Source organism: Engystomops pustulosus, chromosome 5, assembly GCF_040894005.1.
Source record: "Engystomops pustulosus chromosome 5, aEngPut4.maternal, whole genome shotgun sequence".
In the NCBI taxonomy this organism is placed as follows: domain Eukaryota; kingdom Metazoa; phylum Chordata; class Amphibia; order Anura; family Leptodactylidae; genus Engystomops; species Engystomops pustulosus.
Genome location: NC_092415.1, coordinates 193,763,295 through 194,051,652, shown reverse-complemented (window position 1 = coordinate 194,051,652; position 288,358 = coordinate 193,763,295). Strand labels below are relative to the sequence as shown.

Here is a 288,358-nt window from a genome sequence, read left to right as displayed (position 1 = left end):
ATCAGCTCTAGGGCCACATGTAGCAGCGGAAGCCCCGCCCTTGTGACCCTTTCTGTTATACATCTGATCGTCCAATCGGTTGGCTTACGATCTTAAATCTGGTTCTAACATTTGTTCTTGACTTTACACCCCTGTAACATGCATCGGCATTACAGTGACGATCCAGGATTTTTGGACACCCGGCAGGATTGATATGGCTGAGCCATGAAGTGCTGTTTGTTGATAATTAAAGGGGTTGTCAGGAGTTTATAACATGGCTGCAGGATGGGTGATAAGTCTTCGATTGGTGGGGGGATTGATCATAGGAATCCCCCCAATAATCCCTTTCACCTCCTAGGTGCTCCATTCAACTCTAATAGACTCTCATGTAGAGGTGATAGGACTTGATTTCCACATTTTGGGGTTCGGCCACACGACCTGGATATAATTTACCAAACAGCCAATCCGGCAAATTGACGTCCCTTGCAGCTAGCCATCGATATGATTGGTCCGCCAATCCGTCGTTATGTCCAGGTAGCACAGAGAAATGAAATCCGCTCATCTCCAGCCCTTTGTCACCTGTGACTAGGACACTAGACGTGACCCCTGTAAAGAGCCGTTCTGTGACTCTATTCAAAACCTATGGGATTGCTGATGATCGCCACCTACAGGCCTTGGCTGTCTTCAGCAGTCCCATAGAGTGTAGATAGAGCAGCAGTGCACATGCTCGACCACTGGGGTCCTGCAACGAGTAGACACTAATTACGTTTTTTAATTACGGCAAAAATGACTTGAAAGCTGTTGTCTGGGATTAGAATACAGGATCACCTACTCTACTTCACATACACAGCGCCAAACGGGTTTTTTGGTGGGTAGGGGGTGGGCCTGGAAAGGGGTGGTAGAAAAAAACATACTTGCCTTGCTCCAGCTCCATGGATTGCTCTGGTAATTCTGTTTTTTAGACATACACCCCTCCCCCGTAACTGCTCGTTGTACATGCCCGAAAACACTGGAGCACCCGGGTAAAAATAAAAAAACCCTTTAAACAACCTGGTTCGATACTGCACTACATCCTCTTTAAAGCAAAGCAGAATGATCTGCAATACCAGACAGAGCCTGGACAATGGTGGCGGCGCTATTTCTAGGGGAGAAGGGGAATTTGTGTGTGTGTTTTTTTTTTATTATTATGTACAACCCCTTTAAGTCTGACTTTGCTGTTATGGGTAATTGGGTAATACATAAGGTTTTACCAATAAAACATAACTTGGAGTATAGGTGACAGGTTTGACGCCAAAGAAGGACGGGGCGAGAAGTGAAACCCTTTAGATCAGTATATTGGGCGATGATGTGTCTTCTTTTTAACATTTTTTTGTTTTCAATTCAATAAAAAAGGGATAATTATACCGAGAAAAAAAAAAAATTCTGAAATCTGGAATGACGATTAATCGCAGTGTTTTTAATTTCTCTGTGGATCCGTTTTTTTATGGCTACACTTGTACATAACTATAATACACTTGTATAGAAATGTTTAATTTAGTAAATAAGTTATTTCTTTACTCGGGTAAAAAGAAAAAAAAATTCTGATTTCAGTCTTTTGCCGACTTCCGTTTATTACATTTTGTGTTTTTGTTTTATTATCGAGTCATTAGAAATGTCTGTGCATTATAAACTTATTACATCAGTATCCTGAGTCGCTTGATCTACTTTGTGTCTGTGTGGTTTTTTTTTTTTAAATTATTTTCCATTTCCTTAGTTTTTTTTAAAGGGAAGCCCCCGACAATAAATGTTAGCGATTTAGCTGTACAACCAATAGAAGTAGATTCTTGCCCTGCTTGTCAGGAAAGGAGCAGAGTTTATTACACACATGGACCAAATTGGGGAGATGTATCAAAACTTGTGCTGCTAATGTCAGTTTGAGTTTTCTAGAAAAATAAAAACTCTGGTTGCCCTGACAGATCTACTTTGCACCTATGTTGATTCATCAAACATGGAATATTAGAAGTAGTATGTGAAGGATATTTACTCTTTTACTTTAGTCCCACCCACCACCACCACCCATGCCACAACTCCTGTGATGTCACATATAGGGGCAGATTTACTTACCCGGCCCGTTCGCGATCCAGAGGCGCGTTCTCTGCGGTGGATTCGGGTCCGGCCGGGATTCATTAAGGTAGTTCCTCCGACGTCCACCAGGTGGCGCCGCTGCGCTGAAGACCATCGGAACGCACTGGAATACACCGAGCCGGGCTGAGTGAAGGTAAGTGCAAGCTCCGCGACACATTTTTGTTTTTTAAATGCGGCGGGTTTTCGTTCGGTTTTCTATCCGATCGCGTGCGCCAAAATCGCGGGGCAATTCAGGGGAAATCGGCGCAAATCGGAAATATTCGGGTAACACATCGGGAAAACGCGAATCAGGCCCTTAGTAAATGACCCCCATAGTGTTTGCAGTGACTTTAGGGTTAATTTATGCTGTCACATCTCACACCAATAAACACCTGAATTGTTTAGGCGTCGTACATTTTTTTTTTCTTAATTATATTGCAGACTCCATTGACAAAATGTGTTTTTCCTAGCCATAGACCGTTTTTAGGGTCCCCATCTGCCAACCAGAGACTCAAGAGCTCTACGAAGAGGACCTAGGACATGTGCAGCATTGATTTAAAGGGAACCTGTCACCAGGGACCTCATTTTCACTAAGGACAGGTTGCAGAAGCCCATCACATCAGCAGTGCAAAAATGCCTCTCTGCCTTTTCTAAGCATTTGCATTACGATATAATTGTATAACTTACTTGCACCCTGATTACAATCCTCTGTGTAGTCCCAGGGGTTGGGCTTTGGTTTGGATGCATTTAAAACAAACAACATGTGACTTGCCTGTGCTTCAGACTCCTCAGCTCTCAGCCCCCACCTTTGTGCTCATGCATAGTTCCTCCCTCCCCCACTGTGAAGGAAAAGGAGGAGGAGCTGTACAGGAGCACAAAGGTGGGGGCCAAGCTCTGAGGAGTGAGCAGCTCAGACAAATCACGTGTTGTTGTTTTTTTTTTTAATGCATCCAAACCAAAGCCCAACCCCTGTGACTAGCCCAGGATTTTGTCAGGGTGCAAGGTAAGTTATAACACAATTATATCGTAATGCAAATGCTTAGAAAAGTCAGAGAGGCATTTTAGCACTGCAGGTGTGATAAGCTTCAGCAACCCGTCTTTAGGGAAAATGAGGTCCTGGTGACAGGTTCCCTTTAAATGCCATTGTGGTAATACTTCATTTCTCCTGTGGGGGCAGTGCAGAGGAATTGAGCACTCGTCACTGGGCTCCTCCATAGATTACATCTGGTTGTTGCAGAACCTTTTTAGTAAGAGACTTTACAATAATCTGACCCTCTGCAGTCTACATATCACTGCAGTCAGTCCAGGAAATTTGCAAATCATTGGCCCAACAGTTATTTGACTTTCTAAAAGACATAAACCCTCGCCCCTTCCACCCCGTTATAGAGGACAAGTTTCATGTGTGCAAAAAGAAAAAAGTTTCACATCCATTTCCTTGATGCTTCCCATTTATCTGACTTATCTACACAGAATGTAAACTTCCACTGAATGTTCTCTATTTGGGTCCTTGTTTGGCAGCTTATGGGCGACAGGTGACATCGTGGGGGAGATTTATCAGAGGTGTCTGAGGTAAAACTGTTCTAGTTACTTATGGAAACCAATCAGAGTTTAGCTGTAGGTTTAAAAACATCTGTGGGAAAATGAAAGCTGAGGTCTGATTGGTTGCCTTGGGCAACTAGAACAGTTCTGCTCTCAGACACTTCTGATAAATCTCCCCCGTGTGTCTTAGGCCTCATGCACACGACTGTTGTTTTTATGCACACCACCGTATGTGGCACCCATGAGTAGGCCGCAAAAACGTCACCAAGTCCACAGCCGCCATTGAAGTCTTTAGTGTATGAGCACAAAGTTTCTCACTGCACCCTGCCCGCACCTTAACCCTTATAGGACTCAGTCCTATTTCTTTTTTGCGTTTGTTTTTTACTCTCCTCATTCCAAAATCGATAACTTTTTTTACATTTTTCCATCAGCAGAGATGTGCTAGGACTTGTTATCTGAGGGACTAATTGTACTTTTTAGTGGCGCCATTTAATATTTCATGCAATGTACTGGAAAGCTAGAAAAAATTCCAAGTGCTGTGAAATTGACAAAAATAAACTACATTTGTGGTGTTTTCTTGTGGGTTCTGTTTGTACGTCTTTCGTTCTGCGCTCCAAATAACATATCCCCTTTATTCTTTGGGTGGGTACGTTCACTGGGATATTCGCCACTTTGAGCGTGTCATGGCTGAAAAAATATAAAAACTGGCGGAGATGGGGAGATTTTCGTGCTTTCTCTGCCAGTTTTCTGATGGAGAAGGCGTGATAAATCTCCCCCATTAAAAGGTGATCTTGATTTGATCATTCTGCTAACTTTCCATCTCTTGTGTAGCGATTCTATACCCCCAATTTGAGTTAAAAAGTAACATTTTAGGAACTTGGAAACTACATTGGCAGAATAAAATAATTGGCAGAAGTTCTAGGACACAATAAAGAGTTTGTATGTTCTCTCCGTGTTTGAGTGGGTTTCCTCTGGGTCCTCCGGTTTCCTCCCACACTCCAAAACATACAGGTAGGTTGATTACATTGTGAGCCCCATTGGGGAAAGGGACTGATTTGGAAAGCTCTGTGTAGCTCTGCGTAATCTGTGTGCGCTATACAAATAAAGAATTATTATTAATAACACGCTTTCCAATTCATCATTGAAGGTGGGGGATGAGGTCGGGGGTCAGTGTTCTGTACTGAGATCATAGAGAATGTTGGGGATCACAGAATGTACAAGCTGTGATTTTGTTGCAATTCTTGGTGCAGAGCTGGAAATTGCGACCTACTCCGCCCCTTACGTCGGATGGATGGGGCATTCCCCAGTGCATTGACTATAGCATGTGCCAAATCAAGGGCAGACTAGGGCACAATTCTACCCCTGTCAGACATGACATGGAAGCCCCCCACCAGCGCATCGCTGCACTGTACTGAAGTGCCAGGAGCCTCCTGATAGATCCAGCGATTTCCGAGAGGCAGAGGCAGCATCATACGCTGGCGCCACAATGTGCCCCTAAATGTTTCAGGAGCTGGCCATGTGCTCAGGGACACATTCATGATAAACATTAGTATTTCATAGGACAGTGGTGGCGAACCTATGGCACGGGTGCCAGGGGCGGCACTCCGAGCCCTTTCTGTGGGCACCCGGGCCATCACCCCAGCACACCAGACAGGACTCAAAGAATTTTCCTGCAGTTTCAAGCAACTTGGAAGCAAAGATGCAGCTTACAATGATATTTTAAAGTGACTTACTTGGCTACTTGGGACTGTAGGAAAAGGGAGAATGTGTAGACAGGACCTATTTATCTTTGGAGGACCTTCTGCTGGCCCCACGATTCTCTTTGTACAGAGAGACACTGAAAAGAAGCTACAATGATGCAAATTTTCCCTCCTCTACTGTGTTGGTTTCCTCAGAAGCCCAGTATGATTGAACATTGTTGAAGAACAGGCAGCAATAAGTTACTGCTTTAATTTTTGGTTGGCACCTTGGGATAAATGAGGGTTTGGGGTTGCAGTTTGGGCACTCGGTCGCTAAAAGGTTCGCCATCACTGTCATAGGATATGCCATTAAAAAATGTAACGTGATTCAAGCTGATGGGACATAATAACGCTGTGTCGGGCTTCTACAAAAAAACAATGAATCACTTCATGTATGTCCAAGGTGCTGGGGCAGCAGTTTCACATCCTCACACACAGCGGTTTTGTGGCAATTTCTGATACAGTTTTTTGAGTCACAGGTCAAGATTAGATTTAAAAATATATATATTTTTTTTAATTCCCTCTTGGCACAATCACGCTTCTACCACCTGCAGGCCAATATCACTGTGATTCTAAATTTTAATTCACAGACAATATCATGAGCAGATTTTTTAAGTAAAAAATATTTTAAGACAAGTGATTTTCTATGACATGGAGTGCACTGTGTGAATACCGCCATACTCTAGCTTCATCAATGTTATTACAAATTTATATTTCGTGTCAGGATGGGGTTCTTTGGACCTATCAGATAACATGAGGGCACGCAGGGTTATCCTTCACCTACAAGCCAAGTAATGCCCGGATGCCCCTAATACATACAATAGTTTCACTTTGACAGACAGAGCACCAGAGACCTCATTTTCATTAAAGACAGGTCGCAGAAGCCCATCACACCTGCAGTGTAAATCTGCCTTTCTGCCTTCTCTAAGCATTTGCCTTACAATATAAGTGTGTGTTATAACTTACCTTACACCCTTACAAAATCCTGGGGTAGTCCCCGGGGTTGGGCTTTGGTTTGGATGCAAAAAACAATACTGACTTGTCTCTGTTACTCACTTTTCAGCTCTCAGCCCCCACCTTTGTGCTCCTGTACTGCTCCTCCCTCTTGCTCCTTCACTGAGCTCACAGCCTGGTCAGCCTGACATCAATGGGAGAGGGAGGAGCTGTACAGGAGCAGACAAGTCATGTGCTTTTGTAAACACATCAAAACAAAAGCCCAACCCCTTGGACTACACATACGATTCTGTCAGGGTCCTAGGTAAGTTATAACACACAATTTTATTGTAATGCAAAAGGCCTAATCGCAATGCAGGTGTGATGGGCTTCTATAACCTGTCTTTAGTGAAAATGAGGTCCCTGGTGATAGGTTCCCTTTAATGTCCTTGTACGTTATGGGTGAATCCAGGTCTGAACCCACAAACCATCAACTGCTAGGGCAGTGATGGCAAACCTTTTAGATACTGAGTGCCCAAACTACAACCAAAACCTGCATATTTTTCACAAAATGCCAATGCAACAATTTAAGCAGTAACTTATTACTCCCTGCTTTGCCACAGTTTTAAACTGTATAGGCTCCTGAGGACACCAATACAGTAGACAGAGGAAAAGAAGTTTGGATTATCATTGTAGCTCCCTTCTAGTGTCCTGGGACTGCAAGAGGCCTTGAGTCCTGTTTGGCAAACTCTACCCTGGGGTGATGGCACGGGTGCCCATATAGAGGGCTCTGAGCGCCACCTCTGGCACCCGTGCCATAGGTTCGCCACCACTGTGCTAGGGAATAGAAGCCTTTAATTTCATTCTCTCCTGCTGGACCTCTGGGGTCCCTCATTGGATTAGACCCTGTCTCCACCATAAAATCCTCTGACCCTCAGCGGTGTAAACAAATAAAGCGTAAAAGCAACACCAAAAATGCCATTTTTAATTACTTTTATATAATAAAAAAAAAACAAAACACTAAAACCTAAACAATGAAGCAGCCCACATCAGACAACAACCATATCTCCTGTCTCTCTCGTTTACATAACTCATCAACTTGGCTGAAATTGTATGATTAGTAATGTACCCAATATAAAAGGGATCAGACAACAAGATGGTCAAGAAGCCGCACACACATTACATGGCTGACTAACCCATCAGCTGACTCCCCACCCGCCCCATCAGCTGAAATCGGCAGATTTGGCCTATTTTTTATTCAACCCCACCCCAACCCAACTAGATGCGTCACTGAGTTAAAGTTGTTTGGCAACGAATCAACGTGTTCTGAGTGACCCCCACTTTACCACATAGAGTCATACATTGGTCTCAGAAATATTTACTTGTGTGTCTCTACATTGAATATGCTGGATTTAGGCCCAACAATTTTTTACGCTTTATTTTTTCAGCTTGTTGTAACAAAAGGAAGATGTCAATTAAACTAAGCATTCAGTATATATATACAGGTGATCCCCTACTAAAGAAAACCCTACTTACAGACGACCCCTAGTTACAGACGGACCCCTCTGCCCCCTGTGACCTCTGGTGAAGTCTCTGGATGTTACTATAGTCCCAGACTACAATAATCAGCTGTAAGGTGTCTGTAATGAAGCTTTATTGATAATCTTTGGTCCATTTACAGCAAAAAAATTTGAAACTCCAATTGTCACTGGGACAAAAAAATTTTTTGTCTGGATCTACAATTATAAAATATACAGTTTTAACTTAATTCAACTTAAGAACAAACCAATGGAACCTGTCTTGTACGTAACCTGGGGACTGCCTGTATATATATATATATGCAATGTTGAAGAGTCTGATGATTCTTTTGTCCTTATTGTATGTTTTGGATGAAGACGGGCTCATTCCTCGGCGCATGTCTGCCTGCTAGCTGGTAAGGTAAATCGCTGTCCTGTGACCATGCTGCCCCAATCACCAAGGCACAATCCCTCTTTTGAAGGTGACTGGTTGGTTCCTGGAGTCCTGCATTGGTGTAATTAATTACCAACTCTGTACTACTGCACTGACTTTGTGCTGCCTGTACAGATCCCTGGCTAGAACACAATCTGCTCCACTGTCTACATCTCTGTCTATTTCTAGGTGTCTCTACCTGGGTCACCCACCATTAATCTGGACATCTTTGAGAGGTTGCAGCCAGTTTATTTCATGCAGAACAGTCTGCATTGGGGCTTAATCTTGGGTCTAAAACATCTGAAGATCATGAGCTGCGATGATCCTCTTCACGCTCCATGACGTGTATGCGCGTCATGGAAAGCTAAAAGAGTGTGAAGAGGGCTCCAATTATCCAATTTTCACCTGGATGTGATGACCATGATGCCTGATCGATCAGGACAAGGATGATTTCCCACAGCAGAATTTGAGAATGATCTTCAATATTCCACTTCAAAGTGGACACGTTTTTTTACCCTCATGTCTTTTTTTTAGCAGATCCACATGACATGGGACATGTTGCATCTTCTTCCCATGAGCATAAAAAGGAACCATCGACCTGGTTGAGCTGTCACCAATCTATTATTTACACTGATAAGGCTTCATTATATCAATTCAGAGAAACTGTATGGGGTGGCACTTGGTGGTCTTCTACTGAAATCAATGAGAGGCTCTAAGCCTTCATTCACATGGCCTTTGCCGCACACGGTGGCACCGGGGAAAGGAGGTGGAGGTGAGCGCTGCTCCTCTCCATAGGGATATATGGCGCACAGCGCCGTATGGCGTGGAAAGATAGGACATGTCCTATGGTGCCGCACGCCCATTGCTGTCTATGGGGGACGTATATCGGCTGTATATACATCGGCCGTATATACGTCCCCCCATACGGCAATGTGAATGCAGCCTAACATGGATCTGCTGTGTGAAACAACGCTTTGTGTGTTACATCTTAAAGTAGCTTTAACAAAATTTTCATCTTTTCGTGACAGCCAAACCATAAACTCACGAAGATGTGAGAGATGTATTATTGCTTAAGGCCTAATGCACATTAGACGTAAAAACAGCCAAAAAGATGGCCCCATTGATTTTAATAGGAAATGCAGCTCCTTCTCTGGTCACCTTATTTCTCACTGAATTGTGAACTGACTGCCAGACCACAATGTAAAAAATCCAACATGTCCTATTTTTAAAAAAGTTTTTGTTGGGTACGGTCTCTCTATAGAAGCCTATGGGTACAAAAAAAACAGCCTACATACGGTGTTGTCCACCATATATATATGGTTTTTCGATGGGCCACCCAGTAGACCAGGTCATGTGGGTGCCAGCCCACCATATTTTTCCAAGTTTTTTGGTGGCATATGGGTTACGTAAATTCATGAATGTGTCAGAAGGTGTTTTAGACTGTTTTTCTTAGCGCCATTCATCCAGAAACCCGGCACGGGTGATTTATTAATTCCTCCTAATGTATCCTGATGATCGAAGATTCTCCACGGCCGGAATAAAAATGAACCGATTTTGCCCTTTATTTTCCATTATTGAAAGTAAATTGAACATCAGATTGCAAAATAATTCCAAAGAACTCAGAAATAGTGAAGTGACTAGAAAGTACATCTTGTGTGGGTCGAAATGTGGTTTTTGATGAAATGATGCAATAATTGGGAAGTGAAGTTCTCATACATAGAGTCCGGACAGGGAGGTGATGTTTTTGTCTATGTCCCATGTGACATGATCCCGTTATTATATATAGAGCAGATTTCTGGATGTCAAGATCTTCCCACAGTGAACTCTTATTGGACATCCGCTCTCCTTAAAGACGTGGGGAGAAGAATGCGATATTTACAATTACTTCTACTTCTATACCTCGTGTGGCCGTCCTGTCTGCTGGGTGAGTCATGCTGCTGTTATTTTCTATGATGGTGGATATAGATATGTCTGGATATATAAGCTGCCTCTCTCTCTCTCTCTCTCTCTATATATATATATATATAAATAATACATAATAATATAAATATTTATATAATACATATAAATGTGCCGTGCGGACCCTTAGTAAATGAGCCCCAATGTTTTGCTTAGAAGCCATAAAAAATAATGGAAGAAAGCCACTTTTTAGGTTACAGATTGTCACATCCCAAAATCCATAACTTTTACACTTTTTTGCATAGATTTTGAAGAGCTTGCTTCTGTGTGACTAGTTGTGTTTTTACAATGGTACATGAGGATGACAGCGCCAAATGAGTAGAGATTGATATTTTGTGCTACATTTGCGCAATAAAATTTTTTTCTCAGGAAATCCCCATATTTAGTTTTGCCATTTTCTAAGAGCCAGTAACGGAGCTGTGTGAGAACTTACACTTAGTGGGATAAGCTCTAGTTCAAAGTGCCCACTGCTAAACCTCAGCTGCTGCAAACCTCATACCACACACCACAGATTCTCACAATACACACCACAACTGCTGCACATCCTCATAACACACACCACAGCTGCTGCAGAACTGCATAATACACACCATAGCTGCTGCAGAACTTCATAATACACACCCCAGCTACTGCAGAACGTCATAATACACACCACAGCTGCTACAGAACTTCTAATACGCACCACAACTGCTGCAGAACTTCATAATACACACCACAGCTGCTGCAGAACTTCATAATACACACCACAGAACCACAGATTCTCACACTACACACCACAGCTACTGCAGAACTTCATAATACACACCACAGCTGCTGCAGAACTTCATAATACATGTTTCAGTCTTTGTAGCACAAGACATTATGCCTGTCCTGATGAATAGGTTATTCAGTAATAATAAATAAGTAAATGATAATGAATTATGCCTTATTGTTATATGAGAAATGTACATACATCCAGAGCAACATATGGCTGTCCTTTTCACTTCTGGTGGATATTACAATGGTTCGTGTTTGTTTATTGACATAAGTAGTACTACCAGGATTAAAGGGAAGGGTCCAGTGGCACGTGCCCCGGGGCCCCCACCAGCAATGTCTGACAGTTAGCCCACTGCTTTGAGAGTGATGGGCAGCAGTGGGGCCACCATACTCAGATATGTGCCTGCCTCCAAGCGGTGACACTGACTCAGTGGGGCTCATTTACTTACCCGGTCCAGTTGCGATCCAGCGGTGTGTTCTTCGACGAGGATTCGGGTTCTGCCGGGATTCACTAAGGTCTGTGCGCCTGATGTCCACCAGGTGTCGCTGCTGCCCTGGGGTCCGCCGGAGCTCACCTTCTTCTCTTCGGTGCATTTAAGTGCGTGTCAAGCGACACAAATTCTTTTTTAAATACCGTTGTTTTTTCCGAATCCGTCGGGTTTTCCAACGGCCACGCCCCCCCCTCCCCCGATTTTCGTTGTCGCGCGCAAGCCGGCACGGATGCAACACAATCCGATCGCGTGCGCCAAAAACCCGGGAAAATTCAGGGAAAAACTGTGCCAGCCAAGCCCTCAGATATTACTCGGCACAATCTATGACAGGAGGAGAGAAAACTCTCAGGGAAGTAGTGGCATGTGGGAGTGGCATTGCTATTAGGACTAGTAGTTCGTGCCACCACCAGTGTGTCAGGCAGGTCAGCAGCTAGGCTAACATTTAAGTAAGAGAAAATGTAGAATATTAATGATAATTTGAAATAATAACATGTACCACTGTCTGGGTTACATTCAGTGGGGACAGCCGCTAGATTTTGGACCCAGGGGTCTCCACCTACATCGATCCTTGAATACTATATACAAAGCACCTTGTTTTGTGGAGCCATAGAGCAAACCTACAAACTTTTAAGCCTTCCCTTCTCAAGTAACACTCTACGATGTATACTGCAACATGTCATGTTCCCAACCCACTCTTTAAAATACCCTCACCCTGTATAATGCCCTCTCATTGTGACCTTCCTTCTTGCGCCCCCTTACATTGTGGACCCAACCTTCTCTTAACCCCCCTCCACTCTGCTCGCCTTCATATTATGGCTTCACCCACTCTGCTCCCCTTCACATTGTGGCGCCTCCACTTTTCTCCCCTTCATATTATGGCTCCACCCACACTGTTCCCCTCACATTGTGGTCCCACCCACTCTGTTCACTGTCATGTTGTGGCTCCACCTACTCTTCTTCTCCGCACTTCTTCTCTTCTCCCTGCACATCATGGCCCCACTCTCTTTGTTTCTTTTCTGATTGTGGTCTTCCTTCTCTTCTCCCCATCACATTTTGGTTGCATTGCTCTATAATAATAACAAAAAATCTGTTTCTTAATCACATTCCCTCACCAGTCCTCTCACCTCTGCTGTACACACCATTGTATTAAACTCTATCAGAGTCCAGAGGGCAGAGGTAAAGTTGCAAACCGGCACATAAATACTGCAGCTTGGGGGCAGATTTCCCGAAATCCAGGCCTGTCCCACCAGATCTGGGACTGGGAAGTGTCATAGACGTCAACACAACGCTGCCTGTCTCTACTTCTCCTATAAAAATTCTCTTATTTTGCAGGGGACGATACATTTTTGATCTACAATGATGGCAGCCGGCAATGTCTGAAGGCTGATGATGCTGCGGTCATCATGGCCGAATGTAATGAGAATTCAATTCTTCAGCAATATAAATGGATTTCTAAGGAGCAGCTTATAAATATTGGGACATCACAATGTCTGGCGGTGGTATCTGTGGATGAATCGTCAGCAGTGGTGCTCCAAACGTGTGACGGCAACAGTGACCTCCAAAAATGGGAATGTAAAAATGAGACTTTGTTTGGAGTCTCGAAAAGTGACCGTTACATGTCCTACAGGGATAACAGAATGATCCTCTCTACGAGGACAGGAGACTGGAGCCAATGGAAAATATATTCTACTACAGAGAATTTATGTGCTAAATCTTATGAAGGTAAAGAGGAAATAGAAACATACTGAGAGTCCTGATCACCCCGCCCATACACAGTGATTGACAATGAGAGTTCTAATTACCACACCCACACACAGTGATTGACAATGAGAGTCCTACTTACCCCACCCACACACAGTGATTTTCAGTGAGAGTCCTGATTTCTCCGCCCACACACAGTGATTGACAGTGAAAGTCCTGATTTCTCCGCCCACACTCAGTGATTGGCAGGGAGAGTGCTGATTTCTCCGCCCACACTCAGTGATTGGCAGTGAGAGTCCTAATTGCTCCGCCCACACACAGTGATTGACAGTTAGACTCCTGATTACTCTGCCCACACACAGTGATTAACAGTAAGAGTCCTGATTTCTCCGCACACACTCTGATTGGCAGGGAGAGTCCTGATTACCCCACCCAATCACACAGTAATTGACAGTGAGAGTCCTGATTTTTCCGCCCACTCAGTGATTGACAGCGAGTCCTGATTTCTCCGCCCACACACAGTGATTGGCAGTGAGAGTCCTGATTACTCCACCCACACACACTGTGATTAGCAGTGAAGGTCCTGATTACTCTGCTCACACACAGTGATTGACAGTGAGAGTCCTGATTACTATGCCCACACAGTGATTGACAGTGAGAGTCCTGATTATCCCGCTCACACCCAGTGATTGACAGTGAGAGTCCTGATTATCCTGCCCACACACAGTGATTGACAGTGAGAGTCCTGATTATCCTGCCCACACACAGTGATTAGCAGTGAGAGTCCTGATTACCCCGCCCACACTCAGTGATTGACAGTAAGAGTCCTGATTATCCTGCCCACACACAGTGATTGACAGTGAGAGTCCTGATTACCCAGCCCACACTCAGTGATTGACAGTAAGAGTCCTGATTACCTCGCCCACACACATTGATTGGCAGTGAGAGTCCTGATTACCCCACCCACACAAATAATATACTAGAGACTAATTCATGAGAATAATGATGCAATTTGCTTCTCCACAGAAATATTCACTTTGCAAGGAAATAGTAACGGACAACCCTGCAAGTTCCCTTTCAAGTACATAAACAAAGTTTACTTGGACTGTGCAAAAAGTGGAAAATATAAGGGAATCTATTGGTGTTCTACAACTTCAGATTATGACAAGGACCAGCTGTATGGATATTGTCCATCTAAAGGTAAGTGTTACAGTGCGTTACAGTGATGGAGTTACAGATGTCTCCTTACTTACCTCCTCATTTTGGATTTGTTAGTATACAACAGCCCGGGATGCAGCTTGTAACCACTCAGATCAGATATAACTTACACAACCTTAAAGTGTAACTATCATTTGGGATAATTGTTGATATTAACATTTTTTTATAGAACATTTTTCTAATATACTTCATTAACAAATTTTACTTAGTTTGTAAAAAAAACAAAAAACAAGCTACTTCCTCCCATAGAGATGTGTATTCCAGCCTGTACAGTGTGTGTCTATGCAGGCTGTATGTGTAGCTCTGACAGTGAGGATTAACCCTATTGCTTTCAGCTTGATGTTTGAATATAGTGCTCGTAGCATACTACAGTCAGATAGAGAGAGCAAGAAGGGTTAATACTCACAGCTGTGTAAACAACAGAAGAAGATAGGAGAGACCCGCCTTCAATCCTATAGACAGATTTACCATAGCAACGTAGAAGTAACATTGTAACTAATTTCTTAATGAAGTATATTAGTAGCAACGTTTGCAACATTCCTTTGGGCATCGTCTACTCCCAGACGCCTAGAAATCAAGTATGAACGTGTCTCCAGCCCAAGGATCATAACACATACTGGGGGTCATTTACTAAGGGCCCGATTCGCGTTTTCTCGACTTGTTACCCGAATATTTCCGATTTGCACCGATTTCCCCTGTATTGCCCTGGGATTTTGGTGCACGCGATCGGATTGTGGCACATCGGCGCCGGCATGCACGTGACGGAAATGGGGGGGCGTGGCCGAGCGAAAACCCGACGGATTCGGAAAAACCGCCACATTTAAAAAAAGAAATGTGTCGCTTGGGACGCGCTTACCTTCACTTGGTCCAGCCCGGTGAACTCCAGCACGTTCAGATGCTTTTCAGCGCAGCAGCGCCACCTGGTGGACAGCGGAGGAACTACCTTGATGAATCCTGGCCGGACCCGAATCCACCGCAGAGAACGCGAACGGACCAGGTAAGTAAATCTGCCCCAATGCTTCCCGCCTCAACTCTAGAAGATCTAGAAGTATCACCCAAACCCTTCGTAGAGTGATAGAACTGTACATTTTGTACATTTTTCCATATTGGAACATACCACTTGAACGCTTTATATTTATCACATACATGGAGCGCAAGATACTATGGGGCTCATTTACTAAGGGTCCGAATCGTGCATTTTCATCGGTTTTCCCGAATATTTCCTATTCGCACCTGCTTGCACGCGACAGAAATGGGGGGAAAAACAATATGGAAAAACCGCGGAATTAAAAAAAAATGTGTCGCAAGAATAGCACTCACATACACCGAGGCGAAGAAGGTGAACTCCGGCGGACCTCGGCGCAGCAGCGACACCTGGTGGATATCGGGCGCACGGACCTTAGTGAATCCCGGCGGAACCCGAATCAGCGTCGGAGAACGCGCCGCGGGATGGCGACTGGACCGGGTAAGTAAATGTGCCCCTATATTTTATTGACATATTAGAACATACACTCTGTTACCTGTGTATCATGGTGTATGAATAGTAATGGATTGACAGCCCTATGTTACAAAGCCTATTCCAGATCGTTTCTCAACAACAATAGTGAGATCCAGGCCGTATTTACCATTAGGCACAGCAGACACAGTGCAGGGGGCGGACAGATTATAGGTTTTAACAAAAACAAAAAAGAGGCCGCATGACATAATCGACAACCCCGGGTGTTGGAGTAGGTGCTAGGTGCATCCGCCACTATGCCAGAGGGGGAGAAGTACAAATGATTTGTTGTTTTTTAGCCCCCCTCCCCTTTCCACATCACTGGTAAAAAAAAAAAAAATGACATGGCGCATTATCCTGCTGAAAGTAGCCATCAGATGTTACAGGGTACATTGTGGTCATAAAGGGATGGACATGGTCAGCAACAATACTCAGGTAGGCTGTGGCGTTGCAACGATGCTCAATTGGTACCAAGGGGCCCAAAGAGTGCCAAGAAAATATTCCCCACACCATGACACCACCACCACCAGCCTGAACCGTTGATACAAGGCAGGATGGATCCATGCTTTCATGTTGTTGACGCCAAATTCTGACCCTACCATCCGAATGTCGCAGCAGAAATCGAGACTCATCAGACCAGGCAACGTTTTTCCAATCTTCTACTGTCCAATTTCGATGAGCTTGTGCAAATTGTAGCCTCAGTTTCCTGTTCTTAGCTGAAAGGAGTGGCACCCGGTGTGGTCTTCTGCTGCTGTAGCCCATCTGCCTCAAAGTTCGACGTACTGTGCGTTCAGAGATGCTCTTCTGCCTACCTTGGTTGTAACGGGTGGCGATTTGAGTCACTGCGGCTCACTGGATGTTTTTTCTTTTTCGGACCATTCTCTGTAAACCCTATAGATGGTTGTGCGTGAAAATCCCAGTAGATCAGCAGTTTCTGAAATACTCAGACCAGCCCTTCTGGCACCAACAACCATGCCACGTTCAAAGGCCCCAAATCACCTTTCTTCCCCATACTGATGCTCGGTTTGAACTGCAGGAGATTCTCTTGACCATGTCTACATGCCTAAATGCACTGAGTTGCCGCCATGTGATTGGCTGATTAGAAATTAAGTGTTAACGAGCAGTTGGACAGGTGTACCTAATAAAGTGGCCGGTTAGTGTATATGTGTTATAATCACCTGCAACGCTGGCACCATTAGGGGGCGCAAGCGCTGAGGGTGCCTAGGGCAGCATTAACACTAAATACAGCACAAGTTGGATCACCAAACAAAAAAAACTCTATTTAGGTGACATGGCACTTTTTAATGACACAGTCCCTTTAATATATGACACATTTTCCTTCTCAGACCCGGCAGACCCCTTTTGGGCAAGAGACCCTGTTACGGGCATTTACTATCAAGCTAACAGAGATGCCGCCCTCACTTGGTACCAGGCCAGAAGAAGCTGCCAGCAACAAGATGCAGAACTGCTGAGCATAACCGAGCTACACGAGCAATCCTTCATCTCAGGTACGAACTAAGGCAGAGGTTTCATCCCGGCCTATGTGAGGGACACACTGCACCCTACTGGTGTGATGTGAAGAGCCATCACATATGACAGTCAGTCACCCCAAGTAGTGGTACAAGGAGCACACTGCCCCCTACTGGTGTGATGTGAGGAGCCATCACATATGACGGTCAGTCACCCCAAGTAGTGGTACAAGGAGCACACTGCCCCCTACTGGTGTGATGTGAGGAGCCATCACATATAACAGTCAGTCACCCCAAGTAGTGGTACAAGGAGCACACTGCCCCCTACTGGTGTGATGTGAGGAGCCATCACATATAACAGTCAGTCACCCCAAGTAGTGGTAAGAGGAGCACACTGCCCCCTACTGGTGTGATGTGAGGAGCCATCACATATGACAGTCAGTCACCCCAAGTAGTGGTAAGAGGAGCACACTGCCCCCTACTGGTGTGATCTGAGGAGCCATCACATATGACGGTCAGTCACCCCAAGTAGTGGTACAAGGAGCACACTGCCCCCTACTGGTGTGATGTGAGGAGCCATCACATATAACAATCAGTCACCCCAAGTAGTGGTACAAGGAGCACACTGCCCCCTACTGGTGTGATGTGAGGAGCCATCACATATGACAGTCAGTCACCCCAAGTAGTGGTACAAGGAGCACACTGCCCCCTACTGGTGTGATGTGAGGAGCCATCACATATGACAGCTGGTCCCCCCTGGTACTCAGAATACTGATATGTGTAGGACATCCTGCAGCCATATGTGATTCCTCTCCACCTCTATGCCCCACACACAGCAAGCGTTTCCTACAAATGTCTCTGCCAGATTATAACACTTCCCTGGCCACGCAGTCCCCAGATTTATAACCAATTCTGCATTTATAAGATGCCTTTTGGGTTGTGTTGAATGGGGGCACAATATAGAGTAGAGATAATGGGGACCGACAGGATGAGGGGACCAAAATATGGGGGGGGGGGGTGAGGGTGGCATGATATGAGGGAGGGATGAAGGGCCACAAGATGAGTGGAAGATGATGTGGACACAATGTGAGGGGGAGATGAGAGGCCACAATATTAGGGAAAGATGAGGGGCCACAATATGGGGGGGATATGAGTGGTCACAATGTGGGGGAGAGATGAGAGCCAACAAATAAATGCAGCTGCCTCAGACCGGCCCACTCCCAGCCACCCACACCCCCCTCACCTCCCTTCACGCCCCAGCGGCATGAAGGTGGCGGATTGGGGAAAATAATGCTAGCTTGGTGCTTAGTGGAGCAACGGTCCTGATGAATGTGCCCCTAAGAATATATGTACAGATAATAGGGGGTAATTAAGTTGTCGTGTGACCTTGTATGTCTGTTTTCAGGTGCACAACAATTGTGACTTCTCCACCATCAGGTTGGGCCGGGAGAAGGTGGCGTTGGGTGTTTGGACGCTCCCTATAGCCTTCACCTGTTCAGGCGCATGCCTGGGTGCAGGGGCACCATCATACGATAAATGTTCCCCAATATTTCCATGTAGCATTTGGTGGACCCCCTGAATCAATTTTACTGGTGAGCCCTAGGACCTCAGTGCGACACTGAATGCCAGTAACCTACAGGTATACAGGATCCTCAGGCCCAGGTGTAACAGGATTCCTATATCCCTCCATCCCCATCAGTATTTCATCTTGTATTCAGGATAGAGATGCTAACGTGGTCCTAAAGTCCCCCTTCTATTGTACTGTTGTCACCAACAATCTTCAGCTTTTACTTGCATATTGTAATCATCATAAATCATCATAACAGTAACATATAGAAAGTTTCTTTCATTCCAGCCATTTTGATTGTCAATGACTTCCATTAAACACAAATTACTTGTAAAATATTAACGTTTGCCAGTGACACTGTACATTATATGTGATTATACTTTATGTAATCCATGATATTGTTTGTTTATATATCTTAAAGGTTTAACACATGGTCACACGACAACTTTATGGATTGGGCTTAATAATCTGGATGTTGATGCTGGCTGGAGATGGGACGGGGGAGACCCCTTTAGATATCTAAACTGGCTTCCAGGTAAATGCTGAGATCCCTCTTTGGATGGTTACTAAGAATAATTTATCTATAATCTACACTGAATATAGAAGTAAAATCAGATTATATGGATAAAGACATATACACACTACTCTACTGGATTTCTGTGGGCAGGTAGCAATGGGTCAGTGCGCACTGGCGGCACACAGACTATGATCTAAGCGCCTACTGACCTTATAGAGTGTGTGGGGACCCTTTGCTGCCCACAAACAGGAACCAAGAAGAAGACCTGCGGTGGGTGGGGGTTCGTTAGAAAGAGTACTGAGCTTATTTTTTTTTATGTGCTGGGTATACTGGGGGCATGGGGTTGGATGGCTATATACTGTAGACAGGGAGCTGGAAGGCTATAAACTGCGCTGGTAGACTACATACTAGGGGCTAGCAGGCTATATACTGGAGGCAGGTGGCTGGAACGTTATATACTGGGGGAAGGGGGCTGGCAGAATATATACTGGGGACTGGCAGGCTATATACTTGGGTCTGGCAGATTATTTACTGGGGCAGGCGGACTATATACTGGGCGCTTGCAGGCTAAATACTGGAGGCGGAGAGCTACCTGGATATATAATGGGGACAGGGAGCTGGCAGGCTATGTACTAAAGGAAGGGGGCTGGCTGGCTATATACTGGAGGCAGTGGGCTGGCATGTTATATACTGGGGGAAAGGGCTGGCGGCCTATATAGTGGGGAATGGCAGCCTATATACTGGAGGCAGGGGGCTGGCTAGCTATATACTGGAAGCCGGTGGCTGGCTGGCTATATACTTGGGGTAGGAGGCTGGCTACCTATATATTGGGGGCATGGGGACGGCTGGCCATATACTGGGGGCAGGGGGTTGATGGATATATACTAGGAAGCTGGCTAGCTATATACTGGGTGGGGGCATGGGATGGCTCGCTATATGCTGGAGGGCAGAAGGCTGCTGGCTATATACTAGGAGGCTGGCCAGCTATAATCTGGGGGCAAGGGCTGGCTAACTATATACTCTGCTCAGGAGGCTGTCTAGCTATATATTAGGGGGCATGGGCTGACTGGCTATGCACTGGGGGGAAAGGGGCTGCTGGCTATATACTATGAGGCTGTCTAGCTATATACTGGGGGGCATGGGCTGGCTCTCTATATACTGGGAGACAGGGAGCTGTCTGGCTATATACTGGGGGGGCATGGGTTGGCTATATACTAGGGGGCAGGGGCTGGCTAGCTATATACTGGTGGGGAAGGAGCTGGATATATATTGGGGGCAGGAGGCTGCTGGTTATATACTGGGAGGCTTACAAGCTATATACTGTGTGCAGGAGACTGGCTAGATATATACTGGGGGGCAGGGGTCTAGATAGCTACATACTGGGGGGGGGGGGGCAAGGGCCTGGATAGCTATATACTGGGGGGACAGGTGACTGGCTATATACTAGGGCAGGGGGCTGCTGGCTATATACTAGGAGGCTTGCTAACTATATACTAGGGGTAGGAGGCTGGCTAGCTTTATCCGGGGGATGGAGGGGTAAAATGCTGAATATCTATATACTGGGTGGAGCCTGTGACCAATGCATTTCTTATCCTAGGCTTATACTTGATAAATCGGTTTTTCCATTTTTTTGTGGTAAAATTAGGTGCCTCGGCTTATATTCGAGCTTATATGGTACGTTTGTGGCTGTAACATGTAAAAATGAGGCTAAATACAAGGGGTGTGAATATTTTTACAACCCATTGGGGGTCATTTACTAAGGGCCCGATTCGCGTTTACCGCGCTTACCCGATTCGCAGATTTTCCCTGAATTGCCCCGGGATTTTGGCGCACGCGATCGGATTGTGGCGCATCGGCGCCGGCATGCACGTGACGGAAATCAGGGGGCGTGGCGGAACAAAAACCCGGCGGATTCGGAAAAATCGCCGCATTAAAAAAAAAAAAATGTGTCGCGAAAATTGCACTTACCTTCACTCAGCCCGGCTCGGTGTATTCCAGTGCGTTCCGATGCTCTTCAGCGCAGCAGCGCCACCTGGTGGTCGTCGGAGGAACTGCCTTAATAAATCCCGGCCGGACCCGAATCCACCACAGAGAACGCGCCGCTGGATCGCGAATGGGCCGGGTAAGTAAATCTGCCCCACTGTATCGACACCTTACACCAACATCTTGAAATATGAAGTGCGGAAAGTCATTAACTGTAACAGAATTTACACTTTTCTACCTAAATTTGGCACTTTTTTCAGGAAATCCATCAGAAGACCCTGATGTGAACTGTGTTGGGGTAAATCTTGAAAGAAACACAAAATGGGAGAGCAGGATGTGCAAGCAAAGACTGGGTTATATCTGTAAGAAAGGCAACAAGACGTCCCCTGATGTCCCCTCCTCAGGTAATATATGAGTAGTGTCATTTTATATCTTATTATCTTATTATTTTGTGGTTGCCTGGTTTTTACTCTGTAACCTCAGATTTTGACTTTTTACCAGGGAACCACCGAGTGACTACCTCTTAGAGTAGGCTCCATTCAGAGACAGTTCATCCAGGGGAGTCAAGAGACACCAGTACATGGTACCAAAGAGACAGGCAAAGACGTGGTCAGAATACAGGCCAAGGTTAAAGCAGGCAAAGTTTATGTATAATTTTAGTCCCTTGGAGATTGTGGAAGTAAGCACAGAATTGGGTACAATCAACAGATCCAAGGTCTAAAACGTGTACACAGATAAAGTACAGAGAAACACCAGGATAGTAGGAAGACACTGACGTGCACTTCTTGGAGGAGCTACAACAAGATAAAGCTCATAAAATTGTTTGATTTTTCTACAGAGACCCCTGGCCCCATCTCGTGTCCTTCCTCGTGGACTCCATATAATGGATACTGCTATTACCTGGTTAAGGACACTAAGATGTGGAAGGACGCCAAGTTGTCATGCAGGAAAGAAGAAGGAGACCTTGTAAGTGTGCACAACATTGAAGAAGCCAGTGCTATCTCCACACAGTTTGAGTTTGGTAAGTATCAGTCTCTGCCTTATAGTGTATCTCACTAGTGGTATAACAAAACATCATTGGGCCCTGGTGCAAACGGTGGATTGGGGGCCCCACAGTGACTTCCTGCTCCCCCTCCCTCTGCATTAGGCTTCTATGTAACCTGACAACATAATAACATATAAATATATCTATCTCTAGGAGATGCAGAATATGTTTGGCTCGGGTTGAATGACTTGAAGACTCAGATGTTGTATGAATGGAGCGATGGATCACCAGTCACATATACAACATGGCAGAGAGGAGAACCTTCTCACCAGACCAACGACCAAGAGGACTGTGTGGCCTTATCCACCAAGGTCTGGAGATGTGCACCTGGGGGTCGTGAAGCTGAGGGTGATGGTGATGTTCTCAGTCATACATGGTGTTACCATCCTTATCATATATTCTTATACAGGACGGACAATGGGCAGACCAGATGTGTGAGAAAACGTTTCCATATATCTGCAAAAGAAAACCACTGCCGAAAGGTCCTGAACAGGTTATACCTGTTGACCCTGGATGTGATGAGGTAAGATACACAGAAGGGCATCATGTACATAAGTCAGGTTCCCTAACTTGGCATCTACCTTCTCAGCAGGTTTGGCCAACGTATCGATTACATGACCAGCAAACAATCTGTACAACTAGCTGGATCTTCCATTTCAATCACAAAGGCCCCATATATATAATCCACACAGATCCTCCTGCTCTATAACATGCTGCCTGCTGATAGGACACTATATACAATCTGCCCAGATCCTCATGCTCTATAACATGCTACCTGCAGATAGGACACTATATGCAATCTGTTCTGCTCCTCCTGCTCTATAACATGTGCAACACCCCTGCCAATGCATGGGATAGGTCGGTGTTGCGAAAATGCCATTCTCTATCCCAGTAGCTACCTGGTGGGATATATCACCTCACTAGGAGGTCTGTAACATGGGAATCATAGTAATTGCAGCTGTGAGTCACTGCCTGGTAAGGCAAGATTTGACATGTGAAATGTTATTAACCAATAATATTCTTTGAACTATTGTAAGGAAAGCTGGAAGCTGATTGGAGAGTGCTGCTACCTGACCAGGGGAGTATAAAAACCCCTAGTGGGTGGGAGCACATGGTCAGAGCAGAGAGTCAGGCTCAAGAGATCTCATGGTCAAAGTCAGAGACTCCATCTTGGAGCACAAGTCAGCAAAGTAAGCAGAGGAGTATGCAGTACCTGCCTGTGCTGCAGAAACCAGTGTCTTAATACCAGGAAGCAGAAGTGTCTTAAGCCACTGCCTGACACGCTGGGCAAGTCAGGAGACTAAGCCCCCGAGCAGAGGTCCACCATCAGGACTTGGCTCCATCTACCAGCCCAGCCTGAAGTTATTACCAGGCTGTGAGCAACCCTTCCTGCTGACCTGCTCCCCAACCAGCTTTCCAGCCTGCTGAACCTGCTGCTGATGATAAGGCCGTTTGAAGTTGAATAAAGAACTGTAAGTTGATTTGCACAACGTGTCTCCATGTCATCCCAGGATCAGGCTGGTTCATCATCATGGGCTCCCCATCCTCCATCACCCAGGGATCCCATATACACCTCAGGGGTTGCCCCAGGGAGAAACCTCCTTCATCAGCCTCTCCCTCCATATTTCTTGCACACCCCACCTGCTGGAGACCTGCCTGGCTGTAGGACAGCCCTCCACTCCCCATACCATGCACCATGATACTAACGTGCCTCGGCCGCAACCGCCAGCCACTCCGGTATTCTGGGTCGCGGCTGTCTACAACCACCGAAGAAAGGCTAGGCCCCGGTGGGGGATGTTGCATGTCCTCCCTGTAGATAGGAAAATCTGCATTTTTGGTGCAGTCCTTTAACATTTATGTTCTACTGGATACTGCAATATCATCCATGGCAGTCACTACGGTGGATACACTGATTGATTGTTAATAGAATTAAAAAATATATATCATAAATCGCAATAATCTGATATATTCTTCATTTATCTGTCCCCAGGGCTGGAGGAGACACGGATATTACTGCTACTTCATAGGTGAATCTCCTAGATCATTCTCAGAAGCGAACAGCACCTGCGGCCATCATGGAGCCTCCCTGCTGACCGTACAGGACAGGTATATCTATACATTACAGTTCTGGCTACATAGTACATGTACTACCCAGGGGTGCAGGATATTGCTGAAGGCATCAGGGCACTGATACTTTATTGGCCTTTGACCTGTTAACCTTAGGGGGACAATAGAGACCACAACATCTATTCTAAGGTGTTTGGCAGAGGGAGAGGCTTCCATGGTTAGACCTCTAGCACCTTTCTATATGATTGCAGAAGGCAATAGTTTTACTAAAAGATCCAGGAACCTGACAAAGGTCCCTCTCTTTGCCACCACCATCAGTCTCTCCTTTAGTTTGCCTGTCAGTGTAATACTGACAGGTAACAATGCCTTAAAATACTGTGTATTGTGTCAAAGAATTGTAGACAAAGTCAAATAATCACGGCTTTAAGTCTCCTAGACAAAATTAAAATTACGTTGAATACACTTAGTCCCTCGCCCAAAAAATGTATTATACCTTAAAAAACTATCCGTAGCATGTAAATTACATGTGACAATTTTTTATTGATTTAACAAAACTGATAGCACTGTTACTTTTTAAGCAACTCCCCAAAACAGGGGTTTAATTACAGTGGTAGCAGCTACTATGGGGCCCGCAGTATCAGGGGGGCCTGGAATCCAAGCTTACACAAAAATGGGGAATGTGCACCCCTTATACATATTATACTACACATTGTACAGCATAATATGTATATAACGCCGCACATCATCCACAGTATACAGCATGAATCAGCAACTCAGATAAATGTCGTGGGGAGATGGAGGAGTCAGTAGAACAACAGGACTAGGAATCTCTCATCTGTACTTCCTTCCCCCATGTGGTCAGCAGCTCCTGGGACAGTACTGTATAAATGTATCACAGCATAAATGTCTGCAATATATATATTTTCTGAGGGAGAGGGGGCCCCATTTAGAAGTCTGCTAGGGGGCCCTCCCTCTCCTTGTAACTCCCCTGGGACAAAACATTCTGATAGTAAAACAGTCAAAAATATGTGTCCCCTAAAACGACACCAACAAAATCCTATATATAAATGTAACACAATATTTGGATTTTTTTTTGTTTACAGTATTGAACAGGCCTATGTAATAAGTCTGATCGGGTTTAGACCAGATAAATATTTCTGGACTGGACTCTCAGATACTGAGGAGAGAAACACTTTTACATGGACCAACAAGGAAAGGGTTTTGTACACCAACTGGAACGTGGACATGCCAGGTAAGTGCCTCCTCTTCTCTTACTATGGTCAATGATCAGCAGTAATTTTCACTATATGGCGCCTTATTAGAGACCTAGAAGCTTGTTGGACCTCTAATGGCTCCAGAACCACAGAAATTTGTCATGACCTACAGTGGCAGAACAGAAAACTGGATTCCTATGAGCTGACAATCTTTTCTTTTTCTTGTCTTTTACCAACTGATGTGGATTTACACAGAAACTAAAATTGATCAGGTTTAACCCCTACGGGACACAGCATCTTTTGGCCTAAAGGACGCGGCCCCATTTTTCAAATCTGGCCTGTGTCACTATAAGTGGTTATAGCTTTGGAACGCTGTGAGATATCCAGGGGATTTTGAGATTGTTTTCTCGTGACACATTGTACTTCAAATTAGTTTAAAAATTTGGATGAAATCTTTTGCGTTTAGTTATGAAAAAAAACAAAATTTGGCAAAAATGTTGAAAAATTCTTTATTTTCAACGTTCTAAATTCTCTACTTTTGATTCAGAAAGTCATAGCACCCAAATAAATTCATAACTTACATTTCCCAAATGTCTGCTTTATGTTGGCATGGTTTTTTCAGATTCCACATATTTTACTAGAATGTTATGAAGCTCAGAATTTGGGAGCCATTTTTCACATTTTTTGTAAAATCGCCAAAACCTGTATTTAGATGGACCTGCACAGTTTCTAATTGACACTGAGAGGCCTAAATAATAGCGAGACTCGTAAATTACCCCATTGTGGAAACTACACCCCTCAACGTATGAAAAACCACTTTTAAGAAGTTTGTTAACCCTTTACGTGTTTTATAGGGGTTAAAACAAAATGGAGGTGGAGTCTGCAAATTGTAATATTTTTTCACAATACACTCATTTTGGGTGGAAAATTAAACATTTGTAATGGATAAAATGAAAAAAGGCTCCACAAAGTTTGATACGCAATTTCTCCCGAGTACACCGATACCCTACATGTGGTGGTAACCTGCTGTATGGGCGCACGGCCGGGCATAGAAGGGAAGGAGGCGCCATCCGGAGCAGATTTGCTGTCACATTGTACAGGCTATAATTTTTTTCTTTTTTTTAATGAGGACCTATAGGGGCTTATTTCTTTTGCCACATGAGATGCACTTTTCTAATACATAATTTTGGGGCATCTATAGCTAATTGGTGAGATTTAATTAACTCTTTGTTGGTGGAGGAAATGAAAATCATCAATTTTTAGGAAAATTTTTATGTGTTTTTTTTTTGGCCGTTAACCATACCATGAAAATAGTATATTATTTTTATTCTTTGGGTCGCCACGTTTATGAAAATACTTCATTTATATATATTTTTTTATTTTTTCCCATTTTTACTGAATAAAAAGTAATTTGGCAAAATTGTTGTTAATTTTAGCATCACCGACTTACATATGCATAACTTTTTTATTTTTCACCTCAAAAATCTGTTTAAGGGCTTATTTTTTGCAAGAATGATAGCTCTTTTTAGTGGTCTTATTTTAGATTGCGTAACTTTTTAAAATCACTTTTTTAGAGCATTTTTAAAGGGCATTAATAAAAAATCATCTTTATCAGAGAGTTTTTTTAGGTTGTTTTTTACGGGGTTCACTTTGCGGATCTAATAACGATTCTGTTTTATTATACAGATTGTTACGGACGCAGGGATACCAAATATGTGGGGGTTTTGTGTATTTTATTCAATTGTACTGAATAAAAACTAATTTGGAGAAAATCTTATTCATTTTAGCATCACCATCTTTTTATATGCATAACTTTTTTATTTTTTGGCAGATAAATCTTGTTAGGGGCTTATTTTTTGCGAGAACAGTTGTTCTTTTTAGTGGGCTTATTTTGGAGTGCATAACATTTTTTAAATCACTTTTTAGAGCATTTTTTATAGGGTATTAATTAAAAATTATCTTTTTTCGGAACGTTTTTTGCGTTTTTTTCCTCCGGCGTTTACCGTGCGGGTCCAGTAACAATTCTGTTTTATTATGCAGATTGTTACGGACGCGGCAATACCAAATATGCGGGGTTTTTTTGTGTTTTTAATGTTTTTTATACTTTATTAAGTTTTTTTATGGGAAAGTGACATTTTAGGGGCTTATATTTTTATGTATTTATTTTTTGTTTATTATAATGTGTAGTGTTAACTGTTTTTGCATATTTTTACTTATACATACTTGAACTTAAACCAGTGATGCTCTGATCACTGGTTTAAGTTCAATACACTGCTCTACAATACTATTTTATTGTAGAGCAGTGTAAACTGTCTGAGCAAGCTTGCGCATGCTCAGACAGTTTACAGCCAGACCCGGAAGGGGTCTGGCTGCCATGGAGACCGGGCAGCTCCGGGGCACATGCCAGTCCTCGGAGCTGCCCGGCAGAGGATCGGATCCCCCGGTAAGCGGCACGGGGGATCCGATCCACAGCGCTTACACCCTTACACGCCGCGGTCATGTTTGACCGCGGCGTGTAAGGGGTTAACACCCGCGATCGGAGCCGGCTCCGATCGCGGGTGTTAGCGCAGGCTGTCAGCTGTACTAGACAGCTGACAGCCGCTGCTTCTGGTACCGGCTCCGTTCGTGAGCCGGTGCCAGAAGCAGGACGTTATAGAACGTCCCCGTGCGCTAAGCATCTAGCCCCGGGGACGTACTATAACGTCCTGGTGCGCCTAGGGGTTAAAGGGGCTTTCCCATTTCAGCAAATAAATGTTATTGTTTTTCTAATGAAAAGTTCTACACATTTTAAATGTACTTTCTGTGTGAGATCCTAACAGTTTTCTAGATCTCTGCTTGCTGTCCTGCTATAGAAAGCTTCTAAGTTTACTTCCAGTGGACAGAAATCTGACCATGGTCACACAGGTGCATCTGTGTGACCATGGACAGATTTCTGTTAACAGGGAGTAAACATAGAAGCTTGCTATAGAAGGACAGCAAGCAGAGATCTAGAAAACCGCAAGGAATTGATACAGAAAGTATATTGGGAAATTGTATAACTTTTCATTATACAAACAATAATATTAATTTGCTGAAATGAAAATACCCCTTTAAGGCTCATGGGTGTCATTTTCATACAGTGAATCTCTGATTATAAAAGTCCAGGAGTCACTAATAAAGTAGTAATAACACTTTGTTGGGTTCTACTTAAAAAATTGTGTTATACACCATCTGTACAATGACCAACGCGTTTCGACTCTGTTAGTCTTATTCATGGTGTGTGAGTTGAGCTGAAACGCGTTGGTCATTGCACAGTCTGCAAACTTTGTGGCAGAACTGCGGGCACCTGGTTGGCATTAAAGGCGATTATCACGGACTAGGTGAGATGACATATGTATCAGCTTGGTTCTAGAATTAAGTAAGATCACTGTATATAACACATTTTTTTAATCCTTCAAACCATATAGGTTTCCTCTATGTCTACAGGAGGAATCTGGGTTAATTTTTTTGCTGGGAATTTTTTCCTTCATTGTTTTTTGTCCAAAATTAACATATGATGAAAAACTTTACAACCCATAATCTACAGGAATAGCAATACTGCAGTACCTATGCTTCTGCACAAGGGGGAGATGTGAATCCAAGAAATTACACTAAATAAACAAAATATAGGTGAATAAATAATAATATCTTTATTAAATAACAATTGTGTACAATGGTTAAAATAATGTTTTCCCAGGTTGTGGAACACGAGGAAAAAGTTACATAAAGGACGGGAATCAAGAATCATGAACATAGTGTGAATATACTGTACATTGGCAAGTGAAAAGTATTTATGGTAGGATCCAAATGTTACTAAACTATAAAAGTATATCAGAAAAAAACATTATTATGAGGATCACTCACCCATAATAATGATCGGCACTGCCCGGGATTACACGCGTTTCTGCTGTATTGCAGCCTTCGTCTGGGGCTCCTTGATGCCAATGTATATTCACACTATGTTCATGATTCTTGATTGTCGTCCTGTATGAAACTTTTTCCTTGTGTTCCACGCCCTGGGAAAACATTATTTTAACCGTTGTACACAATTATTTAATAAAGTTGTTATTATTTATTCACCTATATTTTGTTTATGTAGTGTTATTTGTTGGATTCACATCTCCCCCTTGTGGAGAAGCATAGGTACTGAATCATTTTAACCAACATACTATTGTATATATTTGCACAGGAATAGATACAGTGGCACAAAGCCATTTACAGGGCTATATTTCCCTATTTTAGGTTGTTCAATTTTGTATTCAGGAATAGTAATACTGTAGGTACAGAGTGAAGGTACACTGCTGAGGTTTCAATTACAATGTGATACTGAGCCATCAAAAATTGTATGATCTATTGAATAGGGGTTTACAAATAGTAAGTTGATGGTTATTTAAAGGAAACCTACCATTTGTTTTTATGCATTATGAACCAAACATACCTTGGGAATGCTGTAGCTACACTGATGCAGAAACATATCTTGTTTAATCCCTGAACTGAGTGGTTTTCCTGAAAAAAACAATTATAAAATTATGATAATGAGGCTCTGTCACTCCTGTGGCTGCTCCAGCGCTTCTCCTCTTACCCTAATTATGAACTGCTCCCGAGAACGATGTAATCACTGTGTTGTCCCTGACAGGCAGAAGTAATCAATTGCTGCACCATCCCCCAGCTGCTGTGTATGAGTCATCCAGCTCAGGTTGATTAGTCCTGTCTGGACAGTTCAGGAAGCTCAGTGTAATGTGTTTATGTAAGGCACCCAGCTTTCCCAAGGTCCTGAATTTTATAATTGTTTTTTTGAGCAAAACCCCTTGGATCAGGGATTAAATAAGATATGTTTCTGCATCAGTTTAGCTACAGCAATTGTTGGTTCACAATGCATAAAAACAAATGGTAAATTTCCTTTAAGGTACAACCAGTATCACACGGCGGCTGACACATGGGATTCATTATCTTGTGTTCTTTGCATTAAGATACATTTTAAACACTTATTTCTGTGTATTTATCTAATACTTTGCAGATGGAAGACGCGGCTGTGTTGCCATGAGAACTGGAAGAAAAGCCGGATTATGGGATGTTATAAACTGTGATGAGAAAGCAAAGTTTTTGTGCAAAAAGTTTGCTCAAGGAGTAACACCACCCCCTCCCCCAGCAACAACACCAGAACCAGCATGTCTAAGTAACTGGACTTCTTTAGACCATGGATGTGTCAAGGTAAGGAAACCTGGAAATGTTTTTTTTTTTTTTTTTAGCTTTTTATAGCTTTGCCTTTTTGTCCAGCTTTGGATGGAAGGAAATTTTTAAAAAGTTATATAATAAAGTCATATTTGAAATGTTTTAGGAAAAAATATTTTCTAAAAATCTTTTCTTTTTTACCACCAGTATTACTCAGAAGAGAACTATGCAAAAAAGACCTGGACCGAAGCACGAGATTTCTGCCAGGCTATAGGCGGGGACTTGCTGAGTATCTCCAGTTACAAAGATGATGAAGTAGTATCAGCCATGTTGGAGTAAGCTCTGATATTACTACAAGTTATGTGCTGAAATATATCATGTATCATGGTATGTGAGTGACCCTGGACATGGGGTCCTATCAGAGGGTAGAATGTTATAGAGCAGGAGGAGCTAAGCTGGTAGATGTAATGGAGTTTTCCTGGTCTCCCATGTAGAGTTTATACTAATGACCTCCCCTTTAGGATTGGATTGATGGAGATAAGTGCCCTGGTCTCCTAGTGACCTTTCATGATTAACATGTTCAAACATCAATCAGGGGTCAGCAGAGAGAAGAATAAATAGGGGGACCATGTGGTGACAAGGTTCCTCCCCAGTGTATGTGATTGATCCCAGCTAATGGTAACTAAAAGGACATTGATGATAGTTACTCTGACCACAGACTTAAACGTGGAAAGGAGATAATGGGGGTCATTCACTAAGAGCCCGAATCGCTTTTTTCCGACGGGTTATCTGATTTGCGCCGATTTTCCCTGAATTGCCCCGGGATTTTGGCGCACGCGATCGGATTGTGGCGCATCGGCGCCGGCATGCACGTGACGGAAATCAGGGGGCGTGGCCGTACGAAAACCCGACGGATTCGGAAAAACCGCCGCATTTAAAAAACATGCACTTACCTGCACCCACGATAGGCCGGTGAACTTCAGTGCATTCGGATGAACTTCAGCACAGCAGCGACACCTGGTGGACGTCGGAGGAACTACCTTAGTGAATCCCGCTGGATCGCGAATGGACCGGGTAAGTAAATCTGCCCCAATGAAACAACCTACAGCTTCTTTACTGAAAAAATTACTTTAGAGCAGTAGTAACAGACTGAGCAACTTTCCACACTGGTGGCATGCAACACTGGGGCACATTTACTGACCAGTCCCTGGCCCGTTCCCTGATCCGGAATGTCTGACTGGAATGCACTGTGTCGCGATTCACTAAGATCGTGCTCCCTATATCCGGCATGTGTCGCTTCCCCACTCAGATCCGACAGAGTTCACCTTCTTCTTCCTGGTGTCTTGCGACACAATTTGAAAGTTAAATCCTGCGCTCAATCCGAATCCGTCGGATCGTCCGGCAGCACGCCCCCCAATTTCCAAAATCCGAGGAAAGTGCGTTCTGCAGACCCTTAGTAAATAAGCCCCATTGGGGCAGATTTACTTACACGGTCCAGTCACGATCCAGCGACGCTGACTCGGGTTCTGCCGGGATACACTAAGGTCGTGCGCCCGATGTTCACTAGGTGTCGCTGCTGCGCTGAAGTCCGCAGTAATTCACTTCCTCCGTCTCGGTGTATGTGAGTGCTATTTTTGCGACACAATTTTTTTTAAAATTCCGTGGTTTTTCCGAATCCGTAGGATTTTCCGACACACATGCCCGCGATTTCTGACGCGTGAAAGCCGGCGCCGATGCGCCACCATCGGAATGTGTGCGACAAAATCCCGGGGCAATTCAGCGCAAATCGGAAAAATTCGGGAAACCCAGCGGGAAAACGGGATTTGGACCCTTAGTAAATGTGCCCCACTGTCTTGAGAGGATGGGTTTAAGTGCAAGATCCATCCCTTCAATGATGGGTTTGGAACTGTCCTCAGCACCAACAATGGTCTGTAGCGCTGGGAAAGTCTTCCTGGAAGTTTCTCAGCGCTGTTGCATTAGCAGCACAAATCAGAAGCGTCTCCCCCTCCTCTCTATCCAGACAAAATACCCAGAACCCAGGGCAGAGCTTTTGGACTCGATTGTTCCAGACATTTGAACAGGAATCTCCCAGAGAGCCAACCAGGCAGCCTGCATCTCACCAGGCGGTTAAAAAAAATAAACATAATTTAAATATAAATGAGATACACACATGTATAGCCTATACAGGAGATTATCTAGAGATCACTTGGGAAAGCTGGAATATACTTTAGAAAGCTTGGTTCCCAGAGTTACAGATCAAAGCAGGTTGATTGGGCCTACAGTGTCCACTCCAACAGGATTACCAGGCAGAAAATTAGTAATTGCAGCACTTTGGGTCATTACATTCTCCTCTGCTGTGGTCTCTGTATCAATACCTTTGATTAGCTGCTTAATATCAGCAATTTATCATGCACCATTACCCTTACCTGTATCACCCCTTTTCTCAGACAATCATGGGGAAATGGGTATTGTCCTGCAGCTTAAATATGTGTCGTAGGGCAGCCTAAACATCTCTTTAGTGTTACTTTCTCATGTCCTGGTATAATACACCTGTCAGTGTTAATTCTGCAATCCTGGGTGTACAATGGTGCTGTGATTCCCAATGGGAGCCATTGCTTATAAATGTAAACCTCTTACCGTATTTTTCAGACTTTAAGGCGCACAAAAAAATCATTTGATTCTCTCAGAAATCAAAGGTGTGCCTTATAGTCCAGTGCGCCTTATATATGAACCGTACTTACAGACAACAGCTGCCTTGAGCTGTGCACAGGTCTGCCACCTGCTGGTCATTCATCCTTATAATCAGGTGCGCCTTATAATCCGGTGCGCCTTATATATGAACCGTACTGACAGACAACAGCTGCCTTGAGCTGTGCACAGGTCTGCCACCTGCTGGTCATTCATCCTTATAATCAGCTGCGCCTTATAATCCGGTGCGCCTTATATATGAACCTAAACGTTTTAGCAGGTATTTATTGATGGTGCGCCTTATAGTCCGGTGCACCTTATAGTCTTAAAAAATATGGCAGATACCACAATACGAACTGATTGATTGGGGTTCAAAACCCCTGTTAGGCCACAGATATGTTGTGGCAATACAAAGGTGGGATTGATAAAAAACGAGAAAATGGACCTTACCTTGAGATGATTCACATAATATTATATTATTCTGGATATAGACCAAGAAATGTCTGTTATTACTTAGAAATTCGCAGGATATATGGGGCACATTGCTGTTTATATATTATATATTCTCACATTTATCTTTACAGAGCAGAGTTTCATCAGGAATATAAAATGGCTTGGATTGGTTTTAGGATAAAACATCTAGAGGAACATTTTACATGGACGGATGGATCTCCTGTAAGTAATTATTACAGGAAATCTACCATCACAATCCATCCCGATAAACCAGGGATATTACTCATAGATCCAGGCACCGGGACTGTGGTCATCTTTTTATATGTGTTATCCATTGCCTCCTGCCTTCTAATATCAACTGTTACAATTATGCTAATGAGTCAGAAGGGCTCTGAGTTTGTTACCAGGGCTCCTCTGTGCTGTAGTTTAACAGGTTTTTACACTATGTCACCCACTCCCTGTTCCCTCAGTACTGCCCCCTTCCTTCCGCCTGGTGTAAACTCACGGCTGCAGAGGAAGTTTCAGCGATTGGTGGGAGGAGTGATCCTTTGTGCAACAAGCGGCAGCACGGTGGGGCTCTTGTAACGCTTCTTCTGGCTCATTAGCATAATTTTAAAAGTTCATTGTAAATGGAAGGAGACCATGGATAATAAATATAAGAAGATTACCACAGTCCCGGTGCCTGGATCTATGAGTAATGTCCCTGGTTTATCAGGATGGATTTTGATGGTAGATTTTCGTTATGTGTCTTGTCATAGCAATTATTATCACTTTATTGTGCCAAACAAAATCAGACCCGTTGAGAAAGTCAGTGTGACCCTGTAGCAACATTTGATACCGCAGAAATTTCTGATGTTATATGTTAATAGAGTGAGCTGAGCAGATTGTACATAGTGTCCTATCTGTAGGCGGCATGTCATAGAGAAGGAGCTGTGGAGTTTGTACATAGTGTCCTTTCTTCAGGCAGCATGTTATAGAGCAAGGGAAGCTGAGCAGAATGTACATAGTGTCCTATCTGCAGGCAGCATGTTATAGAGCAGGAGGAGCTGAGCAGATTGTATATAGTGTCCTATCTGCAGGTAGCATGTTATAGAGCAGGAGGAGCTGAGCAGATTATAGATAGTGTCCTATCTGCAGGTAGCTTGTTATAGAGCAGGAGGAGCTGAGGAATTTGTATATAGTGTCCTATCTGCAGGCAACATGTTATAGAGCAGGAGGAGCTGAGCAGATTGTACATAGTGTCCTATCTGCAGGCAGCATGTTATAGAGCAGATTGTACATAGTGTCCTATCTGCAGGCAGCATGTTATAGAACAGGAGGAACGGAGCAGATTGTACATAGTGTCCTATCTGCAAGCAGCATGTTATAGAGCAGGAGGAGCTGAGCAGATTGTATATAGTGTCCTATCTGCAGGCAGCATGTTATAGAGCAGGAGGAGCTGAGCAGATTGTACATAGTGTCCTATCTGCAAGCAGCATGTTATAGAGCAGGAGGAGCTGAGCAGATTATAGATAGTGTCCTATCTGCAGGTAGCTTGTTATAGAGCAGGAGGAGCTGAGGAAATTGTATATAGTGTCCAATCTGCAGGCAACATGTTATAGAGCAGGAGGAGCTGAGCAGATTGTATATAGTGTCCTATCTGCATGCAGCATGTTATAGAGCAGGATGAGCTGAGCAGATTATAGATAGTGTCCTATCTGCAGGTAGCTTGTTATAGAGCAGGAGGAGCTGAGGAAATTGTATATAGTGTCCAATCTGCAGGCAACATGTTATAGAGCAGGAGGAGCTGAGCAGATTGTACATAGTGTCCTATCTGCAGGCAGCATGTTATAGAGGAGATTGTACATAGTGTCCTATCTGCAGGCAGCATGTTATAGAACAGGAGGAGCGGAGCAGATTGTACATAGTGTCCTATCTGCAAGCAGCATGTTATAGAGCAGGAGGAGCGGAGCAGATTATAGATAGTGTCCTATCTGCAGGTAGCTTGTTATAGAGCATGATGAGTTGAGGAGTTTGTACATAGTGCCCCATCTGCAGGCAACATGTTATAGAGCAGGAGGAGCTGAGCAGATTGTATATAATGTCCTATCTGCAGGCAGCATGTTATAGAGCAGGAGGAGCTGAGCAGATTGTACATAGTGTCCTATCTGCAAGCAGCATGTTATAGAGCAGGAGGAGCTGAGCAGATTGTATATAGTGTCCTATCTGCAGGCAGCATGTTATAGAGCAGGAGGAGCTGAGCAGATTGTACATAGTGTCCTGTCTGCAGGCAGCATGTTATAGAGCAGGAGGATCATAGCAGATTGTACATAGTGTCCTATCTGCAGGCAGCATATTATAGAGCAGGAGGAGCTGAGCAGATTTTACATAGTGTCCTATGTCCAGGCAGCATGTTATAAAGCAGGAGGAGCTGAGCAGATTGTACATAGTGTCCTATCTGCAAGCAGCATGTTATACAGCAGGAGGAGCTGAGCAGATTGTATATAGTTTCCTATCTGCAGGCAGCATGTTATAGAGCAGGAGGAGCTGAGCAAATTGTACATAGTGTCCTATCTGCAGGCAGGATGTCATAGAGCAGGAGGAGCTGAGCAGATTGTACATAGTGTCCTATCTGCAAACAGAATGTTATAGAGCAGGAGGAGCTGAGCAGATTGTATATAATGTCCTATCTGCAGGTAGCATGTTATAGAGCAGGATGAGCTGAGCAGATTGTACATAGTGTCCTATCTGCATGCAGCATGTTATAGAGCAGGAGAAGCTGAGCAGATTGTACATAGTGTCCTATCTGAAGGCAGCATGTTATAGAGCAAGTGAAGCTGGACAGTATGCATAATGTCCTATCTGCAGGCAGCATGTTATACCTGTCAGGAGTCAATGAGCAATATATAGTACAGCACTATAGGCTTACATACTTGTGGAAATATTATATGATGAGCAGCTCCTATAACTGCATTTTACACCTGTTATTATTTGCTTATCCTTTTTTTTTATTTTTGATAGCTGACTTATGAAAATAAGATGTTTCATGATACGTATGATTACATTGACCATGAACCGCTCTGTGGATTTCTATATCCATATGGTTGGAATGCTGGTGACTGTGATAAAGTGCGGGAATGGATTTGTAAGCTGAAAAAAGGTAAAGGCAAAGTTAGTCTGGACTCTCTTAAACCCCTTTGATGTAAACCTTCTCCTCTACCCACAACCCCTTTTAAATGTGGCCTATGGAAAGCCCGCTCTGTGTGCAATAAACTTTAATCTGTTCAAGATTTCTTTCTTTCTAAGTCCTTTGATCTGCTGGTGATCACTGAAACATTGATCCAACAGGATGACACTGCCTCCTACGCTGCTTTGTCCTATGGTGGCTTACATAGACGTTGTGTATTAGTCTGATATTCCTAGGTTGTGCATGCAAGAGAATTGGTGCAGCTCAGGAGGAGTTCTGGAGACATGAGTGGAAGGTTCAGATTAATGAGCAATTATTATGTAATAATATATATCATGAATTGCTGACAAATTGAAGAGTATGGGTAGGGGGTAGACTGAGATGATGGAAGAAGTGCAGAATGAGGATGAGAGCACTTAAAGGAAATCTACCATTTGTTTTTATGCATTGTGAACCAAATATACCTTGAGAATGCTGTAGCAACACTGATACAGAAACATATATTCTTTAATCCCTGACGCGAGTTTTTGTTTTGTTTTGCTCAAAAAACAATTATATAATTCAGGACCTTGGGAAAGCTGGGTGCTGCCTGGCTGCCTATATAAATACATAACATGGAGCTTCCTGCACTGTCCAGACAGGACTAATCAACCTGAGCTGGATGACTCATACACAGCAGCTGGGGAATGGTGCAGCAGTGATTGATTACTTCTGCCTGTCAGGGACAACACAGTGATTACATCATTCTCTGGAGCAGTGCATAATTAGGGTAAGAGGAGAAGCGCTGAGCAACCACAGGAGTGACAGAGCCTCATTATCATAATCTTATAATTGTTTTTCAGCAAAACCGCTCATTTCTGTGATTAAACAAGATGTGTTTCTGCATCAGTGTAGTTACAGCATTCTCAAGGTATGTTTGGTTCATAATGCACAAAAGAAAATGGTAGATTTCCTTTAAGCTCACAAGTTTTGGATTAGGGTTGGTAAATCCAGCCAACTCTGTACTGTAAAACGGAGGAAGGGGGGGCAATGTCAACCTTATACAACCAATGTACATAGGGCATAATAAATAAACTTGAAACAACAAGACCCACTCTATTAGTATCTTATGTGAAAGGCTGATAATTCTACTATGTGATCGCCTGCTCCCACCATAGTGTGATACACAGCGGGACACTTACCTCTCTGGGCTTTATATGGGAAGGGATGTTATTGGATAAAATGTTTTAAGAATAACTCAGCACAAAGTGACTACAAACTTTTACCTTTTTCTTTTCTAGGAACTGTATTAAAGGATGAACCAAAAACTCCTGGTGAGGATTGTAGATTTGTAGAGGTTGGAAATGATTTTTAAAATAATTAGGATCTTGGCAAGGGGAGATTAAGACCACCATGGACCCTGGTCTGTATGTATATTAAGGCCCCTACAAGTCTGGTATCACTTCCTACATCTGGTACTAGAATCAGCTTCTTGGAGAATGGAGGATGCATCTCTACTGATGCTTTCCATCTGTGGTTTCAGGACCTTTAGAGGTCCTGAATTGGCTCTTGTATACATATTTACTGAGTGCAGGAACAAATGTACAAGGATTCCATAGGTAAAGATCCTCATGTGTATAATATTTGGTGGGTGCTGTAGCTTGCCTAGGGCCCATAGAAGACTTGGTCCCCATACTGTAATATACTACTTGCAGGTTCGGCTTCAGGTCTCAGTAGGCCCCTGGGCGATAGAGCCTCAGTGGGCCCCTGGGTGACAGAGCCTCAGTGGGCCCCTTTGCAGTGAACTCATGTGGTTGCATTAAATATTGAGAAACTAAAACAGTCCCCTGTTCCCTAAAATATTCCCTAGTTTATCATACTAAACAGCCCCTCATAGTTATTTTATATAAAGCCCCCCTCACACCCTATGGATTCAATAGAAACAGCCTTCCTCACCCCCCGTGGATTCCTTATGTACAGCCTTATGTGCCCCCCCCCCCAGCAGCTCAGGGCCCTGCCCAGGTATGCCCAGTTCTGGTGCCAGACTAAAGCATGTAAACAATGCAACACATGTGGTGCTTGTTACTGATCTCCTGTGTTCTAAAACGCATTGTAAGAGGAATGTTTGATCGTACCTTAACCCCTTAACGACTTGGCCTTTTTTAGTTTTTTTCACTTCCATTTTTCACACCACACCTTCAAAAATCTATAACTTTTTTATTTTTCCACATAAAGAGCTCTGTTATGGCTTATTTTCTGCGTAACAAATTGCACTTCGTAGTGACGGTATTTAATGTTCCATGGCGCGTACTGGGAAGCGGGAAAAAAATTCCAAATGCAGTGAAAATGGTGAAAAAACACATTTGCGACGTTTTCTTGTGGGCTTGGATTTTACAGCTTTCACTGTGTGCCCCAAATGACATGTCTACTTTATTCTTTGGGTTGCTACGATCACAGGGATACCACATTTGTACAGGTTTTATAATGTTTTCATACATTTAAAAAAATTAAAACCTCCTGTACAAAAATTTTTTTTTTGATTTTGTCATCTTCTGGCGCTAATAACTTTTTCATGCTTTGGTGTACGAAGCTGTGGGTGGTGTCATTTTTTGCGACTTTTGATGGCGTTTTCATTGCTATCATTGTTAGGACTGTGCTACCTTTTGATCACTTTTTATTAATTTTTTTATATTTTCCAAAATGGCAAAAAAATGTCATTTTTGACTTTGGACGCTATTTTCCGTTACGGGGTTAAACGCAGTGAAAAAACGTTATTATATTTTGATAGATCGGACATTTTCGGACGCGGTGATACCTAATGTGTTTATGATTTTTACTGTTTATTAATATTAATATCAGTTCTAGGGAAAGGGGGGTGATTTGAATTTTTAGGTTTTTTTAATATAATTTTTTTTTTTAAACTTTTTTTTACTTTTACTTTAACTATTTTTCAGACTCCCTAGGGTACTTTAACCCTAGGTTGTCTGATCGATCCTACCATATACTGCCATACTGCAATATGGCAGTATATGGGGATTTTACTCCTCATTCATTACAATGTGCTGATAGCACATTGTAATGAATAGGTTAAAACGAGACAGCTTCGGGCCTTCGTGAGGCCCGATGCTGTCATGGCAACGGATCACCGCTCCCTGTGACGTCATCGGGGAGCGAAGATCCGCGCCAAGATGGCGGCGCCCATGCGGCGCCATCTTTTTGAAGCCTCCGGCAGCATTGCCGGAGGTGATCGCGGTGAAAGCACCCGCGATCGGTGCTAGCACCGATCGCGGGTGTTACCGGTAAGCCTTTGCTGCAATATGCAGCAAAGACTTACCGGCTATGGAGAGTTCTTCATCTGCTAGTACTGTACGTCATGTCTGTGTATGACCCCAGCTACGTTCCGTGGCTCTAGATCCGTCCTTGTGTCTCTTCTTTTCCCTTTCTTTCTACAATCCGGTATTTGTATCCCCTTTCCATTACAGATTATGAATTTACCAGTTACGGCTGGCTGATCTATAATGACAGCCACTACTATATAAGCCAGGATGAAATGCCCATGGAGAAAGCCCTGGAATATTGCAAACACAATTTTTCCCATCTTGTCACCATTAACAGTGAATCAGAGATGACATTTCTGTGGCAATATGTAAGTTCTGAGCACTGATCATCTTCTTATTTTAGGCTGGGGGGGGGGGGGGGGGGGTACACATGCGGCACTGTACCGTTCCGTAGCTGGGAGAAAGATAGGACATGTCCTATCTTTCCCCGGAATACAGTGCAGTGCGCCATATTCCGTATTTTCCTGATGATAAGGCGCACCGGACTATAAGGCGCATTATGAATAAAGGCCGGGTACATACGAATAGTTCCATATATAAGGCGCACCGGACTATAAGGCGCATTATGAATAAAGGCCGGGTACATATGAATAGTTCCATATATAAGGCGCACCGGACTATAAGGCGCAGGGTTAGAGGTCGCAACCAGCTCTGTTAAAGCGACTCTCCACACACCCGGCAACTGTCAGCAACCCCGAATAGCCGCAGAGGTGAGCAGTCACACAGGGAGATGGGGAAGGGGGTCCGTTCAGGTGGAGGAGGGCAGTGGACCCTACTTACATAGGTCCCCGCTACCGAAGACAGCAGATCTCCAGCGGTAACTGCAGACCACGCGGCAGAAGTTGGTTCGCGCTATGGCACCTGTTGTTCGTGCCGCTTGGTCTGCAGTTCCCACTGGAGATCTGCTGTCAAGGGTCTCCGGTAGCGGGGACCTATGTAAGTAGGGTCCGCTGCCCTCCTCCAGTTTCATATATAAGGCGTTCCGGACTATAAGGCGCACTTTGCTTAGGGGATGGGGGACTGTATTTTACATGTATTTCTGGCTTCTTTATTGCTGAAATTATAATTTGGTAAAAGTGCCGGAGGCTCTTAGCATGACGGCGCCCAAGTGCCTCTCGGCTTCTATGGACTTTAATATATATGCGTTCCCCACTACAAACCTCCTCCTCCTGCCGTCCGAGGAACTAGGAGAGAGCGGGGCTGTGCTCTCTATTCACGTCCTGGCTCTGACATCAGGAGGTGGACGGCAGCGGCGGAGGGGAGGAGGGCGTGAATATACCAAATTACGTGGATGCCGGGAGGTGCCGAAATATATGTAAAACACGCCCCCTCCCCCTGACCCCCCCATCCGCTACATATAATGAGCAGCCTATTTAGGACACTCTACGACCAGTAATCTGGTGGTAGATGTCATTTAAACCCTTCAGAGTTTTTTTCTCTCGCCCATTTTCTAGTCCTTATTCTAGTCCGCGGCAGTCCCGGCAACTTTACTTAATACTATTTTGGTGGCTCTTAAGGAGGTCCCTAAGTTTGACTTCTAGCAGTGAATTCTTCTTGCTTGATAATAGTTGGGAAATTTTTGTGGCCCCTGAAGGACCAACAGTTTCTTCCAAAGCTTCCATGCTTGTGTACCATCAGCATCTTTGAGGTCTGTCTATATACAAGTACTTCTCAATAAATTAGAATAGCAGAATTTTTTTTTTTACAGTAATTCAATTCAAAAAGTGGAACTCATATATAGAGTAAACCTTTTCCAGTGTTTATTTATATTAATGTTGATGATTATGGGTAATAGCAAAATAAAGAAAGTCATTATTTCAGAATTAGACTAATGAACCCATAAGCACCTGCAAAGGTTTCCTAACCATTTTATAAGATCCCTTAGTCCGGTTCAGTAGGTGACACAATCATAGGGAAGACTGCTGACTTGACAGATGTCCAGAAGGTAATCACTGACGGACCGCACAAGCAGCAAATGCCAAAAAAAGGTCATTGCTAAAGAGGCTTGAGTGGAAGGAAAAATTGCTTGGATAACCGCAGCCTTAATAGGATGGCTAAGAAAAAAGCCATTCGAAATCTGGGGGAGATTCACAAAGACTGGACTGCTGCTGGAGTCAGTGCTTCCTCCTGAGTGCTACTCCTGACCAATAGACAACGCCAGGAGCATCTTACCTGAGCCAAGGAGAACTGGACTTCTGCTTAGTGGTCCGAGTTAATTTCAGATGAAAGTAGATTTTGCTTTTTATTTGGAAATCAAGGTCCCAGGGTCTGGAGGAATAGTAGAGAGGCCACAATTCAAGCTGCTTGAGGTCTAGTGTGAAGTTACCTCAATCAGTGATGGTTTGGGGAGCCATGTCAAAAGTGGGCACACAAAAATGAAAAAGAGCCAAGTTGTTAAGGGGTTAAGGGCATTTACTGTACAGACTTTTCATGTGGCCTCCACGCCTGTGCTCAAAGCATTTTTTACAATTGGTCTTATATAATATTCTAATTTTCTGAGATAATGGGGCACATTTACTTACCCGGTCCATTTGCGATCCAGCGGCGCGTTCTCTGCAGAGGATTCGGGTCTTCCGGTAGTGCGCCCGATGTCTACGGCAGTTTCTCCGAATCTGACGGGTTTTCCGGCAGCCACGCCCCCGATTTCCGTTGAGTGCATACCGGCGCCGATGCGCCACAATCCGATTGCGTGCGCCAACTCCCGGGGCAATTCAGGGAAAATCGGCGCAAAATTGTAAAATTCAGATAACCCGACGTAAAATCGCGATTTACTTACCCGGTCCCTCAGAGTTCCCGAAAGTGCATTTTCCGTCCGGAATGCATTCTGACGCGATTCACTTAGATCGTGCGCCCGATTTCCTGCATCTGTCGCTTCCCCACTCAGGTCCGACAGAGTTCACCATCTCCCTCCCGATGCATGTAAGTGCTTGGCTTGCGACACAATTTTGAAGTTAAATTCCGGGGTTTGTCCGAATCGCCCCCCTGATTTCTGCCGCATGAAAGCCAAAATCCGATCACGTGCGCCAAAAACCCCTTTTAAATCCCTGTTTCAGCAGCGCAAAATGGAAATCGTTGGAAATGTCCGACGAAAGTGCTGTCCACGGGGCCCTTAGTAAATGAGCCCCAATGACTTTTGGGCTTTTCTTTGGCTGTAAGAGCCTTTACTGCTTCTTAGCTTGACCGTCTCTTTAGAAAGCTTTTCTAACCAGTCCATTATATCTATAGTAGTGTCCTGAAACACTGACGTAGGGACTGTGGCCGGGCACATGAACTGTTCAGGGGCTTTGGGGAGTCACTCAGGGCCTTTTTCTTACAGACAGATACATTTGGGGAGATTTATCATAAGTCTCTTAAACTAATGTCTGGCTAATAACCTACAATATCATCCCGATTGGTAGTGACACTCCCTTATGTGTAGCCTAATTCCCCTTCATCTTCTCTTTTTTAGATTTTGTACAAAAGAGCTCGGAGCAGTTATTATATTGGTCTACGTTTGGGACTGGATAGAGAATTCAAGTAGGTGCAAAACGGATGAAACCTCCTCTAACGTTGCATTTAGTTATTGTATACTTATGGATGATATCCAGTATAAAGCTGTTTTTACTTGGTGCACATTGGGAAATGTGAAGACTAAATTGTTGGCCAACTGGTGGGGCAATGCCTGTGCCTGGATGTCCTGGGCGGTCACCATGAATAGAGCTTGTAGTTAGTATAATGGTCTCTGGAAGGACCTAATAGAGGGTTAACTGGGCCAGACCAGGGGGCTTTTATTGAGACACATAACCCCCACCAATCTAGCATGGTAAGTGAGGAGGGGGGGGGGGGCAATGCTGACTTTTTAGGATTTAAAGCCCCAAGAATGTTTCAGTGCCTGTTGCAGAAGGCGGAGCTAGGGGTTAAGCATAGGGGGGGGGGGGGGGGCAAGCCCTCCTAAAGATGCACCCAACCCAGTTGTACCATTATTTCACTATACAGTGACTATATAGTGGTAGATTCTGGTTCTCCTCAGGCCTCCTTATTAAAATTCATACCATATAACAATGTAGTGAGACATCTCTGTACTCATAGACATTTCCGGTCTCTTCCGTATGACCAGTGCCGCTCTACCAGTGGGATCTTGGATTTGTTAAAGAGAACCAATCAGGAGGATTTGGGATACTAAACCACCCGCAGGTCCTTATGGGGCGTTTATACACTAAATGTGAGTCTAATGAGGCACATACAGGATAGGAGTAGTAGTACTGTGCTATACAGGATAGGAGTAGTAGTACTGTGCTATACAGGATAGGAGTAGTAGTACTGTGCTATACAGGATATGAGTAGTAGTACTGTGCTATACAGGATAACAGTAGTAGTACTGTACTATACAGGATAGGAGTAGTAGTACTGTGCTATACAGGATTGGAGTAGTAGTACTGTGCTATACAGGATAGGAGTAGTAGTACTGTGCTATACAGGATTGGAGTAGTAGTACTGTGCTATACAGGATTGGAGTAGTAGTACTATGCTATACAGGATTGGAGTAGTAGTACTGTGCTATACAGGATAGGAGTACTAGTACTGTGCTATACAGGATTGGAGTAGTAGTACTGTACTATACAGGATAGGAGTAGTAGTACTGTGCTATACAGGATAGGAGTAGTAGTACTGTACTATACAGGATAGGAGTAGTAGTACTGGGCTATACAGGATAAGAGTAGTAGTACTGTGCTATACAGGATAGGAGTAGTAGTACTGTGCTATACAGGATAGGAGTAGTAGTACTGTGCTATACAGGATAGGAGTAGTATTACTGTGCTATACAGGATAAGAGTAGTAGTACTGTGCTATACAGGATAAGAGTAGTAGTACTGTGCTATACAGGATAGGAGTAGTAGTACTGTGCTATACAGGATAGGAGTAGTAGTACTGTGCTATACAGGATAAGAGTAGTAGTACTGTGCTATACAGGATAAGAGTAGTAGTACTGTGCTATACAGGATAGGAGTAGTAGTACTGTGCTATACAGGATAAGAGTAGTAGTACTGTGCTATACAGGATAGGAGTAGTAGTACTGTGCTATACAGGATAGGAGTAGTAGTACTGTGCTATACAGGATAAGAGTAGTAGTACTGTGCTATACAGGATAAGAGTAGTAGTACTGTGCTATACAGGATATGAGTAGTAGTACTGTGCTATACAGGATAAGAGTAGTAGTACTGTGCTATACAGGATTAGAGTAGTAGTACTGTGCTATACAGGATAAGAGTAGTAGTACTGTGCTATACAGGATAGGAGTAGTAGTACTGTGCTATACAGGATAGGAGTAGTAGACCAACACCTTCACATTAAAAACATTTAGATACTTCATACTTCTTATTGTATCCATTCTCCCTTCTAGAAAGTGTAGACCTTGTGTAGTAAGGGAAATTTCTCTTTGGTTAACAGTCATGTGATACACAGGAACCAATGAGGGGGCGGCACAGTGGCTGAGTGGGTATCCCACCCAGGTCAACATCTGCAAAGAGTTTGTTTGTTCTCTCCGTGTTTGCATTGGTTTCCTCTGGGTCCTCTGGTTTCCTCCCACACTCCAAAACATACTGGTAGGGTGATTAGATTGTGAACCCCATTGGAGGCAGGGAATGATTTGGCAAGTTCTGTGCAGTGCTGCGTAATCTGTGTGTGCTGTATATATGTATATATATATATATATATATATATATATATATATATATATATAAAGAATGATTTCTTATTATAGGTTTTCCACACAGCAGAGGAAGCTCTCCTCTATACCCTCAGCTATGGGCATAGTGGACATCATAGGGAAACACAGCTGATTGCCTGCCTATGGGATTAGCTGTGTTTCCCAGCATGGTTGTGCATGCCAAAGCACCTCAGTGGGCCCTTCAAAGTCCCAGGGCCCTGGACCCACCACCCTTTCTGCCCCCCGGGTAGCTAAACCTCTGAGTAGTCCATGCAAACTCCATGATGTAACTGTACGTAGCACTTTAACATAAGACCAAGTGCATCATGGAGACTTAAGATGTTTCCATTAGGACACACACGTATGTTTTTATATACACTCCTTTCATTTTCCCAGAATCATTGCCACGCCTCGCAGTGAGTTGTTTCGGGCATTGCGGCTTTCTTCTATACAGGTAAATGGCACTGGGAGGTAATACTAAGGGACGGAAATCAGACCCTTCATACTTATGAAACGTCCCCACCAGGGCTGACAGTATATAGGGGCAGCCAGATACTAGGAGCGGAGTGGTTGGCTTGGTTGCGGCCTAGCCACGGAAGTTACAGTAACACAGTCTTTGTGTAGGTCTCATGCACAGCCATTAGGGCCATCAGGGTGAAGCAAGAAGAAGGGGAAGCTGCTTCAAGACAGGTCTTGGCAAATAAGTGATAAGTCCTGGCTGATGGTATAGGCCCGTAATATTAGTTTGTTTTTTAGGGACTCATGGAAATGGAGATGATAATAAACAGATTCCTATTACCAGATCTTGCAAGCAGATCAGCAGCAATAACAGGCTGTGCGACGCTCATCTCTGAAGTGCAATAGTAAAAATTTGTACCTCAGCCCTGGGCCAGTGGTCTGCTAGGGTGGGCAGTTCTTCTGCATTAGCGTCACTGGATCAGCACCTAAAAACCCATAACTCTAGAGCTAAGCCCATTTATATAGACTTGGTCTCAGCTTCTGGAAGGTTCAAGGGAGCTAGCCAATGAACAGCCTGCGTTATCTCAGGTGAAGATACATTAATACAAACAATCTCTATTGAAGGAAATCTACTATCAAAGTCAAACATAATAAACCAGGGGCACTTACTGGTGCTGGCGGAGTGGGGGAGGGGGGTGAGTCAATGCAACTGTCTGTAAACCCAGATTACAAAGAGACTAAATAAACTCTCAGGCTCATTGGCATAATTTGAAAAGTTGATTTTAGAATAAAGGAGGCCGTGGATAACAAATATAAGAAGATTACCACAGTCACGGTGCCTGGATGTATGAGTAAGTGCCTGGTTTATCAGGATGGATTTTGATTGATTTCCTTAAACTCCTTGGTAGCAAAACAGTATATATATATATACATATTACTCAGAAATGTACCAATTTCTATCTTGGTGGTGTTGATATTCTATATAATGCAGCCTGGATAGGGAATCTGAACCTGGGAAAGCTGAGTTGTGCTCTGTAGACAGCTGGATGACTAAATTACAGAGCCCAATAGGATGATCAGTCCTTGTGGGTCCACTCCAGAGAGAATATCAGACTAAAGTAATGTAATGACTAGAGATGGGCGAATCAATTCTAATGATTCTAACTTCGGTTAGAATTTCAGGAAAAATTCGATTCACCACGAAGCCGAAGTTTATGCTGATTCGCGGGAACGAAGTTGGTTTTTTCCCCCTCATATTTCTGCTAAATGGGCGCGAGAACAACGTGTTACATGGGGCAGAGAACTCTGGGAAGGAGAAAGGAACACCCCCGATGACATCTGCAGACCTGTAAGCCAATCAGCGACCGGCAGGCTTATGTGATGTCACACAGCCCTATAAAACCAGACATTTTCTATCTCAGCACTTCACACTTCATGTTGTAGCATCCAGCTGCTGCTATTGTGCTGTGCGATTCTTGCTGCAATCCCTCGCTGTTCTCTAAGGGGGATCTGTATACCCCAAATAGCAGTTCTATTTAGTGACAAAATCGAATAGGAAGAAATCTGTTTGACATTCATGCATCTGCAGTAGTGAGCTGTCAGTTGTGGGGCATCTGTATAACGTACATTGCAATACCTTTTGGGGGCTCTAGTTTACAGCCAGATTTACGTATCAAATCCACGTAGTTTATAAACCACTATGTCAGACAGAAAGGTGGCAGGTGGAGCAGGCAGAGGTGGCAGCAGAGTAAAGGGGATGTCGCAGCAGGGGTGACTCTGTGAGGCCAGAACTGCCGTTGTCATCTAGTGGCATTGTGTTGATCAACAACCCAAAGGTTGTTGAATGGTTGACTAGGTCATCCAATTCCTCAAATATAACATCTGACAACCCCAGCCAAGAGTCTGTAGGTTCCTGATACAACAGTTAGTTGGCATGGCCCAGGAGCAGGTCAGCGGCCTTCACCTGTCCTCAACCAGGCTCTGTCCTGTTCCTTTCCCGCAGCCAGAGAGCTACTAGGTGGTCTGGGCTCCGCCCCACAATTCAGCGAGGACTAAGTGTTTGAGGACAGTCAGCAGCAGCTCTACAGTGAAGAGGTGGGGCAGACTTCTGCTGCTTCCTGCAGTAGGCAGGCTGTGCATACTGACATCTGTGAGGAGAGTAACAGTGACCGGGAAACGCAAATTGACGATGATGTAGCCGATCGCACTTGGGAGGCGGGTGTAGCAGGGGATTCATCATTGTCGGGCGAAGAGAGTGTCAGCTTGCGGAGCAGGCAGCAAATCGCTACTGTGGCTGTGGATCAGCAGGGTGGCAGCAGTGCGAGGACGGGAGCCAAACGTCCGCAGGGTACAAATTCCGATTCACAGGCCCAAATAAGCAGGGGCTCAGCGAGGCAGTGGCGGTAGCAGTCGCTCAGTGCAGAGTGTTGGCGGTAAAATTACCACCTCAGCGGTGTGGCAGTTTGTTGTAAAGACACCAGAGGAGCCGAGCGTGGGTATATGTCGTATCTGCGGGCAGAAAGTGAAGCGTGGCCAGGGAGCTAACCTTGGCACCACAGCCCTGCGCCAACACATGCAGCGTCACCATCCAATGGCCTGGGAGAAACGGGTGTCAGATGCGGTCCATCCTGCAGGCGCAGCAACAGCAGCAGCACCTAGCGGCACACATGCTGTTTCAGGCTCCAGCACCTCTGTCGAAGGGAGCTGTTTGTCTTTGACATCATCTCCCGGTCCAGATGCTCCTGCTCCTCACTATGCATGGTGCCAGCAGTCGTTGATCGAGGCGATTACAAAAAGACATCCTAAGGTGCAGAAGCTGACCGTGCTCTTGTCGAAGTTGTTGGTACTGCAGTCTCTCCCTTTCCAAGTCGTGGACTCTGCACCCTTCAGAGAACTAATGGCTTGTGCCGAACCGAGGTGGAGAGCTCCAAGCCGCAATTTTTTTTCCAAAAAGGCTGTGCCAGCCCTTCACCAATATGTACAACAGAAGGTGGGCCAGTCCTTGAGCTTATCAGTTTCTTCCAAGGTGCACGGCAGCACGGACATGTGGAGCTGTAATTATGGTCAGGGCCAGTATATGTCCTTTACGGCCCACTGGGTGAATGTGCTTCCCGCCCAGCCACACCAACAACTTCAACAAGAGACGGCGCTTTCTCCTCCACGTTGTCAAAATGCTGCTCATGCGCCAGTGTCCGCCTCCTCCTCCTCCTTCTCCACCACCACCTCAGCCTCCACAAGTGCTGCTCCATCATACCACATGTGCAGGGCACAGCGGTGTCACGCAGTTCTACACCTGGTTTGCCTGGGCGAACGAAGTCACACAGGGGAGGAACTGCTCCGCGTCATGCAAGAAGAAATCAATGTGTGGCTTTCTCTGCGACAACTAAAAATTGGAACCATGGTGACAGACAATGGGAGGAACATGGTGTCCGCGCTGCACCGAGGAGGGATGGTCCATGCGCACTGCATGGCGCACGTGTTCAATCTGGTAGTCAACAAGTTCCTGAAGTCTTACACCCATCTGCAAGACATTCTAAAAATGGCCAGGACACTGTGAACGCATTTCAGCCATTCTTACAAAGCCAAGCACACCCTCCTTGAGTTGCAGCGCCAGAACGGCCTACCCCAACATAGTCTGATATGCGATGTTTCCACCCGTTGGAATTCCAGCCTCCATATGTTAGACCACCTGTATGAACAGAGAAAAGCCATTAATGATTTTTTGATGATGCAAGCGGACCGTAGTACTCCACTGTGTAACTTTGATGTCAGCCACTGGCAGCTCATGCGTGACTCCTGCCGTTTGCTCAGGCCTTTTGAAGAGGACACGTTATTTGGGATGAATAACGTCATTCCACTGCTTCATGTCCTGGAACTCATGCTGCAAAATTTGTCTGGTCAGGGCACTGGAGAAGTGGAGACTACATCTCATGGCCACATGAGTCCGGTGGGGGCTGAACTGGAGGAGGAGGAGGACATTGGAGCACAAGCAGAGTCTGGGCTCTGTGGGGAGCGGGGGTGGGGGGGGGGGCTAGGAGCAGTAGCAGTTCCATCAACAGTCGCTTAAGTCTGGATTCCTTAATGAGCAATTTCCAGGGGGTGGCCTACTTGGACAGCACTTTACCACCTGAGGTAGAGGATCCCATGGACTACTGGGCAGCCAAACTTGATGCGTGGCCGCAACTTGCGGAGTTTGCAGTAGAGAAGCTATCCTGCGCAGCCAGTAGTGTGGCATCAGAGCGGGTGTTCAGTGCGGCGGGGGCCATCGTTACCCCCAGGAGAACCCGCTTGTCCACCCGTAATGTGGAGAGACTGACCTTTGTCAAGATGAATCAGGCTTGGATCGGCCAGGATTTCAACTCACCAATGCCTAATGCATCAGATTAGATCAGCCATGACGCCTCCTCCAAACGTTGAGAAATGAGTCAGGGTTCTAACTACCTGCCTCAGCTACTCTTCTGATGCTGCCACCCGCCTGATGCCACACATCTGCTGCTAGTTGCACCATCTGCCTCCTACCATCTTTACCAGGGACTGGAATTGTCCGCCACCTCCATACTATATCATGGTGTCACTCTGCAGGCTCCTGCTGCTTCTGATGCCACCTTCACACTATATCATTGTGCCACTCTGCGGGCTCCTGCTGCTACTAATGCCACCGTCACACTATACCATTGTGCCACTCTGCGGGCTCCTGCTGCTGCTACTGATGCCACCTTCACACTATACCATTGTGCCTCTCTGCGGGCTCCTGCTGCTGCTACTTTTGATGCCACCAATACACTATATCATTGTGCCACTCTGCGGGCTCCTGCTGCTGCTTTTGATGCCACCTTCACACTATATAATTGTGCCACTCTGCGGGCTCCCGCTGCTGCTGCTTTTGATGCCACCAACACACTATATCATTGTGCCTCTCTGCCACTCTTGCTTCTTCTGATGCCACCTTCACACTATATCATTGTGCCACTCTGCGGGCTCCTGCTGCTTTTGATGCCACCAACACACTATATCATTGTGCCACTCTGCGGGCTCCTGCTGCTTCTGATGCCACCTTCACACTATATCATTGTGCCACTCTGCGGGCTCCTGCTGCTTCTGATGCCACCTTCACACTATATCATTGTGCCACTCTGCCACTCTTGCTGCTTCTGATGCCACCTTCACACTATATCATTGTGCCACTCTGCGGGCTCCTGCTGCTTCTGATGCCACCAACACAATATTTCATTGTGCCACTCTGTGGGCTCCTCCTGCTGCTGCTACTGATGCCACCTTCACACTATATCATTGTGCCACTCTGCGGGCTCCTGCTGCTTTTGATGCCACCAACACACTATATCATTTTGCCACTCTGCGGGCTCCTGCTGCTGCTTTTGATGCCACCTTCACACTATATAATTGTGCCACTCTGCGGGCTCCCGCTGCTGCTGCTTTTGATGCCACCAACACACTATATCATTGTGCCTCTCTGCCACTCTTGCTTCTTCTGATGCCACCTTCACACTATATCATTGTGCCACTCTGCGGGCTCCTGCTGCTTTTGATGCCACCAACACACTATATCATTGTGCCACTCTGCGGGCTCCTGCTGCTTCTGATGCCACCTTCACACTATATCATTGTGCCACTCTGCGGGCTCCTGCTGCTTCTGATGCCACCTTCACACTATATCATTGTGCCACTCTGCCACTCTTGCTGCTTCTGATGCCACCTTCACACTATATCATTGTGCCACTCTGCGGGCTCCTGCTGCTTCTGATGCCACCAACACAATATTTCATTGTGCCACTCTGTGGGCTCCTCCTGCTGCTGCTACTGATGCCACCTTCACACTATATCATTGTGCCACTCTGCGGGCTCCTGCTGCTTTTGATGCCACCAACACACTATATCATTTTGCCACTCTGCGGGCTCCTTCTGCTGCTTTTGATGCCACCTTCACACTATATCATTGTGCCACTCTGCGGGCTCCTGCTGCTACTGATGCCACCTTCACATTATATCATTGTGCCACTCTGCGGACTCCTGCTGCTGCTGCTTTTGATGCCACCAAAACAGTATATCATTGTGCCACTCTGCAGGCTCCTGCTGCTTTTGATGCCACCTTCACACTATATCATTGTGCCACTCTGTGGGCTCCTGCTGCTACTGATGCCACCTTCACACTATATCATTGTGCCACTCTGTGGGCTCCTGCTGCTGCTGCTTTTGATGCCACCAACACACTATATCATTGTGCCACTCTGCAGGCTCCTGCTGCTTCTGATGCCACCAACACACTATATCATTGTGCCACTCTGTGGGCTCCTCCTGCTGCTGCTGCTACTGATGCCACCTCCACACTATATCATTGTGCCACTCTGCAGGCTCCTGTTGCTTCCGATGCCACCTTCACACTATGTGATTGTGCCACTCTGCGGGCTCCTGCTGCTTCCGATGCCACCTTCACACTATATGATTGTGCCACTCTGCGGGCTCCTGCTGCTACTGCTACTGATGCCACCTTCACACTATATCATTGTGCCACTCTGCCGCTCTTGCTGCTTCTGATGCCACCTTCACACTATATCATTGTGCCACTCTGCGGGCTCCTGCTGCTACTGATGCCACCTTCACACTATATCATTGTTCCACTCAGTGTATAAAGAGTGCACTCTTTGATGTTATAGTGGGATCTTGGCCCTCAGCTCAGTCCTTTCGAGCTGGCACAGACGTTACCTTGTCAGGCTGCGTTCCCGCTTCGCTTATTTGGGGAAGTTGGTCTATGTAAGTGCACATGGAAGTGAAGAGTGAAGCGATTCCAAGAGCCGCGGCTGTCATGTGTGTGTCATACTAAATCACAGCATTGTTTGAAGACCAAACCACGCTCCCTATGCATATTTAAGCATTCTACAACATTCTACAACACCCTACAGGCTCTCTGCAGCCAGGAAATGCCTATTTTTTAACGTGATTCGTTTTGATTCAATTCGGGTCGAATCGAATTTTTTCAAAAAATTCGGCAAATCGGGTTGAAACGAATTTTTAACAAATTCGCCCATCTCTAGTAATGACCCAACTGTGGGACATTATACTTACCCCTTTAAGAATTCTATTATCATTCTTCTGTGTATTATCCTTTATTCTTCTTTATTATTAGGTGGATGGATGGTTCGCCAATTGACTTTGTTGCCTGGAAATTAAATCAGCCTGACTTTTCCAATAATGATGAGTTTTGCGTGGAGATGACAGCACCATATGGTAGGGATCTAACCTGTTATATAATATCATATATAGAAGACATAGACATGATTTACGAACACCCATAAAGTTCACTAAGGACTCAATACCGTATTGTACAATGTAATCTCCCATGGAAGCATATGCTGGATCTTTACTCCTTACCAAGATTTAGAAGGTGCTCAGCTGCTTGACAATATACTGGTACCGATTAAGTAAGTCAATTTCTGTACCGGCGGTGCTCAATCCCCCACCAGCCACGCCCCCTTCACTACCCTCCACTACCCTCCACGCCCCTTTCACTACCCTCCACGCCCCCTTCACTACCCTCCACGCCCCTTTCACTACCCTCCACGCCCCCTTCACTACCCTCCACGCCCCCATTGCATAGAAGTAGCGGAAAGGGAAAACAATCACAAGTGCTGCCAATAAGCTACCATTTGCGATTATTTCAAGGGTGTAGAAATCCTGATAAACACCCCCCCATGGGTCTCTTCTGCAAAGAGACCTGAGACATAACAGTCGGGTGCCCTTGTGTGTAATGGTTTTTTCAATAATTTTAATTTATATAGGACATTGGAACGACATAAATTGTGGTGTTCCTCATGGATTCATCTGTGAAAGGACAAATAGTTCCATTAATACAACATTGGCTCCAACTATTCCTGCACCAGAAGGTGGATGTCCATCAGATTGGCTTTCATTTGGACCAAAGGTAATTTCACAACACAAGTAAAATATTACTCATCTTATTTTACATCTACACCTATAGCCTTGTGATCATTACTCCCCTACAGTCATGTAGACCTATCTCTTCAGACTTTCCTGGCTGTCTTTAATTGAGCCTCAGGCAGCACCACCTGCAGCAAAGAGGGGGGCAGTATTAGGGGCGCAGTCACTTCCTAAAATGTAGGACCTGAGACCCAAAAATAGTGTCTATAGACATACGATATATGTCTAATATGAGCAGAACTCACTTCCAGAACCCGCACTGTTAAATAATATACTAATCTTTAAAATACTAATCATATAGATTGAGTGAAAGATCAGGACCATATATGGCCAGCACTTGAGTTGAATGGACATTCTTGATATATACTTAAAATTCAATGGAAGGAATCATTCCTTCCCCCAACTACATCCATATGGCAAGTTAGCCTTTACCATATAAGGGTCTCTTTAGGTCCACTGGTCTTAGAGTAAGGGTCCTAGGAATGTTACTAGTACGACGCGCGCTGGGTCCCGGTGCATGGAGAGGGCTCGCGGGCTGAGCCCTCTCCATAGCCGGTAAGTCTTTGCTGCATATTGCAGCAAAGGCTTACCGGTAACACCCGCTATCGGTGCTAGCACCGATCGCGGGTGCTTTCACGGCGATCGCCGCCGGCAATGCTGCTGGAGGCTCTTGCCGCGGATACGTTGCCATGACAGCTTCGGGTCCCACGAAGGCCCGAAGCTGTCTCGTTTTAACCCATTCATTACAATGTGCTATCAGCACATTGTAATGAATGAGGAGTAAAATCCCCATATACTGCCATACTGTAGTATGGCAGTATATGATAGGATCGATCAGACAACCTAGGGTTAAAGTACCCTAGGGAGTCTAAAAAATAGTAAAAGTAAAAGTAAAAAAAAGTTAAAAAAAAAAAATTATAATAAAAAAACCTAAAAATTCAAATCACCCCCCTTTCCCTAGAACTGATATTAATATTAATAAACAGTAAAAATCATAAACACATTAGATATCGCCACATCTGAAAATGTCCGATCTATCAAAATATAATAAAGTTTTTTCACTGAGTTTAACCCCGTAACGGAAAATAGTGTCCAAAGTCAAAAATGACATTTTTTTGCCATTTTGGAAAATGTAAAAAAATTTATAAAAAGTGATCAAAAGGTCACACAGTCCTAAAAATGATAGCAATGAAAACGCCATCAAAAGTCTCAAAAAATGACACCACCCACAGCTCCGTACACCAAAGTCTGAAAAAGTTATTGCCGCCAGAAGATGGCAAAATCAAAAAAAAAAATTTTGTACAGGAGGTTTTAATTTTTTTAAATGTATGAAAACATTATAAAACCTATACAAATTTGGTATCCCCTTAATCGTACCGACCCAAAGAAGTAGACATGTCATTTGTGGCACACAGTGAAAGCTGTTAAATCCAAGCCCACAAGAAAACGTTGCAAATGTGTTTTTTCACCATTTTCACTGCATTTGGAATTTTTTTCCCGCTTCCCAGTACGCGCCATGGAATATTGAATCCCGTCACTAAGAAGTGCAATTTGTTACGCAGAAAATAAGCCATATGTGGAAAAATAAAAATGTTATAGATTTTTGAAGGTGGGGAGTGAAAAATGGAAGTGAAAAAACTAAAAAAGGCCAAGTCGTTAAGGGGTTAAAAAGGGGTCTGATTCAAGGGGTCTGGGGGGAGCTTTACCTTGCACACACTGAGCTCTCTTCACACATCACACACACATTTTTGTATTTTGGGAAACTATTTTATTTTGCTTTTGAATTTCTTATTGTCTCTTATTTTCTGCTGTGTTATTTTATCCCTTTAAATACTTTAATATTTTTTCTCTTTTGGTGCTAATTAAATCATTTTTATTCAACTTAAACTCTTATATTTTATCTGAGCTCACTCTCTGCATTTCTTGTCAAATCAAGAACTGCTAAGGACATTCAACACGCACCTATCCTGATGAATTCTCTGATGACGTATTAGTATTACAAGTATTACATTATCTAAATCTATGGGAGCGCTAAAAACTTTATGGGACTCCCATAGAAGTAACAGCACAAGCTAAGAGTCAGGGGAAACCAACCCTCAATGCATGAGCGGCTCTCAGGGACAGAACCTGCACCTAAGGGATATTTAGACAAAAGACTTTATTAATATGTATTTTTTTCAATACAATTTTTATTACACATTTTTATACATTTAAAACATATCATTCATTTAATATGATTTAGTGTTATAGAATCTATGACCCAACAGATGAATCACTTCACTGGGATGATGCCAGATCCCGATGTCAGTCCTTTGGAGGAAATCTGGTCGCTATAAATGATGATTTGGTACAATGTAAGTAATGGATGCCCTTTTTTATGCATGTTTTACGGTGTTCTTAAAACAAATTTACCACCAGGATGAAGGATTGTTAACCATGCACACTGACATACTGGTGTGTGCCCCCTCTGGCACGATTTGCTCTTCTTTTACCTTCTTATGAGCTGGATTTGACAAAACCCTGCCTCTAAAATTATGCAAATGAGCTTGAGTATAGTATAGTAAGCTTAAAGCAGAGCAGGTCCTGGCAGAGGGGGCACACACCAGTATGTCAGTGTGCGTGGTTTACAATCTTTCATCCTGGTGGTAGATGTCCTTTAATGTTTGTGTCCTCTGTAGTATGTGAAATTATTGTATATTAACAAAAAGGAGGCGGGGGGTGGAGACCACCTTAACTGCCCTGCAAATTCTGAGCATCATGGTTCTTGCTTTCTCATTGGCTGAAGCTTTAGTATTTCCAAAATAGTGCCCAGCTTTCTTCCCCCTCTGCTGTAAGTGACAGAGACACTTAGGATACATTCAGACAACCACCGTATATACCTCCAACATAGGCTGGCAATGGGAGCACGGCACAGGTGAAGTACCGTTACGTACCGGGGAAAAGATAGGACATGTCCTATATTACCCAGTAATATGGCGCCGTGTGTTGTGTCTCTATGGAGAGGGGAGGGGGCGAGCCTTACATAGAAAGACTATGCTCAGCTACATATGGTGGGTACTAGTCATATGTTGCGTTTTACCTTTGCATTGGATGGGGGATACGTTATGGCCAGAGAGCCATAATTATATGTTTGTGTTATCTATCCATAATGGCTGTTTGCCCTCGTTGGGGCACACTATGCTGCTGGGTCCCTGTGATTTGTGACCCCTTTTGGGACTACTGTCAATATTACTTTCATCCATGTCACATATAATATATCAGGCTCAGTCTCTACATTCTACTAACATATGATCAGGGCCGTATTTTCCACTAGGCACCCAGGACAAGGTGCCTAGGGTGGCCCATAGCGGGGGTGGCGCAACCGACCCCCTTCCCACCGCAGCCCTTTTTCGTTTTTGCGTTTTCATTTTTCACTCTCCACCTTCAAAAATCTATAACTTTTTATTTTCTGCGTAACAAATTGCACTTCAAAATGGTTGTATTTAATATTCCATGTCGTGTACTGGGAAGCGGGAAAAAAATTCCAAATGCAGCTAGGTTGTCTGTACGATCCTATCATATACTGCCATACTACAGTATGGCAGTATATGGCAGTGCTGGCGAACCTATGGCACTGGTGCCAGAGGCGGCACTCCAAGCCCTTTCTGTGGGCACCCAGGCCATTGTCCCAGAACACCAGACAGGACTCAAAGAATTTTCCAAGTTCCAAGAAACTTAAAAGATGCTGCTTTCGGTCATATTTTTATGCTTACTTCGCTACTTGGGACTGTAGTAAGAGGGAAAATGAATTGACCGGGCCAAATTATCTTTGGAGGATCTCTTGTCGGTCCCATGATTCTCTGTGCACAGAGGGACATTGGTTGCTGTCCTCAGGAGGCCAGTATGATTGAAAGTTGTTGAAGAACAGGGAGCAATAAGTTACTGCTTTAAATTTTGGTTGGCACCTCGAGATAAATAAGGGGGGTTTTGGGTTGCTTTTAGGGCACTCGGCTGCTAAAAGGTTCGCCATCACTGGTATATGGGGATTTTACTCCTCATTCAGTACAATGTGCTGATAGACCCGAGGCTACCATGGCGACGTATTGACGCTCCCCGATGACGTCACGGGGAGCGACGATCCCCGCAAAGATGGCGGCACATGGCGGTGCATTTTTGAAGCCGCCAGCAGCTTTTCCGGCGGCGATCAGTGGGAAAACACCCGCGATCGGTGCTACCGGGTGTTACCGGTAAGTCTTTGCTGCAATATGCCGGCTATGACTTACCGGCTATGGAGGGGGCTCAGCGCGTGAGCTCTCTCCATGCACCCACACCAGGCATGTGACGTAATACTACGTCACATGTCGGTAAGGGGTTAATTTTTTTTTAAAAAGATGAGTACTAAACCATCAGCGGTCCCCTTTTGGGACTATTCTATTAGCACATGATAGCTATGCGTATTCCACAGCGTTCTGATATTATTATTTCACATTATATCAGACATGGAGGGTGTCCTGTGTTTTTTATTAGTTTCTAGCCTCACCGATCGACAGAGAATGAATTAATATTTTATCTTTCATGGGAATTAAAGCTAACTTTTAGCTTTGTGTTTGGTGGTGGGTTACAGTCTTTCTGTGTAAATGAATTATTTTTGTACCCTGCCAGACACTGGTGCGCTCTTTTGTTTGTAATGGCAGAGACACTTACCTCATACAGGTGGTTACATAGTTTGAGTGCAGATAAACATTTGGAAGGCAGTAGATATGAGTGTGTCTCCATATACCCGCATAGTTGTACATCTATGATATGTTTTATTTCAGCTTTTTTGATGTCCAATTTAAAAAACGCTACAGGCGATGTATGGATCGGATTACACGACAAGAATAAGGAAAACCAGTTTGTTTGGACAGATCAAAGCGGAGTGTATTATACCAACTGGGCCAAAGGTTGGCCACAGTCTGGAAGGAGACGCTGGTCTGTAAGTAACTTGTAATACATGGATCAGATGACACTATTTTGGGGTTTAAAAGCCCTGACATATCTAACAATTAGCTATGAGGAAAAAAAATAGGTGGTTGGTTTGGAAGCGCCACCCTAGCTGAATAAATGGAACGGCAATATGGTTCTATTGAATAATTTTATTTTACCAAATACGATTTGGACTAAGCGTTTCTGGGACAAACTATCCCCTTCATTAGGTGAGAAGGTCCAGCACTCACGAATAGGTGAAGAAATCAATTTTTTCTTTATTTGTTAAAATCCGACATAGCGCATCACATAAACAGATACAGGTGCGTAAAGGCAGCTCTGGAGGAAGGTGTTTGCTTCATGGAAACCTTTACATATGAACGCACTTAAAGAGGACCTGTCAGCTCGGAAAACCCACGGACCAAATGTGGCCCCCATAATCCTCCCCCTAGCCAGTTTTTTAATTAATTTATGTGCAGTAAATTGATTTAACAGGATCCGACCTCTTACCAAATAAGAGGTCGGATCTCTTGCCCCCGCCACGGACACATTGTGGGTCATTTACTAAGTGCCCGATTCGCGTTTTCCCGACGTGTTACCCGAATATTTCCGATTTGCGCCGATTCTCCCTGAATTGCCCTAGGATTTTGGCGCACGCGATCGGATTGTGGCGCATCGGCGCCGGCATGCACGCGACGGAAATCAGGGGGCGTGGCCGAACGAAAACCCGACGGATTCGGAAAAACCGCCGCATTTAAAACAAAAAAATCTGTCGCGGAGCTTGCACTTACCTTCACTCAGCCCGAGCCGGGGGAACTCCAGCGCGTTCCGATGCTTTTCAGCGCAGCAGCGCCACTTGGTGGACGGCGGAGGAACTACCTTAATAAATCCTGGCCGGACCCGAATCCAGCGCAGAGAACGCGCCGCTGGATCGCAAATGGACCGGGTAAGTAAATCTGCCCCATTGTACGAGAAGCCGGCAGCATCGCATCGCTGCCGGCTCTCCGTGCTGTTTTAAAGAAGCCTGGCTCGGCCACAGCCGCTGACAGTGCGGCGCGGCTGGCCGGCAATGTGAGTGAGCCAGGATGCGGCCTACAATGTGACCGCTGGCGGGGGTGTGCCGGGGTGTGTCGGCACGTCCCCTAATGAATAACGCCGACTGCCAGTGCGTCAGATACACGATCCGACCTCTTATTTGGTAAGAGGTCGGATCGTGTTAAATCAATTTACTGCACATAAATTAATTAAAAAAACGGCTAGGGAGAAAGGAGCTGGGGAGAGGATTATGGGGGCCACATTTGGTCTGTGTGTTTTCTGAGCTGACAGGTCCTCTTTAACTTGTGACACGACCCTGTGAGAGATGAGAGGATGGGAGCTGTAGTACCTGGAGCCCGATGTCTGTGACCCTTCTCTGATCTCAGTTTGGGTTGTGTCTTGATGACTTTGTTATAAGACCAACAAATCGCTAACCAGATGGTGTTGTGAGAGCTGAGGACCAATCCCTATAGACGATGAGGAATTTGTAGACCGGTTCCATCGGGTGGAATCAATTAATTTTAGAAGGTTTGGGGGAGCGTAAATGTCACAGAATGATCACATGATATATCAGAGGATTCTACTGAAAGAACTAGAGGACATGTCTCCTTGAGGTCCTCATACGGTATTAGTACATTTATGAAATCAAAATTAAATCCTTCCAAAAATTCTTATGAATAGTCAATTGCGTCAGAGGTTAGAAATCAATGAAAATGTCCAAATTGGGTAGCTGTATAAAAAGCAAAGGGGAAAATCATAAAATAACTTTAGGGTTTAGGGTGCAGAATGTTCCACATGAATTAAAATAGTGGTGCAGATTTACTTACCCGGTCCATTCGCGATCCAGCGGCGCGATTCGGTCCGGCCGGAATTCACTAAGGTAGCTCCTCCGACGTCGACCAGGTGGCACTGCTGCACTGAAGTTCACCGGCCTATTCCTGGTGAAGGTAAGCACGAGTCCCGCGACACTTTTTTTAAAAAAATGCGGAGGTTTTTCCGAATCCGTCGGGTTTTCGTTCGGCCACGCCCCCCGATTTCCGTCGCGTGCATGCCAGCGCCGATGCGGCACAATCTGATCGCGTGCGCAAATCGGAAATATTCGGGTAACACTTCGGGAAAACGCGAATCGGGCCCTTAGTAAATGACCCCCAGTTTCTGAAAAATTTTCAGTGTGGACTTGACAAAATGCCACAAACTGAGCTAATCCCAACAAATAATTTTTAGAGTACCATATATACTTGAGTATAAGCCTAGTTTTTCAGCACAAAAAAATGTGCTGCAAACCCAAACTCGGCTTATACTTGAGTAAAAAAACTATATCAAAACTCACCTTTCCGGCTTCCCCCGCTGCTGGCTATATACTGGGGCAGGGGGCCGGCTATATACTGGGGCAGGGGACTGGCTATATACTGGGGCAGGGGGCTGGCTATATACTGGGGGATATGGGCTGGCAGGCTATATACTGGGGGATATGGGCTGGCAGGCTATATACTGGGGGGCAGGTGCTGGTTATATACTATGGGGAGGGTCCAGCATGCTATATAAATGGGGAGGCTGTGACCAATGCATTTCCCACCCTCGGCTTATACTCGAGTCAATAGGTTTTCCCAGGTTTTTGTGGTAAAATTAGGGGCCTCGACTTATACCTGGGTCGGCTTATACTCGAGTATATACAGGTATTTAGATTTCTGAATTGAATCTTTTTAAGGATACTGACTGTGTGGCTATCCAACATGGATATGTACAGGACGATGGCACCTGGATTGAGGAGGATTGTAGCCTGGAGAGAGGATACATCTGCCAAAAATACAAGGGTAAGTGCAACCAGAGATGTATCTCCTATCCGGGTTCTCTTAGTAGTCATTTATTACAAATCTCTTCTATCAATGAGGGTAAAGGGCTGTCCCATCCAATACTACAGACTTGATGGCCATTGAGCCAAACTATATATCAGATTTTTTAAAATTTTCGGATTACAAATGTTATTGTAATAGTTTGTAGTCTTCTGCTTACAAGCCAATTATTTGTTTTTTCTTAAGATCCTCATGTACCCGTCATTCCCACCGCTCCTCCAGACTATAATAACTACATTACTTATGGAGACGCCAGGTACAAGTTTGATAGAACCAAGAGGACGTGGGAAGAGGCTCGTCAGGAGTGTATGAAGGAGAAGTCACAGATCGCCAGCATCTTAGACGAGTACACCACATCTTTTCTAAAACTTCACTTGGTAAAACTCAAGGAGCCATTTTGGATCGGCCTGTACAGTAGGAATGAGGTGGGAATATTTTTACTTGTATGGTTTTTGAATAATACACATTATGGAAAAATTCTCTTATTACATTATTCAAAAGAATCATCTTGTGCTAATCACTAAAATTCTCTCAGACCAGAAATAAATATAGGTGGGTTGATAACTGGAGGGTACACTACACAAAATGGGCCCCCGAGGAGCCGAGCAGAGACACCTCCTGTGTGTATGTGGATACGGACGGACAATGGAAGACGTCGTCCTGTGATGAGAGTTATTCCTCCATCTGCAAACAAACACATGGTAAGCGGCTCATCTTCCAGATATCTCATATCATAAATGGAGAGCACATATTATAATTTTTGATCCATTGGATCATAAATTCTGAGCTCAAGATTTTCCTGATAACCTGAGCTCCATTTCCAGCTGTTGACTTGATAGGCCAAAAAACAAAAAAGCTCAAAGTTAGAGCCAATACTCAAAAATGCTAAGGAAGTCGATAGAAATTTTAATTTTCCAATAAAAAAAAATGCAAGACACAAGAAGACGAGGGAGCAGGGGACCCTACTTCCCCAATCCTCTTTTGTCTTGTATTTTTTGTTTCCTGCCCTGTCTTTTGACAATCTTTCTTTTAAAGGGGTACTGTCTCGTCTGGGCACTCACATTCAGTTTCACTAATCTTCCATATATAAACATTTTTTCAATTGGATAAATAATCCAAAATAATTCCTGTGTGAAGATAATTTCTCATAAACATAGCCATGTTGTCCCACAGAAACCAGATAGCTTCCTCTGATACGACCACCTAACTCTCTGGCAGCGGTGGCCAGACTTGCGCTGTAGAGTGCTGCCGGACCTCCTAGATTCAGCAATCATTACCACAGGACGGCTGTGCGACATGCAGTAACTCCTGGACATTTCATATACAAAAACCTTTTGTCTCTTTGTGCAATCTCTCCTTCAGAGGTGGTCGTATCCAAGGAAACCATCTCGTTTCTAAGGGACCATATGATTACATTTATGAGAAATTATCTTCACACAGGAACATTTTTTTAATAACATCCAATTGAAAAAATATTTATATATGGCAGATTAATGAAAGTGAATGTGAGTGCCCAGACGAGAATACCCCTTTAAGGTAGTTTTTTAAATTTAAGATGTCATTTTTTATTGCAGCATATTCATGCGCTGGATCCAACCTTGAGCTTTTTTGTTTATTGGAATATATTCCTGGCCACTGGGCCCCCATCTTACGCAATTTTTTTTCTATAAACACAATTTTTTTATTTTTTGCTTTTCTGCTATTGACTTGTAAGGTAGCCGCTTTTTTGCATTTTTGCATATTGCTGGGTATAGTCAAGAAGGAGGCTTCACTTAGACAGCGGTTATTGCCTGCAGAAATAATAATGATACAGTAGAGGGAGAGTCGACAAGCAAAGGAGGGGGCAGCAGAGATCCCTGGGACCTGAGTGGCCGGCTTGTAGTGCGGCTTATAGCCAGGATATGTCACAGCGGCTTTGCTTACGGGAACATGCATTGTCCATGGCCGTCAGCACCAGCAGGGAGATGCAAGAACTCCTGATGTGTTTTTCGTAACGAATCCCCAGGCAGACGGTGAATGGGATGCCTGTGATTTTAGCTGCAGGCTAGGGATCACACTGTACAACGGAACTCTTGACATAACTCACACCCTCTTTAATGGTTGACACAGTCAATACGGTAGCAAGTAACGGGCTGATGATGATCTTTACTGCAGGGATATGGAACAGTGGATTTGTTGACAGTGGCAATGATTCAATGTACAGCTGGAATTTAGGAGTACCTTAGACTTGATTCAGGGGTCAGAAGGCAAACAGTAGGAGCCAGGTGGGCTCTGTTGTTTAGGCAGCAAGCAAGATGCAGAGAGGTATCTCTCTAAAAAAATCTTAAGGAATAATACAGAAAGACTAAGTTGGTCCTGTCTCCAGAAGCTCAGAGAAAGACCCAGAAGCTAGGAATAAGCTCCTATTTATAGAATCTTGCAGAGCTCATTCGAAAACATGATGAGCCACCAACCAATCCCAGCCTGGGATCCTGCAAGAAAGATAAAAAATGTTGCAATATGACAAAAACATCAAATCATAAACCTTCAGTAGTAGACATCATATAGTGCAGGTGTCAACACTATATTTGATCAGTTAATGGCTATTCAACTGACTATGGCAACTATTACTTGTCAAACCAAGGGAACCCCAGTCTTAAAGGTGGTATGGTAGGGCTGGTCCAACCCTCTACTGCAGACCAGGAAACTAACTGGAGCTACATTTAGTGATGACCTAGCTTGTGGGACATTACACATGGATTTAGCAGGTAAGTCCTACTTAGTTTGTATTTTAATTTTCTACCAAGCCTTTCTCCTGAAACTGGACAAACCCTTTAGCCATGGGATATACCATGTTAAGTGATGCACACCTGTAAGCTGAAGTGGTCCATCGAAATGTGGTCATAAACAGGTTTAAAGTAACATTGTGTATGACCTGATTAACACTGTTCGGTAGGAAGGTAAGACAATAGACATGACATAGAGAATGTAAACTGTACATCAACTTTCATGTCTTCTTCTTTTAGTTGTCCCTCCCACTGATCCACCTGAAACACCTGGAACTTGCCCAAACATAACTTCACAGACCTGGATGCCCTTCCGTGGCCATTGTTATCTTTTTGAATCATCTTCCACTTCGTGGTCTGAGGCCACCTCAATATGTCTTCAAATGGGTAAGTTCTAAAAATACTTCTTATAATAGTTCTCATAAAAGCAGCAAGAAGCACAAGGGAGGCACAATCTTTTATTATCTGAAGGCTGCAGTGCTATACTTTTCAAATATTAGAGACAAATAAATTATTCATACAGAAACCAGACCGGAATAAATATACACTGCTCAAAAAAATATTGGATTTGGATTCGCACACAAAAATTAAGTGGAAAAACACACTACAGGCTGATCAAACTTTCATGAAATCTCCTTAAAAGAAGTCAAAATGAGGCTCAGTATTGTGTGTGGCCTCCACATACCTGTATGACCTTCCTACAATGGCTCAGTATACTCCAGATGAGGCTCAGTATTGTGTGTGGCCTCCACGTACCTGTATGACCTTCCTACAATGGCTCAGTATACTCCAGATGAGGCCCAGTATTGTGTGTGGCCTCCACGTGCCTGTATGACCTCTCTACAATGCCTTGGCATGCTCCTGATGAGGTTGTGGATGGTCTCGTCAGGGATCTCCTGCAAGACCTGGACTAAAGCATCGGCCATCTCCTGGATAGTTTGTAGTGCAACACGATGTTGGTGGATGGAGCATCCCAGATGTGCTAAATCAGATTCAGGTCTGGAGAATGAGCGGGCCAGTCCATAGTTTCAATGCCTTCATCTTGCAGGAACTGCACACACTCCAGCCACATAAGGTCTAGCATTGTCCTGCATTAGGAGGAACCCATAGCCAACCGTACCGGTAGTCTCACAAGGGATCTGAGGATCTCATCTCTGTACCTAATGGCAGTCAGGCTACCTCTGGCGAGCACATGGAGGGCTGTGCGACCCTTCAAAGAAATGCCACCCCACAACATTACTGACACACTGCCGAAACAGTCATGCTGAAGGAAGTTGCAGGTAGCAGATCGCTCTCCATGGCATCTCCAGACTTTGTCTGTCACATGTGCTCAGTGTGAATCTGCTTTCATCTGCGAAGAGCACTGGGGGTGCCAGTGGCGAATTTGCCAATCCTGATGTTCTCTGGCAAATGCCAAGCATCCTGCACAGTGTTGGACTGTGAGCACAACCCCATCTGTGGATGTTGGGCCCCCATACCATTCTCAAGGAGTCTGTTTTTAACTGTTTGTGCAAAAACATTTGTGGCTGCTGGGGGTCATTTGGCAGGGCCCTGGTAGTGCTCCTCCTGTTCCTCCTTGCACAAAGGCGGAGATAGCGGTCCTGCTGCCCTCCTAAGGCCCCCTCCACATCTCCTGGTGTACTGGTCTGTCTCCTGGTAGCAACTCCAGCCTCTGGACACTATGCTGGCAGACACAACAAACCTTCTGGCCACAGCTCTTGTTGATGCGCCATCCTGGATGAGCTGCTCTACCTGAGCCACTTGTGTGGGTTGTAGAGATCGTGCTACCACAAGTGTGAAAGCACCACCAAAATTCTAAATTGACCTCCACATCAGCCAGAAAGCATTGTTACTAAGAAATGGTCTGTGGTCCCCACCTACAGAACCACTCCTTTATTGAGTGTGTCTTGCTAATTGCCAAAAATTTCCACTGGTTGTATATTCCATGTGCACAACACAAATTGTGCAATTAGTGTGATTTCAAAGAAGTTTGACTTACTTGGAGTTATATCGTGTTGGTTAAGTGTTCCCCTTTTTTTGAGCAGTGTACAATATATATTTTTGAACAGTACAAATATATACATATATATATTGTAAGGGATTAGGTCCGGGATCGTCGTCTCCTGGGGTAGACGGACACAATTCAGCAGCACACAAGTAACTTCACTGTCCACACTGTGCGACTTGGGTATAACTGACCGCAGCCAGTTTTATTCGGCAGTAAAAACAAAATAAACAGAACAGCAAAAATAAAGCCTAAGCCTCTCCGGCACTAACTATACATCGAGGTTCCCTACCTCACCAGGTGCTGGCCTACTGCCAGGCACCACAAAAACTCACAGCAACAGTTCACTGCCACAGCTCCACAGGCCTTTGCCGTAGCCTGTCTCTTCCCCAGGGTGGAGCCATTGTGGGAAGTCTGCACCAGGTAGTTATGCAGGACTTCCAGCTGGATGCAAATGAATCCTCATTAGTGGCAAAAACACCCAGCTTTCCCACATCCATCCAGCAACATACTCATTCTATACCCAAAATCTACTGTAGTGGCAGCTACCCTGCCACAATATATATATATATATACACATATTTCGACAGACTTCGACAATGTGTAATGCAAACCCAGCCAATATACAATTATTTAATGAAAACTATAACTTACTGTGTGACTTTTGTAGGTGGACATTTAGTTTCAATTAAAGATTCATTAGAATCGGATTTTCTCCTCCGTCATACGGTCTTACTCAGTGACCAGCAACCAAACTTTTGGATTGGACTTTACAAGAATGTAGAAGGTACAGTATCAGTTATTTCCTGTTCTTTACAATGGTATCCAGTGTTCTATAACTTCTATTTATTAACCGCATATTGGCACGGCACTGCCTAGTCACATCCTAGCGTTCAGCCATTAGAAACAAACACATTTGTCGGCTGGGGGCCTAATATCCTCACCATTCGCTATAAAACTGTCTGAGCAGTTAGGTTGTCTGACAAAAGTAATTCAGTGTATCATTATTATAATTAGTTATTTAAATTACATTTATGGTGCTGTACAATCAGTAACTATATTCACGTAAATTACATTTGAGGGTAAATGGAGACATGAGGTGACGGAGCACAATCTATATGGGACGGTAGATGGAGACACGAGGTGAGGAACACAATCTATATGGGAGGGTAGATGGAGACATGAGGTGAGGGCTCACAATCTATATGGGAGGGTAGATGGAGACATGAGGTGACGGAGCACAATCTATATGGGACGGTAGATGGAGACACGAGGTGAGGGAACACAATCTATATGGGAGTGTAGATGGAGACATGAGGTGAGGGAGCACAATCTATATGGGAGGGAAGATGGAGACACGAGGTGAGGGAGCACAATCTCTATGGGAGGGTAGATGGAGACACAAGGTGAGGGAGCACAATCTATATGGGAGGGTAGATGGAGACACGAGGTGAGGGAGCACAATCTATATGGGAGGGTAGCTGGAGACATGAGGTGAGGGAGCACAATCTATATGGGAGGGTAGATGGAGACACGAGGTGAGGGAACACAATCTATATGGGAGTGTAGATGGAGACATGAGGTGAGGGAACACAATCTATATGGGAGGGTAGATGGAGACATGAGGTGACGGAGCACAATCTATATGGGACGGTAGATGGAGACACGAGGTGAGGGAACACAATCTATATGGGAGTGTAGATGGAGACATGAGGTGATGGAGCACAATCTATATGGGAGGGTAGCTGGAGACATGAGGTGAGGGAGCACAATCTATATGGGAGGGTAGATGGAGACACGAGGTGAGGGAACACAATCTATATGGGAGTGTAGATGGAGACATGAGGTGAGGGAACACAATCTATATGGGAGGGTAGATGGAGACATGAGGTGACGGAGCACAATCTATATGGGACGGTAGATGGAGACACGAGGTGAGGGAGCACAATCTATATGGGACGGTAGATGGAGACACGAGGTGAGGGAGCACAGTCTATATGGGTGGGTAGATGGAGACACGAGGTGAGGGAGCACAATCTATATGGGACGGTAGATGGAGACACGAGGTGAGGGAGCACAATCTATATGGGACGGTAGATGGAGCCATGAGGTGAAGGAGGGCAATCTATATGGGAGGGTAGATGGAGACATGAGGTGAGGGAGCACAATCTATATGGGAGGGTAGATGGAGACATGAGGTGAGGGAGCACATATCTATATGGGACGGTAGATGGAGACACGAGGTGAGGGAGCACAATCTATATGGGACGGTAGATGGAGACACGAGGTGAGGGAGCACAATCTATATGGGAGGGTAGATAGAGCCATGAGGTGACGGAGGGCAATCTATATGGGAGGGTAGATGGAGACATGAGGTGAGGGAGCACAATCTATATGGGAGGGTAGATGGAGACATGAGGTGACGGAGGGCAATCTACATGGGAGGGTAGATGGAGACATGAGGTGAGGGAGCACAATCTATATGGGACGGTAGATAGAGACACGAGGTGAGGGAGCACAATCTATATGGGACGGTAGATGGAGACACGAGGTGAGGGAGCACAATCTATATGGGAAGGTAGATGGAGACACGAGGTGAGGGTAGATGGTGAGGGAGATCTATATGGGAGGGTAGATGGTGACATGAGGTGAGGAAGTACAATCTATTTGGGAGGGTAGATGGAGACACGAGGTGAGGGAGCACAATCTATATGGGAGGGAAGATGGAGCCATGAGGTGAGAGAGCACAATCTATATGGGAGGGAAGATGGAGCCATGAGGTGAGGAAGCACAATCTATTTGGGAGGGTAGATGGAGACACGAGGTGAGGGAGCACAATCTATATGGGAGGGAAGATGGAGCCATGAGGTGAGAGAGCACAATCTATATGGGAGGGTAAATGGAGACATGAGGTAAGGAAGTACAATCTATTTGGGAGGGTAGATGGAGACATGAGGTGAGGGAGCACATATCTATATGGGAGGGTAGATGGAGACACAAGGTGAGGGAGCACAATCTATATGGGAGAGTAGATGGAGACACTAGGTGAGGGAGCACAATCTATATGGGAGGGTAAATGGAGACATGAGGTAAGGAAGTACAATCTATTTGGGAGGGTAGATGGAGACACGAAGTGAGGGAGCACAATCTATATGGAGGGTAGATGGAGACACAAGGTGATGGAGCACAATCTATATGGGAGGGTAGATGGAGACACAAGGTGAAGGAGCACAATCTATATGGGAGGGTAGATGGAGGCATGAGGTGAGGGAGCACAATCTATATGGGAGGGTAGATGGAGACATGAGGTGAGGGAGCACATATCTATATGGGAGGGTAGATGGAGACACAAGGTGAGGGAGCACAATCTATATGGGAGAGTAGATGGAGACACTAGGTGAGGGAGCACAATCTATATGGGAGGGTAAATGGAGACATGAGGTAAGGAAGTACAATCTATTTGGGAGGGTAGATGGAGACACGAAGTGAGGGAGCACAATCTATATGGAGGGTAGATGGAGACACAAGGTGATGGAGCACAATCTATATGGGAGGGTAGATGGAGACACAAGGTGAAGGAGCACAATCTATATGGGAGGGTAGATGGAGGCATGAGGTGAGGGAGCACAATCTATATGGGAGGGTAGATGGAGATATGAGGTGAGAGAGGACAATCTATATGGGAGGGTAGATGGAGACATGAGGTGAGGGAGCACAATCTATATGGTAGGGTAGATGGAGATATGAGGTGAGAGAGGACAATCTATATGGGAGGGTAGATGGAGACATGAGGTGAGGGAGCACAATCTATATGGGAGGGAAGATGAAGACACGAGGTGTGGGAGCACAATCTATATGGGAGGGTAGATGGAGACATGAGGTGAGGGAGCACAATCTATATGGGAGGGAGGATGGAGACATGAGGTGAGGGAGGACAATCTATATGGGAGGGAGGATGGAGACATGAGGTGAGGGAGCACAATCTATATGGGAGGGTAGATGGGGACACAAGGTGACGGAGCACAATCTATATGGGAGGGTAGATGGAGACATGAGGTGAGGGAGCACAATCTATATGGGAGGGTAGATGGAGACACAAGGTGAGGAGCACAATCTATATGGGAGGGTAGATGCAGACATGAGGTGAGGGAGCACAATCTATATGGGAGGGTAGATGGAGACATGAGGTGAGGGAGCACAATCTATATGGGAGGGAAGATGAAGACACGAGGTGTGGGAGCACAATCTATATGGGAGGGTAGATGGAGACATGAGGTGAGGGAGCACAATCTATATGGGAGGGAGGATGGAGACATGAGGTGAGGGAGCACAATCTATATGGGAGGGTAGATGGAGACATGAGGTGAGGGAGGACAATCTATATGGGAGGGAAGATGGAGACACGAGGTGAGGGAGCACAATCTATATGGGAGGGTAGATGGGGACACAAGGTGACGGAGCACAATCTATATGGGAGGGTAGATGGAGACATGAGGTGAGGGAGCACAATCTATATGGGAGGGTAGATGGAGACATGAGGTGAGGGAGCACAATCTATATGGGAGGGAGGATGGAGACATGAGGTGAGGGAGCACAATCTATATGGGAGGGTAGATGGAGACACGAGGTGAGGGAGCACATATCTATATGGGAGGGTAGATGGAGACACAAGGTGAGGGAGCACAATCTATATGGGAGGGTAGATGCAGACATGAGGTGAGGGAGCACAATCTATATGAGAGGGAAGATGGAGACATGAGGTGAGGAAGGACAATCTATATGGGAGGGTAGATGGAGACAGGAGGTGAGGGAGCACAATCTATATGGGAGGGAGGATGGAGACATGAGGTGAGGGAGCACAATCTATATGGGAGGGTAGATGGAGACATGAGGTGAGGGAGGACAATCTATATGGGAGGGTAGATGGGGACACAAGGTGACGGAGCACAATCTATATGGGAGGGTAGATGGAGACATGAGGTGAGGGAGCACAATCTATATGGGAGGGTAGATGGAGACATGAGGTGAGGGAGCACAATCTATATGGGAGGGAAGATGGAGCCATGAGGTGAGGGAGCACAATCTATATGGGAGGGAAGATGGAGACACGAGGTGAGGGAGCACAATCTATATGGGAGGGTAGATGGAGACACGAGGTGAGGGAGCACAATCTATATGGGCGGCTAGATGTAGACATAAGTGAGGAGCACAATCTATATGGGAGGGTAGATGGAGACATGAGGTGAGGGAGCACAATCTATATGGGAGGGTAGATGGAGACATGAGGTGAGGGAGCACAATCTATATGGGAGGGTAGATGGAGACATGAGGTGAGGGAGCACAATCTATATGGGAGGGTAGATAGAGACAGAAGGTGAGGGAGCACAATCTATATGGGAGGGTAGATGGAGACATGAGGTGAGGGAGCACAATCTATATGGGAGAGTAGATGGAGACACGAGGTGAGGGAGCACAATCTATATGGGAGGGTAGATGGAGACATGAGGTGAGGGAGCACAATCTATATGGGAGGGTAGATGGAGACACGAGGTGAGGGAGCACAATCTATATGGGAGGGTAGATGGAGACACGAGGTGATGGAGCACAATCTATATGGGAGGGTAGATGGAGACACGAGGTGATGGAGCACAATCTATATGGGAGGGTAGATGGAGACACAAGGTGAGGGAGCACAATCTATATGGGAGGGTAGATGGAGACATGAGGTGAGGGAGCACAATCTATATGGGAGGGTAGATGGAGACACGAGGTGAGGGAGCACAATCTATATGGGAGGGAAGATGGAGACATGAGGTAAGGGAGCACAATCTATATGGGAGGGTAGATGGAGACATGAGGTGAGGTCACAATCTATATGGGAGGGTGGATGGAGACACGAGGTGAGGGAGCACAATCTATATGGGAGGGTAGATGGAGACATAAGGTGAGGGAGCACAATCTATATGGGAGAGTAGATGGAGACACGAGGTGAGGGAGCACAATCTATATGGGAGGGTATATAGAGACATGAGGTGAGGAAGCACAATTTATATGGGAGGGTAGATGGAGACACAAGGTGAGAGAGCACAATCTATATGGGAGGGTAGATGGAGACACGAGGTGAGGAACACAATCTATATGGGAGGGTAGATGGAGACATGTGGTGAGGAAGCACAATCTATATTGGAGGGTAAATGGAGACACGAGGTGAGGGAGCACAATCTATATGGGAGGGTAGATGGAGACACGAGGTGAGGAACACAATCTATATGGGAGGGTAGATGGAGACACAAGGTGAGGGAGCACATATCTATATGGGAGGGTAGATGGAGACACAAGGTGAGGGAGCACAATCTATATGGGAGGGTATATAGAGACATGAGGTGAGGAAGCACAATTTATATGGGAGGGTAGATGGAGACACGAGGTGAGGGAACACAATCTATATGGGAGTGTAGATGGAGACACAAGGTGAGGAGCATGAGGAGCACAATCTATATGGGAGGGAAGATGGAGACATGAGGTAAGGGAGCACAATCTATATGGGAGGGTAGATGGAGACATGAGGTGAGGTCACAATCTATATGGGAGGGTGGATGGAGACACGAGGTGAGGGAGCACAATCTATATGGGAGGGTAGATGGAGACATAAGGTGAGGGAGCACAATCTATATGGGAGAGTAGATGGAGACACGAGGTGAGGGAGCACAATCTATATGGGAGGGTATATAGAGACATGAGGTGAGGAAGCACAATTTATATGGGAGGGTAGATGGAGACACGAGGTGAGAGAGCACAATCTATATGGGAGGGTAGATGGAGACATGTGGTGAGGAAGCACAATCTATATTGGAGGGTAAATGGAGACACGAGGTGAGGGAGCACAATCTATATGGGAGGGTAGATGGAGACACGAGGTGAGGAACACAATCTACATGGGAGGGTAGATGGAGACACAAGGTGAGGGAGCACATATCTATATGGGAGGGTAGATGGAGACACAAGGTGAGGGAGCACAATCTATATGGGAGGGTAGATGGAGACACAAGGTGAGGGAGCACAATCTATATGGGAGGGTAGATGAAGACACGAGGTGATGGAGCACAATCTATATGGGAGGGTATATAGAGACATGAGGTGAGGAAGCACAATCTATATGGGAGGGTAAATGGAGACACGGGGTGAGGGAGCACAATCTATATGGGAGGGTAGATGAAGACACGAGGTGATGGAGCACAATCTATATGGGAGGGTATATAGAGACATGAGGTGAGGAAGCACAATTTATATGGGAGGGTAGATGGAGACACGAGGTGAGGGAGCACAATCTATACTGTAGGGTAAATGAAAACATGCAAACAATCCCATATGGGACTTTTAAAACTGTAAAAAAATAAAAATCAAAAAAGACTCTAAAAATGTTATTTTGGAGTATTTATAACTGATGAGATTATAGTAATTCTTTCTAGGTATAAGAAAAGAAAATCATCAATTCTTGTTTTGTGGTTTAGCACTTCACTGTACCATCAAAATATCTCATCTTCATTCTGTGGGTCACTATGATTACGGTGATACCTCATTTTTATATTTTATTGCCCTTTTTTTCTGTTGAAAAAGCTAGTTGAGGGTTGGTTATTTTTAATGACAGTAGTAGTTCATTTCATTTGTATCATTTTAGGGCACTTTTTTGTTTGTTTGTTTTTTTCTATTAATTTCTATTATTTTCTATGTAAAGGTGGTGTTTTGGAATGTTTAGATTTTGTGTTATGCTTGTATAAATTGTCTGTCTGAAGCCTTCTTCTGAAGTGTGGTACTATTGCATTCATTTGCCGGAAAGGAATTTAAAAAAAAAACCTCATTAAAAGCAAAAAACAGCAGAAATGCGTTGTTTCCAATTTCCCCACAATTGAGGGTTAATAAATAAATGGTGTCTTTAAAAAAATGTCATGTTAACTCCTATTATCCGGGGTAGGAAATGCTATACAGTGTCTTGCTGGAACCTAGAGAGAGACATGTGACTTGCTGAATAATATTCCTGAGGTGTGAGGGACCAAGGCTTTGTGTGACTCAGCACTGTTACATCATTAACCACTCCCTCAGGAAGGAGGGGGGGGGGGGGTTGAGAGTGACACTGGCTACATAAGGAGAAATCAACCTTGCTCCTCATTCTTTCCTCCAGAAATCACCTTTAGGGAGTGGGGCAGGGCATTCATGAGGGGGGCAGGGTTAGTAGTGTCAGCATCAGTGAGGAGGGCGGGGTATCTTGACTGTATACTGCAGCTCACTGACTTTTCTGAATAACAGGTAACTATATCAAGTGTTATTGTGTTTTAGACAAGTGGTTTTGGTTGGATAAAACCCCCCTGGACTATGTAAACTGGAAAATCAATACTGAACCACAGTTTGAAAATGGAATTAGAGGCGGATGTCCGGCAATGCACTCTACAAAAGGAACCTGGGATAACAAGTGGTGCCTGTCACGTTTAGGATATATATGTAAGACTGCAAAAAGTAAGTAATTGTAATCCTGAAATCATTGAAAAATTATTATATTGAAGATAAGCAAAAATTCCATTACAATCTGGGTAACATTATATAATCGAGTTTAAGCCGACCCGAGTAAAAGATGAGGCTTTGGCTAAATTTGCCACAAAGAGCTTGGAAAACGAATTGCCTTGTGTGAGAAATGCAGCAACAACTCTTTCATAAAATATCCAGCAGAGCCCCCTTTTAAAATGAATGTTCAGCAGAGCCCCCCCTTTACAAAAAATGTCCAACAGTGACGCCCTTTTCAAAAAATGTCCAGCAGTAACTCCTTTAAAAAAATATGCAACACTGCCCCTTTAATGATATAGTAATAAACTTAGTACTCACCTCTGGCGCTCATCCAAAGCGTCCTCTTCTTCACCCGACTCCTGTTCTCTGCTCAGCTCCAGTGCGCACACACTATGATGCAGGGTGTCGCCTCCTGATGACATCACACCATATCAAAGTGTGTTCATAGACGTGACTCTGGCCGCACTGCCGGGAAGCCAGAAGATAAGGGGTGAAGACAAGCCTGCGGATAAGAGGACGACTTGGGTGAATGCCGAAGGTAAGTACTAAATGGGTTATATACTTGAGTATAAGCCGAGTGGGTCTTTTTCAGCACAAAAATTGTCCTTAAAAACTCAGCTTATACTTGAGTATATATGGAAAATAAAAGCACTGTCATTGAATGCCTGGGGTCCTGGGTTCGAATCCCATCCAGGTCCACATCTGCAAAGAGTTTGTATGTTCTCTCCGTGTTTGTGTGGGTTTCCTCCAGTTTTCTCCCTCTATAAGTATTATCAGTTCATAGATGTCACATTTTCTGGGGTATTCAGGTATAATATTTTATTATATCATTTCATGGGACAAGACAAAAATAACGGAAAACATAGCCAATCATTTCTACACTGCTCGAAACAAAAGCAAGTACACCCCTTAATAACATTTGGTGTTATCACTCTCACACTCTTTCATACTGATTGCTGGAAGTTTAACAGGGCACCTCATGGCCCAGAACTCTCTGAGGATCTACATAAAGAGGGCCAAGGCAATAAAAAGATGCCAACACCCTAAAACTGAGGCAAGACGAGTTACACTCAGAACAGGCCTCAACATGGTCGACCAAAGTAGTTCAGTGCACGTGGTCATGTACAGGTCCAGAAGTTTGCTTTTCACAATACAAGTTTCTTCAGGGGTGAACTCTGTTGGACCTGAGCGGGGAAGCGACACATGCCGGATATTGGGCGCACGATCTTAGTGAATCGTGGTACAGTTCATTATCATCGGACAATGCACTTTCTGTGAACTCCAGTGGCAACGTAAGTAAATGGGGCAGATTTAATTACCCGGTCCGTTCGCGATCCAGCAGCGCATTCGGGTCTGGCCGGGATTCACTAAGGTAGTTCCTCCGCCGTCCACCAGGTGGCGCTGCTGCGCTGCAGTTCCCCCCGAGGCGCGCTGGAATGCCTTGAAATTCACCGGCCTATACCTGGTGAAGGTAAGTGTAATTTTCGCGACACATTTTTAGTTTTAAATGCGGCGGTTTTTCCGAATCCGTCGGGTTTTCGTTCGGCCACGCCCCCCGATTTCCGTCGCGTGCATGCCAGCGCCGATGCGCCACAATCTGATCGCGTGCGCCAAAATCCCGGGGCAATTCAGGGAAAATCGGCGCAAATCAGAAATATTCGGGTAACACGTCGGGAAAATGCAAATCGGCCCTTAGTAAATGACCCCCAATGTGTCTCAATGGGGCACATTTACTTACCTGTCTGAGTCACGATCCCCGAGGTATGTTCCCCCATGATGAAGCACTGTGTCGCGATTCACTAAGATTGTGCGCCCGATATCCTGCATGTGTTGCTTCCCCGCTCAGGTCCAACAGAGTTTACCTTCTTCTTCCTGGTGCATGTAAGTGCTTAGCTTGCGACACAATTTGAGTGGTAAATTCCATGATCCCCAAAAAGACGTGAAACCCGACGTAAATGCGGCCACGGGACCCTTAGTAAATAAGCCCTAATATATTGACACTTTGGGCACAATTTGGACATTTTCACTGGTTTAGAAGTTTATAGATGTGAGTTATTTTTTAGTGCTCAAGAAATGTACTGTTGTACTAGCTGTGCACTGACTACTTTACATTTGTATCATAGTGTCGTATCTTTAGTGAAAAAAAAATATTTCTAAAAATGTGATGTTTTTTATTTATTTATTTTTTTTAATACCTATTACATAGTTATATGTATATATATTTTAAGCCTGAACCCCATTCACAATTTAATTAGCTAACACAATTTAATTGATAAAAGTTATAATGAATGCTGGGTAATTATTCCAACGTAAAAATGTCTTTCTAGAAATGATAAGTGCAGTCACTGAACACTAAATGAATGGCACAGATTTTTTATTTTAAAATAAACAAAAATCTGATGTGTAACCTGTTGTGTGATCTTTTTAAAGCTCTGCTGTCCACGGAGAAGCCTCTGGAGGAACCAGGTACAGTATTTAACAATATAGCAATGTAAGACACAATTACTACCAGCAGCGCTACAATATTGTGAACATTCTGAAAAGATAATTATAAACATGGCCGGAATTATCTATGTGACAAAGCATCAATAGATAGTTAGATTCTGATTACACAAACGGTGTATGAAGCTGTTCAGCCTCTCCTGCTCAATAACATGTTTCCTGCAGACCAGACAGCATTTTCCATGTGAAAAGTTCCCTTTAATACACAAATACAATAATTAAAGTAGTTGATTCTAGCAGCAGGGATCTCATGCAAAGGTTCCTTGATCATATGTAGTGTGTGTTAATATGTTTCTGACCCTGGCCATGGCTAGGGGCATCAATTTGCCAGATTGGTTGTTTGGCCGCCAATCTGGCAATATATCTGGTCCAGGCGGCCAAACCAGAATGCTGAACTCGACCATCAGTTCCGCTCTTCTCTATTCTTGACCATTCTTTACCTGCTCCCCCACTTGAATAATCTGCCACCTGTACTGAGACTAGACTAGGTAGAGAACAGTTATCAAAGGCGTCTAATATTAAGATTTATTGTTAATCCTGGTTCTTATAACAACCCAATATTTTTAAATCCATTTGTCATAGAGACCAAAAACATTTTTTGCCTGGGGTTACAATTATATACAAGTATACAAAGTATACAGTTCCAACTTACATACAAATTCAACCCGGGGACTGTCTGTAACTACTCCTGTTCATAAACCCAAACTGGTTGGATGGCCCAGTGGAAACAGAGTTCAGTATTTTTATTATAATAGTTACCACTAATTATTTGTTATAGTATTTTTACACTTCTGAGGAATACTTTCTTTTACACTCTTTACATCTGGATTTAACTTTTTCATTCCATGTTTTCCTTCGCAGTAGAAAAGCCCTCGCACAATGTGACCATCGTTGTGGTGGTTCTTGTCATTCTTGTCCTCGCCGGTGTCACCGCCACTGTCTTTTTTGTATTGAAGAGGAAAGTGATCAATCTACAGCCAGGAAAAGGCTTCATGAATAGAATTTACTTCGACAGAAGTCACGCGGCTGCGAAGCAGGAAGAAAATGTTTTAGTGGAAAACAATGAGCAAGACGAATATGCAGATTCTTAATTTAGAATTTAGGCTGTAATATGGACATTCTCCGTCTACAAGTACTGTGCATCTCCATTTCCAGGAGCATCTCCATTTCCAACATTCTAAAATGTTGCCCCCATTAGCCACAGGGCTGTTCCAAGTAGTCATAGAGCTGCCTGCAGCAGTCTCAGTGATGACCCCCACTAGTCACAGTGCTGCCCACAGTAGCCAAAGCTGTCCCTCAGTAGACACAGTTCTGCCTCCAATAGTCAAGGCTGCCTCCAGTAGTCACAGTTTTACCCCAAGTAGTCACAGTGATGCCCTCAGTAGTTACAGTACTACCACCATTCCCAAAGGACAGTCCCAAAACGCATGGAACGAAAGTCCACACCTACCAGGAAATACAAACCCCTTTAGAAATGAGGGTCCCCATCTACAAGAACCAAAGTTCCCATCCACAACTAACGACAGCTCCAGCTGTAATGACTTTTACCATATGAAATGAATAAATAAATACAACTGTTTGTCGTTGTTAAATTCACATGGTCCATGATAATATAGTGGAACCTCGGCTTACGAGTAACCTGGTCTGCAAGGGTTTTACAAACTTTATGTGATCCCCCCTCACCTTCTTCTATACTGCACCTCCCTCTCTTACACAATTGTATAACACAATATTGAAGAAGTAGAAGAAATAAAGGGTCTCGATGTTGTACTACAAATGAAGAAATAATTTTGTGGTGTGAAACTAATTGTCTGCATTTCAATGATTTCCTAAGGGAAAACTTGATTTGATATACAAGCGATTTGGATTACAAGCATATTGATGCTGCCCTAAGAACTCTTATTGCTTATTCCCCTACTGGGGAATATGTCAGCTTCTTCCTGCCAGAACTAGGCTCTAGAGCAGTGATGGCGAACCTTTTAGAGCCTCAGTGCCCAAACTTCAACCAAAAGCCACTTATTTATTGCAAAGTGCCAGCGTAGCAATTTAAGAAGTAATGTATTTCTCCTTGTTCATTGACAACTTTCAATCCTTCAGCCTCCCAAGGACACCAACACAGTTGAAAGGAGGAGGGCAAATTCGCCTATCATTGTAGGAAGATTCTGCAGGAAGATTCTTTGATTTCTGTCTGGAGAACTTTATTCTGGGGTGATGTCCTGGGTCCCCACAGAGAGGGCTCCGAGTGCCGCCTCTGGCACCAGTGCCATAGGTTCACTACCACTGCTCTAAAGATTTAGCAGCACAAAAAAGTTATGTTTCTCATTTTATCATCATCTCCTTCCCTTCATTATCACAAATTTAATAGTGTTGTGTTGTTCCCATAGAGATCACAATTATACCGATAAAGTGGCAATAGTCACTGTGCCTGCCACACGTAGCCATTAGTCACAGTGCCTGCCCCAATTGTCATAGTCAAAATGCTGCCCCCATTAGCCAATAGGCTGCTCTGAGTAGTCACAGGGCTGCCTCCAGTAGTCACTATAATGACCCCCAGTAGTCACAGTGCTGCCCCCAGTAGCCAATGCTGTCCCTCAGTAGTCACAGTTCTTCCCCCAGTAGTTAGGGCTGCTTCTATTAGTCACAGTTCTGCCCCCAGTAGTTAGGGCTGCCCCCAGTAGTCACAGTTCTGCCCCCAGTAGTTAGGGCTGCCTCCAGTAGTCACAGTTCTGCCCCCAGTAGTCACAGTGATCATGAGATTTCGGCAATGGGCATACTCTAATGCTCCTGAGGGCTCGGTGACGTCAAGCGCCGAGTGGGTTATTAGCAAAGTACATAATCTAGTGTTATAATCCATGCATTTCGTTATTTGATTAACGAGAATATGTGCCTGCACCACCTCATCATGCCTTATGTGCAGGTTAGTGTGGGTCATAATGACCAAATCAAAGTGGTAGGTTTCCTTTAAAGGGATTTTGAATAAGGAGGACTATCACTCTATTATACAACGCCATTCCAGAGCCTGTGGACAGCGCTTTCATCCTACAACAGGACCCAAAGCTCCTCCAAATTATACAGGAACTATTTAGGGAGGAAGCAGCAGCTGGTAATGGAGGGGCCCAGTCACCAGATCTCAATCCCATTGAACTTGCGGGAGGTCTGCAATGCTGGAAGTGTAAGCAAAGGGAGAATTCTTTGAGGAAAAAACTTACACACACATTACAAAAAAACATGAGGTAAAGTGGCCAACCCCTTTAAGGTACAGAGCCTCAGAGGCAGATAATTTTAGATGATATGGGGAGGGCTTTTAACCCTTTGCCAGCAGCTATTATTGGTGTGAGCAGTAATATTCTGATGACAGGTTTTCTTTGGATTAATCTCTCCTATTCCTGCCCGAATTTGCATCACGACCGCTCAGCACCCTATGGGTCTCCACCCGGCTTGTGGTTCATGACACATGTCACATGAACGTGTACATGGAGCATCAATAAATGCCTGCTAAAGCGTCTAGGTTCATATATAAGGCTCACCGGATTATAAGGCGCACCATCAATAAATGCCTGCTAAAGCGTCTAGGTTCATATTGTCAGGGAAATATCCCTTTATCTCGATGTGATGTGTGGTTCCAAATCATTGTATAGTACGAGCTGCTCGGTGAATCACTCAGACCTTCACATGTTTGAGAGAATTCCAATTTATTTAGGTTGCAGATAGTTTTTATAGGTTCTTGAGACAAAGGAGCCTACTGACCATAACCACATTCCAATAGCCTCTGAAAGATGATCTGTGTACACGGGGGGATGGTGCTATTCATAGGGATCTTTGTATAGTAAAACATATGGTACACAAAAGAAAATGGATTCTATTCCCTCACAATTCCTCCCTTTTGTGAATAATTTCAGGTACTGCTTAGGTGGTACATTGACATATGCTAATCACACATCCAGGACTTATCTGACCCCTTCACCTGCTTCCCTCCTGAGCATCCTGAACATTATATCACAACACAATTCACGTAAATCCATTGTAAAGGGTAGAATCTCTAAATCCTATTGGTGTATATCCTTATACATGTCACCCTACCAACCCCTGAGTACTATTAGACATGGTATGCGGCGCACACACTGTAGTAGGAGTAGTAGGAGTGGTAATGTCCATAGTAGCATCGAGCTACACAGATTCATGTTCAACAGTCTCTGGGTCCTGCTCTCTTCAGCTGTCGCTGTCTCGTTGATGTGTCAAAGGTACTTGGGATGACTTTCAAAAGACTCTCAGGTGTCACATCAGGACCATCTCATCACCTGGGTGCAGGTCCTCTGCTCTAGCTACTTTAGGTTCTGGAACTGAAACAGATACTTGGTTATGCACCTAAGAAAAAATGTATCTGCAGGTTTTTGGACATCCACCAATTCTCGATGACACCTCTGGACAACCTTAGGGAAGTATATGTTCATCCATGGGGCAATTCTAAAAACAACCTCAGTAGGTGAAAAGACTTTTTAATCCCTAGAGCTCTCATCAAATATATTACTGCCCCAATAGGGATCATTACTTTAGTCTGTAGAATAAGTGGAATAACATATTCCTCGATCCCTGGCTGTGGTCTTTACAGTTGCTTTAGTTACAGGATAGGGTTCAGATTACCCAGAAAAGAGGTCCACACACATAAGTACATGTTCATAGCTACTTACCTTTGGTAGCTGTACTTAGCCAATCTACAACCTCTGAAAGGGGTAAAGCGGCTTCGGAGTGTATATATGAGGGTCTTCACTACTCTCCCTACATTGTACTATGCATAAATAAACTTGTGTAAATGGACAGTAGCAAAAGTGAATCTAAGTGATACTCCATACTTGCTCCACCACGGAGCATATAGAGTCTTAGACTGGTGTCTCACCCTGTGGGTGCACTGAACCATCATAGGGTAAAGGGCCCTTGGCAGACATTGCTTGTCACCTCTTTGCCATAGTCCACCCTCCATCCATGGGGTCCCAGTGTTACTCCAGTCTTGCTTCCTCACCTGTGAAGCCTGTTTCTATAAAGACAGGAGTATAGATAACCCTACTGGGCCAGCGAGGGTCACGGACTGTACTGATCCAGGCTCCTTTCCCCTAGGCTTTCCAGTAACCAGTATGGTCACTTCATGTGTTAGAGCTTTAGAGGTTTTTCCTTCTAGGATGGACCTTTATGTAACACTAAGACCTCTATCAGCTATTTCAAAGTCTCATAGTTGTTGATAAACTTACTATATGAAGTCAGGAATCATAAGGAATCCCAAAAGACTCACATTCTTACCCTCTGCCACTTTACACCCCTCCATCAGTGCCCTCACCTCCGCCTCCTGTACAGACAGGTAGGTCAGGAGTGGTTCTGCTTTTGTTACCTCATGTTGTGTGACCACTGCACATCTGATGTAGAATCATTCCTGGTTTCTAAAGCCATCTACAAAAAACTCAAAATGCAGATTAATGATATATTCAGGTTTGACATATTAAAAGGTAACTGGTTCATTTATCATTAAGTTAATAGAAAATTTTAAATACAACCATACAACCCGTCTACCTCCTGTCTCCCCCCTTTGAATCTAGCGAAAATAGTGAAGCTGGATTCAATGTAATACATCATAAAGAGGGCACATTGTAACCAAGGTTTTCTAGTCATGAAGAGGTGAAATAGTACTATCAGGATAGTCCAAAACTACTACAGAAGCTTTATATACGTAGGCAGCAGTAGGATACAAAACCAAGAAGGATCCAGGTTGTCATGTGACACACGATCAGCAGCTTCCGGCCTGTGTCCTCTCCTCTGAGGTGCTTGGCTTAAACTTAAATGAGAACAATAGAAAGTGAACAATATATTCCAGAAAAACACAGTATTGGGACCAATGCCGATGTATCAATGCTGTATAATTATAAAACTATAGAGTCATACTGGGGGCACATACTAGGGGCACATACTAGGAGACAGTGTTACTGAGCAGAAGCATCACTAGAGACAGTGACGTAGGAGGCTTCTAGGGGTGTTTTAACTTCTGCCTAAAAAGCTCCTAATAATAATCTCAGTCATAGCTTCTGAATAGGACTAATACTATGGGATCATAGGGAGGTTTTACTCCTGGTTAAAACATTAAAATTACAGATGTTGCACCGAATCAAACCCAAAATCTGCTATGGGCCAAGAGGGTTATCAGTCCTTAGTAATGAACACACATTCTCATTGTTCCTTTCTTCTCTTAACATTCCAACATGTGCTCCCCCCCCCTCCTGTGTTCACTGAGACAAGGGGGGAGGCAGCCCCCCCCCCCTTCTCCCTGTGGTGTCTGTAGTACTAAGTGTCCCAGCATACCAAGAGAACAAAGAAGGAATCTAACACACCATTGTAACATCTAAGATCACTGTATCATCCTACACAAATTGCTAAAACTTTTGACCACACCCTTCAAACTTTAGGTGTATTATAAAGTTTTACACTACATGTCTGATTTTATTAAACATACATCACAGGATTTCTCAGGTCTAAGCCTACAATGAACAATGTCCATAATTGTGTGCTGTGCTTTCCTCACATTTGGTAACTGATGAAATACCACTAGCACTATACATGATATAGGCAAAACACATATTTATATCTTTGCCATAATCTGCAGGACTGTAAAATGGAATAAACTCATAGAACATCTACAGTATCTGGCAAGGGTCAGCTCAGGGAATCCAATTGGAACTGCACAACCGTCCAGGAGCTCTCCCCACAGAAGACCAAAATCCGTAACAAATATGTTACTACCCGGGTTTTTGGACTTTGAAGTTCTGAGAGGTGACTCTTAGATAAGCAGGCACAGTCTCCCACATGTATTCCCTGGGTACTATATCTTAGTTGTCTTCTAAAGTTACAGCAATACAGCTAAATACAGCTGAATACAGCTGAGCGGACTGTGAGATGCAAATCCAAAGATCTTTAGGCAATGCATCATTACCCATACCACTGGTCTACTAAAATATATCAAAGTGAGAAACATCTGCCCCCTACAGGAGAAACATCTGAACGCTACTTCCTTGTCCTGTTGGAGCCCGCACTTTTTCAAATCTAGTCTTGACTGGATATATTCCAGTGTGGGGGTTGGGTCTAGGTGCCACATTGCATGCACATGTCTCCGCCAGTCTGTTTCTTTGTTTCCATACATCAATTCATCCACCATTTTAGGGTGGAGGCCGAACTTTTTCCTGAATTTTGTCTTTTGTCTGTCCAACGTTTTTGTCCGTCATCGTCATAACACTCATACAACACACAATTTCCTATGGCTGTTTCTTTATAACCTCCTCTGGTCACTTCCTCTGTAACTTTCTTCTATCCACTTGCAATTTCCATCATATCATTATCATGCAACCAGCCTTTGTTCTTTTAAGAACCTTTCCATTTACCAACATACAAACAACCATCTTTTGATATCCTTGTCCTTTTCCAACATTTTCTGACATCATTTTACAGCTTCTTTTTTTTTTTTATCATTCAAGATCCGTACGTCTGGTTTTCCCTCTGAATTGCCTCTCATCCTACCTAGCAATTTTTTCCATCATTTTCCTATATTATATCTCTAGTGCCGGCACACACTCGCAGTCCCCCACTCTTCCTTAGGGCAGTTTTAACCACTAATTCTAAAAATTTTTCTTTTCTTTTTTTTTTTTTTTAACCGTTTGCCCATCAAGAGATGACTGCAGTCCCCTTCCATGAAGCAGCTCTGGAACCTACCACACAAAATAAATTTATAAAGTCCGACTGTCCAAACTCAGTCTACTTTGTCTCAAGCGAATTACGTTCCAAAAAGTAGCTCGTCTAGGAAACTCTTTAGGTAGGGGCAATCCCTAGAATTTTCCGTTCTTAAAACCAGTACAGTACAGTATCACAATAGCGCTATCAAACACACATGTACAAACTCACACAATACCCATATACACTACCACACATCACATGGAGTTTTCAAATAAACTAACAAGATTCTTTGGACTGGGCAATATAGGCATGCAACTCACCGGATGTGGGAAATCCAAACAAGGAGCAACAGAGCAATTTGTAAGAAAAAAAACTTCTTACCTTTTTGTGCAGCTGCATGGTCTGTCTGTCCTGAAAGGATGATCCCTAAATTCTCCGGTAGGCGTCATGCAAACCCAGGTCCCTGTTCGGGCGCCATGTTTTGTCAGGGAAATATCCCTTTATCTCGATGTGATGGTGGTCCAAATCATTGTATAGTACGAGCTGCTCGGTGAATCACTCAGACCTTCACAAGTGTTTGAGAGGATTCCAATTTATTTAGGTTGCAGACAGTTTTTATAGGTTCTTGAGACAAAGGAGCCTATTGACCATACCCACATTCCATAAGCCTCTGAAAGATGATCAGTGTCCTTGGGGGGATGGTGCTATTCATAGGGATCTCTTCTATCAATAGAGCCAAAAATCTTTGTATAGATACATGTTACACAAAGGAAAATGGATTCCATTCCCTCACAGTCTTAAAGTTCTCCCTCCCACTGATCCACCTGAAACACCTGGAACATGCCCAAACATAACTTCAATGAACTGGATAACCTTCCGTGGCCATTGCTATCTATTTCAATCAGGTTTCTTATCGTGGTATGGGGCATCGTTAAAATGTATTGAAATTGGTAAGTTCTACAAATTCTTTAAAGGAAAACATAGTTTTGTTTAGAGTGGCATTGTCATACTTTTCAAGAGGCTGCACTTGAAATCCTTACCATAAAAGAACGAGATAACACAGTCCAAAAGAGGTCAATTGCATAGGAATAATCACTAAATATCTACACAGAAGTACCAAAGAAATAACACTCCCCAACAATGTCACACAAATACTGCATATGTACACTGCATTGTGTTTTTGAGGTGTTTTTGGTAAGTCATGTGGATTTTCCAATGAGAATGTGAATATTTCATCATAGCCGGTTACTGTATGTGATATAGGGCATTATAAAAGCACATCTACCACCAGGATGAAGGATTGTAAATCAAACACACTGACATACTGCTGTGTGCCCTTTCTGGTAGGATTCAAAGGGGCACATTTACTAAGGGTCCGCACACCGCATTTCCGCCTGGTTTCCCGACTATTTCCCATTTGCGCCGCAGTTAACGTTGGTTGTTGGAGCACGCGATCGGATTTTGGCACCGACTTTCATGCAACACAAATCGGGGGCCGTGGCCGTCGGGCAACCCGACTGATTCGGACTAAGCGCGGGATTTAAAATTCAAATTGTGTCGCAAAACATGCACTCACATACACCGGGAAGAAGAAGGTGAACTCCGGGGACCTCAGCGGGGAAGCGACACCTGCAGGATCTCGGGCGCACAATTTTAGTGAATCGTGCCAGACTTCTTCATCCTCATCGGACAACGCACCTCGGGGATCGCGACAGGACCGGGTGAGTAAATGTGCCCCAAAGTGTGCAACAGAGAGATAACTCACAGCCCCTTGTCGTCATGTCGCCCTACAGATAATATATTGTAATAGCTGTAGCTCCCAGCATTGCCCAGAATAGTAAAGTGCTCTTAGCTATAACAAAATAGAATGGGTTAACAAAAAATATTTTAAATGTATCTATAACTCTCTCTCTGACAGTCTCTGTGTGAGTCTCTCTCTGACAGTCTCTGTGTGAGTCTCTCTCTGACAGTCTCTGTGTGAGTCTCTCTCTGACAGTCTCTGTGTGAGTCTCTCTCTGACAGTCTCTGTGTGAGTCTCTCTCTGACAGTCTCTGTGTGAGTCTCTCTCTGACAGTCTCTGTGTGAGTCTCTCTCTGACAGTCTCTGTGTGAGTCTCTCTCTGACAGTCTCTGTGTGAGTCTCTCTCTGACAGTCTCTGTGTGAGTCTCTCTCTGACAGTCTCTGTGTGAGTCTCTCTCTGACAGTCTCTGTGTGAGTCTCTCTCTGACAGTCTCTGTGTGAGTCTCTCTCTGACAGTCTCTGTGTGAGTCTCTCTCTGACAGTCTCTGTGTGAGTCTCTCTCTGACAGTCTCTGTGTGAGTCTCTCTCTGACAGTCTCTGTGTGAGTCTCTCTCTGACAGTCTCTGTGTGAGTCTCTCTCTGACAGTCTCTGTGTGAGTCTCTCTCTGACAGTCTCTGTGTGAGTCTCTCTCTGACAGTCTCTGTGTGAGTCTCTCTCTGACAGTCTCTGTGTGAGTCTCTCTCTGACAGTCTCTGTGTGAGTCTCTCTCTGACAGTCTCTGTGTGAGTCTCTCTCTGACAGTCTCTGTGTGAGTCTCTCTCTGACAGTCTCTGTGTGAGTCTCTCTCTGACAGTCTCTGTGTGAGTCTCTCTCTGACAGTCTCTGTGTGAGTCTCTCTCTGACAGTCTCTGTGTGAGTCTCTCTCTGACAGTCTCTGTGTGAGTCTCTCTCTGACAGTCTCTGTGTGAGTCTCTCTCTGACAGTCTCTGTGTGAGTCTCTCTCTGACAGTCTCTGTGTGAGTCTCTCTCTGACAGTCTCTGTGTGAGTCTCTCTCTGACAGTCTCTGTGTGAGTCTCTCTCTGACAGTCTCTGTGTGAGTCTCTCTCTGACAGTCTCTGTGTGAGTCTCTCTCTGACAGTCTCTGTGTGAGTCTCTCTCTGACAGTCTCTGTGTGAGTCTCTCTCTGACAGTCTCTGTGTGAGTCTCTCTCTGACAGTCTCTGTGTGAGTCTCTCTCTGACAGTCTCTGTGTGAGTCTCTCTCTGACAGTCTCTGTGTGAGTCTCTCTCTGACAGTCTCTGTGTGAGTCTCTCTCTGACAGTCTCTGTGTGAGTCTCTCTCTGACAGTCTCTGTGTGAGTCTCTCTCTGACAGTCTCTGTGTGAGTCTCTCTCTGACAGTCTCTGTGTGAGTCTCTCTCTGACAGTCTCTGTGTGAGTCTCTCTCTGACAGTCTCTGTGTGAGTCTCTCTCTGACAGTCTCTGTGTGAGTCTCTCTCTGACAGTCTCTGTGTGAGTCTCTCTCTGACAGTCTCTGTGTGAGTCTCTCTCTGACAGTCTCTGTGTGAGTCTCTCTCTGACAGTCTCTGTGTGAGTCTCTCTCTGACAGTCTCTGTGTGAGTCTCTCTCTGACAGTCTCTGTGTGAGTCTCTCTCTGACAGTCTCTGTGTGAGTCTCTCTCTGACAGTCTCTGTGTGAGTCTCTCTCTGACAGTCTCTGTGTGAGTCTCTCTCTGACAGTCTCTGTGTGAGTCTCTCTCTGACAGTCTCTGTGTGAGTCTCTCTCTGACAGTCTCTGTGTGAGTCTCTCTCTGACAGTCTCTGTGTGAGTCTCTCTCTGACAGTCTCTGTGTGAGTCTCTCTCTGACAGTCTCTGTGTGAGTCTCTCTCTGACAGTCTCTGTGTGAGTCTCTCTCTGACAGTCTCTGTGTGAGTCTCTCTCTGACAGTCTCTGTGTGAGTCTCTCTCTGACAGTCTCTGTGTGAGTCTCTCTCTGACAGTCTCTGTGTGAGTCTCTCTCTGACAGTCTCTGTGTGAGTCTCTCTCTGACAGTCTCTGTGTGAGTCTCTCTCTGACAGTCTCTGTGTGAGTCTCTCTCTGACAGTCTCTGTGTGAGTCTCTCTCTGACAGTCTCTGTGTGAGTCTCTCTCTGACAGTCTCTGTGTGAGTCTCTCTCTGACAGTCTCTGTGTGAGTCTCTCTCTGACAGTCTCTGTGTGAGTCTCTCTCTGACAGTCTCTGTGTGAGTCTCTCTCTGACAGTCTCTGTGTGAGTCTCTCTCTGACAGTCTCTGTGTGAGTCTCTCTCTGACAGTCTCTGTGTGAGTCTCTCTCTGACAGTCTCTGTGTGAGTCTCTCTCTGACAGTCTCTGTGTGTCTCTCTCTCTGACAGTCTCTGTGTGTCTCTCTCTCTGACAGTCTCTGTGTGTCTGTCTCTCTGACAGTCTCTGTGTGTCTCTCTGACAGTCTCTGTGTGTCTCTCTCTCTGACAGTCTCTGTGTGTCTCTCTCTCTGACAGTCTCTCTGTGTCTCTCTCTCTGACAGTCTCTGTGTGTCTCTCTCTCTGACAGTCTCTGTGTGAGTCTCTCTCTGACAGTCTCTGTGTGTCTCTCTGACAGTCTCTGTGTGTCTCTCTGACAGGCTCTGTGTGTCTCTCTGACAGGCTCTGTGTGTCTCTCTGACAGGCTCTGTGTGTCTCTCTGACAGGCTCTGTGTGTCTCTCTGACAGGCTCTGTGTGTCTCTCTGACAGGCTCTGTGTGTCTCTCTGACAGGCTCTGTGTGTCTCTCTCTCTCTGACAGGCTCTGTGTGTCTGACAGTCTCTGTGTGTGTGTCTCTCTCTGACAGGCTCTGTGTGTGTCTCTCTCTGACAGGCTCTGTGTGTGTCTCTCTCTGACAGGCTCTGTGTGTGTCTCTCTCTGACAGGCTCTGTGTGTGTCTCTCTCTGACAGGCTCTGTGTGTGTCTCTCTCTGACAGGCTCTGTGTGTGTCTCTCTCTGACAGGCTCTGTGTGTGTCTCTCTCTGACAGGCTCTGTGTGTGTCTCTCTCTGACAGGCTCTGTGTGTGTCTCTCTCTGACAGTCTCTGTGTGTGTCTCTCTCTGACAGTCTCTGTGTGTCTCTCTGACAGTCTCTGTGTGTCTCTCTGACAGTCTCTGTGTGTCTCTCTGACAGTCTCTGTGTGTCTCTCTGACAGTCTCTGTGTGTCTCTCTGACAGTCTCTGTGTGTCTCTCTCTCTCTGACAGGCTCTGTGTGTCTGACAGTCTCTGTGTGTGTGTCTCTCTCTGACAGTCTCTGTGTGTGTGTCTCTCTCTGACAGGCTCTGTGTGTGTCTCTCTCTGACAGGCTCTGTGTGTGTCTCTCTCTGACAGGCTCTGTGTGTGTCTCTCTCTGACAGGCTCTGTGTGTGTCTCTCTCTGACAGGCTCTGTGTGTGTCTCTCTCTGACAGGCTCTGTGTGTGTCTCTCTCTGACAGGCTCTGTGTGTGTCTCTCTCTGACAGGCTCTGTGTGTGTCTCTCTCTGACAGGCTCTGTGTGTGTCTCTCTCTGACAGGCTCTGTGTGTGTCTCTCTCTGACAGGCTCTGTGTGTGTCTCTCTCTGACAGGCTCTGTGTGTGTCTCTCTCTGACAGGCTCTGTGTGTGTCTCTCTCTGACAGGCTCTGTGTGTGTCTCTCTCTGACAGGCTCTGTGTGTGTCTCTCTCTGACAGGCTCTGTGTGTGTCTCTCTCTGACAGGCTCTGTGTGTGTCTCTCTCTGACAGGCTCTGTGTGTGTCTCTCTCTGACAGGCTCTGTGTGTGTCTCTCTCTGACAGGCTCTGTGTGTGTCTCTCTCTGACAGGCTCTGTGTGTGTCTCTCTCTGACAGGCTCTGTGTGTGTCTCTCTCTGACAGGCTCTGTGTGTGTCTCTCTCTGACAGGCTCTGTGTGTGTCTCTCTCTGACAGGCTCTGTGTGTGTCTCTCTCTGACAGGCTCTGTGTGTGTCTCTCTCTGACAGGCTCTGTGTATGTCTCTGTGTAGGTCCTTTAGCCTACTAGTGGTGACGGTGTGTTCTGCTGTGCGGCAGCCGGCTGTCACCGGAGAGTGCTGGGAGGGGTGTTATGATTATAATAAGACATGAGAGGATGTGTGGACAACCTTACCTTCCAGCAGCACATAGGCAAAGGCTTCCGCTCAGCAGAACACAATGTGGCCACCAGTAGGCTAAAAGACCTTTACTGACGCCACGGCCATATGATCAGTCACATGCGTATCAGCCAGTGACGTCACCCAGCTGTTTGGCCAAAGAGAGGGTTGGGAGGGGTGCATTACAATGAAGCCGGGCGGGCAGCGTGCATAAATTAGGTATGGGAGGAGCCATGAGTGCCTCCGGCTCATTTGAATATTTTTATAACCTTATTTTATGGCTCTGACTGAGGCTCGGAGGAAGCTAAAAAAGGCTCAGTCATCCGCTGCAGGTAAGGATGCAGGGTGCGCTATGGGACAGTCTACCACCTGAGATAATGGTGGTTGATGACCTTTAAACCCCAGGGCGTCTGATTACTGATACAATATATTGCAATGCTACAGTATTGCAGTAAATTATCAATTCAGTGAATCGGTACTAAACCCTTCCTCCGGCAGGTGCCTACTGTATAATGAGGAAGACACCCGCTGTCTATAGAAAGTGCACAGCCCATAAGCACTCTCCATATATCCCTAACCAAACCACAAATTACAGTTACCTTATGAGGGGGAAGGGGTTAAAGTAGCTTCAGATCACTGAATATGTTGTGTAATAGCATCTCCCTAAAAGAAGAGAGAGCATAAAGACTATAAGTATAGACTATAACATACTATGTGACTTTTATAGGTGGCCATTTAGTTTCAATTGAAGATGAATCAGAAGCCGATTTCCTCCGACGTCAAACTGAAATACACAGTGACAGTGTACAAAGACGATGGATTGGTCTCTACAGGACCGTGGAAGGTAACGAATAGAGATGAGCGAACATGCTCGTCCGAGCTTGATGCTCGGTCGAGCATTAGGGTACTCGAAACTGCTCGTTACTCGGACGAATACTTCGCCCGCTCGAGAAAATGGCAGCTCCCGCCGTTTTGCTTTTTGGCGGCCAGAAACAGAGCCAATCACAAGCCAGGAGACTCTGCACTCCACCCAGCATAACGTGGTACCCTTACACGTCGATAGCAGTGGTTGGCTGGCCAGATCAGGTGACCCTGGGATAGACTAGCCGCTGGCCGCGCTGCTCGGATCATTCTGTCTCTGGATGCCGCTAGGGAGAGAGCTGCTGCTGCTCAGGGAAAGCGTTAGGGTGTTCTATTAGCTTACTGTTAGGCAGGAGTGATTCTCAAAGAACCCAACAGCCCTTCTTAGGGCTACAATAACGTTCTACTTTTTTTATTTTAATTTGCATCTTTTACCATTTTGTGAGGAATTAGCAGGGGGACTTGCTACCGTTGTGTTTAGCTCTTAGTGGCACACATATCCATAGCAAAGACCGAAGTGGGAAAATTCAGTAGGGGTTGGATTTCTATTAGGCAATAACTCAGTGTCATCTCATCTGGCATAGTACTGTGCTTCCTTTGATACTTGGCTAGAAAATAGCCATAGGAGAATACAAACAGCTTCTTGAAGCCTACAGTAGCGTTCTATATATTTGATTTCTGGTTGATCTGCTGGTGGCTGTAGTTTCTGCAGTGCATGTACTTGCCAATTCTGAGCAATTTGTAGTGGGACTTGCGACCGCTGTGTTCTGCGCTTAGTGGCGCACATATCCATAGCAAAGGCCGAAGTGGCAAAATTCAGTAGGGGTTGGATTTCTATTAGGCAATAACTCAGTGTCATCTCATCTGGCATAGTACTGTGCTTCCTTTGATACTTGGCTAGAAAATAGCCATAGGAGAATACAAACAGCTTCTTGATCTTGAAGCCTACAGTAGCGTTCTATATATTTGATTTCTGGTTGATCTGCTGGTGGCTGTAGTTTCTGCAGTGCATGTACTTGCCAATTCTGAGCAATTTGTAGTGGGACTTGCGACCGCTGTGTTCTGCGCTTAGTGGCGCACATATCCATAGCAAAGGCCGAAGTGGCAAAATTCAGTAGGGGTTGGATTTCTATTAGGCAATAACTCAGTGTCATCTCATCCGGCATAGTACTGTGCTTCCTTTGATACTTGGCTAGAAAATAGCCATAGGAGAATACAAACAGCTTCTTGATCTTGAAGCCTACAGTAGCGTTCTATATATTTGATTTCTGGTTGATCTGCTGGTGGCTGTAGTTTCTGCAGTGCATGTACTTGCCAATTCTGAGCAATTTGTAGTGGGACTTGCGACCGCTGTGTTCTGCGCTTAGTGGCGCACATATCCATAGCAAAGGCCGAAGTGGCAAAATTCAGTAGGGGTTGGATTTCTATTAGGCAATAACTCAGTGTCATCTCATCCGGCATAGTACTGTGCTTCCTTTGATACTTGGCTAGAAAATAGCCATAGGAGAATACAAACAGCTTCTTGATCTTGAAGCCTACAGTAGCGTTCTATATATTTGATTTCTGGTTGATCTGCTGGTGGCTGTAGTTTCTGCAGTGCATGTACTTGCCAATTCTGAGCAATTTGTAGTGGGACTTGCGACCGCTGTGTTCTGCGCTTAGTGGCGCACATATCCATAGCAAAGGCCGAAGTGGCAAAATTCAGTAGGGGTTGGATTTCTATTAGGCAATAACTCAGTGTCATCTCATCTGGCATAGTACTGTGCTTCCTTTGATACTTGGCTAGAAAATAGCCATAGCAATAGGATAGCATTGTTTGGTTTTAAAAACTCAAAAAAAAACAAAAAACACAAAAAAAAAAAAAAAAAGTAAAAAAAAAAATAAAGTTATAACTCTCATTTTAAAAATGTTTAACCCGAGGGCTAGGGGTAGAGGACGAGGGCGGGGACGTGGGCGTCCAACTACTGCAGGGGTCAGAGGCCGTGGTCCTGGGCGGGGTGAGACACCACCTGCTGATGAGGGAGCAGGGGAACGCCGCAGAGCTACACTCCCTAGGTTCATGTCTGAAGTTACTGGGACTCGTGGTAGAGCACTGTTGAGGCCAGAACAGTGCGAACAGGTGATGTCGTGGATTGCTGACAATGCTTCGAGCAATTTGTCCACCACCAGTCAGTCTTCCACGCAGTCCACCCATGTCACCGAAATCGCCACTCCTCCAGCTCCTGCACCTCAGCCTCCTCCCCCCCAGTCTGCCCCCTCCCAGGAAAATTTGGCATTTGAACCGGCATACTCTGAGGAACTGTTTTCTGGACCCTTCCCACAGTCACAAACCACTTGTCCGGTTGCTGCTGAGCAATTTTCCGATGCCCAGGTTTTCCACCAGTCACAGTCTGTGGGTGATGATGACCTTCTTGACGTAGTGGAAGTGTGTAAAGAGGTGTCCGACGATGAGGAGACACGGTTGTCAGACAGTGGGGAAGTTGTTGTCAGGGCAGGAAGTCCGAGGGGGGAGCAGACTGAGGGATCGGAGGATGATGAGGTGACAGACCCAAGCTGGGTTGAGAGGCCGGGTGAACACAGTGCTTCTGAGACGGAGGAGAGTCCTCGACCTGAACAGGTTGGAAGAGGCAGTGGTGGGGCCAGACGGAGAGGCAGGGCCAGAGCTGGTGCATCAGCGCCACTGTCAACTAGTGAAGCTCCCGTGGTGAGGGCTCTTGCGGCGAGGGCTAGATCTTCAGAAGTGTGGAGGTTCTTTAAGGAAACACCGGATGACCGACGGACTGTGGTGTGCAACATTTGCCAAACCAGGCTCAGCAGGGGTTCCACCACTACTAGCTTAACTACCACCAGTATGCGCAGGCATATGAATGCTAAGCACCCCACTCAGTGGCAACAAGCCCGTTCACCTCCGGCCGTGCACACCACTGCTCCTTCCCCTGTGTCAGCTGCTAGTCAGCCCCCTGCCCAGGACCCTGCCACAAAAACCCCATCGTCGCCTCCACGATCCTCCACAGCATCCACCAGCGTTCAGCTCTCCATACCCCAGACGCTGGAGCGGAAACGCAAATATAGTGCAACCCACCCGCACGCCCAAGCCCTTAATGTGCACATCTCCAGATTGCTTAGCCTGGAGATGCTGCCCTATAGGCTAGTAGAGACCGAGGCCTTTCGCAACCTCATGGCGGCGGCCGCCCCTCGGTATTCGGTCCCCAGCCGCCACTACTTTTCCCGATGTGCCGTCCCAGCCCTGCACCAGCACGTGTCAGACAACATCATCCGTGCCCTGACCAACGCCGTTTCTGACAAGGTCCACCTGACCACGGACACGTGGACGAGTGCTGCCGGGCAGGGCCACTATATATCGCTGACGGCACATTGGGTTAACTTGGTGGAGGCTGGGACCGAGTCTGACCCTGGGGCTGCTCATATACTGCCGACGCCGAGGATTGCGGGGCCTACCTCGGTCCAGGTGTTTCAGGCCTACTATGCCTCCTCCTCCTCCCACCCCTCCTCCACCTCCTCCTCCGAACTACCATCCGTGGGCACGGCGCCATCAGTCGGTAGCTCTAGGCACAGCAGCAGTGCCGTCGCTAAGCGACAGCAGGCGGTGCTCAAACTGCTGAGCCTAGGCGACAAAAGGCACACCGCCCAAGAGCTATTACAGGGCATCACGGCGCAGACTGATCTGTGGCTGGCACCGCTGAACCTCAAGCCGGGAATGGTTGTGTGTGACAACGGCCGTAACCTGGTGGCGGCTCTGCAACTCGGCAGACTGACACATGTGCCATGCCTGGCCCATGTGTTAAATCTGATAGTGCAGCGTTTCCTCAAGACATACCCCAATCTGTCTGATTTGCTCACGAAGGTGCGCCGCATCTGTGCGCATTTCAGGAAGTCCAGCCCAGATGCTGCCACTCTCAGGGCAGCGCAGCGCCGCCTCCAACTGCCCGCTCACCGACTGTTGTGCGACGTGCCCACGAGGTGGAATTCAACACTGACCATGTTATCCAGAGTTTACCAGCAGCGCAGAGCGATTGTAGACTGCCAGATGTCAACTTCCACCAGAACTGGTAGTCAGGTCAGTCAGCTTCCTCAAGTCTACAATGAGGAGTGGACGTGGATGTCTGATATCTGTCAGGTGCTGAGTAACTTTGAGGAGTCAACACAGATGGTCAGTGGCGATGCCGCCATCATCAGCCTCACCATCCCGCTGCTTGGCCTGTTGAAAAACTCTCTGGTCAGCATGAAGTCGGAAGCTTTGCGCTCGTCACAAGAGACGGGGGAAGAATATTCCCTTGTTGATAGCCAAAGCACCCTGAGGTCTGTTTCTCAGCGCATATCGGAGGAGGTGGAGGTGGAGGAGGATGAGGAGGAAGAGGAGGAGAATGTTGGCGAGACACAAGAGGGGACCATTGTTGAGTCCTTCACTGTTCAGCGTGTATGGGCAGAAGAAGAGGAGTTGGAGGAGTTGGAGGAGGAGGAAATGGACAGTCAGGCCAGTGAGGGGAGTGAATTCTTACGCGTTGGTACTCTGGCGCATATGGCAGATTTCATGCTAGGCTGCCTATCCCGTGACCCTCGCGTTCAAAGAATTTATTCCAGCACCGATTACTGGGTGTTCACTCTCCTGGACCCACGGTACAAGCAAAATCTTCCCACTCTCATCCCTGGAGAGGAAAGGAGTGTGAGAATGCATGAATACCAGCAGGCCCTGGTGCACAAGCTGAAACAGTATTTCCCTTCTGACAGCGCTAGCGGCAGAGTGCGTAGTTCTGCGGGACAAGTAGCGAGGGAGAGTAGGCGAGCAGGCAGCTTGTCCAGCACTGGCAAGGGTACGCTTTACAAGGCTTTTGCCAGCTTTATGTCACCCCAGCAAGACACTGTCACCTGTCCCCAGTCTCGGCAGAGTAGGGCTGATCTTTACAGAAAGATGGTGAGGGAGTACGTAGCTGACCATACCATCGTCCTAAATGATCACACAGCTCCCTACAACTACTGGGTTTCAAAGCTGGACATGTGGCACGAACTGGCGCTGTACGCCTTGGAGGTTCTTGCCTGCCCTGCCGCTAGCGTCTTGTCCGAGTGGGTTTTCAGTGCAGCTGGTGGCATCATCACCGATAAGCGTACACGCCTGTCGACTGACAGCGCTGACAGGCTGACGCTTATTAAAATGAATAAAGGCTGGATTTCTCAGAATTTCCAATCTCCACCAGGTGAAGGAAGCTCAACCTGAATAATTGATCCACTCCTCCTCCTCATTTTCCTCCTTCTCCTCCTCTTTGTACAGTAAAGCAGAGGAAACTGGCTATTTTTTGACAGGGCCCACTGGCTCTTGCTATAGTACTTCATGCATTTAATTTTTCTGGAGGGCCACCTACCCGGTCCTCTGTTTGAAACAATTTTTGTGAGTGCCACATACAGGCACTCAATCTATTCCATTTTACTGCAGGGCCACCTACCTGCTCCTCTGGTTTGAACAATTTTTGGGACTGCCACATACAGGCACTCAATCTATTCCATTTTACTGGAGGGCCACCTACCTGCTCCTCTGGTTTGAAACATTTTTGGGACTGCCACATACAGGCACTCAATCTATTCCATTTTACTGCAGGGCCACCTACCTGCTCCTCTGGTTTGAACAATTTTTGGGACTGCCACATACAGGCACTCAATCTATTCCATTTTACTGCAGGGCCACCTACCTGCTCCTCTGGTTTGAACAATTTTTGGGACTGCCACATACAGGCACTCAATCTATTCCATTTTACTGCAGGGCCACCTACCTGCTCCTCTGGTTTGAAACATTTTTGGGACTGCCACATACAGGCACTCAATCTATTCCATTTTACTGCAGGGCCACCTACCTGCTCCTCTGGTTTGAAACATTTTTGGGACTGCCACATACAGGCACTCAATCTATCCCATTTTACTGGAGGGCCACCTACCTGCTCCTCTGGTTTGAAAAATGTTTGGGACTGCCACATACAGGCACTATCCAAATTAAATTGTCTCCATAGCAGCCTCCACACGTTGTCTCCATTGCTACCTCCAAAAGTCGTCCATATAGCTGCCTCCATACATCGTCCCTTTATCAAACGAGGTGTGTCAGGCAGAAATTTGGGTTGTTTTCATGGATTCCACATCAAAGTTGTTAACTTTGTCGCCACCCTGCTGTGTTATCCACAAAATATACTGGCAAACTTTTACCATTTAGGGATATTATTTCAGCGCTTCTTGCGCATCTGTTTACATTCCCCTCACCCGGCATATCCTAAACTTATAAGAACGCTACTACACTTGATCTTATACAAAAGGTTCTTAGAAGTGCTGTTTGGGGAGTAGCCTAGAGACAGGGGCTTGGATTGGCGAAAGCTCGCCTGGCAGCGGAACGCCAGCTCCATGCGCATCATGCGCTTCTTGCGCATCTGTTTACATTCCCCTCACCCGCCATATCCCAAACTTATGAGAACGCTACTACACTTAACTTGGTGCAGGCTGGGACCGAGTCTGACCCTGGGGCTGGTCATATACTGCCGACGCAGAGAATTGCGGGGCCTACCTCGGTCCAGGTCTCAAAGGCCTACTATACCTCCTCCCACCCCTCCTCCACCTCCTCCTCCTCCGAATTACCATCCGTGGGCATGGCGCCATCAGTCGGTAGCTCTAGGCACAGCAGCAGTGCCGTCGCTAAGCGACAGCAGGCGGTGCTGAAACTGCTGAGCCTAGGCGATAAAAGGCACACCGCCCAAGAGCTATTACAGGGCATTCCACATCAAAGTTGTTAACTTTGTCGCCACCCTGCTGTGTAATCCCCAAAATATACTTGCAAACTTTTACCATTTAGGGATATTATTTCAGCGCTTCTTGCGCATCTGTTTACATTCCCCTCACCCGGCATATCCTAAACTTATAAGAACGCTACTACACTTGATCTTATACAAAAGGTTCTTAGAAGTGCTGTTTGGGGAGTAGCCTAGAGACAGGGGCTTGGATTGGCGAAAGCTCGCCTGGCAGCGGAGCGCCAGCTCCATGCCAAGATCCAACTAACATAGTTTTAACTGCAGCACCTTTAATCTACTACTAGTTCACTGCCTCCATACATGGTCCCCTTATCAAACGAGCTGTGTCAGGCAGAATTTTGGGTTGTTTTCATGGCTTCCATGTTAACTTTGTCGCCACCCTGCTGTGTAATCCACAAAATATACTGGCAAACTTTTATCATGTACCGATATTATTTGAGCGCTTCTTGCTCACCTCCTTTGGTTCCTCTCTGCCACCCATTGGTTTGAAGCCTGAGTCCATTTAGGGTATGTCGCCATGACACTCTCTAGCCTGCTGCCGCTGCCTCTGCATGCCGTCCCCTATAGTGTCAGGGTCAATTATTGGATGTTTTAGATGCTATCTAGCTTCATTCTGTCACTCTGTCATGGCCATGCTGTTGCCCATAATTTTGGCATAATGGTGCGATTATGCAGCCTCAGAGGCATCCATGCATGCTGCCCCTGCTGTTTCCTGTCCATTTCCGTGGTGTTTCCATCCTTTTCTGAGGTTCCCAGGTGTTTGGCCAAGCTTCCCTGTGCAGAGCCTTGGTCCCCTTGAAAAATGCTCGAGTCTCCCATTGACTTCAATGGGGTTCGTTATTCGAGACGAGCACTCGAGCATCGGGAAAAGTTCGTCTCGAATAACGAGTACCCGAGCATTTTAGTGTTCGCTCATCTCTAGTAACGAACCATTGTCTGTTCTACTGTCTTTCATACATCCTGTATAGTAGAGGGCAATGGCTGCAGGAATTCTGTACTACAGAAACACAGGTTTTTTAGTAATTCCCCCCTGATCATATGTTTAATGGGGTGACAGACTGACTTCTACAGTCAGGACCTGATAGAGGCCAGATTAGGGGTACGTCTAGTAACTTATGTGTGACTGGTAACTTGCTGGTTTTGTCAGCCTTGGAATATACTCCAGAAATGTTTTGGTTTCATTTTGGAGCTCTGAAGGCATTTAGTGGGATGTTCCCATATTCCATATAGCAGTCAGTGCTTGGCCCTGGTTATATAACACATGGATGAAGTTTAGTTCTATACAATCTTTATCGTAAAGGAACACACAGCATCCATACATCGCCTGATATACAACTTGAGTTTTCTAAATAACAGGTAACTTTATCAAGTGTAATTCTGTTTTTAGACAAGTGGCTTTGGTTAGACAAAACTCCCATGGACTATGCAAACTGGAAATCCTATAGAGACAATAAGGGAGAGGAGACTGACAAGTGTGTGATGATGAATGCCAAGAAAGGAAGCTGGGACACAATATCTTGCACGTCAAAGTCAGGATTCATATGTAAAGTTGTAAAAAGTAAGTAATTATAATCCTGCAACTTATTGAAACATTATCAAAAGGTTTGTATAAAGGGAACCTGTCACCAGGGACCTCATTTTCACTAAAAACAGGTTACAAAAAGCCCATCACACCTGCAGTGTAAATATGTCTTTCTTCTTTCTCTAAGCATTTGCATTACAATATAATTGTGTGTTATAACTTCTCTTGCACCATGACAACATCTTCTATGTAGTCCTAGGGGATGGGTTTCTATAGAGAGCTCACAGCCTGGTGAGCTGACATCAGTGGGAGAGAGTGGAGCTGTGGGGGCCAAGAGCTGAGCAGCACAGACAAGTCACAAGTCACATGTTCGTTTTTTTGAAATGCATCTAAACCAAAGCCCAACCCCTGGGACTACACAGAGGATTCTGTCAGGATGCAAGGTAAGTTATACCACACTTGTACTGTAATGTAAATCCTTAGAAAAAGCAGAAAGGTATATTTGCAATGCAGCTGTGCTCATGCAACCTGTCTTTAGTGAAAATGAGGTCCCTGGTTACCTAGTTCCCTTTAAGCGTAAAATAAGCAAAAATGAAATTATAGTCTGGGGCAAATATAAAAGCCTTTGGATAATATACACAGGGTTTTTCCAATGTTATTATCGGTTCGTAGATGTCCTATTTTCTGGGACTTGTTCATATTAATATTTGAATGTCAATTTACATATATTTTAAGGCTCACCGGATGTAGGACATGTCCCATATTCTGTGGCATCGCCCACCCGGCTTGCTCGTGGTGCGGCAAGACTTTGTGACCAAGTGCCATAGAACTCAATGGGGACAGTGATCTGGCTGCACAATTAGGCCCCCTTTATTTTGGGTAAATGTGTCTTAATGTAGGAAGGTCAGCTGATTAAGGTGATGATGAACAACATGGAATGATTCCACCATGAAAATGAAATCTTATGAGTGAAATAGACTTTTACAGTTAATATTCACCAAGACCTGATAGGGTATCAAAACTACAGGTTGGGGGGAACCTGGGGAATAGTGATCATAATATCATTGATTTTGTATTACGCTTTACTAAGAGCGTTAGTGAAGGGGCAACCAACACTCTAAACTTCAGGAGGGCAAATTTTCAGCAACTAAGGGAAGACCTTAAAGGCATAGACTGGGATAATGTTCTCAAAGACAAAAGCCCCCCCCAAAAATGGGACTTTTTCTCATATATTCTGAAAAAGTCATGTGAGAAACACATACCTTATGGGAAAAAGCATAAAAGGAACAAGAAAAACCCTATGTGGCTAACTAGTCTTGTAAGGAAAGCAATAAGCGGGAAAGATAAAGCGTTTAAGGTGCTAAAACGTGAAGGTAGCGATGAGGCATTACAGGATTATAGAGAGAAAAATAAATCCTGTAAAAAGCAGATAAAGGCCGCAAAAATAGAGACTGAGAGAAATATTGCCAGGGAGAGCAAAAATAATCCCAAATTATTTTTCAAGTATATAAATGATAAGAAACTAAAAACAGAGAGTGTGGGTCCCCTTAGAAATAACATGGGGGTCATGTTGGAAGGAGATGAGGAAAGGGCCAATCTACTGAATGTCGCCTTCTCAACTGTCTTCACCCAGGAAAATCCCCTGGTGGAAGACACAATTAAGAATAATATAAATTCTCTCTGGAATGTCAACAGTTTAACCCAGGAAGAGGTATGGCGCGCCTCACAACCACTAAGATAGATAAATCACCTGGGCCAGATGGCATACACCCCCGGGTTCTGCATGAATTATGTACGGTGATAGACAGACCGTTATTTTTAATATTTGAAGATTCACTGAGGACTGGTTATGTTCCACAGGACTGGCGCATAGCAAATGTGGTACCAATATACAAAAAAGGATCAAATAGCGATCCTGGAAACTACAGACCCGTGAGTCTAACTGCTGTGGTGGGGAAAATATTTGAGGGGTTTATTAGAGATGCTATCCTGGAGTATCTCACTGTGCACAACCTTATAACCCAGCGTCAGCATGGGTTTATGAGAGATCGGTCCTGTCAGACTAATCTGATTGGTTTCTACGAGGAGGTAAGTTCAAGACTGGATCTGGGGGACGCTGTGGATGTTGTATATCTGGACTTTTCAAAGGCATTTGACACCGTGCCACATAAAAGGTTGGTATATAAAATGAGACTGCTGGGAATAGGAGAAAATCTGTGTATTTGGGTAAGTAATTGGCTTAGTGATAGAAAACAGAGGGTAGTCATTAATGGCACATTCTCAGATTGGGTTGATGTTACCAGTGGAGTGCCACAGGGGTCAGTATTGGGGCCACTTCTTTTTAATATTTTTATTAATGACCTTGTAGTGGGTTTACACAGTCAAGTTTCAATATTTGCAGATGATACTAAGCTGTGTAAAGTAATAAATACTGAGGTCGATAGTTTAGCATTACAGAGGGATTTGTGGAAGCTTGAGGGATGGGCAGAGAAATGGTTGATGAGGTTTAATGTAGATAAATGTAAAGTTATGCACTTGGGCCATGGAAACAAAAAGTATAATTATGTTCTAAACGGTCAATTACTTAGTAAAACTGAAGCTGAAAAGGACTTGGGGGTATTGGTGGATGGTAAACTTAATTTTAGTGACCAGAGCCAGGCGGCTGCTGCTAAAGCAAATAAAATAATGGGATGTATCAAGAGAGGAATAGATTCTCATGATAAAGACATAGTTTTGCCCTTATACAAATCCCTGGTCAGACCACACATGGAATATTGTGTACAGTTTTGGGCACCAGTGTATAAAAAGGATATAGTAGAGCTGGAACGGGTGCAGAGGAGAGCAACCAGGATTATTAGGGGAATGGGGGGATTAGAATACACTGACAGATTAAAAAATTTGGGATTATTCAGTTTAGAATAAAGACGACTGAGGGGAGACCTCATTACAATGTACAAATACCTGAACGGACAGTACAAGGATCTCTCCAAAGATCTTTTTATACCTAGGCCTGTGACCAGGACAAGGGGGCATCCTCTACGCTTAGAGGAGAGGCGATTTTACAATCACCATAGACAAAGGTTCTTTACTGTAAGAGCAGTGAGACTATGGAACTCTCTGCCGCAGGAGGTTGTTATGGCCGACTCTATGTACATGTTCAAGAGAGGCCTCGATGCCTTTCTGGAGAGCAAAAATATCACGGGTTATGGGGATAAAACATTTATTTAATTCTTAAAGGTTGGACTTGATGGACTTGCGTCTCCTTCCAGCCTTATATACTATGATACTATGAGTTTGTGCACTGGGTCCACCTCTTGTACGGTTTTCCTATGGCCTCAGTTCTAGTTAATTCCCTCCAGGCAGTTCTCATTGGGCAGGGGCACTCGCCAGGGCTGCCCCCTTTCCCCTCTTCTTTATGCTATTGCTGTGAAACCTTTGGAAGTAAGATTTCGGGGTTCCCCTGGGGTCCATGGGCTGATGGTGGGGGAGTTGGTGGAGACAGTTATCCTATATGCTGACAATACTTTACTTTCCTGGAAGATTCGGGACCCTCACTGAACATGGTTCTGCAGGTTATTACAGACTTTGGACTCGGGCCTCATGATCAACTGGTCCAAATCACATATTCTCTAGGTCCCTACCTTGCTTGCTGTCTCCCAGCCTCTTCAAGTGATGTCAGAGTTCACCTACCTAGGCGTGTGCGTCATGCACTCTGTGGCTGATTATTACTCAATGAATGTGTTACGTTTGTCGGCTCTGGTGATACATAAGCTTCCTACAAAGATGCCTTGAAATTATACCGTGTATTACGCATATTCACCAACTCCACCATTGTACTGTTTCCATGCAACTTACTGACCACAAATCTGACCCAGTTGCCCTAACCTTCAGCCTCTTCCTTGATCCAGCTTTTTGTTGCCCGTTCACTACACGGCCCCTTTTTAACCTACTTTACTAAACCCAAACCCAGAGTAGTTTGGTGGCAGAATGGGACTACAACGCTGTCCAGTACAGTATTATTATCAAAAAGTTACTGATTCTCTGCTGCTTTTTACCTAATTAACTGTTCATGAGTGTGCTGACAATGTGCTTAGATTATCAGGATACAAGGTTCACTTCATTTAGCTTCACTGTACTAGTATCTCACACAGAAAAAGAGAGATCAGACATGAGATCCATATCATGGATATAACACACAACACTCAGCGCTGCTATCTCAGAGTAAGTCTGTGCATGTAGTCTTGCTGGCAGGAAGTGTCTGTGTGTGAGCTACTAATGGTGGGGGAGTAGCAGAGATCACACTGCAATCTGAGAACTGCAAAAACCACGCAAATGTTCAAGGTGAACGCTTCCATTGTCTAGGTAGTGCGTATGTATGGGGCACGAATACCAAACCCCGGCCCATTTGCCTCTGGACCCCTCTACACCTTCTTGGCTTAGAACTGGTGTGAGGGGGGTAATAATTGCAATGCTTAGCATTTCACAAGGCATTGCAGTTTTTCCAGGGCTTCTACGACAATTTTCTGACATAAAAGCCCTAATAAATGTTCCCAATAGAATCTGAACCGTGTGATCCTCCCATCGTCAACACTGTGATCTTAGATTATAAATACCGTATATACTCGTGTATAAGCCGAGTTTTTCAGCACAAAAAAGGTGCTGAAAAACGTCCCCTCGGCTTATACACGAGTCTATTGCAAAAAAAATTACCCACTTAAAAAAAAATAAATTTAAATACTCACCCTCCGATGTAAGCGCGGCTCCCCGATGTCCCTGATGTCAGCGTGTTCCGTCTTTTTTCTTCTCCGCGGCTCTTCTTCTTTCTTCTAGCATGGACGAGGCCATGTTTTCTTCTAGCATGCGCATACTATGACGCTGACATCGGAGGGTGAGTATTTAAGTTTATTTTTTTAAGGGCCGTGGGGGCATACTACTGTATACTACTAGGGGCTGCTATATACTACTAGGGGCTGCTGTATACTTCTACGGGCTGCTGTATACTACTAGGGGCTGCTTTATACTTCTAGGGGCTGCTGTATACTACTAGGGGCTTGCTGTATACTACTAGGGGCTTGCAGTATACTACTAGGGGCTTGCTGTATACTACTAGGGGCTTGCTGTATACTACTAGGGGCTTGCTGTATACTACTAGGGGCTTGCTGTATACTACTAGGGGCTTGCTGTATACTACTAGGGGTTTGCTTTATACTACTAGGGGCTTGCTTTATACTACTAGGGGCTTGCTGTATACTACTAGGGGCTTGCAGTATACTACTAGGGGCTTGCAGTATACTACTAGGGGCTTGCTGTATACTACTAGGGGCTGCTGTATACTACTAGCGGCTTGCTGTATACTACTAGGGGCTGCTGTATACTACTAGGGGCTTGCTGTATACTACTAGGGGCTGCTGTATACTACTATGGACTGCTGTATACCACTAGGGGCTTGCTGTATACTACTAGGGGCTGCTTTATACTACTAGGGGCTGCTGAATACTACTAGGGGCTGCTGTATACTACTAGGGGCTGCTGTATACTACTAGGGGCTTGCTGTATACTACTAGGGGCTTGCTGTATACTACTAGGGGCTTGCTTTATACTACTAGGGGCTGCTGTATACTACTAGGGACTGCTGTATACCACTAGGGGCTTGCTGTATACTACTAGGGGCTGCTTTATACTACTAGGGGCTGCTGAATACTACTAGGGGCTGCTTTATACTACTAGGGGCTGCTGAATACTACTAGGGGCTTGCTGTATACTACTAGGGGCTGCTGAATACTACTAGGGGCTGCTGTATACTGCTAGGGGCTGCTGTATACTACTAGGGGCTTGCTGTATACTACTAGGGGCTTGCTGTATTCCCACCCTCGGCTTATACTCGAGTCAGTAATTTTTCCGAGTTTTGGTGGTAAAATTAGGGGTCTCGGCTTATACTCGGGTTGGCTTATACTCCAGTATATTCGATAATGCAACACACAGACAACAATGAACAACAGTGTACACAACGCTGAGCTCTGGACTAAGGGGATGTGACAAGCTGCAGGGTGAGAGTGGTGCTGTTACCTGTGGGATGGCTGGGCCCTGTGGTGCCCCGCAGTTTTACTGACTTGTCATGGTCTCAGGTGGACCCGAGGGTTTCCACAGGAATGGTTCAGAGGACTAGGTTTACCCTGCCACCCAATATACTCAAGGATTAGACTGAACAACCACTCCTCCCTTTCCTGTTACATGTAGGGCTTGTGGGTGTGGCCCTCATTAGCATATCCCACCTACCTTCCAGGGGGTTCTAGGAAAACTGAAAAATACATATACTACCTGAAGCATTTCACACCACAGACTGCGGTTATCACTGTTGCCAGGTTGTGTGTGTTGTTGGTTCTATGTAATTCATTCTTTGCCTACTAATTACAGTGGTAGAAGGAAAACAGAACACAGTTTACATAAAAACATGTTTCCTCATGAAACACATACACTCACCGGCCACTTTATTAGGTACACCATGCTAGTAACGGGTTGGACCCCCTTTTGCCTTCAGAACTGCCTCAATTCTTCGTGGCATAGATTCAACAAAGTGCTGGAAGCTCCTCAGAGATTTTGCTCCATATTGACATGATGGCATCACACAGTTGCCGCAGATTTGTCGGCTGCACATCCATGATGCGAATATCCCACATCCCAAAGATGCTCTATTGGATTGAGATCTGGTGACTGTGGAGGCCATTTGTGTCCAGTGACCTCATTGTCATGTTCAAGAAACCAGTCTGAGATGATTCCAGCTTTATGACATGGCGCATTATCCTGCTGAAAGTAGCCATCAGATGTTACAGGGTACATTGTGCTCATAAAGGGATGGACATGGTCAGCAACAATACTCAGGTAGGCTGTGGCATTGCAACGATGCTCAATTGGTACCAAGGGGCCCAAAGAGTGCCAAGAAAATATTCCCCACACCATGACACCACCACCACCAGCCTGAACCGTTGATACAAGGCAGGATGGATCCATGCTTTCATGTTGTTGACGCCAAATTCTGACCCTACCATCCGAATGTCGCAGCAGAAATCGAGACTCATCAGACCAGGCAACGTTTTTCCAATCTTCTTGTAACGTCTGTGCCTGAACGTCGCTCTATCTGCAGTTGGCGGAATACATGGCATTTATTTGTGTGTGAACTGTGGCTTAATTCTTGTGTTTGGATTAACTGAGCCACACCCTGCACCTTGCATTTCTGTCTTGCCCAGCAAGGGTTACTAGCCTGATGGACAGTTCCTCCAGTGTGCTGCTGGAGGCGTGTTCGGGATCGGCTTTATATACCTGCCCATTCCCATCTTACCTTGCTGGTTATTTTGAGTATGACCTGAGTATACTTGCTTGATCTTGATCTTTACCTGACCTGTGTTTATACCTTTTTGTTCTTGACCTGTCTCTGCTTGTCTGCCTGTATCTGTACCTGACCTGTATATTATCTGCTTGATCTTGACCTGACCTGTATATTATCTGCTTGATCTTGACCTGACCTGTGTATATCCTGCCTGTACCTGTACCTGTATCTGGATCTGATCTGTGATTATCTGCCTGAAGACCTGTCTATGTCTGTTGTTTTGTCCCTGTCTCAGTCCTGTGTTTGCATTCTGTGCGCCAGTGTGAACACTGGTCTATACCTGTATTTCCGTTACCTGTCCGCTCCACCATCCAGCAGCTGGCAGACGAAATAAGTGTCCCCTGTCCTGTTGTAGGGTCACTCAGGGACAGGCAGTTAGGTTCCTGATAGTGAGTTCGCCCTTATCAGGGCGGTTTATCTGCTTTAGGCAGGGCCTTAGCAGGGACATCGCAGGGTGAGTTCGCCATCACTTACGTAGTCTGACATCTTGCGTCAAGTCTGGTTGTGGTTGCGCGTTTGCTGGACGGGTGCTGACACTTCTACTGTCCAATTTCGATGAGCTTGTGCAAATTGTAGCCTCAGTTTCCTGTTCTTAGCTGTAGACCGGTGTGCTCTTTTGCTGCTGTAGCCCATCTGCCTCAAAGTTCGACGTACTGTGCGTTCAGAGATGCCCTTCTGCCTACCTTGGTTGTAACGCGTGGCGATTTGAGTCACTGTTGCCTTTCTATCAGCTCGAACCAGTCTGCCCATTCTCCTCTGACCTCTGGCATCAACAAGGCATTTCCGCCCACAGAACTGCCGCTCACTGGATGTTTTTTCTTTTTCGGACCATTCTCTGTAAACCCTATAGATGGTTGTGCGTGAAAATCCCAGTTGATCAGCAGTTTCTGAAATACTCAGACCAGCCCTTCTGGCACCAACAACCATGCCACGTTCAAAGGCCTCAAATCACCTTTCTTCCCCATACTGATGCTCGGTTTGAACTGCAGGAGATTGTCTTGACCATGTCTACATGCCTAAATGCACTGAGTTGCCGCCATGTGATTGGCTGATTAGAAATTAAGTGTTAACAAGCAGTTGGACAGGTGTACCTAATAAAGTGGCCGGTGAGTGTATAATTCGAAGCAGAAATAGAAAAATAAAGCTTAAACTTACATGTCCATTCTTCCTCTTATTCAACACTTATCCAGTAATTGATTGGGCACCATTCTAAAACCATGGTTGCCAATATGCATTTGGGCCATTTTTGATTATCCAATGAACATTTATGGATTGTGTTAATGTTGATGTGTCCAATCAGACACTGATGATTGGCAGAAGTTCTAGGACACAGCAAACAGTTTGTATGTTCTCTCTGTGTTTCTGTGGGTTTCCTCTGGGTCCTCCGGTTTCCTCCCACACTCCAAAACATACTGGTAGGTTGATTAGATTGTGAGCCCCATTGGGGACTCGTGCCAAACGGTGTTCTTCACAATAGTGTGTGAAGAACACCTTGCAGATGTTTCCATACATCTGCTAGGTGTTCTTCACACATATTGTTCTTCATATACTATTGTGAAGAACATCGTTCTGCACGTGTGTCTTCGGATAAGTTAGCAGATGTACGGAAACATCTGAAATGTGTTCTTCAGTGTTATTTCAATGTGTTATTTCAGTGAAAAATGCTCGAGTCTCCAATTGTCTTCAATGGGGCTTGTTATTCGAGACGAGCACTCGAGCATCGGGAAAAGTTTGTCTTGAATAACGAGCACTCAAGCATTTTAGTGCTCGCTCATCTCTAATGAGGTTGGGGGTCAGGGTTCTGTACTGAGATCATGGAGAGTGCTGAGGATCATGCAATGTACAAGCTGTTATTTTATTGCAATTCTTGGTGCAGAGCTGGAAATTGCGACCTACTCCACCCTTACGTTGGATGGATGGGCCATTCCTGCCACGTGCATTGACTACAGCATGTGTCCAATCAAGGAAAACTAGGGCACAATTCTACCCCTGTGAGAACTGACATGGAAGCCCCCACCAGCGCATCGCTGCACTGCACTGAAGTGCCAGGAGCCTCCTGATAGATCCCGGAATTTTCCGAGAGGCGGAGGCAGCATCATACGCTGGCGCCAAAATGTGCCCCTCAGTGTTTCTAGAGCTGGCCATGTGCTCGGGGGCACATTCATGATCAACTTTAGTATTTCAAGGGATATGCCATTAAAAAATGTAACGTTATTCAAGCTGATGGGACATAATAACGCTGTTTCGGGCTTCTACAAAAAAACAATGAATCACTTCATGTATGGCCAAGGTGCTGGGGCAGCAGTTTCACATCCTCACACACAGCGGTTTTGTGGCAATTTCTGATACAGTTTTTTTAGTCACAGGTCAAGATTAGATTTAAAAATAAATTTTATTTTGTCCCTCTTGGCACAATCGCGCTTCTACCACCTGCAGGCCAATATCACTGTGATTCTAAATTTTAATTCACAGACAATATTATGAGCAGATTTTTTAAGTAAAAAATATTTTAAGACAATTGATTTTCTCTGACATGGAGTGCACTGTGTGAATACCGCCATGTAGTATACTCTAGCTTCATCAATGTTATTACAAATTTATATTTCTTCTCAAGATGTGGTTCTTTAGACCTATCAGATAACATGAGGGCACGCAGGGTTATCCTTCATCTACAAGCCAAGTAATGCCCGGATGCCCCTAATACATACAATAGACAGAGCAGAGAGTTCGCCTTAAAGGGAACCTGTCACCAGGGACCTCATTTTCACTAAAGACAGGTTATAGAAGCCCATAGTGTAAATCTGCCTCTCTGCCTTCTATAAGCATTTGCATTACAATATAATTGTGTGTTATAACTCACCTTGCACCCTGACAAAATCCTTGTGTAGTCCTAGGGGTTGGGGTTTGGTTTGGATGCATTTCAAAAGACAACATCTGACTTGTCTGTGTTACTCACTCCTCAGCTCTCAGCCCCCACCTTTGTGCTCCTGTACAGCTCCTCCCTCTTGCTCCTTCACTGAGCTCACAGCCTGGTGAGCTGACATCAATGGGAGAGGGAGGAGCTGTACAGGAGCACAAATGTGGAGGTTGAGAGCTGAGGAGTCTGCAGCGCAGACAAGTTATGTGCTTTTGTAAACACAAACCAAAGCCCAATCCCTGGGACTACACAGAGGATTCTGTCAGGGTGCAATGTAAGTTATAACACACAATTATATTGTAATGCAAATGCAGAAAGGCCTAATCACAATGCAGGTGTGATGGGCTTCTATAACCTGTCACCAGGAGACCCATTTTTAGCACTCCCCCAGTCCCCACAGAGCATAGTACATATGCTGTGTTTTTGTATTAAAAATTGGTTTTACAGAAAAAAAAATGTTATATTGTACCTTGCTGTGTGAATAGGCACTCGTCCCCTGGGAGGGTCTGGAAAGGATAAGTTCCCCCCACCCTTGGGAAACAGCTCTCCATGTGACCTTTTCAAATGAGTGTGGGGAGTTATTCATATATTTTAAATGGTCACATGGAGGAGCAGTTTCCCAAGGATGGGGGGGGGGGGACTGCTCCTTTCCAGCCCCTCCCAGAGGGCAACTGCCTAGTCACACAGCAGAAGCTAATGAAAGGTTCTATATAACATATTTTTTTCTGTAAAACCTATTTTTTATACAAAAACACTTTGGCAGTGTATGTACTATGCTCTGTATGACTGGGGGAGTGCTAAAAATGGGTCTCCTGGTGACAGGTTCCCTTTAATGTCCTTGTACGTTATGGGTGAATCCAGGTCTGAACCCACAAACCATCAACTGCTAGGGAATAGAAGCCTTAAATTTCATTCTCTCCTGCTGGACCTCTGGATTAGACCCTGGCTCTCACTGGTGTAAACAAATAAAGCTTAAAAGCAACACCAGAAATGCAATTTTTTAATTACTTTTATATAATTAAAAAAAAAACAAATCCATCAATGAAGCAGCCCACATTAGACAACAACTATATCTCCTGTCTCTCTTATACATGACTGATCAACTTGGCTGAAATTGTATGATTAGTAATGTACCCAATATAAAAGACACCACATCCCCAATGTGAAGCTCCCAGAATATCTGTCCTGGGGATAGTCAAGAAACCGCACACACATTACATGGCTGACTAACCCATCAGCTGACTCCCCACCCGCCCCTTTAGCTGAAATCTGCAGATTTGGCCTATTTTTATTCAACCCCACCCCAACCCAACTAGATGCATCACTGAGTAAAGGTTGTTTGGCAACGAATCAACGTGTTCTGAGTGACCCCCACTTTACCACATAGAGTCATACATTGGTCTCAGAAATATTTACTTGATTGTCTCTACATTGAATATGCTGGTTTTAGGCCCAACAATTTTTTCCGCTTTATTTTTTCAGCTTGTTGTAACAAAAGGAAGATGTCAATGAAAGGCAGTCCCCTACTTAAGAACACCTGACTTACAGATGACCCCTAGTTACAGACGGACCCCTCTGCCCACTGTGACCTCTGGTGAGGCTCTCAGGATGTTACTATAGTCCCAGACTGCAATGATCAGCTGTAAGGAGTCTGTAATGAAGCTTTATTGATAATCCTTGGTCCCATTACAGCAAAAAATTTGAAAGTACAATTGTCACTGGGGCAATGATAAAATATACAGTTTCGACTTAATTCAACTAAAGAACAAACATACAGAACCTATCTTGTACGTAACCCCGGGGACTGCCTGTATATATATATATATATATATATATATATATATATATATATAGTGAGACACTGAAGGGGTTAACTGTGGATGGGCGGTATGTTTCCCCTAGGTTTTGCTATTATGCAAGGCCTTAGTGCTGAGGTTTGTGTCCAGCACCTTGGACACAGGTGGTGGGAACAGCCCAATCAGCCTAATAAAACCGCTCAGCAGAGCTGGAAGTGTGGTCTCTCTCTGAAAGGAGGCTGGAGAGCACACAGCCCTGACCTCTGTGCCTGGAGCAGCGACTTATTTTATGTACTAGTGGTGAGTTAGAGAAACTCTGTTTAGTTAGCACCCTGACGGGTCCCATACTGGTTTGCAAGGGTACCCGGTTGTCCAGCATTCCGCACGGGCTGCAGTGCAGAAGGCTTTACAAAAGATGACGACGGCCGACGACGTGGAGGCGTATCTCACTGTGTTCGAGCGAGTAGCTGAGCGAGAGGAGTTACCAGCTGAGCAGTGGGCAGATGTCCTGTCGCCGTTCCTGGCGAATCGCAGAAGGCCTACTTCGACCTGAGTGAAACAGAGGCCCGTGAGTACCCCCAGCTAAAGGCGGAGATTCTGGCTCGTCTTGGGGTCACCATACAAGTTTGTTCCAGCCGGGTCCACCAGTGGGCATACTCTGAAAAACTACCCCTGCGCTCCCAAATGCATGACCTGATCCATCTTGTCCGGAAGTGGCTTCAACCCGAGGACTGCACCCCAGCACAGATGGTCGAGAGAGTGGTTCTTGACAAGTTCACCCGTTCTCTGCCCTCTCGGCTCCAGCGATGGGTTGGACAGGCCGGTCCCACAAATGCTGAGAAACTCGTGTCCCTAGTAGAGAGATATCGGGCTACGGAGGACCTTCTACTTACCTCTCCCACACAAAGCAGTGCCAGTGACAGGGTCACCAAACCAGCTGGTAAGACTGCTACTGCGGAAAAGGGGAGACATGTCATGTTGGGAGGGGGTTCATTGGGGGGCGTGGATACCCAGAAACCCAGTGAGGCTCGTGACAGAGGTCATGGCCGTATCCAGTGCTGGCGGTGCCATGAAATGGGCCATATTGCTGCCAACTGTCCACTGTCAGTGGAGCCAATGGACTGCAACCAGACCCGGCGAGTGTCACTGTTTGCCCGGCCGGTTCTGGCGGCTGAGTCAGTCACGGATGCAGAACCCCAAGTGTGCATGGTCACAATCGGTGGTGACACAGTGGAAGCCTTGCTAGACTCAGGGAGTCTGGTCACCCTGGTGCGGGGAACTTTGGTTGATCCTGGACTATACAGTGGGCGGAGAGTGGGAGTGTTGTGTATACATGGGGACACTCGCGAATACCCCAGTGCTGTCATCAACCTACATACCCCTTGTGGTACTATTGCCCATGAAGTGGGGGTGGTGGGGACCCTGTTTCATGAGGCTATTATCGGCAGAGACTTACCGGTGTTTTGGGACCTCTGGAGGCGAAGACCCACCTCAGGTGCTGTTGCAGATAATGGACATCAGGTATGTCCGGCCTTGGCCCCTGAACTCTTTGAGGCCGATGTACCCACACCAGCAGTAGGGGTGACCCCATGTGATGAATTCTCTCCCCTAGAGGTCCTAGCTGGTGAGGTCGAGGGCCACGAGGAGGTGGCCGACATGCCGGACCCTGAGATTTCCCGTGAAAATTTTGGGGCTGCACAGCTACAGGACCCTACCTTGTTTAAAGCACGGGAGAATGTTAAGGTGATAAATGGGGTACTCCAAATACCAGGGGCTGACAAAATCTACCCCCGAATGGTGATTGTTGGGGAACTGTTGTACAGGGTCGACCAGATACGGGGTGAGGAGGTTGAGCAACTTGTAGTACCCCAATCTCACCGTAGGCTGGTGCTAGAGTTGGCACAAAACATGTGCTGGGAGGGCACTTAGGTGCTGAGAAGACCCGAGAGAGGATCCTGCAGCGATTCTTCTGGCCCGGGGTGTGGGAGGAGGTAAACCGGTATTGTAGCTCCTGCCCCGAGTGTCAACTTACTGCCCCGGTCTCCCACTTCAGGAGTCCTTTGGTCCCGCTACCAATCATAGAGGTGCCATTTGAACGGATTGCAATGGATCTGGTTGGCGCCATAGTCAAATCCACAAGGGGGCACCAATACATCCTAGTTATCCTGGACTACGCTACGCGGTATCCTGAGGCGATTCCATTAAGGAATACCTCCTCCAAAAATATTGCTAGGGAGCTGTTCCAGGTGTTCTCACGCACAGGCCTCCCCAAGGAAATCTTGACTGACCAGGGTACCCCATTCATGTCTAGGGTAATGAAGGAGATGTGTAAGTTACTGCAGGTTAAACAGCTCCGCACCTCTGTGTATCATCCTCAGACAGATGGCCTGGTCGAGAGGTTTAATAAGACCCTGAAGGGGATGCTAAAGAGGGTGGTCAGCAAAGATGGGAAGGACTGGGATTGTTTGTTGCCCTATTTGATGTTTGCCATACGTGAAGTTCCCCAGTCCTCCACGGGTTTCTCACCCTTTGAGCTGTTATATGGCCGTTCCCCACGTGGGCTTTTGGATGTAGCCAAGGAGACCTGGGAACAGGAGAGGACCCCCCACCGTAGTGTGATAGAACACGTCTCCCTTATGCAGGACCGCATAGCGGTGGTAATGCCCCTTGTAAAGGAGCACATGACAAGGGCACAAGAGGCCCAGTCTAGGGTCTACAATAGGTCAGCCAGACTCTGGACCTTTAAACCAGGCGACAGAGTGCTAGTTCTGGTGCCCACCGTTGAGAGCAAGTTCTTGGCAAAATGGCAAGGACCATATGAGGTCATGGAGAAAGTGGGGGAGGTAACCTACAAGGTATCTCAGCCGGGGAGGAGGAAACCCGAACAGATATACCACGTGAACCTCCTAAAGCCATGGAGGGAAAGAGAGTCCCTGATGGCCGTGGGAGTAGAAAAAGCGTCTGTCCCCAAGAAGGGGACACCGGAGGTAGGTGTACCCAATGCCAAGGTGCCTGAAGTACGGATCTCGGAGTCCCTCTCCAGGGCCCAGATTCAGGAAGCGAAGGAGTTTGTGCTCCGAAATGTGGATGTGTTCTCTAAGTTACCGGGACGTACTTCAGTCATCAAGCATGACATCATAACCGAACCCCACATCCGGGTACACCAAAAACCCTACCGGGTCCCCGAAGCGCGCCGGCTTGCCATATCCGAAGAAGTCAGGCAGATGTTAGACCTGGGGGTTATCGAGGAGTCTAAAAGTGACTGGTCGAGTCCTATTGTGTTGATTCCCAAACCTGATGGTTCCCTACGGTTCTGCAATGATTTTAGGAAGTTGAACGAGGTGTCCAAATTTGATTCTTATCCCATGCCCAGGGTTGACGAGTTGATAGAACGACTTGGACAGGCTAGGTTCTTCTCCACCCTTGACCTGACGAAAGGGTATTGGCATGTACCCCTTACTGACAGGGCCAAAGAGAAGACCGCTTTTGTTACTCCTGATGGGCTTTTTCAGTACGTGGTACTCCCCTTTGGGCTACATGGGGCTCCCGCCACATTCCAGAGGTTAAAGGGGACCTACCACCACGATTCTACCTCTAAAGGTAGAACGGGTGGTAGGTGGATAAATGGGACGTAGGGATAGCCCTTTTTGGGCTAATCCTTACGTCCCGGCTATCCTTTTGTAAACTTTAATCAGTTGATATGCTAATTTAATTAAGCGGCTACTGGGGCGTGGAGTAGCCGGACATGAGGCTACTAGTCGCGGCTACTCCACGCCCCAGTAGCCTCGTTCCTCCGCCTACCATGTAATCTTCGGCGCACAGCACCTCGTAGCTGCGCGCCCTCGTCCGAGCACCCGGCGTCTGCGCATGCGCAGTAGCGCCGGCCTCGGAGCTACGGCCGCGCACCCGTAGGCCTGCGTCCTGCGCATGCGCAGAACGCAGGATATTCGCACGAGGGCGTGCAGCTACGAGGAGCTGCGCGCCGAAGATTACCCCGTAGGCGGACGAACAAGGCTACTGGGGCGTGGAGTAGCCGTGACTAGTAGCCTCATGTCCGGCTACTCCACGCCCCAGTAGCCGCTTAATTAAATTAGCATATCAACTGATTAAAGTTTACAAAAGGATAGCCGGGAAGTAAGGATTAGCCCAAAAAGGGCTATCCTTACGTCCCATTTATCCACCTACCACCCGTTCTACCTTTAGAGGTAGAATCGTGGTGGTAGGTCCCCTAATGGATCTTGTGCTAAAACCTCAACGGAGATATGCCTCGGCCTACCTGGATGACATTATAGTTTATAGTACCGATTGGGAGAGTCACCTGGCCAAGGTGCAAGCAGTGATAGACTCCCTGAGGGCAGCAGGGTTGACAGCGAACCCCCAAAAATGTGCACTGGGTCTGGAAGAGGCCCGTTACCTGGGATACCGTATTGGGCTAGGTGTCATCAAACCCCAAGTAAATAAAGTGGAGGCGATCCAGCAGTGGCCACGACCTATGAGCAAGAAGCAAGTGAGGGCTTTCCTAGGCATAGTGGGCTATTATCACCGATTTATCCCCGATTTTGCTACCATAGCGGCACCCCTGACTGACCTGACCAAGGGTAGCAGTGGTAAGTGGAGTGAAGAGGCTGAGGGGGCGTTTCAGCGACTTAAAACGGTTTTGTGCGAAGGACCGGTACTGATCACCCCTAACTTCACCAAGACCTTTATTGTGCAGACTGACGCTTCTGATGTGGGCTTAGGGGCTGTCCTGTCCCAAGTAGTGGAGGGTGAGGAACATCCCGTGACATTCCTGAGCCGCAAGCTCACACCTCCTGAAAAGAACTATAGCATAGTTGAGAGGGAGTGCTTGGCGATAAAGTGGGCTCTGGAATCCCTGAGGTATTACTTGGTAGGGCGACAGTTTACACTAGTGACCGATCACTCTCCCCTCACCTGGATGAGTCAGGCCAAAGAGAGGAACGCCAGGGTCACAAGGTGGTTCCTAATGTTGCAGAATTTCAAATTCACGATGGAACATCGAGCAGGAAAGCTGCACGGGAATGCCGATGCCCTGTCTCGTACCCACTGTCTGATGGCCCCCACAGGGTCAAACAGAGGGGGAGGGTATGTGAGACACTGAAGGGGTTAACTGTGGATGGGCGGTATGTTTCCCCTAGGTTTTGTTATTATGCAAGGCCTTAGTGCTGAGGTTTGTGTCCAGCACCTTGGACACAGGTGGTGGGAACAGCCCAATCAGCCTAATAAAACCGCTCAGCAGAGCTGGAAGTGTGGGCTCTCTCTGAAAGGAGGCTGGAGAGCACACAGCCCTGACCTCTGGGCCTGGAGCAGCGATTTATTTTATGTACTAGTGGTGAGTTAGAGAAACTCTGTTTAGTTAGCACCCTGACGGGTAGGATTTTGTTTATTTAATGCCTGAATGTAAAGGCTGTTTTGTTTTGCTGCTGCAATAAACGCAGGCGAGACCTGTTTTGGACTGTACCTTGGTGTCACTGTCTTGAACTGCATAACAGCACCCCGCTACCACGGTCTCTACTGGGCCAAATCTCCCACAATATATATATATATATATATATATATATATATATATATATATATATATATATATACACTCACCTTTATTAGGTACACCATGCTAGTAACGGGTTGGACCCCCTTTTTTTTTTTTTTTTTTTACAGGTTTTATAATGTTTTCTTCTTTTTTTTTTTTTTTAATTTCATTCTCTTTATTCAAAATTTTTCTTAACATTAATACACAAAACATTAATTCTTAACATACAAAACATCAGGAAGGGAACAATTGTTATCTATACATTGGTCATAGGAATAAACAGACAATTTTATACTTCATTTATCATCGACCATATTCCACAAGTTGTATTCATCATCCTGTTCCTTCCGCTGATTAAATCTAACCATCTATAACCCCGTAACCCCCCCACCCCAATCCCCCCACCCCTACTTGGCAAAAAAAATTTTTTTACTCTTATTGACCTTGAGAATCCTCCTCCACATCCCTTAACCATCTTTTTTTCCATGCTCTCTCTTTCCTTGCTGCTCCATACTTTATTTTTTCTAATATTTTAATTCTATTCACTCTATTATGCCATTCTTTAAAGGGGTTATCCGGGTTTAAACATTTTTTTATGGCCGGGCTGGGGAGGGCTATTTAAACATAATAAAAATGTACTTACCTCCTCCGGTGCTGCCGATGTCCCGCGCCGCGGCCGGTCTTCTCCGTGCGCCGGTTTCAGTACAAGGGCGCACAGGGAGCTTCCGGCCAGCCGGATGCTCCCATGCGCACCATCTCCCAGCGCTTACAATGCTGAGAGATAGGGACGGATGGGAGGAGCCGTCCACAACGCGGACCGGAAGCTCCCTGTGCACGGCTTCCGTGCCCCTGTTTGTTTACAGGGGCACGGATCGAAGTGACCGCGGCGCGGGACATCGGCGGCGCCGGAGGAGGTAAGTCCGTGTTTATTATGTTTAACTATCCCTCCCCAGCCCGGCCATAAAAAAAATTTTAAACCCGGATAACCCCTTTAATGTCGGGGGTACTAGATGATTTCCAACCATAAATCAGCATACTTCTAGCAATCTGTGATACAGTCAATAGCCATTGTATTTGGTTTCTAGACCCCTTTATTTCTGTTGTATTTCCAAGCACCAAGACATCTGGTGTCTTTGGGATGTCTAATCCTGAGAATTTTACAACCTCTATATAAATTTCTTCCCAAAATTTCAAAATCCTCGGACAATTCCAAACCATGTGTAAAAAATCTGCACTTATTTCTTGACATCTGAGGCATTTTTCTGTCTGCTTTTTCTTAAAATGTTTTGGGGTGTAATATAATCTATATATAATTTTAATCTGCATTAATCTGTGGGATTCAGAGCAGACCATGCTACCCACATTCTGATATATACTTGCCCAATGAGTATCTAATAGGGTACCAATATTCTCTTCCCATTTTATTTTACTACTATGTTTCATACCATCATAAAAACTGCTTGACAAATATCTATACATTTTTGAAAGTGATTTTTTCTTCCCTTTTATATTACCCAAAAATTCCACTGTATGGTGCTTTTCTACCTTTAAGTATTGTCTTTCTCTTACGCTATTCACCCTATGGTGCAACTGTATATATTGAAAATAGTATTTATTCTCTAATTTATGTGCGTCTTTCATCATATCGAAAGATATCAGTCTGCCGTCCAGAAAAATATGTGACATTTGATCAATCCCCCTGCCCTCCCAAAAATTACGCCCCTTAAAGTGCCTTGTCTCTTTTAAGTGGAGATTATTCCATAACGGTGCATATGTTGTGCTACTCTTAATTTCAAAGTGCTTTTTAACCCAATCCCAAGTTCTCCTGACACACCTACATATTGGTACCCGGGCTAATTCTGTAGAATCCAGAGCCCCAGAGTCCAACAGCGTCAGGCCATTTTTAATATCTAAGTTAACCTTTTTAGCAATAGCTTTTATGATTATGTAGTCATTACCCCATAATAGATATTGCAAATTAGCAGATACAAAGTATAGAAAAAAGTTAGGCAGGGCCCAGCCCCCCTTCCTTTTCGGTTTGCACCAGTATTGTAATTTTAGTCTGACTCTCTTCCTTCCCCAAATAAGCTCGTTTAAGAGTCTTTCAATGATTTTAAAATATTTACTACTAATCCAAATTGGAGTGGCTGTAATCACTTTGATAAGCGCAAGTCTATCTACCTGATCATTATTCCACTTCAAAGTGGACATGTTGTTTTTTTACCCTCATGTCTTTTTTTTAGCAGAATCCACGTGAAATAGGACATGTTGCATCTTCTTCCCATGAGCATAAAAAGGAACCATGGAGCTGGTTGAGCTGTCACCAATCTATTATTTACACTGATACGTCTTCATTATATCAATTCAGAGAAACTGTATGGGGCGGCACTTGGTGGCCTTCTACTGAAATCAATGAGAGGCTCTAAGCCTTCATTCACATGGCCTTTGCTGCACACGGTGGCACCGGGGAAAGGAGGTGGAGGTGAGCGCTGCTCCTCTCCATAGGGATATATGGCGCACAGCGCCGTATGGCGTGAAAAGATAGGACATGTCCTATGGTGCCGCACGCCCATTTCTGTCTATGGGGGACGTATATCGGCTGTATATACATCGGCCTTATATACGTCCCCCCATACGGCAATGTGAATGCAGCCTAACATGGATCTGCTGTGTGTGTTACATCTTTATTGCTATGATGGACAAAGCCATATAAATAAAAATTCAGGGGAAGCCCAATAATGTGGCTTTAACAAAATGTTCATCTTTTCATGACAGCCAAACCATAAACTCATGAAGATGTGACAGATTTATCAATGCTTAAAGGAAACCTACCACTTAGAATGGTCGGTGTAAGCAGTAAATACCGAGCACCAGCTCAGGGTGAGCTGGTGCCGGTACTTACTTTCGTTAGTGTTATAAACTGTGGTATCGCGGTTTTAACACTTTTTAAACTCTAGAGCAGGAGAGGCTTCGGTGCTGCGTGCGCCTTCATAGGAAATGGCGGAGACGCGACCGTGCGCGCGCAGCGCCAAAGCCTCTTCTGCTCTAGAGTTTAAAAAGTGTTAAAGCCGCGATACCGCGGTTTATAACACTAACGAAAGTAAGTACCGGCACCAGCTCACCCTGAGCTGGTGCTCGGTATTTACTGCTTACACCGACCATTCTAAGTGGTAGGTTTCCTTTAAAACCTAATGCACATTGGGCCACATTTATCACTTTTGTGCGCCTAAGTGCAGTAGTTGCGCCTCAATTCTGGCACACTGTTTTGCCAGAATTATCACAAGCTACAACCATCTGTGATAAGTATATTTTCTGCCTCTTATTAATCACTTTACTTTAACACAGTTTAGGCGCAATGTTAGATTCGGGCACTTACATGTGATCCTGCTACAAGCTCCTCTCTGCTTCTCCCACAGCCCAGTATGAAGATAACACTCACAGCAGCACCCAGGTGTGTGACACCCAGCACCCAGTGATCTCCTCAGCAGGGGCTTCTCCTGGAGGGGATCCCCCAGTGCTGGTCTCCTGCTGCACCCCTGCAATTCTGCACAGTATCCCCCTCAGACACACTGGTGATACTGTGCAGAATTACATGGGGGACACTTGTCTGTAGTTTCTGCAAAATTCTGCAAACTTCTGAGCTCTTTTGCTCTGAGCTCAGGAGTTTGCAGAATGTTTTGTAAATAGAAGGTGATGAACTGTAAATAGAGTCTGCAGCTCCTGTCTGCAGTGTATCTAATGTATATATTATCTGTTCTAGTGTCTGCAGTGTATCTAATGTATATATTATCTGTTCTAGTGTCTGCAGTGTATCTAATGTATATATTATCTGTTCTAGTGTCTGGCTGAGCTCTGCTGCTAGAAATGAGCTGTTCTGCAAAGGGGCTCAGTGCTTTCTTCTCAGATAACGCCACCTTCCGGCTGGAGTGTTTTTGCGCCCGTTTTGCGCCTAAATGAAAACGTTGCAAGTGATGAATATCATTAGGCGCAGCAAAACATCTGGATTGGTAATATAGATGAGGGAAAGCTGGTTATTTTTGCTGCGCGGCTAGTTTGGTGTTTAGTCACAAAAATGGTGCAAAAACGGTGCGCCTGAATGAAAAGGCGCAAAAATAGCAGAAAAAACGAGTGATACATGTGGCCCATTAGGTGTAAAAATAGCCAAAAAATGGTCCTATTGAAACGCAGCTCCTTTTCTGGTCAGCATATTTCTCACCGAACCGTGAACTGACGTCAGACCATAATGTAAAAAAATCTAACACGTCCTATTATTTAAAAACTTTTTGTTGGGTACGGTCTCTCCATAGAAGTCTATGGGTACAAAAAACCAGCCTACACCCAGTGTTGTGCACCATATATGACCTGTTTTTCGATGGGCTAACCAGTAGACCAGGTCATGTGGGTGCCAGCCCACCATATTTTTCCACGGTTTTTGGTGGCATATGGGTTACATAAATTCATGAATGTCTCAGAAGGTGTTTCAGACTGTTTTTCTTAGTGCCAATCGGCCCGAAACCCGGCACGGGTGATTTATTAATTCCTCCTAATGTATCCTGATGATCGAAGATTCTCCACGGCCGGAATAAAAATTAACCGATTTTGCCCTTTATTTTCCATCATGCAAAGTAAATCGAGCTTCAGATTGCAAAATAATTCCAAAGAACTCAGAAATAGTGAAGTGACTAGAAAGTACATGGTGTGTGGGTCGAAATGTGGTTTTTGATGAAATGATGCAATAATTGGGAAGTGAAGTTCTCAAACATAGAGTCAGGACTGGGAGGTGATGTTTTTGTCTATGTCCCATGTGACATGATCCCGTTATTATATATAGAGCAGATTTCTGGATGTCAAGATCTTCCCACAGTGAACTCTTCTTATTGGACATCCGCTCTCCTTAAAGACGTGGGAGGTATAATGCGATATTTACAATGACGTCCTCCATATTACTTCTACTTCTATACCTCGTGTGGCCGTCCTGTCTGCTGGGTGAGTCATGCTGCAGTTATTTTCTATGATGGTGGTTAAAGATATGGATATATAAGCTGCCTCTCTCTCTATATATTTATATATATAGCTATTACTCATATGATCCTTATGGAGTTGATTTGTGGCACAGGGCACTGGGGTTAGTGATTAGTGGTATAGGTCACTGGGGTTAGTGACTGGTGGTATAGGGCACTGTGGTTTGTGATTGGTAGCATATGGCACTGTGGTTAGAGATTGGTGGCATAGGTCACCGGGGTTAGTGATAGGTGGTATTGGCCACTGTGGTTAGTGACTGGTGGTATTAGTCATTGGGGTTAGTGATTGGTGGCATAGGTCACTGGGGTTAGTGATTGGTGGCATAGGTCGCTAGCGTTAGTGATTGATGGTATAGGGCACTGGGGTTAGTGATTGCTGGTATTGGTCACTGGGGTTAGTGATTGCTGGTATTTGTCACTGGGGTTAGTGATTGCTGGTATGGGTCACTGGGGTTAGTGATTGGTGGCATAGGTCACTGGGGTTAGGGATTGGTGGCATAGGTCACTGGGGTTAGTGATTGGTAGTATTGGTCACTGGGGTTAGTGATTGGTGGTACAGGTCACTGGGGTTAGGGATTGGTGGCATAGGTCACTGGGGTTAGTGATTGGTGGTATAGGTCACTGGGGTTAGTGATTGCTGGTATTGGTCACTGGGGTTAGTGATTGCTGGTATAGGTCATTGGGGTTAGTGATTGATGGCATAGGTCACTGTGGTTAGTGATTGGTGGAATAGGTCACTGGGGTTAGTGATTGGTGGCATATGGCACTGTGGTTAGAGATTGGTGGTATAGGTCACTAGCGTTAGTGATTGATGGTATAGGGCACTGGGGTTAGTGATTGCTGGTATTGGTCACTGGGGTTAGTGATTGGTGGCATAGGTCACTGTGGTTAGTGATTGGTGGAATAGGTCACTGGGGTTAGTGATTGGTGGCATATGGCACTGTGGTTAGAGATTGGTGGTATAGGTCACTAGCGTTAGTGATTGATGGTATAGGGCACTGGGGTTAGTGATTGCTGGTATTGGTCACTGGGGTTAGGGATTGGTGGCATAGGTCACTGGGGTTAGTGATTGGTGGTATTGGTCACTGGGGTTAGTGATTGGTGGTACAGGTCACTGGGATTAGGGATTGGTGGCATAGGGCACTGTGGTTAGTGATTGGTGGCATAGGTCACTGGGGTTAGTGATTTGTGGTGTAGGTCAGTGGGGTTAGTGATTGATGTTATTGACATTATTTTAAGAGCTTGCTTCTGTGTGTCTAGTTGTGTTTTTTAATGGTACACGAGGATGACAGCGCCAAATGGGTAGAGATTGATATTTTGTGCTACATTTGCGCAATAAAATATTTTTTTTTTCTCAGGAAATCCCCATATTTAGTTTTGCCATTTTCTAGGAGCCAGTAACGGAGCTGTGTGAGAAGTTACACTTAGTGGGGTGAGCTCTAGTTCAAAGTGCCCACTGCTAAACCTCAGCTGCTGCAAACCTCATACCACACACCACAGATTCTCACAATACACACCACAACTGCTGCACATCCTCATAACACACACCACAGCTGCTGCAGAACTTCATAACACACACCACAGCTGCTGCAGAACTTCATAATACACACCACAGCTGCTGCACATCCTCATAACACACACCACAGCTGCTGCAGAACTTCATAATACACACCACAGCTGCTGCACATCCTCATAACACACACCACAGCTGCTGCACATCCTCATAACACACACCACAGCTGCTGCAGAACTTCATAATACACATCACAATTGCTGCACATCCTCATAACACACACCACAGCTGCTGCAGAACTTCATAATACACACCACAGCTGCTGCACATCCTCATAACACACACCACAGCTGCTGCACATCCTCATAACACACACCACAGCTGCTGCAGAACTTCATAATACACATCACAACTGCTGCACATCCTCATAACACACACCACAGCTGCTGCAGAACTTCATAATACACACCACAGCTGCTGCACATCCTCATAACACACACCACAGCTACTGCAGAACTTCATAACACACACCACAACTGCTACAGAACTTCATAACACACACCACAGCTGCTACAGAACTTCATAACACACACCACAGCTGCTACAGAACTTCATAACACACACCACATAGCACAAGACATAAGCAAAAGAATTTCTGTAATGTTATTTATTTTTACATGGCGTGTACTGCGAAGCTGAAAAAAAATCTTGTGGGCTCAGTTTTTTCGACTTTGACTGTGCACTCAAAATAACAGCTCAGCTTTATTCTTTGGTTCGGTGCGATCGCGGTGATACCAAATTTATATAGGTTTTATTGTGTTTTAATACATTTTCAAAAATTAAACGAATGTGTACAAAAAAGAAAAAAAAGTTTTTTGCCATCTTCTGACGCTAATAACTTTTTCATACTTTCTTCCACGGAGATGTGTGAGGTGTCAATTTTTGCGAAATGAGGCGACGTTTTCATTGCTACCATTTTGAGGTCTGTGCGACATTTTGATCATTTTTTATTTCATTTTTTATGTGATGTAAAAAGGTGTAAAAGTCGCATTTCGGACATTTGGGCGCCATTTCCCGCCTCGGAGGTCACCGCCGGCCGTAACCGTTTTTATATTTTGATAGATCAGGCATTTTGGGACGCGGCGATACCTAATGTGTCTGTGATTTTTACTGTTTATTATGTTTTATATCAGTTCTAGGGAAAGCGGGGTAATTAGAATTTTCTATATTTTATTAATTTTTTTTTTTTTTTTAACTTTTTTTTTTTCTTTTTTTTTCCCACTATTTCTTAGACCATCTAGGGTACATTCAGGGCCGGCTCCAGGTTTCACTGGGCCCCTGGGCGACAGTACCTCACTGGGCCCCATAGCTCATGTGGTGGCATAAAAAACGCAGACCTTAAGAAACCAATATTAATATACAGCCCCCCAGTCTCCATCAATTAATATATACCCCCCAGCCAGGCTCCATTAATTAATATACCCCCCAGGCTCCATTAATTAATATACACCGCCCCCCCCCCCCCCAGGCTCCATTAATTAATATACCCCCCAGGCTCCATTAACTAATATACACCCCCCCCAGCCAGGCTCCATTAATTAATATACCCCCCAGGCTCCATCAATTAATATACACCCCCCCCAGGCTCTATTCATTAATATACCCCCCCCCCCCAGGCTCTATTCATTAATATACCCCCCGAGGCTCTATTAATTAATATACACCCCCCAAACTCTATTAATTAATATACCCCCCCCCCTCCAGGCTCCATTAATTAATATACCCCCCCTCCAGGCTCCATTAATTAATATACCCCCCTCCAGGCTCCATTAATTAATATACCCCCCTCCAGGCTCCATTAATTAATATACCCCCCTCCAGGCTCCATTAATTAATATACCCCCCAGGCTCTATTAATTAATATACACCCCCCTCAGGCTCCATTAATTAATATACCCCCCAGGCTCTATTAATTAATACAAACCCCCCCCCCTCCCCAGGCTCCATTAATTAATATACCCCCCAGGCTCTATTAATTAATACACCCCCCCCCCTCCCCAGGCTCCATTAATTAATTAATTAAATACACATTAAAAAAATAATAAACGCTAACTTACCTCAAGGGCTGCATCTTCTTCATCTGCTACATCTTCCTGAGTGAGAGCAGTGTTTATCGTGCAGCAGCAGGGACGCTGGCGGCATGAAGTCAAAACGTCGGCCAGCGTCCTGCACAGTATTAGACGCAGCAGAAATACATCGGCCGCGCCGATGCAATTGTGATCTGTGAATGCCCGCTTGCGGTGCCGCCCCCCTGTCAGCCGCACCGGCACTGAGTGCGGCGCTTCTCTCAATTACATCGACAAAGTATGCTGATGTAATTGAGTTTTCTTATGTTATCAGAGTGTGCCGTGGGCCCCTCTGGGACCTCTGGGGACCCGGCACTTGCCCGGGTAAGCCGGGTGCTGGCGCCGGCCATGGGTACATTAACCCTAGATGGTCAGATCGCTCCTACCATATACTGCAATACTTCTGTATTGCAATATATGGCATTTTTGCAGCACATTCATTACAATGAATTGTAACGAATCTCCAGAAGCCATGTAGCCTTGTGTCAAAAGAAGACCCGAGGCTACCATGGCAACCAATCGGCAATGACAGGGTTAATAGCCGTGATCGGTGCAAGCACCGACCGCGGTTATTAGCGGTGGGGGTTTTCTGCAAAATGCAAAAACCCCCACCTTTGTATGAAGAGGACTCAGCCCGTGAGCCCTCTTCTCACACCCCTTATACCTCTGCGCCGTGGAGCTACGGCGCAGAGCGTTAAGGGGTTAATATTTTTAGGATTGCATAATCCAAGAGTAGTCATCACATCACATGTTCTTGACCTCATGTGTCCTGATGCAGGCATAATAATAGGTTATTCAGTAATAATAAATCAGTAAATGATAATGAACTTACTGTTATATGAGAAATGTACATACATCCAGAGCAACATATGGCTGTCCTCTTCACTTCTGGTGGATATTACAATGGTTTGTGTTTGTTGAAATGGCTCATAGCCATGACATAAGTAATACTACCAGGATAAAAGGGAGGGGTCCAGTGGCACGTGCCCCGGGGCCCCCACCAGCAATGTCTGACAGCTAGCCCACTGCTTTGATAGTGATGGGCAGCAGTGGTGCCACCACACTCAGATGTGTGCCTGCCTCCAAGCTGTGACATGGACTAACTGGCTCTGTCAATGTCCCCCCATACTCAATTGCATTCTGCCTGCCATGTGACCCCTGCTCCACTACCTTAGTACCTAACACTGTCTGGCTGAACTGGTTGCCAGCCAAGCCCTCAGTTGTTACTGGGCACAATCTGTGACAGGAGGAGAGAAAACTCTCAGGGAAGCAGTGGCATGTGGGACTGGCATTACTAGTAGGACTAGTAGTATGTGCCACCATCACTGTACCAGGCAGGTCAGCAGCTAGGCTAACATGTAAGTAAGAGAAAATGTAGAATATTATTGATAATTTGAAATAGTTACGTGTACCACTGTCTGGGTTACATTCACTGGGGACAGCTGCTAGATTTTGGGCCCAGGGGTATCCACTTACATTGATCCTTGAGTACTACATACATAGAGCATACCTACAAACTTTTAAGCCTTCCCTTCTCAAGTAACACTCTATGATGTATACTGCAACATGTCCTGTGCCCAACCCACTCTTTAAAATACCCTCACCCTGTATAATGCCCTCTCACATTGTGACTTTCCTTCTTGCGCCCCCTTACATTGTGGACCCAACCTCTACCCCCTCACGTTGTGTACCCCTCCACCCTGCTTCCCTTCATATTATGGCTTCACCCACTCTGCTCCCCTTCACATTGTGGCCCCTCCACTCTGCTCCCCTTCATATTATGGCTACACCCACTCTGCTCCCCTTCATATTATGGCTCCACCCACTCTGTTCCCCTCACATTGTGGCCCCACCCACTCTGCTCTCTGTCATGTTGTGGTTCCACCTTCTCTTCTACTCCACACTTCTTCTCTGCTCCCTGCACATCATGGCTCCACTTTTTCTGCTTCTTTTCTTATCGTGGTCCTCCTACTCTTCTCTCCATCACATTCTATAATAAGAACAAAAAATCTGTTTCTTAATCACTTTCCCTCACCAGTCCTCTCACCTCTGCTGTACACACCATTGTACTAAACTCTATCAGTGTCCAGAGGGCAGAGGTAAAGTTGCAAACCGGCACATACATACTGCAGCTTGGGGGCAGATTCCGATATCCAGGCCTGTCCCACCAGATCTGGGACTGGGAAGTATCATAGACGTCAACACAACGCTGCCTGTCTCTACTTCTCCTATAAAAATTCTCTTACTTTGCAGGGGACGATACATTTTTGATCTACAATGATGGCGGCCGGCAATGTCTGAAGGCTGATGATGCTGCGGTCATCATGGCCGAATGTAATGAGAATTCAATTCTTCAGCAATATAAATGGATTTCTAAGGAGCAGCTTATAAATATTGGGACATCACAATGTCTGGCGGTGGTATCTGTGGATGAATCGTCAGCAGTGGTGCTGCAAACGTGTGACGGCAACAGTGACCTCCAAAAATGGGAATGTAAAAACGAGACTTTGTTTGGAGTCTCCAAAAGTGACCGTTACATGTCCTACAGGGATAACAGAATGATCCTCTCTACTAAGACAGGAGACTGGAGCCAATGGAAGATACACTCAACTACTGAGAATTTATGTGCTAAATCTTATGAAGGTAAAGAGGAAACAAAAACATACTGAGAGTCCTGATCACCCCGCCCATACACAGTGATTGGCAGTGAGAGTCCTGATTACTCCTCCCACACACAGTGATTGGCAGTGAGAGTCCTGATTACCCCGCCCACACACAGTGATTGACAGTGTGAGTCCTGATTACCCCACCCACACACAGTGATTGACAGTGTGAGTCCTGATTACCCCACCCACACAAATAATATACTAGAGACTAATTCATGAGAATAATGATGCAATTTGCTTCTCCACAGAAATATTCACTTTGCAGGGAAATAGTAACGGACAACCCTGCAAGTTCCCTTTCAAGTACATAAACAAAGTTTATGTGGACTGTGCAAAAAGTGGAAAATATAAGGGAATTTATTGGTGTTCTACAACTTCAGATTATGACAAGGACCAGCTGTATGGATATTGTCCATCTAAAGGTAAGTGTTACAGTGCGTTACAGTGGTGGAGTTACAGATGTCTCCTTACTTACCTCCTCATTTTGGATTTGTTAGTATACAACAGCCCGGGATGCAGCTTGTAATCACTCAGATCAGATATAACTTACACAACCTTAAAGTGTAACTATCATTTGAGATAATTGTTAAAATTGTGCATGGGAAGACGTGGTAAACATTTTTCTATTATACTTCATTAACATCCTCCCATAGAGATGTGTATTCCAGCCTGTACAGTGAGTGTCTATGCAGGCTGTATGTGTAGCTCTGACAGTGAGGATTAACCCTATTGCTTTCAGCTTGATGTTTGCATATAGTGCTTGTAGCATACTACAGTCAGATAGAGAGAGCAAGAAGGGTTAATACTCACTCACAGCTGTGTAAACAACAGAAGAAGATAGGAGAGACCCGCCTTCAATCCTGTAGACAGATTTACCATAGCAACGTAGAAGTAACATTGTAACTAATTTCTTAATGAAGTAAATTAGTAACAGCGTTTGCAACATTCCTTTGGGCATCGTCTACTCCCAGACGCCTAGAAATCAAGTATGAACGCGTCTCCAGCCCAAGGATCATAACACATAATGCTTCCCGCCTCAACTCTAGAAGATCTAGACGTATCACCCAAACCCTTTGTAGAGTGATAGAACTGTACATTTTGTACATTTTTTTTAACACCTACCCTAGAGCTTCCATATTGGAACATACCAACTGAACGCTGTATACTTATCCCATACACGGAGCGCGATATATATTTTATTGACATATTGGAACATTTTATTGACAATATTTTATTGACATATTAGAACATACTCTCTCTTACCTGTGTATCATGGTGTATGAATAGTAATGGATTGACAGCCCTATGTTACAAAGCCTATTCCAGATTGTTTCTCAACACCAATAGTGAGATCCAGGCCGTATTTACCATTAGGCACAGCAGACACAGTGCAGGGGGCGGACAGATTATAGGTTTTAACACAAACAAAAAAGAGGCCGCATGACATAATCGACAACCCCGGGTGTTGGAGTAGGCGCTAGGTGCATCCGCCACTATGCCAGGGGGGGATAAGTACAAATGATTTGTTGTTATTTTAGCCCCCCTCCCCTTTCCACATCACTGGTAAAATATATATATATATAAGCCCAGACAACCCTTTAACTGCTTAACGACATAGGACGAAATAGATTCTCCAAATTGCATTCTATTACGTCCTTCCGCCGCTGTGCCAGTGCGATCCGCAGCAGGAGACCGGCAATGACATTATTTTTATAAAAAGATTTATATGTCTTGGACTTAGATTCCATGAACTCCGTCGATGTCCAGAGTTTCTTTTTTTAAAAATGTGTTTGCTCAGTGGTTATCACTACAGCCTTGCAGCGCTGGGGTCCTGGATTCAAGTCCAATCCAGGTCAACATCTGCATAGAGTTTGTATGTTCTCTCCGTTTTTTAGTGGGTTTACTCCACGTCCTCCCGTTTCCTCCCATACTCCAAAACATACTGGTAGGTTGATTACATTGTGAGCCCCATTGGGGACAGGGACTGATTTGGCAAGTTCTGTGCAGCCCTGAGGAATCTGTGTGCGCTATATAAATAAAGGAAATTTTTAAAAATGATTTGCATGTTTTTTAAATGTACTTTCACCTTAGTAATGTCTGTCTACTAGATGGTGCCCATTACTGTTAAAAAAGGCTTACACTAACCTCCTTATCATTACCTAAGTACGCTCCACCATTAGGGGTGCAGATGAGGTCTGGGTACTATCCAGTACCCCCAAAATCTACAGATGGTCAAGTACTGGGAGGAATGCAGGTTGGTATTATTAGGCTAGGAAAGTCCAAAAACAGTGGCCTTTTCCAACCCATCGATGTTGGGCTGTTTTAGTCTGGCTTTGTTATACGACGGTTATACGACTAAGGTGGAATTCACTTTAATTTAAATAAAAACTCCCAAAAACATCCTGTTTAACCATTTTATTTTAAAAATCCTGGTGATGTGTGTAAAATAAATATACCGTATATACTCGAGTATAAGCCGACCCGAGTATAAGCCGAGGCCCTTAATTTTACCACAAAATACTGGGAAAAGCTATTGACTCGAGTATAAGCCGAGGGTGGGAAATGCATTGGTCACAGCCTCCCCAGTATATAGCCAGCCAGCCCCTGCCCCAGTGTATATAGCCAGCCAGCCCCTGCCCCAGTGTATATAGCCTGCCGGACCCTGCCCCAGTGTATATAGCCTGCCGGACCCTGCCCCAGTGTATATAGCCAGCTAGCCCCTGCCCCAGTGTATATAGCCAGCCAGACCCTGCCCCAGTGTATATAGCCAGCCAGCCCCTGCCCCAGTGTATATAGCATGCCAGACCCTGCCCCAGTGTATATAGCCAGCCAGACCCTGCCCCAGTGTATATAGCCAGCCAGCCCCTGCCCCAGTGTATATAGCCAGCCAGCCCCTGCCCCAGTGTATATAGCCTGCCAGCCCCTGCCCCAGTGTATATAGCCTGCCAGCCCCTGCCCCAGTGTATATAGCCTGCCAGCCCCTGCCCCAGTGTATATAGCCTGCCAGCGCCTACCCCAGTGTATATAGCCTGCCAGCGCCTGCCCCAGAGTATATAGCCTGCCAGCCCCTGCCGGACAGATCGCAGAGAAGATATACAGGGGTCGCCGGAAAGGTGAGTTTAGATATATGTCTTTTTTTGACTCATGTATAAGCCGAGTTTGTGTTTTTCAGCACATTTTTTGTGCTGAAAAACTAGGCTTATACTCGAGTATATAAGGTATGTGTTATACTCACCTCCAGCGCTGGCCCCATTAGGGGGCAGCATTAACACTAAATACAGCACAAGTTGGATCACCAAAGAAAAAAACTCTATTTAGGTGACATGGCACTTTTTAATGACACAGTCCCTTTAATATATGACACATTTTCCTTCTCAGCCACGGCAGACCCCTTTTGGGCAAGAGACCCTGTTACGGGCATTTACTATCAAGCTAACAGAGATGCCGCCCTCACCTGGTACCAGGCCAGAAGAAGCTGCCAGCAACAAGATGCAGAACTGCTGAGCATAACCGAGCTACACGAGCAATCCTTCATCTCAGGTACGAACTAAGGCAGAGGCTTCATCCCGGCCTATGCGCTGCCCCCTACTGGTGTGATGTGAGGAGCCATCACATATAACAGTCAGTCACCCCAGGTAGTGGTACAAGGAGCACACTGCCCCCTACTGGTGTAATGATCTGAGGAGCCTTCACATATAACAATCAGTCACCCCAAGTAGTGGTACAAGGAGCACACTGCCCCCTACTGGTGTGATCTGAGGAGCCATCACATATAACAATCAGTCACCCCAAGTAGTGGTACAAGGAGCACACTGCCCCCTACTGGTGTGATGTGAGGAGCCATCACATATAACAATCAGTCACCCCAAGTAGTGGTACAAGGAGCACACTGCCCCCTACTGGTGTGATGTGAGGAGCCATCACATATGACAGTCACCCCAAGTAGTGGTACAAGGAGCACACTGCCCCCTACTGGTGTGATGTGAGGAGCCATCACATATAACAATCAGTCACCCCAAGTAGTGGTACAAGGAGCACACTGCCCCCTACTGGTGTGATGTGAGGAGCCATCACATATGACAGTCACCCCAAGTAGTGGTACAAGGAGCACACTGCCCCCGACTGGTGTGATGTGAGGAGCCATCACATATGACAGTCACCCCAAGTAGTGGTACAAGGAGCACACTGCCCCCTACTGGTGTAATGATCTGAGGAGCCATCACATATAACAATCAGTCACCCCAAGTAGTGGTACAAGGAGCACACTGCCCCCTACTGGTGTGATGTGAGGAGCCATCACATATGACAATCAGTCACCCCAAGTAGTGGTACAAGGAGCACACTGCCCCCTACTGGTGTGATGTGAGGAGCCATCACATATGACAGTCAGTCACCCCAAGTAGTGGTACAAGGAGCACACTGCCCCCTACTGGTGTGATGTGAGGAGCCATCACATATGACAGTCAGTCACCCCAAGTAGTGGTACAAGGAGCACACTGCACCCTACTGGTGTGATGTGAGGAGCCATCACATATAACAGTCAGTCACCCCAAGTAGTGGTACAAGGAGCACACTGCCCCCTACTGCTGTGATGTGAGGAGCCATCACATATGACAGCCGGTCCCCCCTGGTACTCAGAATACTGATATGTGTAGGACATCCTGCAGCCATATGTGATTCCTCTCCACCTCTATGACCCACACACAGCAAGCGTTTCCTAGAAATGTCTCTGCCAGATTATAACACTTCCCTGGCCACGCAGTCCCCAGATTTATAACCATTTCCGCATTTATAAGATCCCTTGGGATGCCAGCAGGGTCAGATTGGCCCACCGCTGTGCCAGTGTAAACACCAATGGGACACCTTTTGGGACACCGATGGGACTTCAATTCTATCTGCGTCTTCTTGGTTGTGTAGAATGGGGGGGCACAATATAGAGTAGAGATAATGGTGACCCACAGGATGAGGGGGCCACAATACAGAAGGGGGGTGAGGGTGGCATGATATGAGAGGGAGATGAAGGGCAACAATATGAGGGGGAGATGAGAGGGCCACAATGTGGGGGGAGGGTGAAGGGCCACAAGATGAGGGGGAGATGATGGGGGCTACAAGATGAGGGGCCACACAATGGGTGGGAGATGAGAGGGAAGATGAGGTGCCACAATAAGGGGGGGATAAGGGATAATAATTTAAAGGTAGATGAGAGGGCCACAATATGTGGGGAAGATGAAGGGCCACAGATGAGAGGAAGATGAGAGGCCATAAAATGAGGGGGAAATGAAATACCAAAATTGGGGGGAGATGAGGGATCACAATATGAGGGTGAGAAGATGAGGGCCACAAGATTGGGGGGATGAGAGGCCACAATATGGAAGGGAGATGAAAAGCCGCAATATGAGGAGGACATGAGGGGCCACTGTGTGTGAGGGAGTTGGTGGAGGCACAGATTGTTTTTAATAAAAGGACCTACCTAATGCTGGACCACCAGTCATCATTTACACAAAGTGCTTGAATTAAATTTTGAAATGCATTTCAAGTGTATCTGAAAAATCTCCTCCCAGAACAAATGAGTGTTTAGACCTAAATACTTATGTCTGGTAGGAAGCAACAAGTCTTTAGTAATACAGCAAAATATTTGTCGCTACTTACCAAGCACAAGCGTTTAGCTCTAAACACATCTGGATTCAGGGAGCAGATTCTCCAGATATGCTTGAAATGCATTTTAAAATGCAAATCAAGTGCCTCGCATGAACATGGTTTTAAGCTACGATCACACTATTGGGCAGATTTACTAAGGACCTTGCGCCAGTTTTCTGTCGGACTTTGCACATTCTTTTTAGTGCAAACTTCCTGCACAGGTATTTAAGAAGTGTCTGCGCCACATTTGTGTCGCACGCGACCCTTTTGGGGCACGGCTGCACAAGGCATCATGCGGCACTAACTAGGGGACATTCCGATGCTCAGTCAGACTGTGCTCCAGATTTAACATGCAAAGTCCAACAGTAGTGTGTCATATGCTCTATGTTAACGGTGCACCAAGAAAAAAAGTGGCGCCCTCCGTCGGAGCAGTGCAGGTGGCGCCACCTGGTGGACGTCGGAGGAACTGCCTTAATAAATCCAGTCCGGACCCGAATCCAGCGCAGAGAACGCGCCGTTGGATCGCGAATGGACCGGGTAAGTAAATCTGCCCCTATGTGTTTGCATTGTGTTTTGAAAACACATAGCAAACACAATGGGAAAATTCTACTTAAAATGCTTACAGTATGTGCTTTTACCATCATTCATATGGATGTGTTTTGCTTGATGCATTTGCACTGTGTTTCAAAACACTATGAAAACTAAGAATGTATGTACAGATAATAGAAGGGATTTATCATGGCTTGTATGTCTGTTTTCAGGTGCACAGGCCGTGATAAATCCCCCACAGCCAGGAATTGTGACTTCTCCACCCTCAGGTTGGGCAGGGAGAAGGTGGTGCTGCCCCGTGCCCCGGGAACCTTCATATAATAAATGTTCCCCAATATTTCCATGTAGCATTTGGTGGACCCCCTGAATCAATTTTACTAGGACCTGAGTCTGACACTGGATGCCAGTAACCTGCAGGTATACAGGATCCTCAGGCCCAGGTGTAACAGGATTCCTATATGATGCTAACATGGTCCTAGAGCCTCTCCCCCCCCCCCCCTCTATGGTACAATTGTCACCAATAATCTTCAGCTTGTGCTTTGATATTGTAATCATTTCCATAAATCATCATTACAGTAACACATAGAAAGTTTCTTTCATTCCAACAATTTGGTTGTCAATGACTCGTCAGTGACTTCCATTAAACACAAATTACTTGTAAAATAGTAACGTTTGCCAGTGACACTGTACATTATATGTGATTATACTTTATGTAATCCATGATATTGTTTGTTTATATCTTGAAGGTTTAACACATGGTCACACGACAACTTTATGGATTGGGCTTAATAATCTGGATGTTGATGCTGGCTGGAGATGGGACGGGGGAGACCCCTTTAGATATCTAAACTGGCTTCCAGGTAAATGCTGAGATCCCTCTTTGGATGGTTACTAAGAATAATTTATCTATAATCTACACCGAATATAGAAGTAAAATCAGAATATATGGATAAGGACATATACACACACTTTCAGCTTTCAGCCCCATTCAGCTGTTACTCGCATAATATAAAATAATGAACTCACCTTTCTGACACCCCTGCCACAGGTCCTCTACTGGATTTCTGTGGGCAGGTAGCAACGGGTCAGTGCGCACTGGCGGCACACAGACTATGGTCTAACCGGCCTACTGACCTTATAGAGTGTGCGGGGACCCTTTACTGCCCAGAAACAGGAACCAAGAAGAAGACCTGCGGTGGGTGGGGGTTCATTAGAAAGAGTACTGAGCTTTTTTTTTTAATGTGCTGGGTATACTGGGGGCAGGGGGTTGGATGGCTATATACTGGAGACAGGGAGCTGGAAGGCTATAAAATGGGCGCTGGTAGACTACATACTAGGGGCTAGCAGGCTATATACTGGAGGCAGGAGGCTGGCAGGTTATATACTGGGGCAGGGGACTGGCAGACTATATACTGGGGACTGGTAGCTATATACTGGAGGCAGGGGGCTGGCAGACTATATTCTGGGGACTGGCAGGCTATATACTGGAGGCAGAGGGCTGGAAGGTTATATACTTGGAGCAGGTGGCTGGCAGAATATATACTGGGGACTGGCAGGTTACTTACTGGGGCAGGTGGACTATATACTGGGGGCTTGCAGGCTAAATACTGGAGGCGGAGAGCTACCTGGCTATATACTGGGGACAAGGAGCTGGCAAGCAATATACTAAAGGAAGGGTACTGGCAGGCTATATACTGGAGGCAGAGGGCTGGAAGGTTATATACTGGGGGCAGGTGGCTGGCAGAATATATACTGGGGACTGGCAGGTTATTTACTGGGGCAGACAAACTATATACTGGAGGCAGAGAGCTACCTGGCTATATACTGGGGACAGGGAGCTGGCAGGCTATATACTAAAAGAAGGGGGCTGGTTGGCTGTATACTGGAGGCAGGGGGCTGGCATGTTATATACTGGGGGAAAGGGCTGGCGGCCAATATAGTGGGGAATGGCAGCCTATATACTGGAGGCTGGCTATCTATATACTGGAGGACGGGGGCTGGCCGGCTATATACTTGGAATAGGTGGCTGGCTACCTATTTATTGGGGGCATGGGCATGGCTGGCCATATACTGGGGGCAGGGGGTTGATGGATATATACTAGGAAGCTGGCTAGCTATATACTGGGGGGTATGGGCTGGCTCACTATATACCGGAGGGCAGAAGGCTGCTGGCTATATACTAGGAGGCTGGCTAGCTATAAACTGGGGGCAAGGGCTGGCTAACTATATACTCTGCTCAGGAGGCTGTCTAGCTATATATTGGGGGGCATGGTCTGGGTCTCTCTATACTGGGAGGCAGGGAGCTGTCTGGCTCTATACTGGGGGCATAGGCTGTCTGGGTATATGCTGGGGGGCATGGGCCGGCTATATACTAGGGGGCAGGGGCTGGCTAGTGATATACTGGTGGGGAAGGAGCTGGCTAGATATATACTGGAAGGCAGGGGACAGGCCATATACTGGGGATAGGGTGCTAGATATATACTGGGGGTAGGAGGCTGCTGGTTATATGCTGGGAGGCTTACTAGTCATATACTGGGGGCAGGAGGCTGGCTAGATATATATTAGGGGCAGGGGTCTAGTTAGCTATATACTGGGGGGAAAGGGCCTGGATTGCTATATACTGCGGGGACAGGGGACTGGCTATATACTAGGGGCAGGGGGCTGGCTAGCTTTATCCGGGGGATGGTGGGGTAAAAGGCTGAATGTCTATATACTGGGTGGAGCCTGTTTCTTATCCTAGGCTTATACTTGATCAATAGGTTTTTCCATTATTTTGTTGTAAAATTAGGTGCCTTGGCTTATATTCGAGCTTATATGGTACATTTGTGGCTGTAACATGTAATAATGAGGCTAAATACAAGGGGTGTGAATATTTTTACAACCCATTGTATTGACACGTTACACCAAGTGAGGAAAGTCATTAACTGTAACAGAATTTACACTTTTCTACCTTAATTTGCCACTTTTTTCAGGAAATCCATCAGAAGACCCTGATGTGAACTGCGTTGGGGTAAATCTTGAAAGAAACACAAAATGGGAGAGCAGGATGTGCAGCCAAAGACTGGGTTATATCTGTAAGAAAGGCAACAAGACGTCCCCTGATGTCCCCTCCTCAGGTAATATATGAGTAGTGTCATTTTATATCTTATTATTTTGTAGTTGCCTGGTTTTTACTCTGTAACCTCAGATCTTGACTTTTTACCAGGGAACCACCGAGTGACTACCTCTTAGAGTAGGCTCCATTCAGAGACAGTTCATCCAGGGGAGTCAAGAGACACCAGTACATGGTACCAAAGAGACAGGCAAAGAAGTGGTCAGAATACAGGCCAAGGTTAAAGCAGGCAAAGTTTATGTATAATTTTAGTCCCTTCGAGATTGTGGAAGTAAGCACAGAATTTGCAATCAACAGATCCAAGGTCTAAAACGTGTACACAGATAAAGTACAGAGAAACACCAGGATAGTAGGAAGACACTGACGTGCACTTCTTGGAGGAGCTACAACAAGATAAAGCTCATAAAATTGTTTGATTTTGCTACAGAGACCCCTGGCCCCATCTCTTGTCCTTCCTCGTGGACTCCATATAACGGATACTGCTATTACCTGGTTAAGGACACTAAGATGTGGAAGGACGCCAAGTTGTTATGCAGGAAAGAAGAAGGAGACCTTGTAAGTGTGCACAACATTGAAGAAGCCAGTGCTATCTTCACACAGTTTGAGTTTGGTAAGTATCAGCCGCTGCCTTATAATGTATCTGTCATGGGTGCTCCCGCGATCCCTGTCTCGGATCGCGGGCGCATCCGTGCACCCCTGTTTGCCCCCGCTGCAGGCCGGTCTCTGCAATCACCTCTCCCGGCTCCTGCTCTTCCCCGGACTGCCGTGCGCGCGCGCCCTAGTCGGCTCCTGCCGAAAATTTAAAGGGCCAGCGCACCGCTAATTGGTGCACTGGCTGAACCTCACCTTTAAGAAGCCCGCCTCTTCCTGTGTCCCCTGCCGGATCTTTGTGCCTCATAGCCTTAGAGAAAGCTTCCAAGCGAGTATTCCTGCGTTCCTGTGTATTCCTGCGTATTCCTGTGTTCCTGTGTATTCCTGTGTGTTCCCGCTCCTGAGTCCTGTGTTGCCGTGTTACCTGAGTTCCTCCGTGTTGCTGTGTTCCGTGTGCCTGTGTTCCCGTTCCCACCTGCCTGGACCTCCTGTTGCTGACCCCGGACTTGGACCTGACGTTGCATCTCTGCCGCCTGCCCTGACCCTGTGCCTGGACCTGTCTACGAGATTGTCATCCGCTAAAGTACCTCGACCTCGGCTGCCACCGTGGGCTAGTCACACCTGGGAACGACCTAGTGGTATCCTGCCGCAGCAAGTCCAACCCGCTTTGCGGCGGGCTCTGGTGAATACTAGGTGCCGCTAGGCTCCGGTTCCGGGTGTTGGCTAGTTACATCTCCCGCGGTGGTCCAGAGGATCCACTGATCCTAACAGTAAGATCCGGCCATGGATCCCGCCGAGGTTCCGCTTCCCACTCGACCAAACTTTGCCGCCATAGTGGTCCAGCAATCCCGGGAGATTGCCGCTCAACGCGAACATCTGGATCAAGTCACCACCATGCTGCAACAGCTGCTAGCCGTACAGCAACAGCAACAGGTTCCCGTGTCTGCTCCCGTGGCTCCTGCAACCCCGGTCTGCCTTCCTGATGCTGAACCACGACTACGGCTGTCTATGCCCAGCAAATTTGACGGAGACCCCAAACAGTGCAGGGGTTTTATTACTCAATGCTCCCTACAAATAGAACTTATGCCTTCGCAATTTGTCACGGAACGTTCCAAGGTGGCATTTTTCGTCAGTCTTCTCTCTGGGAAGGCCCTGGCCTGGGCCACTCCTCTTTGGGACAGAGGCGACCCGGTCACGGCTACTCTTGCGGCTTTTCTGGCGGAGTTCCGGGCCGTTTTTGAGGAACCAGCACGGGCTTCTTCTGCCGAGACTGCGTTGTTGAACCTGCGCCAAGGCAACTCATCTGTGGGAGAGTATGCTGTTCAGTTCCGGACCCTGGCCTCTGAACTTGCCTGGAACGATGCAGCTCTCATCGCCACCTTTAAGAAAGGACTCTCGCCGCAGGTCAAAGATGCGCTGGCGGCTCGGGATCTACCGTCAACTCTGGGTGGTCTCATCACACTGGCCACTCGGATAGATGTCCGGTTTAAGGAACGCTCCGAGGAACTTCGCTCTGAGCATCCTCAAGCTCAGGTAAGACGTTTTCCTCGCCTCACACCTGCCTTCCAAAGACTGCTCCAGCCTCCGCCTGTATTGTCTGCTGAGGAACCCATGCAGGTGGATAGAATCCGGCTCTCTCTACAAGAGCGTTCCAGAAGACGACAGGAGAACCTTTGTCTGTATTGTGCCAGTCCAGGGCACTTCATCGGGACTTGTCCTGTTCGTCCCCCACGTCCGGGAAACGCCAGCACCTAGGGCTCTTGGGAGAAGCGTCCCTAGGTGTGTGCCAAGCTTCTCCACGTCTGATTATTCCTGTGCTCCTCAGCGTAGACACCGGCACCCAGATTCAAGTTTCTGCTTTCCTGGATTCAGGCTCTACAGCGAACTTTATGGACGCAGCCCTGGTCTCCCGGCATCACTTCCCAGTGGTTCGTCTTGAGAAACCATTGTCCATTGCCTCAGTCAGTGGCCAGATTCTTTCCGTGCCCATCCGGTTTCGCACGGAACCCCTGCTTCTGCAAGTTGGAGCCTTGCATAAAGAAAGACTTTCTTTTTTTGTACTGCCCCAAAGCACTTCCACCCTCCTGTTGGGTCTCCCCTGGTTGCAGCAACATGCCCCTGTACTGGACTGGTCCTCTGGGGAGATTCTCCGTTGGGGCCCGGCTTGTTCTTCTCATTGTATGGATGTCCCTCGTCCGCTCCCTGTCTGGACTTCCACCTTGTCTCCCAAGCCCCTGGAGGGGCTCCCCGCTCCATACTTGGATTTCGCAGATGTGTTCTCCAAAAAACAGGCAGAGACTCTTCCTCCACATCGTCCCTATGATTGCCCCATCAACTTCTCCTCCACGGGGTCGGGTGTACCCGCTCTCGGTACCCGAAACAGCCGCCATGTCTGAATATATTAAGGAAAATCTGCAAAGAGGTTTCATACGTAAATCCTCCTCTCCAGCTGGCGCAGGTTTCTTTTTTGTCATCAAGAAAGATGGCTCTCTTCGCCCCTGTATAGACTATCGCGGTCTTAACAAAGTCACCGTTAAGAATCGCTACCCCTTGCCGGTGATCACGGAGTTGTTTGATCGTTTACGGGGCGCGAGAGTCTTTACCAAAATGGATCTTCGTGGTGCCTACAATCTTATTTGCATCAGGAAGGGTGACGAGTGGAAGACTGCCTTTAACACCCGTGATGGGCATTTTGAATATTTAGTTATGCCCTTTGGACTTTGCAATGCACCAGCCGTTTTCCAGGAATTCGTTAATGATATCTTCAGGGACTTATTGTACAGCTGTGTTGTGGTTTACCTGGATGACATCCTCGTGTTTTCTGCTGATCTCGAGTCCCATCAGTCCCATGTACGGCAAGTGCTCAGTCGCCTCAGGACTAACCATCTCTATGCCAAACTGGAAAAATGCCACTTTCATCAAAGGAGCCTTCCATTCCTTGGTTACATTATTTCCGACAGAGGCCTGCAGATGGATCCCGCTAAACTATCTGCAGTTCTTCAGTGGCCATGCCCAGTGGGACTGCGTGCTATCCAAAGATTCCTGGGCTTTGCCAATTATTATAGGCAATTCATTCCACATTTTTCTTCCCTGGTAGCTCCACTGGTGGCGCTAACAAAGAAAGGTGTCAATTCTCGTCTCTGGCCCCCTGCGGCTGAGGAGGCCTTCACGAGATTAAAGACGGCGTTTTCCTCTGCATCTGTTCTTACCAGACCTGATACCGAGAAGCCATTCTTTCTGGAAGTCGATGCCTCTTCCGTAGGAGCGGGAGCGGTTCTTACCCAGAAGGGGTCTAGGGGCCGAACTCTCTCCTGTGGCTTCTTCTCCAAAACATTTTCCTCCGCAGAGAGAAATTATTCTATAGGGGATCGTGAGCTTCTGGCTATCAAGCTTGCCTTGGAGGAATGGCGTCATCTGCTGGAGGGAGCTCGATTTCCAGTCAGTATTTTCACGGACCACAAGAACCTCCAGTACCTGCAGATAGCTCTGTGGCCCTGATTTCCCGTTTCTATTGGTGGCCTGATTTGGTCAAGGACGTTCGGGATTTTGTGCGGTCTTGTGCCTCTTGTGCTCGCAATAAGCCCTCACGACAAAAACCAGCTGGTCTTCTGTTGCCGTTACCCGTGCCTACCTGCCCGTGGTCTCATGTGGCTATGGACTTCATTACTGATCTGCCGCCATCATCTGGCAATACCGTTATCTGGGTGGTAACAGACCGCTTCTCTAAGATGTCCCATTTTGTCCCTCTACCAGGTTTGCCTTCAGCCCCACGTCTTGCCAGTCTCTTCTTCCAGCACATCTTCCGGCTTCATGGCCTTCCCCGGCACATCGTTTCTGATCGAGGTGTTCAGTTCGTGTCCAAGTTCTGGAGATCTCTGTGCAATCACCTGCAAGTGAAATTGGACTTTTCCTCTGCCTATCATCCTCAGTCCAATGGCCAAGTAGAGAGGGTGAATCAGACTTTGGGATGCTATCTCCGCCACTTTGTGTCCGCTCGTCAGGATGACTGGGCTTCTCTTTTACCATGGGCGGAGTTTTCCTACAATTCCCTGGACTCCACTTCTGCTGGTTCTGCTCCCTTCTTTATTAATTACGGACTGCACCCACGGCCTCCTCTTCTGTTACCTGTGTCTGCAGATGTTCCTGCTGTGGAGGACTTGGTACAGGATCTAAAAGCCATCTGGGAACAAGTCCGTACCTCATTGCTCCAAACCTCTGCCAAGACCAAGCATCAAGCGGACAAGAAACGTCGGCCTTTTCCTGTCTTAGCTCCTGGTGACAGGGTCTGGTTATCCTCAAGGTACGTCCGACTGAAGATCCCTGGCTACAAATTGGGACCCCGGTTCTTGGGTCCATTTGAAATCCTAAGTCGCATCAACCCGGTAGCCTACAAATTGCGGCTGCCTCCTAGCATGCGCATACCCAACTCCTTCCACGTTTCCCTCCTCAAGCCAGTCATCTTAAACCGCTTCACCCGACAAGTGCCTCTCCCTCCGGCCCCACAAGCGGACTCTACTGATGTCTTCGAGGTGAAGGAGATCCTGGATACTAAGACAGTGAGAGGTAGGCGGTTGTTTCTGGTAGACTGGAAGGGATTTGGTCCTGAGGAGAGATCTTGGGAGCCAGAGGATAACATCTTGGACAAAAGCCTGCTCCAACGTTTTCTCAGGCCCAAGAAGAGAGGGAGGCGAAGGGGGGGGTACTGTGACGGGTGCTCCCGCGATCCCTGTCTCGGATCACGGGCGCATCCGTGCACCCCTGTTTGCCCCCGCTGCAGGCCGGTCTCTGCACTCACCTCTCCCGGCTCCTGCTCTTCCCCGGACTGCCTCCAAGGTGGCACGCGGCTTCTGCCGAAAATTTAAAGGGCCAGCGCACCGCTAATTGGTGCACTGGCTGAACCTCACCTTTAAGAATCTTGCCTCTTCCTGTGTCCCCTGCCGGATCTTTGTGCCTCATAGCCTTAGAGAAAGCTTCCAAGCGAGTATTCCTGCGTTCCTGTGTATTCCTGCGTATTCCTGTGTGTTCCCGCTCCTGAGTCCTGTGTTGCCGTGTTACCTGAGTTCCTCCGTGTTGCTGTGTTCCGTGTGCCTGTGTTCCCGTTCCCACCTGCCTGGACCTCCTGTTGCTGACCCCGGACTTGGACCTGACGTTGCATCTCTGCCGCCTGCCCTGACCCTGTGCCTGGACCTGTCTACGAGAGTGTCATCCGCTAAGGTACCTCGACCTCGGCTGCCACCGTGGGCTAGTCACACCTGGGAACGACCTAGTGGTATCCTACCGCAGCAAGTCCAACCCGCTTTGCGGCGGGCCCTGGTGAATACCATGTGCCGCTAGGCTCCGGTTCCGGGTGTTGGCTAGTTACATCTCCCGCGGTGGTCCAGAGGATCCACTGATCCTAACAGTATCTCACTAGTGGTATAACAAAACATCATCGGGCCCTGGTGCAAACGGTGGATTGGGGGCCCCACATACATAAACTCACACTTCCACCTCCATCCTGTACATTATACCTGAGAATATGAAAATATCCTACACAGACAAATGCTCACAGCACTGTACTCTAACACCTTATATGTAATGTCCAGCAGCAGCCACCTTATAAAAGGGGTTGGCCACTTTTAAATAATTCTTCCATTAGAAATGTCTCTGCATGTACATGTACCTGTGTCTTTGCCTCCGGTGAGAGCCTCAGTCTTTCCCTGATCTCCCCATGCTGCCCTCTACATATACACACAACTTCCTGTTTCTCACTCCCTCAGTCCGTCTGTCATGGCAGCCTCCAGTGTGTCTTTTTTTCCCTCCATCTGTCTCACTGACAGACACAGGGAGGAGGGAGGAGGGAGGAGGAGCAGCAGGATAAGTCATAATCTCCTGATGCAGTACCCTCCTATTTACCAGTGAAGGATCTTTGTTTGCATGTCTATGCAGAAAGTGCACAGAGTCTGCACACAGCAGACGAATCAGGAAGAATCAGGGGTGATGAATGAATTGTTGAGCATTCAAGAATTATTATTAAGGCTGTAAAGGCACATTGTTATTTATGTTAAAGAGTCGCCAACCCCTTTATTATATATTGTCCAGAAGCTCTTATTAATGAAATGTCCATTAAGCCGCACGCTTAAAGATTTGTCCACATCAGCTCCCGTAAAAATGAAATGTCCACAGAAGCTGCCTTAGTACAGAGATGTCCAGCAGTCCCCTTAATAATAAAAAAACCAAAAGCTCTGTACTCACCTGGAGATCCTGTGGTGTCCTCTCTTTTTAGTCGGTGGGCAAAGACCGATCTGCAGTGACTTCCTGCTCCCCCTCCCTCTGCTTTAGGCTTCTATGTAACCTGACAACTCAAAATACAATAACATACAAATATATCTATCTCTAGGAGATGCAGAATATGTTTGGCTCGGGTTGAATGACTTGAAGACTCAGATGTTGTATGAATGGAGCGATGGATCACCAGTCACATATACAACATGGCAGAGAGGAGAACCTTCTCACCAGACCAACGACCAAGAGGACTGTGTGGCCTTATCCACCAAGGTCTGGAGATGTGCACCTGGGGGTCATGAAGCTGAGGGTGATGGTGATGTTCCCAGTCATACATGGTGTTACCATCCTTATCATATATTCTTATACAGGACGGACAATGGGCAGACCAGATGTGTGAGAAAAAGTTTCCATATATCTGCAAAAGAAAACCCCTGCCAAAAGCTCCTGAGCAGGTTCTCCATGCTGACCCTGGATGTGATGAGGTAAGATACACAGAAGGGCATCATGTACATTAGTCAGGTTCCCTAACTTGGCATATACCTCCTCAGCAGGTTTGGCCAACGTATCGATTACATGACCAGCAAACAATCTGTACAGCTAGCTGGATCTTCCATTTCAATCACAAAGGACCCTATATATAATCTACTCAGATCCTCCTGCTCTATAACATGCTACCTGCAGATAAGACACTATATACAATCTGCTCCTCATGCTCTATAACATGTGCAACGCCCCTGCCAATGCATGGGATAGGTCGGGGTTGCGAAAATGCCATTCTCTATCCCAGTAGCTACCTGGTGGGATATATCACCTCACTAGGAGGTCTGTAACATGGGAATCATAGTAATTGCAGCTGTGAGTCACTGCCTGGTAAGGCAAGAGTTAACATGTGAAATGTTATTAACCAATAATATCCTTTGTAGTATTGTACGGCAAGCTGGAAGCTGATTGCCGAGTGCTGCCACCTAACCAGGGGAGTATAAAAACCCCTGGTGGGCGGGAGCATGTGGTCAGAGCAGAGAGTCAGGACCAACAGACCTCATGGTCAGAGTCAGAGACTCCATCTTGGAGCACAAGTCAGAAAAGTAAGTAGAGTAAGCAGAGGAACCTGCCTGTGCTGCAGAAGCCAGTGTCTTAATACCAGAGGTGTCACAGACCACTGCCTGACATGCTAGGCAAGTCAGGTGATTAAGCCCCCAAGCAGAGGTCCATCATCAGGACTCAACTCCATCTACCAGCCCAGCCTGAAGTTATTACCAGGCTATGAGCAACCCTTCCTGCGGACCAGCTATCTCCGACCAGCTTTCCAGCCTGCTGTACCTGTTGCTGATGATAAGGCCGTTGCCTGCCGTTTGAAGTTGAATAAAGAACTGTAAGTTGATTTGCACATCGTGTCTCCGTGTGATCCCTGGATCAGGCTGGTTCACTATCACAGGTTCCCCATCCTCCATCACCCAGGGATCCCATATACACCTCAGGGTTTGCCCAGGGAGAAGACTTCTTCATCAGCCTGTCTCTCCATATTTCTTGCACACAGGCTGTAGGACAGCCCTCCGGTCCCCATACCAAGCACCGTGACACTAACGTGCCTCGGCCGCAACCGCCAGCCACTCCTGTATTCTGGGTCGCGGCTGTCTACAACCACCGAAGAAAGGCCAGGCCCCGGTGGGGGATGTTGCATATCCTACCTGTAGATAGGAAACTATGTAAATCTGCTTTTATTTGGTGCAGTCCTTTTACATTTATGTTCTACTAGATACTGCAATATCATCCATGGCAGTCACTACGGTGGATACACTGATTGATTGTTAATAGAATTAAAAAATATATATCATAAATCGCAATAATCTGATATATTCTTCATTTTTCTTTCACCAGGGCTGGAGGAGGCACGGACATTACTGCTACTTAATAGGTGAATCTCCTAGATCATTCACAGAAGCGAACAGCACCTGCGGCCATCATGGAGCCTCCCTGCTGACCGTACAGGACAGGTATATCTATATATTACATTACAGTTCTGGCTACATAGTACATGTACTACCCAGGGGTGCAGGATATTGCTGAAGGCATCAGGGCACTGATACTTTATTGGCCTTTGACCTGTTAACCTTAGGGGGACAATAGAGACCACAACATCTATTCTAAGGTGTTTGGCAGAGGGAGAGGCTTCCATGGTTAGACCTCTAGCACCTTTCTATATGATTGCAGAAGGCAATAGTTTTACTAAAAGATCCAGGAACCTGACAAAGGTCCCTCTCTTTGCCACCACCATCAGTCTCTCCTGTAGTTTGCCTGTCAGTGTAATACTGACAGGTGACAGTGCCTTACAATACTGTGTATTGTGTCAAAGAATTGTAGACAAAGTCAAATAATCACGGCTTTAAGTCTCCTAGACAAAATTAAAATTACGTTGAATACACTTAAGTCCCTCGCCCAAAAAATGTATTATACCTTAAAAAACTATCCGTAGCATGTAAATTACATGTGACAATTTTTTATTGATTTAACAAAACTGATAGCACTGTTACTTTTTAAGCAACTCCCCAAAACAGGGGTTTAATTACAGTGGTAGCAGCTACTATGGGGCCCGCAGTATCAGGGGGGCCTGGAATCCAAGCTTACACAAAAATGGGGAATGTGCACCCCTTATACATATTATACTACACATTGTACACCATAATATGTATATAACGCCGCACATCATCCACAGTATACAGCATGAATCAGCAACTCAGATAAATGTCGTGGGGGGAGATGGAGGAGTCAGTAGAACAACAGGACTCTCATCTGGACATCTCATGTGGTCAGCAGCTCCTGGGACAGTACTGTATAAATGTATCACAGCATAAATGTCTGCAATATATATATTTTCTGAGGGAAAAGGGGGCCACATTTAGAAGTCTGCTAGGGGGCCCTCCCTCTCCTAGTAACTCCCCTGGGACAAAACATTCTGATAGTAAAACAATCAAAAATATGTGTATCCTAAAATGACACCATATTTGGATTTTTTTGCAGTACTGAAGAGGCCTATGTAATAAGTCTGATTGGGTTTAGACCAGAGAAATACTTCTGGACTGGACTCTCAGATACTGAGGAGAGAAACACTTTTACATGGACCAACAAGGAAAGGGTTTTGTACACCAACTGGAACGTGGACATGCCAGGTAAGTGCCTCCTCTTCTCTTACTATGGTCAATGATCAGCAGTAATTTTCACTGTATGGCGCCTTATTAGAGACCTAGAATCTTTTTGGACCTCTAATGGCTCCAGAACCACAGAAATTTGTCATGACCTACAGTGGCGGAACAGAATATTGGATTCATATGAGCTGACAATGTTTTCTTTTCCTTGTCTTTTACCAATTGATGTGTAATAACAGAGAAACTAAAATTGATCAGGTTTAAGGCTCATGGATGTAATTTTCATACAGTGAATCTCTGATTATAAAAGTCCAGGAGTCACTGATAAAGCAGTAATGTCACTCTGTTGGGTTCTGCTTAAAAAATTGCAATATACATCATCTGTAGAATGACGCGTTTCGAGTCCTATTCATGGTCTGTGAGTTGAGATGAAACGCGTTGGTCATTGCACATCCTGCAAACTAGACTAGTAGAACTGCGGGCACCTGGTTGGCGTTAGGGGGGATTATCACGGACTAGGTGAGAAGACAGACCTCTCTGCCCCCTGTGACCTCTGGTGAAGTCTCTGGATGTTACTATAGTCCCAGACTGCAATGATCAGCTGTAAGGTGTCTGTAATGAAGCTTTATTGATAATCCTTGGTCCAATTACAGCAAAAAATTTTGAAACTCCAATTGTCAATGGGACCAAAAAAAATTTGACTGGATCTACAATGATAAAATATACAGTTTCGACTTACATACAAATTCAACTTAAAGGAAACCTACTACTTGAAATGGTAGGTGTAAGATGCAAATATCGAGCACCAGCTCGTGCCGGAGCTTATTTTCGTTAGTGTCATAAATAGCGTGCGCCAGGGCTTCTCCTCTCACCCTAATTATGCACTGCTCCAGAGAATTATGTAATCATGCTGTCCCTGACAGGCAGAAGTAATCAATCGCTGCACCATCCCCCAGCTGCTGAGTAGGAGTCATCCAGCTGGACAGTTCAGGAAGCTCAGTGTAATGTGTTTATGTAAGGCACCCAGCTTTCCTTAGGTCCTGAATTGTATAATTGTTTTTTTGAGCAAAACTACTTGGATCAGAGATTAAATAAGATATGTTTCTGCATCAGTTTAGCTACATCAATTGTTGGTTCCCAATGCATAAAAACAAATGGTAAATTTCCTTTAAGGCACAACCAGTATCACACGGCGGCTGACACTTCTATAGACAACATGGGATTCATTATCTTGTGTTCTTTGCATTAAGATACATTTTAACCATCTATTTCTGTGTATTTATCTAATACTTTGCAGATGGAAGACGCGGCTGTGTTGCCATGAGAACTGGAAGAAAAGCCGGATTATGGGATGTTATAAACTGTGACGAGAAAGCAAAGTTTTTGTGCAAAAAGTTTGCTCAAGGAGTAACACCACCCACTCCCCCAGCAACAACACCAGAACCAGCATGTCTAAGTAACTGGACTTCTTTAGACCATGGATGTGTCAAGGTAAGGAAACCTGGAAATGTTTGGGTTTTTTTCTTTTTATAGCTTTGCCTTTTTGTCCAGCTTTGGATGGAAAGGAATTTTTAAAGAATTATTGGCAGTCCCCGGGTTACATACAAGATAGGTTCTGTAGGTTTGTTCTTAAGTCGAATTTGTATGTAAGTCGAAACTGTATATTTTATAATTGTAGATCCAGAGAAAATTTTTTTTGCCCCAGTGACAATTGGAGTTTCAAAATTTTTTGCTGTAATGGGACCAAGGATTATCCATAAAGCTTCATTTTTCACTCACCACCTTCAAAAATCTATAACTTTTTTATTTATCCACATAAAGAGCTCTGTTATGGCTTATTTTCTGCGTAACAAATTGCACTTCATAGTGAGGGTATTTAATATTCCATGGCGTGTACTGGGAAGCGGGAAAAAAATTCCAAATGCAGTGAAAATGGTGAAAAAACACATTTGCGATGTTTTCTTGTGGGCTTGGATTTTACAGCTTTCACTGAGCGCCCCAAATGACATGTCTACTTTATTCTATGGGTCGGTACGATTACGGGGATACCAAATTTGTATAGGTTTTATAATGTTTTCATACATTTAAAAAAAATTAAAACCTCCTGTACAAATTTTTTTTTTTTGATTTTGCCATCTTCTGGCGCCAATAACTTTTTTATACTATGTTGTATGGAGCTGCGGGTGGCGTCATTTTTTGCAACTTTTGATGGCGATTTCATTGCTATAATTAATCACTTTTAATGATCACTTTTTATTAATTTCTTTATATTTTTCAAAATGGCAAAAAATGCCATTTTCGACTTTAGACACTATTTTCCGTTATGGGGTTAAACGCAGTGAAAAACCGTTATTATATTTTGATAGATCGGGCATTTTCGGATGCAGCAATACCTAATGTGTTTATGATTTTTACTGTTTATTAATATTTATATCAGTTCTAGGGAAAGGGGGGGTGATTTGAATTTTTAGATTTTCTTTATTATAATTTTTTATTTTTATTTTTACTCTTATTATTTTTCAGACTCCCTAGGGTACTTTAACCCTAAGTAGTCTTATTGATCCTATCATATACTGCCATACTACAGTATGGCAGTATATGGGGATTTTCCTCCTCATTCATTACAACGTGCAATTAGCACATTTTAATGAATGGGTTTAAACGAGACAGCTTCGGGCCTTTGTGAGACCCGAAGCTGCCATGGCAACGGATTGCCGCTCCCCATAACATCATCGGGGAGCGACGATCCGCGGCAAGATGGAGGCACCCATGCGCCGCCATCTTTTTGAAGCTGCCGGCAGCATTGCCAGCGGCGTTTGAGGTGAGCCCTCTCCATGCACCGGGACCTGGCGCGTCGGAAAGAGGTTAAGGACACCAAACTTACAGATGACCCCTAGTTACAGACGGACCCCTCTTCCCCCTGTGACCTCTGGTGAAGTCTCTGGATGTTACTATAGTCCCAGGCTGCAATGATCAGCTGTAAGGTGTCTGTAATGAAGCTTTATTGATAATCCTTGGTCCAATTACAGCTAAAAATTTTGAAACTCCAATTGTCACTGGGGGAAAAAAAACTATTTGTCTGGAGCTACAATTATAAAATATACAGTTTCGACTTACATACAAATTCAACTTAAGAACAAACCTATAGACCCTATCTTGTATGTAACCCGGGGACTGCCTGTAACCTGCACATCCACTATAGAAGATATAGAAGATTTATTATAAGTCATATTTGAAATCTTTTAGGAAAAAATATTTTCTAAAAATCTTTTACCACCAGTATTACTATGAAGAGAACTATGCAAAAAAGACCTGGACCGAAGCACGAGATTTCTGCCAGGCTATAGGCGGGGACTTGCTGAGTATCTCCAGTTACAAAGACAATGAAGTAGTATCAGCCATGTTGAAGTAAGCTCTGATATTACTACAAGTTATGTGCTGAAATATATTATGTATCATGGTATGTGAGAGACCCTGGACATTGGGTCCTATCAGAGGGTGGAATGTTATAGAGCAGGAGGAGCTAAGCTGGTAGATGTAATGGAGTTTTCCTGGTCTCCCATGGACCTTATACTTATGACCCCCCTTTAGGATTGGATTGATGGGGATAGGTGTCCTGGTCTCCTAGTGACCTTTCATGATCAACATCTTTAACCACCCATAAGGGGTCAGCAGAGAGAAGAATAAATAGGGGGACCATGTGTGTGATTGATCCCAGCTGATGGTAACTAGAAGGACATTGATGACAGTTACATTAGAGCAGTAGTAATAGACTGAGCAGCTTTCCACACTGGTGGCATGCAACGCTGTCTTGAAAGGATGGATCCATCCCTTTAATGATGGGTTTGGAACTGTCCTCAGCACCAACAATGGTCTGTAATGCTGGGAAAGTCTTCCTGGAAGTTTCTCAGCGCTGTTGCATTAGCAGCACAAATCAGAAGCGTCTCCTCCTCCTCTCTATCCAGACAAAATACCCAGAACCCAGGGCTGAGCTTTTGGACTCATGTCCCAATGATAATTTAAATATAAATGAGATACATTGCACACAGTAATAATAATAATTCAATTACTAAGATAGTGCACACAGATTATGCAGCTCCACACAGAGCCTGCCAAATCAGTCCCTGTCCCCAATGGGGCTCACAATCTAATCAACCTACCAGTATGTTTTTGGAGTGTGGGAGGAAACTGGAGGACCCGGGGGAAACCCACACAAACATGGAGAGAACATAAAAACTCTTGGCAGACGTTGACACTGGGGCTTGAACCCAGGTCTCCAGCGCTGCAAGGCTGTAATGCTAACCACTGAGCCACCATGCTGCCCCTTAAAAACCCACAATATCCACTAGTTGGTGCTGGTGTGACACTGGTGCTGGAGATTATCTAGAGATCACTTGGGAAAGCTGGAATAAACTCTAGAAAGCTTGGTTCCCAGAGTTACAGATCAAAACAGGTTGATTGGGGCTTCAGTGTCCACTCCAACAGGATTACCAGGCAGAAAATTAGTAATTGCAGCACCGCGGGTCGTTACATTCTCCTCTGCTGTGGTCTCTGAATCTATACCTATGAGAAGCGGGTTAATATCAGCAATTTATCATGTACCATTACCCTTACCTGTATCACCCCTTTTCTCAGACAATCATGGGGAAATGGGTATTGTCGTGCAGCTTAAATATGTGTCGTAGGGCAGCCTAAACATCTCTTTAGTGTTACTTTCTCATGTCCTGGTATAATACACCTGTCAGTATTAATTCTGCAATTCTGGGTGTACAATGGTGCTGTGATTCCCCTAGGACAGTGGTGGCGAACCTATGGCACGGGTGCCAGAGGCGGCACTCAGAGCCCTTTCTGTGGGCATTTGGGCCATCGCCCCAGCACACCAGACAGGACTCAAATAATCTTTCTGCAGTTAAAAGCAACATAAAAGATGCAGCTTTCAGTCATATTTTGATACTTACTTCACTGCTTGGGACTGTAGGAAGAGGGAGAATGTGTAGACACGGCCGAATTATCTTAGGAGGACCTCCTGCTGGCCCCACGATTCTCTGTGTACAGAGGGACACTGGAAAAAAAGCTAAAATGATGCAGATTTTCCATCTTGTCCTTGTTGAGGAACAGGGAGCAATAAGTTACTGCTTTAATTTTTGGTTGGCAACTCGCAATAAATAAGGGGGGGGGTTTGGGCACTCGGCCGCTAAAAGGTTCGCCATCAATGCCCTAGGAGTTACCTAAGGCCATGAGAGGAATGGGAGCCATTGCTTAGAAATGTAAACCTCTTAGATACCACAATCAGAACTGATTGATTGGAAGCTCCATTGATTGGAAGACCCCTGTCAGGCCTAGGGCCGGTTCTAGACAAAGTGGGGCCCTGGGCAAAACTAAAAGTGGGGCCCCAAAATAAAACTATTTTATGACCACAGTCAGCAGGAGGCTCCCCATGGTAAAACAATTCTGAGCGAATTTTATAGGAGATAGATAGATGATAGGGAAATAGATAGGCAGCACTGTGGCTCAGTGGTTAGCACTACAGCCTTGCAGCGCTGGTCAACATCTGCAAAGAGTTTGTATGTTCTCTCTGTGTTTGCGTGGGTTTCCTTCAGGTCCTCTGGTTTCCTCCCACACTCCAAAAAATGACTGGTAGGTTGATGAGATTGTGAGCCCCATGGGGAGAGGGACTGATTTGTGTGCAGCGCTGCGGAAACTGTGTGCGCTATATAAATAAAGAATTATTAATTATAATTATCATGATAGAAGATAAATATGAAAGATGATGAAATATAAAAGCAAAAAAAAATAAAGTATTCTCTGAAAGCAGACACATTTTCAAAATTGCATTAGAGTTTATAAGCAGAGGCGCCTTCATGCAATTTTGATTCAAACTGAAACATTTTATAAAAAATACTTAGAATTTGCCTTTGATGGCAAAAAATGTGCACAAAACAGAAAATATTTCCCTTCACATCTCCTAAATGTAATAGATGGACATGTTTAGAGTTCACAAATGCCTCATATTTATATGTTCACATAAATAAATCATCATAATATCACTAAAACTGAAATAACTAAATATCCGCTTTTCAGATAGAAATTTTAAGACAGTCACAACCTGCAAAATAAATCAATAAAACAGAATAAACAGTAAAGGCGACATAAAACCTATAGAATTTTGAAAGCAGACAACCAGGCGATGCATTTGGCAATTAACATTCAAAATTTCCTCTAAGATATGTACAAATCCAGAAACTTATATAAAGAAAATATACTTTCCTAAAACCGTAAGATGTGAGGAGATCATACAGACCCCACATGTGGATAGTCACCAAAATATGCAGCAAAGGGAACGTTAATCCACAGGGGGCACTAGACTATTATTGCAGCACATTGCAGTGAGCGTCACACAGATCTATCATTGTATGTTCCCTTAGACAATGGTAACCCAAATACATAACTATATATCCATAAACCCCTCTAATGAGATAATAAAAGCCACTTTTAGATGTCGCCATTTTATTATACGCACAATAACAGAATCCTCCGCGCTTCATAAGAATGAGAGTGAGAACATCATAACATCAGTGTAAATAATGGAGGATGGTGGGAAAAAAAAAACTTTATTCTAGAACATGTGTGTGTTTTTGGTGTTACATATAACTTTATGGACATGTTCTGGGTCGCGGTGTTAATATGTAGTGACATTGGGCAAAGAGGATCGAATGTTCATCGTATCAGTCAATTTTCTCAAAAAAAAAAAAAACTATCACGAAATAAAAGGCAATAAGAGAGCAAGTGTGTTCTTAGATAGTCCTGGATAGGAGAGGGTTAAAAACATGAATATTAGTTGATATTATTCCTTATCAGAATGTAGTAACATATGGAGTGAATATTTCCATTATCTGTGAGGTGCAGCAGCTCCTGTGTGCAGCAAATTCTCCTTGTAGGGGGCACACTTTAGGGGGCTGTATCTCTGGCTCTGTGACACATAGAACCTCACTTCTTTTTTCCTATGAAAGAAGAGAGTCTCCTCTTTTATATGAATCCATATTAACTGTTAAACTGCCGTCGGGAGTGATTTTTCTATATAAAAATCGCACTTGATATTCTCACTTTAAACCTGAATATCTCTGGATCCATAGCACCTAGAAACAAAATTCAAGATTCATTTGAAAGAAGAGATTCTCCCCCTTCAGGGGCGCCTGGGCAATTGCCCACTTTGCCTACCCATAGCGCCGACCCTGGTCAGGCCAAAGATAAAAACGTAAAAATGGACCTTCCCTTCAAATGATTCACATAATATTATATTATTCTGGATATAGACCGAGAAATGTCTGTTATTATTCAGAAATTCTGTTGCTCTTTTCTCATATATTCTCACATTTATTTTTACAGAGCAGAGTTTCATCAGGAATATAAAAAGGCTTGGATTGGTTTGAGAATAAAGCATCTAGAGGAACAATTTACATGGACGGATGGATCTCCTGTAAGTAATTATTAGAGGAAATCTACCATCACAATCCATCCTGATAAACCAGGGACATTACTCATAGATCCAGGCACCAGGACTGTGGTATCTGCTTATATTTGTTATCCATGGCCTCCTTCCTTCTAAGATCAACTTTTACATTTATGCTAATGAGTCAGAAGGGCTCTGAGTTTGTTACCAGGGCTCCTCTGTGCTGTAGCTTAAAGGAAACCTACCACTTGAAGTGGCAGGTTTCCGATGGCAATACCGGGCACCAGCTCAGGGTGAGCTGGTGCCGGAGCTTATTTTAGTTAGTGTTTTAAACCTCGGTATCGCGGTTTAAAACACTTTTTAAACTTTATAGCCGGCGCAGGCAGGTACGCGCTCGGCGCTTACCATGCGCGCGGCTACATAGGAAGTGAATGAGAGCCGCGTGCACGGTAAGCGCCGAGCGCGTACCTCCCTGCGCCGGCTATAAAGTTTAAAAAGTGTTTTAAACCGCGATACCGCAGTTTAAAACACTAACTAAAATAAGCTCCGGCACCAGCTCACCCTGAGCTGGTGCACGGTATTGCCATCGGAAACCTGCCACTACAAGTGGTAGGTTTCCTTTAACAGGTTTTTACACTGTTTCACCCACTCCCTGTTCCCTCAGTACTGCCCCCTTCCTTCCGCCTGGTGTAATCTCACGGCAGCAGAGGAAGTTTCAGCGAATGGTGGGAGGAGTGATCCTTTGTGCAACAAGCAGCAGCACAGTGGGGCTATTGTAACGCTTCTTCTGGCTCATTAACATAAATTTAAAAGTTGATTATAAATGGAAGGAGACCATGAATAATAAATATTAGAAGATTACCAAAGACACGGTGCCTGGATCTAATGTCCCTGGTTTATCAGGATGGATTTTGATGGTAGATTTTCGTTAAGTGTCTTGTCATAACAATTATTATCACTTTATTGTGCCAAACAAAATCAGACCTGTTGAGAAAGTCAGTGTGACCCTGTAGCAACATTTAATACCGCAGAAATTTCTGATGTTATATGTTAATAGAGTGAGCTGAGCAGATTGTACATAGTGTCCTATCTGCAGGCAGCATGTTATAGAGCAGGAAGAGCTGAGCAGATTGTACATAGTGTCCTATCTGCAGGCAGCATGTTATAGAGCAGGAGGAGCTGAGCAGATTGTACATAGTGTCCTATCTGCAGGCAGCATGTTATAGAGCAGGAGGAGCTGAGCAGATTGTACATAGTGTCCTATCTGCAAACAGCATGTTATAGAGCAGGAGGAGCTGAGCAAATTGTACACAGTGTCCTATCTGCAAGCAGCATATTATAGAGCAGGAGGAGCTGAGCAGATTGTACATAGTGTCCTGTCTGCAGACAGCATGTTATAGAGCAGGAGGAGCTGAGCAGATTGTACATAGTGTCCTATCTGCAAGCAGCATGTTATAGAGCAGGAGGAGCTGAGCAGATTGTACATAGTGTCCTATATGCATGCAGCATGTTATAGAGCAGGATGAGCTGTGCAGATTGTACATAGTGTCCTATTTGCAGGCAGCATGTTATAGAGCAGGAGGAGCTGAGCAGATTGTACATAGTGTCCTATCTGCAGGCAGCATGTTATAGAGCAGGATGAGCTGAGCAGATTGTACATAGTGTCCTGTCTGCAGGCAGCATGTTATAGAGCAGGATGAGCTGAGCATATTGTACATAGTGTCCTATCTGCAGGCAGCATGTTATACAGCAGGAGGAGGTGAGCAGATTGTACATAGTGTCCTATCTGCAGGCAGCATGTTATACAGCAGGAGGAGGTGAGCAGATTGTACATAGTGTCCTGTCTGCTGGCAGCATGTTATAGAGCAGGAGGAGCTGAGCAGATTGTACATAGTGTCCTGTCTGTAGGCAGCATGTTATATAGCAGGAGGAGATGAGCTGATTGTACATAGTGTCCTATTTTCAGATAGCATGTTATAGATGAGAATGATCGGAGCAGACTGTGCATAGGGGCAGATTTATCAAGCTGTCTGAAAGTGAGAATTTCTAGTTGCCCATGGAAACCAATCACAGCTCAGCCTTCATTTTACCAGTGCTCATGAATATTTCAAAGGGGGCTGTGATTAGTTGCTATGGACAACTAGAAATATTCTGACTTTCAGACAGCTTGATAAATCTGCCCCATAGTGTCCTATCTGGAGTCAGCATGTTATAGAGCATGTGAAGCTGAGCAGTATGTCTAATGTCCTATCTGCAGGCAGCATGTTATAGCTGTCAGGAGTCCATGAGCAATATACAGTACAGCACTATAGGCTTACATATTTGTGGAAATATTATATGATGAGCAGCTCCTATAACGTACTGCATTTTACACCTGTTATTATTTGCTTATCCTTTTTTTTTTTAATTTTTGATAGGTGACTTATGAAAATAGGATGTTTTATAGTATGCATGATTACCTTGACCATGAACCGCTCTGTGTATTTCTGTATCCATATGGTTGGAATGCTGGTGACTGTGATAAAGTGCGGGAATGGATGTGTAAGCTGAAAAAAGGTAAAGGCAAAGTTAGTCTGGACTCTCTTAAACTGTGTAACCTTTAAGACCCTTTTGATGTAACCCTTCTCCTCTACCCACAACCCCTTTTAAATGTGGCCTATGGAAAGCCCGCTCTGTGTGCAATTAACTTTTTTCTTTTTTTTTTTAAATTTCATTCTCTTTATTCAAAATGTATACTTCGTTTCTCATCGACCATTGTTCCACGTATCATAATCATCATCCTATTCCTTCCGCAGATTAAATCTTACCAAATATAACCCTATAACCCCCCCACTCCCAAACCCCCCACCCACCATAAATCAACATACTTCTAGCAATCTGTGATACAGTCAATAGCCATTGGGGGTCATTTACTAAGGGCCCGATTCGCGTTTTCCCGACGTGTTACGCGAATATTTCAGATTTGCGCCGATTTCCCCGGGATTTTGGCGCACGCGATCGGATTGTGGCGCATCGGCGCTGGCATGCACGCAACGGAAATCAAGGGGCGTGGCCGAACGAAAACCCGACGGATTCGGAAAAACCGCCGCATTTAAAACAAAAAATCTGTCGCGGAGCTTGCACTTACCTTCACTCAGCCCGGCTCGGTGAACTCCAGCGCATTCCGATGCTTTTCAGCGCAGCAGCGCCACCTGGTGGACGGCGGAGGAACTACCTTAATGAATCCCGGCCGGACCCGAATCCAGCGCAGAGAACGCGCCGCTGGATCGCGAATGGATCAGGTAAGTAAATCTGCCCCATTGGGGTAGATTTATCAAGCTGTCTGAAAGTCTGATTGGTTGCCAAGGGCAACTAGAAATATTCTGGCTTTCAGACAGCTTGATAAATCTGCCCCAGTGTGTTTGATTTCTAGATCCCTTTATTTCTGTTGCGTTTCCAAGCACCAAAACATCTGGTGTCTTTGGAATGTCTAAGGGTACATGTCTAAGGGTAAATTCTGCTATTGTTTCCATTATTATTGGGACAGATTCCTCTGTGCTTTCAACAGTAAATAGTATGTCATCTGCATACAATAGCATCTTATCTTGAGTTCCATTACACCCCCAACCCAAGATCCCTACATTACTTCTACACCTAATTGCTAATGGTTCCAAGAATAATACGAATAGAACGGGGGAGACTGGGCAGCCCTGTCGAGTACCTCTTAAAATATCAAATACTTCAGTCAGATTTTGTCCAATTCTGATTCTAGCCTATGGGTCCGCATACAGTAGTTGGATATACTTCACAAACTGTGCCCCGAATCCAAATCCTCTCAACACCTCCCAGAGGAAGGTCCACTCTACCCTGTCGAAAGCCTTAGCTGCATCAATCAACAGGATGGAGCGGGTCACCCCCCCCGGCCCAGCTGTATCCCTGCAAAAATCCTCCTTATGTTGTTGGAGACATATCTACCGGGAATAAACCCTGATTGATCTGGATGTATAAGCCCTTCCATCTCATCCAATTTTTTTTGCAGAGCGCCCTTCCCTTCCTTAAGGAGGTTGACCTCTTTTTTCAAATTGTTCACCTCTTTCGTAAGGTCTACTATCTTATTATAATTCTCTTTTCGTTTTCTCTTTTCTTTAACTCCCCCCTCATAAATTTGCTTTATGTGTCAAATTTGTTTGTCAAGTACAGGATAGAAGCATTGCAGTCTTCAATGGCTTGCAAAATTTCCGAAACTGAGTTCTTATCTAATATTACATTAGTAAGCACGCTACCTTCTATGCCAGCCTCCTCTGTACCCTCTCTCTGCTCCTCCTGAGACGATTCTTCGTCATCGGCTCTGATTTGGCCCTTAGGCTCTGCACCCTGTTTCTGACTTACTTTCGTCCTCATCTGTGGTGATTGCTATAGTTTATCCAATTTATTCTCATTCCTAATAGTTCCCTTTTCCTTGGGTGATACAGCACCCTGTGATTTTCTTTTATCTGATTTGTCTATTTTCGGCGCCATTTTCTTTCTAGCGTTTAGCAGGAGAAACAAGGAGACCACAAAATACAATATAATGCCCAACATTCCCCTCTTCTTATTACATCAGGGAGAAAGGGACGAAGATAAGTACAATTCACAACCTCTATTCCCTGTGTGGTATATGTCCTATCGGCACTTGTTAGTCTCTTATTTTAGAGCCTATGTTCAAAGGACAAATAATACATAATAATTCATGGCTGCTATTAGTAATACCACGACAAACCATTAATTCCCATATCATAGGCATAGAACATTAGCAACAAACAGAAGGTGTTGTAGGCCTGATATCGTAGCAAGTCCGTTATTCCTTAGGCCTTAAACCTAACGTATTAATGCCATATTAAACATTGACACAGCCTAGGACAGTGGTGGCGAACCTATGGCACTGGTGCCAGGGATGGCACTCGGAGACCTCTCTGTGGTCACTCGGGCTGTCTCCCAGACATGGCATCTTCCTGCAGTCTCAGGCAGTCCAAGTAGTGACCCATCCTGTGCTGCTTGGTCCTGTACGAAGAGTGAAAAGGTGTGGACAGGGTCAGATTGGAGTTCAAAGATTCTGGTAGCAATAAGTTTGTTACTGCCTAAATTGCCATGTTGGCACTTTGGGAAAAGCTAGTGGTTTTTGGGTCTCATTTTGGGCACTCGATCTCTAAAAGGTTTGCCATCACTGGCCTAGGACATAGGGCATCAATAGCGTAATAGCCATGACCGGGGCAGGGCTGAGCTGAGGGCAGGGGGGGAAGGGGAGGGGGTACAGTTATTAAGCAAACATGCCTTCCTATCATACACTAACTAAATAAAACACCGACAATGTTCTGTTGGAAAAGTGCTGGTCACAGCTTTATTCAAATCTTGTAACAATCTGTAAAACATAAACTTTATTAAAACATAATAATATAAATGACATTTTATTCAACAAACATATTAATATTATTAAATTAAGTGGTCGAGTACTTGACAACAAATCTGGATCATTTTTAAAATTAATAATTAACACCTATGTCCGGCACCATTACCAACCAACCATAGTTGTAAATACCGCTCCAAATCGCGCTCAGCGTGCAAAAAACCACAACTACCATATCCACAAGCCGCTAACCTCCTGGCGAGTGGCGAGAGCAGAATGTGGCTACCAACCAAACATATAACCAAACCAACTGCTGAGGTACACCCCCTCAAGCAGTCTATGAAGAACTTTAATAGTAAAGCCGGATATAACCAAAATCATTACCACCAATTTACCTTCTGACCGGATAACTGTTGCCAAGTACCCGCCCACCTTTACAAAAACATCCTAAGCTCCCTAGCACCGCCCTAAACAAGAGGATCTGAAACTAATTGTATCCCTCCTCCCCAGTGAACGCACAATGCGACCCTGATACATAACATATAACGGGGAGGGTGGGTGGCACAATTTTTGCTCGGCCACCAAAGATGGCTGGCCCTTCCTGCCGTCCCTTAAAAACCCCTTCACTCCAACCCCCAAAATAAACCCACCTATCAGGTCAACCTATGCTCCACCCCCAAAAACTCCCGCCTCCCCTCCTTCCTATCCCCCCCCCTCCCAGCCCGCCCCGTCATGGCCACGCTCCGCCTACCTGCGGATGGCTCCATGCTAACATTAGTAGTACTGATGCAAGTCAATTCTTCCTGCGACCTTAAACATAAGTTATTAGTAGAATAGTCAATGTTAGTGGTACCAGTGCAAGTCAATTCTTCCTGCAACCTTGAGCGTAAAATGATAATAGCATAGTCCATGTTAGTGGTACCCACGAAAGTCTGTTCTTCCTACATAAGATATTGATAGCGTGATAGGTATTAGTAATGCCCGCACAACTCCACTCTTCCTAAAATGCTCAAGGGTACTATGCTAGTAGGATGATGACAGTTAATTTTGTTAGAACGTGCCCATTTTCCTTCGACCTTAGGCAGCAGATTAACCTTTACTTTGAGTAGAGTCACCACAGCAAAACACAGTCAGAGGGAAAGCAGAAATAGATTAAGCAGCCTCCACTACATCTTTTTAGCACGTTGTTATAGTAGACATTAGACGCATGCTTATAATAGACACCATGCTTATAATAGACACCACCTTCAACCCACTGGCCTTGAGTTACAAATCGATCACCTCAGGCTTCCACAAGTGTCTCCTTCAAAGTAATGCGTTGATCAAGCTGTAGTCTCTGCTAGCTCCTCCATCGACAGCCACTGCCTCCTGCGTTTCTATGGCGGCATCTAGGTCATGGATTAGTTCAGGCCACTTAGATCTTAGATTGACAGCTGATATCCAGCTGGGTGCCCTACAATGAGAGGGCAGTCACCGACTCCCGATCCGGCCCGACCTCTCTGCCAAACACTGTTCCACTCCACTGATGCCGCGTGTTTTAAATTTCACCCAAGGGGGGTGCCATATGCCTCAGCCACCTGCCCCCAGCACCGGCTTTCTATTGCAGCACTGCCACTGGAGCGCGCTCAGCTCCGTTAGGTCAAGCGGCTCATCATAATGACGGCGGCGGCAGGGTCGTGCTTCACCGGTCCACAACAGAACGCTGCTGGAAGGCAGGTATCGCAGGGCTTCCGTGCGAGGGGGAGGAGCGGTGAGCGACACGCTCACATCATTCCGCTTCCGGTCCGCCTCCTGTGTGCAATTAACTTGAATCTGTACATGACTTCTTTCTAAGTCCTTTGATCTGCTGGCAATCACTGAAACATTGATCCAACAGGATGACACTGCCTCTTACGCTGCTTTTTCCTATGGTGGCTTACACTTCTCTTACTGCTACAGACCTGACAATAGGCAGGGAGACGTTGTTAATATTCTTCTCTCTCCACAATGCACTTTCTTTGTCCATCCACTCAAGCTTTTTTTCCCATTCTTCCTTCATGTGGCTGTGGTATTCAATCCTCCTGACGCACCCTATCAGTTCCTTGACCACTTTGCCTCTTGCCTCCCTCACTTTCTGTGCTGTTAGATTCCGGCCATCATCATAAGAAAATTTAACATCCCTATCAACACCCCTATTTCCCCTCCTGCTTCTCAGCTCTCTAGGTCTTTCACCACTTGATACTATTAAAGGGAACCTGTCACCAGGAGACCCATTTTTAGCACTCCCCCAGGCCCCACAGAGCATAGTACATACACTGCCAAAGTGTTTTTGTATTAAAAATTGGTTTTACAGAAAAAAAGATATGTTATATTGTACCTTTCATTAGCATCTGCTGTGTGACTAGGCAGTTGCCAATTGGGAGGGGCTGGAAAGGAGCAGTCCCCCCCCCACCCTTGGGAAACATGTGACCTTTTCAAATATATGAATAACTCCCCACACTCGGGATTGGCTGTAGAGGAGCAGGGGGCCTTGCTGAGCCCAGTGATGGGTGTTTTCATATATTTGAAAAGGTCACATGGAGTAGCTGTTTCCCAAGGGTGGGGGGGATACAAACAAAGCAAGGGAAGTACAGCATGTGGAAGAGAACACTTAAAGGAAATCTACCATTTGTTTTTATGCATTGTGAACCAAGCATACCTTGAGAATGCTGTAGCTACATTGATACAGAAACATATCTTGTTTAATCCCTGATGCGAGTGGTTTTGCTCAAAAAACAATTATACAATTCAGGACCTTGAGAAAGCTGGGTGCTGCCTGGCTGCCTACAAAAACACATTACACAGAGCTTCCTGTACTGTCCAGACAGGACTAATCAACCTGAGCTGGATGACTCATACACAGCAGCCAGGGGATGGTGCAGTGATTGATTACTTCTGCCTGTCAGGGACAACACAGTGAATACAGCGTTCACTGGAGCAGTGCATAATAAGGGTAACAGGAGAAGCGCCGAGCCAGCCAGGAGCGACAGAACCTCATTATCATAATATTATAATTGTTTTTTCAGAAAAACCACTCAAACAAGATATGTTTCTGTATCAGTGTAGCTACAGCAATCTCAAGGTATGTTTGGTTCATAATGCGCAAAACCAAATGGTAGGTTTTCGTTAAGCTCACAAGGGTTGGATTAGGGTTGGTAAATCCAACCAACACACATTGGGGGTCATTTACTAAGGGTCTGAATCAGGTTTTTTCCGCTGGGTTACAAGAATATTTCCGATTTGTGCTGATTTTCCCTGAATTGCCCCGAGATTTTGGCACACGCAATCGGATTGTGTTGCATCGGCGCCAGGTTGCACGCAACGGAAATCGAGGTGCGTGACGGATTCGGAAAAAACGCCGCATTTAAAAAAAAATAAAGTGTCGTTTGACACGCGCTTACCTGCACCCAGGATAGGATGGTGAACTCCGGTGCAATCTGACGGAATTAAGCGCAGCAGCGACACCTGGTGGACATCGGGGGAACTAGCTTATTGAATCGCCAGAAGACCCGAATCTACCGCAGAGAAGGCGCCGCTGGATCGTGGGTAAGTAAATCTGCCCCATAGTGTAAAATGGAGGGGGGGGGGGCAATGTCAACCTTATACAACCAGTATACATATGGGGATAACAAATAAAACTTGAAACAATAAGACCCACTGTGATACACAGCGGGACACTTACCTCTCTGGTCTTCATATGGGAAGGGATGTTATTGGATAAAATGTTTTAAGAATAACTCAGCACAAAGTGACTACAAACTTCTACCTCTTTCTTTTCTAGGAACTGTATTAAAGGATGAACCAAAACCTCCTGGTGAGGATTGTAGATTTTATTTGTTATAAATGTTAAGAGGTTGGAAAAGCTTTTTAAAATAATTAGGATCTTGGCAAGCGAAGATTAAGACCACCATGGGCCCTGGGCTGTATGAATATTATGGCCCCTACAAGTCTGGAATCACTTCCTACATCTGGTACCAGAATCAGCTTCTTGGGGAATGGAGGAGGCATCTATACTGCTGCTTTCAATCTGCAGTTTAAGGACCTTTAGAGGTCGTTAAACTTTAGAGGTCCTGAATTGGCTCTTGTATGCATGTTTACTGAGTGCAGGAACAAATGTACAAGGATTCCATAGGTAAAGATCCTCATGAGTATAATATTTGGTGGGTGCTGTAGCTTGCATATAGCCCATAGAAGACTTGGTTCCCATACTGTAATTTACTACTGGCAGGTTCCGCTTCAGGTCTCAGTAGGCCCCTGGGCGATAGAGCCTCAGTGGGCCCCTGGGTGACAGAGCCTCAGTGGGCCCCTTTTCAGTGAACTCATGTAATTGCATTAAATATTGAGAAACTAAAACAGTCTCCTGTTCCCTAAAATATTCCCTAGTTTATGACCCAAACAGCCCCTCATAGTTATTTTATATAAAGCCCCCCTCACACCCTATGGATTCAATAGAAACAGCCCTCCTCACCCCCCATGGATTCCTTATGTACAGCATTATGTGGCCCCACCCAGCAGCTCAGGGCCCTGGCACTTGCCCCGGTATGCCCAGTTCTGGTGCCAGAATACTGGATCTTCATCCCAACTGCTCAACACATTCCTCAACATCCTCTGTATTTCTAGCATCATCCTACTGCTGGACTCTGGATCCTTAGGACGCGGTCAAACATTCTGCGTTTTGCAACGCAATGCAAATAGGACAGGGAGGGGCTTGTTTCACTCAGAAACGCAGGCAATCGGTATCGAGTGCCAAGTGTTTTGCATGTAAACAATGCAATATATGTGGTGCTTGTTACTGATCTCCTGTGTAAAACATACAGGTGTAACAGTTCCTAAAATTTAAAGGCCCGGTACGGCCATATCAAGTCTGTCCGCTATCTGTGTGTAACTAGAAGCTGATGGGCCCCAGTGCAAAGTCTGTGCCGGGCCCCCGACTATAATGTATGGTTTATAGTAATAGTCTTCTTATACGGGAAAGTGGCACCGTAAGGGCCCCCTAGACCTCTTGGGCCCGGGTGCAATCACAACCTTTTCACCCCCTCAAGATACACCCTTGCACCTCTGATAATACAAGGTGCCCTCCCCATTAGGAGATTTCTAGGTGTTGTGCTTCTAGAGCTCTTCTAGAATTTTTAATCTGCTAGTACTGTATGTCATGTCTGTGTATGACCCCAGCTACGTTCCGTGGCTCTAGATCCGTCCTTGTGTCTCTTCTTTTCCCTTCCTTTCTACAATCCGGTATTTGTATCCCCTTTCCATTACAGATTATGAATTTACCAGTGACGGCTGGCTGATCTATAATGACAGCCACTACTATATAAGCCAGGATGAAATGCCCATGGAGAAAGCCCTGGAATATTGCAAACACAATTTTTCCCATCTTGTCACCATTAACAGTGAATCAGAGATCACATTTCTGTGGCAATATGTAAGTTCTGAGCACTGATCATCTTCTTATTTTAGGCTTGGGTCGGGGGAGTTACAATTGCCATGGAATCAGAAAAGTTTCTCCATTAGAGCAGCGATTCAGGATGTGAGTGTAACTGGATGTAAATGGGGAGATTAGTGAAAGATGATGCACCCACAAGTTCCTTCTTATTATAGACTGACTGGGGCTCCACCAGGTCCTGTGTCACTTCTTTCTTACGTTACCATCTCCTTATGAAGACCACAATGACATCCATGCATGCTACTCTTTATCAGTGTGGTCCAATGGAGCAATACAACCTTAGGCTGTATTCACACGGCCGTATGGGGGACGTATATACAGCCAACGTATATATGCCGTATTTACGTCCCCTATAGACGGTAATGTGCTCAAAGCACCGTACGGGAGCGGCACGGTGCCACACACATGCGGCACTGTACCGTTCCGTAGCTGGGAGAAAGATAGGACATGTCCTATCTTTCCCCAGAATACAGCGCAGTGCGCCATATATCTCTATGGTGGGCACACGTGGGCACACTACCCTTCCCCAGCGCCGATGTGTGCCCACCGTGCTAAGGTACGGCGGGCACACATTGGGGCACATTTACTACCCGGTCCATTTGCGATCTCTGACGCTGATTCAGGTCTTCCGGCGATTCACTAAGGTAGTGCGCCCAATGTCCACCAGGTGTCGCTGCTGCACTGAAGTCCGTCAGAGTTCACTGGAGTTCACCAAGCTATTCGTGCGTGTCGAGCGGCACTTTTTAAAAAAAAAAATACGGCGTTTTTTCCGAATCCGTCGGGTTTTCCGACGGCCATGCCCCCCCAACATGTAAAACATGTCTCCCCATCCTCTAGACATAGCGAGCAGCCTATTTAGGGCACTTCCACTAGTAATCTGGTGGTAGATGTCCTTTAAACCCCTTCAGAGTTTCTTTCTCTCGCCCATTTTGAACTTATTCTGGTCCCAGGCAGTCCTGGCAACTTTACTTAATACTATTTCGGAGGCTCTTAAGGAGGTCCTTAAAGGGGTATTCCCATTACAATAAGTATTTGCAATTGTTTGAATAATAAAAAGTTTTCTAGATCTCTGCTTGCTGTCATTCTATAGGAAGCTTCTATGTTTGCTTCCAGTGGACAGAAATGGTCACACAGGTGCACGGCTCGTTAGTATCTCATAGAGAGTAATCAGAGCCGTGTGATATAGCGAGCCGTGCACCTGTGTGACCATGGTCAGATTTATGTCCACTGGAAGCAAACATAGAAGCTTCCTATAGAATGACAGCAAGCAGAGATCTAGAAAACCGTGGGGAATTTATACAGAAAATATATTGGAAATTTGTATAACTTTTCATTATTTAAACAATAGCAATTACTTGAAATGGGAATACCCCTTTAAGTTTGACTTCTAGCAGTGAATTCTTCTTGCTTGATAATAGTTGGGAAAGTTTTTTGAGGCCCTTGGAGGACCAACAGTCTCTGCCAAAGCTTCCATACTTGTGTACCATCAGCATCTTTGAGGTCTCTAATATGGAATATAAGAAAAAAGGTTATTTTTTTACAAATTTTCAAATGAAATAATTCAATTCAAAAAGTGGCACTCGTATTATATTGGGTAAACCTTTTCCAGTGTTAATTTATATTAATGTTGATGATTATGGGTTACAGCAAAATAAAAAAAAGTCATTATTTCAGAAAATTTGAATATTTAACCCATAAGTACCTGCAAAGGTTTCCTAAGCATTTTATAAGATCCCTTAGTCTGGTTCAGTAGGTGACACAATCATAGGGACATAGTGACAGTTGTCCAGAAGGTAATCACTGACCCCACAAGGAGCAAATGCCACAAAAGGTCATTGCTAAAGAGGCTTGAGTGGAAGGAAAAATTGTGGTATAAAAAGGTGCACAAGCAAGCTGGATAACTTCAGCCTTGATAGGATGGCTAAGAAAAAGCCATTCAAAAATTTGTGGTAGATTCACAAAGACTGGACTTCTGCTGGAGTCAGTGCTTCAAGAGCTACCACACACATACGTATCCAGGACATGAGCCACTCCTGACCAATAGACAACGCCAGGAGCATCTTACCTGAGCCAAGGAGAAAGAGAACTGGGCTTCTGCTTAGTGGTCCGAGTTAATTTCAGATGAAAGTAGATTTTGCTTTTTATTTGGAAATCAAGGTCCCATGGTCTGGAGGAATAGTAGAGGCCACAATTCAAGCAGCTTGAGGTCTAGTGTGAAGTTACCTCAATCAGTGATGGTTTGGGGAGCCATGTCAAAAGTGGGCACACAAAAATGAAAAAGAGCCAAGTTGAGGGGTTAAGGGCTGTGAGGATCAGTGGATCCTCTGGACCACCGCGGGAGGTGGTACTAGCCAACACCTGGGGCCAGAGTCTAGCGGCACCTGGTATTCACCAGAGCCTGCCGCAAAGCGGGTTGGACTTGCTGCGGCAGGATACCACCAGGTCCGCCCCAGGTGCGTCTAGCCCGCGGTGGCTGCCGAGGTCGAGGTACCTTAGCGGATGACAATCTCGTAGTCAGGTCCAGGCACAGAGTCAGGGGAGGCGGCAGAGATGCAAGGTCAAGTCCAAGTCCGGAGTCAGCAACAGGAGGTCCAGGCAGGTGGGAACGGGAACACAAGCACATGGAACACAGCAACGCAGGAATACACAGGAACGCAGGAATACACAGGAACGCAGGAATACTCGCTTGGAAGCTTTCTCTAAGGCTATGAGGCACAAAGATCCGGCAGGGAATGATGGGAGTCATAGGGTTAAATACAGAACAGGAAGTGACCAGAGCCGATCACCTGCGCGCTGGCCCTTTAAATCTGGAGTCAATGCCGCGCACGCTCCCTAGGGAGCGGGGCCGCACGTGGGACCTAGTCCGGACGGGAGCCAGGAGAGGCGAGTGCACGGGAGCGGGACCGGAGCAGCGGAGAGAGGCACGGGTGCACCCGCAATCCGTGGTATGGATCGCGGGGGTGCCCGTGACAAGGGCATTTATCGTACAGACTTTTCATTTGGCCACCACTTCTGTGCTCAAAGCATTTTTTTTACAATTGGTCTTATATAATATTCTAATTTTCTGAGATAATGGGGCACATTTACTAAGGGTCTGAATCGCGTTTTTTCCACCGGGTTTTTTGAATTTTACCATTTTGCGCCGAATTGCACCAGGTTTTTGGCGCACACGATCGAAAAATGGGGTGTGTGGCCGTCGGAAAACCCGACAGATTTGGAAAAATCGTGCCTTTTAAAAAAAAAAAAAGTGTCGCTTGACACACACTTCCATGCACCACGAATAGGATGGTGAACTCTGGCGGACCTTGGCACAGCAGCAACACCTGGTGGACATCGGGCGCACGACCTTAGTGAATCGCCAGAAGACCCGAATCCTCGTCAGAGAACGCGCAGCTGGATCGCCACAGGACCGGGTAAGTAAATGACCCCCAATGACTTTTGGGCTTTTCTTTGGCTGTAAGAGCCTTTACTGCTTCTTAGCTTGACCGTCTCTTTAGAAAGCTTTTCTAACCAGTCCATTATATCTATAGTAATGCCCTGAAACACTGACGTAGGGACTGTGGCCGGGCACATGAACTGTTCAGGGGCTTTGGGGAGAAATATTGTACACCAAAAGATACCCTTCTCTTTGTTAGTATACAGTTTTAAGTGTGGATATGCCCAAAAATATTAGCACTTCGGAAGTCCTTCAGAAGAAATTAACTCCTCAGGGCTTAGTCACTCAGGGCCTTCTTCTTACAGACAGATAGGTTAACGGGGGAGATTTATCATACGTCTCTTAGAGCAGAACTGTTCTCGTTGCCCATGGCAACCAATCAGAGCTCAGCTTTCATTTTCCCACAGCTGTTTATAAAATGAAAGCTGATCTCTGATTGGTTTCCATGGACAACTAGAACAGTTTTACCTCAGAAACTTGATGATAAATCTCCCCCATTGAGTCAGGAGACACTAATGTCTGGCTAATAACCTACAATATCATCCCGATTGGTAGTGACACTCCCTTATGTGTAGCCTAACTCCCCTTCATCTTCTCTTTTTTAGATTTTGTACAAAAGAGCTCAAAGCAGTTATTATATTGGTCTACGTTTGGGACTGGATAGAGAATTCAAGTAGGTGCAAAACGGATGAAACCGCCTCTAACGTTGCATTTAGTTATTGTATACTTATGGATGATATCCAGTATAAAGCTGTTTTTACTTGGTGCACATTGGGAAATGTGAAGACTAAATTGTTGGCCAACTGGTGGGGCAATGCCTGTGCCTGGATGTCCTGGGCGGTCACCATGAATAGAGCTTGCAGTTAGTATAATGGTCTCTGGAAGGACCTAATAGAGGGTTAACTGGGCCAGACCAGGGGGCTTTTATTGAGACACATAACCCCCGCCAATCTATGATGGTAAGTGAGGAGGGGGGGGGGGGGAATGCTGACTTTTTAGGATTTAAAGCCCCAGAAATGTTTCAGTGCCTGTTGCAGAAGGCGGAGCTAGGGGATAAGCATAGGGGGGGGGCAAGCCCACCCAACTAGGCCCCCAACCCAGGTGTACCATTATTCTGCTATACAGTGACCATATAGTGGTAGATTCTGGTTCTCCTCAGGCCTCCTTATTAATAATCACACCATATAACAACGTAGTGACTTATAGGAGACATCTCTGTACTCGTAGCCATTTCCGGTCTCTTCCGTATGACCAGTGCCGCTCTACCAGTGGGATCTTGGATTTGTTAAAGAGAACCAGTCAGGAGGATTTGGGATACTAAACCACCCACAGGTCCTTATGGGGCGTTTATACTTAGCTAAATGTGAGTCTAATGAGGCACATACAGGATAGGAAGAGTAGTACTGTGCTATACAGAATAGGAGTAGTAGTACTGTACTATACAGGATAGGAAGAGTAGTACTGTGCTATACAGGATAGGAGTAGTAGTACTGTGCTATACAGGATAGGAGTAGTAGTACTGTGCTATACAGGATAGGAGTAGTAGTACTGTGCTATACAGGATAGGAGTAGTAGTACTGTGCTAAACAGGATAGGAGTAGTAGTACTGTGCTATACAGGATAGGAGTAGTAGTACTGTGCTATACAGGATAGGAGTAGTAGTACTGTGCTATACAGGATAGGAGTAGTAGTACTGTGCTATACAGGATAGGAGTAGTAGTACTGTGCTATACAGGATAGGAGTAGTAGTACTGTGCTATACAGGATAGGAGTAGTAGTACTGTGCTATACAGGATAGGAGTAGTAGTACTGTGCTATACAGGATAGGAGTACTAGTACTGTGCTATACAGGATAGGAGTAGTAGTACTGTGCTATACAGGATAGGAAGAGTAGTACTGTGCTATACAGGATAGGAGTAGTAGTACTGTGCTATACAGGATAGGAGTAGTAGTACTGTGCTATACAGGATAGGAGTAGTAGTACTGTGCTATACAGGATAGGAGTAGTAGTACTGTGCTAAACAGGATAGGAGTAGTAGTACTGTGCTATACAGGATAGGAGTAGTAGTACTGTGCTATACAGGATAGGAGTAGTAGTACTGTGCTATACAGGATAGGAGTAGTAGTACTGTGCTATACAGGATAGGAGTAGTAGTACTGTGCTATACAGGATAGGAGTAGTAGTACTGTGCTATACAGGATAGGAGTAGTAGTACTGTGCTATACAGGATAGGAGTAGTAGTACTGTGCTATACAGGATAGGAGTAGTAGTACTGTGCTATACAGGATAGGAGTAGTAGTACTGTGCTATACAGGATAGGAGTAGTAGTACTGTCCTATACAGGATAGGAGTAGTAGTACTGTGCTATACAGGATAGGAGTAGTAGTACTCACACCACTCCTCCTGCCCCCCCACCCCACCGCCCAGGTAGCTACACCTCTGAGTAGTCCATACAAACTCCATGATGTAACTGTACGTAGCACTTTAACATAAGACCAAGTGCATCATGGAGACTTTAGATGCTTCCATTAGGACACACACGTATGTTTTTATATACACTCCTTTCATTTTTTAAAAATGGTCCTATTTTCCCAGAATCATTGCCTTTCTTCTATACAAGTAAATGGCGCTGGGAAGTAATTCTAGAGGAATGAAATCAGACCCTTCTTACTTATGCAACATCCCCACCAGGGCTGACAGTATATAGGGGCAGTCGGATACTAGGAGCGGAGTGGTTGGCTTGGTTACAGTAACACAGTCCATGTGTAGGCCTCATCCACAACCATTAGGCCCAAAAGGGTAAGCCCATTTTTATAGATTTGGTCTCAGCTTCTGGAAGGTTCAAGGGAGCTAGCCAATTAACTGCCTACATTATCTCAGGTGAAGATACATTAATACAAACAATCTCTATTGAAGGAAATCTACTATCAAAGTCAAACATAATAAACCAGGGGCACTTATTGGTGCTGAAGGGGTGGGGGAAGGGGGGGGGGGTGAGCCAATGTCTGTAAACCAAGATTACAAAGAGACTAGGTAAACTCTCAGGCTCATTAGCATAATTTGGAAAGTTGATTTTAGAATAAAGGAGGCCGTGGATAACACATATAAGAAGATTACCACAGTCCCGGTGCCTGGATCTATGTGTTATGTCCCTGGTTTATCAGGATGGATTTTGATTGATTTCCTTGAACTCTTTGGTAACAAAACAAAATATATACATATTACTCAGAAATGTACCAATTTCTATCTTGGTGGTGTTGATATTCTATATAATGCAGCCTAGATATGGAATCGTAACCTGGGAAAGCTGAGTTGTGTTCTATAGACAGCTGGTTGACTGAATTACAGAACCCATAGGATGATCAGTCCTTCTGGGTCCACTCCAGCGAGAATATCAGACTAAAGTAATGTAATGACCCAACTGTGGGACATTACACTTATCCCATGAAACCCCATTAAGTATTCTATTATCATTCTTCTGTGTATTATCCTTTATTCTTCTTTATTATTAGGTGGATGGATGGTTCTCCAATTGATTTTGTTGCCTGGAAATTAAATCAGCCTGACTTTTCCAATAATGATGAGTTTTGCGTGGAGATGACAGCACCATATGGTAGGGATCTAACCTATAATATAATATCATATATAAAAGACATAGGGGCACATTTACTTATCCGGTCCAGTCGCGATCCTGCGGTGCGTTGTCCGACGCTGATTCAGATCTGCCGATCTGCCGGGATTCATTAAGATCGTGCACCCGATATCCAGCAGGTGTCGCTGCTGCACCGAGTTCACCTTCTTCTTCCTGGTGCATGTGAGTGCTGATCTGGTGACACAATTTCTTTTTTAAATTCCAAGTTTTTTCCACATCCGTCGGGTTGTCCGGCGGCCACGCCCCCCGCTTTCTGTAGCATGAAAGCCGGCGCCGATTGCTTGCGCCAAAATCCCAGGCCAATTCGGCGCAAGTTGCAAATATTCGGGAAACCCGACAAAAGTGCGGCGTTCGGACCCTTAGTAAATGAGCCCCATAGGGGCACATTTACTTACCCATCCCGTTGACGCCGCCGATCTGGAATGTCCGACGAGGATTCGGAGCTGCCGCGATTCACTAAGATCGTGCATTCAATTTCCTGCAGGTGTCGCTTCCTCTGCTGAGGTCCGCTGGAGTTCACCTTCTTCTTCCCGGTGCATGTGAGTGCCGATCTTGCGACAAAATTTGGTTTTTAAATTCCATGGTTTGTCCGAATCAGTTGTGTTGTCCGACGTCCACGCCCCCTGATTTGTGTCGCATGCAAGCCAGCGCCGATGCGCCACAATCCGATCGCGTGCGCCAAAAACCCCTGTGCAAAGCGGAAAAATTTGCAAAACCCGACGGAAATGCGTCCAATGGACCCTTAGTAAATGTGCCCCATTGGCAAGATTTCCGAACACCCATGAAGTTCACTAACAACTCAATACCGTATTGTACAATGTACCTTATATACTCGAGTATAAGCCTAGTTTTTCAGCACAAAAAATGTGCTGAAAAAACCAAACTCGGCTTATACTCGAGTCAAAAAAATAAATATATCTAAACTCACCTTTCCGGTGACCCCTGTATATCTTCTGTGCGATCTGTCCGGCAGCGGCGGCAGGCTATATACACTGGGGCAGGGTCTGGCAGGCTATATACACTGGGGCAGGGTCTGGCAGGCTATATACACTGGGGCAGGGTCTGGCAGGCTATATACACTGGGGCAGGGTCTGGCAGGCTATATACACTGGGGCAGGGTCTGGCAGGCTATATACACTGGGGCAGGGTCTGGCAGGCTATATACACTGGGGCAGGGTCTGGCAGGCTATATACACTGGGGCAGGGTCTGGCAGGCTATACACACTGGGGCAGGGTCCGGCAGGCTATATACACTGGGGCAGGGTCTGGCAGGCTATATACACTGGGGCAGGGTCTGGCAGGCTATATACACTGGGGCAGGGTCTGGCAGGCTATATACACTGGGGCAGGGTCTGGCAGGCTATACACACTGGGGCAGGGTCCGGCAGGCTATATACACTGGGGCAGGGTCTGGCAGGCTATATACACTGGGGCAGGGTCTGGCAGGCTATATACACTGGGGCAGGGTCTGGCAGGCTATACACACTGGGGCAGGGTCCGGCAGGCTATATACACTGGGGCAGGGTCTGGCAGGCTATATACACTGGGGCAGGGTCTGGCAGGCTATATACACTGGGGCAGGGTCTGGCAGGCTATATACACTGGGGCAGGGTCTGGCAGGCTATACACACTGGGGCAGGGTCCGGCAGGCTATATACACTGGGGCAGGGTCTGGCAGGCTATATACACTGGGGCAGGGTCTGGCAGGCTATATACACTGGGGCAGGGGCTGGCAGGCTATATACACTGGGGCAGGGGCTGGCAGGCTATATACACTGGGGCAGGGTCTGGCAGGCTATATACACTGGGGCAGGGTCTGGCAGGCTATATACACTGGGGCAGGGGCTGGCTGGCTATATACTGGGGAGGCTGTGCCCAGTGCATTTCCCACCCTCGGCTTATACTCGAGTCAATAGGTTTTCCCAGTATTTTGTGGTAAAACTAGGGGCCTCGGCTTATACTCGGGTCGGCTTATACTCGAATATATACGGTAATCTCCCATGGAAGCACATGCTGGATCTTTAACTCCTTAACAAGATTTAGAAGGTGTTCAGCTGGCTGAAAATATACTGGTACTGATTAAGTAGGTCAATATCTGCTGGGTCCGTGCCTGAAGACACTACCAGATGGGGGGTATTTATCATACGCCAGTGCTCGTATGACAGCCAGGTCATATCCTAGCAATAAGTGCAGCCGGGGACTTCTCAAGTATGAAAAGCCGCCAGGTACAACAAGTGTGCTAGCGCCAGATAGGAACACCCTGCTCCCGTAACGGCGGTGCCCAATCCCCCACCAGCCACGCCCCCTTCACTACCCTACACACACCCACTGCGTAGAGATTGCGGAAAGGGTTAACAATCACAAGTGCTACCAATAAGCTAGCATGTGCGATTATTTCAAGGCTTCTACGTAACTTTTTTGGTGTAGAAATCCTGATAACCCCCCCCCCCCCATGGGTCTCTTCTGCAGAAGACCAGCAAAGAGACCTGAGACATGACCAAGGTATAACAGTCGGGTGCCCTTGTGTGCAATGTTTTTTTCAATAATTTTAATTTATATAGGACATTGGAACGACATAAATTGTGGTGTTCCTCATGGATTCATCTGTGAAAGGACAAATAGTTCCATTAATACACCATTGGCTCCAACTATTCCTGCACCAGAAGGTGGATGTGGATCAGATTGGCTTTCATTTAGACAAAAGGTAATTTCCCAACACCAGTACGATATTACAATATTATTCATCTTATTTTACATCTACACCTATAGCCTTGTGATCCTTACTACTCTACAGTCATGTAGACCTATCCATAGGAATTTTCTGGCTGGCTTTAATCTCATATTTCTCTTGTTGATGTTCCAGGGGTGCACCATCTATGAGACAAGTTGACCCTCTTGCCTCAGGCAGCACTAACTGCAGCAAGGAATGCAGTCACTTACTAAAAAGTAGGACCTGACACCAAAAAATAGTGGGGCAGATTTACTTACCCGGTCCATTCACGATCCAGCGGCGCGTTCTCTGCGGTGGATTCGGGTCCGGCCGGGATTTATTAAGGCAGTTCCTCCGACGTCCACCAGGTGGCGCTGCTGCGCGGAAGTTCCCCGGAACGCACTGGAATACACTGAGCCGGGCTGAGTGTAGGTAAGTGCAAGCTCCGCAACACATTTTTTTTTTTAAATGCCGCGGTTTTTCCGAATCCGACGGGTTTTCGTTCGGCCACGCCCCCCGCCGTGCGCCACAATCCGATCGCGTGCGCCAAAATCCCGGGGCAATTCAGGGGAAATCGCCGCAAATTGGAAATATTCGGGTAACATGTCGGGAAAACGCGAATCGGGCCCTTAGTAAATGACCCCCATTGTCTCTTAACACCTGATGCCAGCATGGGTGTGAGACACTACATGGAGAACCCACTAACTAAAAAAACAACAATATATATTACTTCTGGATGGGGTGGAGGGGCGCTGTTCTATAGGTTGCCTCAGACAGCAGATATTTTAGATTCCCATAATGGATATTTATGGCATAGCCACAGGATATGATATATGTCTAATATGAGCAGAACTCACTTCCAGAACCTGCACCTATCCTGATGAATTCCCTGATAACTTTTTAGTATTACATTATCTACATCTATGGGAGCGCTAAAAACTGCTCAGCAAAAATTTTTATGGGACTCCCATAGAAGTAACAGCACAAGCAGAGAGTCAGGGGAAACCAGCCCTCAATGCATGAGCGGGTCTCAGGGGCAGAACCTAAGGGATATTTAGACATAAGACTTTATTAATATGTATTTTTTTCAATACAATTTTTATACATTTAAAACATATCATTCATTTAATATGATTTAGTGTTATAGAATCTATGACCCAAAAGATGAATCACTTCACTGGGATGATGCCAGATCCCGATGTCAGTCCTTTGGAGGAAATCTGGTCACTATAAATGATGATTTGGTACAATGTAAGTAATGGATGCCCTTTTTTCTGTATGTTTTACAGTATTCTTAAAAGAAATCTACCACCAGGATGAAGGATTGTAAACCACGCACACTGACATACTGGTGTGTGCCCCCTCTGACAGGAGCCACTCTTCTTTTACCTTCTTATGTCCTGATTTTGACAAAACCCTGCCTCTAAAATTATGCAAATGAGCTTGAGGGGATTTTGGCTCCATATGTGTTTTTCTTAAAATCAAGAGTATAGTAATCTTAAAGCAGAGCAGGTCCTGGCAGAGGGGGCACACACCAGTATGTCAGTGTGCGTGGTTTACAATCCTTCATCCTGGTGGTAGATGTCCTTTTAATGTTTGTGTCCTCTGTAGTATGTGAAATTATTGTATATTAACAAAAAAAGGGGGGGGGGTGGAGACCACCTTAACTGCTCTGCAAATTTTGAGCATCATGGTTCTTGCTTTCTCATTGGCTGAAGCTTTAGTATTTCCAAAATAGTGCCCAGCTTTCTTCCCCCTCTGCTGTAAGTGACAGAGACACTTAGGCTAAATTCAGACAACCACCGTATATACCTCCAACATAGGCTGGCAATGGGAGCACGGCGCAGTATGGAGCGGCATGGTGCCGTACCATTCCGTACCCGGGAAAAGATAGAACATGTCCTATGTTACCCTGTAATATGGCGCCGTGTGTTGTGTCTCTATGGAGAGAGGTGGGGGCGGCCTTACATAGACTATGCTCAGCTACTTATGGTGGGTACTAGTCATATGTTGCGTTTTACCTTTGCATTGGATGGGGGATACGTCACTGGGGGCTTGCCAATTCAGAGTGCTACTTGAGATTTCATATATTCTCTATGGAACATGTCCCACACCATACGATCCCATTACCCTGATAAAGCCGGGTCTTTGGTGAAACATGTTGGGGGGCTCATCTTCTTAGATTGGCAGGCACCCTCTGGTTTGTGATCTTAGCTAGATAGCTAGTAAGACAGAAGCTTGTAAGCTAGTAGTAGAGATATTCTTGAGCCAGAGAGCCATAATTATATGTTTGTGTTATCTATCCACAAAGACTGTTGTTGAGACACACTGGGACACATTTACTTACCCGGTCCATTCGCGATCCAGCGGCGCATTCTGTGTGGAGGATTCGGGTCTTCCGGCAATCCATTAAGGTAGTTTCCCCAATGTCCACCAGGTGTCGCTGCTGTGCCGAATGCACGGAAGTACACCAAGCCAGGCCGGGTGCAGGTAAGCGCGTGTCCAGCGATACTTTTTTTTTTAAAATGCGGCGTTTTTTCCGAATTCGTTGGGTTTTCATACGGCCAATCCCCCTGACGCACCACAATCCGATCGTGTGCACCAAAAACCCGGCGGAATTCAGGGAAAATTGCCGCAAAATGGAAAAATTCCGGTAAATCGCTATAAAAACGCAATTTGGGCCCTTAGTAAATGACCCCCACTATGCTGCTGGCGCCCTGTGATTTGTGACTCCTTTTGGGACTACTGTCAATATTACTTTCATCCATGTCACATATAGTAACTGAGGCTCAGTCTACATTCTACTAGCACATGATAGCTATGCGTATTCCACAGCGTTCTGATATTATTATTTCACATTATATCAGACATGGAGGGTGTCCTGTGTTTTTAATTAGTTTTTAGCCTCACCGATCGTCAGAGAATTAATTAATATTTTATCTTTCATGGGAATTAAAGCTAACTTTTAGCTTTGTGTTTGGTGGTGGGTTACAGTCTTTCTGTGTAAATGAATTATTTTTGTACCCTGCCAGACACTGGTGCGCTCTTTTGTTTGTAATGGCAGAGACACTTACCTCATACAAGTGGTTACATAGTTTGAGTGCAGATAAACATTTGGAAGGCAGTAGATATGAGTGTGTCTCTGAACTCCATATACCCGCATAGTTATACATCTATGATATGTTTTATTTCAGCTTTTTTGATGTCCAATTTAAAAAACATTACAGACGATGTATGGATCGGATTACATGACAAGAATAAGGATAACAAATTCGTTTGGACGGATCAAAGCGGAGTGTATTATACCAACTGGGCCAAAGGTTGGCCACAGCCTCGAAGTAGACTCTGGTCTGTAAGTAACTTATAATACAGTCGGGTGTCCTTAAAGGAAACCTACCACTTGAAGTGGCAGGTTTCCGATGGCAATACCGAGCACCGCGGTATCGCGGTTTAAAACACTTTTTAAACTTTATAGCCGGCGCAGGCAGGTACGCGCTCGGCGCTTACCATGTGCGCGGCTCTCCTTCACTTCCTATGTAGCCGCGCGCACGGTAAGCGCCGAGCGCGTACCTCCCTGCGCCGGCTATAAAGTTTAAAAAGTGTTTTAAACCACGATACCGCGGTTTAAAACACTAGCGAAAATAAGCTCCGGCACCAGCTCACCCTGAGCTGGTGCACGGTATTGCCATCGGAAACCTGCCACTACAAGTGGTAGGTTTCCTTTAAGTAGGGGACTGTCTGTACATGGATCAGATAACACTATTTTGGGGTTTAATTGTCCTGACATATCTAACAATTCGCTTTAAGGAAAAAAATAGGTGGTTGGTTTAGACGCGCCATTCTAGTTGAATAAATGGAATTGCAATATGGTTCTATTGAATAATTTCATTTTACTGAATACGATTTGGACTAAACTTTCTGGGACAAACTATCCCCTTCATTAGGTGAGAAGGTCCAGCACTAACAATTAGGTGAAGAAATCCTTTTCTTTATTTGTTAAAATCCGACATAATGATAGTGATCGACGCGTTTCGGCGTATCCCCTTCATTAGGTCCGAGACATCAAACACTATATAAAACATATATAGAACCATGTAAACTTTACAAAATCAGCCTGAGCACATAAATACAGAAGAATGTGAAAAAGGAAAAATATGTTTATTAAAAAAAAAATATATATATAAAAAAATAAATACAACCCGCAAAAGCACAGAAATTTACCTTGGTCTAAAATTTCTGATAAAGTGTAAGCAGTATATAAATATAAAAAAGTAATACATTAATATGAAAGTATTACAACAATTACTGACTAATGATTCAACAGTAAGAACACATATATACCGTATATACTCGTGTATAAGCCGAGTTTTTCAGCACAAAAAATGTGCTGAGACACCTCACCTCGGGTTATACAAGTATGATAAAAAAAAATGATAAAAAAATTAATACTCACTCTCCGGTGTCCCCGATGTTCTTCGCGGCTCCCGGTGGCTCCCTGTGTCTCCTCTTCTGTCTTCTATCTTCTCTAGCCGGCAGAGTCGCATCCATGCGATCTGGTGGACGTCGCACACTATGATGCAGCGCTGTCGCCGCTGATGACGTCATCACAGTGGCATCACAGTGTGCGACGGCCGGCAGATCGCATGGATGCGACTATGCCGGCTAGAGAAGATAGAATAGTGAAGAAGCCGCCGGGAGCCGCGATGGGGATCGGGAGCCGCGATGGGGATCGGGAGCCTCGACGAACATCGGGTCCACCGGAGGGTGAGTATTAAGTTTATTTTTTTGATCTGTATGCTACACGGTGGCAGGCTGTATGCTACAGGGGGCAGGCTGTATACTGCAAGGGGGCAGGCTGTATACTGCAAGGGGGCAGGCTGTATACTACATGGGGGAATTCTGTATACTACATGGGGGCTGGCTGGCTGTATACTACATGGGGGCTGGCTGGCTGTATACTACATGGGGGCTAGCTGCCTGTATACTACACCCTCGGCTTATACTCGAGTCAATAGGTTTTCCCAGTTTTCTGTGGTAAAAATTAGGGGTAAATTAGATATAATTTTACGTATATACTTGAGTATAAGCCAACCCGGGTATAAGCCGAGGCCCCTAATTTTAACACCAAAAACTGGGAAAAACTTTGGACTCAAGTATAAGCCGAGAGCAGGAAATGCATCGATCACAGCCCCACCACCCAGTATATAGCCAGCAAGCCCCCAGTGGTATATAGCCAGCCAGCTCCCAGTAGTATACAGCCAGTCTGCCTCCTTAAGTATACAGCCAGCCCACTCCCTGTAGTATACAGTCTGCCCGCTCACTAAAATATACAGCCTGCCAGCCCCCAGGAGTATACAGCCAGCCAGCCCACCTGTAGTATACAGCCAGCCAGCCCACCTGTAGTATACAGCCAGCCAGCCCACCTGTAGTATACAGCCAGCCTGCCTCCTTAAGTATACAGCCAGCCCACCCCCTGTAGTATACAGCCTGCCCGCTCACTATAGTATACAGCCTGCCATCCCCCAGTAGTATACAGCCAGCCTGCCTCCTTAAGTATACAGCCAGCCCACCCCCTGTAGTATACAGCCTGCCTGCTCACTATAGTATACAGCCTGCCATCCCCCAGTTGTATACAGTCAGCCAGCCCAGTACTTTAAAAAAAAAAAACTTATATACTCGCCCTCCGGAGGCCCCGATGCTCAGCGCAACTCCCCGATGCACTCCGTTTCTGTCTTCCCCACGGCTCCTCTTCTTTCTTCGGTCTGCTGTAACAGCCAGCAGAGACGCGGCCATGTGCTCTGCTGGCAGGGGCATACTATGACGCGGATGCTGATGACGTATGTGCCGGCCGGCAGATAACATGGCCTCGTCTCTGCTGGCTGTTAAAGAAGACCGAAGAGTTAAGAGGAGCCGCAATGAAGACAAAAGAGGAGCCGCGACAACATTGGGGAGCCGCACTGAGCATCAAGGCTGCCAGAGCTGGAGTATATAAGTTTATTTTTTTTATTGACTAGTCTAGAAGCCGAGGTGAGATTTTTCAGCACATTTTTTGTGCTGAAAAACTCGTCTTATACACAAGTATATACGGTAGTGTCACGGGTGCTCCTGATCGTGGGCGCACCTGTGCCCCTCAACGTCCCTCCGGAACTCCGATCCGCTCACCTCCCCTGGCTCCAATGATGTCCTCTCCTGCTCCCGCGGCTCGGCGCCCTAGGACTAAATAGGACTGTGAGTAAAGGCAGCTCTGGAGGAAGGTGTTTGCTTCATGGAAACCTTTACATATGAACGCACTAAACTTGTGACACGACCCTGTCAGAGATGAGAGGATGGGAGCTGTAGTACCTGGAGCCCGATGTCTGTGACCCTTCTCTGATCTCAGTTTGGGTTGTGTCATGATGACTTTGTTATAAGACCAACAAATCGCTAACCAGATGGTGTTGTGAGAGCTGATGGCCAATCCCTATAGACACTTGTGAATTTGTAGACCGGTTCCATCGGGTGGAATCAATTAATTTTAGAAGGTTTGGGGGAGCGGAAATGTCACAGGATGATCACATAATATATCAGAGGATTCTACTGAAAGAACTAGAGGACTTGAGGTCCTCATATGGTATTAGTACATTTATGAAATCAAAATTAAATCCTTCCAAAAATCCTTATGAATAGTCAAATGCGTCAGAGGTTAGAAATCAATCAAATTGTGTAGAGGTATAAACAGGAAAGGGGAAAATCATAAAATAATGTGCAGAATGTTCCACATGAACTAAAATAGTTTCTGGAAAATTTTCAGTGTGGACTTCACTTGACAAAATGCCATATATTGAGCTAATCCCAAAAATGTAATACTTTAATCTAAAGTATTTAGATTTCTGAATTGAATCTTTTTAAGGATACTGACTGTGTGGCTATCCAACATGGATATGTAGTGGGCGATGGCACCTGGATTGAGGAGGATTGTAGCTTGGAGAGAGGATACATCTGCCAAAAATACAAGGGTAAGTGCAACCAGAGATGTATCTCCTATCTGGGTTCTCTTAGTAGTCATGTATTACAGATGTCTTCTATCAATGAGGGTAAAGGGCTGTCCCATCGAATACTACAGACTTGATGGCCATTGAGTCAAACAGAAGTCAAACCCTCCCTCCATCTATATCAGATTTTTTTAAAAATTTTTGAATTACAAATGTCATTGTAATAGTTTGTAGTCTTCTGCTTACAAGCCAATTGTTTGTGTTTTCTTAAGATCCTCATGTACCCGTCATTCCCACCGCTCCTCCAGACTATAATAACTACATTACTTATGAAGACGCCAGGTACAAGTTTGATAGAACCAAGAGGACGTGGGAAGAGGCTCGTCAGGAGTGTATGAAGGAGAAGTCACAGCTCGCCAGCATCTTAGACGGGTACACCACATCTTTTCTAAAACTTCACTTGGTAAAACTCAAGGAGCCATTTTGGATCGGCCTGTACAGTAGGAATGAGGTGGGAATATTTTTTTTGTATGGTTTTTGAATAACACACATTATGGAAACATTCTCTTATTACATTATTTAAAAAATCACTGCTAATCACAAAAATTTTCTCAGACCAGAAATACGTATAGGTGGGTTGATAACTGGAGGGTACACTACACAAAATGGGCCCCCGAGGAGCCGAGCAAAGACACCTCCTGTGTGTATGTGGATAGAGATGGACAGTGGAAGACGTCGTCCTGTGATGAGAGTTATTCCTCCATCTGCAAACAAACACATGGTAAGCGGCTCATCTTCCAGATATTTCATATCATAAATGAAGAGTACTTATAGAAAGATCCAGCGGCACTATCTGACTTGCTGTGGTGGGTGCAGGCGTCCTAAGATCGGGCCTCAGATCCTTTGGTAACAAAAAAATCCAAAAAACGGGCAGCACTCCAAATTTGTGAAGAAAGGTGCTTCTGTTTTAGTCCATAATGAGCAACTACAGCAACGTTTCGGCTCAAGAGAGCCTTTTCAAGCATTACATATTGTAATTTTTAATGAACTCAAGATTTTCCCCGATAACCTGAGCTCCATTCCCAGCTGTCGACTTGATAGGCCAAAAAAAAACAAAAAAGCGCAACGTTGGAGCCAGTACTCAAATATGCTAAGGAAGCAGATAGAAAATTAAATTTTTAATAAAAAACGTAAAAAAAGATCTCCACGGACAAAAAAATGCAAGACACAAGAGGACTAGGGAAGCGAGGAACCTACTTCCACAATCCTCTTTTGTCTTGTATTTTTTGTTTCCTGTCCTGTCTTTTGACAATCTTTTTTTAAGGTAGTTTTTCATTTCAGATGTCATTTTTTTATCGCAGCATATTCGTGTGCTGGATCCAACCTTGAGCTTTTTTGTTTATTGGAATATATTCCTGGCCGCTGGGCCCCCATCTTACACTATTTTTTTCTATAAACACAATTTTTTATTTTTTGCTTTTTCTGCTATTGACTTGTAAGGTAGCCGCTTTTTTGCATTTTTGCATATTGCTGGGTGTAGTCAAGAAGGAGGCTTCACTTAGACAACGGTTATTGCCTGCAGAAATAATAATGATACAGTAGAGGGAGAGTCGACAAGCAAAGGGGGGGCAGCAGAGATCCCTGGGACCTGAGTGGCCGGCTTGTAGTGCGGCTTATAGCCAGGATATGTCACAGTGGCTTTGCTTACAGGAACATGCATTGTCCATGGCTGTCAGCACCAGCAGGGAGATGCAAGAACTCCTGATGTGTTTTTCGTAACGAATCCCCAGGCAGACGGTCAATGGGATGCCTGTGATTTTAGCTGCAGGCTAGGGATCACACTGTACAACGGAACTCTTGACATAACTCACACCCTCTTTAATGGTTGACACAGTCAATACGATAGCAAGTAACGGGCTGATGATGATCTTTACTGCAGGGATATGGAGCAGTGTTTTTTTTGACAGTGGCAATGATTCAATGTACAGATGGAATTTCAGAGTACCTTAGACTTGATTCAGGGGTCAGAAGGCAAACAGTAGGAGCCAGGTGGGCTCTGCTGTTTAGGCAGCAATCTAGATGCAGAGAGGTATATCCCTGAAAAAATCTTAAGGAACAATACAGAAAGACTTACTTGGTCCTATTTCCAGAAGCTCAGATAAAGCTAGGTATTAGCTCCTATTTATAGAATCTTGCAGAGCTCATTCAAAAACATGATGAGCCACCAACCAATCCCAGCCTGTGATCCTGCAGGAAAGATAAAAAATGTTGCAATATGACCAAAACATCAAATCATAAACCTTCAGTAGTAGGCATGATATACTGCACCCTTTAGCCATGGGATATACCATGTTATGTGATGCACACCTATAAGCTGAAGTGGTACATCAAAATGTGGTCATAAACAGGTTTAAAGTAACATTGTGTATGACCTGGTTAACAATATTCGGTAGGAAGGTAAGACAATATACATGACATAGAGAATGTAAACTGTACATCAACTTTCATATCTTCTTCTTTTAGTTGTCCCTCCCACTGATCCACCTGAAACACCTGGAACTTGCCCAAACATAACTTCACAGACCTGGATGCCCTTCCGTGGCCATTGTTATCTTTTTGAAGCATCTTCCACTTGGTGGTCTGAGGCCATCACAAAATGTTTTCAAATGGGTAAGTCCTAAAAATACTTCTCATAAGAGCAGCAAGAAGCACAAGGGAGGCACAATGTTTTATTATCTGAAGGCTGCAGTGCTATACTTTTCAAATATTAAAGACCCCAGACCAGATGATAAATTATTAATACAGACACCAGACCTGAATAAATATACCCTGCACAAAAGAATAAAGTAAACACTCAAATAACACATCCTACATCTGAATGAATGGTGTGCTACCTGAGTGATTGAACCATGCTGACAACAAAATCACACAAAAATCATTAACGGAACTCAAATTTAAGTGGAAAAACACACTACAGGCTGTTCCAACTTTTATGAAATGTCCTTAAAAGAAGCATAATGAGGCTCAGTATTGTGCGTAGCCTCCACATACCTGTATGACCTTCCTACAATGCCTCAGCATACTCCTGATAAGGCTCAGTATTGTGTGTGGCCTCCACATGCCTGTATGACCTCCCTACAATGCCTTTGCATGCTCCTGATGAGGTTGTGGATGGTCTCCTGGGGGATCTCCTGTAAAACCTGGACTAAAGCATCGGCCATCTCCTGGACAGTTTGTAGTGCAACACGATGTTGGTGGATGGAGCATCCCAGATGTGCTAAATCAGATTCAGGTCTGGAGAATGAGCGGGCCAGTCCATAGTTTCAATGCCTTCATCTTGCAGGAACTGTACACACTCCAGCCACATAAGGTCTAGCATTGTCCTGCATTAGGGCCTCAGGGCCAACCGTACCAGCATATGGTCTCACAAGGGATCTGAGGATCTCATCTCTGTACCTAATGGCAGTCAGGCTACCTCTGGCGAGCACATGGAGGGCTGTGCAGCCCTTCAAATAAATGCCACCCCACAACATTACTGGCACACTGCCGAAACGGTCACGCTGAAGGATGTTGCAGGTAGCAGATCGCTCTCCATGGCATCTCCAGACTCTGTTACGCCTGTCACATGTGCTCAGTGTGAACCTGCTTTCATCTGCGAAGAGCACTGATGTTTTCTGGCAAATGCCAATCATCCTGCACGGTGTTGGACTGTGAGCACAACCCCATCTGTGGACGTCGGGCACTCATACCATTCTGAAGGAGTCTGTTTTTAACCGTTTGTGCAAACACATGCACATTTGTGGCTGCTGGAGGTCATTTTGCAGGGCTCTGGTAGTGCTCTTCCTGTTCCTCCTTGCACAAAGGCGGAGGTAGCAATGCTGCTGCTCTCCTAAGGCCCCCTCCACGTCTCCTGGTGTACTGGTCTGTCTCCTGGTAGCAACTCCAGCCTCTGGACACTACACTGACAGACACATCAAACCTTCTGGCCACAGCTCTTGTTGATGTGCCATCCTGGATGAGCTGCTCTACCTGAGCCACTTGTGTGGGTTGTGGGGACCGTGCTACCATGAGTGTGAAAGCACCACCAACATTCTAAATTGACCACAACATCAGCCAGAAAGCATTGTTACTGAGAAATGGTCTGCGGTCCCCACCTACAGAACCACTCCTTTATTAAGTCTGTCTTGCTAATTGCCAAAAATTTCCACCGGTTGTCTATTCCATTTGCACAACACAAAATGTGCAATTAGTGTGATTTCAAAGAAGTTTGACTTACTTGGAGTTATATTGTGTTGATTAAGTGTTCCCTTTTTTTTGAGCAGTGTACAATATATATTTCGACAGACTTCGACAATGTGTAATGCAAACCCAGCCAATATATAATTATTTAATGAAAACTGATTAACTTACTGTGTGACTTTTGTAGGTGGACATTTAGTTTCAATTAAAGATTCATTAGAATCGGATTTCCTCCACCGTCATACGAACCTACTAAGTGACCAGCAACAAAACTTTTGGATTGGACTTTACAAGAATGTAGAAGGTACAGTATCAGTTATTTCCTGTTCTTTACAATGGTATCCAGTGTTCTATAACTTCTATTTATTAACCGCATATTTGCACGGCACTGCCTAGTCACATCCTAGCGTTCAGCCATTAGAAACAAACACATTTGTCAGCTGGGGGCCTAATATCCTCACCATTCGCTTTAAAACTGCCTGAGCCAAAGTCTAATAGGTTGTCTGTAGAGATGAGTGAGCACTAAAAAGCTCGAGTGCTCGTTACTCGAGTCGAACTTTTTCTGATGCTCGAGTACTCGTTTCGAATAACGAACACCCAAGGGGATGACATGTGGAGGCAGCTATGGAGATGACATGTGGAGGCTGCTATGGATACATAGAGTACCTTATATGGCACTCCCAAAAATTGTTTCAAACAGAGGACCGGGTAGGTGGCCCTCCAGAAAAATTAAATCGATAAAGTACTATAGCTAGAGCCAGTTGGCCCTGGCAAAAAATAGCCAGTTGCCTCTGGTTTAGTGTACAAAGAGGAGGAGAAGGAGGAGCATACATGAGAATTATTCAGGTTGAGCTTCTTTCACCTGGTGGAGAATGGAAATCATGAGAAATCCAGGCTTTATTCATCTTGATAAGCGTCAGCCTGTCAGCACTGACAGTCGACAGGCGTGTACGCTTATTGGTGATGATGCCACCAGCTGCACTGAAAACCCGCTCGGACAACACGCTAGCGGCAGGGCAGGCAAGAACCTCCAAGACGTAGAGCGCCAGTTCGTGCCACATGTCCAGCTTTGAAACCCAGTAGTTGTAGGGAGCTGTGTGATCATTTAGGATGATGGTATGGTCAGCTACGTACTCCCTCACCATCTTTCTGTAAAGATCAGCCCTACTCTGCCGAGACTGGGGACAGGTGACTTGTCTTGCTGGGGTGACATAAAACTGGCAAAGGCCTTGTAAAGCGTACCCCTGCCAGTGCTGGAAAAGCTGCCTGCTCGCCTACTCTCCCTCGCTACTTGTCCCGCAGAAGTACGCCCTCTGCCGCTAGCGCTGTCAGAAGGGAAATACTGTTTCAGCTTGTGCACCAGGGCCTGCTGGTATTCATGCATTCTCCCACTCCTTTCCTCTCCAGGGATGAGAGTGGAAAGATTTTGCTTGTACCGTGGGTCCAGGAGAGTGAATACCCAGTAATCGGTGCTGGAATAAATTCTTTGAACGCGAGGGGCACGGGATAGGCAGCCTAGCATGAAATCTGCCATATGCGCCAGAGTACCAACGCGCAAGAATTCACTCCTCTCACTGGCCTGACTGTCCATTTCCTCCTCCTCCAACTCCTCCAACTCCTCTTCTTCTGCCCATACACGCTGAACAGTGAAGGACTGAACAATGGTCCCCTTTTGTGTCTCGCCAACATTCTCCTCCTCTTCCTCCTCATCCTCCTCCACCTCCTCCGATATGCGCTGAGAAACAGACCTGAGGGTGCTTTGGCTATCAACAAGGGAATCTTCTTCCCCGTCTCTTGTGACGAGCGCAAAGCTTCCGACTTCATGCTGACCAGAGAGTTTTTCAACAGGCCAAGCAGCGGGATGGTGAGGCTGATGATGGCGGCATCGCCACTGACCATCTGTGTTGATTCCTCAAAGTTATCCACGTCCACTCCTCATTGTAGACTTGAGGAAGCTGACTGGTGGAAGTTGACATTTGGCAGTCTACAATCGCTCTGCGCTGCTGGTAAACTCTGGATAACATGGTTAATGTTGAATTCCACCTCGTGGGTACGTCGCACAACAGTCGGTGAGCGGGCACTTGGAGGCGGCGCTGCGCTGCCCTGAGAGTGGCAGCATCTGTGCTTGACTTTCTGAAATGCGCACAGATGCAAATCAGACAGATTGGGGTATGTCTTGAGGAACCGCTGAACTGTGAGATTTAACACATGGGCCAGGCATGGCACATGTGTCAGTCTGCCAAGTTGCAGAGCCGACACCAGGTTACGGCCGTTGTCACACACAACCATGCCTGGCTTCAGGTTCAGCGGTGCCAGCCACAGATCACTCTGCGCCGTGATGCCCGGTAATAGCTCTTGGGCGGTGTGCCTTTTATCGCCTAGGCTCAGCAGTTTGAGCACCGCCTGCTATCGCTTAGCGACGGCACTGCTGCTGTGCCTAGAGCTACCGACTGATGGCGCCATCCCCACGGATGGTAATTCAGAGGAGGAGGTGGAGGAGGGTTGGGAGGAGAAGGAGGCATTGTAGGCCTGAGAGACCATACCGAGGTAGGCCCCGCAATCCTCGACGTCGGCAGTATATGAGCGGCCCCAGGGTCAGACTCGGACCCAGCCTCCACCAAGTTAACCCAATGTGCCGTCAGCGAAATATAGTGGCCCTTCCTGGCAGCACTCGTCGACGTGTCCGTGGTTAGGTGGACCTTGTCAGAAACGGCATTGGTCAGGGCACGGATGATGTTGTCTGACACGTGCTGGTGCAGGGCTGGGACGGCACATCGGGAAAAGTAGTGGAGGCTGGGGACCGAATACCGAGGGGCGGCCACCGGCATGAGGTTTGCGAGAGACCTCGGTCTCTACCAGCCTATAGGGCAGCATCTCCAGGGTCAGTAATTTGGAGATGTGGACGTTGAGGGTTTGGGCGTGTGGGTGGGTGGAACTGTATTTCCTCTTGCACTCCAGCGTCTGGGGTAAAGAGAGTTGGACGCTGTGCATGGAGACATTGGTGGACGCTATGGAGGATCGTGGAGGCGAAGGTGTGGTTTTTCGAGCGGGATGTGTTTGTGCCGGGGTCCTGGGCAGGGGGCTGACTAGCAGAGGCAGCAGATGACACGGGGGAAGGAGCAGTGGTGTGTCCAGCCGGAGGTGAACGGCCTTGGTTCCATTGAGTGGGGTGTTTAGCATTCATATGCCTGCGCATACTGGTGGTGGTTTGTGACTCTGGGAAGGGTCCAGAAAACAGTTCCTCAGAGTATGCCGGATCAAATGCCAAATTTTCCTGGGAGGGGGCAGACTGGGGGGAAGGAGGTTGAGGTGGAGGAGTGCTCACTTGGGTAACATGGGTGGACTACGTGGAAGACTGACTGGTGGACAAATGGCTAGAAGCATTGTCTGCAATCCACGACATCACGTGTGCTCTACCACGAGTCCCAGTAAGTTGAGACATGAAGCTAGGGAGTGTAGCTCTGCGGCGTTTCCCTTCTCCCTCATCAGCAGGTGGTGTCTCACCCCGCCCAGGACCACGGCCTCTGACCCCTGCAGTAATTGGATGCCCACGCCTTCGTCCTCTACCCCTAGCCCTTGGGTTCAACATTTTAAAAATTAAAGTCTATTTTATAGACAAAACAGAAATGTAGGGGGTCATTTACTAAGGGCTCGATTCACGTTTTTACGGCGGGTTATCCGAATTTTACCGCTTTGCGCCGGTTTTCCTTGAATTGCCCCGGGTTTTTGGCGCATGCGATCTGATTGTGGCGCATTGGCGCCGGCATGCACACAACGGAAATCGGGGGGCGTGGCCGAACGAAAACCCAACGGATTTGGAAAAACCACCGCACTTAAAAAAAAAAGTGGCGCTGGACACGCCCTTACCTTCACCCGGCAACGGATCGTGAACTCCGCCGGACCTCTGCAGACTTCACCTGGTGGACGTTGGAGGAATATGGGAGGATAGATGGAGACATGAGGTGAGGGGACACAATCTATATGGGAGGGAAGATGGAGACATGAGGTGAGGGAGCACAATCTACATGGGAGGGTAGATGGAGACATGAGGTGAGGGAGCACAATCTATATGGGAGGGTAAATGGAGACACGAGGTGAGGGAGCACAATCTATATGGGAGGGTACATGGAGACACGAGGTGAGGGAGCACAATCTATATGGGAGGGTAGATGGAGACATGAGGTCACAATCTATATGGGAGAGTAGATGGAGACATGAGGTGAGGGAGCACAATGTATATGGGAAAGTAGATGGAGGCACGAGGTGAGGGCTCACAATCTATATGGGAGAGTAGATGGAGGCACGAGGTGAGGGAGCACAATCTATATGGGAGGGTAGATGGAGACATGAGGTGAGGGAGCACAATCTATATGGGAGTGTATATAGAGACATGAGGTGAGGGAGCACAATCTATATGGGAGGGTAGATGGAGCCATGAGGTGAGGGAGCACAATCTATATGGGAGGGTAGATGGAGACACAAGGTGGGGGAGCACAATCTATATGGGAGGGTAGATGGAGACACAAGGTGAGAGAGCACAATCTATATGGGAGGGTAGATGGAGACACGAGGTAAGGGAGCACAATCTATATGGGAGGGTAGATGGAGACATGAGGTGATGGAGCACAATCTATATGGGAGGGTAGATGGAGACACGAGGTGAAGGAGCACAATCTATATGGGAGGGTAGATGGAGACATGAGGTGACGGAGCACAATCTATATGGGAGGGTAGATGGAGACATGAGGTGACGGAGCACAATCTATATGGGAGGGTAGATGGAGACATGAGGTGACGGAGCACAATCTATATGGGAGGGTAGATGGAGACATGAGGTGAGGGAGCACAATCTATATGGGAGTGTAGATGGAGACACGAGGTGAGGGAGCACAATCTATATGGGAGGGTAAATGGAGACACGAGGTGAGGGAGCACAATCTATATGGGAGGGTACATGGAGACACGAGGTGAGGGAGCACAATCTATATGGGAGGGTAGATGGAGACATGAGGTGATGGAGCACAATCTATATGGGAGGGTAGATGGAGACATGAGGTGAGGAAGCACAATCTATATGGGAGGGTAGATGGAGACATGAGGTGAGGAAGTACAATCTATATGGGAGGGTAGATGGAGACATGAGGTGATGGAGCACAATGTATATGGGAGGGTAGATGGAGACATGAGGTGACGGAGGACAATCTATATGGGAGGGTAGATGGAGACACGAGGTAAGGGAGGACAATCTATATGGGAGGGTACATGGAGACACGAGGTGAGGGAGCACAATCTATATGGGAGGGTAGATGGAGACACGAGGTGAGGGAGCACAATCTATATGGGAGGGTAGATGGAGACACGATGTGAGGGAGCACAATCTATATGGGAGGGAAGGTGGAGACACGAGGTGAGGGAGCACAATCTATATGGGAGGGTACATGGAGACACGAGGTGAGGGAGCACAATCTATATGGGAGGGTAGATGGAGACATGAGGTGATGGAGCACAATCTATATGGGAGGGTAGATGGAGACATGAGGTGAGGAAGCACAATCTATATAGGAGGGTAGATGGAGACATGAGGTGATGGAGCACAATCTATATGGGAGGGTAGATGGAGACATGAGGTGAGGGAGCACAATCTATATGGGAGGGTAGATGGAGACATGAGGTGAGGGAGCACAATCTATATGGGAGGGTAGATGGAGACATGAGGTGAGGGAGCACAATCTACATGGGAGGGAAGGTGCAGACAAGAGGTGAGGGAGCACAATCTATATGGGAGGGTAGATGGAGACATGAGGTGACGGAGGACAATCTATAAGGGAGGGTAGATGGAGACATAAGGTGATGGAGCACAATCTATATGGGGGGAAGGTGGAGACACAAGGTGAGGGAGCACAATCTATATGGGAGGGTACATGGAGACACGAGGTGAGGGAGCACAATCTATATGGGAGGGTAGATGGAGACACAAGGTGAGGGAGCACAATCTATATGGGAGGGTAGATGGAGACACAAGGTGAGGAGCACAATCTATATGGGAGGGTAGATGGAGACATGAGGTGATGGAGCACAATCTATATGGGAGGGTAGATGGAGACATGAGGTGAGGGAGCACAATCTATATGGGAGGGTAGATGGAGACATGAGGTGAGGGAGCACAATCTATATGGGAGGGTAGATGGAGACACAAGGTGAGGGAGCACAATCTATATGGGAGGGTAGATGGAGACACAAGGTGAGGAGCACAATCTATATGGGAGGGTAGATGGAGACATGAGGTGATGGAGCACAATCTATATGGGAGGGTAGATGGAGACATGAGGTGAGGGAGCACAATCTATATGGGAGGGTAGATGGAGACATGAGGTGAGGGAGCACAATCTATATGAGATGATAGATGGAGACATGAGGGGAGGGAGCAAAATCTATATGGGAAGGTAGATGGAGACATGAGGTGAGGAGCACAATCTATATGGGAGGGTAGATGGAGACTCGAGGTGAGGAGCAAAATCTATATGGGAAGGTAGATGGAGACATGAGGTGAGGAGCACAATCTATATGGGAGGGTAGATGGAGACATGAGGTGAGGGAGCACAATGTATATGGGAGGGTAGATGGAGACACGAGGTGAGGGAGCACAATCTATATGGGAAGGTAGATGGAGACACGAGGTGAGGGAGGACAATCTATACAGGAGAGTAGATGGAGACATGAGGTGATGGAGCACAATCTATATGGGAGGGTAGATGGAGACACGAGGTGAGGAGCACAATCTATATGGGAGGGAAGATGGAGACATGAGGTGAGGGAGCACAATGTATATGGGAGGGTAGATGGAGACACGAGGTGAGGGAGCACAATCTATATGGGAAGGTAGATGGAGACACGAGGTGAGGGAGGACAATCTATACAGGAGAGTAGATGGAGACATGAGGTGATGGAGCACAATCTATATGGGAGGATAGATGGAGACACGAGGTGAGGGAGCACAATCTATATGGGAGGGAAGATGGAGACATGAGGTGAGGGAGCACAATCTATACGAGGGTAGATGGAGACATGAGGTGAGGGAGCACAATCTATATGGGAGGGTAGATGGAGACACGAGGTGACGGAGGACAATCTATATGGGAGGGTACATGGAGACACGAGGTGAGGGAGCACAATCTATATGGGAGGGTAGATGGAGACATGAGGTGATGGAGCACAATCTATATGGGAGGGTATATAGAGACATGAGGTGACAGAGCACAATCTATATGGGAGGGTACATGGAGACATGAGGTGAGGGAGCACAATCTATATGGGAGGGTAGATGGAGACATAAGGTGATGGAGCACAATCTATATGGGAGGGTAGATGGAGACACGAGGTGACGGAGGACAATCTATACTGTAGGGTAAATGAAAACATGCAAACAATCCCATATGGGACTTTTAACCCCTTTGTATCTAGCCATTTTAGACCTTTAGTACTAGGCTTGATTTTTAAAATTTGCCCTGTGTCATTATAGGAGATTCTAACTTTGTTGCGCTTTAACATATCCGGGGGATTTGAGATTGTTTTACCGTTATACATTGTTCTTCAAAGTAATAGAAAAATTTTGATGATATCTTTTGTGTTTTTCAAAAAATTATTCATTTAGAAAGTTCAAAATTTTCAGCTTTAACTTTATAACTAACATTTCCCAAATGTCTGCTTTATATCGGCTCAGGGGTTTTATGCATCCTCTCTCTTTTCTAGGTTGTTAGGAGGTTCAGAATTGTGGATGCAATTTTTCTCCGTCACAAAGTATTAAATGACAAAAAACTCTACAAAGTTTGATACCTAATGTCTCCCGAGTCAGAGGATGCCCCATATGTGGTGGTGACTGCTGTACGGGCGCACGGCCGGGTATAGAAGGGAAGCTGCGCCATTCAGAGCAGATCTGCAATGTCACATCTTACAGGCTATAAAATGTTACATTTTTTGTAATTTGGACATATGGGGGATAATTTTTTTGTGGCTGAGATCCACTTTTCAGGTACATCATTTACGGGGGGCTCAATAGCTAATAATCAGATTTTATTAACTCTTTCTTGGTGGTGCTTAAAAAAATCATTAATTCTTGTTTATGGTTTTTAGCATTTTATGGCTTTTTTATGGTTAACTTGTTTTGCAGAATATAGAACTCAATTCGTGAGAAATTTGCTTGTTTTTGTATCGCCATGTAACAATGGGCAGAACATGTATATATTTTTGTTTACAGAGCTGGTTTAGAGCTTATTTTTTGCGGGACAAGCAGTACTTTTTCTTTGTATCATGTTGGGGTAAATTTTACATTTTGATCACTTTTTATGCGCTTTTTATGTGGTCAGTTGTGAAAATGTAATAATTTTTGTGTTTTTAATTTTTTTTTACAACGTTCACTGTACGGGTTCAGTGACAATTTTATTTTATTGTACGGGTTGTTACGGACGTTGTGTTACTCAATGGGGGTCATTTACTAAGGGCCTGATTCCCGTTTTCCCGATATGTTACCTGTATATTTCCGATTTGCGCCGATTTTCCCTGAATTGCCCCGGGATTTTGGGGCGCGCGATCGGATTGTGTCGCATCGGCATGCACGCGACAGAAATCGGGGGCGTGGCTGAACGAAAACCCGACGGATTTGGAAAAACCGCCGTATTTAAAAAAAAAAAAAAAAAGTGTCGCTGGACTCGCGCTTACCTTTACCAGGAATAGGCTCGTGCATTCCGGCGGGCCTCGACGGACTTCAGCGCAGCATCGTCATCTGGTGGACGGCGGAGGAACTACCTTAGTGAATCCCGGTCAGGCCCAAATCCACCGCAGAGAACGCGCCGCTGGATCGCGAAGGGACCGGGTAAGTAAATCTGCCCCAATATGTTGTGTTTTTTTGGTGATTTTCACTTTTTTTTATGTTTTATTTGATTACTGCATGGGATGGGGGACTTAAGGGGACTTTTATTCTTTTTTAATAATTTTTTATAGTTGCACTTTTTTTTTTTTACTGTTTTATTTTGTCCCAGGGTGGGACATGAACAAGTGATCATTTGATCACTTGATCATTGTAATATACTGCAGTACTAATGTATTGCAGCATATTACATAGTCAGCCTGTGCATTCTGCATAGGCCGACATCTGCACTGTTGGATCGTGCACAGTGCACGGGTAGCCCTACAGTCGCGATCCCAGCTGTTACTGCGGGATCCAGGCTACCGCGTACCGGGATTAAAATTGTAAAAGAAAAAAAACTAAAAAAGGCTCTAAAAATGTTATTTTGGAGTATCTATAACTGATGAGATTATAGTAATTCTTTCTAGGTGTAAGAAAATCATCAATTCTTGTTTTGGGGTTTAGCATTTTTTAAACTTTCACCGTACCATCAAAATATGTCATTATTATATATTTGTCAATATGTCAATATTATATTTTATTGCCCATTTTTTTTTCTGTTGAGAAATCTAGTTGAGGGTTAGTTATTTTTTATGACAATAGTAGTTCATTTAATTTGTATCATTTTAGGGCACTTTTTTATTTTATTTTATTCTATTAGATATTTCTATGTAAAGGTGGTGATTTGGAATGTTTAGATTTTGTGTTATGCTTGTACTTGAACAATAAATTGTCTGTCTGAAGCCTTCTTCTGAAGTGTGGTACTATTGCATCCATTTGCCTGAAAGGTATTAAAAAAAAACTGCAGAAATGCATTGTTTTGAACAACGCATCTTAACTCCTATTATCAGGGGTAGGAAATGCTATACAGTGTCTTGCTGGAACCTAGGGGGAGACATCTGACTTGCTGAATAATATTCCTGAGGTGTGAGGGACCAAGGCTTTGTGTGACTCAGCACTGTTACATCATTAACCACTCCCTCAGGAAGGAGGGGGGGTGGTTGAGAGTGACACTGGCTACATAAAGAGAAATCAACCTTGCTCCTCATTCTTTCCTCCAGAAATCATCTTTAGGGAGTGGGGCAGGGCATTCATGAGGGGGGCAGGGTTAGTAGTGTCAGCATCAGTGAGGAGGGTGGGGTAGCTTGACTGTATACTGCAGCTCACTGACTTTTCTGAATAACAGGTAACTGTATCAAGTGTTATTGTGTTTTAGACAAGTGGTTTTGGTTGGATAAAACCCCCCTGGACTATGTAAACTGGAAAATCAATACTAAACCAGAGTTTGAAAATGGAATTAGAGGCGGATGTCCGGCAATGCACTCTACAAAAGGAACCTGGGATAACAAGTGGTGCCTGTCACATTTAGGATATATATGTAAGACTGCAAAAAGTAAGTAATTGTAATTCTGAACTCAATGAAAAATTATTATTTTGAAGATAAGCTAAATTGTCATTACAATCTGGGTAACCTTATATACTCGAGTTTAAGCCGACCCGAGTAAAAGTTGAGGCTGTGGCTAATTTTGCCACAAAGAGCTGGGAAAATGTATTGACTCAAGTATAAGTCTAGGGTGGGAAATGCAGCAACTACTCTTTCATAAGTTCTCTTTCATATGTTCCTTGATCATATGTAGTGTGTGTTAACATGTTTCTGACCCTGGCCAAACAAAGCCATGGGTAGGGGCATCAATTTGCCAAAAATCTGAAGTGTAACCTGTTGTGTGATCTTTTTATAGCTCCGCTGTCCACGGAGAAGCCTCTGGAGGAACCAGGTACAGTATTTAACAATATAGCAATGTAAGAGACAATTACTACCAGCAGCGCTAGAATATTGTGAGCATGCTGGAAAGATAATTATATACATGGCTGGAATTTTCTATGTGACACCTTTTGACAGAGCATCAATAGATAATTATATTCTGATTACACAAACGATGTATCAAGCTGTTCAGCCTCTCCTGCTCAATAACATGTTTCCTGCAGACCAGATTGCATTTTCAATTCGAAAAGTTCCCTTTAATACACAAATACAATAATGAAAGTAGTTCATTCTAGCAGCAGGGATCTCATGCAAAGGTTCCTTGATCATATATAGTGTGTGTTTACATGTTTCTGACCCTGGCCAAACAAAGCCATGGCTAGGGGAATCAATTAGCCAAATTCGTTGTTTGGCCACCAATCTGGCAATATATCTGGTTCAGGCAGCCAAACCCAAATGCTGAACTCGACCATTAGTTCCGCTCTTCTCTATTCTTGACCATTCTTTACCTGCTCCCCCCCCCCTCACTTGGATCATCTGTCACCTGTACTGAGACTAGACTAGGTAGAGAACAGTTATCAAAGGCGTCTGCAATTAAGATTTATTCTTAATCCTGGTTCTTATGAAAACCCAACATTTTTAAGTCCTATAGTCATACAGCCCAAAAATATTTTTGCCTGGGGTTACAATTATAAAATATACAGTTCCGACTTACATACAAATTCAACTTAAGAACCTATAGAACCTATTTTTTACGTAACCCGGGGACTGCCTGTAACTACTCCTATTCACAAAACCAAACCGGTTGGATGGCCCAGTGGAACCAGAGTTACCACTAATTATTTGCTATTTTCTTTAGCTAGAAATCTCCCTTATAATTGTTATAGTATTTTTACTCTGCTGAGGAATACTTTCTTTTATACTCTTTACATCTGGATTTAATTTTTTTCATTCCATGTTTTCCTTCGCAGTAGAAAAGCCCTTGCACGGTGCGACCATCGTTGTGGTGGTTCTCGTCATCCTTGTCCTCGCCGGTGTCACCGCCACAGTCATTTTTGTATTGAAGAGGAAAGTGATCAATCTACAGCCAGGAAACGGTCTCATGGATAGAATTTACTTCGACAGAAGTCAAGCGGCTGCGAAGCAGGAAGAAAATGTTTTAGTTGAAAACAATGAGCAAGACGAATATGCAGATTCTTAATTTAGAATTTAGGCCGTAACATGGACATTCTCCGTCTACAAGTACTGAGAATCTCTATTTCCAGGAGCATCTCCATTTCCAGCATTCTAAAATGCTTCCCCCATTAGCTACAGGGCTGTTCCAAGTAGTCATAGAGCTGCCTGCAGCAGTCTCAGTGATGACCCCCACTAGTCACAGTGCTGCCCGTAGTAGCCAATGCTGTCCCTTAGTAGTCACAGTGCTGCCCGCAGTAGTTAGGGCTGCCTCCAGTAGTCACAGTGCTGCCCCCAGTAGCCAATGCTGTCCCTCCGTAGACACAGTTCTGCCTCCAATAGTGAAGGCTGCCTCCAGTAGTCACAGTTATGCCCCAAGTAGTCACAGTGATGCCCCCAGTAGTTACAGTACAACCACCATTCCCAAAGGACAGTCCCAAAACACATGGAACGAAAGTCCACACCTACTAGGAAATACAAACCCCCTTAGAAATGAGGGTCCCCATCTACAAGGAACCAAAGTTCCCATCCACAACTAATGACGGCCCCAGCTGTAATGACTTTTACCATATGTAATGAATAATTACATACAACTGTTTGTCGTTGTTATATTCACATGGTTCATGATAATACAGTGGAACATCAGCTTACGTGTAACATGGTCTGCAAGCGTTTTACAAACTTTATGTGATCCCCCCTCACCCGCTACTATACTACACATCCCTCTCTCACACAATTGTATAACACAATATTGAAGAAGTAGAAGAAATAAAGGGTCTCGATGTTGTACTACAAATGACAAAATCATTTTGGGGTGTGAAACTAATTGTCTGCATTTCAATGATTTCCTAAGGAAAAACTTGCTTTGATATACAAGCGATTTGGATTACAAGCATATTGATGCTGCCCTAAAAACTTTTATTGCTTATTCCCCTACTGGGGAATATGTCAGCTTCTTCCTGCCAGAACTAGGCTCTAGAGATTTAGCAGCACAAAAAAAGTTATGTTTCTCATTTTATCATCATCTCCTTCCCTTCATTATCACAAATTTAATAGTGTTGTGTTGTTCCCATAGAGATCACAATTATACCGATAAAGTGGCAATAGTCACTGTGCCTGCCACACGTAGCCATTAGTCACAGTGCCTGCCCCAATTGTCATCGTCAAAATGCTGCCCCCATTAGCCAATAGGCTGCTCCGAGAAGTCACAGGGCTGCCTCCAGTAGTCACTGTAATGACCCCCAGTAGTCACAGTGCTGCCCCCAGTAGCCAATGCTGTCCCTCAGTAGTCACAGTTCTTCCCCCAGTAGTTAGGGCTGCTTCCATTAGTCACAGTTCTGCCCCCAGTAGTTAGGGGTGCCCCAAGTAGTCACAGTTCTGCCCCCAGTAGTTAGGGCTGCCTCCAGTAGTCACAGTTCTGCCCCCAGTAGTTAGGGCTGCCCCAAGTAGTCACAGTTCTGCCCCCAGTAGTTAGGGCTGCCTACAGTAGTCACAGTTCTGCCCCCAGTAGTTAGGGCTGCCTACAGTAGTCACAGTGATCATGAGATTTCGGCAATACGCATGCTCTAATGCTCCTGAGGGCTCGGTGACGTCAAGCGCCGAGTGGGTTATTAGCAAAGTACATAATCTAGTGTTATAATCCATGCCTTTCGTTATTTGAGTAACGAGAATATGTGCCTGCACCACCTCATCACGCCTTATGTGCAGGTTAGTGTGGGTCGTAATGACCAATTCAAAGTAGTAGGTTCCTTTAAAGGGAATAATGAAGTCTATCACTCTATTATACAACGCCATTCCAGAGCCTGTGGACAGCGCTTGATTGGAGCCAATTTCATCCTACAACAGGACCCAAAGCTCCTCCAAATCCTACAGGAACTATTTAGGGAAGAAGCAGCTGCTGGTAATGGAGGGGCCCAGTCACCAGATCTCAATCCCGTTGAACTTGCGGGAGGTCTGCAATGCTGGAATTGTAGCAAAGGGAGAATTCTTTGAGGAAAAAACTTACACACACATTACAAAAAAACATGAGGTAAAGTGGCCAACCCCTTTAAGGTACAGAGCCTCAGAAGCAGATAATTTTAGATGATATGGGGAGGGCTTTTAACCCTTTGCCAGCAGCTATTATTGGTGTGAGCAGTAATATTCTGATGACAGGTCTTCTTTGGATTAATCTCTCCTATTCCTGCCCGAATTTGCATCACGACCGCTCAGCACCCTATGGGTCTCCACCCGGCTTGCGGTTCATGACACATGTCACATGAACGTGTACATGGAGCATCAATAAATGCCTGCTAAAGCGTCTAGGTTCATATATAAGGCTCACCGGATTATAAGGCACACCGGATTATAAGGATGAATGACCAGCAGATGGCAGACCTGTGCACAGTTCAAGGCAATTCATATATAAGGCGCACTGGACCATAGGGCGCACCTTTGATTTCTGAGAAAATCAAAGGATTTTTTTGTGTGCCTTATAGTTCGAAAAATACGGTACTTCAGACGATTTTGGGGGTTTTAAGATGTTAAATTCCAACCAATCTGATATTCGTATCAGAACTCAATGATAATCGTCCGCATTGACCTCTCATGGAAATCTGTGCCAAAATCCACTCTGTGACCTTCTCTCGTGCGTATTTTCCTCATACATCGCTACATTAGACGAAGCCATATGAAAAACATTTCAGAGGAAGCCTCATACTGTGTCCTTATCTCCATTAGAAGGGAAATGAAGGTCACAAATCTAAGCGTCAGCACAACCAGAATCCCCAAATACATAAAAATAAACCACGTTTGACCTTGACATGAGGGAAATTTTGGAATTGAATCAAAAGTCACATAATTCCAAAGAAATCAAATATCACAAAGTGACTGCAAGGTGCATCCCGTATGGAGCCAGGACTGGGAGGTTCTGCCTGCACTCATGTCCCTTTATCATATTTAGTGGATTTCTGTACAGTCAATTCTTATTTGACCTCCGTGGTGCAGTTATAGACGCAGCGTTCCTGGACGTGGGGAGGTATAATGCGATATATACAATGACGTCCTCCATATTACTTCTACTTCTATACCTCATGTGGCCGTCCTGTCTGCTGGGTGAGTTATGCTGCAGTTATTCTGATGTGATGGTGGATATAGATATACCTGTATATATATATGACCCCTATGATCATTATGGGGTTGGTTGTTATAGAGCAGTGATGGGGAAACTTTCGGAGACAGAGTGCCCAAACTACAACCAAAATCCATCATGAAGTGTCAATATGGCATTTTAAGCAGGAACTTATTGCTATCTGTTCTTCCACATCTTTCAATCGTATCGGCGCCCTGCAGCCACCAATACAGTTGAACTAAGGAGGGGAAATTCAGACTCTTGTTGTAGCTTCTCTCCAGGGTCTCTCTGTACAGGAAGAATGGTGAGAACCTCTAAAGATATTGCAGTTCTGTTCTTCTCACTTTTCCTGCAGTTTCAAACAGACAGTGAAGTGTAGCTTTAAAATAGCGCCTAGAGCAGCTTCTCTTAAGTTGCCTGGGACTGGAGGAAGATTTGGTCCTATTTGGTGAACTCTATCCTGGAGTGATCGTCTGAGTGCCCACAGAAATGGCTCTGAGTGCCACCTCTGGCACCCGTGCCATAGGTTCGCCACCACTGTTATAGAGGGTCAGCCGGGGACACCCTGTTAGACATATCACTGCTATTAAGGGAAAATTTGCATGTCATGCTATGTGTTCTAGCAATCAGAGCCTCAAAGTCCAATCAGAATCAAATGCTGGGTCAAAATTTACAAACAACCAAAATTTATATTTGTATGTCCCATATTTCAAATAAAATCTGTGTAGGAAAATAAAGACCCAATTACCCCCCAATGCGTTCAATGTACTATAATTTACATCCCCCTCTCACACAATTGTATAACACAATATTGAAGAAGTAGAAGAAATAAAGGGTCTCGATGTTGTACTACAAATGACAAAATCATTTTGGGGTGTGAAACTAATTGTCTGCATTTCAATGATTTCCTAAGGAAAAACTTGCTTTGATATACAAGCGATTTGGATTACAAGCATATTGATGCTGCCCTAAGAACTTTTATTGCTTATTCCCCTACTGGGGAATATGTCAGCTTCTTCCTGCCAGAACTAGGCTCTAGAGATTTAGCAGCACAAAAAAAGTTATGTTTCTCATTTTATCATCATCTCCTTCACTTCATTATCACAAATTTAATAGTGTTGTGTTGTTCCCATAGAGATCACAATTATACCGATAAAGTGGCAATAGTCACTGTGCCTGCCACACGTAGCCATTAGTCACAGTGCCTGCCCCAATTGTCATCGTCAAAATGCTGCCCCCATTAGCCAATAGGCTGCTCCGAGTAGTCACAGGGCTGCCTCCAGTAGTCACTGTAATGACCCCCAGTAGTCACAGTGCTGCCCCCAGTAGCCAATGCTGTCCCTCAGTAGTCACAGTTCTTCCCCCAGTAGTTAGGGCTGCTTCCATTAGTCACAGTTCTGCCCCCAGTAGTTAGGGCTGCCCCAAGTAGTCACAGTTCTGCCCCCAGTAGTTAGGGCTGCCTCCAGTAGTCACAGTTCTGCCCCCAGTAGTTAGGGCTGCCTCCAGTAGTCACAGTGATCATGAGATTTCGGCAATGCGCATGCTCTAATGCTCCTGAGGGCTTGGTGACGTCAAGCGCCGAGTGGGTTATTAGCAAAGTACATAATCTAGTGTTATAATCCATGCATTTCGTTATTTGATTAACGAGAATATGTGCCTGCACCACCTCATCACGCCTTATGTGAAGGTTAGTGTGGGTCATAATGAATAAGGAAAAAGGAAGACTATCACTCTATTATACAACGCCATTCCAGAGCCTGTGGACTGCGCTTGATTGGAGCCAATTTCATCCTACAACAGGACCCAAAGCTCCTCCAAATCATACAGGAACTATTTAGGGAAGAAGCAGCAGCTGGTAATGGAGGGGCCCAGTCACCAGATCTCAATCCCGTTGAACTTGCGGGAGGTCTGCAATGCTGGAAGTGTAAGCAAAGGGAGGAAAAAACTTACACACACATTACTAAAAAACATGAGGTAAAGTGGCCAACCCCTTTAAGGTACAGAGCCTCAGAGGCAGATAATTTTAGATGATATGGGGAGGGCTTTTAACCCTTTGCCAGCAGCTATTACTGGTGTGAGCGGTAATATTCTGATGACAGGTCTTCTTTGAATTAATCTCTTAAACAAAATGACAGCTAGCTCACGGCTGCCATACAGATACATTGAGCATTACTGAGCTGGGCAGCCGCCGTGCCAGAGATAGGGCAGGTCCTATTCCTGCCCGAATTTGCATCACGACCGCTCAGCACCCTATGGGTCTCCACCCGGCTTGCGGCTCATGACACATGTCACATGAACGTGTACATGGAGCATCAATAACTGCCTGCTAAAGCGTCTAGGTTCATATATAAGGCTCACCGGATTATAAGGCGCACCTGATTATAAGGCGCACCGAATTATAAGGATGAATGACCAGCAGGTGGCAGACCTGTGCACAGTTCAAGGCAATTCATATATAAGGCGCACTGGACCATAGGGCCCACCTTTGATTTCTGAGAAAATCAAAGGATTTTTTGTGTGCCTTATAGTCCGAAAAATACTGTACTTCAGACGATTTTGGGGGTTTTAAGCTGTTAAGTTCCAACCAATCTGATATTCGTATCAGAACTCAATGATAATCGTCCGCATTGACCTCTCATGGAAATCTGTGCCAAAAACCACTCTGTGACCTTCTCTCGTGCGTATTTTCCTCATACATCGCTACATTAGACAAAGCCACATGAAAAACATTTCAGAGGAAGCCTCATACTGTGTCCTTATCTCCATTAGAAGGGAAATGAAGGTCACAAATCTAAGCGTCAGCACAACCAGAATCCCCAAATACATAAAAATAAACCACGTTTGACCTTGACATGAGGGAAATTTTGGAATTGAATCAAAAGTCACATAATTCCAAAGAAATCAAATATCATGAAGTGACTGCAAGGTGCATCCCGTATGGAGCCAGGACTGGGAGGTTCTGCCTGCACTCATGTCCCTTTATCATATTTAGTGGATTTCTGTACAGTCAATTCTTATTTGACCTCCGTGGTGCAGTTATAGACGCAGCGTTCCTGGACGTGGGAGGTATAATGCGATATTTACAATGACGTCCTCCATATTACTTCTACTTCTATACCTCATGTGGCCGTCCTGTCTGCTGGGTGAGTTATGCTGCAGTTATTCTGATGTGATGGTGGATATAGATATACCTGTATATATATATATGACCCCTATGATCATTATGGGGTTGGTTGTTATAGAGCAGTGATGGGGAAACTTTCGGAGACAGAGTGCCCAAACTACAACCAAAATCCATCATGAAGTGTCAATATGGCATTTTAAGCAGGAACTTATTGTTACCTGTTCTTCCACATCTTTCAATCGTATTGGCGCCCTGCAGCCACCAATACAGTTGAACTAAGGAGGGGAAATTCAGACTCTTGTTGTAGCTTCTCTCCAGGGTCTCTCTGTACAGGAAGAATGGTGAGAACCTCTAAAGATATTGCAGTTCTGTTCTTCTCACTTTTCCTGCAGTTTCAAACAGACAGTGAAGTGTAGCTTTAAAATAGCGCCTAGAGCAGCTTCTCTTAAGTTGCCTGGGACTGGAGGAAGATTTGGTCCTATTTGGTGAACTCTATCCTGGAGTGATCGTCTGAGTGCCCACAGAAATGGCTCTGAGTGCCACCTCTGGCACCCGTGCCATAGGTTCGCCACCACTGTTATAGAGGGTCAGCCGGGGACACCCTGTTAGACATATCACTGCTATTAAGGGAAAATTTGCATGTCATGCTATGTGTTCTAGCAATCAGAGCCTCAAAGTCCAATCAGAATCAAATGCTGGGTCAAAATTTACAAACAACCAAAATTTATATTTGTATGTCCCATATTTCAAATAAAATCTGTGTAGGAAAATAAAGACCCAATTACCCCCCAATGCGTTCAATGTGCAAATCTGTGCAATAGTTCTGTGTATGAACCAGTGTGGAGGTTTAGGGAAGCTAAGAATTAGAGGAAATAGTGATGGGAATATAATCCCATCTTTAATCTAGGATGTTTTATCCATAAAGAATGAAGTACAGAAAGCCACCACATGACTAGATAGAGATTGTCACATCTCCAAAGCCATATCATTTACATATTTTGCCCAGCTCCAAGTAGTGTCAGATTGCCACCAAGGTGTGATGCTTTCTGATGGACCTCTGGGGTTCAGTATTGGGTTGAACCAAGGTCCACCAGAGGATCCTCTGAAACCCTTGTGGCCCTGTCCCACACTGGCTCCAATTACAGGCAGTCCCAGGGTTATGTACAAGATAGGTTCTGTAGGTTTGTTCTTAAGTCGAATTTGTATGTAAGTTGGAACTGTATAGTTTATAATTGTAACCTCAGCCAGGTCTCTGTGACAATTGGATTTAAAAAATGTTGGGTTGAAATTAACAATAAAGCTTCATTACAGACACCTTATATAACTCCTACAGCTTATTATTGTAGCCTAAGGCTAAAGTACAGTGAATTACCAAAATCCAGAGGTCTGTTTGTAACTAGGGGTTGTCTGTAAGTCGGTGTTCTTAAGTAGGAGACCGCCTGTATATAGATTTTTTTTGTACTTTTTTTTTTGTAAATTAATATAACTTTTGAAAAATAAATAACTCCCATATTTATTGTTGCCATATTCTAAGAGTTTGATGGCATGAAATTGCCATTTTTGGGTACATATGACATTTTAATTACCGTATATACTTTTCTCAGTGCTGAAAAAGCCTCACTCGGCTTATACTCGAGTATATATAAAACATCTTAGTACGCACCTCTGGTGCTCACCCTGGCGTCCTCTTCTCTCCGGGTTCGTCTTCTCCCCACATCTTCCGGCAGTGTGGGCAGAGGCAAGTCATAGATGTGGAAGCCGGAGCTGTGCAATGAAGAGGAGCCGGGGGAGAAAAGGATCCTGGTGGTGAGCACCAGAGGCGAGTACTAAAGTTTATTATTTTACTATGAAAGAGTATCTGTTAAACATTTTATTTTAAAGGGGGGCTCTGGCGGACAATTTATTTTAAATGGGGGCTCTGGCGGACAATTTATTTTAAAGGGGGGCTCTGTTGGAAATTTAATTTTAAAGGGGGGGTTCTGCTGGAAATTTAATTTTAAATGCGGGTTCTGCTGGAAATTTTTTGGATGAGCAGAGCCTGCTGCTTGACATTTTTTTAATTAAAGAGTAGTTCTAACATTTTCCACCCTAGGCTTATACTTGAATCAGTTTTTTGTGGCAAAATGATGTACCTTGGCTTATACTTGGGTTGGCTTATACTCAAGTATATACGGTATCTGTTTTTACTGAAAATGGTGTTAGAAATTCATTCAGCTGCTGCAGAACATCATAATACACATCCTAGCTTCTGCAGAACATCATCTGGCTTTTAATTTCTTTATAATTTCAGAATAGTCCTGGAGCAGTGATCACATCATATGTTCTTGACCTCCTGTGTCCCATTGCAAACATAATTCTAAGTTATTCAGTGTAAATGAGAATAAATTACGCCTTAGGCTACATTCACACTGCCGTATGGGGGACATATATACGGCCAACTTATATATGCAGTATATACGCCCCCCATAGATGGCACAGGGGGCGCACGGCGCCATACGGGAGTGGTACGGTGACACACATCTGCGGCACCGTACCGCTCCATAGCCAGGAGAAAGATAGGACATGTCCTATCTTTCCCCGAAAAACGGCGCCGGGCCCCATATATTACTATGGAGAGGGGCGTGGGTGAGCAGCGCTCCTCCTCTCCCCGGCGCCAACGTGTGCCCGCTGTACCACAGTTCGGCTGGCACACGTTAGTGTGAATATAGCCTTAGAGTGATGCTAGAGATATACCTACACCCACAGGGATTATGGCTGTCACTAAACATCTGGTAGATATAATAATGGTATATGTAAGTTTATATAGTTCAAAGCAATGACTTAAACAACACTACACGGAAAGTAACTAATTGGGGGTCATTTACTAAGGGCCTGAATCGCGGTTTTCCGTCGGGTTACCTGAATATTACCGATTTGCGCCGATTTTCCCTGAATTGCCCCGGTTTTTTGCCGCACGCAATCGGATTGTGGCGCATCGCCGCTGGCATGCATGCGCCGAAAATCGGGGGGTGTGGCTGCTGACTTTTTTTTGCGCAGCAGCGACACCATGTGGACATCGGGCACAGTACCTGCGGCCGGCGCTGGATCGTGACTGGACCGGGTAAGTAAAGTGCCCTATTCTGTGAATCCATAGAAGTCAACACAATGACGCCTCCCTCCAGAAGATATAAAAATATATTAATAAAATTCTCTTATTTTGCAGGGGACGATACATTTTTGATCTACAATGACGACAGCCGGCAATGTCTGAAGGCTGATGATTCTGCGGTCATCATGGCCGAATGTAACGAGAATTCAATTCTTCAGCAATATAAATGGATTTCTAACGAGCAGCTTATAAATATTGGGACATCACAATGTCTGGCGGTGGTATCTGTGGATGAATCGTCAGCAGTGGTGCTGCAAACGTGTGACGGCAACAGTGACCTCCAAAAATGGGAATGTACAAATGAGACTTTGTTTGGAGTCTCCAAAAGTGACCGTTACATGTCCTACAGGGATAACAGAATGATCCTCTCTACTAAGACAGGAAACTGGAGCCAATGGAAGATACACTCAACTATGGAGAATTTATGTGCTAAATCTTATGAAGGTAAAGAGGAAACCGAAACATAATGGGGCACATTTACTAACAACAGCCCCACCAACCAGCAGTGCAAAATAAAGTGGGGTAAATTTACTAAGAACAGGTCAGTCTGTACTATATGCAGTTTCCTATGTAGTGTGCAGGGGGCGCCAAATTCAGGATTTCTGGCGCCCGTTCTGCATGAATCTGGTGCCCCCTGTGCGGACTTTGCATGTTAAATGTGGCGCATAGTTTGACTGAGCACTAGAATGCCGCTTATTTTGTGTCGCATGATGCTTAGAGCAAAGTCCAACAGAAAACTGGTGCAAGGCCCACACACAGGGGCTTATTTACGTCGGACTTAGCGACATTTTCAGGATTTGCTCTTCAGTGACAGGGATTTAGCAGGGGATTGTGTTGCACATGAAAATTCACCCGATGCAGCAAGAGTGCAAACACGGGAACAGGAACACCCACTCCTCGCTGGACAGACCCACCACCAGCCGGCCACCCCCCATCATGTGAAGGTGACGGAAAGGGGGAAATAATCGCAACTAACAATAAGCTTGGGCGTGTTGCACCGGAACGGCACAGAGAGCCTCATATTTTAATTTACCGGTATTCATTCCCCTGTTCCACTCGCACCCATTACTTGCTCTCTGCCCTGTGGAGGGGCTGAACCGGACTGCTAGCGGAACGTGAGACGAGGCGACATAGCCGGAGCACCCCAGGCTAATTACAATAATTATTATAACTCTATATTGCAGCCATCACAGCATATAGATAATAAAATAAGTGAACTTTTAATTAGAACAAATCTACTATTAGTAAAACTGATGGTAAATGTCCTTTAATACATTTAAGATTTTTTAAAATAATAATCAATAATAATATTGATTCTAACATGAGAATAATGATGCAATTTGCTTCTCCACAGAAATATTCACTTTGCAGGGAAATAGTAACGGACAACCCTGCAAGTTCCCTTTCAAGTACGAAAACAAAGTTTATGTGGACTGTGCAAAAAATGGCCAAAATAAGGGAACTCCTTGGTGTTCTACAACTTCAGATTATGACAAGGACCAGCTGTATGGATATTGTCCATCTAAAGGTAAGTGTTACAGTGCGTTACAGTGATGTGAGCGCGGAGACTGCTGCAGGTGGGCGGAGAGCGGGCATGACCGTCTGGGCTGGGAAGGAGCCATATATTGTGGGTGGATATATTGGGGGGTGGAAAATGCAGGTCAGGCGATAGGGGGATGCCAGAGGAGGGGGTGGAGTTAAGAGGTTTTATAAGTGGTAGTCAGGAAGGGCAAGCCTCATTCTGGCTATAAAAAATTTTGACCCTCCCTCCCTCCTATTAGTTTGTTTTGTACAGGGTGCACGATTGTGCGTTATGGGAGTTGGGATACAAGTAGCATTAATATTTATTGTTAGGTATGGGTTAGTCAGGTTAATCAGGATGCATATTGTGAGGTGGCGGGCTCTTGGCAACAGCCAGTTTGAAGGTAAAGCCGTGGTTATACTATGTAGCCACTATAATTCAAAAGATGGCGGTTTTGATTAAAACAAGACATGTTTTACCCAGGGATTAACCGGGAGGAAGGTATTGTTTACTGTCTCCAATGGTTGGTCTAGGGCCACATCTTCGTTCGCCACTCAGCCAGGAGGTTGGTGGCGAGTGGAGCTGGGGGTGTGGTCCTCGTGCGCTGCGTGTGCAATTTTGGTTATATGGAGACTGGTTTATCGGTGAGGTTGTTACAATTAAGAATGACAGGATAATTTGCGGTTGTTGCCAAGAGCTCTGCTATCAGAAAATATATTGTTATATTTAATAATGTTATGTTTTAATAAAAGTTTTGATCTTTCAGATTGTATTTCAAGAACATTAATAAAGCTGTGACCATTCACCTTTCCAACAAAATTTGTCTGTGTGTTTTATTAGTTAGGTGGGTGGTTAAGCTAAGGAATATATGGTTGTTTCCTGTGTCCAGAACTCAGCCATGGACTAGTCATGGAGTTACCTATCTCAGGTGTCTCCCTCATTACCTTCTGTCTTAGCTAGAAATGTCACACAAAGACTAACTTTTCAAAACAACATAATTTTGAGATTCTGGGTCACAAGATGCTCCGTTTATGTGTGGTCACCTAGCAGTAGCAGGTTCTTTTTATGATTTTGTCCACTCATTTTCTTTACCTTTAATAATGCCTTTGTCAGCATTCTGAATTATTTTAGTAGATTATACAACTTTAATACTCAGTGATCTCCTGGGCAGTATTGTCAGGCTTCTGGGGTAGTGAACCCCCTGGACCACCACAGACCATGACATAAGCCGACAGGACAGGAGTCTAAGTGGCACCCGGTTTTCACCAGAGCCTGTCGCAAAGCGGGTTGGACTTGCTGCGCCGTGGTACCACCAGGTCATTCCACAGGCGCGATTTGTCTGCGGTGGTAGCCAATGTCGAGGTACAGAATCGGCAGGCAGTCTCGCGGTCGGGGACAGGCAGCAGGTCAATACAGGCGGCAACAGTTCAGGGTCTGGGACGGAGCAGGAGGTCAGGGCTGGCAGCAGAGGAGCAGAATCGGTAACAGGTCTGGGGTCACAACGGGAGGTCAATACACGGAAAGAGGTCAGAAGGGACAGCTTTCTCTTGAGCATGAGCACATAGATCCGGCAGGGAACACAGGAAGAGGCTGGGAATTTATCAGGAACGACAGGTGCCAATTATCGGTGCGCCGGCCCTTTAAATTAAACAGAGCCGGCATGCCCTAGGCAGCGGGGACGCCTGCAAGGAGCCGCGGGTGACGCCACTTGAACCCAGCGAGATGAGTAGCGCAGCAGGGCACACGGAGGAACACGGGTCAGGGGAACCCATGACAAGTATGACTGCTGCTTCTAATGGTATTGTCCTATTTCTGATACATTTTTCTTCTCAGCCACGTCTGACTCCTTCTGGAGTAAAGATTCTCTCACTGGCATTTACTATCAGACTAACATAGACTCAGCTCTCACCTGGTACCAGGCCAGAAGAAGCTGCCAGCAACAAGATGCACAACTGCTGAGCATAACCGAGCTATACGAGCAATCCTTCATCTCAGGTAAGGTAGAGGAGAATTACAAGAGATGACATGAATGGAGACAGTAATATTAGATGTGCTTTGTCGCGCTGAGCACTTCACTGCCCGCTCTTCATGTAATGATCTGAGGAGCCATCACAGATGACAATAGGTCACCCCTGGCTTTGCTTCTCTAGTCACATGATACTGCCCACAGAGAGAAAAACTTCCCCGGCCTCCTGGTCACAACATTTATCACCAATCCACCATTTATGAGACCATCTATGCAACCTATGAGTGCACAGGCTCTGCTAGCCGAGATTTGTAGGCAAATCAGGTTCAGGACACTATACAGAATGTGGATCACCCCATGACCTGCTGTATCCATTCTACAGGTGATTAGAGAGTTCTAGAGCCTCGTGTCTACTGAATAATAATCAATAGATTTCATCCATTTTTCTAAGTTACATCATCATTAAGGCCACACATAAAAAGGGGTTTTCCCATAAAGAAAAGTTAGACCCTAACCATGGGATAGGGTCTAACCTGCTTATCAGTGGGGGTCTCAGTGCTGAGACGCCCACAGATCATGAAAACGAGGGGTCCGTTGGACCCGAGACTGATGGACCAGACGCTGTACATTATCTGCTGTTATACTTTATATAACCCACTATTGTTTTTGTTTATACCTCGAAGGATTAACACAGGGTCGCACCACAACTTTATGGATTGGGCTTAATAATCTGGACATGAAGGCTGGCTGGAGATGGGACGGCGGAGATCCTTTTAGATATCTCAACTGGCTTCCAGGTGGATACTGAGATTTATCTCAATAAGATGTTTGTGAGAGGTGAATGCTGGCGTTCAAGTTTGAAGATCCACAGAAGATGAAGTGAGGGACACCATTAAACGTCTAAAACTCATATTTTTCTTTGATATGTATTAAAATATTAACACAATATAATAACAATAACACTGTCAACCTGGGATATAAATGTATAAACTAACATCCATACTATCCATACTATCCATACATACAAAGAACACATGTGACACCAACCAGGGGATTAAAAATGTACCGTATGGCTTTGCACGTAGCAAGTACGGTCATATATATAATCTTATAAGCAGTGGTCTTACCGGTTCTGACGTGTGGTGCCAGTTAAGACGGAAATTCTGGGAGTCCTATGGTTGAACTGTCTTGGTGCATGGTAGGTATCCGGCTGGGAGCCCATGCCCGGGTGTTTAGCAGAGGGCATGCAATTGGTACTGCCATTGTAAGGGCGGGAGCTCTTATTTTTGGGTGGTAGGGTCAGTAGCAGGTGTTGTTTATACCCTTACATCCTGTCCTACTACATTCAGGTACGGTCCGTATACGTACCATGCACCAAGACAGTTCAACCGTAGGACTCCCAGAATTTCTGTCAGGACCGGTAAGACCACTGAAGATTGTGTATTTGCCAGCTAGATGATTATATATATGACAGTACCTGCTACATGCAAAGCCGTAAATGGTTGGTGTCACATGCGTTTGATGTGGCATCCAGTATAGATGTTTGTTTATGCATTTATATCCCGGCTCGAGTGTTATTGTTATTATATTGTGTTAATATTTTAATGCATATCAAATAAAAATACGAGATTTCTTGAATTTAGGATATATATCCTTTGATTTGGCAAATTTATTGGTGCTTGAATTTGAGGGACACCATTAACTGTAACAAAGATTACATTTTTCGACCTAAATTTTCCATTTTTTTCAGGAAATCCATCCGAAGATCCTGATGTGAACTGCGTTGGAGTTAATCTTGAGAAACGTACAAAATGGGAGAGCAGGGAATGCAAGCAAAGACTGGGTTATATCTGTAAGAAAGGAAAGAAGAAGCCGCCTGATGTAGGTAGGTAATAATGATACAATGCAAAATACTGGTACTTTTTTCTTTTGAAACCACTTAGAGTAATCACCATTCAGAGACACCAATCATCATTATATGGCAATAATGGGAAAATCAGAGAAATAGTCAGAACACAGGCCAAGGTCAGGGCAGGCAAAGTACCTGTAATCTTAGTCATCTCAAAGATCAAAATGGCTTACAAAATCAGATCCAAGGTCTAAAAACATGTACATATGCAAAATACAGAGAAACACAAGAGTGAAGACACTGGCAAGGAGCTCCAGGAGGATCTATAACAAGCGTAGCCACTAAGACATTTCCAATAAACATGTAATGGTCATTACAATTCTTTCATTTCATTTCAGGGTCCCTTGACCCCATCTCGTGTCCTTCATCATGGACTCCTTATAACGGATACTGCTATCACCTGGCTGGCGATTCTAACACGTGGAATGACGCCATGTTGTCATGTAGGAAAGAAGAAGGAGACCTTGTAAGTGTGCACAACATTGAAGAGGCCAGTGCTATCTCCACACAGTTTGAGTTTGGTAAGTATCTAGAGGCAGCCATGTTTAGTGGACATCACTTTCTCTCTCTTCATCCCTCACACAAGGATCCCTACATCCCTACATCAAGATCAGACACTTCTACGGAGACAGAAAATATAGTCCAGGTTGAAATGTAACAGGCCCAACCCTTTCTTCTCCTGACGTTTGCTGTCAGGGCATTGGTGGTAGCACCATACCATGACATCTGTTGACATATATCTGGTGGCCACAATTTCTTTTGGCTTGTCCTAACTGATATGGTTTGTGTCATGTAAACTTCTCCAATTCTCTGTATCAGTTCCTCATGATTTTCTACATCTCTGTTGCTGTCATTCGTCAGGAAGCCTCATTGTTTACTTCCTGTGGATAACAATTGGTCGCTGGTCATGTGATGTCACAAGAGCCTCGATAAAGTCGCAATTCCTGGCGCAGCACCAAGAATTGCTACTATTTTCCCCTTTATGCCAAGTGGACCTGAAGGGCTCTACACCTGGTGGTGGAGTGGGCCGTTCCTGCCCCCTGCTATGCACTAGCGTCAGCATAAGCCCATTCAGGGCCTGGTGTATACACAGGGTTGTCTGGCGGTTCAGCTGGCTGGTGTATACACAGGGTTGTCTGGCGGTTCAGCTGGCTGGTGTATACACAGGGTTGTCTGGCGGTTCAGCTGGCTGGTGTATACACAGGGTTGTCTGGCGGTTCAGCTGGCTGGTGTATACACAGGGTTGTCTGGCGGTACAGCTGGAAGGTGTATACACAGGGTTGTCTGGCGGTACAGCTGGCCGGTGTATACACAGGGTTGTCTGGCGGTTCAGCTGGCTGGTGTATACACAGGGTTGTCCGGCAGTTCAGCTGGCTGGTGTATACACAGGGTTGTCCGGCGGTTCAGCTGGCTGGTGTATACACAATGTTGTCTGGCGGTTCAGCTGGCTGGTGTATACACAGGGTTGTCAGGCAGTTCAGCTGGCTGGTGTATACACAGGGTTGCCTGGCGGTTCAGCTGGCTGGTGTATACACAGGGTTGTCTGGCGGTTCAGCTGGCCGGTGTATACACAGAGTTGTCCGGCGGTTCAGCTGGCTGGTGTATACACAGGGTTGTCCGGCGGTTCAGCTGGCTGGTGTATACACAGGGTTGTCCGGCGGTTCAGATGGCTGGTGTATACACAGGGTTGTCTGGCGGTATAGCTGGCTGGTGTATACACAGGGTTGTCTGGCGGTTCAGCTGGCCGGTGTATACACAGAGTTGTCTGGCGGTACAGCTGGCTGGTGTATACACAGGGTTGTCCGGCGGTTCAGTTGGCTGGTGTATACACAGGGTTGTCCGGCAGTTCAGCTGGCTGGTGTATACACAGGGTTGTCCGGCGGTTCAGCTGGCTGGTGTATACACAATGTTGTCTGGCGGTTCAGCTGGCTGGTGTATACACAGGGTTGTCAGGCAGTTCAGCTGGCTGGTGTATACACAGGGTTGCCTGGCGGTTCAGCTGGCTGGTGTATACACAGGGTTGTCTGGCGGTTCAGCTGGCCGGTGTATACACAGAGTTGTCCGGCGGTTCAGCTGGCTGGTGTATACACAGGGTTGTCCGGCGGTTCAGATGGCTGGTGTATACACAGGGTTGTCTGGCGGTATAGCTGGCTGGTGTATACACAGGGTTGTCTGGCGGTTCAGCTGGCCGGTGTATACACAGAGTTGTCTGGCGGTTCAGCTGGCTGGTGTATACACAGGGTTGTCTGGCGGTTCAGCTGGCTGGTGTATACACAGGGTTGTCTGGCGGTTCAGCTGGCTGGTGTATACACAGGGTTGTCCGGCGGTTCAGCTGGCCGGTGTATACACAGAGTTGTCTGGCGGTTCAGCTGGCTGGTGTATACACAGGGTTGTCTGGCGGTTCAGCTGGCTGGTGTATACACAGGGTTGTCCGGCGGTTCAGCTGGCTGGTGTATACACAGGGTTGTCTGGCGGTACAGCTGGCTGGTGTATACACAGGGTTGTCTGGCGGTACAGCTGGCTGGTGTATACACAGGGTTGTCTGGCGGTACAGCTGGCTGGTGTATACACAGGGTTGTCTGGCGGTACAGCTGGCTGGTGTATACACAGGGTTGTCTGGCAGTACAGCTGGCTGGTGTATACACATGGTTGCCTGGCGGTTCAGCTGGCTGGTGTATACACAGGGTTGTGGAGTCCTCACTGCTGCTGGGTCCTCTCATGCCACTCCTCTCCTGATGCTGGTCGACTGGGCGGGCGTCAGTACCCTGAGCAGATTGGCCCCAGGAGTAGGAGAAGATCCAAGTGCAGTAAGTAGTCTTGTCAGGTGTAATGTACTTTTCCTGGGTACTTCTGGGTCTCCAGTATTCTTAGTTTACTCTGGCACCTCCAGTTTTATTTATTTTTTATTCTGCTTTGGGGTTCTCCAGTATTATTACTGTTGTCTGCTCTGGGGTCTCCACTGTTATTATCTGCTCTGGGGTCTCCACTGTTATTATCTGCTCTGGGGTCTCCACTGTTATTATCTGTTCTGGGGTCTCCACTGTTATTATCTGCTCTGGGGTCTCCACTTGTCTGCTCTGGGGTCTCCACTGTTATTATCTGCTCTGGGGTCTCCACTTTTATCGTCTGCTTTGAATGCAGTAGTAGTATGTAGAACTTTCCATTACACAAACAATATCAATTACATGCTGTGGACAATCAAAGCAAAAGTGGAAAGGTATACAAGCCTCTCTATATATAATTCTGCAGCAGTTCTGCAGCTTGACGATTTATGAAATTTTCATAGTAGCCAATAGAAAAAGCTGAGTGTATGTATCATCCTCTCCACTAATAGCAGCCATGACAGTAAAGTCAGGACCCCATTGTAAAAATATCCTGCAGTTACACTAAGAATGTATGTGATGGGAATACCCTGGTATCTTAAAAGGGTTTTACCACCAATATCCCTTTTCCACTTAAAAGGGGAAAAATACCATATAGTTGGGGGCTGGACATTGAGATGATCAGAAATATGGGGTTATAAACCACCACTAAGCAACCACTGCTTTGATTGCTAGCGTTCAAGTTGTTAGACCCCCAGAGACCAGACATGTATCCCCTATCTTATAGATACAGTATAAGTGCTTGTTACAGAAACCTCCTTTAATTCCTTGCTACCTTAAGCTTCATTCACACGGCCATATGGGGGACGTATATACGTTGGATATATGTCCCCCATAGACAGCAATGGGCGCACAGCACCCTACGGGAGCGGTACAGTGCAGCACAAAAAAAAATAGGTCATGTCCTATCTTTTCCCGGAATACGGCGCCGTGTGCAATGTTTCTCTATGGAGAGGGGCGGGGCTGAGCAGCGACGGGCACATGCTACAGTACGACGCGCAAATGTCAATGTGAATGTAGCCTAAGACCTTTTCTATTTTTCCATTTCAGTTTTTCACTCGCCTCTCCCAAATGCCATAATTTTTTTATTTTTCCATTTACAAGTATGTAAGAGTGTTTGTTTTTTGCGTGACAAATTATATTCCCTACAGGCACGATTTAATATTTCATTCAATGAACTGTAAAGCTTTGCTATTAGGGCTTACAATATGTGGTCCAGATGACATCTTCCCTTCATTATTTAGGTTAAAACAATCACACAGATACCAAATTTATATACTTTTTCTTATGTTTTAATACTTAGGAAGACATATTTTCCGTATTACCATATTCAAACATCTTTGACGTTTTTATACTTTTATGTATGGAGCTGGCTGGTTAAGGTGTAATTTTTGAAAATACAATTGGTGTTTTCATTAATATCAGTTTAGAAAATTAACATTCTTTTTAGGCCCCCCAGGGTTTTTGAACCCTAGGGGGTCTGATCGCTTGTACAATATACTGCAATGCAACTGTATATTGTATATTAACTCCATCAGGGTCTATTGAAGATGTTTCAAAGTGGTCATAGTAACATGATGAGGTCATTAACATCCAATGATAGCCCCCATGTAAGTGATTGATGTCAGCACAAGTGTTAGCAGTGGGTGTCCAGTATAATAGTTCAAAAATTGGTATCAGTGGAGGACAGTGGATGACTGGTAAATATAATTACATATAGTTATATCTATCTCTAGGAGATGCAGAATATGTTTGGCTCGGGTTGAATGACTTGAAGACTCAGATGTTGTATGAATGGAGCGATGGATCACCAGTCACATATACAACATGGCAGAGAGGAGAACCTTCTCACCAGACCAACGACCAAGAGGACTGTGTGGCCTTATCCACCAAGGTCTGGAGATGTGCACCTGGGGGTCGTGAAGCTGAGGGTGATGTTCTCAGTCATACATGGTGTTACCATCCTTATCATATATTCTTATACAGGACGGACAATGGGCAGACCAGATGTGTGAGAAAAAGTTTCCATATATCTGCAAAAGAAAACCCCTGCCAAAAGCTCCTGAGCAGGTTCTCCATGCTGACCCTGGATGTGATGAGGTAAGATATTGGTAATTTACTGTACTTTGGCCTTAGGCTACAATAAAACAGCTGTAACAGTTATCACAGATGTCTGTATTTAAGTCTTACAGGCAGTCCCCGGGATACGTACAAGATAGGGTCCGGAGGTTTGTTCTTAAGTTGAATTTGTATGTAAGTCGAAACTGTATATTTTATAATTGTAGATTCAGACAAAAAATTTTTTTGCCCCAGTGACAATTGGAGTTTAAACATTTTTTGCTTTAATGGGACCAAGGATTATCCATAAAGCTACACAACAGGGTAGGAGGAGTAAAGTGGCTACTGGGGCGTGGAGTAGCCGCGCCGTGTAGCCGCATAACTAAATTTACATATTAGTTCAATAAAGTTTCCCACAAGTTAGCGGGGAAGTGAGGATTAGCTCTAAAAAGAGCTATCCTCACGTCCCTTACATCCACCTACCACCCAATCTACCTTTATAGGTAGAATCGTGGTGGTAGGTTCCCTTTAAATATAAACAAAGTAACATTAAATATAGTAACATCACCCATAATTTGGCCAATATAGTCACAGGGCTCCCATGGTAACCAATATAGTAACAATGTAGCCAATTTAATAACTGTGCTCTGACAGTAGCCAAGTTACAGTCCTGCCCTACAGCAGCCCACAATCAGTTATTTTATTAGGGGTAAGGGTAAATCAAATCTTCTCTGTTCTGCGTTTATAGGGTCATTTTTTAACTGAAGGTGTCTGATGTAAAATGCATGTCTGGTGGATGTAGCTTCCTTCTGTGAAATGGTGGAGGCCCAGGGGTGTGCGTCCCAGGTGCTCTACCTATAATCTGACCATGTGCAATTCAATCACACTAATCTGATGTATTCTTTATTTATCTGTCCCCAGGGCTGGAAGAGACACGGACATTACTGCTACTTCATAGGTGAATCTCCTAATAAATTTGCATACGCAAAACGTGAATGCCATCATCATGGAGCCTCCCTGCTGACTGTACAGGACAGGTATACCTAAATATTACATTGCAGTTCTGGCTACATAGTACATGTACTACCCAGAGGCACAGGATATTGCTGAAGGCATCAGGGCACTGATACTTTATTGCTCTCTGACCTGTTAACCCCAGAGATACTTTGACAATACTGATAACAACATCTAAAGTGTTTGACAGAGGGCAATAGCTTTACTATGATATCCAGGAACCTACCAAAGGTTCATGTTAGTTATCAGTGGACCAGAACCCAGACTTCAAATAGAATTGCAGTTCCTGCTCTCCCCCACCATTAACACTCGCGATCTGTGCTGAGACCAAAAGCGGGTTTTAACTTGGCTATGGCTATAATACTTTTTGCATAATTAGCCTTAGTGCGGTTTTATGTATTTTTTGAATAAAAGCGATGTTTTAGCACTGATATTACTCCTCAATACCCCCTACATGCTGATTGTCTGTTCATAAAATAGTTTTATTTTGGGACCCCACTTTTAGTTTTGCCCGGGGCCCATCTATGTCTAGAACCGGTCCTGTCTCAGGGGAAGTTCTGTGGATGTTATTATGTAATTTACTGACATTTAGCCTCAGGTTGCAAGGGTCAACATAAGAGTTATCAAAGGTCCCTGCAATTAAGTTACATCACATCCCTAAACTTACTGTTTTACTGAAAAATACTGTGGGGCAAATTTATCATACACCCTCGCGGTGTCCTGTGGCTGCTGAGCAAAAGTATGCTGGGAATGACGGGAATACCCCGTACTTGCCCTCTCTGCCGGCAGCCACTCCACACCCACATGGAAGTACGAGGGCTGTCTGTATCCTAAAATAGAACCAATAAAAACCTAAATATAAATATAACACAATATCTGGATTTTTTTTTTTGTTTACAGTATTGAACAGGCCTATGTAATAAGTCTGATTGGGTTTAGAGAAGAGAAATATTTCTGGACTGGACTCTCAGACACTGCAGAGAGAAACACTTTTACATGGACCAACGAGGAAAGGGTTTTGTACACCAACTGGAACGTGGACATGCCAGGTAAGTGCCTCCTCTTCTCTTACTATGGTCAATGATCAGCAGTAATTTTCACTATATGGCGCCTTATTAGAGACCTAGAAGCTTGTTGGACCTCTAATGGCTCCAGAACCACAGAAATTTGTCATGACCAGTGGTGCAACAGAAAACTGGATTCATATCTTGTCTTGTCTTTCTGTTTTCTTTTGCCATTGGATTTTCAAATCCATTATGTGGATTTACACAGAAACTAAACTATGGAAAATCGAACAGGTTAATGGCTCATGAGAGTAAGGCTAGATTCACACTGGCGTTGCCTGCACAACAGCGCGCGGGGAGAGGAGGACGTGGTGAGCGCTGCCCCTCTCCATAGGGATGTATGGCGCACGGCGCTGTAAAACAGGAAAAGATAGGACATGTGCGGCACCGTAGGGCGCTGTGCGCCCGTTGCCGTCTATGGGGGATGTATATCGGCCGTACATACGCCCCCCATGCGGTAGCCTAACTTCCATACCGGACATCTGTGCAGGTCTGAGGGGTCTCATATAAAGTAATCATTGAGTGTACAGTAATGTCATTGTATATGACATTTTTGTTCAATTCTCAAACCAACTTAGTTTTTTTACAATATGGATTAATATGGTTACATTTATTTATAGTATTTTATTAGGATTTTGGGCAAAATGAACATTTGGTAGGAAGTAAAGATGTTGGTTTGGTGTTTTGGTTCAGTTGCATGACCCGGCCGTAATTCTGAATTGGCGGGCAAACAGCTAATCCGGCAAATTGCTGCCACTTGTCACGAGCCATGGCCATGTTGGCCTGGGGGAAAACCACGCATGTTTCTCACTTAGTACATAGCAAAGGTAGGCTTTCAATTATCTGAGTCATCAATGTAATATTATATTTGTATATGTCCCCTCTCATTTGTAAAGCGCTGCGTCTGCTTTGGGGGGGAGGGGGGATGGAGAAGGCGACAGAAATTGGGGGGCGTGCCGCAGACGATCTGACTGATTCGGACTGAGCACAGGATTTAAGATTCAAATTGTGTTGCAATCCAATGCACTTACATGCACCGGGAAGAAGAAGGTGAACTGAGCGGGCAGGCGACACATGCACAATATCGTGTGCATTATTGAGTGCATTATCATCAGACAATGCACTTTCGGTGAACAACTCCGGACGGGTAAGTAAATGTGCCAATGCCATATTCATCATATTCATGTTGGTGTATGGAGATATATTTCAAAAAGTGTTTATTTTTTTTTTTTTGCAGGTAAAAAACATGGCTGTGTTGCTATGAGAACTGGAAGCAAAGCTGGAATATGGGATGTTATAAACTGTGATGAGAAAATAAAGTTTTTGTGCAAAAAGCGTGCAAAAGAAATAACGACAGCTCCACCACCAAAAACACCAGAGCCCACGTGTCCAAGTGGCTGGTTCTCACTAGACCGTGCATGTATCAAGGTAAATAAACCTGTTCTAAAACTATTTGGCTTTTTTTGTATCTTAGCTTTTTTATTTCTGCTTAGTGAAAAAAAAAAATCAACCTACTCCCTCCCATGGAGATGCATATTCCAGCCTGTGCAGAGTGGGAGCTCTCATGTTATCTACCTGTATTTGGTTAAACAGCTCTGAGAAGGAAGGATTATAGAGACCATGTCATCAGGAAGGGCATTTTTCAGTGTTATAAGGCTTGTAATGCTCAATATAAATCATGTTTTGGTTAGTCCTGAAATTGTTTTAAAATCATTCAGGTTAATAATAATTCTTTATTTATATAGCGCCTACAGATTATGCAGCGCTGCACAAAGCATGACAAATTGTCCCCTGTCCCCATCGGGCTCACAATCTAAACAACCTACCAGTAGGTTTTGGAGTATGGGAGGAAACCGGAGGACCCGGAGGAAACCCACGCAAACACGGAGAGAACATACAAACTCTTTGCAGATGTTGGCCTGGGTGGGATTAGAACCCAGGACCCCAGCGCTGCAAGGCATAAGTGCAACTCACTCAGCCACCCTGTGATCCCAGAACCCTGTGCTGAGTGACTTTCAGCTTAATCTTTCAAAAAATATGGCAGAAAGAGTTAACACTCACAGCAGTGTAAAAAAAAAAACAGGAGGAGAGAGAGACCTGTCCGAAATCTGGTAGACAGATTTGCCTTGTTACTAAGTGGCGCTCTGCAGTCTGTCACGGGTGTCCCTGCGACCCATGTCTCAGGCGCACCCGTGAGACTCCATGTTCACCTCTGCCTCACTTACCTCGCCGGGCTCAGCAGCGCCTCCCGCGTAAGCTCGCACCGGCTGCATAGATTTAAAGGCCACCACTAATTGGCGCTGGCCGGCTGCCAGAGTATTAACTCTTGCAAGACAGAATCTGAGGGGTGTGGCAGACATAAACCCAAACATTAAGTCACAGTTCACACACATATTACCGCCACCTACGGATAGTGCGGCGTTTGGGCACAGACTTGACAGTAGGTGAGTTCTATGCAAAAATGATTATCAGTGCATTTTTTTTAAAGTTGCATGAGGGTGGAACGGGCTGTCAACTGTTAATTGAGACAAATGCAATCACCTCATCTGCTTTCAAACTTATTTAGGTTTTAGGGGTGCCTCGACTTTTTAATCCATTCTATTGCTATATTTTGCAGGTTGTGACTGTTAAAATGTACTGCTGAAAAGGGTTATTTCAGTTTTAGTGATATTCAGATGATTTACTCATGTGAACATATGACTATGAGGTACCTGCTAACTTTACACAAGTTCAGTTATTACATTTAGGATATGTGAAGCTACCGTATATACTCGAGTATAAGCCGACCCGAGTATAAGCCGAGACACCTAATTTCAACACAAAAAACTGGGACCCTCACATGGCTTGTATCCCCCCCCCTGTATATAACCCCCTCACGGGGCTTGTATCCACTCCTGTATATAACCCCTCACATGGCTTATGTCCTCTCCTGTATATAACCCCTCACATGGCTTGTATCCTCTCCTGTATATTACCCCTCACATGGCTTGTATCCTCTCCTGTATATAACCCCTCACATGGCTTGTGTCCTCTCCTGTATATAACCCCTCACATGGCTTGTGTCCTCTCCTGTATATAACCCCTCACATGGCTTGTATCCTCTCCTGTATATAACCCTCTCACATGGCGTGTATCCTCTCCTGTATCTAACCCCCTCACATGGCTTGTGTCCTCTTCTGTATATAACCCCCTCACATGGCTTGTATCCCCTCCTGTATATAACCCCTCACATGGCTTGTGTCCTCTCCTGTATATAACCCCTCACATGGCTTGTATCCTCTCCTGTATATAACCCCCTCACATGGCTTGTATCCTCTCCTGTATATAACCCCTCACATGGCTTGTATCTTCTCCTGTATATAACCCCTCACATGGCTTGTATCCTCTCCTGTATATAACCCCTCACATGGCTTGTATCCCCTCCTGTATATAACCCCTCACATGGCTTGTGTCCTCTCCTGTATATAACCCCTCACATGGCTTGTATCCTCTCCTGTATATAACCCCCTCACATGGCTGTTATCCTCTCCTGTATATAACCCCTCCCGTGGCTTGTGTCCTCTCCTGTATATAACCCCTCACATGGCTTGTATCCTCTCCTGTATATAACCCCTCACATGGCTTGTGTCCTCTCCTGTATATAACCCCTCACATGGCTTGTATCCCCTCCTGTATATAACCCCTCACATGGCTTGTGTCCTCTCCTGTATATAACCCCTCACATGGCTTGTATCCTCTCCTGTATATAACCCCCTCACATGGCTGTTATCCTCTCCTGTATATAACCCCTCCCGTGGCTTGTGTCCTCTCCTGTATATAACCCCTCACATGGCTTGTATCCTCTCCTGTATATTACCCCTCACATGGCTTGTATCCACTCCTGTATATAACCCCTCACATGGCTTGTGTCCTCTCCTGTATATAACCCCTCACATGGCTTGTATCCTCTCCTGTATATAACCCCTCCCGTGGCTTGTATCCTCTCCTGTATATAACCCCTCACATGGCTTGTATCCTCTCCTGTATATTACCCCTCACATGGCTTGTATCCTCTCCTGTATATAACCCCTCACATGGCTTGTGTCCTCTCCTGTATATAACCCCTCACATGGCTTGTATCCTCTCCTGTATATAACCCCTCACATGGCTTGTATCCTCTCCTGTATATAACCCCTCACATGGCTTGTATCCTCTCCTGTATATAACCCCTCACATGGCTTGTGTCCTCTTCTGTATATAATCCCCTTGCATGGCTTGTATCCTCTCCTGTATATAACCCCTCACATGGCTTGTGTCCTCTCCTGTATATAACCCCTCACATGGCTTGTATCCTCTCCTGTATATAACCTCTCACATGGCTTGTATCCTCTCCTGTATATAACCCCCTCACATGGCTTGTGTCCTCTTCTGTATATAATCCCCTCACATGGCTTGTATCCTCTCCTGTATATAACCCCTCACATGGCTTGTGTCCTCTCCTGTATATAACCCCCTCACATGGCTTGTGTCCTCTCCTGTATTTAACCCCTCACATGGCTTGTATCCTCTCCTGTATTTAACCCCTCACATGGCTTGTATCCTCTCCTGTATATAACCCCCTCACATGGCTTGTGTCCACTCCTGTATATACCCCCTCGCATGGCTTGTATCCTCTCCTGTATATAACCCCCTCACATGGCTTGTATCCTCTCCTGTATATAACCCCCTCACATGGCTTGTATCCTTTCCTGTATATAACCCCATCACATGGATTGTATCCTCTCCTGTATATAACCCCCTCACATGGCTTGTAGAGATGAGCGAGCACTAAAATGCTCGGGTGCTCGTTATTCGAGACAAACTTTTCCAGATGCTCGAGTGCTCGTCTCGAATAACGAGCCCCATTGAAGTCAATGGGAGACCCGAGCATTTTTTAAATAAAACTGAACAGTAAAAGAACAGTGCAAAAAAAAAAAAATCCAGATGTTTGCAGATGTTTTACTTGTAAGAACACATTGAAATAACACTATTCTTCACTTTGCAGTTGTTCGCGCGTGTCTCCCGCTAAGTTAGGAGATGTGCGCGCACATCAGCAATGTGAAGAATAGTGTTATTTCAATGTGTTCTGCACTTAAATGCTCCTGTATTCACAGTTTTTAATGTTTTAATTCTATTCTTCACATTGCAGGTGTGCGCGCGTGTCTCCCGATAGGTTCGGAGATACGTGCGCACAGCTGCAAAGTGAAGAATAGTATTAAAACATTAAAAACAGTGAATACAGGAGCATTTAAGTGCAGAACACATTGAAAGAACAATATACTTCACATTCCAGATGTTCCGAACATCTCTGAACCTAGCGGGAGACACGCGCGAACACCTGGAAAGTGAAGAATATTTCAATGTGTTCTTACAAGTAAAACATCTGCAAACATGTGTAATATTTTTTTTTTACAATAAAAATACTTTTATTCAATTTATTTTATTAATTTACTGCTCGATCTCGAGCCGGCGTGATACTCGTCCGAGTAACGAGCCGGTCCGAGTATGCTAATACTCGACCGAGCAGTATACTCGGACAAGTATACTCGCTCATCTCTAATGGCTTGTATCCTCTCCTGTATACAACCCCTCACATGGCTTGTATCCTCTCCTGTATATAACCCCTCACATGGCTTGTGTCCCCTCCTGTATATAACCCCCTCACATGGCTTGTATCCTCTCCTGTATATAACCCCTCACATGGCTTGTGTCCTCTCCTGTATATAACCCCTCACATGGCTTGTATCCTCTCCTGTATATAACCCCCTCACATGGCTTGTATCCTCTCCTGTATATAACCCCTCACATGGCTTGTATCTTCTCCTGTATATAACCCCTCACATGGCTTGTATCCTCTCCTGTATATAACCCCTCACATGGCTTGTGTCCCCTCCTGTATATAACCCCCTCACATGGCTTGTATCCTCTCCTGTATATAACCCCTCACATGGCTTGTGTCCTCTCCTGTATATAACCCCTCACATGGCTTGTATCCTCTCCTGTATATAACCCCCTCACATGGCTTGTATCCTCTCCTGTATATAACCCCTCACATGGCTTGTATCCTCTCCTGTATATAACCCCTCCCGTGGCTTGTATCCTCTCCTGTATATAACCCCTCACATGGCTTGTATCCTCTCCTGTATATTACCCCTCACATGGCTTGTATCCTCTCCTGTATATAACCCCTCACATGGCTTGTGTCCTCTCCAGTATATAACCCCTCACATGGCTTGTATCCTCTCCTGTATATAACCCCTCACATGGCTTGTATCCTCTCCTGTATATAACCCCTCACATGGCTTGTATCCTCTCCTGTATATAACCCCTCACATGGCTTGTATCCTCTCCTGTATATAACCCCTCACATGGCTTGTGTCCTCTTCTGTATATAATCCCCTCGCATGGCTTGTATCCTCTCCTGTATATAACCCCTCACATGGCTTGTGTCCTCTCCTGTATATAACCCCTCACATGGCTTGTATCCTCTCCTGTATATAACCTCTCACATGGCTTGTATCCTCTCCTGTATATAACCCCCTCACATGGCTTGTGTCCTCTTCTGTATATAATCCCCTCACATGGCTTGTATCCTCTCCTGTATATAACCCCTCACATGGCTTGTGTCCTCTCCTGTATATAACCCCCTCACATGGCTTGTGTCCTCTCCTGTATTTAACCCCTCACATGGCTTGTATCCTCTCCTGTATTTAACCCCCTCGCATGGCTTGTATCCTCTCCTGTATATAACCCCCTCACATGGCTTGTATCCTTTCCTGTATATAACCCCATCACATGGATTGTATCCTCTCCTGTATATAACCCCCTCACATGGCTTGTAGAGATGAGCGAGCACTAAAATGCTCGGGTGCTCGTTATTCGAGACGAACTTTTCCAGATGCTCGAGTGCTCGTCTCGAATAACGAGCCCCATTGAAGTCAATGGGAGACCCGAGCATTTTTTAAATAAAACTGAACAGTAAAAGAACAGTGCAAAAAAAAAAAAAAATCCAGATGTTTGCAGATGTTTTACTTGTAAGAACACATTGAAATAACACTATTCTTCACTTTGCAGTTGTTCGCGCGTGTCTCCCGCTAAGTTAGGAGATGTGCACGAACATCTGGAATGTGAAGAATAGTGTTATTTCAATGTGTTCTGCACTTAAATGCTCCTGTATTCACAGTTTTTAATGTTTTAATTCTATTCTTCACATTGCAGGTGTGCGCGCGTGTCTCCCGATAGGTTCGGAGATACGTGCGCACAGCTGCAAAGTGAAGAATAGTATTAAAACATTAAAAACAGTGAATACAGGAGCATTTAAGTGCAGAACACATTGAAAGAACAATATACTTCACATTCCAGATGTTCCGAACATCTCTGAACCTAGCGGGAGACACGCGCGAACACCTGGAAAGTTAAGAATATTTCAATGTGTTCTTACAAGTAAAACATCTGCAAACATGTGTAATATTTTTTTTTTACAATAAAAATACTTTTATTCAATTTATTTTATTAATTTACTGCTCGATCTCGAGCCGGCGTGATACTCGTCCGAGTAACGAGCCAGTCCGAGTATGCTAATACTCGACCGAGCAGTATACTCGGACAAGTATACTCGCTCATCTCTAATGGCTTGTATCCTCTCCTGTATATAACTCCTCACATGGCTTGTGTCCCCTCCTGTATATAACCCCCTCACATGGCTTGTGTCCTCTCCTGTATATAACCCCTCACATGGCTTGTGTCCTCTCCTGTATATAACCCCTCACATGGCTTGTATCCTCTCCTGTATATAACCCCCTCACATGGCTTGTATCCTCTCCTGTATATAACCCCTCACATGGCTTGTATCTTCTCCTGTATATAACCCCTCACATGGCTTGTATCCTCTCCTGTATATAACCCCTCACATGGCTTGTGTCCCCTCCTGTATATAACCCCCTTACATGGCTTGTATCCTCTCCTGTATATAACCCCTCACATGGCTTGTGTCCTCTCCTGTATATAACCCCTCACATGGCTTGTATCCTCTCCTGTATATAACCCCCTCACATGGCTTGTATCCTCTCCTGTATATAACCCCTCACATGGCTTGTATCTTCTCCTGTATATAACCCCTCACATGGCTTGAATCCTCTACTGTATATAACCCCTCACATGGCTTGTGTCCCCTCCTGTATATAACCCCCTCACATGGCTTGTATCGTCTCCTGTATATAACCCCTCACATGGCTTGTGTCCTCTCCTGTATATAACCCCTCACATGGCTTGTATCCTCTCCTGTATATAACCCCTCACATCCTGTATATAACCCCTCACATGGCTTGTGTCCTCTCCTGTATATAACCCCTCACATGGCTTGTATCCTCTCCTGTATATAACCTCTCACATGGCTTGTATCCTCTCCTGTATATAACCCCCTCACATGGCTTGTATCCTCTCCTGTATATAATCCCCTCACATGGCTTGTGTCCTCTTCTGTATATAATCCCCTCACATGGCTTGTATCCTCTCCTGTATATAACCCCACACATGGCTTGTATCCTCTCCTGTATATATCCCCTCACATGGCTTGTATCCTCTCCTATATATAACCCCTCACATGGCTTGTATCCTCTCCTGTATATAACCCCTCACATGGCTTGTGTCCCCTCCTGTATATAACCCCCTCACATGGCTTGTGTCCTCTCCTGTATATAACCCCTCACATGGCTTGTGTCCTCTCCTGTATATAACCCCTCACATGGCTTGTATCCTCTCCTGTATATAACCCCCTCACATGGCTTGTATCCTCTCCTGTATATAACCCCTCACATGGCTTGTATCTTCTCCTGTATATAACCCCTCACATGGCTTGTATCCTCTCCTGTATATAACCCCTCACATGGCTTGTGTCCCCTCCTGTATATAACGCCCTCACATGGCTTGTATCCTCTCCTGTATATAACCCCTCACATGGCTTGTGTCCTCTCCTGTATATAACCCCTCACATGGCTTGTATCCTCTCCTGTATATAACCCCCTCACATGGCTTGTATCCTCTCCTGTATATAACCCCTCACATGGCTTGTATCTTCTCCTGTATATAACCCCTCACATGGCTTGTATCCTCTCCTGTATATAACCCCTCACATGGCTTGTGTCCCCTCCTGTATATAACCCCCTCACATGGCTTGTATCCTCTCCTGTATATAACCCCTCACATGGCTTGTGTCCTCTCCTGTATATAACCCCTCACATGGCTTGTATCCTCTCCTGTATATAACCTCTCACATGGCTTGTATCCTCTCCTGTATATAACCCCCTCACATGGCTTGTATCCTCTCCTGTATATAATCCCCTCACATGGCTTGTGTCCTCTTCTGTATATAATCCCCTCACATGGCTTGTATCCTCTCCTGTATATAACCCCTCACATGGCTTGTATCCTCTCCTGTATATATCCCCTCACATGGCTTGTATCCTCTCCTATATATAACCCCTCACATGGCTTGTATCCTCTCCTGTATATAACCCCTCACATGGCTTGTGTCCCCTCCTGTATATAACCCCCTCACATGGCTTGTGTCCTCTCCTGTATATAACCCCTCACATGGCTTGTGTCCTCTCCTGTATATAACCCCTCACATGGCTTGTATCCTCTCCTGTATATAACCCCCTCACATGGCTTGTATCCTCTCCTGTATATAACCCCTCACATGGCTTGTATCTTCTCCTGTATATAACCCCTCACATGGCTTGTATCCTCTCCTGTATATAACCCCTCACATGGCTTGTATCCTCTCCTGTATATATCCCCTCACATGGCTTGTATCCTCTCCTATATATAACCCCTCACATGGCTTGTATCCTCTCCTGTATATAACCCCTCACATGGCTTGTGTCCCCTCCTGTATATAACCCCCTCACATGGCTTGTGTCCTCTCCTGTATATAACCCCTCACATGGCTTGTGTCCTCTCCTGTATATAACCCCTCACATGGCTTGTATCCTCTCCTGTATATAACCCCCTCACATGGCTTGTATCCTCTCCTGTATATAACCCCTCACATGGCTTGTATCTTCTCCTGTATATAACCCCTCACATGGCTTGTATCCTCTCCTGTATATAACCCCTCACATGGCTTGTGTCCCCTCCTGTATATAACGCCCTCACATGGCTTGTATCCTCTCCTGTATATAACCCCTCACATGGCTTGTGTCCTCTCCTGTATATAACCCCTCACATGGCTTGTATCCTCTCCTGTATATAACCCCCTCACATGGCTTGTATCCTCTCCTGTATATAACCCCTCACATGGCTTGTATCTTCTCCTGTATATAACCCCTCACATGGCTTGTATCCTCTCCTGTATATAACCCCTCACATGGCTTGTGTCCCCTCCTGTATATAACCCCCTCACATGGCTTGTATCCTCTCCTGTATATAACCCCTCACATGGCTTGTGTCCTCTCCTGTATATAACCCCTCACATGGCTTGTATCCTCTCCTGTATATAACCTCTCACATGGCTTGTATCCTCTCCTGTATATAACCCCCTCACATGGCTTGTATCCTCTCCTGTATATAATCCCCTCACATGGCTTGTGTCCTCTTCTGTATATAATCCCCTCACATGGCTTGTATCCTCTCCTGTATATAACCCCTCACATGGCTTGTATCCTCTCCTGTATATATCCCCTCACATGGCTTGTATCCTCTCCTATATATAACCCCTCACATGGCTTGTATCCTCTACTGTATATAACCCCTCACATGGCTTGTATCCTCTCCTATATATAACCCCTCACATGGCTTGTGTCCTCTCCTGTATCACAAGTAAAAAGACCTGATCTTACATAAGGTTCAAAAAAGAGCCACCAAATGTCTCTAAAATGCACCTCAGAGAGACAAAACTATGATACATGTGGCCCAATGTCTATAACCTCTTAAGTGCAATTTAACCCCTTATCACCGACACTAGTTTTCAGCTCAATGACCAGACTCGATTTTTCAAATCAGACATGTCTCACGATAATTGGTTATAACTTCGGAACGCTTTAACATATCCTGGTGATTTTGAGAATGTTTTCTCGTGACACATTGTACTTCATGTTAGTTATAAAATTTAAGTGATAAGTTTTGCGTTTCGTTCTAAAAAAAAGTGAAAATTTGGCAAAAGTTTGTAAAAATTCTTCATTTTCCAAGTTTGAAATGTTCTGGTTTCCAGACAGGAAGTAAAACTACCCAAAAAGTTTGATAATTAACATTTACAGAATATCTGCTTTATGTTGGGATGATAATTTATGCTTCCGGTCATTTTTCTAGGATGTTATGAGGTGCAGAACTTTAGGTGCGATTTTTCTTATTTTCATGAAAATTGCCAAAACTCACATTTTGAGGGACAACTCAGCTTCCAAGTGACTTTGAGAGGCCTAAATAATAGTAACACCCCATAAATTACCCCACTATAGAAAGTTCACCCCTCAACATATGTAAAACAACTTCTATTAAGTCCATTAACCCTTTAAGTGTTTCACATGGGTTAAAAAATATGGACCTGCGATTTAGAAACTATGGAATTTTTTTGGAAATACATTCATTTAGGCCAAAACTGACATTTTCAGAATAAATTAAATGATGAAGCGCACTGCAACGCTTGATGCCCAATTCCTCCCGAGTGTACTGATAGCACATATGTGGTGGTAAACTGCTGTACGGGAGCACGGCCGAGTATAGAATGAATGGAGGCGCCATCCACAGCAGATTTGTATTGTCACATTGTACGACCTATAAATTTTTATTTTTTTTGGTAATGCGATCATATGAGGGCTTATTTTTTATGGGATGAGATACAATGTATAAATAATTTATTTTGGGAGTCTAAAGCTTATTCATGAGATTTTATTAACTATTTCAAGGGGGACACAAACAAAATCATCAATTTTTATTTTGGATTGTGAGCATTCCCCCCCCCCCCCCGCTCACCGTAACGTAAAAATAATATTTTATCTTTATTCTCTGGTTCACTACGATTGCGGTGATACCTCATTTATATAGTTTTTCTTATTTTGCTCAATTTTCCTGAGCAAAACCAATACTGGAGAAAATCGCATTGTTTTTACTATTGACAACTTTTCAGGGCCATAACTTCTGTATTTTTCTGCTTGAGGGCTTATTTTTTGCGAAAACAGTTGTTCTTTTCAGTCGTATCATATTAGGTACCGTAACTTTTTTTGATCACTTTTTAGAACATTTTTTGTGATGGTGTTTGATGAAAAATTGTATATTATGGGAAGTTTTTCGAGTTTTTTTTACGTATTTCACCGAGCGGGTTCAATATTGATTTAGATTTATTGTACAGATTAATACGGACGCGGTGATACCAAATATGTACGTGTTTTGTGTTTTATATACTTTATTTGCATTTTATGTGTTACTGGGGAGATTATGGGACTTTTATTTTATTTATTTATTTAATTATATTATAAAAAGATTTATTTATTTTTTTTTTAACTTTTTTACATTTTCTACTTCTTGGCTTGAATAAGCGATCATCCGATCGCTTATTCAAGCCTTTACACTGCAATACACTTGTATTGCAGTGTATAGTGTAAGTAACTGAGCATGCTGCGCATGCTCAGTTACTTACAGCCGGGTCCTGCCAGGAAGGCAGGACCCGGTAAGAAGAGGAGCCGACAGCCCCGGGTCACTCGTCGGAACCCGGGGCAGCGGCAGGAGGGATCGGATCCCCCGGTAAGCACACCGGGGGGGTCCGATCCACGGGGGAAACACTTGCACGCCGCGGTCATGCTTGACCGCAGCGTGCAAGGGGTTAAACACCCGGGATCAGAGTTTTTCCGATCCCGGGTGTTAGTGCCGGGTCTGGGCTGTGATATCACAGCCCGACACCGGCACCAGCGAGACCCGGTGTCCCGAAAACTTCTTCTGATGCGCCGCCGTAGAAAGGCGTTGCATCAGAAGAAGTACCCTTAATGACCGCCGTAAAAACCCGATAGGGCGGTCATTAAGGGGTTAAAAAATGGGGCAAGTGTCTGCTTTTAGAAAATATATGGTTTGTTGGGGTTTTAGTATAATTCTTTAGACTAAATTTGTATAAAATTTGGCCAATAACGCAACAAAATTTCCAGAAATGCCTTGCAGAGAAAAGGTAAAAGTATTCCATATCAGATTCCTCAATATATTCTTTGATATATATTCTATAAATAGGAAACCAATAAGAACAATCCTAGAATTAAAAAAAAAATCAGGAAAAATTTCCTAAAAAGCTGTGTATTTTTATTCAACAGTATTATGACACAGAGAACTATGCTAAAAAGACATGGACTGAAGCAAGAGATTTCTGCAGAACAATTGGAGGGGACTTGCTCAGTATCCACAACTGGGTTCACTTCTATCAAATGGCAAAATTAATAGAGTAAGCTGTGATCTTGCTACAAATAATATGTTTTGTTACTAATAGTTTTTAATAATTTGCTATAATTATAAAACAGAAGTTAGTAATATAACATTTTCTATGTTTACAGGAAACACACGATAGACATTGAGGATATTATGAGAAAAATGCTTAATTGGGACACATTTAATAAGAACAGTGCAGTGTGTACTATGTGCAGTTACCTGTATAGTGTGCAGGGGGCGCCAGATTCAGGATTTCTGGTGCCCGTTCTTCAACACAGAGTTAAATAGCCACCTCAAGGTGTCATGTAGCATTGGGGGTTCTATTTCTTCCGGGAGACCCAGAATCCGTATGTTGTTGCGGAGCCCCCTGTTTTTTTGCAACATCCAGCTGATCCGCTACAAATTGAAGTTGATAGTTATGAGTAGATAAAGCTCTGTCATGAGCGTCAAGTCGTGCACGTAGTGAGGATTGTGTTACTTCAGACGACGACACTCTAGTATCCAGTCTCTGGACCTCTTCTCTTTATACGTTCAGTTCATAAGACTGCTCCAGACGAGCCACATAACTTTCCATGTCGTCCCAAGTGCTAATGGTGCGGACGTGTGAGCTGAGAGCCCGCAGCTCGGCCAGGGCCCCTTGGTCTTGAGAAAATAATACATACGGAGCACAAGTGTCCTTTTGAGGGCATAGATTAGCATGTCAAGGTTAGGCCCTGAGAGCATGAAGGCACAGCAGACATTGGCGATGTAGGTGGAGTTTTAACTGCCGGTGTGGCGGGCCACTCTTTACCCATATCCGACCACAGGGCTGGGGAATGTGGAGGGGATGCTACCACTCCTCCGGCACTGCTGTGCGCTGGGGACCCTCTCGGGGCCTTTGAAGTGTGAGAGTTCCCAATAACTGGCATGTCCTGGAGCACTCCATCTACCACCCAGGGGGGACCTGGGGATGGGGGTGTATAGAGCCTGATGGCGAGGGAGACCCCAGAAAAACTCTTACTGATGGAGAGAGGGAGTGCAGATCTTTAATTGCCCCCATTGGCTCTATGGGATATGGTGTCTGCAGTCCATCAGCCACGGTGTGTGAGCCTCCCTGCGCCTTAGCCTGTAAGGTTGTGTGGTTTGGTGGTTTGGTTTGGTGCTGTTATCAGCCGGCAGGAGAGGCACTGCGGGCCTTGGAACTCTGACTGTGGCTGCCTCTGCTCCAGCTGGGTCAGTGGAGTCGGTCCGTTAATCTGCAGCGGCCGCCATCTTGGCCGCGTGTGAGGGCAGCGGTAATGCAAGTGTTGCCGCCTCTGCTTGCCCCGCGGACTCCGGAGTCAGGATCTCATCTGCCTTTTGGATCGCTGCCAGCAGGGGAAACGACATAGGTGATCCGGTGCTGGGCATCGACGGGAGCTCCCCTGCCTGAGGGGGTACTGTGGCCATGTCTGGCACACGGGGCGGATCTGATGTGGAGGCCCGCTCTGTCAAGATTCTGCCGACACCCCGGGCGGAGGAGCGGAGCAAAGGTACCAATGGGGTCTTGGAGCACCCCCTCTTAACTCCCATCAGAAAGGGGGAATTGGGGTGCTGGATAGCTGTTCTGCACAGGGTAGGCCACAGGTGGGAGCAGGAGCTAAGCAGAGATGCGTGCGCTCTCCTTCATGACCAGGATACTCTCCCTCTGGTGCCCGTTCTTCATGAATCTGGCGCCCCCGGCACTGCTCCGACAGAGGGCACCAACTTTTTTTTTTGGTGCACCTTTAACATATGGGAAAATTACCTGTGCAAGCAGTTTGCACTAGAAAGAACGTCTGACAAGATGTCAAATTGTTTTCTACAAAGTCTCCTTTTTATCTGCAAAAAAGAACAAATAGTATGTTATCCTATACAGACAGGTGACAAACTTGAATTTGTATATAAGTTGGAACAAGTAGATTTAGTAGATTTTTTGGTCCCTTTGACAATTGGTTTCTAAATTTTTGGGTTGACAATGGCTTTTAAAATTAGTCAAATAAGCCTCAGGGGCACCGGGCTCCATCGGTGTTAGTTTGCATGATTTTTAAAGCCTTTTTTCTTATAAACAAGCACATTGCAAGCTTATAGAAGAGCAGACCCTGCCAGAGGGGGAACACACCAGTATGTCAGTGTGTTTGGTTTACAATCCTTCATCCTGGTAGTCAGGGTCTGCCTGTATCAGATATCACATAAAAAATAAAAGACAGAGAGTAATTTAGTATAGTATGTGGTGGGTAAATAGTGGTAGAGAATGGGCATTATGTTCAGCTATTGAGTAGACATGAGCGGATCTGTGGTTTTAATTCAGGTTCGGACAGGCGACCTGGACCTATTGCTATATTGGCAGCCAAACAGCCAATCGGGCAAACTGATGCCCTGGGTCCCGCAGCCGAACCCAAACTAGGGGTCCACTCATCTCTACTTTTGAGGTTTTGATAAAATGCAACAAAAGAGCTTGATATATACCGTATATACTTGAGTATAAGCCGAGTTTTTCAGCACAAAAAATGTGCTGAAAAACCCTAACACGGCTTATACTTGAGTCAATAATAAAAAGAAAAATCTCTGTGCTCCCCTTTCCAACGCTCCCTGCACGGTCCTGTCGCGCACACACCATGACGTCAGCCGCTTGCCAACATCATAGTGTGTGCGCCGCAAAGAACGGAGAGGACCTGCGGGGGGTGTCGGAAAGGTGAGTACAGAGTTTCTTGGGGGGTTTTTTTAGGCTAGGCAGGGGGCTGCTGACTATATCCGGGGTGGGGGTTGGCACTTGCTATATACGAGGGGGCAGGCACTAGCTCTATACAGGGGGGTGGAAGCACTGGCTATTTACTGGGGGGCAGACACTGGCTATATAAGGGGGGTTCAGGCACTGGCTATATATACGGAGGGTGCATGCACTGGCTATATACTGAGGGCAGGCACTAGCTATATACTGGGGGGCAGACACTGGCTATATATTAAGGGGCAGGCAATGGCTATATACAGGGGGGGCAGGCAATGGCTATATACTGGGGGGGCAGGCACTGGCTATATACCGGGGGGCAGACACTGACTATATATTGGGGGGCAGGCAATGGCTATATAGTGGGGGGGCAGGCAATGGTTATATAGTGGGGGGGGGCACTGGCTATATACTGGGGGGGGGCAGGCACTGGCTATATACTGGGGGGCAGACACTGGCTATATATTGGGGGGCAGGCAATGGCTATATATTGGGGGGGCAGGCAATGGCTATATACTGAGGGGGCAGGCACTGGCTATATACTGGGGGCAGACACTGGCTATACAGGCAGTCCCCAGGTTACATACAAGATAGGGTCTGGAGGTTTGTTCTTAAGTTGAATTTGTATGTAAGTCGAAACTGTATATTTTATAATGGAAGTTCTAGACAATTTTTTTTCTTTTGCCCCAGTGACAATTGGAGTTTCAAAATTTTTGGTGTAATTGGACCAAGAATTATCAATAAAGCTTCATTACAGACACCTTACAGCTGATCATTGCAGTCTGGGACTATAGTAAAGCATCCAGAGAGCTTCACCAGAGGTCACAGTGGGCAGAGGGGTCTGTCTGTAACTTACTTGTCTGTAAGTCGGGTGTCCTTAAGTAGGGGACCGCCTGTATACGGAGGGGCAGGCACTGGCTATATACTAGGGGGCACTGTCTGGCTATATACAAGGGGGCTTCTGGCTATATACTGGGGCAGGGGGCTGCTGGCTATATACAAGGGAGCAGGCACTCGCTATATACAAGGGGGCTGCTGGCTATATACTATGGGGTGGCTAGTTATATACTAGAAAAAAGGAAGAAAAGACAGCAATCCAAAATTTCAAATGTGATTAGGTGGTGCTTGCAGCTGGAGATCCGGTGCTCAGGATCCCAAAGTCAGAATAAGAAATGGAGAGAGCCACAGCACCAGGTATGTTAAGTTCCAGAAAGTCTTTATTGGTACGTCATCCAGGCATAAAATTACAACGTTTCAATTCCAGTTGAATCTTTCTCAAGCATGAGAGCTTGAGAAAGATTCAACTGGAATAAAAACGTTGAAATTTTATGCCTGGATGATGTGGTGTGCAGGGGGCGCCAGATTCAGGATTTGCGGCGCATTGCCCCGACAGAGTGCATCACTTTTTTTTGGTGCAGCTTTAACATGAAGCGTGCAACACATTTCTGTGGGACTCTGCATGATAAATGCAGCGCACGGTCCGACTGAGCACCGGAGCGCCCCCTTTAGTGGAGACGTGACCGTTTTGTGGCGCAGCTGCACTGGACTTTATGTCTAGTGCAGCTGCGCCACAAAACGGTCATGTGCGACACATATGTGGTGCGGACACTTCTCTAATACATGCGCAAGCTCAGCCTTTAGTAAAAATGGGCCACCATCTGTTCCATTTGCACAACAGCAGGAGAGATTGATTCACAAGTTGATATCACAGACGAGTGATTGGCTTAGATTTAGGCCTCATTCACACAGACGTTTGCCCGTTGCCAGGTGAGTATACGGGAGGCGGCCTGGAGAGGAGGACAGGTAAGCGCTGCTCATCCCTCCCCTCTCCATAGGGATGCATGCCGCTGGTTCTATCTTTTCCCCTTGTACGGTGTAGTACGGTGCCATACATGTTCTGCTGCTGAGAGCCTATTGCCATCTGTAGGGACGTACATATGTTCCCACAACAGCAGCGTGAATGTTTTTACTCTCCCCATGTTGAGCAGTGTGAATGTAGACTTACATTGGGGCTTATTTACTAAGGGTCGAGGATCGCACATTCGTCAGACTGTTCACGGTTTTCGGGATTTGTGTATCTTTGACAGGTATTTAACAGGGGTTGGCGCTGGGATTGTGTCGCACGCGGATTTTGGCGCGGTTGCTCTGGCTTTCATGCAACAGAAATTGGACGCTCAGACTGAGTGCGGGATTTAACTTTCAATTTGTGCTGAAAAACAATGCACTTACATGCACCAGGAAGAAGAAGGTGAACTATGGCAGACCTGAGCGGGGAAGCGACACATGCAGGATATCGGGCGCACGATCTTAGTGAATCGCGGCACAGTGCATGATCATCAGACATTGCACTTTCGGGGAACTCCGTCGGACAGTTAAGTACTTTGTCCCATTGTGTTGCTTAAGTCTCCCCTTTCCCTTTTCAGGAATGTGTAATGTTTAGCCGAATGGCAGGAAAAAATTCTATGAATTGAAATAATAAAGAAAATAAGGCTTTAATAAGCTGTAGGTTTTATGGAAAACATTCTGGGGATTGAATTCTATTAAATTGTGTGTTCAACTGCAATTCTGTTCTATTCCCCCTTTCGGCAATGAGAGAGATAGGAGCCTTCACTGATGAGTGCAAACATCACAGATGCCACAATCACAATCTGACTGCAGCATCTAAAGCAGTAGTGGCAAACCTATGGCACGGGTGCCAGAGGAGGCACTCAGAGCCCTTTCTGTGGGCACTCAGGCCATTGACCCCAAAACAGAGCTCACCAAACAGGACCAAATCCACCAAATATTCCTGTAGTCCCAGGCAACTTAAGAGATGCTGCAATCAGCGCTATTTTAAAGCGACACTTCATTGGCTGTTTGGAACTGCGGGAAAAGTGAGAAGGTGCTGATAGAACTGCAATATCTTTGTAGGTCCTCCTACTGGACCCACCATCCTTCATGTGCAGAGAGAGGCTGGTGAGATGCTACAATGATAGTCTGAATGTGCCCTCCTTCTTTCAATTGTATTAGTGGCCTCAAAGGGGACGATACGATTGATAGATGTTGAACAGCAGGTAGAAATAAGTTACTGCTTGAAATGCAATGTTGGCACTTCATGGTAAATAAGTGGATTTTGGTTATAGTATGGGTACTCGGTCTCTAAAAGGTTCCCCATCACTGATCTAAGGGGTCCCAATCAGACCAACGCTATGTGGTGAAAATAGCAAAAAATTGCTACATCTTGTTGGTAAAAATAGACGATAACCAAAAAGTAACATAATATTATTTTAGTTTGATACAGACCATAACACGTCGATTATTACTCATGATATAAGGGGACATTGCTGTTTATTCATCTATTATCACATTCATTTTTTGCAGAGTAAGATATCCTTATACGTTTAAAACACCATGGATTGGTCTTAAAAGAAGTGGTCCATACACAGGATATACCTGGTCAGACGGGTCTCCTGTAAGTATTTGTAATTGTGGTATTAACATTTGCCAAACAAAACCCATTGAGCAAGTTGTCTTATCTTCTAGCAATCTCTGATGAAATAGAAAAAGCTGACGTTGTACATATTGTTATATAGTGTTTAGTTATAGAGCAGGAGGAGCTGAGTAGATTCCACATACTGTCCTATCTGCAGGCAGCATGTTATAGAGCAGGAGGAGCTGAGCACATTGCACATAGTGTCCTATCTGCAGGCAGCATGTTATAGAGCAGGAGGAGCTGAGCACATTGCACATAGTGTCCTATCTGCAGGCAGCATGTTATAGAGCAGGAGGAGCTGAGTAGATTCCACATACTGTCCTATCCGCAGGCAGCATATTATAGAGCAGGAGGAGCTGAGCAGATTGTACATAGTGTCCTATCTGCAGGCAGCATGTTATAGAGCAGGAGGACCTGAGCAGATTGTACATAGTGTCCTATCTGCCAGCGGCCTGTTTCAGAGCAGGAGGGGCTGAGCAGATTGTACATAGTGTCCTATCTGCAGGCAGCATGTTATAGAGCAGGAGGAGCTGAGCAGATTGCACATAGTGTCCTATCTGCAGGCAGCATGTTATAGAGCAGGAGGAGCTGAGCAGATAGTACATAGTATCCTATCTGTAGGAAGCATGTTATAGAGCAGGAGGAGCTGAGCAGATTGTACATAGTGTCCTATCTGCAGGCAGCATGTTATAGAGTAGGAGGAGCTGAGCAGATAGTACATAGTGTCCTATCTGCAGGCAGGATGTTATAGAGCAGGAGGAGCTGAGGAGATTGTACATAGTGTCCTATCTGCAGGCAGGATGTTATAGAGCAGGAGGACCTGAGAAGGTTGTACATTGTGTCCTTTATGGATGCAGTGTTATACAGCAGGAGGAGTTGAGCAGATTGTAAACAGTGTCTTGTCTGCAGGCAGCATGTTATAGAGCAGGAGGAGCTGAGCAGGTTGTACCTAGTGTCCGATCTGCAGTCAGCATGTTATAGAGCAGGAGGAGATGATCAGAGTGTACATAGTGTCCTGTCTTCATGCAGCATGTTATAGAGCAGGAGGAGCTGAGCAGATTGTACGTAGTGTCCGATCTGCAGTCAGCATGGTTTAGAGCAGGAGGAGTTGAGTAGATTGTACATAATGTTGTATCTACAGGCAACATGTTATAGAGCAGGAGGAGCTAAGCAGATTGTACATAGTGTCCTATCTGCAGGCAGCATGTTATAGAGCAGGAGGAGCTGAGCAGATTGTACATAGTGTCCTGTCTTCATGCAGCAAGTTATAGAGCAGAAGGAGCCGAGCAGATTGTACATAGTGTCCTTTCTGCAGGCAGCATGTTATAGAGCAGGAGAAGGTTGTACAAAGTAATATGGTCCTATGTAAAGAGTGTAAGTTGCAGAATTCTCTGAGATGAACAAAATTTTGTCAATTCAGTAATAGAATTGAACTGTAACAGACCCACCAACCCTTACATGCACCATGATAATAAACACCACATACTATTACGTCGTGGTGTTGCGGCTGGTGTATGGAGAGAGCTCACCTGACTCTAACTGATGCTGGCACTGATTGCAATAGTAGACCTGTTAATTGCCACGGTCAAACCCAACCTTGTTGCCGATTGCCAAAGGGTGCCCCCCCAATGACATCATCGGAGGGAAGCGATCGGTTGCTATGAGAGCCTACAGTCTCATAGACACTTGTAGACCTGTATACTTGTATACTGATCTCTAAAAGCCTGTGGATGGCAGGCAACTAGAGATCAGCAGTAAAATGACTATATACTGCAATACACTAGTATTACAATATATTGTATGAGAGATCAGACCCCTAAGGGTTAAAGTACTGAAATAATAGCAGAAAAAAAAAGGTAAATTTTTTAAAATTTCTAAATAAATCTAAAATATAAAAAGTATATTCCCGGCCGTGAACACCGTTCCATTGTCCGAATCGCCACTTTATCATTTAATTAAAATATTACCACAAAGGTCCAAAGTTTATTTCAGTGAAATTGTCAGTGCATCCCTCTCACAGGTCCAGACATCAAAGTATGAAAAAGTTATTGGCAAAATGGCAAATTTTATGTACAAAAGATCTCAATTCTTTAAAAACCTAAAAAAACCTTTATAACTTTGGTATCCCGGTAATCGTACTGACCCAAAGAATAAAGGGGAGGTGTCATTTGGAGCGCACAGTGAAAGCCCTGAAAACAGAGCCCACAAAAATTGTAGAATTTCACAGCTTTCCCGTGCATTGCATAGAATATGAAATACCAACACTAAAAAGGGAAATTTGTCCTACCGGCTGCTCCGTCATCATTAGAGATGAACTGAGCTCCAATCATCTCAGGTGCAGCTGGGGTACTACGGGCCCCCCATTCTCACGGTCCAATCACTGAAACCCCCACCGATCCATACAAACCCTTTAATCAAACCAAATCAAAAAAGTCCAAAACAAAAAAAGACAAACGTCCTTACTAAAGATAAATGACCCCCATTTGTACAATTGTTATGCTCACAATGAAGGATACTCCGTCTAAGGAGCCTTATATTTGCGGTAGGCCCTAGTGTGGAAATACCGAACTGATTGCCTTAGAATCCTAGAGAATGAATAGCGCAGCTCCTCCAATGTCCTGAATTTTGCCCTTGTTCTTATTTGCTGATTCATCATTTATATTTTATTTTCAATAGGTGACTTATAAAGCGTTTAGTGATGATCACAATTCCCTCGAACTGAAAGACTGTCAATATCTGTATTTTTTCCGTTGGAAACTTAGCGACTGTGATGATTTACGGGAATGGATTTGTAAGATAAAAAAAGGTAAAATCTTATTAAAATTTTCCGATGATCTAAATAACAGACTACCCCAGAGGGGTTTCAGTGTGGTACTGCTGTTCTTTCTGACTCAAAGGAGTCGTAAGAGATCAGAGGTTTTTATATATAGGTCCCCAGGGGATATAAAAATAGAAGATACTCACCCCTTTGTATACAGGGGCTCAATAGTGAAGTGACATCGACAGGCGTGACCCTGCTACAGCAGCAAGTGCATGACGTAGTGGGTGGGCACCTTGTTGTTTAAACAAATCTTACACACTGCCAGATTTACCAACTAGCAATAGACAATTTTGATAATTTTGTGGTATTTTCCTTTATTTTCATTCCTTTTTCCCTGATGAGAAGCAAATCAAATCAAGCCGGCTGCAGGCAAGGAAAGTCTCCGACAGATTTCCAGACTGCTCGGTGGATTTCATTGAGCGAATCACAGGCAGTACCCGGCATTCGACAGAGCAGCTGTTAGGATCAGTGGTAGTGGATCCTCTGCACCACCGCGGACGATGACGTAAGCTGACACCTGGGACCGGAGTCTGAGTGGTATCAAGTCTTTACCAGAGCCCGCCGCAAAGCAGGTTGGACTTGTTGAGGCGTGGTACCACCAGGTTGTTCCTGAGGTGCGACTTTGTCTGCAGTGACGGCCAAGGCGTAGTACAGAATCTTAAGGCAGGAGGAGAGGCAGGCAGGAGGTCGAGACAGGCCGCACAGAATAAGAGTTGGGGATGTATTGGGGATGTAGCGGTAGGTCAGGACGGGCAGCACGGGAATCAGGAACGGAATCGAGGACACAGCGGGAAATTAGGAAAATCGCAAAGGGCTTGGAATACAGTTTTCTCTTATGCATAGAAGCACAAAGATCCAGGTGTCAGGGGAAGAGGTTGAGCAGGTATAGGTTGTGAAGTGGCCAGCGGAGCACAGGCCCTTTAAATTTCAGACGCCCTAGGAGGCGGGGCAGCACGTGCTGAAGCAAGAGACCGTCGCTGGAGCGCAGCTAGATAAGTGAGGCTGCCAGTTACACGGAGCACACGGGAGCGCCTGCAACCCAAAACATGGGTCGCAGGAGCACCTTTGACAGCAGCCATTCTAGGATATAGTAAAAAATAACTTAGGAAACAAGACCACACAACGAACAGATAAGATCCACAGCACCAGAGTCAGAATTAGCACAATTCATAGAAAACATGTGAATGTCCGGCACATAGCCAAGTCCTTAAAAAATGATCTGTTAAAAATACATTTTATTCCATTCCAGTTAAAAAATATTCATGACACTATGAAGAAATAAAAGAAAAGCTGATGCGTTCCAAATCTTACAAGATTATTAGTCGTAGTCTCAACTATAAAATGGCAAGTGCAAACTAAATAGCTAAAATGTATTGGGGCAGATTTACTTACCCGGTCCATTCGCGATCCAGCAGCGCGTTCTCTGCGGTGGATTCGGGTCCGGCCGGGATTCACTAAGGTACTTCCTCCGACGTCCACCAGGTGGCGCTGCTGCGCTGAAGTTCCCCGAGGCCCGCTGGAATGCCCTAAAGTTCACCGGCCTATACCTGGTGAAGGTAAGTGCAAGTCTCGCGACACTTTTTTTTTAAAAATGCAGTGTTTTTTCCAAATCCATCGGGTTTTCGTTCGGCCACGCGCCCCGATTTCCATTGCGTGCATGCCAGCGCCGATGCGCCACAATCCAATCGTGTGCGCCAAAATTCCGGGGCAATTCAGGGAAAATCGGCGCAAATTGGAAATATTCGGGTAACACCTCGGGAAAACGCGAATTGGGCCCTTAGTAAATGACCTCCATTGTTCCTATTATTGACCCCCATTGACCCCCAATGCTGCATTGGCTCATCATTTCAGAAACCTCATAATTTGTTATATTTAGTATACATATATGACAAAAAAAAATGAAAATTAACTCACAGTGTGCCTATTAGCAAACTCAATAAATATACATTAAATCATTACAATGATTTAACCCGTTAGGGGTATGTGTATTTAAACCCATTCCTCCCCCTCCCTTCTTCTTCCCCTTGTGGTCTTGTTTTGTCCTTTCTGTAGTTGTTCCGTGTCCACCCCACCTTCTTTTTTGTCTTATCCTTCTATGTGTTTAGGTGGGTAGCAATTACTTTTGGGCATCTGTTTTTTGGGAAGCTATTGTGGCAAATTGTGCAGCTGTTTTTCGATTCCCCTAAATGGGTGAATTTTAAGGAAAATTGTTATTGATTTTCATTTGTTTTGACATTTACTTTATAAGACTTTTCATTTGATAAACTGGGCAGACTATTGCTGGACTGCTTTGTCGTATTGCGAAGGTACCATTTTCCTGCAAGCGATTCCTTTGGGCGGTCCTGTGCCATTACATTCTCTGTTCTTCGTTTAGTAAAAATCTTTGACATTAAGTATCTTTTAATGTTATAAATTTGGTTATTAGAAGAAAAAAATTGTGAAGTGACTTCAATAGGGCTCATTTACTGAGGGTCCGCGGACCGCGATTCTGTCTGGTTTCCATTTTCCGGCTAACATGCAACAGAAATCGAGGGCATGGCTGCCAGACAAATTTAAAAACGGAATTGTGTCGCAAGATCAAGCACTCACATGCACCAGGAAGAAGGTGAACTCCGGCGGACCGCAGCGCAGAAGCGACACATGCAGGAAATTGGACGCAAGACCTTCGTGAATCGAGGCAGACCTGAATCCACGTCGAACAAGGCACCACAGGATCGCGACAGGACCGGGTAAGTAAATCTGCCCCATTGTGTTTACACAAAGTGTATCTCAGATCTCCACATCTGTGGCTGCCCTGTACACATAGCCATGTTGGTTTACCTTCAGAAATAGAGAATAGGTTAGGTGACAATTTGGAAACTAATTGACAACCCTGTGGTAGAATCTACGTTAGATCGTTGCCCTGGTACAAATTTGGAAGATGTCTTTTATTGACTCTTATTATGTACTTGTTTATTATAGGTTATACTAAATGTTACTTGAATGTCTTCATTGTTACCGTTTATTCCTTGTACAATAGTTCAGTTCTGGACCTGCATTGTATGTCAGTAAGTGTTCTGGAAATATTGTATTTATTATAACCTAAAAATGATTTCACATATACTTAGAAACTTTAGAGAACAAGTCATCCGAGGAGCAGATTCTTCTTGCTCTCGAAAATTCCCATTTAGGGAGGTTTTTTTGTGACATGCGGAGGGTGGCAAGATGTCGCAAATAGCAGAGTATTACCTGACATTGGATATCTTAATTCAAAACTCTCTAAATTCTAAATTCTCTAAATTCTAAACTCTCCAAATTCTAAATTCTCTAAATTCTAAACTCTGTAAATTCTACATTCTCTAAATTCTAAACTCTGTAAATTCTACATTCTCTAAATTCTAAACTCTCTAAAATTTAAACTCTCTAAAATTTAAACTCTCTAAAATTTAAACTCTCTAAAATTTAAACTCTCTAAAATTTAAACTCTCTAAATTCTAAATTCTCTAAATTCTAAACCCTCTAAAGCAGTGATGGCAAACCTTTTAGAAGCTGAGTGCCCAAACTACAACCAACACCCACATATTTTTTGCAAAGTGCCGATTCGACAATTGAAGCAGTAACTTATTACTCCCTGTTCTGTTACATGTTTAAATTGTATAGGCATCTGAGGACAACAATACAGTAGAAAGAAGGAGAAGAAGTTTGGATTATGATTGTAGCTTCCTTCTAGGGTCCTGGGCTGCCTGGAACCGCAAGAGGCCTTGAGTCCTGTCTGACAAACTCTGCGCTGGGGTGATGGCGCAGGTGCCCAAGGAGAGGGCTCTGAGTGCCACCTTGGGCACCCGTGCCATAGGTTCGCCACCACTGCTCTAAAGTCTAATCTCTCTAAATTCTAATCTCTCTAAAATCTAAATTCTAAACTCTCTACTTAAGACATAACCTCATTCCCTATTCCTTTTTGGAATGGTTGAAGTTGAATTTTAAGTTGAAATTATTCTCATTAAAATAATCTACAGACAAAGGTATATTATCAGATGGACCCGAACAACGAACAGATAAGTTATAGGAGTCTACCATAAGTATATCTTATAGTAGATGTCCTTTAATGCAAAAAAACTGAAAAAAACTTTACCTTTTCTTCTCTTTTGTTTAGGAGCTGTTTTATATGCTGAACCACAACATATTGGTAAGGATTATATATTTTATTCTTCATAGGGGAAAAAGTTTCGGATTGTGGTGGTATAGTGATTCACTCATGGACCGGAGAGGCTGGCTTGTGGAGCGGTCTAGCATCAGGTTGTGTCATAATGGCTTGGTCCACATGAATGGGCATCTTCCATGCAAGTGAGGGCAGAGAGATTAAAGAAGAGGGAGAGACAGCAATATATATATAATTAATATATATATATGTGTGTGTGTGTGTGGTAGTGATTACCCTCATTCAGATGGTAAAAAGGAGGCATGTGATGTTAGCGGCAGGCCAGAAATTATACTAAACAATGGAAATCTTGAAATAAACCCATGATTTCCTTTTTGCCACACAGTCCAGAACATCAGCCGGTAACAGGATGTAAACAGGCTTTCCAGCAGGAACACTATGGGGGACATTAATCATAGGGGGTCTCAGGTTCGCCTGTTTTTGCGCCTGGTTTGCTCTTCTTTTTGGCTCCTGATCTATGATGGATCTGGTTCTGGCTTAGTAAATGCACTTTGGAATTGTCGCATGTCCGATTCATTTGCGCCAAATTTGTCTCAAATTGTTAGATCTCTCTGTGACCAATAATGAAAGGAGACTGAGAAAATGTGACAGAACGTTCAGGGCTTCATCTCTGCACAAAAAAACTATCATAGTGATGTAACTGCAGGGACTAAAAGTTACAGAGATGTAAAAAAAAAAAAAATTCTTGCTGAAATGAGTCTTTTCCTTTTTTATTATAATTTACATGAAATGGAGACAATAATCACTCACAGTATTTTCCATGTTGCATGGAGGGAATTTTTCATTTGGGAACCTAAAATGTATGTTTTTAGTAATGAAAAGTGAAGTTTTTTGGAAGTGCACCTGCTGAGAGTAGGTGCATTTTTGCGCCTTTTTTTGCATCTTTTTGTGATAGATCCCGTGCAAACATCTGTATAGGACGCACTCACTATGTCAGATAAGGCGCAGGGACTCAAAACCACTAAGTGCTGAACTTTGCCGTGTGCCAGAAAATGGTGCATAAATGCGCCAAATTAACGAGATGCGCCAGATTTTTGCGCTAAAAGACGCTCAAAACAGTCTAACAGACTATGATTAATGTCCCCCACAATACTGTGGACTGGTTGGCTGCAAACATAACATAAATAAATTGCACATTCACTTCTTTGTGGCAGGCATGATGTAATACAGATGTAAACAGTCCTTTTGGGCAGATGACAAAGGATCATTATTGGATAGCTATAGTATTAGTAAGATTAATCCCCAGGAGAAATCACAGCCTTAAAGTCACTTCCCTAACCAAGCACTTCATGATCCCTCTGTGCTGGTTGATGGTGTGTGATGACAATGTGCTTAATTTATCAGAGTACAGGGTTTAGCTAAACTTTAATTTAGCTTATAAATAATCTACAAGTATCTGACAAAGAAAAAGCGAGATGAGACAGCTCATGAGATGGATATAAGACACAATAACACAGTCAGCACTGCTACATCACCCCCTCCAGAGCGTAGTAGTGCTGTCTGCCTCCTACCTCTACCCTTCCTCCTGCAATGCAAGATAAGCTAGAGGGAATTGTCCAGTCATAGAAGATTTACGGTTGGATCCAGGGACAACCAAAATTATAAACACCAGGACTGATAGAGAGAGGTTGGAATTATATCTGTCAAATGCTGTACTTTTGTTGATAATATTGAATTAGAGAATATGTTATTTTGTTATACTGAGTATATTGAAGAATCTTGTCTTTGTGGGAATACCCTTTTAAATGTGATGAATTTAGTAATGTCCTATCTTGTGGGACATTACAGTCATGGCCAAAAGTTATGAGAATGATACAAATGTTAATTTTTACAAAGTCGACTGCATCAGGTTTTTAATGGCAATTTGCATATACTCCAGAATGTTATAAAGAGTGATCAGCTTAACAGCAATTAACTGCAAAGTTAATATTTGCCTAGAAAATGAACTTTTTCCCCCAAAACACATTTCCACTTCATTGCAGGCCTGCCTTAAAAGGAGCAGCTAACATTGTTTCAGTGATTGCTCCAGTAACACAGGTGTGGGTGTTGATGAGGACATGGCTGGAGATCAATCTGTCATGATTAAGTAAGAATCACACCACTGGACACTTTAAAAGGAGGCTAGTGCTTGGCATCATTGTTTCTCTTCTGTTAACCATGGTTATCTCTAAAGAAACACGTGCAGTCATCATTGCAGGTTCCATTGTTGCCAAAAAGGCTCCAAGGCGCCCAAGAAGGACCAGCAAGCACCAGGACCATCTCCTAAAAGTGCTTCAGCTTCGGGATCGAGCTACCAGCAGTACAGAGCTTGCTCAGGAATGGCAGCAGGCAGGTGTGAGTGCATCTGCATGCACTGTGAGGCGGAGACTCTTGGAGTAAGGCCTGGTGTCAAGGAGGGAAGCAAAAAAGCCACTTCTCTCCAGAAAAAACATCAGGGACAGACTGATATTCTGCAAAAGGGAGTGGACTGCTGAGGACTGGGGTAACGTCATTTTCTCTGATGAATCCGATTGTTTGGAACATCTGGAAAACAGCTTGTTCTCGCTGCAGTAACTCATTCTCACTGTCAATAAAAGCTTTTGTTACTCATAATATGATTGCACTTGTATTTCTGTATTTGATAAAAACATCTAACACACACATAAAAACAGGGCAACAGATCATGTGAAAATATAATATTTTGTCATTCTCAAAACTTTTGGCCATGACTGTACAATAGTGGGGAAGATTCTTTTTGTATATATTTTGAGATATCCAATGGGGCTTGTCTAATAGAGCGCTCATTGATTAGAAGTACAAGCACTCAACACTCTCAAATACTCACTGTAACAGTAGCGTACATTGCCTTGTGATGAGTAGCCTGAGAATCTCCAGAAGAAGCCTGCAGAGGTGTTCCCACTTCTCGACATGCTTTCATAATTTTTGGCCTTTCTAGCATCACCTTACTACTGTATCCTAGGTGAGTGAGTCAGTCGCTAAGGTTAGTAGCATCACAATAAATATGTCTCCTAACACTTTGGAGGTGCCCAACAAAGAGGTGCTTCATCTGCTAGTACTTTATATGATTTCTGTGTTTTAACTCACACTCGCAGCATGTGCTAGCTGCAACTTTTGGCCCGATCGCTGACAATCGGAACTGAACTCAGCAGTAGCATTTGGCCCGGACTTTCCATCCAGCAAATGCTTTGAGAGTGATGTGAAGTTTAGGAAAGCTACCATGAAAAATCTACCATCAGAAGTAGAGGCTACTGGGGTGTGGAGTATCCTTAGCTCCCGGTGCCCGGACAGGCTACTACACGCATGAGTAGCCTATGCAGTTGGTTTACATAATATTAAAATAAAGTTTTTTAACAAGGTAGGTTCCAAGGTTATTAAATTACAGATTATGGCATAGGCCGGCAGGAGAAAGCTACCACCAGATCTACTTCTAGGTTTCCTGAAGCTTCATTGTTAATCTTGGTTCTTACGTGAATCCAACATTTTTAAAATCCGATTGTCACAGAGACCAAAAAAAATTTGGCTGTGGTTACAATTATAAAATATACAGTTGCGACTTGTATACAAATTCAACTTAAGAACTGCCTGTATTTGTATCCCCTTTACATTACAGATTATGAATTTACCAGTAACGGCTGGCTGATCTATAATGACAGCCAATACTATATAAGCCAGGATGAAATGCCCATGGAGAAAGCCCTGGAATATTGCAAACACAATTTTTCCCATCTTGTCACCATTAACAGTGAATCTGAGAGGAGATTTCTGTGGCAATATGTAAGTTCTGAGCACTGATCATCTTCTTATTTTAGGCTCGGGGTGGGGGGGTGGGGGTTACAATGGCTCTTACATGGAGCTTTACATTCACTGACCTTCTCCGTTTCCTTTTTAGATTGTATCTGAAATAAAAAGACGTGGCAGTTATTACATTGGTCTACGTTTGGGACTGGACAGAGAATTTAAGTAGGTGTAAAATGCATGAAATAGGCTTATCTTGCCTTTAATTGTTGAATACTTATGGGTAATATGCAGAATATACTGTAACTGCTCTTTACACAGTGTTCATTGAGAAATATAAAGCCTAAAGTGCTAATCGCCTGACTGAAGGAGCAACGCCTATGTCTTATATTATATAGCAAATACTATATTTAGTCTTCACAAATTTACATTTAATTTCCATTCTTGTTGTATTTTTATTCTTGGCCACTAGTGGCTGCTGTTTCTCTGTCTTATTGAGCTGCACTTCTGCCCCCCACCATTGGAGGCCGCTGTATTTGCCCTTCAATTTCCCGAAGCCAAAAGCAGTTTGGACAGCACAAGTTCGGACAAGTATCCTATATGATAATTCTTCTGTGTATTATCCTTTATTCTTCTTTATTATTAGGTGGATGGATGGTTCTCCAATTGATTTTGTTGCCTGGAAATTAAATCAGCCTAACTTTGCCAATAATGATGAGTTTTGCGTGGAGATGACATCACCATATGGTAGGGCTTCAGCCTGATAACATACATAAGATGACAAGACAGCTTATACAGAAGTCTTTGCAGGACACGAAGAACTAAATACCCTTTTGTACAGGCAATTCATGAGGGCGCATGCTGGCTCTTTAACCCCTTAATGCTGCAGCCCTTTTTTCGTTTTTGCTTTTCTCTTTCTCTCTCCCGACCTTCCAAAGGCCACCTTTTTATTATTCTTGTTACAGAGATATATGAAGCCTTGTTATGTGCAGGACCAGATCCATAAAACAAGAGCAGTGTTTCCACGGGAGTCATCTTAGTCATAGTCATCATAATGACAGACGGCTCCTGTCGAAACGCGTTGATCGATCTTACTGCTGCACTTGCATTACGGATGCTGAAATCTTGAATACAATATAGAATATGTCTTTTTAATCCGAAGAAAACTTGCGTGATGCTGCAGTTACTCTTTGTTCGCTGACTTCCTAGGGATAGTATTCTATATTCTATGGAATGGGACAAAATACAAAAGCAGTACAATTTACCCCCAAAAAACAAGTTGCATTTTGTTTGGGCTTGGTTTTTATGGTTTCCAATTTATGACCAAAATGACACTCCCCCTTTATTCTTTGGGGCATTATAATCACAACTTTTTTTTATACTTTTGGGATACACAGTTGTGCAAAATGATATTTTTTTGCTGATGTGTTCATTGATGCCATTTAAGGACTTTTATGATATTTTGATCACTTTCTATAAAAAAATATTTTGCATAATGGTGTTCCCTGAAAGGGATAATTTTTTTTAGATTTTGATAGACCCAGAGTTTGGGGATGCAGTGATACCTAACTTATTTATTTTTTTATTTGAATTCTTAAGTGATTTGAAATTTAAGATTTTAATTTTTGAAGTATTTTTAAAAAAACGTTTTAATTTATTTTTATTTATAGTGATTTTAATTTTTTTTTTAATTAGTTTGAAGTCCCCTAGGATCTTAGAACCCTAAGGGGTCTGATCTCTGGTACGATTGTACTATGTACATTGTCATTTTGGTGCATTTTATACCTCCAGTCTACTGCAGATAATTGGAAGACATCTATGGGAGCCTTTAAAAAGGCTCCCCTCTGTCAAAGTTACAGATCTCTGCTCCTCGATAAGGTCCCTGGGGAAGGTGTACGTGCTGCCACGTTTTAAGTGCTGTGGTCATGTTTGACTGTGGCACTTGAAAGATTAAAGTGCCAGTGTCACCAGGAGTGACATTTTTAGCTGGTGGCAGGTTCCAATAACCTATGCTCTACTGATATTAAAAATGGATTTGTCAGCATTTTGAATTATTTCAATAATTTTTAATTTATTTTAAATGACCTGGCTCCCTGCAGCAGCACGTGGCAAGTCCCGGGAAGAAGGGGGGCAGCTGCAGCCTGTGTGTGCCTCGTTCAGTCTCCTCTTATCCACATTCATCCAGCTCCCTCCTCCTCCCCATTTCCTGCTATGTGTATTGGGCAAGCATGCGAGGGGAGGGAATGGGGTGGAGGAGAGCAAGAATGCTCCCTCACCCCTGGGACTCACCAAACGCTGCTGGCAGAGAGCTAGGTAATAAGAGATAAACTTAAACTACTGAAATAGTTCAGAATGCTGACAAAGGCATTTTAAAATTAGCATATTGTAACCTATCACCAGCTAAAAATGACATTCCTGGTGACAGGTTCACTTTAGCACTCCTGATCAATGCCAGCACTGATCGCAGATATTAGTGAAGATGGCTCAGTCTGTACTACTACAGTGCATGTATGAAGCTGGGTGGGTTCCTCAAAATTCTACTAAATCTAAGACTGCACAAGGCCAGCAGGAAGAGCTTCAGTGGTCACATGCCCTTTCCTAATGTGTAATTTTTTAAAAATAATTTCATCTTATATAGGACTTTGGAATGACATAAATTGTGGTGTTCCTTACAAATTTATCTGTGAAAGGACAAATAGTTCCATCAATACAACATTGGCTCCAACTATTCCTGCACCAGAAGGTGGATGTCCATCAGATTGGCTTTCATTTGGACCAAAGGTATAAAAACCTGAGTACAATATTGTAATATTATTCCCCTTACTTCACTCCTACACCTATAGCCTTGTGATCCTCCTCCCCCACAGTCATGTAGACCTATCCCTAGGAATTTCCTGGCTGTCTTTATTAACAGATTTCGCTTGTTTTCATAGGGCTATTCCCATTTTTGTAATTTATGTCATAGCTATATGATATCATTTTGATCTTCTGTACATACTCGAGTATAAGCCGACCCAAATTTAAGCCGAGGTACCTAATTTCATCACAAAAAACTGGGAAAACCTATTGACTCGAGTATAAGCCTAGGGTGGCAAACACATGTCACAGCTTCCTTGCAGTATGTAGCTATTCAGCCCCCTGAGCACCAGTATATAGACAGCCAGCCCGCCCCGAGTATATAGCCAGCCTGCCCCCGGTATATAGCCAGCCCCAATATGCCAAGCACATATGCCATGCAAAGTCCAAATTATAATTCTGGGTCTTTATTGATATATTTTTGTATACATTTGTTATACATTTTTAGTGTCAAACATATCAATTTTATTGATAATCCAGAATACAATTGTATATACAGTAACATGGTAAGCATATTTATGATTATAGATGACCAATTACAAACAGTAGAAACTAATTCACAGGTTCATGTGAGCATAGTGCAAAGATCATATTAAGTGCAGGCTTTCAGCAGGTCATGATGACAATACTAGGCAAAAAGCAATCGTGTTAGACAAGTGGGACTAGAAGGGGAAGAAGGGTCAGACCCCCTCTTAAAGGGGCTTTCCCACAAATACAAGTTAGGCCCTATCCACAGGATAGGGCCTGACTTGCTGATCAGTGGGGGTCTGAAAGATGAGACCCCCACAGATCACAAAAATGAGGGGTCGGATAGGATCCCACGTACCTCTGTCGGATCCCTCGTTGCTCCATGAGAGTAATGGAGCAGTTGGCCGCTCACGACTGTTCTGCTCCATTCATCTCTATGGAGCTGACGGAGATTGCCGAGTATGGCGCACAGCAATTTCCGGCAGCTCCATTGAGATGATTGGAGCAGAATGGTCATCCTGTGGATAGGGCCTAACTTGTATTCGTGGGAAAACCCCTTAAAAGAGAAATGTAGAATACAATACTGAATTGGGTGTAAAGGATCGATTCAAGCTTATCGCTCAGCAAGCAAAAGGTGGGATTGTCCGGGGCTGTGTTATACATTTTTATACATTCTTGATATAAAACTTAAAATTTGTATTAATCTCATTCAGTGTTATAGAATATTTGATGCAACAAATGATTCCGTTCACTGGGATGATGCCAGATCTCGATGTCAGTCCTTTGGAGGAAATCTGGTCGCTATAAATGATGATTTGGTACAATGTAAGTAATGGATGGAGGTTTTTTTTTTCTGCATGTTTTACTGTTTTCTTAATGTGAGTGTCTTTTGTGAAATTATTTATCAGGTTCCGGATTTCCCAATGAAGATTTACAATGGGTGATACTGTTCCCCAAAGACTGCACCATAGTATCACCTGATCGCCAGGATGCCGATACTGGTTGGCTGCTGCTGGGTTTATCTAGACCCACCACAGCCCTAAGGCTAAATTCACACAAACGTGTGTTCACCGCCGCGTAGCACGCTGGGCGCACGTCGGTGCATGGGAGAGGTGGAGGGGGGGAGCGTTGCTCGCCCCCGCACCTCTCCATAGAGATACATGGCGCACAGCGCCGTAATACGGGGATAGGGCATGTCCTATCTTTTCCCGGGTACGGAATGGTAGGGTGCCTCCCGTGTGCTGCACCTTAATGCTCCGTACGGCTCCGTGCACCCATTGCTGGCCTATGTGAGACGTATATACGGCGTATATACGCCAGCTGTATATATGTTCCCCAACGGTCATGTGAATGTAGCCTAATAGTGACTATTCTCACTGCAGCTGTTGATTTTCTTTTGCCTCTAACTGGTGATGCAGAGCGACTCCATTACGTTGGAAAAGTTAAATTTAAAAAATGACAAATAAAAATAAAGTCAACAGAGGTCTATTTTTAACATAAAGTAAAAATAAAATACACTATTAGGCTAAATTCACAGTGCCGTGAGCCCGCCGCACCGTAGCACGGCGGGCACACGGCAGCGCGGGGAGAGGAGGAGAAGGTGAGCGCAGCTCACCCCCGCCCCTCTCCATAGGAATTAATGGCGCACGGCGCCGTAATACGGGGAAAGATAGGACATGTCCTATCTTTCCCCGGGCTATGGAGCGGTACGGTGCAGCACGTGTGCCCATAGACGTGTATGGGGGACGTATATCGTCCGTATATACGTCGGCCGTATATACGTCCCCCATACTGTAGTGTGAATGTAGCCTTAGTTATTACTGAGGGAAGCATTTTTCTTACTATTTTATCTTGATCAAGGGTCATTGGTGCCTGAAATGTACAGGTGAAGACACTGGAAAGAAGCCAAAATGATGCAAATTTTTCATCTTTCTACTGTGTTGGTGTCCTCAGGAGGCCAATATGATTGAAAGCTGGTGAAGAACAGGGGGCAATAAGTTACTGCCTGAATTTTTGGTTGCCACCTCAAGATAAATAAGGGGTTTTTGGGTTGCAGTCTGGGCACTTGGCCTTTAAAAGGTTCACCATCACTGCTCTATGGAGTCACTGTGTCTGACTCTTTTTTTATATTTGGCATATTAAAAGTTATATTTTATTTCCCGGTTAGTACTCATGCTCTCCTGGTGACAGGCCGCATATAGTGTCACCTGTAAGTGGCAGAATCACTTTCCTTATTACCGTTTTTACTCGAGTATAAGCCCTAATTTTACCACCAAAAACTGGGAAATGTATTCACTCGAGTATAAGCCGAGGGTGGGAAATGCATTGGTCACATACCCCCCCAGTATATAGCCAGCAAGCCCCCAGTAGTATATAGACTTCTCCCTGTAGTATACAGCCATCCCAGCCTGCCCCCTGTTGTATAGAGCCAGCCCAGCCTGCCCCCAGTAGTATACAACCATCCCAGCATTATACAGCCAGCCCAGCCTGCCCCAAGTAGTATACAGCCAGCCCTGCCTTCCCCCAGTAGTATACAGCCAGTCCAGCCTGCCCCCAGTAGTATACAGTCAGCCCTGCCTGCCCCCAGTAGTATACAGCCAGCCCAGCCTGCCCCCAGTAGTATACAGCCAGCCCAGCCTGCCCCCAGTAGTATACAGCCAGCCCAGCCTGCCCCCAGTTGTATACAGCCTGCCCCCAGTAGTATACAGCCAGCCCTGCCTGCCCCCAGTAGTATACAGCCAGCCCAGCCTGCCCCCAGTAGTATACAGCCAGCCCAGCCTGCCCCCAGTTGTATACAGCCAGCCCCCAGTAGTATACAGCCAGCCCAGCCTGCCTCCAGTAGTATAGAGCCAGCCCAGTCTGCCCCCAGTGACATACAGCCAGACCAGCCTGCCCCCAGTAGTATACAGCACAGCCCAGCCTGCCCCCAGTAGTATGCAGCCAGCCCAGCACTAAAAACAAAAAAAATACTTATATACTCACCCTCTGGCGGCCCCGATGCGCAGCGTGGCTCCCCGATGTCAGCGTGGCTCCTCTTCTGGCTTACGTTCCTGTCTTCTTTCTTCGGTAACATCCTGCAGGGCGATGCCATGTTTTCTCCTGGCCAGCGCATAGTATGACGTTAGCAACAGCCGCGTCATAGTATGCGCCTGCCGGCCAAGAGGAAGCATGGCCGTGCCCTGCAGGATGTTACCGAAGAAAGAAGACAGGCGCAGAAGCCAGAAGAGGAGCGGCGCTGCGCATTGGGGCAGCCGGAGGGTGAGTATATAAGTTTTTAAAAATGTTTTTTTAAGTGCTGTATTGACTCGTGTATAAGCCGAGATGAGGATTTTTAGCAAATTTTTTGTATATATGGTAATATATGGTAATACTTCCCCATAAAGATGTATACACACTTTTAATGCAGATTAATATTTGCCAGGTAGACAATATACTATGGCTTGCCTGTGTATTCCATATACATCTTACAAATCTGTGACATGTTGTATTCCAGCTTTTTTGATGTCTAATTTAAGAAACGTTACAGACGATGTATGGATCGGATTACACGATAAGAATAAGGAAAATAAGTTTGTTTGGACAGATCAAAGTGGAGTGTATTATACCAACTGGGCCAAAGGTTGGCCACAGCACTTTAGAGGAAGCTGGTCTGTAAGTAATTTATTGTATATATAATACAGGGGCCAGAAAATATTATTTTATGGTTAAAATATCAACAGTATTAGTTGATCCAAGAAAAGAAAAAATATGGCAAATATGGAGTACACTAGGTTAATGTTACCCCTACCCTTTTTAAAGGACCAAAAGAAACACTTTCCAGATGGTGTTGCGATGGCTGACACAATCCCTATAGACACTTGTAAATTTGTACACTGGTTTCATTGGGTCAAATCAATCAATTGAAGCTGGGTATTCACAGTGGCACTGCAACAGAGCGATCACATGATTAGGTGTTTCAGTGGTGTCACGGGTACTCCTGTGACCCATGTCCCGGGTCGCAGGCGAACCGTGTACCTCCGTGTCCCCCATCATGGCTGGAGAAGGCTGACTTCCCGGTCTGTGCTCCAGCAACGGCTCCTGTGGTCCAGTGTCGGCTCTGGGAGGTTTAAAGGGCTAGCACGCCGCTAATTGGCGCTGGCCGGACCACTGACCTGATAAATAAGCGGCCTCTTCCTGTAAGCCCCCGGATCTTTGTGCCTCATAGCCTCAGAGAAAGCTTCCTATTGTCACTCCTGCGATTACCGTTGTGGCCTCTGTTTCCATTTCTGACCTCGATTCTCTGACGCCCATCTCGACCTTCTGCTCCGTCCCATACTCCGAACCTGTGCTGCCTGTCCTCTTGCCTGACCATGACTCTGATTTTACCTGTCGTTCCTGTACCTTGCTTGGTCACTACCCCAAGCAAAGTCACGCCTGTGGAGCGACCTGGTGATATCTCGCCGCAGCAAGTCCAACGGGCTTTACGGCGGGCTCTGGCCAATAATCTGTGCCACTTAGACTCTGCTCCCCGGTGATGGCTTATGTCAGCACTCACGGTAGTTCAGTGGGTCCACCACCACTAACCCTGACAGGTGGATTCTATTAAAAGAATGAAATCACAATGGGGGAGAGCTATCACCACGTTATCTGGTTTCTTATACGTCTCAGTTAAAGGACACCTGTCATCAGGTCTGTGCCACTTGTCCTGTCACCTCTACCTGTTGGAGCAGCTCACAAGGATCCCATCCCAGCCTTTATCTAGTTATTTCATACATTAATCATTGTAAAATCATCTATTTTTTATCATGTAAATGAGGCTGGTCACATGGTCAGAGGCAGTGATGTCACCCCTGTTACCCCTCCCCTCTCCTCCCCCTGCTCATGTCTGTGTGTAATGTATAGTAAAGCATGGCTAGTGTCTGTGCTGCATCTGCTGACATGCTGCATCCTCCTAATATACAGGTGAGAGACACAGACATCAGCTACACATGAATCTGCCATGTTCTTCTGTGACATGGCTGCATCCTGGAGCTGCTGTATCTCTCCTATATACACACACACATGCACACACAGGCTGCAGGGGGCGTGGCCACCAGCACCAGGAAGCACATCATTATACAGCCTCACATCATTATACAGGCTGTCAGTCAAGCACTGGGGGTGTGGCTGTGCCTCCCACTCATGAATAGAGTGGACAGCTTGAATATGCTAATGCTTCATTGGACATTTCACAGGTCATTTGCATACAGCTTTAGGACCTCATTGCTTAGGTTTACAGGCATGTAGAGGGACAATGAAGGGATAGAGGCAATGCTCTCTAATGGCAGTTTATGAAAATATATTTAGTTTAGGGGGGTTATTTTGCATGACGGGTTCTCTTTAAGACTTTATGATCTTCGTAACTTTTGGTCTCAGCTGAGACTTTTTGGTCTTAGTTGAGACAAAAAAAAGTCCCAACTGAGACTAAAAAGTCTCAAGCAGCAGCACAAGAAACCAGGTAATGTGGAGATAAATCTGACCCATTGGGTTTTCACATAGGAAAAGTTCCGGTATCAACAGGACAGGTAGCACGACGTATGTAAACATCATAAAATAACTTATATGCAGGAGAAGGGTCAGCACACAGTCGGTTCTGCACTTCATAGACCTCATTCATATGAATCGATTTCGTTTCTGGCAGATTTGCATTATGAACTTTCTGAATTTAATCTTTTCCAGGAAGCTGATTGTGTGGCTTTCCAACATGGGAATATATTGGAGGCTGGTACTTGGATTGAAGAGGTTTGTAGCCTAAAAAGAGGATATATCTGCCAAAAATACAAGGGTAAGTTCCACCACTTTGATCTTAGTAATGATTTATTATGGATCTCTTCTATTAATGGAAATGTGTTGAGAGCAATAGGAGAGATCACAAGCCAAATGTGACTCCTATATCATAAACAGAATTGTATATCTAGATGTACAAGTTACGATGTAATAGTTTGTAGTCTTCTAATAAATTATTTGTGTTTCTTCTTAAGATCCTCATCTACCCGTCATTCCCACCGCTCCTCCAGACTATAATAACTACATTACATATGGAGACGCCAGGTACAAGTTTGATAGAACCAAAAGGACGTGGGACGAGGCTCGTCAGGAGTGTCTGAAGGAGAAGTCACAGCTCGCCAGCATCTTAGACGAGTACACCACATCTTATCTAAAACTTCACTTGGTAAAACTCAAGGAGCCATTTTGGATCGGCCTGTACAGTAGGAAAGAGGTAGGAACATTTTTTTTTGTATTGTTTTTGATGTGATAACACAATTGTAATACTTTGTCTAATTCTATTCTGGATATTAAAAAGGATGATCTTGTTCTACAGTTTTTTATTGACAACATGAGTAATTACATTACTGTTTTAATCACTAAAATTCTCTCAGACCAGAAATACGTATAAGTGGGTTGATAACTGGAGGGTACACTACACAAAATGGGCCCCCGAGGAGCCGAGCAAACGCACCTCTTGTGTTTATGTGGATACGGACGGACAATGGAAGACGTCGTCCTGTGATGAGAGTTATTCCTCCATCTGTAAACAAACACATGGTAAGCGGCTCATCTGCTGGATGTCTAATAATTTACATGGAGAGCACATATTGTCATTTTTGATCCACTTGAAATCCTAAATTCTGAGCAGAACATATTTCTGATGTATCTGGTCTGCAGTTTCATTTCCAGCAATAGGAAGCGGCACATGCATGTATCAGCTGTTATTAACCTCCTTAGACATCACATATGGTCACCTCGGTCCTTCAGATGAAAATGCTCCTCAAAGCCATGGAAAGCTAATTTTCATGGAAAACAAGCCCTCTCTGTATGAGGGCTTGTTTTCTGCTAGACAGAGGGGCTCGTTTACTAAGGGTCTGAACGCTGCACTTTCATCGGGTTTCCCGAATATTTCAGTTTTGAGTCGAATTACCCCTGGATTTTGCCGCACGTGAACGGATTTTGCCGCATTGGCGCCGGCTTGCACGCAACAGAAATCGGGGGGCCGGGCCGTCGGACAACCCGACGGATTCGGAAAGACCGTGGAATTTGAAAAAACCGAAATGTGTCGCAAGGTCAAGCACTCACATGCATCAGGAAGAAGAAGGTGAACTCCGGCAGACCTCGGCACAGCAGCGACACCTGCAGGGAATTGGACGCACTGACCTTAATGAATTACGCCGGACCCGAATCCTCGTCGGAAAACGTGCCGCGGGATCGCGACAGGACCGGGTAAGTAAATCTGCCCCAATCTCTACTTCCTAAGGGCACAATTTAATATTTCATGCAATGCACCCTAAGCTGGAAGAAATTCCAAATGGTGTAAAACGGATTAAAAAAATTAATTTGCTTTTGCATTTTCTTAGGTGCTATGTTTTTATGGTTTTTCACTATGCACACCAAATTACACCTCCCTCTATTCTTTGTGTCAGTACATTCATGGAGGTACCAAATTTATAAACCGTAGGTTTTATTATGTTTTACTAGATATAAAAATGTAGTCTTCAAAATGAAACAAAGGCTCCAGGAGGGGAAAAGAGTTTATTTTCTTTCCTTAACGTCCTGGCCCTCTTCCATTTTCACTCCCCGTCTCCAAAAATCCATGCGCCCTGTATGAGGGCTAATTATCTGCCAGAAAAATTGAAGCTAGAAAAAATTTCCAATTAATGAACAACCTACAACTGCTTTGATTTTTTAGAGGCATCAAATTTACGGCTCACTATTGGCACCTCCCATTTATTCATTAGGTCCTACAATCATGAAGATTCCATTTCTGTATAGGTTTTGTTATAACTATACCTAAAAAAATGAAATCCTTTCGAGAGAAAAAAAAACGTAACACCAATAACTTTTCTATACTTAAAGGACATCTACCGATATTTTCACTGATGTTAGATGTCCAGCAATTACTTGCCCGTTTCTTATGGAACTGTTTCTAGTGCATAAAAAAACGACACTTTGCAAAGAAAATTCATTTTAAAACATTTTTATTTTTCTAAACTTTTTTTCTCTTTTCATTTTTTCCTATTTTTTAGGGCTCTGGGGGTAAGTTTTTGTCTCTGATAAACAAATCTATGGTAGTCATTTCCTCTGACCCTGTTGTGCTATGTTTAGTCTGTGATGTGCCTTTCCTATTTTTATATATGACTTTTATATTTTGAGATTTTAAGTTATTGGGAGGGTATTTATCATCAACCGGTGCTCATGTTCCTGTAGATGTATCCGGTGGATTGCTGTGCAGCATTTTATTTTTTTCTATTCAAGGTCTTACCTGACATAGAAAGAGCGAAGTCAACTACTTCTCACGTCAGCAGTGAGTGCGTCGGGGCAGGGACAAGAACACCCAACGCCGGCTCACTCCTCCACCAGCCATGCCCACTCCCCAGCCCGGTTGCCCCCCAGCAATAAGCTAGCGTTTGTGATTATTCTACGGCAGTTTCTGCCCCCCTTGTGTTGAACATTTAGCACTTTTTACCTGTTATTGGTGCTATGCTTTACACTTGGAAATACGTAAGGACATGTTGTACTTAGAGCTCTATTCTGTTATGTTTAAAATCCATTATAAAGGTAATACAATATACACAACATACACAATGTATACAGTATATCAACTTTAATTTCTTCTTCTAAACTTTGGTCTTAAAGTTCTCCCTCCCACTGATCCACCTGAAACACCTGGAACATGCCCAAACATAACTTCAATGAACTGGATAACCTTCCGTGGCCATTGCTATCTATTTCAATCAGGTTTCTTATCGTGGTATGGGGCATCGTTAAAATGTATTGAAATTGGTAAGTTCTACAAATTCTTTAAAGGAAAACACAGTTTTGTTTAGAGTGTCGATGTCATACTTTTCAAGAGGCTGCACTTGAAACCCTTACCATAAAAGAAAGAGATAACACAGTCCAAAAGAGGTCAATTGCATAGGAATAATCACTAAATATCTACACAGAAGCACCAAAGAAATAACACTCCCCAGCAATGTCACACAAATACTGCATATGTACACTGCATTGTGTTTTTGAGGCTTATTTTTGGTAAGTCATGTGGATTTTCCAATGAGAATGTGAATATTTCATCATAGCCGGTTACTGTATGTGATATAGGGCATTATAAAAGCACATCTACCACCAGGATGAAGGATTGTAAATCAAACACACTGACATACTGCTGTGTACCCTTTCTGGTAGGACTCAAAGGGGCACATTTACTAAGGGTCCGCACACCGCATTTCCGCCTGGTTTCCCGACTATTTCCCATTTGCGCCGCAGTTAACGTTGGTTGTTGGAGCACGTGATCGGATTTTGGCACCGACTTTCATGCAACACAAATCGGGGGCCGTGGCCGTCGGGCAACCCGAATGATTCGGACTAAGCGCGGGATTTAAAATTCAAATTGTGTCGCAAAACATGCACTCACATACACCAGGAAGAAGAAGTTGAACTCCGGGGACCTCAGCGAGGAAGCGACACATGCAGGATCTCGGGCGCACAATTTCACTCCGACTGTCTCTGTGTGTCTCTCTCTTTCCTACTGTCTCTGTGTGTCTCTCTCTCTGACAGTCTCTGTGTGTCTCTCTCTCTGACAGTCTCTTTGTGTCTCTCTGACAGTCTCTATGTGTCTCTCTCTCTGACAGGCTCTGTGTGTCTGACAGTCTCTGTGTGTCTCTCTCTCTCTGACAGGCTCTGTGTGTCTCTCTCTCTCTGACAGGCTCTGTGTGTGTCTCTCTCTGACAGGCTCTGTGTGTCTCTCTCTGACAGTCTCTGTGTGTGTCTCTCTCTGACAGTCTCTGTGTATGTCTCTGTGTAGGTCCTTTAGCCTACTAGTGGCGACAGTGTGTTCTGCTGTGCGGCAGCCGGCTGTCACCGGAGAGTGCTGGGAGGGGTGTTATGGTTATAATAAGACATGAGAGGATGTGTGGACAACCTTACCTTCCAGCAGCACATAGGCAAAGGCTTCCGCTCAGCAGAACATAATGTGGCCACCAGTAGGTTAAAAGACCTTTACTGACGCCACGGCCATATGATCAGTCACATGAGTATCAGCCGGTGACGTCACCCAGCTGTTTGGCCAAAGGAGGGTTGGGAGGGGTGCATAACAATGAACCGCGGGGGGGGGGGGGAGGGTGTGTGCATAAATTAGGTATGGGAGAAGCCAGGAGGTGCTCGGCCAACACGACCCTGAGTGCCTCCGGCTCATTTGAATATTTTGATAACCTTATTTTATGGCTCTGACGGAGGCTCGGAGGAAGCTTAAAAAGGCTCAGTCATCCGCTGCAGGTAAGGATGAAGGCTACGCTATAGGACAGTCTACCACCTGAGATAATGGTGGTAGATGACCTTTAAACCCCATGACATTTTTTACTGCTACAGTATAGCAGTAAATGAGCAATTCAGTGAATCGGTACTAAACCCTTCCTCCGGCAGGTGCCTGCTGTATAATGAGGAGGACACCCGCCGTAGATGGAAAGTGCACAGCCCATGAACCCTCTCCATATATCCCTAATCAAACTACAAACTACAGTTGCTTTATGAGGGGGAAGGGGTTAAAGTAGCTTCAGATCACTGAATATGTTGTGTAATAGCATCTCCCTAAGAGGAAGAAGAGAGAGCATATAGACTATAAGTATAGACTATAACATACTATGTGAATTTTATAGGTGGCCATTTAGTTTCAATTGAAGATGAATCAGAAGCCGATTTCCTCCGACGTCAAACTGAAATACACAGTGACAGTGTACAAAGACGATGGATTGGTCTTTACAGGACTGTGGAAGGTACCGAACCATTGTCTGTTCTACTGTCTTTCATACATTCTATATAGTAGAGGGCAATGGCTGCAGGAATTCTGTACTACAGAAACACAGGTTTTTTAGTAATTCCCCCCTGATCATATGTTTAATGGGGTGACAGACTGACCTCTACAGTCAGGACCTGATAGAGGCCAGATTAGGGGTACGTCTAGTAACTTATGTGTGACTGGTAACTTGCTGGTTTTGTCAGCCTTGAAATATACTCCAGAAATGTTTTGGTTTAATTTGGGAGCTCCTAAGGCATTTAGTGGGATATTCCCATATTCCATATAGCAGTCAGTGCTTGGCCCTGGTTATATAACACATGGATGAAGTTTAGTTCTATCCAATCTTTATCGTAAAGGAATACACAGCATCCATACATCGCCTGATATACAACTTGAGTTTTCTAAGAAAAAAAAAAACAGGTAACTTTATCAAGTGTAATTCTGTTTTTAGACAAGTGGCTTTGGTTAGACAAAACTCCCATGGACTATGTGAACTGGAAATCCTATAGAGACAATAAGGGAGATGAGACTGACAAGTGTGTGATGATGAATGCCAAGAAAGGAAGCTGGGACACCATATCTTGCACATCAAAGTCAGGATTCATATGTAAAGTTGTAAAAAGTAAGTAATTATAATCCTGCAACTTCTTGAAACATTATCAAAAGGTTTGTTTAAGGGGAACCTGACACCAGGGACCTCATTTTCACTAAAAACAGGTTGCAAAAAGCCCATTACACCTGCAGTGTAAATGTGCATTTCTTCTTTCTCTAAACATTTGCATTACAATATAATTGTGTGTTATAACTTATCTTGCACCATGACAACATCTTCTATGTAGTCCTAGGGGTTGGGTTTCTACACAGAGCTCACAGCCTGGTGAGCTGACATCAGTGGGAGGAGCTGTACAGGAGCACAAAGGTGGGGGCTAAGAGCTGAGCAGCACAGACAAGTCACAAGTTGTTTTTTTTAATGCATCCAAACCAAAGCCCAACCCCTGGGACTACACAGAGGATTCTGTCAGGATGCAAGGAAGGTTATACCACACTTGTACTGTAATACAAATCCTTAGAAAAAGAAGAAAGGTATATTTGCAATGCAGCTGTAATGGGCTCATGCAACCTGTCTTTAGTGAAAATGAGGTCCCTGGGTACCTAGCTCCCTTTAAGCGTAAAATAAGCAAAAATGAAATTATAGTCTGGGGCAAATATAAAAGCACGTGGATAATATACACAGGGTTTTTCCAATGTTATTATCTGGGACTTGTTCATATCAATATTTGAATGTCAATTTACATATAATTTAAGGCTCACCGGATGTAGGACATGTCCCATATTCTGTGGCATCGCCACCCGGCTTGGTCGTGGTGCGGCAAGACTTTGTCACCAGGTGCATAGACCTCAATGGGAACCTTGATCTGAATGCACAATTAGGCCCCCTTTATTTTGTGTAAATTTGGCCTAATGTAGGAAGGTCAGCTGATTAAGGTGATGATGAACATAGAATGATTCCACCATGAAAATGAAATCTTATGAATGAAATAGATTTTTGCAATTAAAATATACCAAAATCTCATGTATGACATGTGTTTTCTGTTAACAGCTCCGCCGCCCACAAAGAAGCCAATGGAGGAACCAGGTACTGTATGTAACAATATAGCAATGTAAGAAACAATTTATACCAGCAGCGGTACAATATTGTGAGCATTTACAAAAGATAATTATGAACATGGCCGACCTTATCCATGCGAAACCTGTGTGTTTATGCAGGTTTCTGGCCTATAGAGAGCAACAGCTAAAGATGTAAACTTGACTCCCTGAAAATATTCGGTATAGATGAGCAGAAATTACATTATAGTTAAATTTAAAAGCCATAAGATAATATACACATCTTTCATACACATGTTTTTATCCATTGCTATTATCAGTTTATATATATATTATTAAATTTATACACATATACATTTCAATGCCTAATTACATATATTTTAAGGCTCACCGCCCCCACAAAATTTACCGGAACCACCCAATGTAAGTGAAAGAATAAAGTCCCACAACCTTTTATCAGGAAGCTGTCATCAGGAATGTCATTTTGACAGGTTCCAATAACCTCTGGCATGTTGATTTCAAAAATTCCTTTCTGGTGTATCTGGATAATTTCACTGATTTTACTTGTTTCTTTAACATTACCTAGCTCCATGCGAGCAGGGTGTGGTGAGTCCCGGGGAAAGTAGCAGTTCAAATGAGAATTGCTTGTGGCAGTGAGTTGGAGAGGGAGTAGGGAAGAGGCTGAGGGAGTGGGAGGGCAAAGAGTGAGGGTAAGTGGAGAAGAAATTGAAGAGAAGACAACTTGTGCCTTATGAACCACCCCTTCCCCTGGATACATCACCCACTGCAGGCAGGGAGCCAGATAATCAAAAAACTAAATTAAAAGTAGTCAAATTTCTCAGATGCACGATAAAGGCATTTTAGAAATCCACATGCCAGAGGCTATTGGAACCTGTCACCATATATAAATGACATTCTTGATGACAGGTTACTTTTAATGTAGGAAAGTAATCTTGGAGGTAATAACCAGTGATGGGGAAAAATTCCACTATGTAAATGAAACCTTATGAATAAAATAGATTTTAGCAATCAAAATACACTAAAATCTGATATATGACATCTGTTTTCCGTTTACAGCTCCGCTCCCTACAGAGACCTCACTGAAGGAACCAGGTACAGTATATAACAATATAGCAATGTAAGACACAGTTATTACCAGCAGTGAAACAACATTGTGAGCATTCACAAAAACTAATCATAAGCATGGCCAACTTTTTCCATGTGAAACCCATGATTATAGAGGTTGCTGGCCTGCAGAGAGTAAACTTAAAATTCACACTTGGCCCCCATGCAAATATTCAGCATAGATGCGCAAAAGTAACATTATAGTGTAAGTTAAAAAGAAAATATTCCATACAACTTGTTATATTATCTCTGCTCTTTCAATTCTTAAAAGTCAAGGAGGCGGTCCTTTCCCTTTTTTTAGTGATGAGTTTACCCAAAACGCAAAGTTGAGGTTCATACCAAACCTTTTGGCTTCGGACCTCCTGGACTCGACCCTAGACTTCATTAGAAATTTGACACCCAATGCAGGTTCAGCTTGAAACCCCCACCCCCTTGATTCTGATAACTGCCATGTAATGCTCCCTAAAGCTTCTGTGACGCCATCTCCATCACCATACAGTAGCCTTTTCCTGTTTCTCTTCCTCCTATAAATTGATATCCCATATCTATATGTGCCTAGATTATGGTATCTTATTACCCCCCAAGTTGGGAAGGCCTCCTACCAACGTTGTGTTGCCCTGTGATACACCTTCCCCGCCCCACCTGGAAGCTTAACTCCTTCTGGTTTACCATCCTGCCATCTCCAAATTTTCCTAACAATGGTCTTCCTTTTTCCGCACACACGCAGATAACAGTGTTCTGGACCGTTGCGATGCTTTTTTAAGGCCATTGTAAGGGGAACTATGTCCCATGACATATACGACCTAAAGCGAGGCCTGGCCTGTAGGGAGACCACAGCAAAACTAGCAGCATTGCAAATTGAGCTGGACTATGTTCTTCTTCTTCCTTCTGAACAGCACCTACATAACTGGGGTTAAGCACAACGGGCTTACTCAACTCTCATGACTGATTCTTCTCCAAACAGAGTTACTTTGAACACAGGGGCCATTGTGGGTCACTGCTTGTCTGTCTGGCTAGAGTGGAGTTTCCTGCAGTTGTCACCGAGGTTAGGCATCTGAATGATGCCAATGTTGTCCTACATGACCCGAGAGAGACTGCCAATGCCTTTGGCGACTTTTATAGTACCCTATACTCATCTTTGTATACTGTAACCACCCAAGCGACGGTTGAATACCTCTCCTCACTTGCCCTTCCCTGTCTTCTGTCTCCTGAGGACAGCGCAGCCCTGGCAGCCCCAATTGCAGAACTGTAAATTGCTGAAGGTATCGCGGATCTGTCTAACTGTAAATCCCCGGGCACAGACAGCCTACCAGTCGAGTTCTATGAGCAACATGCGGACCTCCTGGCCCCTCTGTTGTATAAACTATATGACGAAGTGTTTGAAGCAGGATCTCTCCCTCACTCCATGGCTGAGGCACGCATAGCAGTAATCCCTAGGCTGAGAAAGGACCCAACACTCTGCGAATCTTACAGGACTACATTATTTCTCCAGGTTGATGTCAAAATATCATCCAAGGTTTTTGTGTGCGGAGCTAATTCAAATATCTTGTTGACCAAAGCAGTTTTGTGCCAGGAAAGTTCACTGCCCGTAATTTACGTAGGCTATTCTTGGATATCATGACAATGTAGGGTCTAAGTGTTGATCCCGCTGGACGTGGTAAAGGCCTTTGACTCAGTGGAGCGGTCTTATCTGTGGTTAGTGTTGGAAAACTTTGGGTTTCCCAGGGAGTTTGTGCTCTGGGTCCACCTCTTGTACGGTTTTCCTATGGCCTCAGTTCTAGTTAATTCCCTCCAGGCAGTTCTCATTGGGCAGGGGCACTCGCCAGGGCTGCCCCCTTTCCCCTCTTCTTTATGCTATTGCTGTGAAACCTTTGGAAGTAAGATTTCGGGGTTCCCATGGAGTCCACGGGCTGAGGGTGGGGGAGTTGGTGGAGACAGTTTTCCTTTATGCTGACAATACTTTACTTTTCCAGGAAGACCCTCACTGAACGTGGGTTTGCAGGTTATTACAGATTTTGGACTCGGGCCTCATGATCAACTGCGTCATGCACTCTGTGGCTGATTATTACTCATTGAATGTGTTCCGTTCGCCGGCTCTGGTGCGCCAGCATACTGGGGCATGGTCAAAACTCCCCCTTTTCCTCTCGGGTGAATTTAGTCCAGATGACTCTCTTACCCAAAGTCCTGTATATCCTGTGGCAATCACCTGTATAGAGTCCATGCATTTGTTTTTAGAAATTAATCAGCTGTATGGCCTCCTTTGTGTGGGTGTAATAGGCCAGGGGTGGGCACTCAATTGCTCTGGGTATTTCTAACTTTAAATTATTTAATGGGCGGCCCAACCATCTCATCTCCCCTGGATGTTTTCTACATTGAAAAACTGTGTACCATGGCACTCCTCATTGGTCCCTATTCTAGCCTTTTTGCTTCACCCAAACACCTCCTGTTTGGTGGGGACGGAAAGACTAGAGAGGCAGACCCCCTACTGTGCTTCTCTTATTGTTATGAGCCAGAGTATGCTCCCACTACTATTCTATTGGGTTCCACAGGTACATCCCCCCTATGGAATAATCCAGCCCATCCTGAACTTTCAGGGCTAGCTGGGGGGCCAAAGAGGACTATATGGGGAACATATGTGAGGACGGTGTTCTTCAATCGCTCCAGCAACAGAAAGAATCTTATGACCTACCAAACTCCTTCCACCTGTTGTACCTTCAGCTTCGGCATGCCATAAATACCCAGTTCACCGGGTATCAACTGGTAGATAATCCTTTCCCACAACCAGTTACCCATACGAATAACCAGGTTATTTTTATTGCCAGTTGGCATTTCATTGTGTCTTAGGCTATTTACAAAAAAAATCTTGTTAAGAAAGAGAGGTCCATGAGAGATCTCTAGCATGATACATAAGCTTCCTCTTCAAAGATGCCTTGAACTTATACTGTGTATTCCGCATATTCACCAACTCCACCATTGTACTGTTTCCATGCAACTATGAATAATTATTGACCACAAATGTGACCCAGTTGTCCTAACCTTCAGCCTCTTCCTTGATCCAGCTTTTTGTTGCCCGTTCACTACATGGCCCCTTTTTAACCTAATTGACAAATCCAAACCCCGAGTAGTTTGGTGGCAGAATGGGACTATAACACTGTCCAGCACAGTATTATTATTAATCAAATGACTTCACTGGAAAATATTTAGTGTGTCCTCTGTCTCGAGATTTTATAACTGTGATAACTTTTCAATCCATCTTTTTCTTCATAGAAGGAAAGCCTTCACACGGTGTGACTATTGCTGTGGTGGTTCTCGTCATTCTTGTCCTCGCTGGTTTCGTCTTCACAGTCATTTTTGTATTGAAGAGGAAAGTGATCAATCTACAGCCAGGAAATTATTTCATGAATAATATTTACTATAACAGAAGTCACGCGGCTGCGAAACAGGAAGAATCTTGAGCAAAATGAATATGCAAATCCTCAAAAGAAATCTACCGATACCTGTTACGAAAAATAGACTGAAAATACTTACCTCCGCTCCTCTTCATCTTGATCCTGGTGGTTCTCTGCCCTAAAACCTTCTTTGTATGTGCCAATATCACTTATAAACGTTGACATGAATGAAATTTATACAAGAATACTTGCCGATAGATTGGGGGAGATCCTTCGAGAGATTATACATCCAACTCAAAATGGTTTTGTGAAGGGTAGACATGGGGTGAAGAATATTAGAACGGTTCTCTCGGTTTGTGATTGGGCCAGGGCAAGGCAACAACAGATACAGGATGATGCAATTCTATCTTTTGACGCTGATAAAAGCGTATGATAGTGTAGCCTTGCCCTGGCTGAAGAGAGTTATGCATCAGATGGGAATAAGGCATTATTTTTACAGGGCACTAGCTATAGGGGCACATTTACTAAGGGTTTTCGAGAGTTTTTACGCGTTGCGACGCTGTGACATGTATTTAACTGGGGATTGTGTCGCACGCGATCAGATTGTGATGCGGCTGTGCTGGCTTTTATGCAACAGAAATCGGGGGGTAGCCGTCGCACGATCCGACTGATTGGGAATGAGCGCAGGATTTAAGTTTCAAATTGTGTCGCAAGACAATGCACTTACATGCACCAGGAAGAAGGTGAACTCCGGCGGACCTCAGCGGGTAGGCGACACGTGCAGGATATCGGGCGCACGATCTTAGTGAATCACGGCAGAGTGCATTATCGTCAGACAATGCACTTTCTTGAACTCCGCGGGACCAGCTAAGTAAATGTGCCCCATAATGTATAAGAATCCACAAGCACAAGTGGCCACTCGGGGAATTGTTTCAGATAAGTTTAGGTTGTATAGGAGAACTAGACAGGGTTGTCGCCTTTCTCCATTAGTATTTAATTTAGCCATAGATCCACTGGTAAGAAAAATTATACATGATAACGAAATATGGGGGGGGGGGGACATAAAAGCAGCACTTTTTGCCCACGATGTATTGATTTTTGTGTTCAAATAGATTGGATTATAGATACAATTAATACATTTGATTCTTTATCTGGGTATAAAATTAACCTTCACAAAACCAAAATCCAGATTTAGGCTAAAACACTAAGTGTGAACATAGCAAAGGTAAGTATTAGGGATTACATTTTGGTAAAGATATCACTAGGATTTACAGGTTATATTTAATTCCACTGATTGATAAGAGATTTAAAGCACTGGATGGATCTTCCCCTTTCACTTTTTGGCAGAAATAAATCTAATTAAGATGATAATTTTTCCTTGACTACTAATATAAAATGCAAATGTTCTCTTTTCTGATGAGACAAAAGCAATGTACTGTAAGAGACAAAATCTATGTTGCGAAAATTTCTATGGAAAAATAAAAGATCAAGGGCACCAGTGAAAAATCTTCAAGGGGGGCGATAGAAGATGGAGGGATTTCCTTTCGAGAGTTTGGAAATTATAATATTGCTACATTTGTGGCCCAATGGATTAACAGACAAAATAAATGTGTTGATTTGAAGACTAAAGAGGAGATAGCACAACCTACATCACTTTCACTTTTTCTACTCAGAAAACATCTAAATTAGACTCAGTTTGGATGAAGGATTAAAGATCTGTCTGGAGAATAATAAGAAAAAGATTTTTCTTACCACAGGAAATTTCAGAAATAATGACATTGCAGGATTTATTCAACTATCAAGCAATAAAAGGACATTAAAAGTAGGAAAAGGAAAAGGTTAACAAAGGTTTATGATTTGATAGAGCTTAAAAATAATTGCAGCTGTATTGTTAAAAGGTTAATAAAAAATGTTATAAAAAATAAAAATAATGGCAAAAAACTTTTACAAATTCTGGAACTATTTCAATTAGTAGGGATCTTACACAGGAAGATGGAGAAGACAGGTTGTTAAGAGGGTGGAGGAAAATACAGAGGATTACAAATTCTGAAAACTTAAAGTTTGCCCATGAAAGAAAGTTCCTAAATGATAATCCCCTAGTGATGTTAAAGGGAACCTGTCAGCATATATTCACCTTATAAACCACTTGCAGTATGTTACCAAGCAGCTGGACATCTTCCATATTGGGGGTCATTTACTAAGGGCCCGATTCGCGTTTTCCCGATGTTTCCCGAATATTTCCAATTTGCGCCGATTTCCCCTGAATTGCCCCGGGATTTTGGCGTACGCGATCGGATTGTGGCGCATCGGCGCTGGCATGCACGCGACTGAAATCGGGGGGCGTGGCCGAACCAAAACCCGACGGATTCGGGAAAAACTGCTGCATTTAAAAAAAAATATCTGTTGCGGAGCTTGCACTTACCTTTACTCAGCCCGAGCCGGTGAACTCCAGTGCGTTCCGATGCCGATGTTATACCTTAATAAATGCCGGACCCAAATCCACCGCAGAGAACGCGCCGCTGGATCGCGAATGGACCGGGTAAGTAAATCTGCCCCATTGTCTTTCTTTCATGGTCCAGTGTGGTGGCAGCATCCAGAAAATCAACTTTGAAGTGAGGTGTAAATTGGTTGTGTAAAGTCAAGGAGGCAGAGATTTTAACACTGAAGTCAAGCTCTCTCTTCCTCAGAAAGCTCTCGTCATTGTAATTGAGGCTCCTGCATCCAGATTTTAACACTGAAGTCAAGCTCTCTCTTCCTCAGAAAGCTCCCGTCATTGTAATTGATGCTCCTGCATCACTAACCAGATCTCCTGAAGTCCGATGCATGATCTCAATCACAGAGTAGGAAGCTTCAGAGCTTGACTTCAGTGTTAAACTCTCTGCCTCCTTGACTTTATGCCACCAATTTATATCTCACTTCAAAGTTGATTTTCTTGTTGATGCCATAACACTGGACCATGAAAGAAACAAAAACTAGAAGGTGTTACACTGTTTGACAATATACGGGCAGTGGTTTATTAGACCAATTGCTGGTGGAAGGTTGCCTTTAACACAATAAAGCTCCTTTTTACCTCCTAACTTAACAATTTTACTCAGTTTTATTGCTGTTTTAGCTCCTATCACTCAGTGATTCCAGAGTGAGCGGGGACTCTCTAAGCAGGCACTTAATGATCCTTCTGTGCTACGAGATGCTGTGTGCTGACAATGTGCTTAGATTATCAGGATACAAGGTTCACTTCATTTAGCTTCACTGTACTAGTATCTCACACAGAAAAAGAGAGATCAGACATGAGATCCATAGCATGGATATAACACACAACACTCAGCGCTGCTATCTCAGAGTAAGTCTGTGCATGCAGTCTTGCTGGCAGGAAGTGTCTGTGTGTGAGCTACTAATGGTGGGGGAGTAGCAGAGATCACACTGCAATCTGAGAACTGCAAAAACCACGCAAATGTTCAAGGTGAACGCTTCCATTGTCTAGGTAGTGCGTATGTATGGGGCACGAATACCAAACGCCGGCCCATTTGCCTCTGGACCCCTCTACACCTTCTTGGCTTAGAACTGATGTGAGGAGGGAAATAATTGCAATGCTTAGCATTTCACAAGGCATTGCAATTTTTCCAGGGCTTCTACGACAATTTTCTGGCATAAAAGCCCTAATAAATGTTCCCAATAGAATCTGAACCGTGTGATCCTCCCATCGTCAACACTGTGATCTTAGATTATAAATAATGCAACACACAGACAACAATGAACAACAGTGTACACAACGCTGAGCTCTGGACTAAGGGGATGCGACGGGCTGCAGGGTGAGAGTGGTGCTGTTACCTGTGGGATGGCTGGGCCTTGTGGTGCCCCGCAGTCTTACTGACTTGTCATGGTCTCAGGTGGACCCGAGGGTTTCCACAGGAATGGTTCAGAGGACTAGGTTTACCCTGCCACCCAATATACTCAAGGATTACAGACTGAACAACCACTCCTCCCTTTCCTGTTACATGTAGGGCTTGTGGGTGTGGCCCTCATTAGCATATCCCACCTACCTTCCAGGGGGTTCTAGGAAAACTGATAAAATAGATATACTACCTGAAGCATTTCACACCACAGACTGCGGTTATCACTGTTGCCAGGTTGTGTGTGTTGTAGGTTCAATGTAATTCATTCTTTGCCAACTAATTACAGTAACACAAGGAAAACAGTCTACATAAAAACATGTTTCCTCATGAAACACATAAATTACCACTTGTGCACTATGATAAACTATATATGTGTGTATTGTATGTGTGTAGTTATTGTTTGTGTTTAGTGTAGTGTTTGTGTGTAGTGTATGTATATAGTCATTGTATGTAGTTACTTTGTTCAGTTACTGTGTGTATATACTGATTGTATATTTGTAGTTATTGTTTGTGTATATAGTGTGGTATTTTTTTTTAGTGATTTTAAAGTGATTGGGGCAGATTTACTTACCCGCTGGATTCGGGTCCGGCCGGGATACATTAAGGCAGTTCCTCCGCCGTCCACCAGGTGGCACTGCTGCGCTGAAAAGCATCGGAACGCGCTGGAGTTCACCGATGCGGCGGTTTTTCCGAATCCGTCGGGTCTTCGTTCGGCCACGCCCCCCGATTTCCATCGCATGCATGCCGGCACCGATGCACCAAAATCCGATCGCGTGCGCCAAAATCCCGGGGCAATTCAGGGAAAATCGGCACAAATCGGAAATATTCGGGTAACACGTCGGGAAAACGCGAATCGGGCCCTTAGTAAATGACCCCCACTGTGTGTAGTGTGGTGCATATTTTTAGTCCCATTGGGCTCTTAATCAGACCATGTCTCGAAACAAATATGAAGATATGAAATGCCATCTTGCTAACTCTTTCCTGTCTCGCTTCCACGCTCAGGGTCCTGTGCCCCCGATCACCTGATCCATTACCCGCATCACGTGCCCCGGCGTGACGTCACCATCACGCGGTGAGGGAGTGTCACCCCCGGGACGGCGTGCGCTCAATAGCACTGACCGGAAATGATATTCACCACCTGACAGGTACAGAGAGGTTTTCCTCTCTACTATTGGCCACTGCTTATTTAAAAACCCAGGTGTCCTAGTCACACATTACCCCCAGACGAAGGCTAGCGCCGAAACGCGCGTCGGGGCTTCTGTGTCAGACCGCAGGCGAACTTACTACAATGGGTATGTGCAATATGATTACTTCACTGCTATCATGACAAATATATTTGTTTACCTTTAGAATAGGACATATAATAGAGCTGTCCTATTTGTTCCATGATAAGCTATAATGAAATGTGTGCTTTTTAGATTAAGATATGCCCCCTATTGGGATGCACAGGCACTATGCACTTTAAACATTATGCATCGATTTCAGGATCATTCCTCCTTTTGGACTTATAGCATATCTCCTCAGGCACACCTCCCCCTAGGAGGGTAGCACCCATTCCCATGTACCACCCTGCAAGATTTGTCTGATTTTGTGTAGTGTCTCCGCTTTCCCTTCTATGTGACCAGCCTGTTCTTGTTGCTTTTAAAGTGTTTGTCATTTGATTTGTAATAAAGATTAATTGTACTTTATAATCCTTTGGTTGGAATGGCTTTTTTGTAGATAGGTTTCCTGTGCCATGATCTAGAATTAAACATCATATGAAATATAGGATCATCACAGACTTTAAAGAAAAGATCACAGATCTTCTGTTTTTTACTAACCAGATGACAAGTGTCTCGGTCTACCCAAGCTCGAAATCCCATCCAGATTAGCAGCTAGTCGTGTCTGTGTAGAAGCCGCTCCTTCTTCCTGGTTCATCTCCATCCTGGCCCCTACTTATTTTAAACTGATGAACTATAATATGGCTGGGACATCAATATCAAGAACCTGGAAGCCCCTTTCACACCACAATGCGCCACAGCTGTACGAGTAATGGCTGCTACATCTGTATTGTCACATAACATTGAATAACGTGTCATGTTAACAGATTTGGCTTATAATAAAGAAAAATCACCGACTGCTTATTCCTCAGGACGAAGCCTGGCTCTTCGGAAATACTTGAGGACTATGGTGAGGTGGTGCTGATGGGAGGAGAAGGAGCATTAGACACTGTTACCAGATTTATTATCAACATATGTAATCTTATACAATGTATACAGTACATAGTGATACCTTTTCCGAAATCCTAAGACAGCAGTCCCTGTCCACAAGTCTCCTGATGAACTCGTTGTCCAAGAAAGCAACAGAAATAAGGTTATATCAGCTTTATCCATCTCCCGGCCCTTCCTCTACGGTATGTCACCACTAGCACATTAGTTTTAGTGTATGTGTGTTTTCATATGTTTGTGTGTATAAATGTATTTCTGTGGTGTATGTGTGTAGCTGCTGTTTGTTCGAAAGAGGGGCCCCCAGGATTGGCTAATCTGGGGGACACATGGCCACACAACCCTCCTTGCTTAAAGGGAACCTACCACCCCGATTCTACCTATAAAGGTAGAAGGGGTGGTAGGTGGATGGATGGGACGTGAGGATAGCCCTTTTTTGGGCTAATCCTCACGTCCCGGGTGTCTTTTAGAAAACTTTATTGTAGCTATATGCTAATTTTTTTTATGCAGCTACTGGGGCGTGGAGTAGCCGGACATGAGGCTACTAGTCGCGGCTACTCCATGCCCCAGTAGCCACGTTACTCCACCTACCAGATAATCTTCGGCGCGCAGCTCCTGGTAGGCCTTCGGCTGCGTGGCCGCGGCTCCGAAACTACTGCACATGCGCAGTAGACGGGGGACTCGGACGAGGGCGTGCAGCTACCAGGAGCTGCGCACCGAAGATTACCTGGTAAGCGGAGTAACGTGGCTACTGGGGCGTGGAGTAGCCGCGACTAGTAGCCTCATGTCCGGCTACTCCACGCCCCAGTAGCCGCATAAAAAAATTAGCATATAGCTACAATAAAGTTTTCTAAAAGACACCCGGGACGTGAGGATTAGCCCAAAAAAGGGCTATCCTCACGTCCCATCCATCCACCTACCACCCCTTCTACCTTTATAGGTAGAATCGGGGTGGTAGGTGCCCTTTAATTTAACCACTTTCCATTAATTTAGGTAAGAATTAGTGTTTGTTTGCCTGCTACTTAAAGGGAACCTACCACCACAAATCTACCTATAAAGGTAGATTGGGTGGTAGTTGGATCAATGGGACGTGAGGATAGCCCTTTTAAGGGCTAATCCTCACGTCCCTGCACTTTTTTGATAACTTTATTAGATATTTATTCAAATTTACTTATGCGGCTACTGGGGCGTGGAGTAGCCGCATCGGAGATTACACGAGGCGGCTACTCCACGCCCCGGTAGCCACTTTACCCCTCCTACTCACCCATCTTCGGCGCGAAGCTCCGCGTAGCTGCGCGCCCTCGTCTGGCGATGCTGCCGTCTGCGCATGCGCAGAAGAGCAGGCCCGCGCCTGCGCGGTCACTGCTCCGAAACAGGCGCGGGCCTGCTCTTCTGCGCATGCGCAGACGGCAGGATCGCCGGACGAGGGCGCGGAGCTGCGCGCCGAAGATGGGTGAGTAGGAGGGGTAAAGTGGCTACCGGGGCGTGGAGTAGCCGCCTCGTGTAATCTCAGATGCGGCTACTCCATGCCCCAGTAGCCGTATAAGTAAATTTGAATAAATATCTAATAAAGTTATCAAAAAAGTGCAGGGACGTGAGGATTAGCCCTTAAAAGGGCTATCCTCACGTCCCATTGATCCACCTACCACCCAATCTACCTTTATAGGTAGATTTGTGGTGGTAGGTGCCCTTTAATTATACGTTTTGGTTGTTTTGGCAGTAGCACCTTTATGATGCCATGTTTTTAATTCATCTTTAATAATGCTTCAAGTTTCAGGAAGTGCCGCGACTCTTCGTTTTTTCAAAACTTTATCCTATACCTGCAGCCCTAGCAGGCAACGCGACTGCACTCCTGCCGTGCTGGATTCACGGGAATCTTTCTCCTACAGTATCTGGATATTCGAGACCTCAGAAAGGGTGAGCCGCACAGATTTGTTTCATGTTTGTGATATATTAGGTAGGGTTTGTGCTGCCATGTAGTGTATGTATATAGTGATTGTGTATCTAGTTACTTTGTTCAGTGTTTGTGTGTATGTACTGATTGTATTATTATGTGATTAATCAGACCATGACTCGCTTCCACGCTCAGTGTTCGGGGTCCTGTGCCATGATCTAGAATTAAACATCATATGAAATATAGAATCATCACAGACTTTGAAGCAAAGTGAATAGTTCCTCTGATTTTTTTTACTAACCAGATGACAAGTGTCTCGGTCTACCCAAGCTCGGAATTCCATCCAGATTAGCAGCTAGTCGTGTCTGTGTAGAAGCCGCTCCTTCTTCCTGGTTCATCTCCATCCTGGGCCCTACTTATTTGAAATTGATGAACTATAAAATGGCTGGGACATCAATATCAAGAACCTGGAAGCCCCTTTCACACCATAATGCTCCACAGCTGTATGAGTAATGGCTGCTACATCTGTATTGTCACATAATCTCGAAAAATGTCTCATGTTAACAGAGTTGGTTTATAATAAAGAAAACTCACCGACTGCTTATTCCTCAGGACGAAGCCTGGCTCTTCGGAAATACTTGAGGACTATGGTGAGGTGGTGCTGGTGGGAGGAGAAGGAACATTAGACACTGTTACCAGATTTATTATCAAGTTATGTAATCTTATACAGTATATACAGAACATAGTGATACCTTCTCTGAAGTCCTAAGACAGCGGTCAACAAGAACTACAAGAACTTGTTCAAAAAACAACAGAAATAAGGTTATATCACTTTTATATATCTCCCCAAAATCCTAACAAATACCCAGAAAAAAACTATATTTGAAGCAAAGTTCATAAATCTTCTGTTTTTTACTAACCAGATCACAAGTGTCTCGGTCTACCCAAGCTCGAAATCCCATGCAGATTAGCAGCTAGTCGTGTCTGTGTAGAAGCCGCTCCTTCTTCCTGGTTCATCTCCATCCTGGGCCCTACTTATTTGAAATTGATGAACTATAATATGGCTGGGACATCAATATCAAGAACCTGGAAGCCCCTCTCACACCATTATGTACCACAGCTGTACGAGTAATGGCTGCTACATCTGTATTGTCACATAACATCAAAAACATGTCATGTTAACAGACTTGGCTTATAATAAAGAAAAATCACTGACTGCTTATTCCTCAGGACGAAGCCTGGCTCTTCTGAAATGCTATGGTGAGGTGGAGCTGGTGGGAGGAGAAGGAGCATTAGACACTGCTAATAGATTAATTATCTACATATGTAATCTTATACAGTGTATACAGTACATAGTGATACCTTCTCCGAAATCCTAACACAGCAGTCCACAAGAACTCATTGTCCAAGAAAACAACAGAAATAAGATCATTTGGTTCATATATCTCCCCAAAATCTTACCAGATATCCAGAAAAAAACTTTTTATTTGAAATTAATAAATGAAATAAATGTTCCCCATAGAATCTAATTCCGGTTAATCTCCCATCACCCGAGCTGTGATCTTAGATTTATAATTCTTAGATTCTTTTAGATTCTTATAATGCAAATCAAGAAGGAACGACACAGACATAGCAAGTAAAATAAAGTAGTAGAAGTTCATACTTTGCATGTGTATATTGTATATGTGTATATTGTATATGTGTATATTGTATATGTGTATATTGTATATGTGTATATTGTATATGTGTGTATTGTATATGTGTATATTGTATATGTGTATATTGTATATGTGTGTATTGTTAACTCTCATCACTAAAGAAGAGCAGGCAGTGACATCCAGTGGAATAAACCTGCAGGGAAACCATGGCCCCCGCCCGGCCCTTCCTCTAAGGGAGGTCACCTCTAGAGCATTAGTTTTAAACACTGTTAATAGATTTATTATTATTATACAGTGTATGCAGTATGCAAAATCATACCTTCTATGAAATCCTAAGACAGCGGTTCCTGTCTACAAGTCTTTTGATGAACTCACTGTCCAAAAAAACAACAGAAATAAGATTACATAATATATATATATATATATATATATATATATACACTCACCAGCCAGGGGAGGAAACCTGCAGGGAAACCAAGGCCACTATCCAGCCCTTCCCCAAAGCGAGGTCACTTCTAGAACATTACTTTTAGTGTGTGTGTGTGTGTATGTGTGTAGTTATTGTTTGTGTGTAGTGTATATAGTTATATATCTGGTTATTCTGTTCAGTGATTGTATGTATGTGCTGATTGTATGTCTGTAGTTATTGTATGTGTGGTATATATTTTTAGTGACTTTACAGTGATTGTGTGTAGTGGGGGGAATATATTTTAGTGGGGGGAATATATTTTATGTGTGTAGTGATTGTACATTGAATGTGTGCAGCGTATGTGTGTAGTGATTGTACAGTGAATGTGTGCAGCGTATGTGTGTAGTGATTGTACAGTGAATGTGTGCAGCGTATGTGTGTAGTGATTGTACAGTGAATGTGTGCAGAGTATGTGTGTAGTGATTGTACAGTGAATGTGTGCAGAGTATGTGTGTAGTGATTGTACAGTGAATGTGTGCAGCGTATGTGTGTAGTGATTGTACAGTGAATGTTTGTAGTGTATGTGTACAGTGTATGTGTGTAATGATTGTACAGTGAATGTGTGCAGTGTATGTGTGTAGTGATTGTACAGTGAATGTGTGCAGTGTATGTGTGTAGTGATTGAACAGTGAATGTGTGCAGCGTATGTGTGTAGTGATTGTACAGTGAATGTGTTCTGCGTATGTGTGTAGTGATTGTACATTGAATGTGTGCAGCGTATGTGTGTAGTGATTGTACAGTGAATGTGTGCAGCGTATGTGTGTAGTGATTGTACAGTGAATGTGTTCTGCGTATGTGTGTAGTGATTGTACATTGAATGTGTGCAGCGTATGTGTGTAGTGATTGTACAGTGAATCTGTGCAGCGTATGTGTGTAGTGATTGTACAGTGAATGTGTGCAGCGTATGTGTGTAGTGATTGTACAGTGAATGTGTGCAGCGTATGTGTGTAGTGATTGTACAGTGAATGTGTGCAGCGTATGTGTGTAGTGATTGTACATTGAATGTGTGTAGCGGTTGTACAGTGAATGTGTGCAGCGTATGTGTGGTAGTGATTGTCTGTGTGTTTATACCGATTGTGTTCAGTGACTGAATGTATGTAGTAATATGTGTGTAGTGACTGTACAGTGAATGTGTGCAGTGTTTGTGTGGTAGTGATTGTCTGTATGTTTATAACGATTGTGTTCACTGACTGACTGAATGTATGTGAGTAGAGATTGTGCGTGTAGTGACTCTGTAAAGTAAATGTATGTAGTGATGTGTGTGTATGACTTAAAAAAATGAATTGCCATCTTTTGGGTCTTCGTTCTGATCTCTAGATGTTGGAGGTCCATCAGCTTGGTCTTCGTCCATCCACTCTTTCTTGTAGGTCCTGTAGTTTCATCTAAGAAGAAGTGAAAGAAGGAAAAGCTTATTAAAAGAATAGAAACATGGACATTTATCGAGGTTTCTATGCCAGAAAACTGACATAGAAGCCCTGAAATAATTGCAATGCCTTGCGACCTACCAAGCATGGCAATTATCATCCCCTTTAGGCCAGCTCCCACCAAGAGGCCTAGAGGGGCTTAAAGGGGGTTATGACTGGCGGCGGAGGAGGATCACTACCTCAAACATTGACATGGGTTTTCTGCACAAAACTATGCCATATAGGAGCTTCCATGATCCACTGATGCGCCGGCGTATAATAAATTTCCCCCATATAAACATTTTTATATAAACCTCAACATCTATCCAGAATTTCTCTTGTACAGTGATAAGCAGTGTACAGGGAGCTATGACACCACCCCACATGAGTAATAAAGGTACTTGAGACCTCTCACCTTCTCCAATGTTACGCTTACCTGATATTTATGATAGGGATTGTTTGGGGCTAGTGTGGGGGGGTTACCACTTTCTTCCCCTTTGCATGGACTGATGGTACACAGCCGGCAGGTTGGAGGGGTGAAACAGGAGCCTTTGAAGACAAACTCTTTCCTGTCTCGCTTTCATGCCCAAAGCTTGGGGTCCTGTGCCATGATCTAGAATTAAAATTTAAATATATAAACTATTAGGATCATTACAGACTTTGAAGCAAAGATCACAGATCTTTTGTTTTTTAACTAACCAGATCACAAGTGTCTCGGTCTACCCAAGCTCGAAATTCCATCCAGAAGCTAGTCGTGTCTCTTTAGAAGGTGGTCCTTCTTCCTGGTCCAAGTCAATCCAGGAGCCCTATTGATATGATAATGATGAACTATCATTTGGCTAGGACATTAATATCAAGATCCTGGAAGCCCCTTTTCACACCATAATGCGGCACAGCTGTACGAGTAATGGCTGCTACATCTGTATAGTCACATAGGGGCAGATTTATCAAGCTGTCTGAAAGTCAGAATATTTCTAGTTGCCCATGGCAACCAATCACAGCTCAGCTTTCATTTTACCAGCACTCATTAATATTTTAAAGGGGAACTGTGATTGGTTGCCATGGGCAACTAGAAACATTCAGACTTTTAGGCAGCTTAATAAATCTGCCCCATAATCTTGAAAAAGTCTCATGTTAACAGAATCGGGTTGTAATAAAAGAAATTACAGACTGCTTATTCCTCAGGATGAGGCTCGGCTCTTCAGAAACACTTGAGGACCATCATAGGAAGTGCTGGTGGGAGAAGAAGGAGCATTAGACGCTGGTAAAAGATTTATTATCTTCACACATAATCTTATACAGGATATACAGGACATATTCAGAACTGTCTGAAATCCTAAGACAGTTGTCCCAATCCAGAAACCTCCTGATGAACTTGCCTCCTAAGAAAACAACAGAAATAAGGTTATATCACAGTGGCGTAACTACCGCCGTAGCGGTTGCTACGGGGCCCGTGAGGTTCAGGGGCCCGGGTATGCACGCTCCCTGCAGTGCTTTGCCCAGGCCCCTCCCTCTCTGTCCAGCTACTGCCCACATCTCTCCTCGCCCACCCACCTCTTTCCGGGATCGCCTGCCCTCTCATCTCCCTGACCCGCCCGTTCATCTCTCTGACCCGCCGCCAGCCACCTCTCTGACCTGCCTGCTCATCACCCTGCAGGGCTGCACAGTCGCCAGTCTGCCCCCCTCCCACGCTCGCGCTCCCCCCCTGCTGCCCCCCCCCCCCCTGCCGCCTGAATGCCTCCGGAAACCCACCTGAACACCTGCCTGAACACCCATACAGCCCCCAAACTTCCTAAAAGGTAAGTATATACAGATGTATTTCTGTATGTATATATGTATTTATATGCATATACTGTGTGTATGTGTATATATTGCATATATACTGTGTATACATGTATATATACTGTTTATATATGCATATACTGTGTATAAATGCTTTGAAGCAAATACTGTATTTTTACATGCATACATTTATATAAGCATATATATGTGCACATTTAAATATATGCGCATATATATATATATATATATATATATATATATATATGATGTATGTGTGTTTTTGTATATGGTACGTATGTATGCTGTATATACTGAATGTTTGTGTATTTGCTGTATGTGTGTATATTCTGTATGTAAATGCAGCATATGTGTATATGGTCCTGCATGTATGTGTATATATGGTCAGTGTATGCTGTATGTGTGTATGTATGTATATATATATATATATATATATGTGTGTATTGTAAATGTATTATATGTATATAATGTGTATACTGTATGAGTTTGTATATACTCTGTGTATTAGTGTATAAATGTATATGAGTGCATAAATGTGTGTGTATAAGTGTATACTTGTATGTATATGGGTGCGAGTATACGAGTGTAGAACTTTATGTGTGTGTATATAAAGGTGTGTATATATCAGTGTATAAATGTGTGTAATTGTATAAACATGTCTGTATAGGGGTACATTGCCAAGAACATATGGGGTACGTATATCTGCCCGCAAATTTGCTGCCGGATATACTTCCCCCATAGGCTTCTATACCGCCTGGGCTCGGTACGGTGAGCACAACGAGTACTCACTGTTTCAAGCAAAAGAGATAGAGCGCGCTCAATCTATGGCCATGAGAACGATCATGCGGCTCTATTCTCTATGGAGAGGGGAAGGGTGAGCCGCGACCACCTCTCCTCTCCAGCGCGCCCGACGTGTGCCCGATATATATATATATAATATATATATATAGCCCCACGCAGAAATCTGCTATGGGGCCCAGCCTCTCCTAGTTACGCCCCTGTTATATCAGTTTCATCTATCTCCCCAATATCTTCTCTAATATGCACAAAAAATCTTTGGGGGACATTAATCATAGTTGGTCTCAGGTTCGCCTGTTTTTGCACCTGGTTTGCTCTTCTTTTTGGCTCCTGATCTGGTTTTGGATTTGTCTCATGTCCGATTTATTTGCGCCTAAATTAGCGCCAAATTTGTCTCAGATTGTTAGATCTCATTTGTGAGCAATAATGAAAGGAGACTGAGAAAATGTGACAGAACGTTCAGGGCGTCATCTCTGCTCAAAAAAACTATCATTGTGATGTAACTGCAGGGACTAAAAGTTAGAGATGTAAAAAAAAATAAAAATAAAATTCTTGCTGAAATGAGTCTTTGCCTTTTTTATTATAATGTACAGTAAATGGAGACTGATAATATTCTCAGATCTGTACAATAAGACAATAATCACTCCCAGAGATGATCCCATAGACAATGATGAAGTCGTTACTGGAGAAATTTTACATTTTATAACTGCTCCGAAGTATTTTCCATGTTGCATAGAGGTTATTCTTCATTTGGGAACCTAAAATGTATGTTTTTTGTAATGAAAAGGGAAGTTTTTTGGAAGTGCAGCTGCTCAGAGGAGGTGCATTTTTCTGCCTTTTTTTGCGCCTTTTTAGGCGCAAATTAGTGATAGATCCCGTGCAAACATCTGTATAGGACGCACTCACTGGGGCACATTTACTAAGGGTCCGCAGCCGCGAATCCGTCGGGTTTTTCCCGAATATTTCCTCTTTGCGCTGTATTTCACGGTATTGTGGCGCACGCGATAGATTTTTGGCGCAATCGCGCCGACTTTCGCGGGACAGAAATCGGGGGGCGTGGCCACCGGACAACCCGAAGGATTCGGAAAAACCGCAGAATTTAAAAAGCCATTTGTGGCGCAAGATCAAGCACTCACATACACCAGAAAAAAGCAGGTGAACTCCGGCGGACCTCGGCGCAGCAGCGACACCTGGTGAATATCGGCGCACGGACCTTAGTGAATCCCAGCAGAACCCGAATCAGCGTCGGAGAACCCGCCGCTGGATCGCGACTGGACCGGGTAAGTAAATGTGCCCCACTATGTCAGATAAGGCGCAGGGACTCAAAACCAATAAGTGTCGAACTTTGCCGTGCGCCAGAAAATGGCGCATAAATGCGCCAAATTAACGAGA

The 288,358-nt window shown here is 44.8% G+C and overlaps 4 protein-coding genes across 7 annotated transcripts in view; all 4 read left to right on the top strand.

Annotated features, from left to right (window-relative positions):
- Positions 1 to 1,427, top strand: part of STAM (signal transducing adaptor molecule) — a 27,517-nt gene extending 26,090 nt beyond the window's left edge. For both annotated transcript variants that reach the window (XM_072154216.1, XM_072154218.1), the window contains one exon: positions 1 to 1,427. This exon is cut by the window's left edge and continues 547 nt beyond it. The gene's annotated coding sequence lies outside the window, so the exon portion shown is untranslated.
- An 8,617-nt stretch (positions 1,428 to 10,044) lies between these two features.
- On the top strand, positions 10,045 to 80,061 carry LOC140133692 (macrophage mannose receptor 1-like). Its single transcript, XM_072154215.1, has 30 exons — positions 10,045 to 10,167; positions 12,782 to 13,171; positions 14,177 to 14,350; positions 17,210 to 17,371; positions 19,321 to 19,434; positions 21,660 to 21,803; positions 22,238 to 22,420; positions 22,598 to 22,755; positions 22,854 to 22,967; positions 24,435 to 24,550; positions 25,615 to 25,763; positions 30,761 to 30,954; positions 31,123 to 31,250; positions 34,188 to 34,278; positions 37,057 to 37,195; positions 38,503 to 38,535; positions 40,684 to 40,847; positions 43,988 to 44,055; positions 53,826 to 53,926; positions 54,478 to 54,620; positions 56,880 to 56,991; positions 59,434 to 59,591; positions 62,325 to 62,430; positions 62,656 to 62,894; positions 63,005 to 63,170; positions 65,475 to 65,621; positions 67,910 to 68,026; positions 75,574 to 75,750; positions 78,226 to 78,261; positions 79,159 to 80,061. Exons 1-30 carry the CDS (start codon positions 10,110 to 10,112, stop codon positions 79,386 to 79,388), a joined length of 4,311 nt encoding a protein of 1,436 aa, XP_072010316.1. The 5' UTR covers positions 10,045 to 10,109; the 3' UTR covers positions 79,389 to 80,061.
- A 43,477-nt stretch (positions 80,062 to 123,538) lies between these two features.
- LOC140133691 (macrophage mannose receptor 1-like) lies at positions 123,539 to 201,202 on the top strand. Of its 3 annotated transcripts, none has more exons than XM_072154212.1 (30): positions 123,539 to 123,673; positions 129,601 to 129,990; positions 130,262 to 130,435; positions 133,392 to 133,553; positions 136,946 to 137,059; positions 139,172 to 139,315; positions 139,739 to 139,921; positions 146,282 to 146,439; positions 146,538 to 146,651; positions 148,048 to 148,163; positions 149,188 to 149,336; positions 150,610 to 150,803; positions 152,593 to 152,720; positions 156,699 to 156,789; positions 159,180 to 159,318; positions 165,924 to 165,956; positions 167,404 to 167,567; positions 171,630 to 171,697; positions 174,538 to 174,638; positions 177,239 to 177,381; positions 178,527 to 178,638; positions 180,582 to 180,739; positions 184,277 to 184,382; positions 184,631 to 184,869; positions 184,974 to 185,139; positions 186,882 to 187,028; positions 188,785 to 188,901; positions 198,716 to 198,892; positions 199,239 to 199,274; positions 200,236 to 201,202. In XM_072154212.1, exons 1-30 carry the CDS (start codon positions 123,616 to 123,618, stop codon positions 200,460 to 200,462), a joined length of 4,308 nt encoding a protein of 1,435 aa, XP_072010313.1. In that variant the 5' UTR covers positions 123,539 to 123,615; the 3' UTR covers positions 200,463 to 201,202. The 3 variants fall into 3 exon arrangements, with proteins under 3 accessions (XP_072010313.1, XP_072010315.1, XP_072010312.1); XM_072154211.1 differs by having other exon boundaries at positions 123,540 to 123,673; positions 200,233 to 201,202; XM_072154214.1 differs by lacking the exons at positions 184,277 to 184,382; positions 184,631 to 184,869 and having other exon boundaries at positions 200,233 to 201,202.
- Positions 201,203 to 206,552: 5,350 nt separating this feature from the next.
- On the top strand, positions 206,553 to 273,242 carry LOC140134160 (macrophage mannose receptor 1-like). The gene is made up of 31 exons (XM_072154797.1): positions 206,553 to 206,686; positions 209,870 to 210,259; positions 211,170 to 211,343; positions 213,171 to 213,332; positions 213,987 to 214,100; positions 215,054 to 215,188; positions 215,551 to 215,733; positions 219,831 to 219,988; positions 220,081 to 220,194; positions 221,074 to 221,189; positions 222,067 to 222,215; positions 223,468 to 223,658; positions 235,538 to 235,665; positions 241,735 to 241,825; positions 244,523 to 244,652; positions 248,800 to 248,832; positions 252,476 to 252,639; positions 252,755 to 252,825; positions 253,247 to 253,347; positions 255,239 to 255,381; positions 256,638 to 256,749; positions 259,418 to 259,579; positions 261,626 to 261,727; positions 261,924 to 262,162; positions 262,323 to 262,488; positions 264,574 to 264,720; positions 266,589 to 266,705; positions 267,180 to 267,350; positions 268,329 to 268,364; positions 269,411 to 269,446; positions 272,726 to 273,242. The coding sequence occupies exons 1-31, from the start codon at positions 206,629 to 206,631 to the stop codon at positions 272,911 to 272,913; spliced, it is 4,281 nt and encodes a 1,426-aa protein (XP_072010898.1). The 5' UTR covers positions 206,553 to 206,628; the 3' UTR covers positions 272,914 to 273,242.
- The last annotated feature ends 15,116 nt before the right edge of the window (positions 273,243 to 288,358 follow it).

Bases quoted from the DNA above. Each gene is read 5' to 3' on its own strand.
- LOC140133692 (XM_072154215.1), top strand. From the start codon at position 10,110: ATGCGATATTTACAATTACTTCTACTTCTATACCTCGTGTGGCCGTCC. The intron at 14,351-17,209 runs GTAAGTGTTACA...TTTCCTTCTCAG, and splicing joins TGGATATTGTCCATCTAAAG to ACCCGGCAGACCCCTTTTGG. The intron at 62,431-62,655 runs GTAAGTGCAACC...TTTTTTCTTAAG, and splicing joins CATCTGCCAAAAATACAAGG to ATCCTCATGTACCCGTCATT.
- LOC140133691 (XM_072154211.1), top strand. From the start codon at position 123,616: ATGACGTCCTCCATATTACTTCTACTTCTATACCTCGTGTGGCCGTCC. The intron at 139,316-139,738 runs GTAATATATGAG...ATTTTGCTACAG, and splicing joins CCCTGATGTCCCCTCCTCAG to AGACCCCTGGCCCCATCTCT. The intron at 174,639-177,238 runs GTAGGGATCTAA...TAATTTATATAG, and splicing joins GGAGATGACAGCACCATATG to GACATTGGAACGACATAAAT.
- LOC140134160 (XM_072154797.1), top strand. From the start codon at position 206,629: ATGACGTCCTCCATATTACTTCTACTTCTATACCTCATGTGGCCGTCC. The intron at 214,101-215,053 runs GTGGATACTGAG...CATTTTTTTCAG, and splicing joins ATATCTCAACTGGCTTCCAG to GAAATCCATCCGAAGATCCT. The intron at 215,189-215,550 runs GTAGGTAATAAT...ATTTCATTTCAG, and splicing joins GAAGAAGCCGCCTGATGTAG to GGTCCCTTGACCCCATCTCG.